We start from the raw sequence: 288,358 nt of genomic DNA, 5'->3' as shown, positions 1-288,358 counted from the left end.
TCTACCCCAGCTTCAGGAAGTCAGCCTCAAGGGGCTTCCCAGAGACCCCATGGTAGGAGCGTCCCCATCTCGAGGAACCCTTCCCTGGCCACTCAAATCTTGGCCATGCCCCCCCTTTTGGCCCCCGTTTCCCATGAGGTCCCATCAGCCTGAGCACCGAGTACACAGTGCAGTGTGTGTGCCCTTCAGGACTGAGCTTCCCGAGGGCAGGACAGGTCCAACTCATCTCAGGGACCTCGGAAGTAACGCAAGGCTGGACAGAGAGCAGATCAATAAATGTCAATTCTATGCATGAGTGACGGACCTCGGAAGTTGGCTAACGCCATCTAAGGGGATCCTTGAAGTAGATAGAGGGTATGAGCAAGGCTCTCTTCCTGGGATTCTGCTGCTACAGGCGGACCGAGGGTCAGGGCCCTTTCACTCCCCCACCTCTAGCACCTCCTCAACCCTCTATTTGGTTAGCCCCACCCATTCAGAACCATCTAGGACCACTCTTGGGTGCAGAAATGACCACTATATAAAGTAAGCATGAGGTAACCCCCAATGAGACCTGGCCTTTCCTTGTCTCCTCTGTGTGAAAACCCTAATGGAGGTCAGCTGTGGCATGCCAGCAGTCTTGGGGGACAGGGAAGGAGACCTAGATCTCACCCCGATGGACTCCAAGTTGTGGGGAACCTAGACTTAGCTAGACTCAGAAAAGAGGGGGAAACTCAGAGGGGAAACAAGTGTGTACAAAATCATGCCTCAACCTATGAGAGATTTGAAAAGGGGGACCTCGCTGAGCTTGGGGTAGCTAGAGAGGACTTCCTGGAGGAGAGGTCGTATTGGATGAGAGACAGGTATCCAGCACTTCAGTTGTTAAACCACATGAAATTTTGTGGGCCAAATATGGTCACATTTTTACAATTTCTCATGGCTCAGCCTAACATTCTTACTCCCATTTGCAAGCAAGAGAACCAAAGCACAGACAGCAAAAAAATGGTGGAGCTGGAACTCCAGACAAGGGCTCCTCTGCTGCTCAGCTGACTCACCCAGGTGGGATGGGGCAGGCACAGGTGAGGGAGGGAGACGTGGTTCTGAATCTGGCATGGCTGAAGCAGAGACATGGTAGAGAATGGATCCTCCTCCCCAGTCTGAGCTCTCCCCATTGCCCCACCCAGGTCCCATGCCCTCTCCTGGGGTCTGCTCTGATAAGTCTGGTAACACAATAGACAGGACCTGGGGACTCCAGCAAGGGGAAAGCCCTGCCTCTGGACTGAAGATAGAAAGGAGAGCTATGGCTCCCAGCTTTGGTGGGGGACTGGGTACCTCCAGGAGACAGATGTGCTTCCTGCAGGGCTGCAGGGGGCCTTTGTGTTCCTGGAATGCAAGCCCAGAAAAGATCTGGATCTAAGAGAAAGGGGCTGGGGAGGATGGGCTTCCTTCCCTGGAAGGAAACCGGGGATGTCAATGAGATTCAGAAGACCTGCTGGGAATGGGTGGGGATGTGGCTGATTATTATATACCCGTCTCAGGCCCTATTTGGTGGGGACCTGGATGGGCAGAGGGGAGCGGTGGGAAATTCTGGAAGTTTATTTGCTTGTAGGCTGAGAGCATTGTTCTTGCTTAAAGGGGCAGCTCTGGGGTGGGGCAGTGCCTCCCATACCATGTAATGCCAAAGTTTTCTTTGGCCAGCTCTTCTTGAAATTTAATGAAAGAAAGAAAGAGAGGAAGGGAGAAAGGGAGGAGGCAGAGAGGGAGCGAGAGAAAGGAAGAGAAAGAGAGAAAGGGAGGAAGGGAGGGATGGAAGGAGGGAGGAAGGATATTTTAGGGTAAGGTTGCCAATTGTCCTTTCTTAGAAGGCTGTCTTTAGTCTAACACAGGGGTGTCCAAACTGCAGCCCACGGGCCAACTGCGGTCCACAATCCATTGTTAATTGGCCCGCAGCAAATTCCAAAAATATATGTAGTTTATTTAAATAAACCAGTCGAAGCAATAGTACTTCACCTCGAGTGAGTGGCCCGGCTGTTTGTGTATTTTACCGCATATGGCCCTTGGTAAAAAACATTGAAAAAAGTTTGGACACCCCTGGTCTAACATTATATCCTTGCTGCATTTTCTGTTAAAAAACCCCTTTTATGGAATCATAGTGCTAGGAGATGGTATTTTTTAGGTCTTTGGCTAAGTAAAAAAGTTGGCATAGGGTTTTGTGTTTTGTTCCCCCAAATCATTTTGAAATGTTATTGGTCTGTGAATTCCAAAAGTCTGGGAGTCCCTGCTATAAACAACAGAGCATGAGGCAGACAAACAAAAGCTGTAGAATTGAATACTTCTCCTGTCATTTACTGCCTGTGTATGCCTCAGTCTTCCTCAGGTGTGAAATGGATTCAATGCTATGCACCTCATAAGTTATTATGAAGACTAAATGCACCAAACTTGGCATCTCATTTCTATTAAGTTCTCAATAAACACTGAAGGATGGAAGATTGAATGAAAAATGCATGAGTCAATGGACGGGGAGACACTTGGAATCTGATTTAAGTCATATATTGGTTTTAAAAATTGCTGTTGGGACCAAAGTGGTGTCTTGCTATACAGGATTGCTTTCTGTGAATTCTCCACCCCTGATAAGTCCTGGCGGAGCCTCCAGAAGGCAGACTTTCTTCTGTCTGGGATGGGCACTTGCCTAAGTGGGAGCAGAGGGCACTGACTGAGGTCACACCCTTGACCCTGTGTTCAGACCCCCCCCACACACAGGTGCAACTTCATCTTTCTGTTTCATGTAGGTATGGGCCTCCCAGTGCATCATCTGCTGTGCTCTGAGGCAGGTGTGCTCTGTGGCGTCCTGACCTGGGGACCAGGCCCCCGAGAAGGAACGTTAGAAGCTGATACATTCTCTCAGGTTTCTTGTCCCAACGTGCTCTGATGGAGAAACTGGAGGGGGAGGAAAGGAGCACCCAGGGAGAAAGCTCTACTGGATATAGATGTATGGAGAGAACAAATCAACCATTCAGTCTCGACAAAGCCCTTGGGTGCCCTCCCCTGAGCACAGCCACATATGGATAAAGGCTGGGAAGGCAGAGAGATGCCCGAGTTTGGGCAGTTTCCTCTCTGACTGATGCAACAAAAGACCATGCCAGAGGTTTGTCATCAAGGGTCAGAGTAAGTGGTTCAGAAGCTCAGAGAAACGGTGCTCCCAAGTATAGTCAAGGTGGGCTTCCTGGAGGTGGAAAATGAACTGGGTTTTCTAGGCAGAGTGTGTGTGTGTGTGTGTGTGTGTGTGTGTGTGTGTGTGTGTGTGTGTGTCTTGTGGGGGAAACAGTAAATGGAGCAGCCTGGCAGGGGTGAGGCCTGCTGCATTCTCTCAGTGGAGTAAGCAAAGCATTGCCAGAGGAGAGGGCTAGGGTAAGGGCCCACCTTAGGGGCCTATGAAGCCGTTGCCCTAAGCTGGCCCTAGGAGAAAGTCTGCTGTCCCCATGGAAGGAGCGTATTGGGCCCTCCTGATCCCTTTCTCCCAACACCCTCACACCCAGACTCTGGCCCTAAAAACCACTGGGAGCCTACATGCCTACTCTTCCCCCAATGGCAGGGTAGCAGTGAGAGAAAGCTCAGTTTCTGATTGGGCTTGCCACCGGCTTTTTTCTCAGATCTGCCTGGTTTCTTGAGGATCTGCGAGTGTGAACTGCTGTATTATCCTTCCTCCATCCCCTGCCTGGATGCAGGATCACACCTGTGAGTGCCTGGAGCCCAGCAGAGCCCAAGCCCTTTCACCTCCTGGCCTCCGTGGCCCTTGGTCTCCTCCGCTCTCCTCATCCTGCACTCCTGGCTGTTCCCTGGGGACTCTGCAGGGCGATGGCTGGGACATCATGCCCCTCTCCTCCCAGGGAAGCAGAGGAAGATGTGCTGACAGCTCAGCCAGGCCTGGATTGTGTGTCTGTGTCCTGCTGGGGCTCCAGGACGTCTGGGCCACCTGGACTGGGAGCCAGGCTGGAGAGCAAGGCACTTGGAGTGGGGGGAGGCCCCCCGTGGTGCTGGCGGAGCAGAGCTGCCAAGCAGTAAGCACCAGAGACTCCTCTGCCCCGAATGGGATTTACCATACATCAGGGCGGAAGTGAGTTCAGACAGGGGCCCCAGGGGGTTTCAACAGCCTGGGCTGGAGGCGTTAGGAAGGGAAAGGGAGAGACAGGATGGCCTGGGAAAGAGGGAAGAGCCTTGGCAAATGGATCAAGGTCGGGGGTGGAGGAGGGTAGTGAGGAGAGCTGGGGAGATGGGACTTTCCCAGGAAACCTGAGGTGGCCGAGGGGCTCGATGGGGCTCACAGCCTCCCCACCCCCAACTCTGGGCCTCTGCCAAGCCTGGCTCACGCTGTCCTCCCTGCCATGCCCATCCTCTCCCCCACTCCTCTACGTTTTCTTCTTCCCCCAATTTTACATCATTCCTTTTGTTCATTTGAACATTCACCCCTGTGTTCATCTCACCAACTTGTGGAGTACCTACTGTTTGATGCTATAAGGTCCAGCCCCTCCTCTCCAGGTACCTGAGGCTGTGGCAAGAATAAGACATACAGAAACTCACACAGGAAGCCAGGGGCAAGGGTCATGTGCTGTGGACAAGTGGCTGGAGGGCAGAGGGGGGAGGGGGAAGGGCATCGGAGAGGGGAGCAGGGGAGACAGCCACGACTGAACCGGCCTTTGAAGAAGGCATGTGTGGTTTGGGAAAGTGGAGGCAGAGAGCTGGGGCACCCCGGGCAGAGGGCACAGGGTCAGCAAAAGGTGAACGCCTGTGCACTGAGATGGGTGAGCCGTTTGGGAGACTGCAGCCTCGGGGGTTCGTTCTGGAGGCGATGGGAAGTGACCAAACCAACTTAAATAAAGGCCGGACTGAGGACAACCATCAGATTGTGCCCCGGGAGCACAGCCCGGAGTCCACTCCACAGTGAATGAGCAAGAAAAGATGAGACACAGCCCCTGCTCTTGGAAGCTCACAGTGGGGTAAGATTAGAGCAATACCATGAAACCACTCAGTCATCCTGCCAGAGGCAGGGAGCTGGGCCCCTGGCCCTGTGGGCACGTGGAGTGAGCCACAGCCAGGGTCCGTTGGCTGGTTTCTTTTGTACCACCCGATGGCCCAGCCTCCCTCCCACAAGCCCACACATCAAGATAACCTGCTATTACATGAGCCTTCTGCTGGATGCCTTCCAGAGAGAGACAGTTCCGCTGTGTAATGAGAGCTGCGCCCCGCAGGCCACCCTGCAGAGTCCCGAGCAGAGGCAGAGGCAGGGAGAGGGTGAGAGCGTTGTGACAGGGGCAGTGACAGGGTGTGAAAGGGGCTGTGATAGCAGCTATGACACAGGCTCTGACAGACTAATGGGGCTGTGAGAGACACTGTGACAGATGTGGCAGGGGCTGTGAAGGGGCCGTCACAGAGGCTGGGACAGGCTGTGGCAGGGCCTGGAAGAGGGACTGGGACAGAAACAGGCCTAAGTGTGGAACCACAACCGGCGTTGGGACAATAGCTCCCGGAGTCCAGGCCCACCCTCCCACGGTCGACGGAGCACTTGGCGGTGACAGCAGCAACACAGCAAACACTGCCAGACGCAGCCAGGCCCAGGCATTTGTGGCAACGCCAACAGGCTGAAGCTGCCACAGGAAGACTGCGCGAGGGAGATGAGTAAGGCTGGTTCCCACCTGGCTCCATGTGTTCCTGGGTGTCCGTGGGCAAGCTTCCCAGCCTCAGTCTCCTCAGTAATGCCTGCCTTGGGGAGGGGTCAGATCACAGAGTGAGACAGGTGCAAACGTGGACTGACCGAGGGTCCCTGTGAGACTCCAAGGTATCACAGGGGTCGTTGAACCTCCAGTCTCCCCAAGCACAGCTGCTGACTGAATAAGGAACATACCTTCCATATATACCTACAACCATTTCCCTTGTGTGGGGGTGCTAGTGTGCTGAATAAGACAAAAATGTGTTTAAAGTGTAACTGAATTCATAGCCATGCTAACTAACACTTACTAGGTCTGTGCCAGGCACCATATGAAGTGCTTAGCATGGATTAGCTCGTGTAATCCTTGCTAGAACCTTGTCAGGTAGGTGGTTTATACCCATTTTACAGGTGATTAATCTCCTCTCATCTCCTCTCTTCCTCCTACCCCAGGCACCAGGCTGGGTGCTGGGAATTGGGGATGAGCAAGTGATGATTTTCTGCTCAAGGAGAGCACAGACTAGCTCTAACCATTCCCAGGGCTTTGGTGGTCGTTGCAGCTTTTGGTCAGGCTCTCTCTGACCACATGAGTCGCAAACGGTTCTGGCCAAGCAGCCCTTGTCCTCCCCTCTCACTGTGCTCACTGCGGTTGCTCTGATGGCCTCACTCCCTGGTCTCAACATTCTTCTCAAGTCTTGTTCAGAAGGGAAATTCTCTGCCGGGCCCCTGTCTTCTCAAGGAGCCTCTTCACAGAAGGCCTGCCCCTCGGCTGTGCTGGAGGGAGGGATCCTCATTCTCCCAGACTCCCTCGCGGTTAGCAAGTGTGGTGGCTTCTCTCAGACCATTGCTCCTCTACCACCCGTAAAACTCCACCCATCTGCTGCTCCAGGGCTCCCACTGTGGTCATCTCATGGCTGCACCCAGAGATAGTTCCCACCTGGCTTCCTCCCCATCTAAGTCCTAGAAACAGCTGCATAGGAACCTTGGCACTGACTGGTTCTCAGAGAGCTTCTTCTCCACTTCAGCCCCCCACTCCTATGGCCACCACCTAGATCGGCTCCACTCCTGCAAGCTGAAATTTGGGCTCAGTCTGACACCAGCGACCACTGCCCCACCCCCACCTTCCCTTTACACCCTCTTTCCCAGGGTAGAGCAAGGTCTGACACCCGTCTCCTGCTTCAATCCCTTCCTTCCCTGCTTAGACTCCAGGACCCACCTTCTTCAACCTTCATCTCCAAACCTCTACTCACTTGTCTCGTGGTCTTTTATGTTTGTCAACCTGGAAACTCCAGCCCTGGATCAGCTGAACCACCAACCCTCTCTGAGGTTCACGGGCTACAGCTGCCCAACTGAGGCAGTCAGAGAAAATCCCAAAGCTTCACAGATTAGTGCTTCCTCAAATTCATCACCTGTGATGTGCCCAGGGCTGCCTGGCAATGCCGCTGTATTCTCCTCTGCTTTGTCTTCGTCCCCTGCCATCGGTTACCACGTCCCCCAGGGTTTCAACCTCTTCCTATGGGATTCTTCACACGAGCATTGAAACCTGATCAAATCTCTCCTATCCCAAAAGGTCCTCCTTGAATGAACTGTTCCTCTCTCTCCTTCCCATCACATCTCATCTTCCTGAAAGGCTGGGCTTCACGTGCCTTCTTTTTCCAACTCACACTCGTTCTTTAGCCCACAGCCATCAGGTTTCGCTGCCCATCACAAGACCCAATGCACCTTTCTTTCCTTTCCTTGCTTAGCTTCTGAACATCAGGTGCCAATGCGATCACTTCCCCCTTTTTGAAATGTCCTTTTACCTTCCCTTCAGGGATACTCTGTTTCCTGGGACACTTCCCTCGGTTTCCTTTGGGTGAGGCAGAGGGCATCCTCACCTGATGGCGTTATTCCTGACTCTGTTGTGGGTGTTTCTTCTCTTGTGTGACCTTTCTCCCCTGGACACTGTCACCTCGGCCCTTAGCTTCGGCTCCCATCCACACCTTCAGCCCAGACCTGTCCCCGGGCTCCAGACCTGTTTATTTGATGGCTTCTTACAAGCACCTCACACTGCACACACTCTTCTCCCCAAAACCCGTGTTCTTCCCACTCAATCAATGACACCACCATCCTTACGGCAGCTGGAGCCAGAAACATGGACGTCACTCCTGAGTCCTTCCTCCACCCTCCCCACATCCAATCAGTTGAAAAGTCTTGCTTTCTCCTTCATAAATATCTCACATATGTCTACTCCTTACCATGTCCGCCGACATAACTCCAGATTATTTCTCTATGGCAGCAGCCTCCTAACTAGCCCCCTGCCTCCATGGTGCTGCCAGCATGGTTTTCCAAAATGAAATCTGGACACATCTGCTTAAGATTTTCCAGTGACTTCCATTGGCCTTAGGGTAAAGCCCAAACTCCCTAAGCTGGCCACTACACTGCCTTATGGCCTGGCCACCATTCCTTCCTCAGCCTGCCCTCTGACCAGTGCCCTGCCTACACTGGCCCTCTATACTCAGGCCCTCTCCTAGGCTTTCTACTTGTGGCTATCTTCCCATGTCGACTGAATCCACGTCCAACGTCCAGCCTGGACTGAACCCAGCATGTTGGTGAAGGGACAGCAGTGGTGACAATGGAAGAGGGACGAGGTGAGGAATGTGAAGGTGCTGCTGCTGTCAGCACTTAGTAGGGAGACACACAAGGCTAGCCATGGGACTGTAGAAGAGGAGCTCCTGCCAGTTGGTGGCCCAAGCCCTGTCTTTGCTGGTGACTTTCTTGGTGGTCACCTGGTAGGCCTGGTTTGACCCTTCTCAGAGGCCCAGCTCTGTAGCACCGAACTGCCACCCACTCATGTACGCCCAGGACTGCTGGTCTGACCCCCATCACACAGCACTTGGTTTGTCGGGTTGGCGCTCTGACACTCCTGGTATGGACAACACCCCTCCCCAATATCAGCATTTATTTGCATATATAAACATGCATGGCTCTATTTGCCTAAAATGGGAAGGCGGTTGGAGCCTAGGAAGAAAGGAGATGAGCCTTCTGGAAGATGATGGAAAGGCATCAGCCCCTGTGGCAGTCTGAGTAATTGTCCCCAAAGATAATCAAGTCTTAATCCCTGGACCCTGTGAACATTACCTCACACGACTGAAGAGACTTTGTGACTAAGGATCTAGAAAATGGGGAGATTATTTAGGATTATCCGGGCATGCCCTAAAGACAATCATTAACGTCCTTATAAAAGGGAGGCAGAGGGAGATTTGACACAGGACAAGAAGGCAATGTGACCACTGAAGCATGATGCTATGTTGCTCTCTTTGAAGACAGGCAAAAAGGGCACTAGCAAAGGAACATGAAGAACGCAGCCCTAGAAGCTGGAAAAGGCAAGGAAATGACTCTCCCCGAGAGCTGTGGGTCAACCCAGTGCGATGACCTCAGGCTTCACGCCTCTGGAACTGTATGAGAATAAACATGTACTGTTTTAAGCCAACAGGTTTGTGGTCATTTGTTACAGCAGCAGTAAGATACTAATAGAGTCCCTCTGTGCCCTCCCGGTCTGTCCCCTCTGTCTTCTTTCTGAGTTGGGCTCATCCTGTTGGTGTTAGCAGCAAGTCTGAACACTGGGCAATAGAGAAGGCCATCCTCCTCACCTCTACTTGGGGCCCAGTGCCCCCTGGGTCCAGGAAATGGTGGCTTTGGGGACACTGGAAGAGGCACCTTTTCGGAGCAGTAGTCACACATGGGTCATTGTTGGGGTGGCACTGCTGGTAGCATGCACTGAAGTGGGACAGAAGAGGGATTCCAGAGAAACCATATGGGGATTGTGGCTGGCTGACGGGGTGATGCTTCAGCATACGTGGGCTGCCTTTTTGGGACTCCCAGAAATACTTGTGGCAGAGGAGGAAGAGGGCAGAGGTCCTGGAACTGCAAGAAGAGAAATAGCAGGAACTTTCGGTGATGGATGTTAATGGAACTTTATTTATAGTCCCAGACTGGGAGAGCCTGATAACGTTTGTGTTACTTGGCTTTTCTAGCTGACTACTCCCTCCCTGCCTTTACACGAGGTGGGTGATTAAGCAAATAATGGTTTCCAAATTCTTTTCATCCCTTTTCCCCATTTCCATTCAGTTTTATCTGTTTCTTACGAAGTTGAAGGGGCATTTTCTATATTAGGGGAGTATTCCCTTTTCTACCTTTTATTGCTCCGATTACTCATTCCCCTCTCCCCCTGTTTGTCATTTAACTTTTGTTGTGGAGTGTTTGCCATACAGAAATTTTCATTTTTATGCAGTGAAGCATATCAACCTTTCCTTTTATGATTTCTGACCTAGATATCACCCTTAAAGGGCTCTTCCCCACCTCAAGAGAAATTCATGTACATTTTCTTGTCTATAAATACATTTTCATATACAGACATAATATATCTTTCCCCTAATAATTAGCAATGCCTCTTTTCTTTATACTACATTTTGATATATACTCATATGTAGATATATATTTCTCAATTTTGTATCTGTTCTATGATTTGCTTCCCTATTCCTGTTCCAAATCTACTGTCGCCCCTCCCCCCAAAATTACTGTAATGTACTGTTATCTATTAAAAAAAATAAAGGAATCTCTTCAGAATTCCCCTCGCTATACCTTACCAGACTAACTATAAAATTACTTGATAATGTTAAAAATCATGTTGGTGTTCTGATTAGGATTGAGCTGAATTTATTAATTAATTTAGGTGAGATAGAATCCTTCTATCTTCCCCTCCAAGAGGAAGGTCTTTCTCTGTGTAAATCTTTGGCATCTGAGGAGAGTCCCACCATAGTTTCGGCCGCGGTGCAGCATTTTTTATTTTTGTTTCTTTTTGTTCATTTCTGTCAAGTTTGGAGAGGGTTATTTTTTAAACCTGCTTTGAAGCCACCATAATTCCCAGGAGTCTAGATTTGCACTGGATTGAGGGTGAAGGGAGAATGATGAGCAGAAGCCGTGGGTGTGGGTGAAATTCGGAAGGAGAGTAAATATTGGGTGAGAGGAGCAGAGCCAGGCCAAGCTCCCACATCCATGGGGACAGTGAATATGGAAGATGTGAATGACAGGGCACACAGAAGGGAGAGGTGAAGCCAGCAGAGGGGCGTCAAGTAAGCCAGAGGACAGTTCGGGGATGGCAGAGCCGGTGTCGCTGAGGTTTGTGGAGGACGACTGTGATGGAGTTGTGTTGGTTGTGACGGGTTAGTGACAAGGTGACCGTGTCATGTCATGATTACACTGGGACACTTTGAGAAGACTCTGGGACAAGAGGGATAAACCAGGGTTATTCTTGGAAAACTGGGCCACACAGTGATTCTGATTAGTGGTGACCTCTGAGAAAATAGTCTCAGTGGATGACGGCCAAGTTGCCCCTGTGGTATGGGTTGAGGAGTCCAGACAGTGAGAGTGGAATGCTCTTTTCAGAAGTTTGGCCAGAAAGGTAAGAAAAGAGTTGGGTCATAGCTGGACTGAAATTAAGATTGAAGGAGGGTGCTGTTTGCTTGTTTGTTTTCTAGGCTTGAGATATTTCTGTCAGGGGAGGAAAAAAGACTTAGGAAAAAGGGAGAGATTAAAGATGCGGGATACCGAGAGGATAATTAATAAACAGAGGAGATATAAGAGGGGAAGGAAGCCATGTCAACAGCTTATGGAAGACACGAAGAGAAGGAAGGACAGTTCCTGAGATGAGAAGCAAATGAAAGAATGCTTGACAGACTCGTGAAAAGTTGAGGTACAGAGAAGGAAATCGAGGGAACTCATTTAACTTCTAGAGAATGGTTGCCGGGAGGTAGGGACGCAAATCTGTAGGAGACAGAAAGCCTCCAAAAGGAACAGACTAGAAACACCTATCTTCCCTCCTTTTGGGGATCAACATGGTGACACCCTGTCTGATGGGCTGGGATGGCTCTAAATGTGTCTGCTGGTGGTGGGGACCTAGACGATTGTCGGAGCTCAGTGCCAGGCCCTAAGCTGGCAGGGTTCTGGCAGGTGCGTGTCTGGGGCTGGAAGCCTCTCCCGTCCTAGGCACTTTGGCACATTGGGTTCTTCCTCCATTGGAGAACCATCTTAGAAAGCTCTTAGACATCTGGACCAGTGAGACCATCACTGCACATCACTGCATTGGTGGACAAACATGCTTAGACTATGCGGGTCCAAGGTCTATAAGGATAGCAACAGAAGCCACAGCTAATCAGAGGCGCCAGTGCTCTTGTCTTGTGGCTTTGAATGAACCAGCCCTTTTGGGGAAGCCCTTGATGTTGTTGGATAACTCAGGGTGAAGAGAGAACCCAAGACAGAAATACCATATATCTTGTTACTTTGGATGGGCTTGCGTGCTTAATATGAATATTTATCTTACGCGCTGTGATCAAACAATACAGTGAATGTTTAAATTTTAAAAAATGTATTACAGAAGAAGACACATTGTTATTAACCCCCCTCAAAATACTTCCCCCTTGCTTCAAACACACGTACCCCATCATTCTTGCCACTTTCTGAAGCAGTTCTGGAAGTCCTCTTTTGTGAGTGTCTTTAGGTGCACTGTCGTGGCTGCCTCCGTGTCCTGAATTGATTTGACTGGGGAAGAGCCAGAAGTCGCATGGTGCCAGATCTGGTGAATAATATTTTTATGTGACAGAAATTGCCGGATACTAGAAGCAGTGTGTGACACAGAGCGCTGTCATGATGGAGGATGATTTATGGCACACTTTAAACACATCTTCTCTCAACCGTAGCTCTCACCTGACTGACTGCACCGAAAAAAATTGAAACTTGTCACACACTGTTACTAAGGTTCGTCGTGCCATTTCCCATATTGAAGATCCCTGCCTTTCTGTTGGATGGCACTTGGCAGCAGCATTCATCGTATTTGTTGATCTCAACGAAAAGACTCTGTGTCACACATCCCTTCTGGTACAGCAATTTCTGTCAAATAAAAACATTACAGTGTGTCCTCCTCTACCTTATACACCAGATCTGGCACCGTGAAACTTTTGACTCTTCCCCAAAGTCAAAATGATTCGGGACATCGAGGCAGCCATGACATCGCAACTCACGAAAGAGGCCTTCCAGAACTGCTTCAGAAAGTGGCGAGGATGATGTGTATTCAAAGTGAGGGGGAGTATTTTGACGGTGATTAATGGCAATGTGTCTTTTACTGTAATAATTTTTTAAATGCAAACATTCGCTGTAATTTTTCATCACACCTTGTATTTATACCCCAATTTGATAAAGCTGGTTTGTATCATAGACTGGTATGCAGTCATTCAAAATTATACTGGAAAATAAAACACGTAAATAAATTGGATGACATGAAAAAACATTCAGGACATATTGATTGAAAAACTAGTATAAACACGACAATCTGACTTTGAAAAGAATATGTACTGTCTATGTATGGACAGACATAAGACTGTACGAATATCAGTTAACAGTGGCTGTTTTTGGGTGGAGGAATGCGGAATTAGAGTGATTTTTTTTTTATGCTTACCTTTATTTTCCAAATTTTCTATGATGGTCTTATGTTGATTGCTTTTTTCAGTAAGCTATTTTGTAAAAGGATTGCCAAGCAGCCATGGGACCCTCCAAGACCGTTGCAGGTGTCTGGTATACTCTCTCCAGCAGCACTCAGCAGCTTCCTTTTCCAAAGGGAAAACAACCCGGCTGGATTTAACAATGCACCTGGCCTAGGGTTGCTCTGAGGTTGCCCATGGGACACATCCAGGCAGAGCCGCCCTACATTCCCCACCTGGGGCTACACATGCAGTCCACCATCCTTGAGCTGGAGACTTCAATACAGAAAACATAATGCAACTTCTCCCCGTCTCTTGACCCTACACACAACTATCTGAGCCCACATGGACCCAAGACCACAGGGAAAGAAGAGGATTTAGGAAGGCTGAAATATCTAGGGGGTTCTCGAAGGGAGGGGGCTGCCATTGGCTGTGATCCTGGCTATATGAATGCCATGTTTAGCACATTGCACAAAGCTGTGGTGGGCAGAGGAGCGAGGACACTGCTAGAGTCGGATGCTTTCCCAGCAACGCGGGGGCTGTGCACGTTGCCGGACCAGAAGCAGCACTCAGAGGGAAGGCCCTTTCAGTTCTAGCCGGAGTCCTTGATGAGGCTTTACAGCATCCAACCTTGAGTTTGATGGTGAGCACACACATCCAGCCTGGGTTGTTGGTCCATCCTCCATGTAGCAGTTAGTCTGACTCAGGAAAAGCCTTTGGGGCCATTTCTGGGCTCAGAGACCTTGCTCCAGGTCAGCCCCTTGGAAAGGAGCCCTGTGATGCTTCCTACCTATCTCGGACTGGTGTATGTCACGCCAGAGCTGGGAGATATGAGTGGGTCTCTATTGGGCCACGGGGAAAGGTGGCTACCTGGCCCTCTGCTCTTTCCAGAACCCTGAGTTTTGATCCCTGGTCACACCTTCCCCCATGGAAACCCTATTAGGCAGCCAGACTTCTCTGCTCAGCACAGCAAGCTCATCTCTGCCAGGAGCAGCACCTTTGCCGGATAGCAGAAGTGAAGTGGGGCAGATGATGTGGGAGGGTCCTCCCCTCAGCCACCTCCATGACCATGTGAAGATTCCACGCCATCTCTGGTACCTACCAGCTCTCTCTGAGCTTCCCACAAAGACAGTGAAGGAAACACACTCATTACCTCTGACTCCCGACAGGCATACATAAATATTTGTTGAATGAAAAAATGAGTGAGGAAGTGAGGGAGTGCATTAATCAATTTCCTTATTTTGTGAGCACAGAAGTGGATGAGGAGATAGACTCTTTTTAGACTAGGGCCACGTGGATAAAAATACCTGTGGTGCTTGGCCATGAGTGAAAAAGAATGGCTAAGATGCCAAGGTTTGTGATTCAAAATTTTTATGTATTAATCATGATACTTTAAACGTCTGTTCTTGGCACTAGAACCACAGATTACCAAGTCCAACCAAGTCCAAAATTTAAAACAAGAAAACTAAGGTCCAGAAAGAGAAGGGAGAGACCAGATTCCACCAGGCTGGTGGAAGTAGAGCAGGCTGTAGGTGTGTTGGCTCGCAGCCCTGCAGAGTTCTTCCCATCCCTCCACGCCAATGTGACGGGGGACCTGTTCTGGGGTTGGGGTGAGGCACTTTTTCTATAAATTAATATTAGTTGGGTACCTACTAGATGCTGTGTACCTAGTATGTGCCAAGCAAGTTGCTAGGTACTCAAGATATAACGGTGAACAAGATAGTGCCTTGATAAGACAGGAGACAGGCAATTACAATAAAGAAAGAGCACCCAGCTTTAGGAACCAGACTTGGGGTGGAGGGCCTGGTGGGGGACGTTGCGATGGGGAGCAGACACTCCACACACTCCTCTTAAAGTCTTTCCAAGGGCATCCCCCCAGCATTCCCAGCCACTCTGTCTCTTGTGAGCATGGCTCCAGGGGCCCAGGCACCCAGATAAGAGTCACACCTTGGAGGCTAAGGGGACAGATAAACAGGACAGGCTGCTCAGACAGAGGGGGCCTCAGGCAGCACCTCGGAGGCTAAGGGGACAGATAAACAGGACAAGCTGCTCAAACAGAGGGGGCCTCAGGCAGCGGTGTCAGGCTCAAGGGAGGCCCTGAGAAGGAAAGGAGCTGCCATCCTATTTGAGGGGATGGTATGGACTCCGCGGCAGAAGCCTGAGCTCTGGGACCTTCCCGGCGGGCCCTTGCACCCCTATGGCAGTCAAACTAGGTTCTGCTCTTCAACCTGTCTTGTTTGAGACCAAAACTTCCTCATCTCTGCTCTGTGTTTCCACTGCCCTCCTCCCATTGGCTGATTCTAGATTCACTAAAAACTTACCCCTCTGCCTCATCAGCCCCCCTTGCACCATTTCTTCCATCCTTCTTCATCTGGATAGCTCCTGAAATTCAGTCTATTCTGGAGAGGTTTGGAGGCAGAAGCAGAGATGGAGAGAGAGGACTATCCATCACCATCCTGCCCTCCTCTCCCTGGTACCAGCGGGAGGGCTAAGACAGGGCCCTCTATACGAGTCGGGGGTCCTCCAGGACACGGAAGGCATCCTCACACTAGGTCAGGGAGGAGAGCTTAATAAAGAGCATCTCTACAAGGGACAGTGCAACACCCCATCCAGAAACAGTGGGAAGCAGTTTCCACCTCTGAGCCTAAAGGGACAAAATGGAAGGAGCACTTCCTGGAACCTGGAGTGAGGAGCTCTCCAGAAAGGGCCACCTGACAGAAGCTATGGCCCCTCATAGACGGACAGAGCCCATCCTCAGTGACCTGGCAGGCAGAGCACCACAGAAAAAATACCCCAACCTCCCTCTGCCTGCCCCTGCTCTTCTGTGCTGCCGCTCAGTGGTCACGTCCAACCAGAAGCCCGAGGGCAAGGAACCCCAGTGATGAAGTCCATAAAGGTAGCTTTGGGGCACAGTAGGGGGGAGAAGCAGGGAGAGCAGATCTGGGGGAACCTGGAGACATCCAGCTCATATAACTGTGTGGGGCCCCGTCTGAAGGCATGACCATGACAACCCTAGCAAGCAGGCATTATTGTTTTCCCCATTTTAGAGCAATCTGAAGCTCAGAGAAGTTAAAGAATTTCCCTAATCTGCCCTAATCCCCAGCTAGTGAATGGTAGAGGACTGCACCTAGGCAGCCTGACTCCAGGCAATGGTTCCAACTCTTTGTTCCAACTCTACGGAGGCTGGACTGAATGACCAGGTCACGGGGATGGGTGTTGGGATAGACGCAGGCTGGGAAAAGATGTGGAGGCATTCACCTGCTCTCCCCGATCTCGGGCTGAAGAAGCTCACTAGATACACCCCTTCACCCTCACTTGGGCAGCAATAACCATGGAGGTTTAAGAGAGTAAGATGCTGGGGGCCCAGGGTCCTATGGGAAAAGGGATAAAAGACACTTGGTCGCCCTCCCCAGCTGGATAATTGGCTGTGGTAGGTCCAGTTCTCTGAGATTTTATTGCTAAGGCTACTTGGCCTGTGGCAGGCCCCTGAGCACTTTTCACGCTTCTGAATCAGGAGGTCTTCTGTGCTACTCAGGTTCTATGCGCTGCTGGGGGTGGGGCTCTCTGAAGCCCCTGAAACTGCGCAAAACATTGCATACTTGGCAAGGTTCACAGGCTTATCAGATGCCAAAAGGCATCCGTGACACAAAACAGACCCTCGTCCAGGTCCTTGACAGAGGAAGTGCCTCCTGCTCGCGCGCCCCCTCTCCGGAGGCTGCCCCCTTCCGCGCCTGTGGTTCTGCAGGCAGCCTGTCCCCGAGCCAGCTGGGGCCCGGCTCTCTCTGCTCACCTGGACACAGCACCATGCCTCCATCGACTGCCCTACTTAAGAGTGCTGAGTTGACTGCGGAAAGCAGGCCTGCATCTGCCCCGTCCAGAGGTGGCCAGGTTTTCAGGTGATGTGTGGGCAAAAGCCACCTAGTCTCCAGGCTTACAGGAAGGAGTATGATTCTGGAGCTAAAAAGGACTTGCACTCCACTCTGGATCTGTGCCACCTCCACAAGTTAATGATGAACACCGCCCCCCCAACTCTGTTCCCTCGTCTATAAAACGGGGGGAATGATGCTTTCCTACCGGGGTGTTGTGAGGATTCACTGAGGTAACGGTCATAAAGGGCCAGACCTTCAATAAATGTTAACTGTTATCTGGCACAATTGGACCCAGAAATTTTCTCTACCGTGTCCCTGGTAGGAGGTTGCCCAGCTCTGCCTGGGGACCTGCCTCTTCCAGAGGCTGCCAGCCCCCACGTGGACAGCTCTGGCTCTGAGAAGGTCCTTACATCAGTTAGGAAATCTTTGAAATGAAGTGGCAGAAATTCAACTAAATGGCTCACCAAAAAAGGGACTTTATTGGCCTAAGAAACTGTGAAGGGTGGGAGTGTAAGTGACCTCTAGAGACCCAAACAACACTGTCAGGACTTTCCTTCTCTCCTCGGCAACTCTTGACTCTGTTTTCCCATCCAACTGGGGAGAAGGCAGCCAACAACTCTCAGCATATCTTATCACCAGATATGAATGAGAGAGAGAGCTTTTTTTTCCCACTGACTACACCAGGTCCCAGGGAAGGATGGAGACTGGCCAGGCTTGGGTCAAATGCCCATCCTAAGCCAATCACTGTGGGCAGAGCCATAGGCAATTATGATTGGCCAGGCTTTGTTCCGTGACCCGAGGATGGGAGGCAGCTCTGAATGGTAGCCATATTGAAACCATATAGAGTGTGGAGGGTTGGATCCCCAAATGGGGGAATGCTGTTTCTAGAAGCCTATGGAAAACCAGTGGATGTTCACTACTCTTCTTCCTTACATTGGGCCTGATTCTCTGTCACTCTGACAGCCTTCGGTCCAGCATAAGTCTTAGCTCTGTCCTCCTGGCCTGCACAAGACAAGCCTGTTTACTCAGTTGAGCCAGCCCCTCAGAGATATGAAGAGTCATTATGAACTCCCCCATTTTCTTTTTTCCAGACAAAGTTGTTCTAGTTCCCCCAGCTCTGTGAGCACGATGGGTTCCCACGATGGGTTCCTTCTCTACTCCTGGGAAGAAGGCAGCAGTCTGGTGGAAGTTGGAATGGGGGCCAGATGGCAAAAGTATCCATTGGAATGCTGGTGAAAATAATGGGGTTTAGTGTCCCTTGGTGCCAGTGAGTGCCCTGGTATCTTCTTTAGCTACACAAGGGGGGTTGACTGGGGAGGAAGGACAAGAAAGGAGGAAAATGTGGATGAGAGAAGCAGGAGGCAAAGAGGAGAAAGGGGAGAAGGCAGAAGTGGGAGGAGGGAGGGAGGCAGAGGAAGTAGAAAGAAATGTGACAAGAGGGTGATGAGGATAGTGGGGAGAAAGCTTCAGCTCCCTAGAAGCTCTCAGGCTGGGAAGCATGATCAAACACTTTCAAAGGTAGCCATCTCGTATGGTGCAGACTGTACCTGTGGAAGGGACTTGAGGCTGGGGCCCTCCTCCAGGCTGGCCAAGGCAGGCTTCCTGGAAGAGGAGGCCTTGAAGGAAGATGAGGATTGTAAAGCATGGCTCTGGGAGCTTGCTGCAAGAAAAGCGAAATCCCCATCTGAAGAGTAGGGGGCAGGCTGGTAGAGGAAGGGGCTTCTGCTCCCCCCATCCTTCCTTTCCCATGTAGGCTGCTCTATAGAGGTCACCCCTAGGCTAACGAGGAATCTTCCAGAAGCTTAAAACCAATTAAGCAACAAACGGCTTCTGATTAGTTATTTCTCTTGATGTGAATTTTAACGAACAGCCTCTTCAACCTGCCCTACCTCCCAGGCACACTGAGGGTTAACCAGCTTTTGGAAGAGCCCTCAGGGGAGTCTGGAAAAGGGAAAGTAGGGAGGGTGGGGTCCAAGCAGCTTTTCACAGTGGCCAGCCCTGCCAGTCAGCCTGCGTTGCCCCTACCATTTCAGTGTCACTGTGTCCTAGGCAGGGGCTGCTGTCAGAGAGGAAGGGGCAAAGGATAAGGGCACAGAGAGATGGTGAAACGCAGCCTTGGACCTCTGCCAGCTCACTCCAGTCAAAAGAGGCTGAGCACAACGTGTGAAAAGTTAGCTCACGATAAAAGCTGGACGTGTTTGGTGAAAAACGTGGGACTAGGTGGGGAGTGCCAAGTTGTAGGGAAGCACAGAGGTCGGCACAGGGCTGCAGGAGAAGACAGAATGGTACAGTGGGCAGAGCTCAGTTTTACAGGGATGTGCTGAGCGATTCTAAACAAGGGAGCCTTCCACGCTGGCTGCTTGTCGTTCCAGAAATGGAGAGATGCTGGCTATTGCTTGGCCTCCCTCTGGGGACTCTTATGACCCTTCCATGAGGAAAATACAAGGGAAAGGCCACTGTAGCCAAAGGAAGATTGGGGGTAGGGTAGTGCATGTGCAGGAGATGGCAGGGCACTGCCTTCTTAATTGTCCTGAACCCTCAGCAGGAGAATCCCGGGCACAAAAGCTGTTGGACCCTATTCAGTTATACACCATCCCCATTTCACAGGCAGCGAACTGAGGCCCAAATTCTCAACTGCGTCTCCAGTATGGACAGGAGGGCCCGCTGCAGTCTCAGTTCTCTCTGTCTTAAATTGGCCATCTTCTAGGATCATCCCCTGGGACCTAGAAGCCCCTGGGGAGTAGCTGACACCCAGAGGGGCCACTCAAGAGCTTTGCAGAGCCTGATATTCAGCCAGACATGTTGACCACTTCTAGCTGAGAAGAAAAGCTTTTCTTAAAAGGAAAATAAAGTCCATGATGTTGGCTGGAAGAAGGAAAGGGAAGGAGCACCTCTAAGGATCCACTGACAAAAGAAATGAAGATGGATATTTTTGCAGGTTACTCACCACTGTCTCCCCCCTCTTCTCCTCTCTCAGAGAACCTCCTTCTCTCCCTCTCCTGCCCTGCCCCTCTCTGGTCCCTCCCTCCTTTCTTCCTCAATCTATGTTGGCTCTAAGGGATGTCTGGCTGAGGGCTCCAGAGGGACCCCACCAGGTCCTGGCTGCCCAGAGAAAGCCCAGTGAGTTTCATAGTGATTCCCTGAAAGTCAGCCATGCTCCCCAGGTCAGAGGAAAGGCATTTCTGGCTCAGGCATCTGAGTGATGACAAATTTAGAGCAGCTTCCTCTAAGCCCAACCTCTTTGGCTTCTGTTTTGGGTACCAGGAGCCAGCCTGGCCCAGAAGATTGGCTTCCAACCAGGGCTCTGCTGTCCAGAGCTGGGGCCAGCTGTTCCAGGCCTGACGTTTCCCTGCACTTGGCCCCATGTCATCATCAGGCACCTGGGCCTCTCTGGTTGGCTTCCCTGCCCCAACTTTCTAGAATATGCTGACTGCGTCCTCCTCATGCAGTGGTGATGGGTGAGGGGATGGATTAGTCAGGTCTCTTGGTGGCAAGGGACAGAACCCAGTTCATATTAACTTGGCATCAAAAGGGACTTTACTGGAAGATGTGGTGGTATCAGGTTGTCCCTTTTGAGGAGCCTGCCAGAGGCAGGTATAGGATATTGGCAAACATATTCCAACTGAAAGAAGGGTTGAAGAGTCAACCTAAGGAGAGTGGAGATACCACTGGGCCTCAGAAACATCTGAACCCAAGGCTATACTGCCAGGAATCTGTCTTCCTCCTTATATCTCCATCTCTGTCTCTGCTTCTCTCTGTCCGTAGACCCGCTTCCTACAGATCCCAGGCTTTATCCCTCCCAACCTCAGAGAGAAATAAGACCTATCACAGTACCATTCAAAAAATCCCAGGGAAGTCTGATTGGCTCAGCTTGTGTCAAGGTCTGTCCCTGGAGCACTCAACTATGGTCAGAGGACAGAGTAACAAACTGGCTGCCCCCCATGGGAACACTATGGGTGTGAAGGGGGAAAGAGTAGTTTGCTAGGAGAAGGAAGTCTCTCCCCAAAAATTGAGAGGAGGGATGGATAGATCAGTAGGTATCTACTGTCTCACCATGAAGACTGTAGAATTTTTTTGCAGGTCTATTAGAGAAGCTTAGTGAATATTACTCTCACCAACTTGGGTTTTCTAGGGCCACAGACATCTATCTGGGGGTACTTCCTTCCATTATCCATGTCATCCTGACATGTCGTCCTGCCCGACTCGTGGACTGCTACTCTTACATGTCACCCCAGATGATGGCCCTGGTAACCCACAGCGGCCATCTTGTCCTGGTGTCCTCTCTTCTTGGTCAGCTTTACTTGGTAGTTGGAATAGAGCCCAAAGATAGGAGTCCAGGATTGGGGTTAGATATACCTGAGTTTGGGTTGAGCACCACCATTTACTATTTGTTGGGTCTTAGACAACTTCTCTGAGGTCCTGGTTTTTTACCTGTAAGCTAGAGAAGATAATAGTACTTCACCAACAGATTCAAAGAGATGGTAATTGTAAGCTCTTGGCACACAGTAGGCACTCAGCAAGTGACAGCTGAAAAACGCCACACCAAGGTGTAGAGTGTTCTCAGCTCCCTTTTTAGAGCAAGATCACTGTATCTGAGCAGAAACTTTTGTGTCCAGTGGGGGAAGGGTGGTGGGACTGCCTTCCAGCCCCAGGCTCCCAAGAGAACCTCAGCCCCTCGTCCCCAGCTAAGCCCACACACAGCTCTTCGGGCCAGCTCCGGGGAGATCTCTGTTTCCTGGGAGAATGCCAAGGCCCTGGTGAAAGAAAGCCTTCAGACCTGCCATTGGCCTCAGGGAAAATGACTGCTTCTCCAGAGCCTGTCCTGAGAACATAGTGGATCAGGGAAGGGGGACCCCACATGGGACCCAGACCACATCTGTCCTGAGGAAGCTCCAGGTTCTAAATGTTTTGAGTCACAGGATAAACCCTGAACACAGGATCCCACAGGGCCACGGTCAGCAATTATGTTCAAATCAGGCTTGTGTGTCAGCATAGGCTGTCCATTCTGAGGAGCTAGCCGTGACCGGGTATGGGATATCGGCAAGCACATCCCAGCTTCCACCCTTTGTTTGGGCCAGCATCCCTGAGCACCTAGCTGGTAGGCATAGTAGTGATAGGAGTGGGGTACAACAAGGGGGATCAAAGATGTGGGCACCCACCTGCAAGCACACTGTCAGACACACATGTACCCACATGCAGGCCCTGTGTGCACAGGGAAACGGGTGGCTGGGACCAGAAGCCCTGCCTGAACCCTCCCAGATGCCCAATAACAGTAATTGAGCGCTTTCCGTGTGCCGGCACGGAGCTAACCTCCTCATGTTTGTTATTTCATCGGATCCTTTCCTCGAGCCCCGGCGGTGGGCATTTGGTATTCCTATTTTAGAGGTGAGGGAATGGAAGTCCCAGCGTTAAGTAACTTGCCCAAGGTCATACGGAATGTGACGGAGCCAACATTCAACCCACATCTTTCTGATTTCAAAGCCCTGTTACCCTGCTGCCCACCTGGGTACCACAACAGAGTTTTCCAAAGGAGAAATTCAAACATAACAGACGATTCTCTAGGAAAATGCATTGGTTCTTGAAGGGAGGCCAGGAGAGGACCAGTCTCAGAATTACCTGGGGTAGTCTCTGAAAGTGCAAGTTCTTGGGTCCCATCCCTTCCCTCCATGCACCCCCTTTCTCCAGGTGTTGATTCAATGGGGTTGGGAGCCTAGGAATACGCATTTTAACAAGCTGCCTCAGTCCCATGAAAATAGCTTCCTTCCTCATTATAAAATAATAATACTATTCATTGTGAGATCTTTGAATTCATGTGTAGCTCAGGGCTCTACATTTTAATCCATTCTCCAGGAGAGAACCTATGTTCACTGGAGTTTGAAAACACTTGCCCACGGGTTCAAATACATGGCCTTCCTCAGGTCAGTCCTAGGAATTTGCACAGAGGAACCTGGAGACTCCACAGTCTGGAGTTTAGGAGGAAGGTGTACCCCTTCCAGCTCACACCAGGCTCCCTTAAGCATTGTGGACCCAGCATTACATGGAGGGTGGAGGGGGAAGTGAGCTGGGAATGCTTCTGTAAGAGCCTGTCCTCCCTCTGCTGCTCTGCCCAGGACCCTCTCCCTGGGCTGCCTGGGACCACCCCTTGGCTCCTTATTCACTGAGCTCCTCCCACACTATTCTGCCAGACTTACAAAGTTCCTTTTCCAAAAATGCCCTCCCCTCCATAATTGGACCCTCAGCCCATTGACATTTAAAGAAATGCTCTTGACCTTTTCAGCAGTTCCATAAAATTGCAAAATAGAACTCTAAATATTACTTCAGACTCCTACTTGCCCAGACTCTGGCAGAGACTCATTTTCCAGGCTAATTGAAGAATGAGAGAAAATAAAATTGTTGGCAAAAAAAAGGGGGCTATTCTCAAACATCTCCCTTTTGGTAATCATACAATTATGGAGAACAATTACCAGCACCAGGACCCAGTTCTTCACCATCACCATCACCACCGACTCATCTTTCCCACCATCAACAGCCAGGACCACCATTACATGGTTCAGCATCATCGCCTAATTGCATCACTACGTAAAACGTGCAGGATTGAAGCTCTTGAATCTTCACAGTGTGAAAGGCCTGTTTGTGTTTTACATATATGATCCAGGACCTCCCCCCCACTCCCCTTCTTCCCCCATTGGTATGGAACCAGAGGAAACAATGAGAAGGAAACAATAGAGAAGGACCAACTATTGGCTCTGGAGGGTGACCCAAGAGAGGACATTCTCTTGGAGGAGAGAATGAATGTGTTAAAGACATTTTGAGAAAATCAGGAAATTTTGAAAATAGTTTAGATATTAGATCTAACTATGCTTATATTTACAGAGCTTGGGTCAAGAGTAGAAATTTAAATTATATTCCACATGTTTTAGAAAAAAGTTTTTAAATCTAAAACAAGAGTCCGCCAACTCCAACCTACAGGTCAAATCCAGCCATTAACTGGTGTTTGTACAGTCTTTGAGCTAAAAATGGTTTTTACATGTTTAAATAACAGCTTTGTTGAGATATAATTCACATATCATGAAGTTCACCTTTTCAGAGTGTGCAATTCACTGGTTTTCAGTATATTCACAGAATAGAACAACCATCACTACTATTTAATTCCAGAACATTTTATCACCCCAAAAAGAAATCTGCATTCATTAGGCAGTCATTCCCCATTCCCCTATGCCCCTAGTTTCTGGCAACTAGTAATTTACTTTCTGTCTCTATGAATTTACATACAAATGGAATCATACGATATGTGGCCTGCCTTATCTGAATTCTTCTACTTAGCATGATGTTTTCAAGCTTCATCCATGTTGTATCATGTATCATATACATAGCATATGTGAATCATATTCTGTTGTATCAATATACCAGGGGTGCCAAAACAATGCATACAAGTGGACACTCTGGTCAACATTGCTCAAGCAGTCGTCACCATAATCAGAAGTGTCTGGATGCTGATGGTAACCACTTTGAGCACCTCTTATAATTGCAGAAGTCAAACGTGACCTGTATTCAGCTTTTGTTATTGGCATATATTGAGTATTACAATTTTAACTGTTTTTCCCTTTCTTAAAATGTGTCTACATTTTTTTTTTTTTTTGGCATCCTCTGTATGTGTGGTGTTTTCTGATATCACTTTTGACACCAAATGTGTGGGTTTTTCCTGATACAAAATAAGGTCATTTTTCCACACCAACAACAACCAATTCTCAGACACCAGCTGTGTGTCCGACAACTCAATTCCATTCTGGACATCATCTGGACTTAGCACAGACCCCACACGTTAAGGGCTTAGTTCCATAAGACTGCTCCCTCTTCAGAAGCTAGCTGCAAGTGGGGTGGCAGGCTACTAACATTTCTGCCTATCTGACTACAAATTCAGGAGCTTCCACAGTGCCCCTCAGGCCTGACAATTCACTAGAATAACTCACAGAACTCAGGAAGAGGCTTTACTTACAGTTATTACTGGTTAATGATAAAGGATACAAAAGAACAGCCGAATGGAAAAGGCGCTTCGGGTCAGGTACAGAGGGTGAGGCATGGAGCTCCCACGCCCTCTCCAGCTGCACCATATTCCCAGCACAGGCAGACCTTGAAGATATTGCAGACTCAGATCCAGACCACTGTAATAAAGCCAGGATTGCAATAAAGTGAGTCGTAATCTTTCTGCTGGTGGAGGGTCTTGCCTTCAATTTAAAAAAACACAACATCTGTGAAGCACAATAAAATGAGGTGTGCCTGTATTCACCAATTCAGAAGCTTTCTAAATCTCCTTGTTTAAGAGTTTTTATAACCCAATCTCCAGCTCCTCTCTTTTCCCTGGAGATCAGGGGATGGGGCTGAAAGCTTCCCCCCTCTAATCACATGTTTGGTCCTTAGGGTGACCAGCTCCCATCCTGAGGCTCTTTAGGGCTCCCACCCTGAGCCACCTCATTAGCATAAACTCAGTGTCACGCAGGGGACCCTGCTCGCTGCGCCATTTGTCGTGCAGGGTCTCAGCTCCCGCTCCCCGCCCAAGAACGCAGGACACGGTAAGGCCAAAAAGGAACACCCACGGAGCCATAGATAGGGGAGTCAAACCAATATATTCTCGCTGGCGGCTGGGCTGGAGACACAGGAAGCAGGATCTACATAATCTGCCTAACAGCAGTCCGCGCTTGCCAGCCACCATCTTCTCGCTAGCCCCCATTCCTTCTCTGCTAGCATAGCCACAGCCGTTATATTAGTGGCCAATGGCCTACAGGTTACAGCTGACGGCCAACTAGCCACAGCTGCTGGCCATCTGATCACAGTTGATGGCCATTTACTACCTGAGCCAGCACCTTTCTATGTGAGGCCGAGAGCCTGGAAACTGTTTTTTGGGGTTTTGTCCCCACACTCAGGTGTGGTCTAATGCGGGGGTGGGGGGTCGGGGGGTGGGGGGGGTGGGGGGGGTGGGGGGGGTGGGGGGGGTGGGGGGGTGGTGGGGGAGCTCCAATGAACACCAAAAGACATTCCTTATAACTCAGGACATTCCAAACGTTTGAGGAGCTCTGTGCCAGGAACAAGGGACAAAGACCAAACATATTTTTTAATTATGCCACAGTACTTCACATTTTGCTTGTCCATTCATTAGCTGCTGGACATTTGGATTGTTTCCACTTTTGACTATTATGAATAATACTGCTGTGAATACTCGTGCACAAGTTTTTGTACAAACATATGTTTCCAATTCTCTTAAGCATCCACCTAGGAGTAGAATTGCTGGGCCGTGTTTCACTTTTGGATGAAAAGCCAAATTGTTTTCTAAAAAGACTGTATAGTTTACATTCCCACCATCAGCAAGTGTGCTGTTTTCTCCACATCCTCGTCAACACTGACTGTCTGTCTTTCTTATTTTAGCTATCCTGGAGGATAGGAAGTGGTACCTCATTGTGGTTGGCTCTTACATTTTTAAAGTGCTGTAAAAACAAACTAAAACAAAAAAGAATATGGAACAGACACTGTAGGCTAAAGTAGCAGAACCTCAAATGTTTAAAATCTGGATCTTTACCAAAAACGTTTGTAACCCTGGGTCTGAAAAATTCTAAATTATCTATTGAATTAAAAGGTGAAATATAGATCATAATTAGTGAATACAAAGAATTTGAATCCAAAAAAAATTTACATTCAAACTATTTAACTAAAGCTGAAATTATTTTTTAATTTAGTTACACTCAAGTATTTTTATTAAAAATATTGACAATTGTATTATTCATTGTCTTTCCAGTTGCCAAAGTTAAGAATCAGCATTGTACTTCAGCTATAGTACACCTGGATCTTGCATACACGAATTAACAAGTAACACGAATTGTTTAATTTTGCAAAATGTCCCTCAGTTGCCATAAACAACTATTGCAAATGCTGTGCTAATACATGAATGCCTCCAGACCCATGAACTGGAATATGAAGAGAAGCAAGAAATGGTGTCTCAGCATTACTGGGACAGACACTTCATTATGCAAGAATCTACTGCATTCCTTCTCCTTAAAAGGAAAGAGTTGACAAGTTAATTAATTTGTCTTTGCTCTACTCTAAGTGCTTCTGCTGCTAGAATCCTGAGGACTCCTGGCAGTGGACCCATCTCCAATCTCAGGAGCAGCGCAGCTCAGATGCCTTCTGAGTATTTGAATGCAGACACTTGTACCTAGAGGCCCTGGGACTAGAAGGGTGGAGAAGCAATTAACTGGGGCCTGAACTGTCCTGGTCACCAGAGTACTGTGATGGTAGAGCTGTGGGCCACTTGTGCCAGGCCTCAGTGCTGCATCCAGGGTGACAGAGGTGCCCATGCTTTCTGTAATCATTTCTTTTCTGTGTGTTTGAAATCTGTGGGAACCTCTAAAGAACCGGGTCTTGTTCAGGTCTGAAGGTAATACTGTATTATTGAGGGATTATTATTAATTTTATTGGTGGTGTGATAAAGATACTACGGTAATTTTGAGAAATCATCTGTTAACACTGAAGTATTTACTGATGAAATGAAATGATGTCTAGGATTTGCTTTATAATACTGCAGAAAAACAATCATGGAGCTAGATGAAAAAGATTGTCAAAGTACTAATAATAATTGTTGAAACTGGGTGACGATATAAGGTTCTCTACTTTTTGTATGTTTGAAATTTTTCATAATGCAAAGTTAACAATAATAAAATGAAATGCAAAAGGTCAGGAAGACTGTCAGGGAAAGGAGAGGGTGCAGAGAAGATGTTGCCTGTCTCCTGGGAGGGCAGCCACTTGTTTCTCCCCAGGAGTGGATAAGGAAAGCAGCAAGGACACCATGAATGGAGCTGGCGCCCGGGTGCAAGAAACTTTACTAGCAACCAGCTCCATAAAAATGGATGATAGCACTTGGACCCGAAGTAAAAACATTAATTAAAACTTTCCAGAACTCTGGTTGTGCATGTAACCAGCTGATGGTATGGCTACTTTGAGGACTGTTCCAAACTCCCTTCCAGAAAGAGTGGTCAGGGTACCCCAGGAAGACTGGAGATGAGGAGAAGACCAAGCATGCCTGGGACGACGGAAGAATTCCTGAGAATTCTTCTGACCCCCATGGTAGATTTAAAAACAAAATAAAACAAAACAAAACACTTCTTAGCACAAGAAGAGGATGAAGCATCCTGAATCTGATAAAGGATATTAATCAAAAACCTACAGCAAATGAGTCAGAACCATTCCTTTAAAGTCAGAAATAAGACAAGGGTGCCCACTAACACTATTTCTTTTCAATAAGGTAATGGAAATCATAGCCAGCACAGAAGAAGAAAAAAGATATTGGAAAGAAATAAAAAGTTCCCTCATAAGACATAAGGCAGTTAATACAGAGCTGTCAAAAATGTATTGAAAATACATAAAGAAGCAAAACCATCATTATTTGCAGCATATTGTTTGCATAGAGAAAAATCCAAGACAATTTATAATAGAACTCTTAGAACTAAAAGTAGGGAGGGTGAAAATAGTCAAATAGCAATTTCATTCCTATATAGCAGCATTAAATACTTATAAAATATAATTTAAAAATACAAGCAAAACCAGAAGACAAAACAAAAACTAAACGAACAATTAACTAAGAATAAACCTAACCAATACACTCCAAGGCCCTTTAATAGAGAAAATTATAAAACACTGCTGAAAGATTTAAAAACAGACCTAAACAAATGTAGATTAAGTAGAGATCTATATCATACTTATATGTGGGGAAACCCCAAATTCTGAAGATGGCAGTTATCCCCAAATTAATATCTACAATCAACATAGTTTCAGGGAAAATCTCAATAGGGTTTTCTGTGCAACTGACCAATTTGATCCTAACATTTATATGGATTAGTGAAGGATCAAAAACAGCCAAGAAAATTTTGGAGGAGAGACTCCCCCAACCAGATTAGTTTAAAGCTAAAGTAACTAAGAAAGTGGGCTATTGGTATAAACACTGACAAACTGAAAACCCTATATAACAGAGAGCCCACCCTGTCCACATCTGTGCGGATATTTGATATATGATAGAGGTAGAATTTTGAATTGGAAGGAAGTGGTGCTGAAAACATTGCTTATCCACCTGTAAAAAATTAGAACTGAGGCTCATACCATATACAAAAATAAATTCCAGATGGATTAAAGACCTCATTATGCAAAGCTAAACTTGAAAACCTTTAGAAGAAACTATAAAAGAATATCTATCTGACCTTGGAAGGCTGAAATGGTGCAAGAGTGGTGGTCAGTAGATAGGTCACTATGATTGGTGGGTCAGTATCCACCAAGAACAGCGCTGTAGGAGAAGACTCGAGAAGAACCATGTTAACCACAAGGGGCTAAGATGAGGCCCCAGGTAACCCTTGGGATCCAAGTATGGTCCAACAGTGGGGAAAAGGAGTCAAAGCCCTGGAGTAGATGCGGAGAGTGCTTCTTTATAGGCTAAAGGGTTGGGATGGTCAGAGACTGATTTATTTTTGCCTACACAAATAAATAAACGTAAGACTTCCATAACTGAGGATCATCGCTCCCATCTATGTCTGTTATAAAGGCAGATCTTTTTGTTTCCATTGTTTATCTAGACCAGAGCCTACTACACAAATGGCATTCTACCTTTTCAGTATATGTTACATGCGTGTCTGTTGACTGTTGAATGAAACCCATACACAAAGCAATTTGCACAGGACCTGGCGCACAGAAATGCAGAAGTGGCTCAGGGTGACGGTGGGAGAGATGTGAGGTGAGTAGAGGACCTCACAGACTATCCAGCCAAGTCTCAGACAGAGGGTGTCTCCCTGACCAAGCGCAGGATGAGAGGGCAGGGTCAAAGGGGAGCTCCCACCTCCCTCCCCTTCCCTGACTTCTCTTATGCGCACTCTCTAAAGTGCACTGGAGCCAGAAAAGTGACAAGAGCATATCAATTCACAGAGACTGCGTCCCCTGAGATGGCTTCCCCCACCTCATCAGTATTTGCTTCCATTTCACTAAGAGAATAGACACATACGAACATGTGGTTTGCTTTACTTCTTCCCCAGGAGCTGTCAGCTTGCCTGTCAGAATTTAGTCTTGCAAAACCATCAGTGATGAGAAAATACTGTGGTTGGTCGCCTTTGCTTGTCGCCTCCAACAGAACTGCAAGAAAAGCATAGATCACATCTTTTCCTCCCTCTCCACCTGTAACCCATCCCCTTTCCTCTCCGTGTCCCTGCCATGGAAGATTGGCCTCTCAACTTCCATTCTACCTTCTTCAGGTTAAAGAGGTGGAAAAACTAAAAACTATGTTTCTCAGACTCGTTGGCAGCTAAATTCCTGGATTCAAAGTAACTTTCACCAATAAATGCCCTCAAATTGTACTTGGAAGTAAGAAGTTAGGGGGAGGCCAGCTTACTTCTGCTAGTAGAAAGCGAGGTTGAGAGTATGGCAGCAGCTGGACTCACCATAAATCTCTTCCCAAAACATACCTAATTCCTTGTATTACATCTTTTTCTGCATAAAAAATACTTAGAGTGATTTCCATTTATTGCACAGAACTCACTGATGCATTTATCCTCTCCTAGATCCCCTGACATTTCAGTTCAACTCAACTCAGTCTGTGCTGCCCAGTCCGTTTTCTTGGACCCAGACCTACTGCCTCCCAGGTAAAGACTCTTGTCAATCTACTTTACCTTGCTCTCAGCCCAAATATCAGTAGTGCAGTTCAGAAAGGGTTAAGCAGCACAGCTGAGAGAAGAGTATTTCTGGGTGGCTGGGTCACCATTGGGGCAGGTGAAAAGGCCTCATCTTTCCCTGAGGAACCAGCCCCAGCTGATGGTCCAGGCCACGTTAGGAGCTGGGAGTGGAGAGCACCCTGTTGTGCTTTCAGACGGAGTTCCTCTTATTTGCCTGCTCTATTTCACATTCTCTGCGTGGTCCTTCTGGGCCTACAAGCCCTGGCTGGTGTGACCAGCTCTTGTGATTTGTATGTGAGATTACCTGTCAGCCAGGAAGAGAGCAACCCAGAAGATGTAGAGTAGAAGCCATATCGATCTTGTCTACTAGGCAGTATATTCGCCGTGTCTAGCACAGGGCCTGGCTCCAGCAATACTGATTCGTCATTTGTTGCATGAAGGTGGCGTGGTCATGTATTAAATGACCAGCCTCGGAGGGCTGTTGGGAAAATGGAGCTGGGAGCAAGATGGGTGGGGCTGAATAAAGGTCCCATTCTTCACCCTGGGAGTCCAGGATCAGTGTATGGACTGTGTAAGCCACCAATGTTTGGGGAAGGGAGAAATCAGTGTGGGCTCTCTGGTCCAAAATATCACATTTGAACTGAATCTTGAACAGTAAACAGGAATTGATCAGTGGAAAAGAATGGAGACATCACAGCATGGGCAACGGCAGTGATGTGGAGAAACTGACCTACCTATTTGCGGGGCAGTGATCAGTTTTGTCGGAGCCTGCCGACGAGACGAACAGTCCCTGGAAGGGGGAGCGGGAATGAAAAAAGAGACACACACACATATGATGATGCTGCAGGTCTCCAGTGATGCTGGAGGTCTCCAGTGATGCTGGAGCAATGATTTAATCACCTTTACCAATATATATACCCTATGGGTACGTGCAGTTTAACAATAACATGGGTGCATTACCTCAAGCAAAATAAATTTTTAACTTTTACACAGAAACTACAGAATCATCACAAAGTTTCCTAGTCATAATTATTATAGAAAAGAGACTACCAAAATGTCATGATAGCTGCCAGTTATCTGTGTCTGGGAAACTGGCCAGTTCCATCTCATTCCTTAGCAACTTGTAAACATTCTCAAGGTCCTTTACCTTAGAAGCTGAGACAAGTTAACTATATATTAGCCAGTTCACAAGGTTTCTGAGAAACAAGAAATCATGGCTCCCCACATATCCCCCTTTTTTTTATTTTAAAGCTGCAAAAATTTTCATACAGCAAAAAAGCAGGGTGACGGCGCCTGGCTTGGGCGTCTCAGGATAACCTTATCAACTTGCCCGTCATCGGTGCTCGTACTGTGCAATACAAGCCCTGTCTTAGGTGTTGAAAGGCTCCTTAAGACTTACCCGTCTTTGGCTAACCCGTCCCATTAGGCACAGTGGGGAGAGGGAATCAAGGTCTTGTTTTAAGTTTCAGTTGATAAATGTCAGCTCGCAACTCCAGCATTTGATTAATGAAATGCTTAATGAGGATGGGAAGTAGGCACAGAATCACACAGACACAGATGCTTAATGTTAGAAAAATCAAAATAGAATAAGTGAGATTTGGCATAGAAGGCATAGCATTCTTAAGAACATCAATAAATTTTGAAGCAGCCTGGGCAGCATCAAATTTCAATGGCTCAGCTTTTTTTATAATTTTAATTTCATTATGAAGCTGAAGCATATCTAGAGACACATTAGCATCATGCCAAATTCCTTGGAGATGTAAACGAACCCGATTCCAATTATATTGACTTTGATTATACTTTTTAGAAGTGACACATATCCAATGATATTCTGAATGACACTCCAAATGAGATCTAACTTTTAAACTCTGGATCACATCTCCCATATATTGAACTGTATCATAAAGGGCATTTACCTTTTGTTCTATTTTTACATCAACATTTTCTTGAATCCCTAAAGCCAAAGTAACATTTTTTGTAAGAGTATTAACATAATGAGCATTTTGAATAGTTTGAGAAAGAGCTACAGCTGCTGAAGCAGCAGTTGCAATAATAGTAACCAAAGCCGTAATTCCTGCAATCAAAAGTCCAACAAACCGTTTTTGTCTACTTAAGGCATACTCAATTTCTTTAAAAACTTGCAAACTTCTTTCTGCATACCAAGGTCCAGAAATATTAACAGGAAGCATAACAAATGAAGGTTGTTTAAGAACCATAACTTGAGTTCCCTGAGGTACCCAAGAAATACAATTTGCAAGAGAACAATTATTGCAAGATACATGAAACTGATTTTCCATAAAATTTACATTAACATGTCCAATTAATAATGCATAAGGAGAAGGAACACAAGCAGATACATTAACAGTTTTAGTAATATTAGACCAATCTCTAGTTCTATCTTTTAAAACAGTTGCAGGAGTACAAGGAGTACCTGATTTACAAAACTCAACCATTTGAACAACCTCATCCATTACTCCCATCAGTTTCTATAAAGAATTTTGCTGATATTGTGCATCAGAAATCCAGAGTCCAGCAATCAAGTCCCGAGCCCATCCTGGCTGATTACTCCTTGACCAGTCAATAATATATCTGTCCGTTCCAGGAATGTCATAACGAAAAGAAGCATTGCCTGGACAGTCTTTCCATGGAACAGTCTCTGTGTTCAATCTCAGTCTCTTATTTTCATGTGTCCATCAGCTGTTGCATTGTTGAGGGTCATCAGCATCATCAGTAGGTAGAGGGTCCACATGTCGCACCAATCTTTTTGGCAGCCACCGAGGGCTGTCTGCATCCTGTGGAAAAACACAAACATATCCTCGGCCCCATATGAGGACCGTGTCTGGGTCTTGCCACGAACCCGTAAGTGGGTCCTTCCATTTAACTAAGGTCTGAGCTGGCAGAAGGATGCCAAAAGCGATCTGTTGCACTCTTGAGAAGCATTAACAATTTGGCAGGTTGGGCAAGTTTGAACTATATGTCTGGCCTGTTTGTAAATAATAGGAAAACGAGCTTGAAGGCCAGCAGCATTTGTATGGGTTAAAGAATGAAACTCAGTTGCCTCAGTAATTAGAACATTAGCAATCAATGAATCAGCAACAGCATTGCCACGCATCAGTTGTCCCGGTAGGGAGGTGTGGGCACGTATATGAGTAATGAAAAATGGATGTTGTCGGTTTTTGATCACCTGTTGAAGCTGATTAAAAAGAAACTGGAGAGACGGGCTTGAGTTATTAGACAGTAATGCCATCTCAATGTTTTTTACTGTGTGAACTACATAAGCTGAATCAGAGACAATATTTAAAGGTTTAGTATAATCCTATAAGGCAGTTAATACAGCAAGTAACTGCTCTCTGTGCAGAGGTGCAATTAGTTTGAATGACTTGTTGATTTATTTTACTTATTATCGCTGTCCTGTCGTTACTAGACCCATCAGTAAAAACTGTTACAGCTTTTGAAATTGGAGCTGGACTTAATCTCTTAGGGTGAATCCAACTGGTCTTTAGAAGGAATGGAAACAATTTATTTTTTGGATAGTGATTATCAATAATTTTAAAATATCCATAAATAGCAACTTGCCAGATTTTAGAATGGGTATTTAAGTGTATAATTTGTTGTTTTTTTGTTTGTTTGTTTGTTTTTAAACGGGACTACTATCTTATCAGCTTAGATTCCATTTAAATAAAGAACTTAAGTGTGAGCTCATAAAACAAGCTTTGAAATTAATTCCAAATAAGTTGGGAGTGATTTGATAAAATTATTAGGTAGAAACAGCCACTCTACCAAGTCAGTTTGTTGAATTATCACCGCTGTAGGTGAATGGGGGATCCCATATGCGAGATTCCTCAGGAGGCAGAGCAGTGGAATTATTCACAGGGGGATCCCCACCCCCGGGATTCCATGGACCGGTGTAAGCAATCAGGGGAGGTCTGATAACGCTTTTCCCAGTATAAGGCACTTGGGGGGGTCTGAGACGACCTTCTCCCTCTCTAGCAACCTTAAGTTTCACTAGCTGTCCCTGAAGAATCTTTATTTGTTGAGAAAGTGTATAAATTGGATCAGTGTGCTGTCTACTTTCTTGAGCTGCAGCCACTACTGGGGGACATTTTCCCCTATCAACCTTAGCTGCAGCCTCTTCTAAACCTTTCTGATCTTGCAGATCTAATTCTTCCCATAGCTCATCCGGCACTTCCTGATAAGCAGGTTCATTATTGTATATCGGAGCTTCCTCCCCCTCCTCTCCTTCCTCCGGAGCAGAGGCAGAAACGGGAAGCTCCACATTTCCTGCCTGCTTTACCTTCTCTAGCCTACAGCCCTCATGTCTAAGATCTAAGCAGTCTCTAATTAAAGTCCATAGCCCAAATGTCTCTACTGGGACCCGTTGAGGTCCATGGGCAGTATAATAATCCTGTACTCTTTTTCCAACCTTTTCCCAAGTTTCCAGGCTGATGGTACCTTCATCTGGAAACCAAGGGCAAACTTTTTTTACAAATTCTAAAAATTTATCTAACTGTTCTCTGCTCACCCTGCTGCCACGGGCGGCGAGTAATTTCTTAAGTCCTCTAACATAAAGGTCCTTGCTGCTAGCGTGACCCATCTCTTTTCCCCAACCTCGGCCCTTCTTTCACTCAATGAAAACACACAGATGCTCGGCTGGCCGTGCCTCTCGCGAGACTAAGACCGTCTTAGCTAAGGCGTTTCGGTATAATGCCCCCGAACTGGCAGACCGAAGTCTGATCGCCGTTATGCCATATGACGGAGCCGGAACCTCAGTATCGAGCCCAAGCAAGCTCCGTAACACGAAGTCGTGGAGCTATCATTCACTCACACACTCATTCGACCGAGGGGGTTGTGCCTCACTCACCGTGCATCCAATGAAATAAGCTCCTCCTTGTGAGCCGGGCCCTGACCACACGGTGTTCCTCGCTGTTACCCCCGTGTCCAGGTCCCTGTTCGGGCGCCACTTGTCGGAGCCTGCCGACGAGACGAACAGTCCCTGGAAGGGGGAGCGGGAATGAAAAAAGAGACACACACACATATGATGATGCTGCAGGTCTCCAGTGATGCTGGAGGTCTCCAGTGATGCTGGAGCAATGATTTAATCACCTTTACCAATATATATACCCTATGGGTACGTGCAGTTTAACAATAACATGGGTGCATTACCTCAAGCAAAATAAATTTTTAACTTTTACACAGAAACTACAGAATCATCACAAAGTTTCCTAGTCATAATTATTATAGAAAAGAGACTACCAAAATGTCATGATAGCTGCCAGTTATCTGTGTCTGGGAAACTGGCCAGTTCCATCTCATTCCTTAGCAACTTGTAAACATTCTCAAGGTCCTTTACCTTAGAAGCTGAGACAAGTTAACTATATATTAGCCAGTTCACAAGGTTTCTGAGAAACAAGAAATCATGGCTCCCCACACAGTTTGACCTCAGCAAATCATTCATGTTACAGTTCAGACAGTGTGTCTCTCTGCCCTTTCTGATACAGCATTCTGCGGGGATTTGCCCACTGCTGCCCCCATCACAGAGGCTCCTGCAGGGCGAGTCCTGCCTCCTCCTGGCGCTCCACCCACTGCTGACCAGGGGGCTTTGCCGAATGCCCTCTGATCATCAGACTCCTGTCAGCAGTATTCCTCCCATGACCATCTGGGTTCCAGATGACACTTCTTCCAGTTCCGCTTGCATTTTTACAAGTTGCAGTACACAGTACTTCCATCCTAGCTATCCCATAGGCTCCACCCCTTCTGCATTTGGTCTCCTGGGCCCCTTATATTTTAGCAACCAATGTAATTATTGTGCTGTCTACTTAGTTTTCCTGGAACTGTGATTATGCTCAAGGTATCACAAAGCTTTTTACAGTAATTACTGGGAAAAGGCTTGCAGGGTATGAGCTGTGCATGTGAAGTGAGCTGTAATCTGGCCCTTGGACACTTCAGTATTAAAAAGCTCTCTGACTGTGCCTGCCTTCATTTGCATTTACAAATGTTCAGGTTCGAGGGCCTTTCCATTGATTGAATAATGGGTTAATGGCATTCACTCTCTAATTAAATCCAGAGTGTGTCTTTGTGAAAGTACACACTTCGTAGTCTCTATCTGGATCATCCAATTGCATTTTGAATGTGCCATGTGGGCTGCTTTGAAAAAGTGGCTATCCTGTATGAGGTAGGAACTCTGTACAAGAGGGAGAGAAGCAGATCCGAGAACACTCAGAGGCCATGTAGTTCTGTGTATTGTATAACATAAGACTAGGAAGAGCTGGGGCCTGCTCTGTCTTGTTGGCTACCATATATCCATGCCTAGAATAACGACTGCTGCTGTTCCCAGCGTTGGACCTTGATGTTCAATAACTAGTTCTTTAACAAATGAATGAGTGAATGAATGAATGAATGAATATTTGCGGCTATGTTGTCATACTGACAACCCAGTAGGATAGTCTGGATTGTCATTTGGATATAGTTTTAATCCCATATTTCAAAACATGGGATTAGCATAAATTGAATCTTGAGCATGAGAAGGTTCTGGATACAGGAGAAGCTAGGCTTGAGCAACTCCTATATCTCTTCAAATATATGCTCCCATAATCAGCCTTCAGTTGTGACTAGGTAGACTATCTCTCAACAAATTCTTGCCTTCCTAATTGTCATCTCAGTCCTATATCAGTTATTCCATATGTCAAAAACTCTTATATAAAATCCTCTTCTGATGTCAATTCTAGTTAATCTAAAACATACTGCTCCCTCTAGCTGTGTATCTGTACACTTTAATCTTTTTTTTTATTATTAACTGTAATAATAATCCTTAACTTCAGAGAAAGTCTCTGTGTTATGGTGGGGAAAGTATTCTGAGTATGTCCACTACAAACACAGACATAATATATAACAAACATTTATTTTGAACGCATGGTCAAGCTTACAGGAAAGAAAAGGGAATCTTTCATTAGCCATCGGGGAATTCGAATCAAAATCACAATGAGATACCATTTTATACCCACTGGGATAACTATAATAATTTAAAAAAACAAAACAGAAAATAACAGGTGTTGGTGAGGATGTGGAGAAATTGGAACCCTTGGATATTACTGGTAAGAATGTAAAATGCTGTGGAATAGTTTGGCAGTTCCCCGAAAAGGTAAACATACAATTATTAGATATGTTAACCAGAAATGGCACCCAAGAGATTTATAAAACACATGTTCAAACAAAAACTTGTATACAAATGTTCATAAGAGGATTGTTTATAATCACTAAAATCTATAAGCAACAATCAGCTCATGACTAGATAAACAAAAGGTAGCATAGTCATGCAATGGAATGTTAATGCTAATACACTTATCTAGGCTACGATTCCCTCCACAAAAGTTGATAACCAGGTGCATACTGCATAGAGCTCCGTCTTCTAGGAGGTCTATGCCTTGAGTGGAGCTGCATGGGTCAGCAGTCCTTTTTTGAATCACAACAACAAATAAAGACATTCCATTCATGAACTAGATCCAGTTTTTTTCTGCCTACATTAGTTAACCATACTGAGTTCTCCATGAGATCTTTGGTCTGAACTGAGGGAGAGGTTTTGGTGCAGCAGAGGGAGGTGGCATGGAGATTTGTAACACCTAATAGTATAAACGATTTGAACTCTCCAGTTTTGTTTGAGCTAAATTCCACCATATGAGTGATTGCTACTATGCCCTCAAGCTTATGCCTTGGCGGATGTGACAGGATCTGGTTTAGGAAGGTCAGATCCAGCTACACAGTCACCTGATGTGCCTTGATCATACGCTCATTTCTTACCAGGGCTCAATGACATGCTAGGAGCAGTTGCTTACATGATGGATATCTCCCTGCTCCAGATAGCATAGCCTCGCTCCAGAACCTTAACAGTTTGTGCTGTTACTCTCCTAACAGAACTTGCCAGAGATCCCACCCCTACAGAACTCTTATCTATCACAGATCCCTCTAGCCCCATTGGTTCTGCTGGGTCACATAACCCTGGGGTTTTTAGCTGCTGCCTGGACCTGCTGAAGAGCCCTGTCTTACTTTGAGCCTCACTCAAAACCAGCAGCCTTCTGATTCATCTGATAAATGGAATCAAACAACATTCCCAGCCATAACATATGCTGTCTCTAAAATCCAAAGAGGCCTACCAAGAGCTTTGTTCCCTTTTTAATTCTAGGGGGTATAAGGGGTAAGAGTTTCTCCTTTACTTTGGAGGGGGTATTCCAGCATTCCTCAGACTATTGGACACCTGAACACTTCATGGGTGTGTTAGACTCCCTAAATTTTTGTAGGATTTATATCCCACCTTCCGGCACTCAGGGGTCTTACCAGGGCTTCCAGAATACTATCATTCCCACTTATCAGCTCTGATTAATATGGTTTTATCAATATAGTGGATGAGCATGAAGTTCTGTGGAATGTCAAGATAATCTGGGTCTCTTTGGATTACTCTGTGAAAGAGAGTAGAAGAGTTAATCTAGTTCTGGGGCAAGCCTGTGTGTGTACTGCTCTCTATCCCAGGTAAATACAAACTGCTGTTGATCCACTTTCCTGATGGAGATTAAAATGACGCATTCATGGCAGATTTCCAGTCAAGATGGCAGAGTAGATCAATGCTCATGACCACATCAAAATTACAACTAAACTATAGAACAACCATCATTAAGAATTGCCTAAAGTCTAGCTGAACCAAAGTCCTACAACTAAGGACATACAGAAGAAGCCAGCTTGAGACTGGTAGGAGGGGTGAAGATGTTCAACAGGCTGGTTCCACATCCACTTTTGACCATTAAAAATTGGGAGGGATATCTCAGCTGTGGAGGTTCAACCTGGAGGTGTGACGGGGGACCCACAACAGGCTCCCTACACCAGGCTCCCCAACCCAGGAATCTAGTGCCAGGGAGAGAAATCCCCATAACTTCTGGCTATAAAAACCAGTAGAGATTGTGGCTGAGTGAGATGGACCATGCATGGACTTACTCACTGATGGACTCACTCACTCTGCGCTTTAGAGGTGGGGCAGCAGTTCAAAAGGCATCAGGGACATATGGAGAGGAACTGAATTATCTGGCTTCAGGGTGAGGGCGGGAGGAGCAGCTTTCTCCCAGTGGAGGAGCTGGCAGAAGCTTTGTTTCTTTGTTGAGCCCTCCCCCCTCCCTGCATGCAGGTGCAGGCAACCACCATATCTGAGTAGCCATCAACTTGGCTAACATCTACCCCACCCTGGTGATTCCCTGAAACTCTGTCCCCCCAACTTTTGAGCTCACCGAAGCCGCTTCCTGTTTTTCCGTACAAACGGCCTGTCTTGGCTCATGCTACAGATGTTCCTAAAATCTCTTAAAGTTTCACAAAACACACAAAAGCAGCATCTGGCTTCAGCATGTGCCATACCTCTGGCTGAGCAGCCCTAAACTTGGCACTAGTGACAGCTAGCCTTGGTTCATGGCTTGGCCTATTGAGACACCTCCAAGCCCAGGGTGGGCAGCAACCATCTGTGGATTTCTTTGTGAATCATGCCAGGTGGCCCCAGGCAGGGCACAGGCTGCAGCTGAACTTGGCCTGCAGTGGATCAAAGAGCCCTGAGGCTGGCAAGCCTGGTGGCCAGCTCTGAACTGAGCTGCAGCAGAGCATCATCAGGCCATCTTCAAGGATGACACACTGAAAGGGTAGATTGGGCAGGCACCAGAGCCCTGATACAGTGAATCCTGCTCTGTAGTGTCAGCCCCTGCACAACAGCTCCTTCACTGTAGTCACAACCAGTTCTCACAACCAATCATCCTGAGGGTCAATCCCTCCCTCTGATGTGCAAACAACAACCAAGGCTCAACTACACCAAGAGGGTGCACACAAGCCACACAAGGGACACACCTGGAGCACCCAGCTCAGGTGACCAGGGAGATAGCTCCGCTGGGCACCAGAGGACACCTACTACATAAAACCACTCTACTAAGACCAAGAGGCATAGCACCCTACCTGATGCATAGAAACAAACACAGGGAGGCAGCCAAAATAGGGAGACAAAAAAACAGGTCCCAAATAAAAGAACAGAACAAAGCTCCAGAAAAAGAACTAAACAAAACGGAGACAAACAATCTATGCAGAGTTCAAAACACTGGTTATAAGGATGCTCAGTGATCTCAGGGAGAACTTCAAAAAAGAGAGAAAATATAAAAATGGAGATAGAAAACATAAATAAGAACCAGTCAGAAATAAAGAATACAATAACTGAAATGAAGAATACATTAAAGGGAATCAGCAGTAGATTAGATGAACCAGAGGATCAAATCAATGATTTAGTTGATAAGGTAAGAGAAAACACCCAATCAGAACAGCAAAAAGAAAAACAATCCAAAAAAATGAGGGTAGTTTAAGGGACCTCTGGGACAATATCAAGCATACTGACATTCGCATTATAGGAGTACAAGAAAGAAAAAAGAGGGAGCAAAGAATTGAAAACCTATTTGAAGAAATAGTGATGGAAAACTACCCTAACCTGGTGATGGAAATAGACATATGAGTCCAGGAAGGGCAGAGGGACCCAAACAAGATGAACCCAAAGAGGCCCACAGTAAGACACATCATAATTAAAACCCCAAAAGTTAGACAAAGAAAGAATCTTAAAAGCAGCAAGAGAAAAGCAGTTAGTTACCTACAAGGGAGCTCCTGTAAGACTATCTGCTGATTTCTCAACAGAAACTTTGCAGGCCAGAAGGGATTGGCAGGAAATATTCAAAGTGATGAAAAGCAAGGACCTAAAACCAAGACTACTCTACCCAGCAAGGCTATTATTTAGAATCGAAGGAGAGATAAGGAGCTTCCCAGACAAGAAAAAGCTAATGGAGTTCATCACCAGTATTACAAACCAGTATTACAAGGAATCTTAGAAGGACTTCTTTAAGATGGAAAATAAAATCACCTACATGAATAATAACTTGACAATAACTAACCACATATCTATCAACAATTACCTTAAATGTAAATGGATTAAGTGTTCCAACAAAAAGACAAAGGATGGCTGAATGGATAAGAAAACAGATCCTTAAATATGCTGCCCATCAGAGACTCACTTCATATTAAAAGACATACACAGATTGAAAGTAAAGGGTTGGGGAAAAGGTATTTCATGAAAATGGAAACAAAACAAAAAAAAAAAAAAAGGAAAGCTGAAGAAGCAATACTTATACCAGATAAAATAGATTTTAAAACAAAGGCTATAACGAGAGACAAACAAGGACCTAGTAATCCCACTTCTGGGAATTTACCTAAAGAAACTCAAAATGCTACTTTGGGGAGACATGTGCATCCATATGTTCATTGCAGCCTTGTTTACAAAGGCCAAGATGTGGAGGCAGCCTGGGTGTCTGTTGATGGATGAGTGGATAAACAGTATGGATGGAACATATATATATACAGTGGAATATCGCTCAGCCATGGATGGAAATGGGTTCTTGCCGTCTGTAGTGACATGGATGAACCTGGAGGGCATTGTGCTGAGTGAACTATGTCGGACAGAGAAAGACAGATGCAGATGCCATGTGATTTCACCTATATGTAGAACCTAAAGGACTAAACAAACAAACAAACAAAATAGAAACAAATTCATGGATGCAGAGAACATTTTGATGGGTGCCAAATGGCAGGAGGATGGGAGTGAGTGAAAAGGGGGAAGGGCTTAAGAAAAATAAATTTGTTGTTACAAAGTAGTCCTAGGGATGTAAAGTATAGCATAAGGAATATAGTCAATAACATGGTAATAACTATGTATGGTGTCAGATGGGTGCTAGATTTATCGAGGTAATGGGAGAGGGGTTGGGGCATAGGGTGAAAAAGGTGAAGGGATTCAGAAAAAATAAAATAAAAAAATAACACATTCACTAGCTCAGTAGATGCATACCATGTTCTGTAGGCTGTGTTGATTTTTCAGCAAAGATATGACATTGGGCACAGTAGCTGGGATTGGGCCCACCACTTGTTTAAGTTTATGATAATCCACCATCACTTGCCTTTAATTAATCTGAATTTTAGATCCTTTAGAGTGGCACTAATTTCTGCTATCCCACCCAGGGTACAGTATTAGTTCTAATTTACTATCTTGGTCAGGGGGCAGTAGTTTAAGGGTCTTCTCTTCGGCCTTCCATGCCATAATAACTCTTACCCCACAGGCCAGGGAACCAGCTGCTAAGTATATCTATCTCAATGAGGCATTCAGAGACTGAGAAAATGGACTTGGACCAGGACTCCATGTAACACCTGGACTCCATATGCCCCATCCCAAAGCATGGGGACCATGATGGCATTTTTGGGTTCACAGGGCATCAGTGTCAGCTGAGATCATATCCAAAAGCCTTCAAAGATCTGGATACTCCCCCGCACTCAGTGTACAGTTACTCTGATAAATGTCTGTAGGTCCCTTTGGAGAGAGGGCTGGGAGAATAAAATACTTGTTGGGTACTCATGATGTGACATTGCAGGGTTCTTCAAGGGGATCCAGCCTCCTTCAATCAAGTGCTCTAAAAACTGGTTCAAGTTTGGAAAATGGGTGAGAAATAATGATATTTTCCGCTTGCAATCAGACTTCTGCTCTCCCTCTCTGAATCTATTTTGATCTTAGTGGTGAAGCAACATCCTCATTGGTTTATCCCCCCGCCTCCCCAGAAACATTGTTGTCCAGTAATCATTATCCCGAGCCCCGTGGATCAAGGCCCTTGATTTCCATCTGGCTTTGCCGTTCATTATGGTAGTTATACCCACATTGCCTTTGCAGTCACGTGCTGCTTCCTGGCCTTTCTATTCCAGAATTCTGTCATCTCACTGATACTAGCCACCCCAGTGCATCAACAGCACATCTTACGATTAACCCTGACCTACAGGACACAAACACCACCGAGCCCCGTCAATAGCATATTCCTCATTACCTTAATGAAGGAAGTGTCTGCTGCGCCTTCCCAGGAATCAGCCAGCTGGAGAGCTCTCTGGTATTACCTCCTCCTTCATACTCTGCTAAGGGATCTCCGCCTTGTTTACTATAGACCATCGCTGGTTCCAAGCTTCAAGGAGCCACAGTATATGAGGACAAGCTCCTTCTTGCCAGGATGTTAAATTTGAAGTCATGGAAGTATCTCCATATTATTAAATCTTCCATACCAGCCTTATATTCCAACCTATTTTGTCCAGAAATCTTGAGATCCATGCCACATGTGTTTTTTCATATATGTGCCAAGTCCTGCAGCTCTCTTGGGAGATAACCCTTTTGTTCCATTGCAAGAATAATACTTCCCTGCTGAAGCCATTCAGAGACCTGACCACAGTTATCTACATAAGGGTGGCAAGTGGGGTTGGGCCATCCTTGCAGGCTCAGAGGACTCCAGGTTCTCAAAGGCGTCTACCCAAATATCCCTATCCATGTATCAGGGTCCTGATCTCACCTCAGCAGAGCCCTGATTTTAGCACAGACTTGTCAGGGCTGTGAAGTCATCTTCCTTTGCAATCAAATGTTGACCTAATTTTTAGCACAATCTGTCCTCTCGCTGAAGGGTCACAGTACACATTGCCATGCAGGCTCTATGGCCTTCACAATGCATCCTGATGATAGTCTGATATCAGCTTGCTTTTTCTTTTCCTTCCAGTTTTCTACAGCAGTTAATAGTAGCCAACCAACTTCGCTTTCAATTGCAGGAAAAATAGAAATTCCACTTGAAACTGTCTTGAAAAATACAGGGGATTTCTTGGCTCACATAACTGAGAAGGTCAGAGGTGGGGTGAGCCCCAGGGCTGATTTTGTTCAGAGTTCCACAACGCCCCTGTGCCCTTCCTGCTCTCTGAACTACCTTCCGAGGCTCCAGCTCTCCCCCAAGCCTGGCCCCCTTCATGGTGCCAAAACGGCTACAGTTTCCGGCCTTTGCATCTATTCACCACGCTGTCCCAGAGCGAGGACCGCACTCCTGGCAGGTCTTTCAGAAGAAGAAATTTCTTTCTCGTATGCATGCCCTACACAACTGATGCTTGCATTTCCTTGGGCACAGTGAGTCACGTGTCCATCTCAGAATTACTATCCTGATTATCTCAGAATAAGCAGGGCCCACCATGGGCTATAGTGAGGAAGGGTAGATACCTAATAGATAAGGTATTGCCTGGGTATTGCTTACTGCTGGCTAGACTGCTAACAAAGAATGTATCTAAGCATATTTCAAAGTTTTACAATGGACTGTGTTTCTTTGAGAAGTTTAGAAACCATGAATGTAAATGTATAAATAAATGTATTATACACCAATGTATACACAGATAATACATTTACTTATACGTATAATAAATATGTTTTTATGAGCTCTTTTATATTTGTAATAATAATGTTCTATATTCAGGAAAAAGTAACAAACCCCTTTCACTAGCCTTTTCCAGAGTAACGTAAAACTAGGCCAGGATTCTGAAATCAGCCTTAACCTGATGATACAATTAGGGATCATATTGAATGAGCAGAATGGCACAATTATCAATCAATCCGAGTGGTCACCCAACCAATCAGGGGGTCACTGGCCATTACACTGCATCGGTGACCTCTGCCACAATTGCAGTTGTGACTTACAAATTACCGTCAACTCAGAGACTCACATATAACTGTCCAGTCTGCCTTCAGCCACCAGTTCTGGGCACCTCGTAGCCAAAAACCCTCACTTCCACACAGCCTGTCACTGTGCCAGGACAAAGGGATCCCCACCGCCAGATACACAGCTTCCAAGGAGGTCAGAACTGTCCTTGTCACACACCAAGGGAAGTATGGACTACAGAGAACAAAAACAAAACTCAGCCGAAGCCTCCGTGGACCTCTGCTGCATTTAGTGAAAAGAGAGCATCAGAAGGAAGACAAACCAGTCAAAATGAGCTGGATCATTTGCAGCTGTGCCATCTTGGACAAGCTACCCCACCTCGCCAAACTTTGATGTTCACCTCTATAAAATAAGTAATACAAGTTTTGTCTGGAAAATTGGTTGTGAACATTTAGAAGCAGTGTAAATTAAGTGTCTAGCTCAGTGTTTGGCACATAGTAGGGAGTTAATCAGTAAGTATCTCTTATTACCGTCTCAAGGGACTGGTTAAAAACCCGCTAACACCCAGAGGCTTACAAACGTCCTTGTAGGAAGACTAGCTCTCTGATTTCTGGAGTAAGGGAACTCAGCCATTGTCTCTCCCCCTATTTGGAGGCTTGAACTATCCGTTCATCCACGCCGCCCTGTCTCTATAAATAAAGTGGGCTGACAGCCACTAGTGCTGGAAACAACTCTTCCTGAGCTGGATTTTCTGACAGCTCAACTTCCACAAGCTGTTCACGAATTATTTCAAGGGACATATTACTGCCAATCACGTACGCGTACAGTGGACTACCCAAGCCTGCCCTGCACCAGGATCATGAGAAGGGCAGGGGCAATATTTGCTTCTTGGAAATTAGCACACTAGTGCATGACTTATAAAAGGAAGCTGAGAAAGGACTGAGATGCTAAACGAGGAAAGGAACTACTTTTACCAAGAACTCCCTATATGTCAGGCACTGTGCTACCTGGCTCAATCCTCAAAAACATCAAAAAATAAAAACAAATAAACCCTAAGATGCAAGTAATGAATTCCCACCACATAGGTGAAGAAACTGAGGCTCAAAAATGCTAACTAACTTGCCCCGGTGGCAAGTGGAAGAGCTGAGCTTCAAACCTAGTGCTCTTTGACTACACGTTTCTTCCAGTATTTCTCAGAGGTGGTGCTGTTGGTAATTGGGGCAAGACATTTTTTATTGCTTAATGTTTAGTAACTCTTGTCCCTGGGCGTTAAAGGTCAGTAGCATGCCCAGATCATACAACAACTAAAATTGCCTCCACACATTATCAAACCTCCTCTTGTGGAGGAATGGGATACCCCAGGCTAAGAGCCACACGATAAATGATAGATAGATAAGATAGATAGGTAGGTAAATAGATGACAGACAGACAGATAGATAATAGATAGATAGATAGATAGATAGATAGATAGATAGATAGATAGATAGATAGATAGACAGACAGATAGACAATATACGTAGGTAGGTAGATAGATGACAGATAGATAGATGATAGATAGATCTATAATAAAACGATCTGTAATGTTAATAGATAGTTCCAACAACGTGTTTCAGAGCAGGATTCTGGCAGTGGGTAAGAGGAGAAAGGGAGAGTTGCAGATGTGGCTGTGTGCTCTCCCCAAGTGGGGAAATGCACTTGTGAATCTGGGTATGTGTGTTAACACTCCCCTATGCACAGTGGGTGCACACAAATGAACGTGCATTTGTGTGCGGTGTGCCCTTGAGTAGGCAGAGGAGTGCTCAGGTCCCAGGCACCCAGCCCCCTACTGTCTTCCTCCACATTCAGTCTCTTCTGTCATATGGAGTCCCCTCCTAAGTGTACCTTACTCCCATCCCTACTACACTGCTCTACCTCAAACCTCTTCATCTCTCACCTAGACTGCTGCCACGCTCTGCCTCTAGTCACAGACCCTAGTTCACTCTGTACACTGCTGCCAGCATGGTCTTTCTAAAAGGTAAGTCACACCACATCACCGTCTAGCGCAGAAGCTCTCAGGCACTGCCATTGCCTACAGCAGCTTTAGAAGCAGACCCTGTGTCTAAATGAAATCCTCAAACAGAAGGGCAGTGTTAATGCAGATAAACGCAGAACTGCTCTGTGGAATTATGCAGGCTCCTTAGCAAGGCATTCCCGCCGGTCCCTTGCCTGCCTCGCCAGCGTCGTCCTTTAACTCTACAGAAGCAGCGTGGCTTGGTGGCTAAGTTCTAAGACTGTAGAACCAATCTGTCTGCTTTCCAATCCTTACCACTTACTACCTGTGAAAACTTGGGCACGTGGTTTTACTTCTCTGTGCTTGGGTTACCTTGTTGATAAACAGGGAGCAAATAGTACTTCATGGGGTTCTTTTAAGGATTAGATTAATTTATATTTGTGAAGCACTCGAAACAGTTTCTGGCTCATAGTAAGCACTCAGTAAATTTTAACTCTGATGACATTTTTTACATCTCACCCCAAGTTGCCCTAAACTTCTCCAAGTTCCCTGGAATGCTATGCTATCAGACCCTCCAGTACTTTGCATGTGTGTGGGGAGGGCTTGGCTGCAAGACCTGGAGTCATGAGGCTACTTGAGCAAGGAAGCTCTATTCTAAGGACACATGTGGACTGGATCAGGCATCGAAAAGCTACTCAGGACCCGGGGGGACCGAGTTTCCTTTTCTCTTGGAGCACGGGCTTCATGTCCTGCTACGCTTACTGGACAGTCCAACCTGTGCTCCCTAACTTCTTGAGTGATCCAGTCTGATGGGCTAAAATCCGTTTCCAAAGCCTCCTAATTGGGTAAAACCCTTTGTGCTTAGGGCACTGTCTACTGGTCAGGAGGCCACCTCTGGCCCAGTTAGTGGCCACTGTCCTTCAAAGGATGGCTTTGCTTCTCTTCTTCCCTGAGCCAGGTCCTGTGGATGAAACGGTGTAGCTGGAAGGGGCCTCAGAATCAATCACGCTTCTAGCAAAGCATCTTGTGGCCTCCACCGGAATGGCCTCCTTCCTCCTTCTCTGCTCGGCAAACTTGTTTACCTCTCAGGTTTCCACTCCAGGACACCTTCCTCGGTCTCTCTTTCCTGATCCTCCCCAGGCAGAATTGGGCACTGTCTTTCCACGTGCAGGACCTGGGTACTGCCCTCCACTGAAGGACCTGTCTTATCGGCATCTGTATTCTCTCTGGTCATCTGTTTTGAAATGGAGACATAATTGACATATAATATTGTATAAGTTTTAGGTTTAAAACATGCCTGTCTTTTCGCAAGATTTCTTTATGTATCTCTAGCACTTGACACACAGTGGGTGCTTAATCAAAATTTTATTAGATGAATGAAAGAAATCTAGATATATATGCAAAGGAAGGTAAATTTCAGACCATATTTGTTTTCTTTGCTGAAATTGTACCTTTTTTGGAACAAAGACAAGTTCCACTCAAAGAGGAGAAATAGAAAATTGGAAGAAATAGATGTGTTTTCTGTGACATTTCCAAACTCTCCCACACTATGCAGAGGCACAGTTGCCTCTCATGTCTGCATTCTTTGCTCTCACCACCTGGAACGTCCTTCAAATGTCTTCACACCCACCCCTTATTTTCGACCTAGTGAACTACACTGTCAACTTTCAATGATCCCTCACAGTTCACGTCTCCAGGAATATATCCTTGACCTCTACCTCCTGTCCAACGTAGACATTGCATTTCTCCCAACTCTATGCTAAGTTTGTGTGGTGTCCTGTAGCTGCTTTCGTTACATTTATCACACAGAATGGAGATTTATTTCCTTATATACGAGGTCTGACAATTAAGTTCACGAACTAATCCTAGAAAAAGTGCTACATACCTCAATGCTGAATATCACAATGGTCACCTTTGAAGTCCTCCCCTGGGGAAGCTGTGCACTGACGCCACTGCCTAGTCCACCCTTCAAAGCAATTTTGGAACTCTTTTTCTGGAATGGCCATCAGAGCTGTCATCGTATTACCCTTGGTGTCCTGAATGTCATCAAAATGTCTTTCTTTCAGTATTTCCTTTATCTTCGGGTAAAGAAAGAAGTCATTGGGGGCCAGATCAGGTGAGTAGGGAGAATGTTCCAATACAGTTATTTGTTTACTGGCTAAAAACTCCCTCACAGACAGTGCTCTGTGAGCTGGTAAGACACGACCACACAGCAATATGAACACATATTGTTGTGATGCAAGAGCCATGAATTGATGGCGAAAAGTTCAGGTTGTTTAACTTTTTAACACAGCCTTTTCAGTGCTTCCAAATAGTAGACTTGGTTAACTGTTTGTCCAGTTGTTATAAATTCGTAATGAATAATTCCTCTGATATCAAAAAAGTTTAGCAACATTGTTGTTACAAGTTCTCTAACTTAATTGTCAGAGCTCATATATGTCTTGTTGCCTAGAAAGGAGCTCATTAAGAGCAAGGAGAGGCACTTATTCATCTGTATAGCTCCTGTTCACCCAGGATGGTCCTTGGATTGGATTAGGTGCTCAATATATGTTTGCTGAATGAGTGAATGAAGTGTTCCAAAATAGCAAAAAATCCCCAAATCCTTTAGCTTAGTCTTTGAAATGTGATTTCTTGCTGCAGACCACCTTTCTTTGTGTTTGATTCAGACTGAAGCTACTTCTTTTCTCTTCTCATAGTTTTCATTTTTCCTGAGCACATTTCAACTGACTGAAGCGGGTGAGGGGATCCAAAATATTCACAAATGTGCCACTGTGGACAACCGAGACCCACCATAAACCTTCTCACAGTGTTTTTTTATGATTGCTTTGCTCAAACAAGGTCTCAGTACTCACATTTGGGTAAAATGTGAAATTCCTCCACCATCCCTGGTTCCTTCATGCTTACCCACTTCTTTTCTACCTTTCTGTTAGTTCTGACAAATGTGCATTATACAAAATGGCTAGATGTCTCTGCAACGAGCATTTTCAAAGCAAAGAAAAGGCTTCTTCTCAATGCTTGTTAGCTCAAAAACACTGATTCCTCACACCTGCATGAAAATAAATTCCAGGTGTAGTAAAGACCTAAATGTGAAACCAAACTGTAAAACTATGAGAAGGGAAAAATAAGTAAATATCATTATACACTTCCACAAAAAGGATTTCTTAAACAAGATATAAAAAACACAATCAGTAAAAGAAAAAATAGATTTGATTGCATTAAAATAAAATTGAATTGTCATGGGCAAAATCAGAAGACAAGCAAAACACTGTAAGAAAATATTCATGACAAACTTAACAGATAAAGTATTAATATCTAGAATATGTGAAGAACTGCTATAAATCACTACCAAAAAGACAAAAAACCCAATAGAAAATGGGCAAAGAAAATGAAGAAGCAATTCTATAACAGGAAAACAAAATGGACAATTAGCGTATGAAGAGATGCTTAATTTTATTTGTGGTCAAGGAAATGGATATCAAAACAGTAATGAGGCTCTATGTTATCAGCGAAAATTGAAATCAGACAACATCAATATTGAAAAAAATGTGGAAAAATGGGAATTTTCAACAATGGGTAACAATGTAAATTAGTACAACCATGTGATTGCCACATTAACTTGCCACATGTAATTTGGCAATTTCATATAAAATTGGACATGCGCACATTATGTGACTCAACAATTCTACTTTTAGGTCTACACCCTAGAGAGTAACTCACACATGGTCATATGGAAACATATAAAAGAATAAAGCATATGATTTTTTTGTAATCATGAAAAATCTGGGAACCTTTTATGTAATAGCCTAAATTTCCCCCAAACAGAGGCCAAGACAAGGGCTTGCATGCAACTAGTTTATTTTGGGAAGTGATCCCAGGAAATACAGGTGGGGGCTGGGAAGAGTGAAAGAGGGAAGGAGGAAAAGCGAATCCAAGGACGTGTATCTGGCTGGCCACCGCTATAGGCAACTCCAATGGGACTCCATACCCCAGAGATTTATTTCTTTTAAGACCCACATAGAAAGCACTGCAGCGTTCTTTACTCCAGCGATAACAGATGAGCACATTTATCCATGGACTCCCAGCTTCCACTGGTCAAAGATTGCACCAAGGGTTAACTCTGTCACATTTCCAGGTTTTCCATGTGTCTGAATGGCTAAGTAGGATGGCACTCCAGCTCCCACACTCTTCTTACTCCTTTTATGTGATGTGTCTTTTTGCCTTTTGGTCCTACTTTTTGGGAGAGTTCCTCAACTTTATTTTTCAATCCTTCTATTTTATTTTGTATTTGTCCAACATATCTTTTATTTTCTGACTGCACTCTCTTTTCTCTAATTGCTGCTTTTTTCATAGCAACCTCTTCTTGTTTTACAGCTGCAATAGCTTTTCATGTCTCTCCGAAGGTTTTAATTATCTTTTTTCTTCTCTCTGTTATCTCTGTTCTCTGGGGTCATTTATCCTTTCTTATAGTCTCCTTACTATGGTGGAGATTTTTCTCAAATGTCTGATAATATTAATTGCTGGTTGTTATTTAATAGTGAGGCACTAGAATGGCAATCGGAGCTACATGGTAGGTTGGGCTTTAGAATCGGTGAACTTTGCTTTAGGTTACCAGATAGGAAGTGTGAGTGGCCCCCAAATGCCACATAAATAGGTGTTATTCACTTTCTTCATGAAAGAACCTTCTGCCTAGGGAGAGATGCCCTGTGGCTAGGTGTTCTATGTTCAAGTTGTAAGACGCTATTCCTTTCATAGACTTTCTGTTAAGCCGTCTGTTTTGACCCCCACATCTTACTCCTGCCCGCGGGATGGCGATACATACCATCTCTGCTGGGGTTGTTGGCTTTCTTCTAGACTATATCATTCTCCTAGTATGTCCCAGGCTGCAGCTTCCCTTGCTCTAATCTATCAGTTACCTTCCTCATGAAATTTTCTCTTTGGAAACTTGTTAAAACCTCTCTTCCATTTTGCTTTGTGATCATAGTCCTTTGTTTCTTCTTGTGAGTTGATATCTACACTTAGTAACATGACAATACATTTGGTCTTTTAAGTTATTCCTCTGTCTTTAATATTTTTCCGATATTTCTCTATATTGCTGTTTCACTTTATAACGTGATCACTTTTCTGAGATGTGTGGGTGCTATGTGTGTGGCGTTTCATCCGATAACTTGGATATTTTTTAGTATAATGTTCTTCTACTTGATAACTTGACAACTCTAATTTTATATATATAATTAATTCTGGCATATAGCAAGACTTTAAAAATCCAATCTGATAACGTTTACAATAGGTGAGTATAGTCTATTTACATTTTATGAATATGTATATGTTTAAAATTGTACTATCAGCTTATGCACCATTTCTGTTTACCATTTTGTCTTTATTCTTTCTTTCTGCTGATAGGTTATTTATCCCAGTCCTCCTTTTTCAGTCTACTTATTTGGAAGGTACAGATTGTACTTTCATTTTTTTAGTAGTTTCTCTAATTTTTTTTTTAACAAACACACTTAACTCCTCACTTTTCTAACAAAACTGTTATTACCTATTTCAATCCTACCTTCAGACACTGCCATAATTTTACTACTCTGCGCATACTTCTCATCTTCCATTGTATTACACTTCTCTAGAGTTTCCATTTTATATTTTTATCACAAATAGTATCTTTTTTACTGCCGATAGTTAAATTTCTTTACATTTTAAGCAAATTCCTGTGCTATCATTAAAAATGTTCTCTAATAATTATTGTATTTTACCGAGTGTCTGGGAGTATAAACTCTCTTAGTTATTATACTGAGATTTTACTTACTGTTTAAATTGAGCACTGAATTAGTAAATATCAAACTATTGTTCTAGGGGAAATACAGGGTTAGGTTCCTGTGAGCTTTTGGTCACAACATTTTTATCAACCAATAAATATATAACCTTTAGAATTGTATAACGTGTGTTTCACATTATACACGGTAAATATACACATTATACACGGTTTCACATTATACACGGTTTTCACAGTAAGCACACACTGTATGATGTGTGTTTTTGTTTAAAGATACCTTTTTAAACTTATATTGTTTATCCATTAACATAGAACTCCCTGCCCACAGCACTATAAATAAATCATGTCTGAAGGAAGCTTATCTAAAACACACATTTTCTCCATAAGGTACATCACAACTCCCCGAGCTTAGGAACCCTAGGTACCACTTCAGCTTTATGTTTGGGCGGCATTTTAAACAGTGAAATCAACAACAAAAAGCACAACATTGCAAAACGTGTGGCACTAGGTAGACTACCAAAAGGACCCTTGTTTACGGTATGAGAGTTGAAACAGTGAGGCAGGGCAGCCCCTTGTTTGAACTCAACTGGGACCATAAGTATCTGATGAATCAAATTTCCCTTCTCAATGCATATGTCTGGAAATGACCACAAAGGGTGGCGTGTCCTGATTTGGAGATTACAAATACGTTTTAGTGAGTAGGCAAATTCGCAAACATGGAATCTGCAAATAATGAGGATTGAGTGTATGTATAACACAGTGACTTTTCACACAATTCAGGCATCCATGTGAAGCAAGACAGGTAAGCTAGGAAATTGACAACCCCCTCCAGGGTACAAGTGGTGCTTCACTGATTACAGTAGTGACAAGTGAATGTATCCAGGACCTGCAGTTGCAGAAAAACAGGAACCACTCTCTTCCAGCTAGACATTTAGCTAATTATAATGTCATAATAATCTCAATTGCATTGTGGTTACTACAATGAGATGTTACCAAAACCTGTCCCCAGGAGGTATAAATACCATGATCAGGACTTCCTAGGGTGACTCTTCTCTGAGTTCTCCAGCACATTGATTTTCAATGAATTACTTTCAGTTTCCTACATCTGTCTCGCTCTTGAATTCTTTCCTGCGCAGAGACAAGAACCCAATCACTGCTGCTATGGGTCGAGTCCTCTTTTGGACTTCCCTGTGAGCCTCCGGCGACACATGTAACAAGCCCCCAAGTCAAGAAATAAAACATTTTCAGCTTCCTTTTGGACCCTCTTCAGAGGGTAACCACCGTCCTGAAATTTAACATCACAGATTAGTTTGTCTGTTTTTCACATTTTATCAATGTAAGCATGTATTGTGTACTCTGTGTCTGGCTTCTTTGTTCAATATTATATTATATGTTATATATTATATATTATATATTATATATTATATATTATATATTATATATTATATATTATATATTATATATTATATATTATATTATTCATCTATGTTGTTGCAAATCATAATAGTATTGATCATTTTAAAGCATTTTTGTCAGTCTGCTATGTACAATTAATTTTGTCAGAAGTGAATTCATTCATATTCCCATTGTTGCTTTGTTGTCTTTCCTAGAATTATATTTCCTCATGTGTTTTAGACTTCTGATTTTCAAGGTCATTTTAAGGGAATCTTTCTGCTTCTTCATTTTTCCCCTTCCTTTCGAGTAGTGGAGTGGGTATGCTGCTGCCTTCCCCTAACTCCCCAGGCTCTCGCTCAGAACCAAGTCTTACAGGGCTGTTTCAGCATACCTCTTCTGCCAAAATGTTGGGGCTATCCTGTCTGAGAGCCTTCAGGAGACTCAGCTCAGGTTTTGTTCATGAGGCTTTGGCTATCCTTGCCTGCTTAGGTCCCTATTTTCCTGGAAACAGCTACACCAAGCAGCAAAGGAGCAGCCTTTCTAAGCCCCCTTGAAAGGAGGACCACCCCACTTCAGCTCCTGGCTTCATGCAAGGAGCCTGACTCTCGTCTGTACCTTGGGTGAAGCTGTTTGATTCCTATTTCTCTGCTGCTCAGTCTCATATCATCACTATCTGGGTCCAGATCTGGAGCCCAGCATGTTCTGGCTTTATCCTTGCTCACCATTGTGGATTTCTGGTCCCAGAGATGCTTGCCTTGTCTTTTGGTTATCTCTTTTTACATTTGACCTGCCATTGCTATGTGTCTGGAAACGGGAGAAGTTGAGGAGGGAACTTAACTACACTATCCTGCCTGGATGTCTCTACTGCTTTGTTTTATCAGAGGATACGTAGCAAAGCCATTTTTATTCTGAAATAAATAAAGTATTTTTCAAGAGTCCCCACTGAGATGGAAACAACCCAAATGTCCATCAATTGATGAATGGTAAACAAAATATGGTCTATCTATACAATGGAATATTAGTTATTCCATTATTTACCTATTTAACCATTAAAAAGAATTACTGATACATGCTATACTACATGGATGAACCCAGAACACATTCTGCTGAGTAAAAGAAGCCAAACCCAAAAGGCCATATATTGTATGATCCTATTTATATGAAATTTCCAAAACAGGCAGATTCACAGAGACAGATAGGAGATTGGTGCTTTCCAGGGGCAGGGGGAGGGAGAAACGGGGAGTGGCCGCTCATGGCTGTGGAGTTTCCTTTTGGGGTGAGGAAAATGTTCTGTAACAAGATACTGGTGATGGTTGTACAACAGTGTAAGTGTAGAAAATGCTGCTGAATTGTACACTTTAAAATGGTCAAAATCATGAATTTTATATCACGTGAATTTTATCACAAGGCAAAAAGTCTCCACCCTTCTGTACACTTTCTTATGAATGTTACCCTCCTTCTTTGCACCAACACAATACCAGGTTCCTACCTTTACTGAGCATCTTTCACATTATACTGCAAATTATTTGTCCTTGTGTCGGTCTGCCTACCTGATTACAAGCATTTTCAAAAGAAGAGCTGTGTCCTGTTCAGATTTGTTTCTGTTATCTTGCTTAGTGTCTGGCACTGAGTAAGTCCCAAAAAGTATTTGCCGAATGAATGAATGAACGAACAAATTAGCTGAACTCAAATGACCATTCAAAAAAAATGTTCACTCTTTCTCCGGGCCTCTCCATTTGTTGTTAAAATTATTCCCCGGGGAAATTTATTTTCATGCATAAGTATATTGTGATGCCCTCAGGACTGAAGCTTTCAGTGTGAGGAAACAGGACCAGCTCCCCGGCTTCTCCGGGCCCCCCAACAACTTGGACCTTCCAGCCCCTGTTGGGAGTCAGTCCTAACACATCTGCTGGGGGTGCAGTCACAATGGCTGCAGACTCAATTATTCAAAATATTCTCAACAACTAAGCTCAGAAATGCTTCTGCTGAGTCACCCTCCAGCACAGTGTTTTCTTTCTGATGCTTCCATCCGTCCTCCGAGGCGTAAATTGCAAACACTGCAGCCTCGCTCTGCAGAGGGGGGTTAAATGACTTCACCTGGACCAGGCAACAAATTATGGAATACGCGATGCATGAAATTGGAGGAGACTTCAGAGGGGTCTTCCCACCTCTGCTCCTATTTGACTGCTACGTATTTGCAGGCTTCAGGGTTATAAATGTCCTGAATATACCAGCTATCAGATTAAGATTTTGTGATATAAAAATTTCTTCCTTAGCTTTAACTCTGAGTCTTTATGATACAGTTGAAGATGTTTTCTCTTCTTCCAACTTGTGTGGAGATAAGGATGGGAAAGAGTTATCGACCATTTCCCCAATGGTAGCCCTATTTCCCATCCAAGTGATTTTTAAATCATCCCTTTCACTCTTCCATATTAAAATTTGCAACTCTTTCATTGAAAAAAGTTGAGAACCTGTCTGTCACGCGGGGGACCCTGCTCGCTGCGCCATTTGTCGTGCAGGGTCTCAGCTCCCACTCCCCGCCCAAGAACGCAGGACACGGTAAGGCCAAAAAGGAACACCCATGGAGCCATAAGTAGGGGAGTCAAACCAATATATTCTCGCTGGCGTCTGGGCTGGAGACACAGGGAGCAGGATCTACATAATCTGCCTAACAGCAGTCCGCGCTTGCCAGCCACCATCTTCTTGCTAGCCCCCATTCCTCTTCTCTGCTAGCGTAGCCACAGCCGTTATATTAGTGGCCAATGGCCTACGGGTTACAGCTGACGGCCAACTAGCCACAGCTGCTGGCATCTGATCACAGTTGATGGCCATTTACTACCCGAGCCAGCACCTTTCTATGTGAGGCCGAGAGCCTGGAAACTGCTTTTTTGGGGTTTTGTCCCCACACTCCACCCCTACAGGGTCTCGCCTCACAATCTACGCGACAAGCGTCTTCTGCGAGGGGCCCTGTGCAAGGAGCCTGGAGGTGAATGCACTATCCTGAACACAGCCAGGCTCTCTGAGCACAGCCAGGGTTTCTCAGGGCACCACCACAGTACTTCTGGGCACGGCCAGACTTCCTGGGCTTCTTAGGGTACCACCAGTCTCCCCGGGCACAGCCAGGTTTTCTCAGGGGACCACCACAGTACTTCTGGGCACAGCCAGACTTCCTGGGCTTCTTAGGGTACCACCTGTTTCCCTGGGCACAGCCAGCTTTTCTCAGGGCACCACCACAGTACTTCTGGTCACAGCCAGACTTCCTGGGCTTCTTAGGGTACCACCTGTTTCCCCGGGCACAGCCAGAGTTTCTCAGGGCACTGTCACTCTCTCTGGGCACAGCCAGACTTCCTGGACACAGCCAGGGCCTCTCAGGGCACTGCCACTCTCTCTGGACACAGCCAGACTTCCTGGACACAGCCAGGGCTCACAGGGCACTGCCACTCTCTCTGGGCACAGCCAGACTTCCTGGACACAGCCAGGGCCTCTCAGGGCACTGCCACTCTCTCTCTGGACACAGCCAGACTTCCTGGACACAGCCAGGGCCTCTCAGGGCACTGCCACTCTCTCTCTGGGCCTCTCGGGGTACTGTGCTGGAACAACAGTGGCTCACATCAAGGTGCTTACATATTATCAATGGCGACCAGTCAAGACACAAAAGCAAACATCTGCCAGTCCCACTACATGGTGGTATGTTCCCAAACAGTCAAGCGTCCATTAAATTAGGGATGGAAGGCAATTCCCCATAGTCCACAGTCATTCGCCAGGGCTGTCCTGGGGTGAGGGATGACCTTGACCTCACCCTCATGTCCCAGGGAGGACTCAGCAAGCATTTCCTCCTGGGACTAAAAGTCCTGCATCCGGGCTGCCTCAGCAAGCAGTTCCCAGCCCACAGGGCAGCAACAATCTCCGCTTTCTCCGGCCTCTGCTGGTTGGGGAACCATCCACATCTTTCCACCCCTCCACGGGGATCGAGCTCTCCGGCAGCTGCTCCTCCTGGTCTTCCTCAGACTGAGTTTTCATACGCACAAACTGCTCCACTGCCCTTCGGAAAGCTTTGGCCGGCACCGTATCCTGCCGACTACGCCATGTGTCACGCGGGGGACCCTGCTCGCTGCGCCATTTGTCGTGCAGGGTCTCAGCTCCCACTCCCCGCCCAAGAACGCAGGACACGGTAAGGCCAAAAAGGAACACCCATGGAGCCATAAGTAGGGGAGTCAAACCAATATATTCTCGCTGGCGTCTGGGCTGGAGACACAGGGAGCAGGATCTACATAATCTGCCTAACAGCAGTCCGCGCTTGCCAGCCACCATCTTCTTGCTAGCCCCCATTCCTCTTCTCTGCTAGCGTAGCCACAGCCGTTATATTAGTGGCCAATGGCCTACGGGTTACAGCTGACGGCCAACTAGCCACAGCTGCTGGCATCTGATCACAGTTGATGGCCATTTACTACCCGAGCCAGCACCTTTCTATGTGAGGCCGAGAGCCTGGAAACTGCTTTTTTGGGGTTTTGTCCCCACACTGTCATATGTCAGGAGCTCTGGATTCCAACATAAATAAAATATAATCCCTCTCTTCAAGGCATGAGTTCATAATCTTGCTTTAGGGTTTGCTTGAAATTCTTATTTCTGCCTCTAAACCAGCTTTGTAAATTTACCAGCTGGCAAAACTTTTTTTTTTTTTTTTTTACTTAGCTTATTATTCTGCATGCTTTTAATAAATGGGAAAAATCAGTGTTAATCTCTCTTCATGTTGTGCCAATAATCAGCAGCCTGGGACAGGATGGGATTGTCTGTGCCCAGTCACGTGGAAATCCTTTCAATGACCTGAAATGGAGACACAGAGTAGGAACTTGAAAATAATTGCTTTCTCGCAGTGAGTTAGAGTTCCCTGGAAGCATCCCCTTCTGACACAGCTGCCCCAGGTCTGACACAACGGAGACACCACATCTGGCTTGACTAATGCAAACATGGCTTTTTCTGGGAAACCCCACGGCCATGATCAGTTCTCAATCACTCTGTGTGGTCCCCAGAACTGTTGCTGAGGGACATGGCAGGCAGAATAAGGATGCATATTTCTCTCTGATCTGAGAGACACTGAAGCCATCTCTTCCTTTGCTGACTCAGTATCCTAGGGAGAGGGGCTGTACGGGATACCCGGTCTGCTTTGAAAGGGATGTGCTGGAATTCCAAACTCAGTCCTTCCGTCTGCCTCCAACGGTGGTGCTGACTGCTCAGGCAGCCAGCACCTCTGTCATTTAAGCCACCTGCAAAATAGAGTTACACAGTAAAAGGCTTTGAGAGCAAGAAAAGTTCCATGAAGGAAATGACCTCTTTTTTTTTTTTTTAACTATAGGAGCTAGGTTTTTTTTTTTTTTTTTTTTTTTTTTTTTAACTGGTCAGAGTCTCCTAAGAGGGGGATGTGTTAGCTCCTGGTCACCGGTCATTCATTAGTCCTGACACAAGCGCTGTTATTCTATGTGACTGGTCAGCAAGGCATTTGAGGGTCTGGATGAGAGAGCGACCTCTCCTTCTTCTTAATGCCTTTTGTATCATCTTCTTGTATGTAACTAACATCTAAACGTCTAATGGCTAAATATCTGCCTTGTTTGTCACTGTCTTAGTTTGGGTTTCCCCTAAAGCTGACCCTGGGACAAAGATTCAAGTGCAAGGAATCTATTTGAAAGGTTATCCTGGGAGACACTGCTAGGCGTGGTAGACAGGGAAAGGAAGTTAGTCAAAAAGGAATCATTACCAAGCAAGTTACATCATGGTAACTGGAGCCTGATCCCTCTGGTGAACTCTGGGAGACAGGGCATCATGCAAATCTTAGAGTTATCACACCTGAGGAGTGAGGAAATTGGGGTATTTCCATCAGTCATTGGTTGAAGGCTATTTCTGTGTAACTTAAATTCTATAACCCTATGGGGAAAATGAACATTAATTCCTACTTTATTTCACACAAACAATTTAATGCAAGGAAGAGCATGTGCCTAGATGTAAAAGTTAGAATTATAAAATATCTGGAAGAAAACATAGAAGAATATGTATACAACCTTGGGGTAACCAAAGATTTCTTAGACAGGACACAAAAAGCACTAATAAAAAGCACCTGAAAATTAATAAATTGGACTTCACTCAGAATGAAATATTTCTGCTATTTGAAAAAACATTTAAAAACATGTTAAGACAATGAAAGGGAAAGTCATAGGATAGGAAAAATACTTTCAATACATATAGCTCACCAAAGATTTGGATCTAGAATATGTAAAGAACTCCTACAAATCAATAATAGCAAAATATTTGAACAGACACTTCTTATAACAGGATATACAATGGCCAGTAAGCCATTTGAAATGGGGCTTAACGTTATTGATCGGCAGGGAAATGCAAATAAAAACCACAGTGAGATACCACTATACATCCACTAGAATTGCTAAAACTAAAAGGACTGGCAGTGCAAATGACAGAAGGACAACCGGAACTGTCATATTTTGCTGGCAGGAGTGCAAATGGTACAACCACTATGGAGGTCTTTGTGTGTTGTTTTTTTAAATAGAGTTAGAACCCAGCGATTCCACTCCTACATATATGTAGAAGAATAAATGGTAGCACATATCTACATAGCAGCTTGAAAACAAACACAAAACAATCCAAATGTCCATCAACAGGTGAAGAACAAATTGTGATATCATGCAATAGAATGTTGTTCAGCAGTAAAAAGGGATGAGCTATTGATACACAGAACAACATGGATGAGGCCAAAAGACAAAATTACACGGAGCAAAAGAAGCAGATATAAAAGAGTACATTCTGTGTGGTTTCATATATATCAAGTCCGGGAACAGGAAAGCTAAGCTATAGTGATAAAAATCAGACCAGCAGTTGCCCCTGGGAGTTGGAGAGTAACTGGAAGGAGAAACTCCTCAGGGAACTTGGGGTTTCTGAAAATGTTCATTATCTTGTTTTGGATGATGGTTACTTGAGAGCATAGGTGTCAGATATCACCTGCCTGAACATATAAGATCTGTGCTTTTTACTGTATAGAATTATATACCCTCAGAAATATTACAGATTTTTCTTTAAAACACAGACCATTGCAAATAGGGAGTAATTTGCTCCACATTCTGCCTTCCCACTGGACTGCAAGCTTTAGGAGGGCAGAAGCCACACGTGTTTGTTCTCCACTACAACCCCAGCACCTACAGCAGCTGAGAACTCTTGAATGCTCAAATTGCATTTTTAATATCATAGGGTGTTTTTTTTTTTAAGAGCTTCTGTCATAAGCTGTGGCTTTCTATCTCCCTTTGCAGATATGATCTGTTCTTGGCAGATGCTGGTGGCCCCAGAAGCTCGAGCACAGGTGCACTGTCTAGGAGGGAGCTTGCAGGTGGGAACGCAGCAGGGCCCCGGGTGTCCTTGGGCAGTGACAGGAGTCCAACTGCGAGCGCCATCTGCTCCTGTGAAGGGTGTCTGACAGCATCCGCAGCCCTGGCCCTGGAAGGTGAGCGCCTGTGAGACCGAATGTCAGACTCTCACTCCCATCCTCCTGCCTGCAGGGAGCCATGGAAAGTCATTCTAATGCTGCAAAAAGGAAGACCAACACGTGTGCCTCTTTGTAATTTACCTAGCATTTCCCCACATCTGATCTTATTTTTCTTTCCCTATGACCCTGTAAGGTAGGTATTTACCAACCCTATTTTACAGAGAGGTTAAGTGCCTTCCCCAAGGTCACACAGCTGGCAAGTGGTGGACCAGGGATGGAAACCAAGTTTCTGACCATTGACTACTATATTAAATGCAGTACTGCTGTGTCACGTAAGGACCTTCAGAAAAGGTTTCTGAAATCTGACCCCTTCAAGCTCTACCGGACTAATGGAAACATAAGTAACAAATATCCTTTGCCTTGAATGCAGTTTATTCTATATGCCCCTGAAAGATTAGCCTGTCTGGACAACCATTATAATACTGCCACAGCCCTATGCAAATATTCCAAGGGGGAAAAGGGGTGGTACATGAGGGAAAAGGGGATTAAATATATGGCGATGAAAAGAGAACTGACTTTGGGTGGTGAACATACAATGTAATATATAGATGATGTATTACAAACTGTACACCTGAAATCTATGTAACTTTGCTAACCATTTTCACCCCAGTAAACTTTAATTAAAAAAAAATTGTTGGGCTGGCCCGGTGGCTCAGGTGGTTAGAGCTCCATGCTCCTAACTCCGAAGGCTGCTGGTTGGATTCCCACATAAGCCAGTGGGCTCTCAACCACAAGGTTGCCGGTTCCACTCCTCGACTCCCTCAAGGGATGGTGGGCTCCGCCCCCTGCAACTAAGATTGAACACGGCACCTTGAACTGAGCTGCTGCTGAGCTCCCTGATGGCTCAGTTGGTTGGAGTGCATCCTCTCAACCACAAGGTTGCTGGTTCGACTCCCGCAAGGGATGGTAGGCTGTGCTCCCTGCAACTAGCAATGGCAACTGGACCTGGAGCTGAGCTGCGCCCTCCACAACTAAGACTTGGAAAAAAGTCCTAGAAGTACGCACTGTTCCCAATAAAGTCCTGTTCCCTTTCCCCAATAAAATCTTTTAAAAAATTGTTTTTCCATGCTCCTCACTACCTACCAACTAAAATTTACTCTCCTTAGCTGCTGTTCAGTGCTTTTCTGCCCAACTCACCTTTGTGGACTCATCTTCGTTAAAAAACCTTGCATTCTGGCTCTCTGTCACTATCTTCATCTCTACAACTTTTGCTTCTCAACTTGCCCTCCATATAGAATACCAGTTTCTTCCACATTGCCCTGCCATTCCTATTCATAGATGTTTACTTCATCTGAATCCTTTGAGCACGTGGTTTATACCTTTCACGCGGCATTAACTGTCAGGTATCGTAAGTATCTCTCCATCTTCCTTATTAGATCCTGGGGTCCTAACAGGCTAGATGCATGCCTTACCCATTTCTGTAACCCCGTGGTGACTAGCATAGCTACACACTGCAGATATTTAATCAGTCATGTGTACAGAGAATAAATTATCACCTCTCTAACCATTGTCTATGCATTTAATACCCTTTGGCATGCATAGTTTTAAAAAATGTTTGCATTATAACTTTAGTTTATGAGTTTGGTTAATATAGCCTCCATCTTCTGTATACATTGCTTCTGATTTGACACAGACTGGATGAATACTTAAATTCTTTGCAAATGGGGTGGACACATTTAGAGATTGTGACGTCCCCACCAGTTCTACTCTGGCCGTGTGACCTTGGACAAATCGCTTGTACTCTCAGGGCCTTATATTGCTTCCATGTATTCAGTGGGGGAAATAATCTGTTTTGCTTCTTTAATTCATCCCCAAGGTTATTGGGAGGACAAATGAAACAACAGATGTAGAAGTGCTTTGTCGACTATAAGTCACCCAGACCTGTCATTTAGTTGTACCTCCTGTTTGACTGGGGCACCCTTTTTATTTCTGGCAGCACCCACCCACTGGCTCCTCTCCTTTGGAGAGAACCGGGCGGTCTGGAGGCAGTTCTGTCCAGGGGACTGCAGGATGATGAGGAAACAACCCTATTTCCGAGTGGCGGGTGGAGTTGGGGCTGTGTTGTGGTGGGTTAGAAGCGCGCAGGGACGTTGTCATCTGAAAGGTGGCTGGGAGGAAGGCCACACTTGTCCAGACAGCCTGGGCGAGCGGCCTAGTCAGCGTGCGGAAATTACAAGGAGTCAGCCAGGTTTTTGGAAGTGTCTCAGCGCTGGACGGTGACATGGGCTGCCCGAGGGAAGGGGACGGCCTGAGTGCTGCAAAGGGGAGACCCGTGACCAGTGATAAACGGCACAGCCCTACTTCCAGGTAGAAGTTACCACCTCCAGTTTGCCCGAGAGGAGCGCAAAGGACAGAGACACCCACAACCCGGGAGCCCCCTGCAGGAGCCGCGGGGCCGTCCCATTGGCTTGCACTAGACGGGAGGGTGGGCCTTGGGTCTTCTCGCTTCCTGATTGGTTAGCTGCGCTGATCAGCTGGCGCCCGCGGCGGCGTACACCGGAAGTCTGGACATGGCGGAGGCGGGAAAAGAGCTGCCGGGTCTCGGCCTTCCTGGTGGAGACGCGGTGCAGTGGCCTTTGCAGCGGTATGGCCGCTTCATGCCCGCGGGCACGGGAGAGCCACCTGGGTCTGGCCTGGAAGCTGGGGTGGCTCCTTCGCCCACGTGGAAGGTGAGGCCCGCGAGCGGGCAAGGCCTCGAGGCTCCCAGCCCTCTCCCCCGGACGGAGGGAAGGCTGGGCCGCGTGGTCGCCCAGGGCCACACACGGGAGGGGGTGACGCCGGGGGACACGCCGGGGACGGGCAGGCATGGCTGGCCGCTAGCTCACGCGGCACGTGGGTAGACGGATGGATAGATACAGAGGGAGAGAATATGAGACATGGCTGGAACCCAGGCTTCTCAAATCATTACGCGGGGGGGGGGGGGGGGGGCAGCCAACATTCCTATGTTCAGTACATATGTGTACAGAGCGTCAGTGATGGTGTAGATTTTATTCAGGTGGCTGCGGATGGATCAGTGAAGAAGATAGAAATGGTCCCTACCCTCATTATGGTTTTAATCTAGGGGAGAGTTTATCCCCAAACCATCATTATTATGTCAACCAGTTCCACTTCCCTTGTGTGGGAGGGGGGTTGAATAGTCCGGAACCCAGTCGTCAGGCTGCGGGCGGTGAAGCCTCCACACCGACATGGTCTAAACGTGAATCCCGGCTTTGCCTCGATTTCTGGGACCTTGGTGAAGTTACTTATCCTCTCTGTACCTTGTTTACTGTATCTTAACATAGAGATCATAATAGTACCTACTTCCTAAGATTGTTGTATTATATGTACATATATGTATGTATATATATTATATACCTATATGTATATACACAAATCACCCAACACAGTGCCTTGTATAAAGTTACATGAGGGTTGGCTTTTGTCATGTCCTTGTCCTGTGTTCTGTTTCAACACCATGGGTTGCTAGCATTCAGTTCCTTTTGGTCTAGTTTGGCTCTTGCACGTGGACCCTGGGGTTTTGGATTATGCATGTGAGTGTGTGTGTTGGTGTGGTCTGGGCAGCAGCGGGTAGAAGACGAGCAAAAGAAACAACAAATATTCCAGGTAGAGGATCCAACATGTTCCTAGGCTTTGCACCTGGGGAAACCTCAGCCTGTGTGGCGTACAGAGAAAAAGAGTAAGGCTGGGGCTTAGAGGGAACACGGAATAACAGCATGAGATGAGGTTGTCTGGAGAGGTAGGCAGGTGCCGTATGAACATTATCCTGGAGTCAGTAGGAAGCCACTGATGGGTTTTAAGTAGAAGCATTTTCATCTTTGAAAGCTCACTCTGGCTGAGGTGTGGAGAAGAAATTGAAGCAGAATATGAGTAGATTCAGGAAGATGACTTAGAGTGCTATTGCGATGTGGTAGGCAAGAGATGAGAATGGCTTAGACTGGAGGGCAGGGGTGAGAGGGGAGCTTGGCAGTAGAGGTGGGAAACTGGGCATATTAAAGCTACATTTTGGAGGCCAAAAGAAAAGGACTTGAAGATTGACTGGGTACAAGTGGTGAAAGTAAGGGATTTCTGGTTTCTAGCAGGAACAACTGGGTAGAAGGAGGAACAGTGAGGGAAAGATCCAGACTTCAGTTTTGAATGTATTGAGTTTAAATATGTTTATGAAGCATCCAAGTGGAGATGTTGAGTACATAGTTGTACTCAACAACTATGGTTGACAACTATGGTCTAGACTGAGAAGAAAGACCTGGTCTGGAGATGTAAATGTGCTATTGGCATGAAAATGTGTCCGTGTGAAGGGGGGATGCTTCTAGTCATGAGATTGTGTGAGATTCCAGGACCAAGCCCCAAGGCAGCATTTGTAGGTCAGGTAGAGGAGACACAGTCCTAAAGATGGACAAGGGACAGAGTTGGAGGCAACCAGGAGAATGCAGGTCCATCGAAGCTACCGCAAGTTATTTCAAGAGGGAGAGAATGATTAACTTTGTGGAATGATGCTGCAAAGCAAGGCAAAATGACGACTGAGGCATGTGCATTGGATTTAGCAACATGAAGGTCTGTAGGTCTTTACCAAGAGAAGTTTCAGTATCGGGAAAAGGTGGAAGCCAGAGGGGTGGGCTGAAGAGTGACTTAGGTGAGGAAGTGAATCCAGTGTGCACGGACGATCCTTCTGAGGGACTTGGCCGTGAATATGAGTAGAGACAGCTTAATGAATTGCTCACCAAATTCTAGAATAGTAGAGCCAGGGGCACTATTTGAAGCTTATCAGTATATCTAGGACCACAAAAAAAGCATCAAATACGTAGTTGTACTTTTGTGGAATGCTGTTATATAGGCTGCAAATGCAAAATGAGGTGAACAAAAAGTTAAATTCAAGGGTGACTGAACAATAATAGGATCTTATTTAAAAACTAGGGATGTTTGAGGGCATATTTAATTTTTGAGACTGCCCAAGAGATTCTTTGATACCTTCTCTTGACACCCTCCAGACCCTTTCTCCTCAGGCCTCTGGGTGGGGTGCATTGGCTCAGAGGCAGTCAGTAACTCTTAGATTCTTATTCTGCAACCCAGAGGCCATGGGCATTTGACCATTCTAAGGAGTTGATTGTTATTGCAATTGTCCCCCTTCTTTTTGCAAAGCTCTTCATAATTGCTTATACAGAACAGCACTTTTCAACAGTTTTCAAATGTTTGGCATAAAGCCACGGCTACAGTGAAAAGAGATGAGGTTGGCTTTTGCAGTGCTTTTGAAAAGTGAACATTTGTACCTTCCTTTGAATCTGTGCCGAACCATCCTACCTGCTGGGATCAGTTTCAGCCTAGGTCTGTCATTTTTTTTGGAAAAACGAAAGAGAAAACAAGATTTGTTCTATTTTATGTGCACTGTGACTATTGTGCAATAGTAATAATAGAAGATAAGCTATATAAAGAACTGCACTAAGTCCCATGTGAATTTCTTATTTTAAAAATATGTGCTACCTACAGTAAAAAAGTGTTAGGTAAAGCATAAAAATATATTATTGTGGAGGGCAGAGTCATTCTGGTCGTTGGTTTTCTCTAGGGAACTTGCAGGTTCAACCTTGGTTGAACCTGTTTTGAGTTTTTTCATTTTTTTCTGAAATTATGTGAAGAATCTGCTCCTAGTATTTTAGTTGTTTAATTACAGAGAAGACTCATCATATGGCCATATGCTGAGGCAAAAATGTTGACTCAAGAGAAAAAATGAATAAAACAACGAGACTTTTAAGACTTGAAGTCCTAGTTGAGAGGTAAGGTCAAGTCTGAGACACAAATATTTTATATAAACTATCTAATATATATGTGTCTATTGATTTGATTTATTCATCTGAATTGAATTATTATTATTAAAATTTACTATCTGGAGATAAATTAACCGCCATTTGGAAGCAAATAAAGTTTTCGTAATGCTAAAAGAAAGAAATCAAGGTTTAGTACTATGCTACTCAGACTTCAGTGTGTACAGAAATCACTTGGGAATTCTTTTTTTAATGCAAATTCTGACTCAGTAGGGCTGGTATGGGGAATAAAATTCTGGCGTTCTAACAAGTTTCCAGGTGATGCTCATGCTGTTTATTCCAGGACCACACTTTGAGAAGCAAGGGTTTAGAAGACCTTGAATGAAATGGGCAGCCAGGTACTAAAATTAATAAAATGAATGCAGTAAAGCAATCAGGTTCATAATGAATATGCAGCCATTTTATTAATGGAGTTGATGTTTAAACCATCTATCATTTAAGTGGAATGAACAAATTTTTGAAATACAAACTTAAACTTGATTTTAATTCCTTACATCTGTTAGCCCAGCCCTTCTGAAAAACATGATCATAATAACAGATTGGTCCTTTTTTGTGTATTTTATGTCTGAATATAATTTAGTCTACTACTTTGAGAATAATTTTGAAAGGTGGTTTTAATTGCTGGTTGCTTTTAAAGTTTTACCACATTTTTCAGATTCCGCGGATTTCTCAGATAAGCCCTAACTGGTTGAACCTGACAACGTCCTATTTTCAATGTCTTATTTTCAACGTCTTATTTTTTTCCTTTCAAAAGGAAACCATTCCTTAATCTTTATAGGAATAATGTAAAATAATTGCCCTACTTAGAAATTAAGAAACAGAATATGAAGTTTGTACTTGAAATGAACTTTTAAGTGTGAGTTCAACATAAGATATACTTTGGATCTTCTTAACTGTCCTTCTTTTAAATTTTATTCCTAGTGCTTATATGTTTTCTAGCATATGATAGGTGCTCAGTAAATGTTTGAATGGTAACTTCTCTGAACTTTCTTTTTGATAACGTAATAATTACGACTTGATAGCTACTATTTATAAGTGTTCGCTTTGGTACATTTCTTATAATGGCCTATGAAGCAAATATGATACCCATTTTATAGGTAAGTGAACTAAAACTCACAGAGGTTCAGTGGCTTATCCAGGGACGCAAAGATAATAAATGAGAAGAAAGAATTCAGACCCTGGTTTTCCTGTCTCCAAAAGATGTGCTTTTAACCACCAGGTTGTTTGTCTTAGAAGTGTTAATATTTCATATGGGGAATAGCAGTTCAATTATGTGTCTCAGTTATGTGAGGAATTTGGATATTAACATACAGGGTAAAAATGATACAAATAATAGTATTTTTAACGGATAATTTAAGATTCATTAAAACTCCATGATAATAATAATTATGTTTTAGGTTTTATTTTTTTAATTAAAAATTATAAAAAATTTTCAATTACAGTTAACATTCAATATTATATTAGTTTCAGGTGTACAGCATAGTGGTTAAATATTTATATAATTTACGAACTGATCCCCCAATAAGTCTAGTACCCACCTGGCATCATACATGTTTATTACAATATTACTGACTATATTTCCTGTGCTGTACTTTATATTCCCGTCACTGTTTTGTAATTGCCAATTTGTACTTCTTAATCCCTTCACCTTTTTTACCCAGTCCTTAACCCCTCTCTCATCTGGCAACCATTAGTTTGTTCTCTGTATCTATGAATTGTTTCTGTTTTGATTGTTCATTTATTTTGTTCATTATTTTTGTTTTTTTTTAGAGTCCACATATAAGTGAAATCATGTAGTATTTGTCCTTCTCTGTCTGACTTATTTCACTTAGCATAATACCCTCTAGGTTCAACTGTGTTGTTGCAAATGGTAAGATTTCATTCTTTTTTGTGGCCTAGTAGTATGCATTCTATATACGTACCATATCTTCTTTATCCAGTCATCTATTAATGGACACTTAGGTTGCTTCCACATCTTGGCTCTTGTATATGAACTATCCTTCGTTGTCTCCTGATATAGCCTTTGTTTCAAAGTCTGTTTTGCCTGATATAATTATTGTTACCCCAGCTTTTTACAATTTCCATTTGCATGAAATATTTTTTCCCATGCCTTTATTTTTCAGTCTTCACATGTGTTTCAATCTGAAGTGGGTCTCTTGTAGGTAGCATATGATTGGGTCTTGTTTTTTTGTCCAATCAGTCACCCTATGTCTTTTGATTGGAATATTTAATCCATTTACATTTAAAGTAATTATTGATATATTTGTAGTTACTGCCATTTAAAAAAATTTTAATTAAGTTTATTGGGGTGACATTCGTTAGTAAAATCATATAGGTTTTAAGTGTACATTTCTATAATACTTCATCTATACATTGCCTTGTGTGTTCACCACCCAGTCAGTTCTCCTTCCATCACCATATATTTGATCCCCTTTACCCTTTTGTACCATCCCCCTCCCGCATTACCCTCTGGTAACCACTAAACTGTGTCTGTGGTTTTTTGTTTGTCTTGTTCTTTTGTTGCTTTTAGTTTTATATCCCACATATGAGTGAAGTCATATGGTTCTCGAGTTTTTCTGTCTGACCTATTTTGCTTAGCATGATAACCTCAAGATCCATCCATGTTGTTGCAAATGACAATATTTCATCTTTTCTTATGCCAGGTAATATTCCATTGTATATATGTACCATATCTTTATCCAATCATCTATTGGAGGACACTTGTTTCCATGTCTTCACCACTGTGAATAGTGCTGCAGTGAACATAGGGGTATATATATCTTTATGGATAAATGTTTTCAGGTATTTTGGGTAGGTACCCAAGAGGGATTGCTGGATCGTATGGTAATTTTATTCTTAATTTTTTGAGGAACCTCCATACTGTTTTCTATAGTGGCTTTATCACTTTACATTCCCACCAGCAGTGTATGAGGGTTCCTTTTTCTCCACAGCCTCTCCAATACTTGTTATTACTTGTCTTGTTGATAACAGCCATTCTAACAGGTACGAGGTGGTATCTCATTGTGGTTTTGATTTGCATTTTCCTAATAGTGAAGTTGAGCATTTTTTCATACATTTATTTAGCATTTGTTTGTCTTCTTGGGAGATGTCTGTTCAGGTCCTCTGCCCATTTTTTAATTGGATTGTTTGTTTTTTTGTTGTTGAGTTGTATGAGTTCTTTACATGTTTTGGATATTAGCCCCTTATTGGAGGTGTTGTTTGTAAATATCTTCTCCCATTTGGTTGGTTGTCTCTTTGTTTTGTTGGCTGTTTCTTTTGCTGTGCGGAAGCTTTTTATTTTTGCTTTTATTTCCCTTGCCTTTGAGGTCAAATTCATAAAATCCTCTCTGAACCTAAGGTTCGTAAGTTTCGTACCTATGCTTTTTTCTATACAATTTACTGTTTTGGGTCTTATGTGTAGGTCTTTGATCTATTTTTAGTTAATTTTGGTATTTGGTGACAGTAGCAGACTAGTTTCATTCTTTTGCATGTGACTTTCCAATTTTCCCAGCACCAGTTATTGAAGAGTCTTTCTTTTCTCTATTGTATGCTGTTGGCTCCTTTGTCGAATATTATTCGCCCCTGTATATGTGGGTTTATATCTGGGTTCTCAGTTCTATTCCATTGGTCTCTGTGTCGGTTTTTATATGCCAATACCATGCTGTTTTGATTATTATCACTTTGCAGTATAAATTGAAGTCAGGGAGTGTGATACCTCCAGCCCTGTTCTTTTTTCTTAGGATTGCTTTGGCTATTCGAGGTCTTTTGTGATACCATATAAATCTGATGTCTTTTTGTTCTATTTTTTTAAAAAATGCCATTGGGATTTTGATGGGGATTGCATTAAATCTGTACATTGCTTGGGGTAATATGGCTGTTTTAACTGTTGATTCTTCCAGTTGGGTAATACAGCTATTTTAACTGTGTCGATTCTTCCAGTCCATGAACATGGAATATTTTTCCATTTCTTTATGTTGTCTTCAGTTTCTTTAATAACATGTAGTTTTCAGTATATAGGTCCTTCACATCCTTTGTTAACTTTATTCTTAGGTATTTTATTCTCTTTGTTGCAATTGCAAAAGGTGTTGTGGTATTTTTTTTTTCATTTCTTTTTCTGAAATTTTGTTGTTAGTATATAGGAACTCAGTGAATTTTTGTACATTGATTTTTGTATCCTGCAACTTTACTGTATTTGTTTTTTGTTTCTAATAGTATTTTTGTGTGGAGTTTTTAGGGTTTTTTATGTAAAGAATCATATCATATGTAAAAAGTAATAATTTAACTTTTTCATTCCCAGTTTGGATGCCTTTTATTTCTTTCTCTTTTCCTGATTGCTCTGGCGAGAACTTCCAGTACTGTGTTGAATAACAGTGGTGAGAGAGGGCATCTTTGTCTTGTTCCTGATTGTCATGGAAAAGCCTTCAGTTTTTCACTATTGAGTACGATAATTAGCTGAGGGTTTATCATATATGGCATTTACTATGTCTAGCCACTTTCCTTCTTTACTCATTTTATTAAGTGTTTTAATAATAAATGGAAGTTGTATCTTGTCAAATGTTTTTTCCCCATTATTGATATGATCATATGATTTTTATCCTTTATTTTGTTTATGTGCTGTATCACATTGATCGATTTAGGTATGTTGAACCATCCTTGTGCGTCTGGAGTGAATCCTACTTGATCGTGATATATAATCCTTTTAATGTATTGTTGCATTAGATTTACTAGTTTTTTGTTTAGGATTTTTGAATCTGTATTCATCAAAGATATTGGTCTGTAGTTTTCTTTTTTTATCTTTACCAGGTTTTGGTATCGGTAACATTGGCCTCATAAAGTGAGTTATGAAGTATTGCCTCTTCTTCAAATTTCTTTGGAAGAGTTTGAGGAGGATAGGTATTAAATATCTTTGAAGGTTTGGTAGAATTCACTAGTGAAGCCATCTGGTCCTGGACTTTTGCTTTTGGGGAGGTTTTGGGAGGTTTCAATTTCCTTACTGTTGATTGGTCTATTTAGATTTTTCAGTTTTTCATTATTCAGTCTGGGAAGCTTATATGTTTCTAAGAACTTGTCCATTTCTTCTAGGTTACTGAATTGGGTGGCGTATAGTCCTTCATAGTCTTCTTGTACGATCCTTTGTATTTCTGTGTTATCCATCATAACTTCTCTTTCATTTCTGATTTTGTTTATTTGTGTCTTTTCTCTTTTTTTCCTTGGTGAGTCTAGCCAGGAGCTTGTCAGTTTTATTAATCTTTCCAAGAACCAGCTGTTTGTTGCAGTAATTTTTTTCTATTGTCTTTTTGTTCTCTATTTCATTTAATTCTGCTCTAATTTTTATTATTTCCTTTCTTCTGACTTTGTGTTTCATTTGTTCTTTTTTTTTCTAGTTCTTTAGTGTGATGTTAGGTTGTTTATTTAGGATTTTCTTGTTTCTTGAGATAGGCCTGTAATTATATAAATTTCCCTATTAATACTGCTTTTGAAGCATCCCAATTTTCATTGGGATGTATTTTCATTCTCATTTGTTTCTGTGTATCTCTTGATCTCTTCTTTTATTTCTTCTTTCACCCAGTTATTTTTTTAGTAGCATATTGTTTAATCTCCACATATTTGTGGTTTTTTCCCCTCTTTCTTTTTGGAGATGATCTCCAATTTCAAAGCATTGTGATCAGAGAATGTGCTTGGTATGATTTCAGTCTTAAATTTACTGAGGCTAGTTTTGTGTCCCAATATATGGTCTATCCTTGAAAATATTCCATGTGCACTAGAAAAGAATGTATAGTCTGGTGTTCTAGGATGAAAGGCTCTGTAAATGTCAGTTATGGTCATTTGGTCGAATGAGTCATTTAAGGCTGGTATTTCCTTACTGGTTTGCTGTTTGGATGATCTATCCATAGCTGTCAATCGTGTATTTAGGTCTTGTACTATAATTGTGTTTTTCTGAGTTTCCCCCTTTAGTTCTGTTAGTAGTTGCTTTGTACATTTTGGTGCTCCCTGATTGGGGGCATAGATATTGATAAATGTTATGTCTTCTTGTTCTGTTGTCCCCTTTATCATTATGAAATGTCCATCTCTGTCTCTTGTTACCTTTCTTTAGCCTGAAGTCTGTTTTGTCAGATATAAGTATGGATACACCCACTTTTCTCCTGATGCCATTTGGTTGGAGTATTGTTTTCCACCCATTCACTTGGAGTCTGTATTTGTCCTTACAGCTGTGATGTGTCCCTTAAAGGCAGCATAAGCTTGAGTTTTGTTTTTTGATCCAGTCTGCTACTCTGTGCCTTTTTATTGGTGAGTTCAGTTCATTTACATTTAGGGTGATTATTGATATATGAGGATTTTTTATAGCCCTTTTATCTTGTGTTTTCTGGTAGCTCGGTGTCTTCATTGTTTCTTTGCCTTTGTGTTTCTGTCTGTTTGTGTTTTGTAGTTTGGTGGTAGTCTATGATGTTTTTCCTCTTTTTTTAATGTCATGTGTCTCAGTTCTGGATTTTTTTCTTGAGTGGTTACCGTTAAGTTTATGTAAAAGAAAGTTTTATATATACAGTAGTCCTTTTTCTTTAGCATGCATCTTATCTCCGTTCCCCGTTGCAAATTGAAGCCTTTACCCTCTCCCCTTTTATGTTTTTGTTGTCTAAATTATCCCTATTTATGCTGTAAGTTCATTTCTAAGTTGCAGTAGCAAATTGTCTTCTTATTTGTATCTTTTTTTGTTTTTATCTTCATTATCCTTTATGTTAGGTTTAAGTGTATAGCACCCTATTCTGGGTAGGGGTTGCCATTTCCTGCTTCTGTCTAACTGTTAGTAATCTTGCTCATAGTTTTGTTTCCTTTTGTCTTTTTGTTTTAGATAGAATAACCTCCTTCAGTATTTCCTGTAATGCAGGCCTTGTGGTGGAAAATTCTCTCAGCGTCTGTATATCTGGAAAGGTCTTTATTACTACTTCATTTCGAAAGGATAACTTTGCTAGATGTATTATTCTTGGTTTGTAATTTCTCTCTTTCAGTAGTTTGAATATTTGATTTAGCTCCCTCCTAGCTTGTAGAGTTTCTGCTGGAAAATCTGATGATAATCTTATGGGCTTTCCTTAGTAGGTTACTGTCTTCTTTTCTCTTGCTGCCTTGAGAATTCTTTTTTTGTCATTAATTTTTGATATTTTTAATATAATGTGCCTTGGAGAAAGCCTTTTAGGGTTGAGGTAATTAGATGTTATGTTTGCTTCTTAGATTTAAGGATCCAGTTCTTTCCATAGGTTTGGGAAGTTCTCATCGACTATTTGTTTGAATAGACTCTTGTTACCTTTTCCTTCTTTTCTCCTTCTGATATGTCAATTACTCTTATATTGCTTTCTGATGGAGTTAGATAATTCTTGTAGATTTCTTTCATTTTTTTAACTCTCAAATCTTTCTCTTCTTCCATCTGTATCATTTGCAGATTTCTGTCTTCGATATCACTAATTCTTTCCTCCATCTGGTCGGCTCTATTTCCTAAGCTCAGCATTTCATTCTTCATCTCTTTTATTGAGTTCTTCAGCTCCAGAATTTCTATTTGGTTCTTTTAAAAAATTTCACTCTCTTTGGTAAAATATTCATTTTGTTCTTTGATATTATTTCTGAGCTCGTTAAGCTGCTTATCAGAGTTTTCTTGCATCGTGTTGATTTTTTTCAGAACTGCAATTTTGAATTTTCTATCATTTAAGTCACATATTTCCATGTCTTTTAAATTTATTTTCTGGAGATTTTTCATTTTCTTTCTGAGCTGCCTTGTTACCTTGGTTATTCATGGTAATTAATGTATTATTTCAGCTGTGAAAGGGGTGAGGTGGGAAAGGCCATTGGTGTGTTTATGTCTTTGTTCTCCAAGTAATGGCAACTGCCAGACCACAGCTGCCTCACCCCTGTATCTCCTCTCTTGTCACTGGAATTAGCTGCAGTGTGCATCTGCTGCTCAGGAACTGTCTCACCGGTTCTTAGGGCTGTAATTATTCTGCTCTTTAATCCAACACTGCTACAATTTCTTCTGGGGCCTGCTACTAGCACTGGATGGTACAGGGGAGGTGAGCTCTGGGAGGATAGAGTGAGGTAGCCAGACTCTGTGGCTCTGTTTTCTGCCTGGCAATGAAGGTTGTTAGACCATGACTGTCATACTTCTGTATTTGGTCTTTGCCCCAAGGTCTCTGCTCCAATCGCTAGGTTCAGTCGTGTTGTATGCTGATCACTCAGGCAGAAATGCTTGGGACCACATTTAGTACACCTGCAGTCTCAATCCTCCCCTTTCCTAGGATCACAGTGAGCTTCGGGCTGTGTCCTCAGCCTCTGTCTCTGCACTTCTCCCTTCCGTCCTCCCCTGTTCACCCTGATTCAGATGTTTCAATGCGCAGATCTCTCAGATGTGTTTGTGTGTTGCACAGGGAGTCCTTTGTTGAATTATCGTTGTTCATCTTGTTGTAACTTCAAGGGAAGAGATCATGTGTCCATGTTTCTGACATCCTTGCCATTTTATTATTCATATTTTAAAATCTTTTCTCCCCTTCCCCCATCCTTCTCCCTCTAACATTCCTTGTAATACTGGTTTGGTGTTGATGAACTCCTTTAGTTTTTTTCTTGTCTGGGAAGCTCCTTATCTCTCCCTCGATTCTAAATGATAGTCTTGCTGGGTAGAGTAGTCTTGGTTTTAGGTCTTTGTAATGACAAGTGGGGAAGAGAAAGGGGAGGACACCCTAGAGAGAGGCTAATTTATTTAGCAGTATCTAATCAATTTATTCAGCAATATGCAATAGCAAAAGACAAAGGCAATTAGTAGAATATGCTAATGCAGAAAGTAAAGGCGGTGAAGACTAAACTATATGTATTGATAACAATGTTATGTTAAAGGAGTGTATATACATACACGTTTAATAGATCCCAATGTATGTTTACTATTGATCAAAAGTCACTAGGCTACATACACAAATAACATTAATAAGGAGTATCTAAAAGCAGTAATAAGTTTTATAGGGTAGTAACTATTATAGTAGATGCCAAAAGCTCACCAAACTGTGGGGAAACAACAGTAGAAAAGTCAGGAATCAAAACCTTGCCAGGTTCGTGGCTGAAAAACTTAAGTTGTCTCCTGATGCTGCAAGCTACACGCTGCACACAAGTTTCCAAAATGCTAACAGTTCTCAAGAAAGCTAACCACAGGGAACAACACTGGAGAGGTCAAGAACCAGCCAGCCCTCACCAGGTCGGCGGCTGGAGGTCAGGGCAGGGCGTCTCCTGATGGTGTAAGCTGCATGTTGTATACAAGTTTTCAAAATGTTAAAATGATGAAGAATCACCAATGACAAAAGATGAAATTACATTGCCAACTGAGGTCTGTCTTATATATTTTTTCAGATGTACCTTAGAGGCAAGTTCCTTGCTCCTGCCTTCCCCTCTGGGAATGACCAGTTCCGAGAGGGTCCGGCAGTTACTGTGCTAAAAATATTGCTTATCTGGCTGAAGGGCCAGTTTATTCAGACAAACAGTACTTACTGTCCTTACCTGGGACCATCGGCCCAAGGCCTTCCAAAGCCTGGCAACATGCCTGTCATGTTATTCTGATATAATTTAGTTACTACTTCTCCACATTTGCTGATGCGGGGAAAAACAGAAAGCAGCATCATCCCATATCTCTCTTGCCGGACAAGATGAGGGAGAAATTTTCTTTTTTTTTTTTTAAATTAAAGTTTATTGGGGTGACAATTGTTAGTAAAGTTACATAGATTTCAGGTGTACAATTCTGTATTACATCATCTATAAATCCCATTGTGTGTTCACCACCCAGAGACAGTTCTCCTTCCATCACCATATATTTGATCCCCTTTACCCTCTTCTACCACCCTCCAACCCCCTTACCCTCTGGTAACCACTAAACTATTGTCTGTGTCTATGAGTTTTTGTTTCTCATTTGTTTGTCTTGTTCTTTTATTGTTTTTGGTTTATATACCACATATCAGTGAAATCATATGGTTCTCTGCTTTTTCTGTCTGACTTATTTCACTTAGCATTATACTCTCAAGATCCATCCATGTTGTCACAAATGTTCCTATATCATCTTTCCTTACTGCCGAATAGTATTCCATTGTGTATATATACCACAGCTTCTTTATCCATTCATCTATCGGAGGATATTTTGGTTGTTTCCATGTCTTGGCCACCGTAAACAAAGCTGCAATGAACATTGGAGCACACGTGTCTTTATAAATGTTTTCAGATTTTTTTGGTAGAGACCCAGGAGAGGGATTGCTGGGTCATACGGTAATTCTATTCGTAATTTTTTGAAGAACCTCCAGGGAGAAATTTTCTTCACCCTAAGCTAACCAATACCTCACATGCAGTCTCTCATGTGGGGGAACAAGGGAACAAAAAGCTAACCAAAAGCTAACCAGCTCCTCACATGCAGTCTTCTCATGTGAGGGAACCCCACATACAGTCTCTCACGTGGGGGAACAAAAGAACAAAAAGCTAACAGACAAAAGATAACATCAGCCAATGAAGGCAGATTTTCCTAACATCTTTCTCACAGCCCTTGCTTTTCATCACTTTGAATATTTCATGCCAATCCCTTCTGGCCTGCAAAGATTTTGTTGAGAAAGCAGCTGACAGTGTTATGGGAGCTCCCTTGTAGGTAGCTGACTGCTTTTCTCTGGCTACTTTTAAGATTCTCTCTTTTTCTTTAACCTTTCGTATTTTAATTATGATGTATCTTGTGTCTTGGTGTGGGCCTCTTTGGGTTCCTCTTGTTTGGGATTCTCTGTGCTTCCTCGGCTTGTATGCCTATTTCCTTTGCCAGATTAGAGAAGTTTTCCATCATTATTTCTTCAAATAGGTTTTTAATCCCTTGCTCTTTCTCTTCTCCTTCTGGTACCCCTATGATGTTGTACACCTGATGTTGTCCCAGAGGTCCCTGAAACCAACCTCACTGTAGTTTTTTTTTTTTTTTGCTGTTCTAATTGCATGTTTTCTACTACCTTATCTTCTAAATTGCTGATTCAGTGTCTGCTTTATCTAATCTGTTGATTCCCTCTAATGAATTTTTCATTTCAGTTATTGTATTGTAAATTTTTGACTGGTTCTTTTTTATGGTTCCTATCTCTTTCTGTAAATTTTCACTGAGTTCATCTATTCTTCTACTAAATTCATTGAGCATCCTTATAATCAGTGTTTTAAACTCTGTGTCTGGTAGGTTATTTGCCTCCATTTTGTTTAGTTCTTTTTCTGGAGATTTGTTCTGTTTTGGGGACATGTTTTTTGTTTCCTCATTTTGGCTGCCTCCCTCTGTGTGTTTCTATGTATTGGATAGATCTGCTAGGTCTCCTAGTCTTGGGTAGGTGGCCTTATGTGGTAGGTGTCCTGTGGAGCCCAATGGTACACTTTCCCTGGTCACCTGAGCTGGGTGCTCCAGGAGTGTCCCTGGTGTGGGTTGTGTGTGCCCTCCTGTTGTAGTTGAGCCTTGACTGCTGTTGGCCATCACTGAGTGGAATTGACCCTCAGGCTAACTGTGAGTTTTGACCGTGACTTCAGAGGATAAGCTGTTGTGCAGGAGTTGACTCCACATTGTGGGATATGCTGTAGTGGTGCTCTGGGGCCTGCGGAGTCCACCCTTTGGGTGTGTCATTTGTGGAGCTAATTGATTGGTGCTCTGATGTGCTCTGAAGCCAGCCACTGGGTTTCTTGGTTCTGGCGCCTCTTGAGAGGAGCTCCAGTACAGACATATGTCAGCCACTGCCTGTGCCCAGGCTGGGGCCATCTGGTTGGAGCTACAGAGTGATGTGTTTTTGGTAGCTACCTGTATTGGGCCTGGAGGCACCTGGGAGAGGCTATGCTGTGTACCGAGGCTGACAGGCAGTGCCAGGGGCTGCTTAGGAGGAGTTACAGGGCACAGCACAGACAGCCACTGCCTGTGTGAAAGATTTGAGGACAGTCAGCAGCATGGGCTGAAGCTGGCAACTTGTAGGGAACAGCCACTGAAAGAGGTTTGGGCTGGTGCATGGGTTAGGTAAAGCAGGTTCTGAGAGAATCACCAGGGTGAGCTGGGTTTGATGGAGAATCAGATTTGGTGCCCACCTGCGCCTGCAGGCTGGGTGCAGGTGGGGTCAGCAAAGGAACAATAGCATCTGCCTGCAGGCTCTGGGGGAAGGGCTCAACAAGGAACAACGGCGCCTGTCAGCAGTTTGGTCTCAGAGAGAGGTGCCCCTCCAGCCCTCGCTCTAAAGTCAGACAAGTCAGTTCCCCCTTATATCTCCCTGGTGCTTTCAAGTGCTGCCCTGGCAAGAGCGAGTTAGTCTGTCAGCGAGTAAGTCTGCTCTCGGCCCTTTAAAAGGGGGAATGCATGGGCCTCCAGCAGCCCTTTCTCCTCTGGATGGAATCCTTGCTGATTTTCACAGCCAGGTGTGAGGATTCCTCTTCCTGGCACTGGTAGTCTGGGCTGAGGAGCCCAGTGTAGGGCTGGGACCCCTCATTCCTCATGGAAACCAACATAGCTGAGATATCCCTCCCAATTCCTTACTGCCACACGTGGGTGTGGGGCCAGCCCGTTTTCTGTCTCTGCCCCTCCTCCCAGTCTTGGCAATGACTTCTTCTTTATGTCCTTAGTTACAGGAGTTCTGTTCAACTAGTCTTCAGGTGGTTCTAATTTAGTTGTAATTTTGATGTTGTCGTAGGAGGAGGCAAGCCCAGCGTTAACCGACTCCGCCATCTTGCCTGAAGTCCAACAATTATTTTAAACATAGTAGTTCTATGCATGCCTTGTAATTTTTGTTTGGATGCCTGATGTTGTGTATTTTACCCTGAGGGGTACAGAATATTTTTGTATTTCTATAAATATTCTTAAGATGTTTTTTCTGGGATAAGTTATCTGGAAACAGTTTAACCCTTTTAAATCTTTTAGGCTTTGTCAGGTGGGATTAGGGTAGCATTTGATCCAGAGCTAATTTTTTTCCCATACCTGAGGCAAACCCTTCAGAGTACTGTACCCAATGTCCCTTAAATTACGAGGTTTTTCACTCCGGATAATGAGAACAGGCACTATTCCATACTATGTGTGAGTTTCTGGGATTGTTCCCTTAAATCCTTTTAGGTGGTTCTTTGCCTAGACTCTGGTTGTTTGCTCACACGTATATGTGCTGAAGACTTAAGGGGTCTCTGCGGGTATCGGGAGTTCACTTTCTGTGTAGCTCTCCCCTCTCTGGTTTTCTGAGCTGCAGACTCTAGCCACACTGACCTCCCTGGACCCGCAACTCTATGGCCTCAACTCAGGGACACCTTGCCAGGTTCTGCCTAGGCTCCCCCTAGCACTTCAGCCTGAAAACTTTTTCGAGAAGTAATCGGGTGCAAGGGTAAGGCTCACCTCCTTTGGTTGCCATTACTTCTCAGGAATCATGTCCTTTATTACATCAATCCAGTGCCTTGAAAACTATTGTTTCCTCTAATTTGTCCAGTGTTTGTTTGTTGGTTGGTTGGTTTGTTTGTTTGTTTGAGGCAGGAGGATAAATTCAGTCCCAATTACTTTTTGTTGGCCAGAAGTGGAAACTCACAGTGGGTCGGTCATTTGATTCAGTTCCACTTCGTCTTTTTCCACTTCATCAGTTCAACATAATGCTATTAAGTTATCTACTGGGTACTTGGCATTCACTTAGGCACTGGAGAGGCTTTGTAACTGTCCTTGTGTTTCGTCACAATCTTAAATTATTGGGGCACTTAAGCACAGGATTGCAAGAATAGGCAGGGCCTTATCATTAGACAGTGTTTGTCAAGGTGTGCTGGGCAGACTACTTTCAACAGGTTCTCTGGGGGTGCTTGCTGGAAATGTAGATTCGTGGGTCCTGCTCCTCCTACTGAATCAGAAACTCTGGGATGACTCTAGGTCAATGCATCCTCATGCCCCAATTCTGAAGGAAGGGCGGGGAGGAGGGAACCGTTGACAGTGGTACTATATAGTACTTTACAATTTCGAAAGTATTTTTTATAAACCTCTTCCCATTTAATTCTCATAACTCTTTAGGTCTTATTACCATTTTAGAGACAGGGAGCTAAGGCCACGTATGTTAAGTAACTTGCTGAAGCTTTACATAGGAAGTGGAAGAGCTGACTCTAAAACTCAGGCCTTCTTCCAGCCAGTCCCCATGCTGCTGGACACTGCTGCTTCTCTTACGAAGACCTAGGGGTGTCGTCAAGAGTTATTTTTTTGAGCAGACGACCCATGACCGGCGACCGACTTCCTCAGCCGGGATAGCACAAGGCTCAATACCACATGGGCCTGGGAGCTGTGTCCTACACAACTAGGCTGAGACACAGTGGTTTGACCTGGAGGGGAGGGGGGCGGGCGGAGGCAGAAGAAGTGGAGGGGAAGAGTTATTCTTTCATGCAGCTTGTGGGAAGAGTGATTAGGTTATATTTTGTATTAGGATTTAGATGGGCGCTGAGTGACAGAAAATGTAAATTACAGGGGATTCAATGAGATGACCGTTGATTACGCTCCATATAAAAGTGTGGGGCTGGTGTATCACTTGACAGTGTCGGGAACTGCGGGGCTTCCTGTGTAGTTCCTCGGCCGTGCGTGGCCGTGCTCTCCCAGGCCAGGAGAGAACTGGAGGTCTGCACGGCCTGGTGGAGGAAGGGATGAAGATGTGGACAGAGGACACGCACCTGCTGTCCCTGAAGGAAGTTTCCCGAATCAAAGCTCATACAAAGGAAAGCACCAGGTTTACTCCTTATGAAATAGGAAATTGTGTGGCTGAAGAAACGGGGGCTCTGCGTCTCACAGTGCACTGGTAAAGCGTTATCCCCACTTACAGAAAGGAGAGTGAGGCCAAAGATAATTCATGATTTATTAAAATGTGACTGAAAAGTGGTTGGCTGGAGTCTCGCATCTCTTGATTCTCAATCTAGTATTCTTTCTGTTTTAAAATACTGGTTTTTGTTACATTTTGAAGAAGCCTGACTGTTAGCCCTTATATGAGGATAAACTTGAAACTGTAAGGCAGTGATTACAGATTAAGTGGGAAGAAAGGGACCATCGGGGTAGGAATATCAACGTGAGAAGACAGTTTGGTTATCAGTATGACAAGTTTATTACTATTACAGAAATAAACATCTCCCTCCCTCTTTCCCTCCCTCCCTCTCTCCCTCCCTCCCTCCCTCTTTCTCTCTCTCTCTCTCAAGGTTTTTGACTCCAGTGAAGAATCTGGGTATCTTGTTCTCACCATAGTTGTATCAGGTCATTTCTTCATTTCCCAAGGACAGACACTACTGGTAGGTTTTATGCATATAATTGAATATGCAAATTTATTTCTTTATCTTTGTAGCTTTACATTAACTTTTGTTTCCTCATGCTTCTTTAGTCTCACTGAAATCCATTAGATTCAACAAATAAGCATTTATGGAATGTTCTATAACAGTGGGAAAAACATACTGCATATTGCCTGCCCTGGAGGGGTTTAAGGTTTTTGTTGGGAGTTGAAGTGGATCAAAGAATTGAAATTAACCAGGGTTGAAAAGGAGACTTAATTGGGGAGATTGTGTTGAAAACAGGCTATATTTATAGAGAAATGTGTGGAGGGTTCTCCAGATAGGGTAAAGAGCATAGACAGAGGAATAGATTTGAAGAAATAGCTAAAAGAAAACTTGAAGCATGGTATTGTTACTTGGTATAGCCCTCTATACGACTCTAATTGTATAAAGAAGCATTTGTTCTTTATTCTAAATACACACCAATACTATAGGAAATTTTTGTAATGAAGAAATATATAAAAGAAAATAAGAATCATCCTGCTTGAAAGTTTGTTTAATTGGTATTTAGAAACAAAAATGAATGAGGAAAGAAGACAATTATTAACTTGCAATCAAAGAAATTGTATTTTAAGAAAGGAAATGTAAGGGAAGGTTATTACATCATTTAGTTGTGAATAATACCTACATGGATATAAATTTCTACAAATATTTACTGAATATCTACATAGGCATAATTTATTCATTAAAGAAATATTTATTGAGCAATTACTGTATGCTAGGTATTGTTCTGGGTGCCAGGGATAGCGGTGAACAGCAGAAACAAAATCCCTGTCATTGTGGTGTGTCATCATTCTAGTAGGAAGAAATAACAATAAAAAATAGGTCAAATATGTTTAAAAGACATGAATTTTTGGTGAATCTCTTACGTATTGTATTATAAAATGATGGCAGAAGCCCACAGTTGTACACTGTGACAGTTCATCTCTCCATTAAGAGGAATAGAGCCTTATCCTTGAATGTGAGGTAACCTGCAAAGTCACCTTTGTGTTCCTGTGTCTTTCAAAACTGCAGCCCTGGTTGGACTGTTTTGCTTTATCTGCTGTTGTTAAGAGTTTGCATCAGCTGCAAGAGATAAGATTTCTCTTCAGCTTCCGGTAAAGAAAATTTCAAATGGTGGACTGAAGGATGCCTAGCACACAGCTAGTTCTTCCTGTCAATATTGTGGGTCTTCGCTGAATGGTGACATTAAAGCCATTTGGTTTCCTCAGACAATAGGGGGCCACCCTGTGCTTTGTCTCTGCACCATCTGTTTGCACCAGTGGTAAATGTTGTTATAAAATGGTAAAGGTTTCTTTGTATCGTACATACGTATAGAATGATTTTTGCACTGCAGTTACAAAACCAAGTTCATCAAGTTATATGATACCTACTGTGAGCAATAAGAATAACTACAATTTGGAGTGGGTTACATATGTAGATATTGAGCAATATTTTTTAAAATCTTTAAACTCTACTTAAAAATCACCTTTACTGAAGTATAATTTACATAAAATAAAATTCACTAATTTTAAGTGTTCAGTTTGATGTCTTTTGATCAATGTATGTAGTTGTATAACCACCACCACAATCATTTGAACATTTCATTTAACCCCCCAAATTTCCTCATGCCCCTTTGCAGTCCATTCCCTCTGTCTCCACTCGGCTCCTAGTGAAACCACTGATCTGCTTTCTGTCATCATAGTTTTGCCTTGTCTTGACTTTCATATATATGAAATCATACAATATGTAGTCTTTCATATCTGGCTTCTTCCACTTAGGGTAACCTTTTTGAGATTCATCCATACCGTTCATTTCTTTTCATTACTGTATAGTATCCCATTGTAGGGATAAACCTAATTTGCTTATCCATTCAACTTTTTTACATTTTTTATTGGGGAATATTGGGGAACAGTTTGTTTCTCCAGGGCCCATCAGCTCCAAGTCATTGTCCTTCAATCTAGTGGTGGAGGGTGCAGCTCAGCTCCAAGTCCACTCGCCTGTTTTCAATCTTTAGTTGCAGGGGGCGCAGCCCACCATCCCATGCGGGAATTGAACCGGCAGCCTTGTTGAGAGCTCGTGCTCTAACCAGCTAAGCCATCCAGCCGCCCCCTATCCATTCAACTTTTGATAGACATTTGGGTGGTTTACATTTTTGGCTATCATGAATGATGTTGATACAAACATTTGTATCCGAGCATTTATGTGAACATGTATTTTCATTTTTCTTTGGTAAATTCCCAAGAGAGGAACTGGCTGAGTCGTATGGTCCATCTGTGTTTATAAGAAACTGCAAAACTGTTTTGCAAAGTTGTAGTCCCAGAAGCACCGATGAGGGTTCCAGTTGTTTCATGGCCTCACCAACACTTGGTATTGTCAGTCTTTTTAAGTTTAGCTGTTTTAGTGGATGTGTAGTGGTAGCTCATGGTGGTTTTAATTTGCATTCTCTTAATGACTAAGGATCTTGAACATCGTTTCGTGTATTTGCTATTTGTATATCTTATTGGTGAAGGGTCTGTTCATATCTTTTAACCATTTTTAATTGTCTTTTTATATTTGAATTTCAAGAGTTCTTATTGTGATTACAGCTCTTTTATCAGAAATGTATTCTGCAGATATTTCTCCCACTCTGTGGCTTGTCTTTTCATTTCTTAGCATTTCTTTTGAAGCAGAAGCCTAAAATGTTGTAGTCCAATTTTTTAATTTTATCATTCATGCTTTTCTGTATGTTATTTAAGGAATTTTTGTCTACTACAAGATTGCAATGACATTTTCCTGTTTTCTTCTAGAATTTTTATAGTCTTAGCTCTTACATTTAAGCTTATTGCCCATTATGAAATTTTAGTATTATTTAACATTACTATTATTATTTTGTGAAGTGTGCCTTCTTCCCCTCACTTAAAGCAGTGTGGTGTTAAATGTGGAATATAATCATGGAGCTCAGGAATCTACTTCCGGAACCATTAAGTTCATTGGGTCGGGGTTGGGTTGTTTTCACGAAGAAGACAATTGTTGCAGCACCCTTATTGAAAAGCTAGCTTGTTCTTGTTGAATTACCTCGGCACCTTTGTTGAAAATCAGTTTATCATGTGTTGGTGGGTCCATTTCTGGACCCTCTTTTCTGTTCTGTTGACCTATATATCTGTCCTTAGTCCAATAACACACTGTCTCGATTACTTTAGCTTTTTTGTAATTTTTGACATCAGTGGTATAATGCCTTCAACTGTGTTATTTTTTAAAGTTCTTCTGGCTATTCTAGGTCATTTGCGTTTACATATAAATTTTAGAATCAGCTTTTCTACAAAAAAGACTGCTGTGGTTTTGATTGGGATTGCTTTTAATCTGTAAATCATTTTGAGGAGAATTAACATCTTAATATTGAGTCTTCAGATCCATGAACATGTTATAACTCTGCATTTATTTACATCTTTTATTTATTCTATTTTTATATACTTTTTCTCAGCTATGTTTTGTAATTTTCACGATAGGTCTTGCACATATTTAGCTAAGTTTATCCACAAATACTTCATAATTTTTATGTGACTCTAAATAGAGTTTTATAAATCTCAGTATCTAATAGTTTGTTGCTTGTGGGTAGAAACACCATTGATTTTTTTCATGTTGACCTTGTATCCTGTGATATTACTCAACTCATTTATTAGTTCTACAGCTTTTTATAGATTTTTTGTAGGATTTTCTACATGGATGGATGACCTGTTGTCTGTGAATACAGGATTTTCCATTCTTCCTTTCCATTCTCTACACTCTCCCCCATCGCTTCCCCCACAATACAGTGGCGAGGACATTGTTTGCTATGTTGAGTAGAGATGGCAAGAGTTGCCTTCTTCTTGATCTTAGGCGGAAGGCATTGTCTTTTCATCAATAAGTATAACGTTAGCTGTAGGGTTTTTGTAGATACCCTTTATGAGGTTGAGGAAGTTCCCTTCTATTCTAGTTTGCTGAATAGGAGTTTAATCATATTTAATCTAGTTTAATCATGACTAGGAGTTGAATTTTGTTGAATGCTTTTTCTGGATCTGTTGAGATGGTTTTTGTTTTTTTAGTTCTGTTGATACAATAAATTTTTAAAATATTTCTTAACTGAATCAACCTTTATTGAAGAAGTATTTGATTTTTAAAATTATGTACATGTATAAGTGTGACGAAAATAAAAATACATATATCTTTAAAATATTTTAACCCCTAAATTAAAGAACAGTTTTTGTCAGCTCATGCAATTTATTCATAATATTTTTTCTGTTTCATAAGAACCAAAACTTAGAAGAACAGATTTGGATTATAATACATTTCAGTTGCAATTTCATGTTAGTATTACATTTATATACCCTCTCCCCTCATACTAATCTGGGTGGTGATATATTTTTAGAATTTTTCCCATAAAAGGTAGAGACGGGACAGCCATGGAAAGTTTTAACCTCTTCCGTTTTAGTAGGGGAATCCAATTGTTGACGTGAATTAAAATGTACTGTATTTGGATTATCACATTTTTGTGGAAGCTGCAAAACCAAAACAAAGTCATTTATTTCAGGGAAGCTGATTGCTAGGGCCCAGTGGCAGTCGCCTCTGTGATATGATTTTGCAAAATCCGAATAGGTCAACGAGGCTTTGGGCTTTCTGCTTGGACCTGGGCAGCTATTTAACTTAATTTCTCTTTAATTTCTTAGTTTTCTGATTGCCACCTCCTATGAGATCCATGGGAACTCAATGCTTCAGATTAAACTATAGTTTCGTGTCCAATAATACCAAAGGTTTCCATTTTGCTTGTTCAGTAAGCACCTGCATTCAAGTGAGGATGTCACAGCCAGAAGGCTCCCCCACCAGAAGGCCCTTCTCTCATCATTTATTTCAGAGTTGCTCCAGCAACAAGGTGGGGAGACCTTGGCTCCCTCCTCAATCTACCTTGGACTTGGGGTCAACTGGCTTCGCCTTTTCTAGTGTTGGCATCTTAAACAGATTCTCTCTTGGCTATTTGGAGCTTTATAATTTGTTTTTAGTTATGGTAAAATATACATAACATACAAGTTATCATCGTAACCATTTTTAAAATGTACAGTTCAGTGGTATTAAGTTCATTCACATTGTTGTGTATTCTTTACCACTATCAATCTCCAAAATTCTTTTTCCTTTGGAAGACTGAACCTCTGCACCCATTAAACAATAACTCCCCATCTCCCCCCCAGCCCAGCCCCTGGCAGCCACCATTCTGCTTTCTGTGTCTAAGAATGTGACAATTCTAGGTACATCATGTAATTGGAATCAAACAGTATTTGTCTTTTGTGACTGGCTTATTTCAGTTAGCATAATGTCCTCGACGTTCATCTAGTTGTAGGGTGTGTCAGAATTTCTTTCCTTTTTAAGGCTGAATAATATTCCATTGCCTGTATATGACAGTTTTGGTTATCTAGACACCTGTCAATGGACACTGGGGTTCTTTCCACTTTTGCCTACTCTGAATAACGCTGCTATGAACATGGGTGTACACATATCTCTTTGAGACCCTGCTTTCAGTTAGTTTAGGTATAGACCCAGAAGTGGGATTGTTGGATCATGTAGTAATTCTGTTTTTAATTTTTTGAGGAACTGCCGTACTTTTTTTGTGAAAGTGGCTGCACTGTTTTACACTCCCACCAACAGTGCACAAGGGTTCTGATTTCTCCATGTCCTCACTAATGCTTGTTATTTTCTTTTTCCAATTGAGGTATAATTGACACATCACATCATGTTAGTCTCAGGTGTACAACATAATGATTTGATATTTGTACACATTGTGAAATGATCACCACAATAATATAGGTAGCATTTGTCACCTGCGTAGTTAACAGTTTTTTTCTTGTGATGAGAAGATCTACTTTCTTAGCAACTTTCAAATATGCAAGACAGTATTATTAACTGTAGTCACCCTGCTGTGCAACACATCCCCAGGACTTATTTGTTTTATAACTGGAGGTCTGTACCTTTTGACGCCGTTCACCCATTTCTCCCACCCCCACCCCAACTCTGGCAACCACCAATCTGTTTTCTGTATCTGAGCTTTGTTTTTTATTTTTATTTTTAAATTCCACATATAAGTCAGGTAATCCAGTATTTGTTTTCCTCTGACTTATTTCACTTAGCATAATGCCCTCGAGGTCTATCCATATTGCCTCAAATGGCAAGATTTCATTCTTTTTTTATGGCCGAGTAATAGCCCATTGTGCAGACATGCACCACGTGTTCTTTCTCCATTCTTCCACAGATGGACACTGAGGTTGCTTCTGTATCTCAACAACTGTAAATAATGCTGCAGTGAACACAGGGATGCATGTATCTTTTTGAATTAATGTTTTCATTTTCTTCAGGTAAATACCCAAAAGTAGAATTGCTGGATGACATGATAATTCTATTTTTAATTTTTTGAGGCACCTCCATACTATTTTCTATAGTGGCTGCATCACTTTACATCCCACCAACAGTGTATGAGGGTTCCCTTTTCTCCACTGTTGCCAACACTTACTATTTCTTGTCTTTTGATAATAGCCAGTCTAACAAGTGTGAGGTGATACCTCATTGCGGTTTTGATTTGCATTTTCCTGTTAGTGATGTTGAGCATCTCTTCATGCACCTGTTGGCCATCTATATGTCTTCTTTGGAAAAGTGTCTATTCATATGTCCTGCTGGTCTTTTAATTGGAGTATTTGTCTTTTTGCTATTGATTTGTATGAGTTCTTTATATATTTTATATGAGTATTAACCCCTTATCAGATATGTCATTTACAAATATATTTTCTCATTCAGTATGTTGCCATTTCATTTTGTTGATGGTTTCCTTTGCTGTGCAGAAGCTTTTTAGTTTGATTTAGTGCCAATTGCTTATTTTTTCTTATTTTTGTTTTACTTTTGGTGTCAGATTCAAAAAGTCATCACCAAGATCTATCTCCCGTACCTTACCGCCTATGATTTCTTTTAGGAGTTTTATGGTTTCAGGTTTTATGTTCAAGTCTTTAATCCATTTTGAGTTGATTTTTGTGTGTATGGTATAAGATAGTGGTCCAGTTTCATTCTTTTGCATTTAGCTGTCCAGTTTTCCAAACACCATTTATTGAAGAGACTATTCTTTCCCCATTGTGTAATATTGGCTTTTTGTTATAAATTAATTGACCATATACTTGTATGTGTGGGGTAATTTCTGTGGTCTCTGTTATGTTTCATTAGTCTATATGTCTGTTTTTATGCTAATACCATGCTGTTTTAATTAATATAGCTTTAAATAAAGTTTGAAATCAGGGAATGTAACGCCTTCAGCTTTGTTCTTTCTCAAGATTGCTTTGGCTATTTGTGCTCTTTCATCATTCCCTACAGATTTTAGGATTGTTTGTTTCATTTATGTGAAAAACGTCATTGGAATTTTGATAAGGATTGCATTGAATCTGTAGATTGCTTTGTAATATGGACATTTTAATAATATTAATTCTTTTAATTCCTGAGCATGGACTATCTTTCCATTTATTTTTATCTTCTTCAGTTTCTTTCATTGATGTCTTACCATTTTCAGTGTACAGGTCTTTCACCTCCTTGGTTAAATTTATTCCTAGCTATTTTATTCTTTTTCATGTAGTTGTAAATGGGATTGTTTTTTTAATTTCTCTTTCTGATAGTCTGTTATCAGTGTATGGAAATGCAACAGATTTTTATATATTTGTATCCTGCAAGTTTACTGAATTTGTTTACTCTTAACAGTTTTTTTGTGTGGAATATTTAAGGCTTTCTATATATAATGTCATGTCATTTGCAAATAGTGACAGTTTTAGTTCTTCATTTCCATTGTGAATGCCTGTTATTTCTTTTTCTTGCCTAATTGCTCTGGCTAGGACTTTCTAGCACTATGTTGAGAGTGTGCATGGTGAGAGTGGGTATCCGTATCTTGTTCCTAATCTTTTTTTTTTTAATTAATTTTATTGGGGTGACAATTGTTAGTAAATTTACATAGATTTCAGGTGTACAATTCTGTATTACATCGTCTATAAATCCCATTGTGTGTTCACCACCCAGAGTCAGTTCTCCTTCCATCACCATATATTTGATCCCCTTTACCCTCATCACCCACCCCCCACCCCCTTACCCTCTGGTAACCACTAAATTATTGTCTGTGTCTATGAGTTTTTGTTTCTCATTTTTTTGTCTTGTTCTTTTTGGTTTATATACCACATATCAGTGAAATCATAGGGTTCTCTGCTTTTTCTGTCTGACTTGTTTCACTTAGCATTATTCTCTCGAGATCCATCCATGTTGTCACAAATGCTCCTATATCATCTTTCCTTAACGCCGAATAGTATTCCATTGTGTATATGTACCACAACTTCTTTATCCATTCATCTATCGAAGGACATTTTGGTTGTTTCCATGTCTTGGCCACCGTAAACAAAGCTGCAATGAACATTGGCGTACACGTGTCTCTATAGAGAAATGCTTTTATATTTTTGGGATAGATACCCAGGAGAGCGATTGCTGGGTCATATGGTAATTCTATTCGTAATTTCTTGAGGAACCTCCACACTGCCTTCCATAGCGGCTGCACCAGTCTGCATTCCCACCAACAGTGTATGAGAGTTCCTTTTTCTCCACAGCCTCTCCAACACTTGTTACTATTTGTTTTGTTGATGATAGCCATTCTGACTGGGGTGAGGTGATATCTCATTGTGGTTTTCATTTGCATTTCTCTGATGATTAGTGATGTTGAGCATTTTTTCATATGTCTATTTGCCATTTGTATGTCCTCTTTGGAGAAATGTCTCTTCAGGTCCTCTGTCCATTTTTCAATTGGGTTGTTTGTTTTTTTGTTGTTGAGTTCCTTGTATATTTTGGATATTAGCCCCTTATGAGAGGAACTGTTTGCGAAAATCTCCCATTCAGTTGGTTGCCTCATTATTTTGTCAATAGTTTCTTTTGCTGTGCAGAAGCTTTTCAGTTTCATATAATCCCATTTGTTTATTTTAGTTTTTACTTCCATTGCCTTTGGAGTCAAATTCATAAAATGCTCTTTGAACCCAAGGTCCATAAGTTTAGTACCTATGTTTTCTTCAATGCAGTTTATTGTGTCAGGTCTTATGCTTAAGTCTTTGATCCATTTTGAATTAATTTTGGTACATGGTGACAGATAGCAGTCCAGTTTCATTCTTTTGCACGTAGCTATCCAATTCTGCCAGCACCATTTATTGAAGAGGCTGTCTTTCCTCCATTGTATGTTTTTAGCTTCTTTGTCAAAAATTATCTGTCCATATTTATGTGTTTTTATTTCTGGGTTCTCAATTCTATTCCATTGGTCTATGTGTCTGTTTTTCCGCCAATACCAAGCTGTTTTGATTATTGTAGCCCTGTACTACAAGGAAAAATCAGGGAGTGTGATACCTCCAGTATTGTTCTTTTTTTTAATATTGCTTTGGCTATTCGGGGTCTTTTGTGGTTCCAAACAAATCTGATGATTTTTTGTTCTATTTCTTTAAAAAATGCCATTGGGATTTTAATGGGGATTGCATTAAATCTGTATATGGCTTTGGGTAATATGGCCATTTTAACTATGTTGATTCTTCCAATCCATGAGCAAGGAATGCCCTTCCATTTCTTTGTGTCTTCTTCAATTTCTTTCAAAAATGTCTTATAGTTTTCAGCATATAAATCCTTCACATCCTTGGTTAAGTTTATTCCTAGGTATTTTATTCTTTTTGCTGCAATTGCAAAAGGAATTGTTTTTTCTATCTCTTTTTCTGAGATTTCATTGTTGGTATATAGGAAAGCAATGGACTTTTGTACAATGATTTTGTAGCCAGCAACTTTACTATATTCATTGATTGTTTCTAATAGCTTTTTGGTGGAGTCTTTAGGGTTTTCTATATATAGCATCATGTCATCTGCAAAGAGTGACAGTTTAACTTCTTCATTCCCAATTTGGATGCCTTTTATTTCTTTCTCTTGCCTGATAGCTCTGGCGAGGACTTCCAACACTATGTTGAAAAGCAGAGGTGATAGGGGACAACCTTGTCGTGTTCCTGAACGTAGAGCAAAGGGCTTCAGCTTTTCACCATTAATTATGAGATTAGCTGAGGGCTTGTCGTATATGGCCTTTATTATGTTGAGGTATTTTCCTTCTATACCGATTTTAGTAAGTGTTTTAATCATAAATGGATGTTGTATCTTATCAAATGCTTTTTCTGCATCGATTGATAGAATCATATGATTTTTGTCCTTTATTTTGTTTATGTGATGTATCACATTGATGGATTTGCGAATGTTGAACCATCCTTGTGCCCCGGGGATGAACCCCACTTGGTCGTGATGAATAATCTTTGTAATGCATTGTTGTATTCGATTTGCTAGAATTTTGTTTAGGATTTTAGCATCTGTATTCATCAGGGATATAGGTCTGTAGTTTTCTTTTTTTGTGTTGTCCTTACCAGGTTTTGGTATCAGGGTAATGTTGGCCTCATAAAATGAGTTAGGGAGTACTGACTCTTCTTCAATTTTTTGGAAGAGTTTGAGCAGGATTGGTATTAGATCCTCTTTGAAGGTTTGGTAGAATTCACTGGTGAAGCCATCTGGTCCAGGACTTTTGATTTTGGGAAGGTTTTTGATGACTGATTCAATTTCGTTACTGGTGATCGGCCTGTTTAGATTTTCCAGTTCTTCATGATTCAACCTTGGAAGGCTATATGTTTCTAAGAACTTGTCCTTTTTTTCTAAGTTATTAAATTTGGTGGCATATAGTCCTTCATAGTATTCTTGGATAATCCTTTGTATTTCTGTGGTGTCCGTGATAACTTCCCCTTTTTCATTTCTGATTTTGTTAATTAGTGTCTTCTCTCTTTTTATCTTAGTGAGTCTAGCCAAGGGTTTGTCGATTTTGTTAATCTTTTCAAAGAACCAGCTTTTTGTCACATTAATTTTTTCTATTGTCTTTTTGTTCTCTATTTCATTTAGTTCTGCTCTGATTTTTGTTATTTCCTTTCTTCTGCTGACCTTGGGTTTCGCTTGTTCTTCTTTTTCTAGTTTTTTAAGGTGTAACATGAGGTTATTTATTTGGGATTTTTCTTGTTTCTTGAGATAGGCCTGTAATGATATAAATTTCCCTCTTAAAACTGCTTTCGCGGCATCCCAAAAATTTTGGTAGGATGTATTTTCATTGTCATTTGTTTCTATGTATCTTTTGAGCTCTCCTCTAATTTCTTCTTTGACCCAGTCGTTCTTTAAAAGTATGTTGTTTAATCTCCATGTATTTGTGTTTTTTCCTGCTTTCTTTTTGCAGTTGATATCCAATTTCAAAGCTTTGTGATCAGAGAATATGCTTGGTATGATTTCAATCTTCTTAAATTTGCTGAGGCTGATTTTGTGTCCCAATATATGGTCTATCCTTGAGAATGTTCCATGTACACTAGAAAAGAATGTATAGTCTGATGTTTTAGGATGAAGTGCTCTATATATGTCAATTATGTCCAATTTATCTAATGTGTCATTTAGGGCTGCGATTTCGTTATTTATCTTCTGTTTGGATGATCTATCCATAGCTGTCAATGATGTATTTAAATCCCCTAGTATAATTGTGTTCTGGTCAATTTCTCCCTTTAGTTCTGTTAGTAGTTGCTTGGTATATTTCGGTGCTCCCTGATTGGGGGCATAAATATTGATGACTGTTATGTCTTCTTGTTGTATAGTCCCCTTTACCATTATGAAATGTCCATCTTTGTCTCTTGTTATCTTTTTCACCCTGAAGTCTGTTTCATCGGAAATCATTATGGCTACACCTGATTTTCTCTGGGTACCATTTGCTTGGAGTGTCAATTTCCACCCTTTCACTTTGAGTCTATGCTTGTCCTTGTAGCTGAGATGTGTCTCTTGTAGGCAGCATATGGTTGGGTTTAGTTTTTTGATCCAATCTGCTACTCTGTGTCTCTTTATTGGTGAGTTCAGTCCATTTACATTTAGGGTGATTATTGATATGTGAGGATTTCCTGTCATTCTGTCTTTAGTTTTCTGGTAAGGCTGTGTCTCCATTGTTTCTTTGCCTTTTTGTTGTTGTCTGTTATTTCTGTGTGGTGGTATTCTATGATGTTTCCCTCTGTTTCTTCTTTTATTACAGTATATATTTCAGATTTGGATGTTTTTTGAGTGGTTACCCTTGAGTTTATGTAAAAGAAAGTTTGATATTTAGAGTATTCCAGTTTCTTCAGCACGCTTACTTTCTCCATTCCCATATTCCAGTTCAGGCCTTTACGCTCCCCCTTTTTATGTTGCGGTTGCCACAAGTTGTCCCTGTTAATGGTGGTCTAATAGCCTCCTTTAGTATTTCTTGTAGTGCAGGTCGTGTATTAGAAAATTCCCTCAGCTTCTGGATGTCTGGAAAGGTCTTTATTCCTCCTTCATATCTAAAGGAGATCTTTGCTGGATATATTATTCTTGGCTCATGATTTCTCTCTTTCAATAGTTTGAATATTTGGTTCCATTCCCTCCTAGCTTGTAGAGTTTCTGCTGAAAAATCTGATGATTATCTAATGGGCTTTCCTTTGTAAGTTACCATCTTCTTTTCCCTGGCTGCCTTGAGGATTCTTTCTTTGTCATTGATTTTAGACAGCTTCAATACAATGTGCCTTGGTGAAGGCCTGTTGGGATTGAGGTAATTAGGTGTTCTATTTGCTTCTTGGATTCGAGGATCCAGTTCTGTCCACAAGTTTGGGAAGTTCTCATCGACGATTTGTTTGAATATATTTTCTGTTCCCTTCCCTCTTTCTTCTCCTTCTGGTATGCCCATTATTCTTATATTGCTCTTTCTGATGGAGTCAGAAAATTCTTGTAGAGTTCTTTCATTTCTTTTAAGTCTCAAGTCTCTTTCTTCTTCCCTCTGTGTAAATTCCAGGTTCCTATCTTCGATGTCTCTGATTCTTTCCTCCATCTGGTCAACTCTACTACGTAAGCTGGATATTTTATTGTTAATTTCTTCTATTGAGTTCTTAATCTCCAGAAATTCTATTTGGTTCTTTTTCAAGATTTCAATCTCTTTTGTAAAATGCTCATGGTGTTCTTTGATTGTGTTTCTGAGTTCATTAAACTGCCTTTCTGTGTTTTCTTGCATCTCGTTCAGTTTTTTCAGAATTGCGATCTTGAATTCTCTGTCATTTAAATCACAAAGTTCCATATCTCTAAGTTCCTTTTCTGGAGACTTTTCACTTTCTTTCTGAGCTATCTTGTTGCCTTGGTTATTCATGGCAATCACTGATTTACTATTTCTCTTCCTAGACATCTACAGGAGTGTCTTCTGCAACAGGTTGATAGGTATGCGAAGAGCTTTTGGAGTTCCAAAGCTCTTTCTGCACCAGATTCAGAGCCCGTTTGTTTCAGCAGTTCTGTTTACTCCTGCAGGGATCCGCCCAGATAGGTGGGGCCAGGGGCGGGGTGAGTTGTGAGAGGTGGCCCAGAGCAATGGCGGCGACCACCACCACAGCCAGTCCTGCTTCCACAGCTCCCTCCCCTTTGCCGGAACTAGTTGAGCTGCGAATCTGTGTCTGAGGTCCACAGTTGTCAGAGCAGCAAATATTCTGTCCTTTGATCCGACACTGCTACTTTATCGCTTCTAGCACCGGGCAGGTGGGGGCGGGGCGAGCTCTGGGAGGGTAGGGAGGGGGCGGCTAGTCTCCGTGCCTAGGGCTCCGTTCTCCGCTCGGTAGTGAGGGCTTAAACCACCGATTTCAGCCCTCTTCCCTCAGTCTTTGCTCCGAGGTCTGCCGTGAGCGAGCGTTGGGTTCAGCGGTTTTGTATGCTGCCCCCTCAGCCCTGTGGGCCGTAAGCGGAGCCCTAGCAGTCCGAGTCCTTCCCTCTCCCGCAGCTGCGGAAGATCCGGGAGGAGCGGGCTCCGAGCACTGAGCTAGGTCTGTGTCCTGCGCCCGCGCGGCTCCGTCTCCGCACTTCTCCTCTCCCTCCTCCCCGCTCACGCGATTCACCCACCTTTAGGTGAATTCAGTAGTGGGCCTCTTTGTCTTGCCTGTCTGCTGTGCCAGGAGTCCTTTGTGGAGTTATTGTTGTCCGATTCGTTGTAAATTCCAGGGGAGCGTTACAGAGGCTCACCTCACGCCGCCATTTTTTTTTCGCCTGTTCCTAATCTTAGAGGGAAAACTTTCAGCTTTTCACCGTTGAGTATTATGTTAGCTGTGGGCTTTTCATACATGGCTTTTATTATGTTGAAGTATGTTCCCTCTATACCCACTTAGTCAAGAGTGTTTATTACGAATGGATGTTGAATTTTTTCAAATGCTTTTTCTGCATCTATTAAGGTAATCGTATGATTTTTCCCCCTTCATTTTGTTCATGTGGTGTGTCACATTGATCGATTTGTGGATGTTGAACCATCCTTGCATCCCTAGAATAAATTGCACTCAATCATGGTGTATTATCCTTTTAATGTGTTATTGAATTCGGTTTGCTAATATTTTGTTGAGGCTTGTTGCATCTGTGTTCATCAGGGATATTGGCTTGTAATTTTCTTTTCTTTGTGTAATTTTCTTTTCAATCCTTATCTTGTTTTGGTATCAGGTAATGTTGGCCTTATAAAATGAGTTTGGAAGCATTCCTCCTATTTTTGGAAGAGTTTGAGAAGGATTGGTATTAATCCTTTTTTGAATGTTTGGTAGAATTCACTCGTAAAGCTGTCTGGTCCTCAATTTTTGTTTGTTGGGAGGTTTTGATTACTGATTTAATCTCCTTACTAGTATAATGATCTATTCAGATTTTATATTCAGTCTTGGTAGGTTGTGTATTTCTAGGAGTTTATCCATTTCTTCTAAGTTGTCAAATTTGTTGGCTTATAATTTTTCACAGTAGTCTCTTACTGTCCTTTGTATTTCTGTGGTGTCAGTTTTCTAAGTCTTCTCTTTGAGGAGACTTGTGGAGAGACTTTTTTTAAATTTTAATTTATTAGTTTCAGGTGTACAAGACAAGGTAATACTTAGACGTTCATCATTTATATCCCTCACACTGTGAAGCCCCATCTCCCCATCCACTATCCCTCCGACCTCACACCGAGCCATTTGAAAATTAATTTGGGGAAGGTATTCAATAATGTTGTAAAGATTTTGTTGGGTATCCGATGGACATGCGTCCTATTTGGGAGACCACCTCAGGGATACTGTGGATACCTGATCATGGCATTGTACACCAGAAGCTAAACATTAATGAATGCCAACTATGATTTTATATATATAATGTGAGGGCTCAATGAGAGACTTTTTTGATTTTATTTGAGTCCTTTCTTTTTTTCCTTGGTGGGTATTGCTAAAGATTTATGTTTATCAATTTTTTAATCTTTTGAAAGAACCAGCTCTTAGTTTCATTGATTTTTTTCTATTGTCTCTTTAGTCTCTATTTATTTTCTTGTGTGTGTGGGGGGGGTTTCCCCCTCTTTTTCTGCCTCCCCCCCCACACACTTCAGTTCAAGCTGTTGTGTCTCAGTCTAGTTGTGTAGGGCACAGCTACCTGGCCCATGTGGCATCATGAGCCTTGCGCTCCCCCGGCTGAGGCGGTCGGTCGGCGGTCAGCTGCTCAGAGCAGCTCATGGCAACTCTCACCGGTTGCTGGCCACTCATGCCCACCTCTGGCTGCCCACAGCAGCCCAGCTCCAGGGAGAACCATTGTTCAAAATCTTAGCTGTAGGGGGCACAGCTCACTGGCCTGTGGGAATCGAACCGGTGACCTCAGCGTTAGGAGCACAGTGCTCCAACCACCTGAGCCACCGGGCCGGCCCTGTTTTTTGTTTTTTATAGTAAGCCATCATAATGCATGTGAGGTAGTATTTCTTTGTGGTTTTGATTTGCATTTTCCTGATGATTAGTGATGTTAAACATGTTTTCATGTGCTTCTTGGCAATTTGTATGTCTTCTTGGGAGAAATATCCATTCAAGTGCTTTGCCTATTTTCTGATTGGTTTTTTGAATTGTAGGCTTTTTAAAAAAATTATAATACCTCTCCAAACATAGAACACAGATACAAACACACCAGCTAGTGAATATAGGCTTCTGGGTCTCATATGATTTCCTTCTTCTCCCTTGTTTCTTTTTTCAAATTAGGCAAGGTATATGATGAGCACTGTGAGCCCTTTTTAGGGTGGGGACACAGAGGCGTGGGGGCACAGAGTTCTGCTGCTTGCAGTACCCTCAAGTGTAAGATTCTCCCGCCACCTGCTTCTTTGCTTCTTTGCTGCCTGTTAGTCCTACTTGGCTCCTCCCCTCGTGGTGCTGGAGCTCCTGATCATGGTGAACTTACCCCTCAGTGAACTGCCATCTATTTCCCCTTTCTCAAATGCTTTTTAAAAAGTTCATAACTCCTTTTGTGATGTTTCTTTAAATTTAAAAACATATTCTGTTTGTAACTGTAATTCTGTAAAGATCCACCTTTTATCAGCATCTGCCTTCTCAGATCAGAGGTTCCAGAAGTCAAAGTCTCAAGCCAAGGTTCTAAAAATATCCAAATGGGGGTAATTATTTCCTTAGACTTTAGCCTCTATTTCTAGCCATTTCTTTTTGTCTCATTTGGTTCTGATCCAGCACAAATGTCTTCACCTAAATAAAATTATGTCTTAAACACAGAAGTTAAATGATCTTGAGACTATTTGAATTCTGTTTTCTTGGGAAATATGGGTCATCCTGGAAATGATGGGGTTCATAGTTTTTGTTTTGTTTTCCTTTTTACTTTTCACACCCAACCTAAATATTCTCCCAAAAGAAATTGTCTTGCTGTTTACCAGTGAAGATATTATAGTCCTATTTAAGTGAAATTGGAACCTTCCAACACTAATTTTAACCTAGTTAGTTTTAAAAATATTTGTCCAAATCACAGTCTCAACTTCAGAATTTTCTGTGAGGAAAGATTTAACACAAACATTTAGAATCAAGCCATTCACTTAAACTCTTTAATTAGAACCAGTCTTTTCTTTGGCCACTTTTACAGGAAATATTAAGAAAGACAGAGCTCTTCATAACTTTATCATCACTATCTTCCCATATTTAAAACCATCAATATCAATTAATATCATTTTGTGTGTGTGTGTTTTGTTATTTCTCGTACAGAGTTGGGTTAGCAAGAGTTAAAGCATTTCACTTATCTATTTTTATACTTTTCCAAATTTAAATAAACTAGCTCTTATGCATTACTAACCTGAAAAGTTGCTGACTACCCGTCTTAGAGTCATGTGACAGGGTCCTCCAGATGCCTCATACCTCTCTCATCTCCCTGGCTTCTCAGTTCTCCTTAAGAGTCTGTGATCATCCTCACCACCTTCGGTAGTCAGATACCAGTAAATTATGCCTTAGACTATCTTAATTTTCCCCCTTTAAATTATACATTGGGTTCAACTCATCAGAAGTAAAAGAATAGTGTGTGGACTCCACTCTTATGACTACTCAGAAAAATACCCACATAACTGCTCTGATCTATCTCGTCTCCACCCAGACTTCCTCAGGCAGCAGTTCCCTCACTTGCCTTGCCAACACTCCTTCCAACACTTCATCCCAACAAGGGTGGTGGTATGTCTGTGCTAGTCTCACTTCTGATGCCAAATGATGCATTTGGATGGGTGGAAGGAGAAAGCTCACTCTGACACATTAGAGTCAGATTATGTTCCTTGCTTCATTGGCAAAGGGAATATAATCTTATTAGAAGTGAGGTGACCACACGTGACTGCAGCAGATACAGGGAATCTCAGCACAGCTTTCCCTAATCCTGTTGTTTGATGACACTGGTTTTTGCCAGGCTCTGGAAAAACTCACTGTTTGCTAAACCATAACCCTTTTATACTTGTGACTTACGTTACCATACTGGAAAAATTTATCAATTAGCTTCTGGAATGTTTACAAGTACTGGATTCACATCTGTGTTTTTTCCTAATTGAAAGCAGTCAGTGCTCAAGTGTTTCTGTGAGCTTTTCAGCATTCTGGAAATCCACAGTGTCCTTCACATTTTCTATCGGGATACTGAGGTTTTCTTGTTGGTATTACTGGCATTATCTCTCTAGAGCACGAATACTTAATCTTTGTATGTTAAAGTCTTTTTTCTTGATTTGTCAGTGGCTTTTTTGAAAATGAATTTTATTAGCATATAACTTATATACAATAAAATGTACTCACTGACTTTTAATAAATGTATGCAACTGTATAAACCACCATCATAATTATTATATGAAATATTTCTTTTAGCCCCCAAATTTCCTCATGCCCTCCTACCTCCATTACCAGGCAGCCACTTTCTGCCTTTCTGCTCTGCTTTTTGTCATTACAATTAGTTTTGCCTTTGCTAACAATTAAAGTAAATGAGATTATATAGTGTGTACTCTTTGTGTCTGGCTTCTTTTACACAGAAAAATGTTTTTGAGAATTGTCCATGTTGTTGTGTGTATCACGTTCTCTTTGATTGCTGATTAGAATTTTATTTTATGGATTCACCATAATTTGTTTACTCATTCACCTGTTGATGGATATTTGGATTATTTCCGGCTTGGGGCAATTATGAATAAAGCTGCTATGAACATTTGTATGCAAATCTTTGTGTGGACATATGTTTTCATTTCTCCTGGGTATATACCTAGGAGTAGAATTGCTGGGTTCCATGGTAAGTGTATCTTTAATTTTAGAAGAAACTGCTGTACTAGTTTTCAAAGTGGTTGTATGATTTTGCTTTCCCACCAGCTCTGCTGGATAGTGCATATTGCTCTACATTCTTGCTAACACTTGGTATTGTCAGTTTTTATAATTTCAGGTATTCTGGTGTGTGATGGTATGTCATTGTGGTCTAATTCTAAGTTCCTGGGTGACTGATGAAGCACACCTTTCATATGCTTATTGGCCGGGTTAAGAAAGAGAACTTTTTTCAAGTTATAATTGACATACAACATTATATTAGTTTCAGGTATACAACATAATTATTTGATATTTGTATGCATTGTGTATGATTACCACCGTATGTCTAGTTAACATCCATCACCTTACATAGTTACAACAATTTTTTCTTGTGATGAGAACTTTTAAGATCTACTCTCTTAGCAACTTTCAAATATGCAAGACAGTGTTATTAACTGTAGTCATCATGCTGGGCATTACATCCCATGATTATTTATTTTATATGTGGAAGTTTGTACCTAAGAAACAGAACATTTTGAGTACCCATAAACCTCTCTCATGTTCCCTCTTACTCACTACTGTATACTACCCCCCTCCCAAATGTTAATCACTATTCTGATTTCTGACAATACAGTTAGTTCTGCCTGTTTTTGTACTTTCTATAAAATGAATAGTACAGGACTTTGTATGTCTTCTTTTACTCATTATTATATATATATGAGTCTTGTCCATATTGTGTACAGTTATAGATTGTCCATTCTTATCTGGTGACTATATCACAATTTACTTGTCCGTTGTGTATCCATGGGTGTTTGAGTAATTTTTAATTTCTAGCTATTAGAAATAGTGCAGGGACAAGATGGCAGAGTAGATAGATGTTGTGCTCGCCTCCTTCCATGACCACAACAAAATTACAACTAACTTATAGAGCCTATCATTGAGAACCACCTAAAGACTAGCTGAACAGTTATATCCCTCTAACTAAGGATATAAAGAAGCCATGCTGAGACTGGTAGGAGGGGCAGAGACTTGGAATGGGCTGGTCCCACACCCACGTGTGGCCATTAAGAATTGGGAGGGTATCTGGACTGCAGAGGTACCTCCAGAGGAGCAAGAGGTCCCAGCCCCACGCTGGGCCCCCTAGCCCAAGACTCCGTTGCTGGGAAGAAAAGTCCCCATAGCATCTGGCTGTGAAAATCAGTGAGATTTGTGTCTGGGAAAGACAGTGGGTTGCTAAGGACCTAGGTGATACTGACCTTAAAGGACTCCCGCACAGACTCACTTGCTCACAAATTCATTTTCTCAGAGTCCCAGTGCAGGGGCAGTGGCTTGAAAAGTGCCAGTGTCATATGGGGAGGAAATGAATTGACCAGCTTCAGGGTGATGGTTGGAGAGGCAGGGGTCAGGGTAGCTCTCTCTTGGATGGATGGAAGTGCTGGCAAGAACCATTGTTCCTTTGTTGAGCCCACCCCCAACCCAGCCTACAGACCCAGGTAGGCACCAAATCTGAACTCTCCATTAACCTGGTTAACACAATTCACTCCATCCTGGTGATTCCCTGAGACCCAACACAATCCAGCTCACACACTCTGTCCAAACCTCTTTCAGCAGCTTTTCCACACAAATGTGCTGCTTCAGCTCATGTTGTGCAGTTTCCTAAAATCTCTGAAAGGTCTACAGACTCCCAACAAACAAATTGGACCGGATAGCTTCAAAGGAAATTTTACAAAACATTCAAAGAATTCATACCTATTCTTCTCAAACTATTTCAAAAAATTGAAGAGGAAGGAAGTTTCCCAAACTCATTTTATAAGGCCAACATTACCCTGATATCAAAACCAGACAAAGACACTACAAAAATGAAGGGAAGGGAGGGAGGGAAAGAGGGAGGGAAAAAGTGAGGAAGTTATAGGCCAATATCCCTGATGAACATAGATGCAAAAATACTGAACAAAATATTAGCAAACCAAATTGAGCAATACGTTAAAAAGATCATACATCATGATCAAGTGGGATTTATTCCTGGGATGCAAGCCTGGTTTAAAATCCACAAATCAATTAATGTGATACACCACATGAACAAAATGGAAAATAAATCATATGGTCATATCAATAGGTTCAGAAAATGCATTTGACAAAATCCAGCATCCTCTTATGATAAAAACTCTCAGCAAAGTGGGAATAGAGGGAATGTACCTCAACATAATAAAGGCCATATATGGTAAACCCAGCTAACATCATATGCAATAGTGAAAAGCTAAAAGCTTTTTCTTTTTTAACACTGGCTGAAGAAAAATTTGTATTACTTTTATGTACAGAAAACTCAACAGTGTATGCTCAGCCCAGCTTGGTGGCCAGTTCTTTAGCCTTTGCCTTTTCCAGTGTGGCAGTGTGAGCCCCCGATTTGGGCCCAGGACGTTGCCTCCCCAGTGACAACAGATCTCATCATATCTGTCGTTGGAATTGGTCTGGATGGCTTCCACCGGCTTAGCCAGCGCTCCCTCACGAGTTAACCTGTGTGAAGGCAACGCGATGCACGTCTTCCTGTGGACTAGGTGCCCGTCTGGCCTTCCTCTTGATAATGCAGAAGGGAACCCCCGTCTTATGGCACAGCGCAGGCAGGAAGACAACCAGCTCAATGGGATCACCTCAGGTGCTGTCACCAGCAGCAGAGCCTTCTCATTCTCCACCAAAGTAGTGACAATGTTAACCCCTGCTCAAAGGACACATGGCCTCTTTGTGGGGACATCCCTTTGCCAGGAGGTTTTTTCTCAGCCCGAGCCAACAGTCTGTGCTTCTTCCCTTGGTTTGTCTCTGTGCTGTACATGTGGGCCAGCTTAAGCAGTTGAGTCGCTGTCTGGCGATCCAAGCCCTGGGTGAACTCATTAATGGCAGGAGGCACTTTCAGGCACTTACAGAGAATAGTTCTTTGCTGCTGCAGCCGTACCCTGTGCCAGGGCCGTTTGACAAAGCAGGTGAGGTCCCTTTGGGGATGGATGTCCTTTCCAATGCCAAAATCTTGGCCTTTTCTCAAACGGGATTTACCACCTTCTTAGCCTTCTGCTTCTTCATGACAGCAGGGGCTGGCGCCACCTTTTCCCCCTTAGCCTTCTTTCCTTTCAGCATCTTGGATGGCAGGAGGAGAATGAAAGCTTTTTCTTTAATATCAGGGACGAGATAAAACAGTGTCACCACTTTTATTCAACATAGTATTGGAAGTCAACAGAGCAATCAGACAAGAAAAATAAATAAAAGGTACCCAAATTGGAAAAGAAGAAGTAAAACTAATTATTTGCAGTTTGTCAAAACTAATTATGACATGATACTAGACGGTATATACAGAATCCTAAAGAATCCACAAAAATGAATTCAATAAAGTAGGAGGATGAAATATCAATATTCAAAAATCAGTTGCATTTTTATGCACCAATAATGAACTATCATGAAAGAAATTAAGAAAACAATCCCATTTACAATTGCATTAAAAAGAATTAAATACCTAGGAGTAAATTTAGCTAAGGAGGTAAGAGACCTGTACTTGGAAAGCATAAGACATTGAAGAAAGAATAGAGAAAGATAACAAATAAATGGAAGACTAGACTGTGCTCATGGATAGGAAAAATTAACATTGTTAAAGCATCCATACAACTCAGACTAATCTGTAGATTCCGTGCAATTCCTATCAAAATACCAATGACATTTTTCACAGAACTAGACCAAATTATTCTAACCTTTATATAGAATCACAAAAGACCCCAAATAGCCAAAGCATTTTTGAGAAAGAACAAAGTTGGAGTATCGCACTACCTGATATCAAACCATACTACAAGATAATCAAAACAGCATAAAAACGAACATATATATCAATGGAACACAGTAAAAGAGAACCCAGAAATAAACCCAAGCCTATATGGTCATATTAATTTGACAAAGGAGACAAAAATATACAATGAAGCGACAGTCTCTTTAATAAATGGTATTGAAAAAACCGGACAGACACATGTAAAAGAATGAAAGTGGATCAATTTCTTACACAACATACAAGAATCAACTCAAAAATGGTTAAAGACTTAAATAAATGTAAGACCCAAAACCATAAAACTTTTGGAAGAAAACATAGGCAGTAAACTCTTTGACATAGCTCTTAGTAATATATTTTTTTGGATAGTTCTCCTCAGGCAAGGGGAACAAAAGAACAAAAAATAGAACTACATCAAATTAAAGAATTTTTGCACAGCAAAGGAAACCATCAACAAAATGAAAAGACAAACTACTGAATGGGAGAACATATTCGCCAATGATATATCTGATAAAGGGTTAATATCCAAAATCGGTAAGGAACTCATACAACTTAACACCAAAAAAAAACAAAAACAAAAAAAGTCCCATTAAAAAATGGGCAGAGGACCTGAATAGACATTTCAGGTCATACAGATGGCCAGTAGACATGAAAAGATGCTCAACATCACTAATCATCAGAGAAATGCAAATTAAAACCACAGTGAAATATCTTCATACCTCACTCCTGTCAGAATGGCCATCATCAAATCAACGAACAACAAATGTTGGTGAGGATGTGGAGAAAAGGGAACCCTCGTGCACTGTGAGTGGGATTGCAAATTGGTACAGTCACTATGGAAAACAGTATGGAGGTTCCTCAAAAAACTAAACTAGAACTACGGTACGACCCAGCAATTCTTCTGGGTGTTTATTCAAAGAAATTGAAAACACTAATTAGATATACGCATGCCTATGTTCATTGCAGCATTATTTACAATAGCCCAGATATGGAAGCAACCTAGGTGTCCATTGAAAGAGGAATGAATAAAGACAATGTGGTACATATATACAATGGAATATTACTCAGCCATAAAAAACAATGAAATCTTGCCATTTAAGTCAGACAGAGGAAGACAAATATCATATGATTTCACTTATATGTGGAATCTAAAAAAAACAAAATAATTTAACAGAAACAAACTCATAGATACAGAGAACATATTGTTAGTTGCCAGATGCAATGGGAAGTTGTGGGGGAAGGGAGAAAAAGGGGAAGAGATTAACATGTACAGATTGCCAGTTATAAAAAGAGTTATGGACATGTAAAGTGCAGCATAAGGAATATAATCAATAATATTGCAATAACTATGTATGGTGTCAGGTGGGTACTGAACTTTTGTAACTTCGTAAGTTATATAAATGTGTAATCACTGTTGAAGACCTGAAACTAATATAATGTATGCCAACTGTAACTGAAAATTTTTTTTTAATTTAATAATATTTTTAAAAATTAAAAAGTAAATAGCGCTGCTGTGAACATTCTAGTAACTATCTTTTGGTGAATACTTGTGTTATTTTTGTTGGGCATATAACCAGGAGTGCAGTGGATGAGTTTAAGTAGAATAGATGAATTATAGGACAGCACTTCTTATATTTTAATCTGCATATAAATTACTTGGGCTCTTAGTAAAATGCTGATTGTGAATTGGCAGGTTTTGGGTGTGTTCTGAGATTTTGCTTTCCTAACAAACTCCTAAGTGGTGCTGCTGCTGCGTCACCACGGGGCAGACAGGTCACAGGTTATTCCTGTGTTCAGCTCATGCTGCCGAAGAGCTTTCCAAAGTGATTGCGCCCAATTTACACTCCCACTAATAAGGTCTGAGAATACTCCACGCTCTTGGCAACGCTCGGTACTTTGTTTTTATTTTGGCAATTTTGGTAGGCGTGTTGTGATACCTCATTATGGTTTTAATTTGTATGTTTCTAATTACTAAGGAAATTGTGTATTTTTCCTTATGTTTATTGGTCATCTGGATGTTCTTTTTTGTAAAGTGTCTTGAAATCTGCTCATTTTTCTGTTGGGTTATCATTAATGTCATTTTTACTTTTGCTATTGTTACATTTTTTATTCTATTACATTTTTCTACTATTGCATCTTTTATTCTTATTTCTTTCTTATTTCAGCTTCCTACTTGCATCTGCATTGCTCTTAACCAAACCTCAATCTGTTACCCAAGATGTGATCTTTCATCTTGTTTCAAAGAACCTGTTTCTAAAAAAAAAAAAATGTGTTAAATTTCATATAATGCAATTTTAATTAAAATTTACTTTAGTTGGGCCAGCCCGATGGCTCAGACTGTTAGAGCTCCGTGCTCCTAACTCCGAAGGCTGCCAGTTCGATTCCCACATGGGCCAGTGGGCTCTCAACCACCAGGTTGTCAGTTCAATTCCTCCAGTCGCGCAAGGGATGGTTGGCTCCGCCCCCTGAAATAAGATTGAACACGGCACCTTGAGCTGAGGGGCCACTGAGCTCCCGGATGGCTCAGCTGGTTGGAGTGTGTCCTCTCAACCACAAGGTTGCCGGTTTTGACTCCCACAAGGGATGGTGGGCTGTGCCCACTGCAACTAGAAAACAGCAACTGGACCTGGAGCTGTGCCCTCCACAACTAAGACTGAAAGGACAACAACTTGATTTGGGGAAAAAGAAAAAACGTCCTGGAAGTACACACTGTTCCCCAATAAAGTTCTGTTCCCCTTCCCCAATAAAATCTTTAAAAAAAAAAATTACTTCTGTCTCCAGGTTTTTTCCCAAAACCGTTATGCTTTTTTATCTGTCTCGAGTGTTTTATTTTCCTCTCTTATAGTTGTAGCAGAATGATCTCATAGACCCAGTATGGTTTTTTCTCTTTCTTGTTTTCTCCTTCTCTGCTAACACCCCACCCTGCACACCCATTCTCTTTCCCCTCTTTCTCTTCCTCTTTCTTCTTCTTTTAACTTTTATTCATCCTTATGCTTGGAGAAGTCTCATCTAGAGTTGAATGTGTCTGCGATTTGTGTGGATGAATGCATCTGCAATAACCTCACTGTCCTTGGACACTAATAGATTTTCCTTTCAAGTATTACATAAGAGACTTGGTTTTAATAGAAATTTACATTTCTGTCCATCAACCCAGAAGCCTGAGAGGAGTGGATTGGGAGCCTGTCCTAACGGGGGAATAAATGTCTCTAATGTCTTCTCTGAGGAACGGGTGTTGTGCTAGCCACAAGGCCAGTTGTGAACTATAGTTATCCGTCTACCTTCCCAATGCATCTGCCCACCATTTCTGGGAGAAATTCTTAGATTTCCTGGGTCACTGTTTGATATGCAGCAATGCACATCCTGGGGCAAAGTTGCTTCCAGTACCCTTGATTGCTGTTGGTCACACGGACTCCAGATGGAGGGTTTCTTATTTTTCCCTGTGGCCCACCCATTCGCTAGCTTCTTATTAATGCTGTTTTTGCCAGTATCTTCTCCACTGTCATAACGCTCCTTTCTCAGGAAGATAAGTCACTATTAGCTCTTGACATCGTTCTTCTGTCCAGATCTGTCTTACCATGTCTTGCAGAAATTTTTCAACAGTTTTGTCATATGAATGACGTCCATTCCTAGTTTCTGGCATTGATGTAATTCTGTCCTATTTTATGTTTGTTTTAGCATTTTAATTGTGATGGGATGAAGGCGTGAGTTAAATGCCTCTATTTAAGATATTGTCATATCTGGAAGTATAAAACCTTTCAGATTATTTTTCTGATTTTCTTGTTCCACTAAAACACTTGAAGCATTCCACCAAAATGTACCTTTTCTCACCACAGGATAACAAACAGTTCAAGTTTTGCAATCTCCTGTGGTGTTTGGAAGTTCATGGAACCTCAGATGAGGTTGTGTTTTAGTAATTGGGTGGTGGGCTGTCAGTGGGCTAGAATATCCAAATACAACGGAAGGCCATTTATGCCGATGAGAAGAATTCACTTACTAGTATGGTGGATCAGACAAGCGAGGCACTGTACTTGGGCAATCCTTGACCTAAGCTTGAGCTGCTTTGATATGCTAAGTGGAAAGTGAGTGCACATCCAGCTTCGCTGACGTGATAATAGCTCTGATAGGGAATTGAAGGCCTTATCCAGCCTGCCTTGTTTTTAAAACTGTAATTATACTTTTGTTCTGTGGTGCTTCATTGTGGCCTTCTGTGTACTTCTTGTTAGGCTTTCTTTAGGGGCTGATTCTTGACAGCTTTTAACAAAGCTTCTGTTTAGTATTTAGTAAATCTTAGAAAATCTTAAGCTTATGAAGCCAATGGTATTGACCATTTCTTCTCTTTCTCAGTTTTTCTCTTTTCTCTAAAGTGAGTCATAACTTGGAGATAATGCTTTTGAAAGGAGATTAGCTACTCACAGAGAGAATAATTCTGACACTTAAGACCCGAGAGCCCCTCTCCCCCTCCTTTTCTCATTTCCTAACATCTCATTGCCAGACGTATTTGTGAGATTTTATAGATTATGTCTTTATTTTTAGTGCTCCCATTTAGTTTACTAGATTTGTCGTTTGGAAGAAAAGTACTTCTTTGAGGCTAAATTCAAGTTGCGTCTTGTGGCTTCTGATGAAAGTTTGCATTGTATGTATCTCGCCAGTTATCTGTCTTATCGGCAATGTCATCAAAACAAAACATTGTAAATACCACAGTCTTACAATTTTTTACAGAGAAAAATCTTTAGAAAAGTTTCCTTGCTTCTCTTATTATTTTTGACTGCAACCAAATAATTCTTGGGTTAATTTACAGCCATATTTACTCTCATCAAATTGCATGCCCTGGGTTTAGTCCTGGAACTCAGCCAGGCGCCCAGATTCCTGCTCTTGCAAAAGGCTATGGAATTGAGCGTCTTTCTGAAAACACCTTTGGTATAAGGTTTTTTCCCCTCCTTTGTTCGTCTACACTACTTTCAATTAGATCAGTGTTACTTGGATTCTTTTAAAATGATAAATCTTTTATTATTGTTGGAAAAAAGCTCTTTTTTTATATCACTAGTCATTAACTAAGGGGATATGTGCAGACTTTACTTTGACTATTACTACTTAAACCCTCCTTTTTAAACCTTTAAAATGATTCAATACTTGTGAATGTTTAATCCTTTGGTGGAGCTCATTGAGGAGACAAAAATCAATACACTTAAACAGAGAAAGTCTAGTTCCAAATGATGTGGTTTAGATTATGAGCACCAACACCATAATCTTTTAGAAAATGTTTTATTTGGAAATAATTTCAAGCTTATCAAAAAGTGGCAAAAATAGTACCAGGAATTCCCATATATGCTTCACCCAGCTTTCCCAAATGTTACCGTGTCACGCAGAACAGTGCTCAAAAGCCAGGCGTTAATTCCGACACTTTACTAAGGTACAGACCTCATCCTATTGCTCCGTGGTCCCCTGTTCTCTTGCTGGCCCAGGGGCTCAGAGCACCCCACATTACATTTAGTCGTCGTGTCTCCTTGCGTGCCTCCAACCTCGGACAGTTCCTCAGTCTTTGTCTTTTATGACCTTGACACTGAGGCAACGGGCCAGTCATTGTGTAGCATGTCTGATAAACAGAGATGTTCAGCCTTTCTCAGTTCATCTCTCAAGAGGTACATGATGTCGATATGTCTCATTACTAGTAATGATAACTGGTCACTTGGTTACGGTGGTATCTGCCAGCTTTCTCCACTGTGAAGTTACTCTTCTTCCCTTTGTAATTAATAAGTATCTTGTGGAAAGATATTGTGAGGTGTTTAAGTTTCCTGTTTCTCATTGTACTCTTGCCCCCTAATTTCAGAGTCCCGTGATGGTTCTTGCCTCTCACAGTGATTACTGTGGTGTTTGCCAAATGGTGATTTTTCTATTTCTGTGATTCTTTCTACATTTATTAACTGGAATTCTATTGTAAGAAAGGGCCGTCTGTTTCCCTCATTTATTTATTCATTTACTTGAGTATATCAGCATGGACTCATGGATATTTACTTTATTCTGTAGATTACCATCCATTATTATTATTATTTATTTTGCCACTAGCACCATTTTATGAGTTAGAATATCAAGGTTCTTTAATTTCCCTGTGTACCGTGAAATTCAACTATAGGCAAAATATTCAACTATTCTCACCCTCAGTGCCCTCAATAGTAAACTGGAAATCATATCTGCCCTGCTGTATGTAAAATAGATTTGCAAACTATGAAATATGATATACTGGTAACGTTGTCATTATTTTGTTGTTAAATGCATATGGGTGGTCAGAGAATAGAGGTTGTTTTCAGGGACAAACTTAAGAGTTAATTCCTTGAGACTGTTCACTTACTTCTGTAGGGAGGACCGAGAATGGAAGTGGAAGGAAACAATTGTATGGAGATCAGAGGCAGAAGAAAGCCAAAAGGAAATCGTAGACATACAGAGCAGCATACATTCTCACATTGTGCTGTGTACAATAAATAACTTTCTGAATTCCCTAGAATATTATGCAACAGTAAATGTATTTCTTTGATTATTCGATTTGAAAACTCCCTTGTTTCACGTAACAAAATATGTTGCCAGGTTAAATGTGACTTGTAAAAATGACATGAACTTCACTTTTTCCTGCCCGTCACCTGTTGTTTGCTTTGGAAATGTTATGTACCTGGTGCGCTTTACTGAGGATGTGTGTAGCACGCCAAACCGTCAGGTACTGGGAGTGTTACTCCTCTAGGCGTTTCGTCCAGTTTGCTTTGTGAGTCTTAGGTACCTGTGACAGCTTGCTGTGCAGGCGTCCTTGGCGTGACTTTCTCTTACTAAGTTTCTGAATCAATACGCATATCCACTGCCCGGGATCATTTTTTCCTCCATCCTGTTTGCTCTAGGTATTTAGAGGAGCTATTGAACCCTAAATTTGTGATTTAAGTTTTTTTGGGGGGGGGAGTTGTCTTTGGGGATGTAGCTTTTCTTTCTTCCCATTACAATAATCAGGCAAAAAACAGTAGACTAAGCTGCTAAGTATGTCAGCATGGCTGAGCACGGTGAGGTGGCAAATTCTAATGAGATTTCCTGACTGCAGCAGTTACTGGTGATGAGGATGGGGAGTAGCAATAGCAGTATTTGAACTGCAAAGAGTCAGGAAGAGTCAATGAGTTTCCACTTTGTCCAACGTTTGTAACTAAGGAAACCCAGGACTTGACACCACAGTGTGCTTTTTCTACCTCGTGTTACGGAGTACGGCCAAGGAAAGGCATGAAGCAGAACGCAATAAAGGACATATCCCAGTAAATGATTGCATTAAAGCATGTGGCTATTTTCAGCTGGCATCTTCTGGGTTCTCTTACACAGTAAAAGAGTAGGAGGAGACCTGCCTTGTTGTGTATGTTTACAAAAGCTAACAGGTATTGAAGCTATCAAAGATTGCTGTTTTGTGCCAGTTATTTTGAGGACGGATGTTTTGTAAAATTCAGACACATCAAAATCAACAATAAATACTGTGGACTTCAAACGTCTGACTTTAGCTTAGCTTTTGCTTTTAGCTCGATATTTCCTTATTTTTTGTTGGCCTTTGGCTGGTGACTTGTCTGCATGATGACACTGAGCTCTCCCACTGCTGTTCCAAGCTGGTCTCCCAAGTCCCTGAAACTCTCCAGGTGACCGAGGACATCTAGCACTCACGGAGCGCCGGCCCGGCTGTTAGCGCTGCGAAGTCTATTACCCTGATTCCTTTTATTTAGTCCAACTGAAACCCCTTAAGAGGGGGAAATACGAGAAAATGTTTGTAATTGCTGCAAGGCCACGTAGAGAAATTTAAATATAAAAATTAAATATTCACCAGGAATTCAATTTGACCGTTTGCTATCTAATGCAGCCTGTGGCTAAATCTTTCATCTGGGCTGACAAACAACAACAGGCTAATTTTCAACAAATCATGTGAAAAACACAGTATTTTTAACACTGTGTTCCCTTCTTCTTTACCACCATTACCTCAGTTTAGGACCTTACTATTGCTCTTCTTTTGTTTTTTAATTAAATTTCTGTTTTGAAATAATTATAGATTTTTGTCCCTCCTTATCTCCTGCCAGGGTGACTTCAGTAGCCTCCCTCTGATCACTGTCCTTTCTTCTCTTACCTAGTGTCTATACTGGCATCCGAATGACTGTTGTGAAATACGAGTCTCAGCAGATTGTTCTCTTGCTCATGGAGGCTTCGTGGCTCCCAGCTGCTTAGGTGGAAGGAAGCCCAGCTTCCTTAGTGGGGAATGGAGGGACCTCACCCATCCAGCCCCCGCCTGGCTTTTCGGTCCTCTTTCTTGCACCTCCCTGAAAACTCTGTAGTTTTCCTTCTCATTCTGTTTTAAATATTTCTCTACCTGGCATGCTCTTATCTCACTGTCTTATTGTCTCCTATTCATGCTTTAAGGCACAATTTAAACTTTTCTTATAGTTGTTGTCAAGCATACACAAAAGGAGAGAGAGTCATAACGAATCCCCAGGCATCCATCACCCAACTGCACATTAGCAGCAGTTAGCAAATCTTTCAACTTGTTTTTTTCAGCTCAGTCCTTTCTGGAGTCTTTTGTGACCTCCCCAGGCAAAGGGAGCTGCTCCTTTCCTGTGTCCTTGGCACCAGGGCCATCTGCTCTTACAATGCTTGTAATTACTCATTTACCTGTCTCCCCGTCTAGATTATAAATCCTGTAAGGGTAGGTATCAATCCCTTTTTACCTGGTATTCTCTGTGCTGTGTCTAGACACTGACACATAATAGCTGTTTCATAACTATGAAAACTAATAAACCAACTTCATATCTTCCTCATCCCCACATGCCGTCACCCCATCCTCACTTGCTTCCCAGAAATATATACATAAAAATAAACATTTCCCCCCAAAGAAGCCAGATACAAAAGAATACATATGTTGGAGAAGAGGCAAAACTAATCTGCGGTGACAGAAGTCAGACGAGTGCACCTCTGGCCGTAGGTCAGGTGGGGACGTTATTGACAGGTGAGACCACGCATGAGGGAGACTTCTAGATCCTGGACTTGTTCCAGCTTGCTGTGGGTGATGGTTAAATATGTGTGTGTATAAAATGTGTCAAGCTGTAAACTTACTTGTGTGCTTTGCTCTATGTAATTTGCACCACAAAACACTACTTTTGCTGAGAGTATATCTTATTGTAGCTTTACATGAGGGTATAATATTCAGTCTAATTGAGTAAATGTTAACTGAAATGTAAAAGAAACAAATTTTTATTACACGTAATGTGGAAGTGTATGCAGTCACGTGCCATTTAACGGCAGGGATACGCTCTGAGAAGTGTGTCATTGGGCGATTTCGTCATTGTGCGAACATTGTACAGTGCACTTACACACCTCGATGGCACTGCCCACTACACACCTCAGCGGATGGTGTAGCCGATCGCTCCTGGGCGACACTCCTGAGCAGCAGGTTCCTGTACAAAGCGTGAGGTTCAGTGAAGCCCGAGAGAGAATGATGCCATGAGGAGACGCTGCCTGAGGCAGCTGCTGGGGTAACACGCATTCCGTCTGACAGCGACTTGTGTAGTAAGTAGGAGGAGGACTCTCCCGACCAAGAGTGTAGTATAGGAAGTACATAAACCAGCACCGTAGTCGTTTATTATCATGATCGCGTACTGTGTAATGGTGTGTGCTGTACTTGTATACGACTGGCAGCGCAGTGGCTTGTGACAGTGTCACACAAACATGGGCGTAATGCATTGCACGGCTGTGACATCACTAGGCAACAGGGATTCTTCAGCTCCCTTACGATCTTAAGGGACCACCATCCTAAAATCATCATTGACCAGCTATCCTCGTGCAGCACGTGACTGCAGGAGAATTTAAGGCAAGATGCACTTTACTCCAACATTCCTTGTCATCTTTCTTCTATTGGAGGAAGGGTAGTAAAAGTAAAAGTCTGTGGAAAGTCCAAAATAAGTGGTCAGAGTTTATCCTGTTGGTCTATGCTAGTTTTATTATTGAGGAAAGACAGAATCGATACATCTTTAAGCAAACTGATCTTGTTTTATTTTTCAGAATAAATATTTTATCAGATAATCAGAGAGCAGCTGCAAAGATGCAGTGTAATGACTGGAGCAGTAAATACTTAAATATATACAGTCAGTGGTGTTTACTTTCCTGTGAAATAAGTTTGATTAAAATCATATTCTTCTGTAAATATGCTCAGGATTTAAGAGAGTTCTGTTGTAAGAAGTACAACTCTAAGAGTGATCTTAGTAAAGAAAGTAATTTTTGTTAACATAGACTCTAACATTTGTATGCTTTGTTTTCTCCATATCATTATTGAATAACAAATCTTACGGAAAAAGCAATGAAAATAAAATATCAGGCTGAACACTTAATTTCCTCAGTCATATCATTTTACCACAATTAAGTAATATCAGATTCCATTTAAGGAAGTGTTTAATATTAAAGTTTGTCAGGGCAAAAAAAATTGAAAAATTTGCTTCATCCTGTTATCGTGCCCAACTACTAATAAGTGACATTCTATCCTCGTTCACGTCGTATTCCTTCACGCCTCTGTGCAATTGTATTTGCTGTCCTCACTTCCTGGAATGACTGTTTTCCTTTTCTGCCTGTTTATCTTCCTCACTCATCTGTTAGCTCTCACTATGTCTTACCTTAGAATCCCACTCACCTTCCCAGCTCCTGCCATGTAGCAGGAGCCCAACAAATGTTCAAGAATGATTTTACGTTCAGTGAGGTTGTGGTATTCTTCATGTATGAAAGGTTTTAAATTTCTTTATACTTTGGTTTGACATTTGGTCAGTATAAGTTTACCCGTTAAATATGCATGTGTTCCAGTCAGATCTTACCATATGTACTCATCCGGTTTGTCTCAAATCTGCTAAATCCACCCAGATTCTTAGGAAGAGTGTTTTGCCCTGTTGCTGTGTACGTCAGTTTCCCACCATCTGGTTGGCGCAGGCTACTTGGGATCCTTTTATTGTTATTCTTTTAACCGATGCCCTGGGCCTAGGAGGACCTTTTCTTTTCTTATCCAGCACCCAGCTCCAGTTCTCCTCTTAACTTGGTTATAAATTATAGAAAATTCCTAGTCTACCGTGATTATTGTAGCTCCCAGAACATTGCCCTCCTAATGTGAAAAGACTTTCTTTTTATTTTCATCTCCACCGATGGAGCACTTGAGGAGGGCATGCCTGAAGAGGTGGTCTGTGCAGAGCGGCTTTTCTGAACTGACAGAATTAACATCCCCACTGCTTTTCTTGTTCTTACAAGCGAATGTTTTCACATTGATTTAGTTATTTGATGCAGAAAACATATAGTAGGCTCCATATATTAAAGGTAAGGAAAGCTGTGTTATTTCTTAGAAGCTGAAAGCTTTTACTTCTTATATTTGGTCTTTTGTCACACAGTTTCTGTTAATGGAAGACAGTGTGAACTGAGAAATAGGATTCTGAATTGTGACCCTTCTCTTTTTTTAAAGCTTTGCCATGTTGTCTTGATTCTACTGTTGCTGTCAGTTGGTATTGTCTAACTGAGCTGAAATAGAAGAGGTGGCATTATACCTGGCTCAGCCGGTTCCCTGATGTTCTAATTACTACCACTGGTGAAATCTACAAATTAAAAGTTTAAAAAGATGCCTGTGGTGCTGAAGTGCCACATGGCTGAAGTGCCACTAGAAATCAATGCCAGCAAACGTGCTATATTTAATAATTCAAGAATTGGATCAGAAATTGGTGTTAACTATGAACAATGCGGATAGACTTAGTTTGATAAGGATTATAGTTTAATTCAACCATATATGTATATTTTTATCAAAATTAAATTCAGTCATTTGTAGAAGCATTGTTGTTACAGTTGTGAATATTTTGATGGATAAATATAAATGAATGAATGGGTTTTATAAATCCTGCCTTAGAAGCCTGAAGAGCCAACGAGCACGGCAGCCGTAGAGGTCCCGGGAACATAAGCGATACAGGGCTGAGGGGAAGGTACTCACATAAGTCTGTGGCTAATCCATAGCTCTCTGACCTCAGAATGGATTTTCTAAATCGCCAAGGAAAAGATGAAGAGATACTGACTACATAAAAGTAGAAAACTTTGGTATGTCCCACAAAATACATAACCAAACTAGAAAAGTTTTTAAATGTAGTGAGGAAGGCCTTTCTAAATCAGATATAAAAACTCAGAATCTATAAAAGAAAAGATTGATAATGTTTGCTGCATAAAAAAATCAATGCTTTCTGCGTGGAGACAATACTATAAACAGAGTTTTTCTTAAAAGGAGAAAAACATGACAACAGAAAAAATTTCAACTTAAAATGAAGTGTTTATTTCTTGGATATATAAAGAATGTCTACAATTTCAATTAATAAAATAAATTATAACTCAGTTATAAATGGGCAAAGGATATAAAGAGGCAATCCACAGAAATGGAAACCGTGTGTATATAACTTAGACAAATACAGAGGGTGCCAAAAAAATGTATACACATTTTAAGAAAGGAAAACTGCATTGTAATTGGCAATTCAATATATACCAATAACAAAAGATAAATACAACTCACGTTTGACGTCTGCAATGACAAGAGGTGCTCAACATGGTTCCCATCAGCATCCAGACACTTCTGATTACAGCAAACTACTGCTTGAGCAACGTTGACCAAAGTGTCCACTTGTATACATTCTTTTGGCACCCCCAGTATATCATGTATATATATATTTGCTTTTGTATATGCATAGAGTATATCTGCAGGTTTCAGTGGTTGTCCAGGAGGGGAACTGAGTGGCTGAAGGACAAAGAGGGGAAGAGGACTTACTCTTTACTTTGAAATGTTTTTTACTATTCATTTTTTCCATTGCATATTAAATAGCTACAATATCTATATGTATATACACACACATAAGGGTATTTTATGTTAAAAGCCTAGAAACAATATTTAGAGCACAAAAGGACGTTTTATTATAGCAAAGAGCTCACACAAATTAACGAAGACTAGAGTGTTACAGCTAGGTAAGCAAACATCCACGAGCAAGCAGTTGACAAAACAAGAAAACAGAATGAATAAACAAACATACAGAAATAGGTCCAGTCTCAGTAGCTCAGAATGAAGCTCAGCGGAGCTTTCGGAGGAACTTGTTCCCAAGTGCCATCTCTGTGTGTCCCTGCAGCTTCCTGCCCCTGTGGTGGCGCTTACTTTCTGTCTCTGCCTCTACACTGCAAGCTCTCTGAGGTCAGAGAGTGTGTCTCTCGCCATTTTTCCCAGAGTCCGTCACAGTGTCTGGCACACAGAGAGAGGCCTACTTGCTGAATGAAGGAATGAAGGAATGAATGAATGAACAGAGTAAATAGATAGTGGTCAAAGATGCAGGTATTAAAATACACAATGTTTTAGTTTCTTTAATAAGGGAAAATTAAGTTTCAATATACAATGTGTTGGTGAGACTATGATGAAACTAGTATGCTCATACTGCTGGTGACACAGCACGTTGTTTCCCTAAACTGTTTTCCTCATTTGCCAATATTGTCAAGAATCCCCCCACCCCTCACCCCCCATCACAGAGCACAGTTGGTAACATGTAACTCACTTCCATTTCTCTGAATCTGTCCTAAGATGACAATCTGAAATATAAAAAAGCTACATGTATTCAGAAATGTTCATCACAGTGTCATTCATACTGGGGACACAATGGAAGTGTCTATAGACCCACCACTGAAGTGATGCTTTCTAAAAAATTGTGGACCCAATGGCAGGCATTAAAAATTATCCTCACAAAACCGTAACAGCATGAAAAATGCTTGTGATATAATAACGTTACGGGGAAAAGGCACAGTTCAGAATATGTGTGTACTTTAATAACACAAAATGGTAAGAAAAATTAAAAGGAAATACTTTAAAATGAGAAAACATTGGGGTGGCCAGTTTGCTCAGTGGTTAGAGCGCAGTGCTTCTAACACCCAGGTCGCCGGTTCGATTCCCTCATGGGCCAGTGAGCTGCGCCCTCCACAACTAGATTGAAAACGACAACTTGACTTGGAGCTGATGGGTCCTGGAAAAACACACTGTTCCCTCATATTCCCCCCAAAAAAATTTTTTTTAAAAAAGAGAAAACGTTTGTTGTAAGAATATTTTTAAGTACAGTGGCTAAAACTCTTTTTTTCTAGCAAGTGCTTGCATGGGTACTACCAATATTTGCCTTTGATGCTCTGATAGATTTTTTCTTTAGATATATTAATCTATTCAAACAACTTACTGTGTTATCTTTTATCATTTTTAGTATAAGTTTGAGAGTCAGAGATTTCTTTTTCAGTAGCTCTAGAGTATGATTATATTATTTTTAAATTTAAAAATGTTTACATATCTCAGCAAATATAAAAAGATCTGTATTCCTACAGGGTTGCTGTAGTTATTGTCTTGGTGATGTTGCTTATGAATTCTGAAGATGACTTTTATGGGCTTTATAGGCTAAATTATGTCCATCTCTAAATTCCTATGTTGAATCCCTAACTCCCAATGTGATGGTATTTGGAGGTGGGGCCTTTGGGAGGTGATTGGGGTTAGATGAGGTCCTGAAGGTGGGGCCCTCATGATGGGATTGCTGCCCTTATAAGAAAAGGAAGAAGAGAGACTCTGGCTCTGTCTGGCTCTCCCTCTCCCCCGCCTCCCACCCCACCCTTGAGAAAAGTCTGTGTGAACAAACAAAAAGAAGGTGGCTGTGTACAAGCCAGGAAGCGGGTCCTCGCCAGACACTGAGCCTGTCGATATCTTGATCTTGGACTTCCAGCCTCCAGAACTGGGAGAGAGAAATGTGTGTTGTGTAAGCCACTCAGTGTATGATGTTTGTCACAGCAGCCTACACTAGGACCTGGACTAACCTTTTGTGAATATGGGATGCTGGAGAAGGCACATAACAGCTCCCTTTTTATTTGTCCACAAACCACTTTCTTCACAAGGAACTGAACATAAAGACTAGTTTCTATAGCTTTTATACTGCAAGTAAAATTAAAGAAAGGTTCTGATTATTAGTGTTCTAAGTATCCAGGGGCTTTAGAGAGGCACCCACCTGTAACCTGGAAAGAAAAGAAATAAATGTCCCTTTGACAGTTAAACTGTAAAATCAGAGCATAGATATGTAAAGGTTTCCCAGGGTTACTGCCAGGCTGAATCCTGAGGAACAGAAAGTGAAGGGGGAGCAGCAAAGCCTTGGAGAGCACAGTGACACATGGATGTGAGGTGGATTCTGGGCCAAGGCTTCCGCAAAGAGACGTGCTGTGAAAGGCGCTTATCGGCTCCAAAACTGCAGTCATTTTCTAAGACCACATCCACCAATTCCATTGCACCCAGCATCCAGATGGGGGAGGGCACGGAGTGGGGTGCTGAGAGAACTTCATCAGAATGGAAGCTTCAGCTGTGGCCGTGGACCTTTGTCCTAAAAGGTCCTAACGGGCCCTTAGGATTTCTTGGCAGGTCATGATCTTCCAAAGTCTGCTGGTTATGAACTCGATATGTAGATGTTTATATACTTCACCCTTCCCACTTAGTCTTCTGTAGACCATAGAAAAGATTTAGTTTCTGTCCTGAGAGAAATAGGACACTATTGACGGATTCTGAGCAGGGGAGTGATCAGACCAGTTGTGATTTTAGATAAAAACAATATCTCAGTGTAAAGAAGAGGAGGTGTGTGTAAGGATAGGAAGCCTACTTTACGAAGCTATTTTAGTAAATCGGGAAAGAAGATGGTAGCTTCTACCAGGGTGGAAAGAAATGGATTGATTGAAGAGATACTTAAAAGCTAAAATCAAACCCGCTAGTGGTGGTTTGGGAATGGGGGCGGCGAGGGCAGAGATATGAAGGAAACTTCTAGGTTTCTGGCTTGTGCAGCTCCACTGAGGGGGCGTCGTTCATTGTGGTTAGGGAGCTCTAGTGAAGAGCCAGGCCTGGCGGCAGGTGTGTGTGTGTGACCCTGGCTCTGGTTTTGCAGTTTGAACTGGACGTGTCTTTGAGACACTCAAGCAGAAATGGCAGTTCCACATGTCCTCATTTACTGTATAACAGTTAACCTCCTGGATCTCTGAAGGTCAGAGAGAGGTCTGCGCTAGAGACATGATTCGGGAATCATAGGTATTTAAATAGTAATCGAGGCTGTGTGTGTGGTGAAGAGAGCCAGGGAGAGGTTGAAAAAAATGAACAAAGGAAAGGTTGAAGAGAATAAGGGAAGGAGCTGTTAGGGGTAGGAAGAAAGCGTGGCTCACAGAAGCCAGGGAAGGCATGTTTCAAACAGGAAAAGGTGGATAGCTATGGTGAATACTGCTAAGACATTGAGTGAAAGTAGGATAAAAAATTTGTTAATTTGTATGTTGTTAAATGAGAAGATGTGGAATTTTTTAAATTTATTGGGGTGACATGGGTTAGTACAATTATATAGGTTTCAAGTGTACATTTCTATAATACATCTATTTATTGTATTGTGTGCTCACCACCCAGAGTCATTTCTCCCTCTATCACCATATATTTGACCCCTTTACCCTCATCTACCACTCCCCTGCCCCCCTTACCTTAAAATGGTATGGCAACTGGACAGGGAAATTTGGATAGGTAATTGAGTTGTTTAAGTGAATTATGCTTGTCTTAAGCTATGTATTAATTAAATCTGGGGGGTTACAAATAACAGAAACTCAATTTCCTTTAAACAAATAAATAACTTACTGTCTCATGGAAATGAAATGTCCAAGGATAGGAGTGACCTCTGGCACATTGAATCCAGGGGCTCAAACAATATCATTATCTAATTCTCTGTCTCTCAACTCTGCTTTCCTCGAAGGAAGGATCTCTTCCGGTGACCCCTGGCAACTTCAGGCTTTTCTTTTCCTTACAATCCTGATGAAAAGAGTACTCCTTCCTAGTTCTAGCAAAAATTTCATGATTGACTTGGATTTTACTAATTTGTATCCCATGCTTATCCATAAACTAATCAGTTTGGTTTGAAGCAATTAGATACGCTGACTGGCCAGGCCGGGGTCACCTGCTCACCCCTGGAGTTGAGCCCAGTAAGGAAGTAGTCTTGTCTGAATCACATGGGCTGTGAGTAAGAGACGGGTGGCTTCCCCAAAGAAATCAAGCTGTGTTCCCAGAAGAAGGAAGAGTGCGTGTGTGCTGGGCAGGTGAAAACCACAGACATCTATGTTTCCACAGACAACTATGACACAGACACAGACAACCACAGACAACTATGAAAGATGTTTGGGGCCCAATATGTATGAATACATGTTTCTGCAACATACGTTGTAGATAATCTTTTAGGCCTAAAGGAAGAATGGATCGATGTGTTACTATTACTTACAGAATGAACCCTTGGGGCTCATTTTTATGGCTAGAGAAATGTTGTAATTATTCTTGCTGCATGTGCTACTCCTGGTTTGGGGAGCTGCGTAGTAATTAATCTTAAAGACACATTGAGGCCAACAAGCACATGAGAAGATGCCCACCATCACTAATTAGAGAAATGCAAATCAGAACCACAGCGGGATAACACATCAGGTAAAAGAGCGACTACTATAAAAAACACCAACAAAACAAAACGTTGAGGATGTGGAGAAACTGGAACGTTGGTGGCATTGTAAATGGTGCACTGCTGTGAGAGCCAGTCTGATGCTTCCTCAAGAAATTAAAAAGAGCACTACCATATGATCCAGCAATCCCACCTCTGGGCTTGTATCCAAAAGTACTGAAAGCAGGTTGCCAGAGGTATTCGGTACCCCCACGATCACACCACCATGATTCACAGTAGGCAAAAGGTGGAAGCCACCCGAGTGTCCATCGACCGATGAATGAATAAACAAAATGTGGTCTATACGTACAGTGGAGTATTGTTCTAAACAGGAAGTAAATGCTGGCACACGCTACGACATGAAGGCACCTTGAGGACGTTGTGCTCAGTGAAATAACCAAGTCGCCAAAGACAAGTACTGTATGAGGTCCCCAGAGCAGTCAAACTTATAGAGACAGGAAGTAGGATGGTGGCTGCCAGGGGCTGGGGGTGGGGGAAATGAGTTGTTGTTTAGTGGGTACAAAGTTTGTTCTGCAAGATGAAAACGTCCAGAAGATCTGTTGCACAACATTGTGAACACACTTAATATCACTGAACGGTGCACTTAAAAGACGTTCAGATGGTAGGTTTGATGTTGTGTACTTTTTTACCGCAATTAAAATATTTTTTAAAAGACGCATTGACTAATTCCACAAGTTATGTACACAGATGTTCCTTAAAGACTAATGTATTGCATTTCCTAACAGCCAAAGGCAAGGGGATTTTAGGGGTTGAATCTCTCAGAAGCTGAACCTACCACCACCCCCGGCCCGTACCCTGGCCATGCCTCTGAACTCTGTGATGGTTTTGCTTTGCAGTGGCATTGATTGTATGGTCCACGAAGCTTTTCCTGGTCTTCTCTTAAACAGTCCACTTGTGTTATGTGTCATTAGTAACACATTAGTAACTTTTAAAAGAGTACTTTTAATCCAGTTTCTAGGACATTTGTAATTCATCATTATACTTGTTTATAAGAAATCAACACACTTGTATGCCATTGGACATTTTCTTCATTTATGCATAAACATTTATAAGTGCCTATGGAGTGTCATTTTTAATTTTTTATTGAAGTATAATTGACATATAACATTATATTAGTTACAGGTATACAGCATAGTGCTTCAATATTTACATACATTGTAAAATGATCACCAAAATAAGTCTAGTTAACATCTCTCACCTTACATAGTGACATTTTTTTTCTTGTGATGAGAACTTTTAAGATATGCTGTCTTAGCAACTTTCAAATATGCAGGACAGTACTAGCTGTGGTTATTACCATTCTGTACCTTATATCCCCAGGACTCATTTCATAACGGAATGTTGTACCTTGGGACCTCCCTCAGGCATTTGAATGTCATACGTGGGCTAAGAGACGAAAAGGTATGCAGTCTGTTCTTTGTTCTCACGGGTGTCACGGACCAGGCGGCACACGGGACAGAGTGCTACATGTGACAACAGTGTGAACGAGATACGAGAACAAAGAGAATGGGTCTCTTTCAGGATGGGCCACATATAAAGAAAGTCTTCTTAGGTAATGACTTGCGCTAAATGTTTTTTTTTAACATAAAAAATCGTTAAGAAGAAACGGATGAATCCACCATCACAGTGGGAGAGTTTAACACACCTCTAAATAGCCAACAGTAAAGACAGAAATCGGTGCGGATGTAGAAAACGAACAAAAGAATGAGCAGCCTGACGTGACTGATGTATGTAGATCCCGGGCCGTTCTTTTCTCGTGCACGTAACTGAGTGTTGGTTGGCCTAAGTAGTGCTTAGAGGAAATTTTTAAAGGCATGATAATGGTTTTGTGTTTATGTTTTAAGAAAAGTCTTTAGCGTTTAGAGATGCATTCTGAAATATTTACAGATGTCTGGATTTGCTTCAGAATAACGCGGGCAGTGGGAGTTATGGGTGCACGTGAAATGAAATCATACTATTTTACTGTTTTCTCTACTTTTGTGTGTGTTCGAAAATCTATATTACAGAGATAAAAGTCGATCAATTATTTCAAAATAAAAGTCTTTTTAAAAATCAGTTCAAGGGTCATTTCCTCTGGGCCTTATACTCGAATGCCTCTTTTCAGTGCTTCTGTAGAAACGTGTAACTTGCCACATTGATAGTTACTGTTAAGTGGTTGTCGGATTTCCTCTAGGCTATCAGTCAGGTCCCCACGGGATTTGGATCCTCTGGAGTCAGTTATAGGACCTGGCACGGAGCCTGGTACATAACAGATCCTTAATAAATATTCTTGGAACAAATTGTGACTTTTCCTAACAGCGTGGTTTCTAGATGTTAAACATTCTAAAACGTAGTGCTCCTATGGGTTAACATTCTTCATTCATTTTATTTATCTTACTCCTGCCGAACAGGCGGTGTTTCACTACAAAACCAAACTGCTTATATATCCCCTGTAAGTGAGGACAATCCAAGCTCCAAACTAACGTCAGTTATTGAACGGGCGTGTTCGCTTGAGCCGTCTCCGTCCGAGGCGGGCTGTTGTTTGTTTATCTTCATCCTAAGTGTGGAGACGTCCTCTGAGGAGGACGATTATTTCTCCTCCAAGCACAATATTGTGTATTTCTGAATATAGCAGAAATACTCATATTGAAATCCAAGATCAAAATCTAATCCTCAAACCCAGCTATAAATTATTTCTTGTTATCTACCTTATTGCTCCCTTTTATTAGCTTAATAAATAACAGTTGGTTATGATTATTGAAAATTTAATTAAAAAAACCCCCAGTTCTTTTGCTTGCTTTCTTCTCTCTGCATATTATCTTCATATTCTGTAGCAGCTCCTTTATCATGGATATGTGTTTCCTGTTTTCAGTGTAATTTGAACCTGCAAACCCTGAGCTCCAGGGAAAGTGAGTCAGAAGCAGAACGCTGCAGCGTAAGCCAGGACCTAGTTTTTACATAAATCGCCTGGCACCTAAACACCTCACATTCATCAAGAAGCCTTTTGGGTACTCTGGGCTTGGGACGAGGTGGATTGTCCGTGGTTAGTCATCAAGTTATTTTTGTAAACATATTTTTCTATGCTGTTTTCCTCTGAATCAGGGTATCGGTAGCAGGTATGAACATTTTAAATTGTTTCCATAAAAGTAAAATGCTGTTTTCTTCAAAGCACTTATGATCATATCTGGGTATGTTTCTAAACCGAATTACCTGGTAAATGCCAGTGATCCCCATGCTACCTACCTCCTGGCTGCCTGCTCAGACTGATAGGTAAAGTCAGAACTGAGAGATGTCGGAAAAACACTCAGTGGTAGAATCAACAGCAGGGAAGTGGTTTGGTCAGGGGGAAGGCACAGGTGGTGTTTTCCACCATCTTCGGATGTCAGATTGTCTGCATCTAATCTCTGCATGCATTATTTAGTTCTTTTTCTCCCTTCTTTTAACCTTAATTACTTATGAAAACAGAAGCCGAGGAGGACACGGATAACTAAAACGTAGAATGGAGCCTCATAATTTATAACACTTGCCACCCCAAAGCTCGCCTCGCTTTATATAAAAGTATGGTGTGGGCCCCTCGTTGGAACCACGTGGCGTTCTGGCCACGGCGCCTGTGCCAGGGAGACTGTGCCAGAGCTGGACAGCGTGAAAGGATGGGTCAAAGTGTGATCAGAGGAAACGGGGTGTCGGGTATTGGCACTGTTTCTTTGTACTCAACAGGCAGGCAGAATACAAAGAGGCAGACACAGCCCTTGCTCCGGGCAGTGCGCGGTTCCGTGGCAGCTGGAAAGCGCTGGGCGGGGCAGCCTGACCCCCGCACACAGACTTGCAGTGCACACCCCCCGGACGGCTAACCTCAGCGCAGACGTGTTAGACCTGAGTGTTACTGCATCCCCTGACACTGCTGACAGTTCTCTACTTGCGATTCTCGCCCCTCTGAGCTTCTACATTGCTCTGTCCCGGACGTGATTTCTTGGTATGGGCTCCTTTTGTCTGCTGCTAATCTAGGGATCCCTAGAGTAGTACCTCTCTCTTTTCCTTCCCACCCTGTACTGTCAGTTCCCAGCCCTTTTCCCATCCCAGCACCTCCAACGAGTATGGCAGACTATCATCAGTTAACAGTGGCTTTTCATGGCAGTGATTTTTACTGGGTGGGGAACCGGTACCCCCAGAACCAAGGGGAGAAGCTCCCGGGGTGGTTCTGCTGCATTCTCCCCCCGGGCAGATTCAGTGCCTTTTCAGCCCCCAGCAGAGTGGCCGGCCCAGTAGAAGCTCAGTGTGTTCAGTGGGGACAGCAGGGGTGCAGGTCCCCGAACTGAGTGCCCCTGGAGGGGCCATTAGCCGGGCTAAGCTGATTCCCCAGATAGGTCAGCCTTAAAGGAGACTCGAGGAGGCGTGTTTTCAAAGAGGTGGATAGGGAGGTCCTGTTAAACCCTGGGAACAGATGAATGGCAAGCGGTTAGGTACACAGACTTCTTTACTAAATCCCGAAGCATGTGAATGCAAAAGCTCTTTCTGAATGTTGAACATGAGTAGTGTAAGTGAAATGGAAGACGTCCTCCGCCATTGGACAGGTACTATATTGGTGACCCTCATTGCCCCCAAGAAATGGTACTGGCACGAGATAATTTGAATAAAGAGTTTCCTTCTTTAATTCATTCACTCAGTAAAACTTATTGAAGCATCTTCTTGTGTCAAACACTACAATAGGTGCTATGTGAATAGTCGTGAGCAAAGCAGACATAGCCCCTGCCTGCATGGCGCTTACAGTCTAGTGAGAGATAGATGTTGAGCAAATAATCACTACACGTACACAGAAATGCTATGAAAGGAAAAGGTAGAGTGCTATGGGAAGGTGTAACGGTGACCCAGTTGAGATTAGGGGTCAGTGAACAATGATTAGGGGCTAAGTAAGCAAAAAATCGGGGAAGAGGCAGAGAAAAGAGATGTATGAAGTGTGAGGCAAAATGGTGTGGACGAACTGACGGAGAGCCGGAAAGTGGCTCAGCTGAGGGGTGCTCTGTCAGCGAGGCGGGCCCAGCGGCCCCCACTCAGCACGGCTCTGGCTCCGGCTGCGTGCTGCTGACGCTGACCCAGGGAGGAAGAAATGGAACTGGTTATGATGCAGCCTGAAGGTACAAGATCCTGAGCTGTCAGCCAGCTTTGCCCTGTGCGGATGGTTGACAGAAAGCTGAGTTTTAAAAGATGAGTGAAAGAGGAAGGCCAGTGCAGGAACGATCTGGACATTGAAATCAAGGTGTGAGGAGCATGACGTGTGCGGGATTGCAGGGACGTTGTGGTTCTAGTACGGGGTTTGTACGAGAGCTGGAGGAAACAATCGCCCCTAAAAGGCAGAAGCCCAGTGTGAGAGGCGACGTGCACTGAGGAATCGGGGCTTTACCTGCACGTGTTTCTTGTGGCGGGTGTGGAGGAGGGCAGGATGGTAGGGCCGCGACGGCACCATACTTTGGCTTTACAAAGACTACTCTGGCAGAAGCATAGATAGATTGAAATTGGGCCTGGAGGAAGGAAGATACTGCATAATTCTGGGGAGAACTGGGGGCAGCCTGAGGTGGCAGTGGCAGTGTAAATGGGGGAAAGGGTCACATGAAAGAGCTGTTTGGGGGTAGAATCTCTAAGACTTGGGGAGTGACTGGTGCTGCAGGAGGAGTGAAGAAAGCAGGATTCGAGCATGATACCAGGGGGATCACGTGGGTCAGTGACGGGCGTGTGATGCCATTCACAGAGGCCGCAACACGTCGGGGGTAAATGGGCGAGGTTCCATGGAGAGAGAGCGACTCGCCACGTGGAGAAGTCCGGTAGGGTCCAAACTGGACTAGAGATAGGAAAGGAGAAGCCTGGGCCAGGGCCAAGAGCTGAGCGCGTCTGTTCTTTTTAAATAAAGCTTTGTTTGTTTTAGAATAGTTTTAGGTTTACAGAAAAGTTGTAAGATGCCTGTTCCCACAGACAGCGTTTCTTTAGGTCCTGCCCCGCCCCCTCCTGGAGTGGACGCCATACCGGAATGGGGAGCCTCATGTACCCATAGGCCCGGAGACGTGCATAAGAGGCTTCTGTGGTTCAAAAAATCGCAGCAGTATAAAGGCCTCCAGGACAAATTCGTCCTCCCTCCCCCAGCCCCGATGGCTCACTCCCACTCCTACAGATAATTATTTTTAGTCTCTTGTGTACTGATGCTTCCGTGTTTTAAGTGGAAATACAAACCAATAATAAGAATGCAGTGGTGCACAGCTTAGCTTCCAGGATACCTTCTGAGAAATGCATCGCGAGGCCATTTCATCCTTGCACGGATATCAACTAGACAACTTACACAGCTAGATTGTACGGTCTACTGCTGGAATTGTGTGTGCTAGACTGTTACACCACTGGCAGCACAGTAGGTTGTTTCCACCAGCATCACCACAGACACCGGCGTAAAGTGTTGCTCTGGGACGTTACCACAGCTACGCCACCGGGCCAGTTTTTCAGCTCCGTTATGACTTAGGGACCATTGTTGTATATGTGGCCCCTTGGTGACCAAAATGTTATTATGCAGCACGTGACTGTACACACTGTGTGTCCCCTCCCTTTCTTACACAAAAAGTCGTATGCTGTGGACGTTGTTCTGTAGCTTGCTTTTTGTGCTGAACCATATACCTTCGAGATCAATTCATACAGAACTGCACAGTCCGAGAAGGCAGCCAGGGACCACCTGTGGCTACTGAGCCCTTGAAATACGGCTGGTCAACCAAAAGACAGAATTTCGAATTTTATTTAATTTAAGTTTTGGTTTTAAGATGGAAGCAGTATAAAATATTTCACCATTAAACTCAACTCTATTGTTTTGGTAGAACTGCATTTCACTTTTACCATGTAAAATACAGCCTCCAAATTGAGCTATGGTGTGAGTTTAAAGACTTAATTTACATATTGTTGTACTATCTTAATAATGTTTTACATTGTTTACATGTTGAAATAATTTTTGATATCTTAAATATTAAAATTTTACCAGTTTCTTTTTGTTTTTAAAATATGACTAAATTACATATATGGCTCAAATTATATTTCTACTGGACAGTGCTGCTAATAGACCATCCATTATGTTTCACAGTTTTATAGTGTTCCAGTCTATAGAGTACCACACTTTAACCAGTCCACATTGGTGCATACTTGTTTCTAATCTTTTACCATTAAAAATGCAGAAATGCTTAACCTTGTCCACACGTCACTTCATGCATGTACAGGCTGATCTACAAAATGAATTCCCAGTATCGGGGTTGCTGGATTAAAGAGTGGATGCATATGTAATTTCGCGTATGTAATGTGTAATGTAATGAGTATGTAATGTTGGCATTGCCAAATTGCCCTCCATAACAGGTGGACCAGTTTGCATTCCCACCATCAATGTGTGTGAGTGCAGTTTCCCCATATACTGCCATTTATAGCTACAACATTTACGTGTTTTTGGATATAATAATGAACAAATTGTCTTGCTAATTCCAAGAGAGTTTTAAGAAGAAATCACAAATGGTTTCCTAACTTCTTTTTCTGTTTTTAAAAAAAAAAAACTATTAATGATAAAACTCTTAGAATCAACATTTTGGAATTGATTCTTTTTTCTGATAAAAATGTCAAGGAATTAACCTACACAGTTTTCGTGGGCTGTACATTTCGATAGAAGTTTCGTCATCTTCAGATTTAGGAACAGAGTTTTGTGAGGGTTTCCATGGGTAAGGGACAGCATTTGCTTGTTTTCCAAGACTTAGAGATTTCTCAGGTTCCCACAGCAGCCTTCCCTGGCTGGGTGGACTAACATTTCAAGGTAGAAAAGCAGTGTGCACACGGGTTTTCCGCACTGTCAGCTTTCCAGTTCCCTGGGTTCATTTCCCTAAATGCCGAACACCGTCTAACTTAACGGGCTGCTTAGCTGAGGAAATGCACTGACAACATCATTGGAGCGATCAGCTGCCATAATCATTAGACAGTCAATGCTATTTATTAAGCTGCAGAAAAAGATCATCGTTCCACCTTTAGGATCCACCTGTTGTCCCTGTTTTAAGACTGGTGTGCCCGCTACTGCCTTCATCTCTTTGCCTTGTTTTTTTCAGATTGAAATGAAGAACTAAACATTAGACATCTGAAAACAAATGGCTTCATTTTCCCCATTCATAGGAATCCGAAAAAAAAGATTCTTGTGAAGAGAAACCTCACTCTGTAGTTAGGGATGTGTGAGATAAGTTAATCATTAATATAATGGAAACCCTTGGCTTTCAAGAATGTAAGTTCGTATTTTTGGCAAATTCTAGAGGCATAGAAGAGTATGATGGCAAATATGACTGGACATTTACTGTCTCTAATAGTTAGTCGTTTTTCAATCTGAAAAGATTAAGAAAAGGAATAAAAGGTACGAGTTGGTGTGGATTGTGCAGGAAGAGCACGAGGAAATAGGGACTCCCTGGGGTCGGCCTCGCAGTATTGATACTGAGTCGTTTCAGTCAGAGAACAAATCATCACACAGCTTTCTGATAGGAAGCCGCTGCCCTGCAGCGATTCTTCATGTCCCGGTTTTCTTCTGTTGCTAATTTCGCTTAATTATTTTGTTGCAGGAAGGCTTTTCACTCATTGGTAGCAAGAACTGGTTGAAGATTGTGAGACGCATGGATTGTCTGCTGTTTGGAACGACGATAAAGGCAAGATGCTGTGTGGTCAATTGTTTTGGAGCACCTTCTCATCTTCTGTGTTGCGGGTGGGGTGGGTGCAGGGGCTGCTTTGTGCAGGTGAAATGGGGTCACCCCAACATGTCAAGATGAGCAGAATGAGTGTTTGGCTTCTCCAGCCTCTGTTGTGGATTGGCTCATGGCAAGGAACAGTGCCTGTCAAAGAGGCGATTAATAAACAGGAGACTGTGGTGTATACACAGTGCTCTGTATCCTGTTCCCTTGTCATGGAACGTGCTGTCACAGGCGTTATACCACGGCAGTTCTTAGTCTTTGAAAACGTGATTTTTCATGGCTACATAGCATTCTACTGTTCAGATGCACCATGATTTTGTTAACTAATCCCCAACTCTCACTATTATAAGTATGTTTTGGTTTTCATAAAGGTTTATTTGGAAGTCCTAGAATTGTGAACATTTATTTTGTAAATTTTCCCTCCAGGTAGGTTGTCCATTTCTACAGCACTAGCAATGTGTAAGAATGCTCGTTTATCCAAATCCTCTCCTACACAGTGGTAAAATTTAAATTTAAAAACTAGTTTCCAATTTGATAGGCAAAAATGAGCATCTTCCTTTAATTTGCATTTCTTTAGTAACTAATGAGAAAACATTTGTGTGTTTGTTCGCCATCTATATTTTTTCTGTGAATCACCTGCCTACTGCTTTTGCCTAATTTTCCTCTTCAGAGTATTTAGATACAGTATGCATGGAGATTACATGTTACACACATGTACAGATTACATGTTACATAGAAATATGTGTGTCATCGGTGTAGATACACAATTATGTAATATTCATGTATTGAATATATATAACATTGAAGTAATTTTATAATCTGCAATGATAATTGTATTTATTTGCAGTACTTTATACTTACTACAGTGGTACCTCGGTTTTCTAACGTAATCCATTCCGAAAGACATTCGAGTTCTGAAACGTTCGAAAACCGAGGCACGGTTTCCCCATAGGAAGAAACGCAAAATGGATTAATCCGTTCCAGACCTTTAAAACCCACCCCTAAAATTGCAAATTTAGCACGAATTTTACTATCTAATGATACCATAGATCCATAAAATGTATGGTGTTCGTAAACCGACATGTTCATCAAAGGAGACCACTGTACTTTCTTCACCGCACTGAATTATCTAGACCTTCCAGAGCACGTCGTTACATAGTTACGGCAGTATTCTGGATGCCTCACTGACCTGAATGGGCAGTAGTATCTAGGGTTAAGGATACTTCTGGGGCGGGTGGCTCAGGCAGTTGGAGAGCTGAGGTCGCCAGTTCGATTCCCACACGGGCCAGTTAGTGCAATGTTCATAATACCAACATGGGCCAGAGAGCTGCATTCTCTGCAACTAGACTGAGAACAATGGCTTGAATTGGAGGGGGAGAAAAAAAAAACACTTTTGGCTGTTGATTGAGATACTCTTTCAGTTATAGTTTATTTAATAATACTTTTATCAGGATTACATATTAAATTTCATCAAAAACTTTTAGACACCTGTCAAGATACGTGTTTTTTCCCTTTGATCTATTGACTTGATATATTAATATTGAACCAACAGATTCTTCTTTTTGCCTTACCTGGCAAAGCGTATCTTTGGTGTTTCTTGCCTTAGATAACTTTAGTGAACCAAGTATTATGTAACAAACACCATTGTTTCAATTGACAAATGGAAGAAGTACTTTGAAATAAAATTTTCATTCCTTTAACAGCAATTCAAAATAACTTAAATTCTGTGGGGTAACGAAGATTATACTTCTTTACTATCTGGCTGAAATAAGTAGATTGTATAAGTTCTGCCTATTTGTACTTTCTTTTCTTCAGTAATTCTGATCAAAATGGTCATGTCAGATTGGCTAATAGTTGACACATAATTCCCTTTCTGAAGGAATTTTAGTTCAAAGGAGTAGGTCCAAACCACTGTCCTCTTTACTTCTCACCCCAGAAACTCACTGAGGAATTTTTTCATGATTTCTTCTGGCCTAGGCTTTGGTTTCAAAGCAAAGAATCAAAGAAAATGCTGAAGTCCCTTCTCTGATGAAGTCTGTTCTCTGTACTCCCTCCCCTCATCTTCTACAACAGAGGAAATCACTACTTGAAGTGGGGAGAACTGCTCTGGTTGCGGTCCTAGTAGTGATAGGAGACTTCTTACAGATCTGAGCGATGAATGTAAAACCAGCGGCCAAAGCTGGTGGGTTTGTGAGGTCTCTGCTGACTCCTTGGCTCTCCGCCTACATGGTGCTGAGACTGTGTGCAAAGACTGTGACGTCAGCTATACAGCCTGGGGCTGAAGAATCTCCCCATGCCAAAACGAGGAGACAAAGAAACGTGTCCCAAAGTAAACAGAACAAAACTTAGAAAAAGAACTAAATAGAATGGAGGCAAGCAGTCTATAACATGCAGAGTCCAAAACCCTGGTTATAAGGACGCTCAGTGATCTCAGAGAGAACTTCAGTAAGGAGAGAGGAAACATAAAAATGGGGATAGAAAACATAGAAAAGAACCAGTCAGAAATGAAGAATGCAATAACTGAAATGAAGACTGCATTACAGGGAATCAACAGCAGATTAGATGAAGCAGAGGATCCAATTAGCAATTTGGAAGACAAGGTAGCAGAAACACCCAGTCAGAACAGCAAAAAGAGGGGGAGAGATCCAAGATGGCAGAATATGTAAATGCTGTGCTTGCCTCATCCCATGAACATATCAAAATTACAACTAAGTTACAAAACAGTCAATCTGGAGAACCATCTAAAGTGTAGCTGAACAGCAGTGTTGTAACTAAGGATATAAAGAAGCCACTTCAAGACTGGGAGGAGGACTGGAGACCAGAAACAGGCTGGTCCCACACCCACAACAGTTCACAGCAAATAATTTAAAAAGTCTTTTTTACTTTTAATTATGGCATAAAAATAAATCTCATCAGGATTTTCAATGTAAGAGTCCTTTTTGTTAACCCAGGGGCAAGTTTTCCATTGTGCTACCCCATGGTGGTGGGATGGAGCTATAACGCATGTTCAGATTTTTCCTGATGGTTTATCTTAGGTCCTCATGTACTGACCTGGCACTTCTGGCTTCAGATGATAAGCTCGATTCTATCTGAGAATTTTACAAAAGGAAACGTGGAGCAAGGCTTCAGTCAGGCTGTCAGACATCCAGTCTCCCATTATTGCTTAGAACTACATTCCAAAGAAACCCTAACTGTCCAAAGTCATTCTTAGGTAGACGCTGCTAGACTTACATAATTGGTCTGAGATTGTTACCCTGTTTATATACTTAATTGTCTGTTTCTGCATATAATTTGTCATCTAGCTATGAGGTACAACTTTGAATGTTATTGTTTCTCAAAAGGTTGTGTAATTACCGAATTGTAATAGAAATAGCTAGTATAGAGGTACTTTATATAGATGTCTTCATGCAGAGTCTGTCCTGGATGAGTTGGAAACAGCTGAGTAGTTGTAAACAATAAACCAGCCCAGTTTCACAAAGGAAGACCCACACTCTCACCAGACATTGAGTGTGTGGTTCTCTCATCAGTTCTTCCCCTTCCTCAGGGAAAGGAGCTTTCAGTGATACGTAGTCATTTGGGGATTGCTCATCCAAGAGAAGAGTGGCTGAGGAAATGAACAGGCGCTAACGAAAGAGAAATTGCAAATGACCAATAAGTAGAAGAAAAACACTCAACCTCACTTGTAATCAAAGAAATGAAATTCTAAGTTAAAAATCTATGTTAACCTTGTAGGTTAAAAACATTTCAAAGCTTTAGGAATCCCTGGAGGGCACTGGGAAATGGGCACAGGGATGTTTGCTGGGAGGGAAGTGGTACCAGCCTCGCCCCAGACAGGTTGGCTTTGGGGACCACGACACACGGGGCCTCTGAGCAGACGAGTCTGTTTTCAGGTATTTGTGTACAGAGATGTGTGGACGAGCGTGCTCACCAAAGCTCCGTGTTTGTAACAGGGAAAAAGGCTGGAAGTAACAGTAGATGTTTGTCAGTAGGGGGTCAGCTAAAGGAATACTCTGTAGCCAATAAGAGTAACGAAATATACTTCTATTTTTATATATATTGTTAAATAAAAAATGAGTAACAAGACAGTAGTGTAAAATATATAATATATAACCTATATGTGACATATAATGTATATATTTATGTATGAGTAGATATGTTCTAACATATATGTATATATCAGAATATTTCCTTTCCATATTTTTTTGCATTGTTAGAGGGGGTAATAATACTGGGTCACTTTTATACTCAGGGGAAAAATTAAATGAATTAAAAAAATGTAGAGACCCCAACAGTGACAGGAAGGGGTAGCAGTGTCTGTTCTTCCAAATGTGACACATGGCACCACAAAGCCATGGCAGGAGTTTGCTCAGCACGGGCTTTGCCTGATGGTTTTATCCAAACCTGTGAAATAGTGTGAACTGGGAACGGGAGAAGCAAGGAATGTGGGCTTAGAGGAGCTTACAGGAGTTTGCTGCGTGCGGTGAGGTATACGGTGCAGCTAGCAGTGATTTGTGGATTTAGTAAGTGGAAAGTGCGGTCGTTACGCGGTGTGCGTCTGAGTTTCTTTACAGAAGCAGTTGAATGAAGGTACACAATACATACGATCCTATTTGGAGTGGCTTTTGTGTAAACGGACTGCTCTCCAGTAGGCAGAATATTATACTAGAAAAAGAGGAAACTACTTCCATTAAAATAATGGGTTTATTGTTGGTATTGTTACAATGCAGTCCTGTTTGTAAACTTATAATCAAATAAATGTGATGTAGTTGCCAGATTTAAAACGTTTTAATTGCATCTTTCCCACCTTTGCTGATTGGTCAAGGGACGTAACTTATAGAGCAAATGAAAGGCCACGTGTGATTCGTGTGGTCGTCCGGCCTCTGAGCATCAAGGCCAGCACAGCGTGCTCACGTGACACCCAGGAGGTGGCAGCGGGCTTGTTTTCTGAATTCACTGGCTTGTTAACGTGGCGTCTACCTCTTTCGTATACTCAGGGGTAGGAAAGTTTTCTGGAGCGAGGTGTGTGCGGTCTTACCGGCACTGATGTTCCACCTAAGGAATAAAAGCTATGAAATCTTTATTCCAAAGGAAGAAAACACATCTATCTTTTGCTTCAGTCAGTGCGGTCACCTGCTCAGGGCCCTGAGGGAAATGACTTGAGTGTGAGGAGCGGCGCCCACGAGTGGGGAGAACACGAGTTACTGGCTCTCCTTCCCCACACCGACAGCCTAGGGTCCTGCTCCCTGACCCCATCCCTGCCCCGCCGAGCAAGGGGGCCACTCGCCTACAGAACACACAAGTCAAGCGACGCGACGGGTCACTGAGAATAACTTGTCATTTGTCACCAGGACAAGAGCCGCATGTTCCGGGTGCAGTTCGGCGGCGCGTCGCCGGAGCGGGCCCTGGAGCACTGCGGCAGCTGCGTGCGGAGCCTGGCCCAGTACACGGCGGTCCAGGAGCCCGACGGGGCCAGCCGGCAGGTGGGCGAGCGGAGCGGCGCCCTGCGGCCCGGAGTGAGTAGGCTCGAGGGCGCTGTGGGCGGCCAGGCACCGGGGCCGCGTGGGTTAGCGGAGGCCGAGACACGGAGTGACTAGTGAAAGCAGAGGCCGATTCTCGTGGCTGCCTGTGATCCCAGCGGTTACATGGGACGGGTCCCCGCTGCGTTCTGCGTGTCACTGTGGAGCGAGGTAATCCAAGTGTGGGCCGTGGACCCCTCCCCGAAACCTTTGCAGGGGTCCACAAAGCCCATGTTGTTTTTGTAATAACATGAAGACATTTGCCCTTTTCACTTTGTCCATATTTGCGTCAATGGGACAAAAGCATTGTGAGTGAACCTGCCGTCACCTTAACCCGCACGAAGGCAGTGGTCCCAGCTGTGCCAGTAGGCGCCGTACTCTTCACCCGTCACCTGCAGTGAGAAGGAGCGTTAGAGCCCCGCCTTCTGATGGCCGTCCTCGGGCAGCACCTGTGGGACTGACTGGGCTGGCAGCTCAACTGGCCTGTCTTCGTGAAACACCATCGTCACTTGAAAAAACGGCGGACAAACTAGTTATTCAGATTTGGGTATTCGGTAGATATTGTCTCAGAAATGAATAAAGTGGCCCTATCATTTCAGGAAAAAACTGATATAGTATTTATGAAGTAAAAGTGATTAATAGAATCTTGGATAACTTGTATGAGCCACTTGGGCTTTACAGCTTCCTAACCCAGAAGGCTTTTCTGATGGTGCTATTAATGAATTTGATTTTCTAAATACTGACACGACAAAATGTTTCAACATTTGGAAGATCTGTGTAGTTCAGTGAACCAGTATTTTCCCAATGGCCAAATGCATGCTGCTTCAAAATCACACATGGATAAGAAATCCATTCAAAGTGCAGAGGAGACCACGGGTTTAATGTGAGTTCGTTGCCAGGATTTCAAATTCTGTGTCGCAACGAACCTTTAAGAAACTGCCACTTGTTGAGTTTTGGTGTCATATCAAAGAATGTCCACAATTGTCTGAAAAGGCTATTTTACAGTGCTTCTGCCTTTTCTGTCTGTGTATCTGTGTGAACCAGATTTTCTTCATGGACTGCAGCCAAAGCAACATGTGTCAGCAGATTGAAGCAGAAAGAGACAGGAGATTCCACCTGTGTTCCATTAAGCTAGACACTAAAGGCGTCTGCAACAATCACTACGATTTTGGTTTAGGAAATACTTATTTTTCATAAAAATGTTTTAAGCATTAAACAAACAGTGGGTCTATTTTTAAATAAATTAATATTGAAAATTGTTTAACCTTCTAACATAAATACTAGATAGACAGGTGTAAGTCAGACAAAAGCTGTTTGAGGGCCTCCCGAATTTGTGAGAGTGTAAAGGAATTTGTGATCAGAAGTCTGAGAATTTCTGGGGAATTTCTCCCAGGAGGCCACATTCTCGCGTCCTTTGGCGTGGTCCCAAATGCTAGTAGAGTAAGCATCTGTCTCTGCTCTTGGGATGAAATTCCAGTGTCAAGCTGGGTTTTTATTTTCTACTTTGAGAAATGATTTTCCAAACATGGCTTCCCATCACTTTATTCTGTTAGGTCTCCTTAAACTCACTGGACCACGAGAATGCATTGTTGCTGTTTTATCACCAAGTTTCTTGTCAGTCACAGTTTAAGGCAAACATGAATTTACATTATTTATCGTGAAGTCTTTTTCTTTAAGCAAGTGCTGTAGGATTTCCTCTTGAATGTGTTGTTTGCCAAATCAGATCTCAGTGTTTTCGGATTCTTTCCTTTGTTTCTGCATAATCTTTTTTTTGTGAAGGTGTCAGCGCTAAAGCTGCTTTTCTCATAAACCCTGATCTTGTTTCAAACATTATGCTCATCAGCCCCTGCTATCTTCTAAGGCCCCTCCCTGCAGCTGGGACGGCTGGTTTATTGTAAGGTACTTTGTTGCTTATGATCCTTTGCCCTTTGAATACATGCCGTTTTGTAGGTTTCATTGACCCGTTATTAGATTCGTTATAGGACCCAGTGCATGGGGTGCAACAGGAACCCAATAGGGTCCCAGCATTTGGAAACTGGGTCTGGGCCTTATAAAGGTCATGAAGAGAAATCTGGCTGCACAATTGACTAAATATAAAAAGATAAGCTGTAACACGTGACAAATGTAGGCTGCAGCTATGCGCTCCAGCAGCAGATGAAGGCTCCAGCTCCGATTTTAAAGGCCAGTCCACATATCCAGGTAGAAATATCCCCAAAGGGGCTGGGAAGACATCGTGTCTTCTCTCGATTCTGTGTTCAGGGACTCCTCCAAGCCACGGTTTGGTGTCCTGAGCAGATGAGAGAGCGCTGTGCAAAGGCCACGGGGCTTTGGAATCGAAAGACCTAGGTTTGAACCATGGCCCAGTTAGTAGCTGCATCTCACACATGTCACTGAACCCTCCTGTGAGATGAGCAGATTGAACTGCAGTACGTGTAGAAAGCACCCAGTATGGCGCCTGGTCGATGCCTACGTAACATTATCCATTACTCCTCTTACGCCAGTCCCGTTACCTCTCAGATCCGCCTTCTCTTGCCAATGAACTATAAGCATCCTGGTCAGTTAGCAAGTGTCAGCACCCGAGTCCGCAGGGCGGGAGAGGGAGTGCAGCGGCAGAGCAGAAGACTACATAAGCCACTGGGGGGCCTCCCTGGGGTGCAGACCCTGCTCGTCCTAACGTTCCAGCCCGAGGCCTGCTCGCAGCTGCTGCCCTGCAGATTTGCTCCCTCACCAGGTATGAGCTGTGGCCAAGTTCCAGGCACCTCCTGCAGTCTGCTGTCATTTTCCCAATAACTATGTATTTCTCTAAAATAGTTTTTTTTGCAGATCGAGATAATTTCATGTCTATTTCAAGTTCTTGAATCATTTCCTGGCTCATATTTTGTTTTTACTTTTCATCAGCTTTGTAATCTTGCTAATTGTGGCTTAACCAGGTGTTCTCAATCTGAGGGCTTCTGGGACAGCCCAGCCCATGGAGCGAGGGGCAGGAAAAACAAGAAAAAGGAGGGCAGTTCCTAGGTGAACTCTTCTGTTAGCGCAGGTCTGGGGGCTCCAGCTATTGTGCACAGAACCCTCCTCCCTCTGTGCACTTGGTCTAATCCTGGAGCTCCCCTCCCCCGAGTCACAGGTCCTTCGTCACATGTGGCTTCTGTTTAGTGTTGGTGACACATGGCTTTTGGTTGATGTCTTTCCCAGTTGTTTGAAAAATGCAATTTTAGCTGAATTGATATGTATCCAACGAAAACATCAAATATCAGAGCTGGAAGAAAACACTAGGCATTAGAGTCTTTTATTTTTATAGATGAGGAAACTGAAGACAGAAATTGGTCTCACCTAAGGACTCCTGATTCGTTTCCTTTTTGCTCATTTTGATTTCAGTGAGTGACTTTGACTAGTTTTGTTTGTTCATTCCTTCCTCTCTGGCCCCCCACCCCATTTTTGACGTGTCCAGACCAACTTTTCTGCTCATCCTTACTGACTAGCACCAGTCAGCGTCCGTGTAGGACCGGAAACAGAAGCTGGCACTTGTGACTTCTGCCAGCTACGCACACCGCTGGTAGGCAGAGGACCTTCCAGAGAGGGCCCTGGTCTCTCCTGACACCACAGCTCACACCTGGCGCAGGAACACCGGCCTGGACACGAGCACTGCAGCCGCCCTGGGTGTCCTGGCGCAGCTGGGGGAGGCTGAGGGGAAGCGGCCCTGAGCCTGGCCCCTCGGGCTCCTTCTATACCTTGTTCGTGGTACCCGCGTGCTCCGCACCCGCCCTCACCTGACAGCTTCCTCTGAAACAGCCTTCACTCTAAAACCTTCCTGCAGTGGTGCTTGGCACAGTCCCCACCAGCCTGAGGTCCTGACTGGCCTCCATCCCAGGACTCGTTCTCATTCAGCCCCAGCTTCCGGTCAGGCTCTCACTGCTGTGGGCTCTCAGAGGCCAGACCTCTGCCTTGTCCTTTGTGGCTCCCATCCCTCTGTCACCACAGTGGCTAAGAAATCACTCCCTCAGAAGGTCTGATCAGCTTTTTTTTTAAACCCCGTTTTATTAAAAACATGGTTATCTTAAAATTGTAGGGGATTTTTCCCTGCTTTGCTATTTGGCAATGAACTTGTATTACTTGAGTAGTAATTTCCAGGTGACAAACCATGGTCATCAGAAGCTGGGCACGTGGTCCCAGAGGACACGTGGCGTGGGGCAGAGGCAGCAGGAAGAGCCTGTCAGATAATGGGGGAAGCCCCGGCAGAGCAGGAGCCCAACCTAAACTGCGTGTCTGCTGTGGACAGGGCAGGCCACATAGCCAGGGACTCCACCATCTTTCCTGTGTCTCTTCTGTGAGCACGAACGCTTGTTTCCAGTTCTTTCATGGCCTGTTGTTTATGATTCTGCTCAGCTACGCTCCTAATTGCAGGGTGTTTCCTTAGTGCCAGCAGCAGCCGGAGCAGCAGCAGTGGGTACCGGCCGGCACGAGCGCCCCAGGAAGGACCTCGGTGACCCGCTTAGCGCAGGTAGGGCCTGTTTCCATGTTGTCGTCTTGTCATGAAACAGTGATCCTGAGAATGTGTCCGTTCACTCCCTCGTTCTGGACCAGCAGCCTGCAGCCTTACCATACGGGCTGGGAAAGACAGGCCGTCGTCCTCTGCCTGCTGTGGCTACGTGAGGTGAAACTGAGCTGTGCTCCTAAGGAAGGAAGAGGAGCTGTGCCTAGAGTGTCCGCCTGTAAATGGGGCAGATACAGAATTGATCCCTTTCCCCAAAAGAGTAAAGGGAAGAATGTCAATTTAATTGAAATTTGGGGACTTTTAGACAAGTTTCAGTATAAATGTGGAGTCAGACCAGTGGTGGTTTCTGTAGAGGCAAGTTTTCAGTGCTGAGACCTCAGCTGGGATGTGGGGAGACCCGGGGGGACTCAGCTGTCCCCACACACCTCGCAATGCTCACCTCGGGCCCTGCAAAACCCACCCCTTCAGTCTGTCACCTGGCGTCTGCTCTGCGGGGAGCTCAGGCCCCTGCTGCCTCACTGCGCGCCCATGGCGCGGACAGCAGGCGCTCAGGCCAGCAGCTTCCACTTTCCATAACATTGCCCGTAGGAATATGGAATTCGTCCACATGCAAGGATAAATTTCCTTTTTAACGTATCAAACTGTGCTAACAGTGGTATGAAAAAGAAAATATACGTGTTTTCTCTACCTGGCTTCCACTAACTCAAAATTAATGGGCAATCATAAAAAAAAAAAACAAAAAAAAACCTTTCAAGGTTTCTTTTAATAACTCAGCAACTATGACAGAAAAGTGTAAAGGCTGCTGGCCAGCAGTAGGGCAGACATCACAGGCCCGGTCTGCACGGGGTCAGAGGTTAGCTAAACCGGAGTGGTGAGCATAGCAGAGGCACAGAAACACGTGAAACAGGCAGGGTGTGATTCAGGCGATGGCTGCTGCTATAAAAGGTGCATCTTAGCCTGGTTTGTTTACACAGTATAGAAGAACCACGCAAAACACGAAAAAGCACCAGACTGGGAGCTCAGACATGTTACTTGTTTGCTCTCACCTTCTGGAAGTCTTTTTATGAATAGAAGTCAAACTTTTTGGAAAGCAATTTAGCAATACAGGTCCAATTTAATGTTGTATCTTATTACCTGTCCTTCTGTTTCAGCTACACTCCTAAGTAAGGACACTGGTCGGTGTTGTTTCTAGTCACAGAACTGGGACTCGTTCGCTGCGAGAGTCGTTCCAATGCGGAATGACCGCAAGTGGGATACAAATGCAGTCAGTGAAAGTGACGTATATCCCCATCTATTGACATAAAAAGACAGTCACAGTACATTAAATTTTTAAAAGGCTACAAAGCAGCATGTATAACTTGATTTTTGTAGTAAACACACACTAGTTTGGAAGGAAATAAACTGCCACGCTGCCAGTGGCTCTTACTGGAGAACAGGCTCCTTGTTACTTTCATTCTCTTCTTTCTACCTCTAGGGAGAGTCTGACAAGCTGGTTTCAGTTGAGAAAAGTACATTTCATTGTAGAGTTCCTGGAGGGATGTCAGTTGTACAGTGCACAGCAGACCCTGCCGTCCATAGAGAGGGTGTGAAACCACCTACCTAACAGAATTCATCTCAGGAGTAATTAAGACGATTGCAGCAAACAACCAAGCGTAGCTGGAGCCAGACCCCAGTCATCAAAAGTGCCAAGCACAGACTTTTATTTGAATTCTCCTAATATTTAAATATTGGCAACTTATTCAACTGGTTTTAACAGTGCAAATTACCAAAGACATACAGATGGCAAATAAACGTGAAAAAATGCCCAACAGTAGGTAACTTCATTTATGTGACATTCTGGAAAAGGCACAGCTGTGCGGTCTGGAGTAGAAGTGGTCACAGGGGTAAGGGTTTGACAACAAGGGGAGGTGGCATGCAGGGATTTTCTGGGGGGTGATGGAAATGTTTTGTGTCTTGATTGCGCTGATGGTCACGTTTTTCTGTATTTGTCAAACCTCTTGGCCAGGACCAGGAACAGGCACGGGTGAGCTGTGTCCTTGGGGTGACCACTCTTCTTTACATTCAGAACCTGCTTCCACGCGGTAAACTGCTCACACCCATTTCCCCATCTGTGAGGCGGGGAAGATTAACTAAGCTAGTGAAGTTCACTCCCTGACAGGTTTCTTGCCAATCCACTAAATGTTAGCACGGTATGCTTCATTAAAGCAGGGTTTTAACTTTGTAAATCATCTCATTAATACACTTGAAATATGTAAGGATACAAGTTTATCACACGTATATTTGGAAATATTATGTAAAGGAACTCGGTAAAGCTAAGACAAACACTCATTTTTAATGCGTGTTTCCCTAGCCTTTCCTTAAGGCAAAGCTTTTCTGTGTTCTGTGGTTCTGGCTGTGGCCTCTGCCAGCAGCCTCTGACAAGCTACTCTCTGGGCTCCCCACAGTCTCTCCTGACATCAGAGGAGCTGCCCCTTGTCTACGAACAACCTGCGTGGAGCGTGGAGGAGTTAGGCCCCTTCCTGCGCCTGTGCCTCTTGGACCAGCATTTCCCAGCCTTTGTGGAAGAGGTGGAAAGGGAACTGAAAAAGCTGACGGGAGGTGGGAATTAGCACTGTGTATACTGAGAACTAAAGAGCTTGAAAGCATTGAAAAGTACTACCTCCTTAAGATTAGAGAAAATACTAGAATAAAGATTATTCCAAACACCTTTTATCAATGTTTTATTTTTAAAAACAGGTGAATCCACTTTTTTATACATCATTGCACTTCAACAATTACACAAAACACAAGCACATGCATCTACGGTAATAGACCGTGAGAGCCCTGCCGGGTGAGAAATCTACATTCACCCATTAAAATCATGTGAAAAATAGTGTCAACCCCCAAGAACAGCTGGTTGCATAGAATACCATGCTAGGACATTTCAAGGTCACGGAAAGAAAACAGAAATTATAAACGTTTGCCTTAACTGAATGTACAATAAGGTTCAGCACATCAGTGCAAAAGGATTTAAGAATTTACATGATTTACCAAAGAAAGAAGAATCACTTGAAAAGCAATCATACGTATATACTGCAATTCATTGTATCAGTCAGTGAACTGTCCCAGCTTCTTGGCAGTCGTAGGTTAAGCCCTTGAAATGATGGATTTCAGTTTATATTACTCATCTTTAGGTATCAGAACCGCACAATTTCCTCTTCTGACAACATACAATAAGGAATGAATATCAGCAGCTTAAAAATGAAACAAGCTTTTATTTTATTTTGGATTTCTCCCACCCCCAAAATATAAATATATATATATATTTATATACTGTATATATCTGCAGGTTTGCTGTACTTTACAAAAATGCATCACTAGATGGCAGCAGTGCATTTTAGACCGTGACCAATTTTAATAGCTGCATTAAAAATGGCGCATGCACGAGCCAATCCTCATGGGGCCTTTTCACTTCTATTTAAATATTTGAATAAAGGAAAAGAAAGCAACATTCACAGCACATCAAGCCCAAAGTAGTTTACACCTTCTACACTGAAGCACTGTTTACAAGGTACCTGGCGCGGCCGCCCTGCGGGAGAGGCTGAATAAGGCATGCTTTACACAGTCCCTGGGGTGCCGCTCGCTTACAGGGGACAGACCCAGAGGTCCCAGCAGAAAATTGAGCAGGTCATGTTGCCACCAGTTTCAGGAACCTAAAGTACTGTGGAGAAAGAGTTTTTGGAAGTTAAAAAGGAATGTGCACTGTTGCTGAAAACCACACCAAGTGCCACACAAAACAAAGCTTTATCTCAAACAGCACGCTCAGGGATGTGGTGTGACACTCTGGTCTCCATGCGCCCGGCTGGCAGACTGGCCTCAGGGAATAATCCACCTAAGGTGACAATTTAATCTTTCCCTCTTTCTAAAGCTGTAAGGAAACCATACATATTCTGAAATGGCATTTATGTAAATATGTGCAAGAACGCAGCTGGAAAATGCTCCTTTCCAGCGCAACACGGGGCGGACAGCGGTTCCACGGGGTCATGCAGCGTGACAGCACGCTCCGCGGAGCGGTACAAGGTCAGCAGAGGCACATTCGTGGGTGAGTGACTGTTGAGACTTGTAAGGAAGGCCATACTTACTTTCTAAGTAGGACTTAATTTGTGTTTCTCTGGCGCAAGTTTTTATCTTTGTGATTGTTGGTAGAGTTGGTTTTCCTTGGGAGGGAAAATGACAAGAGTTAAAGTCAGGAGCACTTTTGAAAGAGTGACACATGGAAACAGGACTCTCACTTATGCATCCCCGTGTCCTCAGTTTACTGCAGTTCCCTGGGGAAAGTGCTCCACACCTGCCACCAACAGACCCTTTGACTCCCATGGCAGACAGTACGCAGCTCACTTTCCCCGTGAGCAATAAACGATCGTCTACTTATTACAAAGGTGAGGACAGTGCTTTTTCTCCACCGAACTCCGCTGTCTCTCTCCTCAAGTGATCAGAGCTACTCAGGTACAACAGGCAGCGCTGTGCCCTCTGCCTGCCTCTCACTCTTTAGTCCCCCATCCTAGGAGATTCTGCTCATCTTGGATTGATCCAAAATTGTAGTTCCATCTCTTGGATACACAGAATTGTTAACAGGGCCACATAGTTGGTTTACACTATAGCCCAGCTTGAAATTAACTTGAACAAAACCTGAAGTCTCAGATGTACTGGTCATTTCCCCACATTATGAACTGAAGCAGATGGGATATGCAAGATTTTAAACAGTGTTTCTGCACGGCACTCCCCTTTGCGTGGCCACCACAAACTGTACTGCCTGTCCTGGGAATCAATGGCCGCAGTCAGCTGCCTGCCAGGCGGACAGCTCTACACGGCACCGTTCGTGTCCGCTGTCTTCCCCGTCATCTCAGCTACTTCATTTCAGTAAACCACACAAGCACAATAATGCCATCACCAACCATTGACTGAATGTTCAATACAGTACTTACATTGGCCCAGCTGGTTCATCGTCTACACAGGCGTTCAGTTTTTTAAGAATCCATTGGGAGATAAGAAAAGAAAACAAATCGTGAGACTCTGCATACAGATCACTAGCACAGCAAATGGCAAGTGGCAGACATGGCTGTTCATAGCATTTACTCAAGGCCATTCCGTCTGGAGGTGCAAAACACTCATGGAGTTATTACTTCTAGATTCGCGTTTTTAATGGCAGGTATGTTGTTTCAATGGTTTTAGTTAACACTTTGAATGCTTGTCATGAAAAACTGCAACTGTAGTGGACAGATAGGCTGCAATACCATTATATTCATCTTGTCCCCAAGTTCCAGTGCTTCACTCTTAGATAGATGAGAAGACAAACCAACATTTCAGTTGTAAAATCCTGCTGTTTGTTTTCTTGTGGTGAATGCATGCACCACGTTAGCTCAGTCCTGCGATACAGACGGACGTGTGTGTTCTATTCAGTTAGCCACATCCTCACGTCCCCAGAGGACCTATTCTCGCTGTTCTGTAATCTTTAAGGAAGTCTTCAGTCTGGAGAATGAGACTGAGAAAGGGGAAGCCACACAGTTGTACCCGATTCTGGGTCAGCAACAAGTGCATGCACCCCAGAGGGTGTTCCGACAGCGGAGAAGCTGGCGAGTGGTGACATCCCTCTAGAAAGACTTCAGATACACAGGCTCACGGCTGTGACCTGGCCAGAACCAGACCCCACCCAGGTAAGCCAGGAATATGTTGTTTTTTTTTAATCAAAAAAGCTTCCATTATCTGAGTTTAGAAGCCTTCTTAAATTGGTATTATGATTCTGATTTGTAAGTTTTTCTTTCCTGTTTCAACTAAGGGCAACTTGGTCCCCTTAAAGCAGGGATATAATGGAATGGTTTGTAAAGAAAACAAAGCCCACAAAGGGGAGGGAACCAGTAAAATACTCTTAGTTGCTGCTGCTTTTACAAAAGCTGGGTGGACTACCTGGCTCAGAATGGTCTAGAAAACCTGTCAGCAGGATTCCACAAGGGCGTGGTGCACATGAAGCAGTATGGAGGTTACAGTCTCAGTGGAGGCCCCCGCCGCAGGAGCGCGCGTCAGGAGGAATGTCTGTCACAGGGAGACATTGCTCCACCTGGTCCTTTGAGGGAGGCAACGGAAGGCAAAGCCACCGCCAGCACACACAGTGACGGGAGCAAAAAACAGATTGAAAAAACGAAACGAAACAAAACTAACCGCAAACCAATGACTGATCGGCCCAAACAATAGTCTAGCGACACACCAGTGTCCACAGGATTCTAACAAAAGTACACTATCAAACAGATACAGAGAACAAACTAGGACTCAAGGACACCCGAGCCGTCTGAGTGCTGTGTGCAGTGGAGAGCTACACTAAGACACACGCCCAGCCTAAATCCTCCCTCGCCACCACACCCTAATGCTGTCACATCCCCGCCAAGCCAGCTCAGCTACATGCTAGCGACCAAGCACTCAGGGACGTACAGGAGAAGACACCAGAGCAAACTCAGAATGGTTTTAGTGCTCTGGCTGTGTACCCAGAAATACAAAATGCTCAAGCAAGACAGCTGATCACCAATCTACTCCCAACTTGAAACGAAAAAGCGGGGTGGAGGGGGTGGGGGATCGCAGTAGCCAGGCTAATTCTCTTCAAAGCATGACGCTGTCAGCACCGACCCCAGCATGTCACACTGAGCTCTTCTTCCCTTCGTAGTGGGGCTGCCCTGGTGTCTGAGTGGGAACGCCACTGTCCAGCCAACAAGCCGACATGCATGGGGCTCAGGAGGGGTCAGTGGGCGGGCAGCTCGGCGTGGCTGCCATGCCTGCCAGTGGGCGCAGTGGGGATTCCCACCAGTGTCGCAATCACACAAGCCCCTCCCTCATCGCTGTCTTCCCAAATCCACTTTCACATTTTCAAGGAGCAAAGAGCCTCATGTTTCCAATTTTCCTGGACTAAATTGCTATCTGAAGAAAGCACCACTCTCCCCTTACAGGTCAGACAAAAAACAACTCGACCCCTAACAGAAATCAGGAGAGAGGGAAAGAACAGAACTACAGAAAAAAGGTACAAAAATCAAAGTAAATGAGGATTAAACAGCAAACTGAAATCCAAATTAGTTGTGAAAGTGAATGAAGTAAACTTGAAAAGTGTTAACATTATGAACTGTGCACCGTATAGACTGAAGCGGAGATTAAACAAACTCCAAAAGCATGCATATCGCTCACTTACCACCATGTTTTAAGGGTTTGATGCAATTGAGGGGGGAAAAAAAAGAAGTCATAGTAACCGACAAGTATCAACATACCCCCAAACCCTCAGCCAAAAGACAGCTGCTTATTAATCAATGACTGTTCTCTCCACCTGGGTGTTAGAGCCACTGGCTAGCTGAGAGGAAGAGGACTGTGGGAAGAGGGGAACAAGATGCTTCTGGAATCCATCTTACGAGTGACGTTCCCGGTGGACCCGTTGCACACACATTTATCTGAACCCCGTCTTCCCAACGGGACGCACTCCAGTTCTCGCTCCCTATACCCGCCTCAATCTGGAGGGCCCTCAGCCATGCCTAGTAGATAATGGAATACCTGAGACAGTATCACCTCCAAAAACATGGCTTTAAAGTCAAAAGGACCAGGAGTGGACTGTCTGGTCTAAGCTCCTTGTTCACTGCCATCATGTCACTGAAGATGGGGTTTTATAGTTTCTAAACACACTTAAAGTCTGTGTGATCTCAGCGGAGTAGATTAACCCAGAAAGAGGAACGGTTACTTCCAATGTCCTTCCTCTCTAGGACCTATTGTATTTTTTCCACAAGGTACCTTGTTACTGATCCAAATGACCCCTAGTTAAGAGACAACGAATGTGTGTGTTGCACATCGTTTTAAAAAGTCGCATTTCTTTTTCAATATTCCTGGCGTGTTGGAAAGCTTCCTGTTACTAAATATTAATATTCTGCCCAACTAATAGATTTTAGAACATTAGAACAGCTCTTAATTCAAAGTGTCTAAGAGTCTGGATATATCAGAGTGACTAAAAATGACCCCGACCAAAACTTCAAATATCGTCTCTACCCAAAGGAAGGAAGTAATTTAAAGGAAGAGCCCCTTTGACTTGCTTATAAAAATTATCCCCCTCACGTGAACATAGGAAAACTCTTTTTCATACCAGCCCTTTTCTTAAACCAGCTATTTTTTTCATTTGCGGTCACTGAAATATGCAGTAAACGGAAGGCCCCGGCCAGTAAGCAGACCCACACCCCATCTCTGCAGGAGACCGGGAAGGGGAGACTTGAAAGCACACGCGAATCTCTCTCTGGGTTCAGTCAGCAGGGACGCCACACAGAAGGTGTGCCCCCAGCACGTGTCCAGCTAGGAGGTGCTGGACCTAGTCCTTCACACAATTACCAGTTAATGTTTTCAGAGAATGTAGTCAAGAGGTAAGTAAAGTTAAAAAGCGAAGCCCTTATTTGGGTCCAGGATTTACCTCTCCTGAAAACACTGAAAGTAAACAGTGACATGCAGCTAATCCATCTCCAAGACAAGCCGCTGCGCCCCAATTCTGAGACCCTCACAGGCTTAAAGGGATCTGCATGTGCTTCACTTACAAGAGGGGCTGAGCACATACACGCCAGCAGACAAAAAGACTCGGGCCTGGTTTCTTCTGGAAGCAGCTAAGCCTGAACGCTAAGCATTTACTATGTGAGAAATCTAAAGCAATATCTGCTTTTCTAGCAAAACATATTCAGACTAAACTCTGTAAGTTCAAATTTGTGTTTTTATACCTTTATAATATTCACTTAGTACTTTTCTAATAATGGGCCGAGTTACCAAGAACTCACAGACTGCCCACATATGAAGAGTTTTATATGAATTTTTTAAATATGAATAAAGTTCTGAACACAAAATGTGATATATAGATGATGTATTACAGAATTGTACACCTGAAATCTATTTAACTTTACTGTAAACAATTGTCACCCCAATAAACTTAAAAAAAAAATTCCAGAAAAAAAAGAAAACAAAGTTCAGTGAGTCAGAAAAAGATTGTAGGTATATCTTGATAATAAAGTACCTATTTGGCAGAGAAAAAGCATGTCAGGCCTATAAAAATCCATTTTCACAAGGGCATAAATAAGTCAGCACAGAGCCACACATGATTATCTAATAGGTAAAAATTCATCACCTCTAAAACTCCCGAGTTCTATTAGACATGTTTTGAAATCACTCATTCCAAAAAGGAATAGATGCCTCTCTGTAAATATGGGGAGGGGCAGACGGAAAGAAAGCATATGTGGTAAATCCGCTCTTATACAAGCTGCATAGGAGTCGAGGGAAAACTGGCCCAAAAAGAAAAAGCCACAGCCTAAGGAAAACTCACTGAGGAACGATCAACTTGCTGTGTTTGTTTAATGATTACTTCAGGAGAGCAGTAGAAAAGAGGGGGAGGCAGAGGAGGAGTTGGAGAGAAGGAGGCAGAGACAATGAAGGAAACTATGGGATGGAAATGCTGGCGCAGGGCAGGGGTGTGGGTGGAGAGGGGCAGTGGAGCCTGGGCCACACTGGCTGCCAGGACGGGAGCGGAGGGAAGGCAAACACTGCAGTAATTCCAGCATCCCAGATCTTTTACCCCAGTTCAACAACAAAGTAAAGGCTGCCCGCATCATTCTTCCAAGAGATAAGGCAAGGGGGTTTACTTCGCACCTACCCTGCAGTCATGTCTTTTATAAAAGCAGGACTCACCCACTGTCTATAATTTAGCTTAAAAGAGGTATCTTCCCTCCAGAAAGCTGTTCAGAAGATTTGCCAGCCACAGATGTCTCCTAGAACTGGCCCCATTTGAAATCAATAGCCATGGAGCCTGACGGTCTTGCACCCCGGCTGGGGCAGCAGCCTGGTAAACGAGGGCTTCCTGCAAGGGGCCAGCCACGGCTCTGACAGGGACCAGGGACTTGTCTGGCAGGGCCAGTGCCTTGCTCTGCCGACGCAGTAGGAGCCTGTCTCAAAGATCTGGTTTTGAAGCCCATCTTTGCCTTCTGCTACCTGACTTTTTGCTTCTCAACCTATCCAGAGGGCTGAGAAAAGTGGCAGTTAGCAAAACCAAAGCATTCTGAGGGGACAGAAAAGGCCTTTTTAGGAGTGAGGCACAACTGCTCCAAGGAGCCGGCGCTGGACCCAGTCAGCAGGTTCTGCTCCCAGCTCTGAACAATGCTCCTCTGCCGTGGGTGCCCAATGGGTGGCAGGCCCGAGAACTGTGCACACATGAGAACCCGAGAAGGCAGTTTCACTCCACAGCATCCTGGGACCGCTCTCACGTTGCAGGCAACGGGCACTCAGTTACAGACAGGGTTTCCAGGTGGGAATTCCTGCCATTCTCAGGCAGCTTTTTTCACTTTTCCCGTTCCCGAATCCCGAGAAAAGTTGCTCAGGAAATCGGGAAAATCAGCTTCTTGAACCCAATAGCACCCAATAAACGTAACATTCACAATGTCTCTTAGACAGTTTTCCTATTTATCACTAAGGTTTCCGGATGGGAATTCCCACCCATTCTCGGGAATTTTTTTCGCTTTTCCATTCCTGAATTCTGATAAAATTTGGTCGGAAAATCGGCTCCTTGAACCTACGTGGTTGGTAGTATGGGCCATTACTTGGTGGAAACGATTCATCATGGAGAGCAGAAAACAGTTTATATCCCTGTATCTCGGATTCGGGAACGGGAAAGCGAAAAAAATTCCTGAGAACAGGCGGGAATTCCCGCCTGGAAACCCTACTTACAGAGGCCAGCCTGCGGCAGCTGACACCTGTCCCTCTCCTGCATTTAGGTCATTTGCAGCGTCAGCTGGAGGGGACTCCACCAGTGCTTCCCACGCGCATCGATCATCCATCGTGTTAACAAAAATCCTTCACCAGCCTCGTATGATAGATTCTACTTAGCGCAGGCAGAGAATTCGGAGCCGCGGGGAAGGAAGGAAAAGACAGGAAGTGGCTGCTGCTCCCAGAGGGTCCGAGTCTGCAACAGCCTTCATGGCTGCACTCTGAGGGAGCGCCACCCCTACTTAGTGCTCCGCCCAACACACAGTGGCCGCTGCAGTCCCACTGGTCAGCCAGAGGGACAAGGACAACTGTGGTGGCAGGGCGCGGGACCAGGGCACAAGCACAGGCCCGGAACGGCCTGACTACAGCCGGCATCGTACCATCACCCAGCTTGGCCTCCCCCTTCTCTCTAGTGACAGGCAAGTGGCGGCAATGGAGGCTGGCCCATTAGTTTGGTTTTGCTGGTGATGCTACAGGGCAGGGTGGGGGGAGCCGGTTAGGAACCTGAGGTACCCCTGATACAGTCCGCCATAGCTCCTGCTGACTGTAACCACAGGGTTACAAACGGGATGTCCAGGACAATAATCATACCACAGGTTCCCAGGGTTTCTGATTCTGAGCGCGTCCAATAATCTAAGAGTCTTGCTCCCGCCAAAGCTCAACAGTTCTCCGGGCCTGCTGCCACGCGCAAGTCCTTCTCTGGTTCTAGGTCAGCCTGACGGCGCCCCTCGGGCATGGACTCAGGCCGTACTGTGTAGCTGTGTCTGTCTTAAACTTGGGGGCGGGGCGGGGGGTGCATCAGACACTCTCCACCGTCATTTTCTGTGAGGCACAGAAAAGTGGAACGGTAGGTAGGCGCCAGCCCGCACCTAGAACCTTGGAAACCTACTGAAGGAAGCAATGGAGGGAACCGCAGGCTGGCCTGTTCCCACGGCTCTTCCCGAGAACAGGCTGGCCGAAGCAGGGCCACACCACGCAACCCCGAGAGGCTGGGTGGCCTGCGATTGTGGGGTGCTTCTAGGCTTGATTTGGGCTCTCCTTCTGCTCAATCTGCCTGGTGACCTGTCCTGAAGGAGGACAGAACTGAACAGAGGCTGCCAGCCGCCCGCTCCCCACGGGGGGCCTGAGGGCAGACGGGACTGGGCTTTGGAGAACACCCACATGGAAGGACACGGCTAATAATCGGAGCTCTGGGGGGCGGCCCCTCAGGGGGGCGATGAGAAACCAGTGTAAGAGCGCTCCTTCCCTCCTCTTGGGACTGAATCCCAGCCTCCTGAAGGTCCTTTCTGGGTGCTTGGACCCCGCCCACCGGACCAACGCCAACATTACAGCTGTTCTGTCGGGGTGCTCTTACCGTCAGGAACTTCATCCGGCCTCTTCCTCTTCTCGTACACAACAATGATCACCACGAGAATGATGATTTCGGCCAGAATTCCCAGGAAAGGCCAGAGCGGGGCCAGGTGGCTGCGTACCCTGAGGATGGTGACGGCGGAGTTAGTACCAATGGCGTTGGTGGCATTACATTCGTATTCGCCCGGGTCTTCTGTGATCTGGAGGTTCACGATGCTCAGCTCGGTGTAGTTCTCCTTGCTGACGATGAAGAAGCGGCCCGAGGTGTTGGCGATATCCTGCTCGGGGCCAGGGAGGAGGAGAGCACACGGGAGGGTGAGGGAGGCCGAGCCTGGCGGGGGTCGCAGTGCGTTCTCAGCAGGACACTGGCTGGGACGAGGGCAGTGTCTAGCCCGCCTCTGCCCCAGGAACGTGGCGCCCGCATCACGACCTCTCCGCAGTAACAACACGCGCCTGACAGGAGTAAAGCCCCCGCCGCTGGTCCTCCCCACTCCCCCCCCATGAGAGAACGGAGGGCCTGCCCCGCAGACCTGGGAGAGACCCCCTCAAGCGCAGGAAACACGACTTCAGAGCCCAGCAGTGATGGCCACAGGAGACGCTAAAGGAGGGCTGTGACCTCAAGCCTGTCTGATGACTTCCGGGTCAGCATAGCTACTTCACACGGGAGAAGTCTGGAAAGCCTCCTTCAACTTCCTCTACAAACAGTGCTAGGAATGCGCTCCCAGTAATAAGAGTTTCCCTTTCCATACAGAACTACAGGGTTAAAGGACACTTTATTCACTGAACAAAGACTAATGTACACTACGTTCATCCTATGAAGGGGAAGGTGAGATAGAAAGGGGGAAAGTATGGCACAGAAATGAACGAGGAGGTTGGCTCCAAGGCAGAACCAGACCTCCAAGGGGCTGCTTATGGGAAAGGATGGAAAGCCTGACAGAGGGCACGTGGACAGCACCGCAGGGCACAGTGAGTGGCCCCTGCCAGAAAGACACAGGGAGAGCTTAAGAGCTAGCATTTGAACTCAACTGTGAGGAAGGAGAGCTGAGCAAGGAGGGCAGGACTGCTCCAGCACATGGGGGGGCAGACGAGGCTGCGTGACCGGGTCTGCGTGGAGCGGGGCCGCCTGCAGCGCCGCCGGCCTCAGGGGACACTGCAGGGGCAAACTGACTCATGTGTCAGCTGTCATGCAACAACCAGAGCACAGTCAGGAGTAGAGAGGAAACGGGAAGATGACCCGAGTGACGTCCAGCCACAGCACACAGCGTGTCTTCACCTGAGTGTGCATATGGCTGAAGTGGGAAACTCACAGTCTTCAAGAGAGTTACTCTGTGAAACGTCAACTCTAAGTCTTGTAAAGCTGCCACCTTTCTCCACCCCCGCTCTACTCACCCACTAGTTCCATGTCTTGCATTTATGACCAGAGGTAATTAGTGTCACCTTTGGCCCACATGCCCTCAATGGGTATTTTTTCAACACTATCATATGCAAGAAACTTTCACCTTTTCAATCAATGCATAAGATATTCAGTGTGATTTGTCCTACTGTCACGGAATTGATGGCTAAGGAGAGAGGCATAAAAATACCCCAGAATCGTTAAAAAAAGAAAGGCACAAACAGGTGGTGGGGCAGATAGCCCTTCCAGGGCTTATTGAAAGGGAGCTGGCTATCTTATCCCGTCATGACCTAAACCACAACACCCCTTCCCAATCTATAAACGAGAAGACAGGACTGAAGGTAACAGGAAAAGAGTTACACTTGGCTCTGTAGCCTTCCACCCGACAGCCAAGTAGAACAGGCACCAAGAGAATGACTGCAAGACTGGGAGGTACCAAGAAGAAAAATCTCTTCCTCAGTGGGGATTTGTTTAGGCAGGAGACTACGCCTCTCAACTGGGAGCAGGATGATTGGGAGAGAAGGCAGAGCAGCCCACACTCCCACATGTGAAGAGCTATGCTGTTCCTGTTTCCTCCACGTTAGGGGGCCCCCCGCCTTCCAGGTGAGCAGCTCAGAACCAGCTCCCCGGTGGCTGGAGCTAAGGAAGCATCAGAGAAGTTCCCTCAAAGTTCTCTCATATCTGAGAACGGCCATCTAAAGAACTCCCACAAGCTCCCACGAGGTCCAGCACCTGAATACCTGCCACACAGAGGCCAGTCAGGTGAGGCCACAGACGCAGCAACAACCAAGAGTGCACAACAAGAGTCAGATGAGTGAGACCTGTCACCCTTGCCACCCCCACAGAAGAAAGCAGAGCCAGGAAGACGGAGAGAGGACAATCCTCCACGCCCCTTGCAGGCGACGGGAAGGGGATGGGAGGAGAAACTGGAATGGACTGGACTAAACGCAAAGGGGTCCAACAAAGCTATGATTTGACCAGAAAAGCAAGTTAGAGAATTGCTGAAATTAGTGTCTAGAACAAGTTGAAAGCATTTTATTTCAGCACTCAACAAAGTTTAGGCTGTTCAACAAAATGGTTTTCAAAGGCATCAACCTAGAAATAGCTTTTCTTTTCCCCCACCCCCTTTCGTAAGTTTTCTGTCTCCCAAATGATATACAGCTTGAAAGCAAGAGGAAGTAATCATGTTTGATTTTAAATGTTTCTCAAAAGAGTTCCTGAGCATGAGAACAGGAGAGATGAAAATCCCCACTGAGGACTCCCAATCTGCTCCGACAGAAGCTCAAGGGTCCTCCCACCTGGGCCCAGTGAAGAGAAATGGGCATTTCCTTGTCAGCACCTCAGAATGCTGAATGCTTTGTTCATCTTCCAGGGCCTGCCCTGAGAATACTCAGCACGGCATCGTCACCTCTCCATGCCTCACCCTACTCCCCTTATTCAAGGCTCCTGATATCTAGTCCTTATCACCACCTGACATGTCACTGTTGAGACAGGTAATGAGAGGGGAAGGAAAATGGACTGAAAATATAAAACTTTGGTTTTGTCCCTAATTTACACCCGTCCGAAGAGCCTGGATTAGGGCCCCTTCTGCTTCTGAGGACTGACCCCAGGACGCCTGTGAAGTACAGTGCTGGGCGTGCAAGGCCTCAGTACAGGGGCAACGCGTGCCGTGCCGTTCCTCTGACAGGCAAGGAGACTGGTCAAACGCCATTAAATCAGAGAAAATGACACTCTAAAGCTTTGCCTCTCCCAATACTATCAAGAGTCATGGCACAGATGGGAAAAGATGTTTCCTTTGACCAGATGTCCAATGTGTGAGGAGGCCTGTGGGCCTCGTCAGGCTGCCGCAGCTCCTAAGCAGTACTTCCTGTGCTCCAGGAATATTCTAATAATTGTTCTCATTGCCTTGTCTTCCCCCCCAGATAAGAAAGGTACGTTAAAAACACTTCAAGAACAGTATTTTCTTTAGGGTAGAACAGTATAAGTTTTCAGCTTGGAGTTAGCTTTCAGTGTCCTGTCTTGTCGGCAAGCAGTCTGTCCCTCACCAGACAGACAGCTGTAATGAATCATGTGCAGGGATTCCATGCTGGACAGCCTGTCAGTGACCTCCAGATTCATGACTCGAGAAAGGGTGGCCTACGCCAGGCCAGCACAGCAGTTGCAGCCACTGGCCCAAACGTCTGGACCTCGACAGGAGATATTCCAGGGACCACAGAGAGCCCGGGCTGCCCTCTACTCACCAGGGGCGGACCGTTCTTCTTGTGCCACACCCACTCTGGGTAGGGGTAGCCCACAGACTTGCAGTACATCATGGCATCCTGCCCTTCATTCTTGTTCTCGCTCCGTTTATGGCCAGTGATATCAGGAGCAGCTGTGAGAGAGAGTGTTGAACGGTCACCATGGAAGCCAACTCCGAACAGATCCGAGGGCCCCATCCACTACTCAGAGCCCATCCCACCCCCCAGTTCAGCCTGGATAACATGCATTTCAGGTGACAGCAGAGCAATGGCACCAACCCCACCCCAGCCCTCCTGTCCACTAAAGCAGCCCAAGCGGACACCAGGATTACCACGTGTGAAGTTCTACTAATTGCACAGGCGCTTCTCTAACCTACTTAAAGAGGGCACAGGCTCAACTGCCCTAAATTATGCCATCATCTCCTCTACCAGTCGTGGTTTTTTCCAAAACACCCAAACTAACAATAATTATGGATTATGTCCAATGTCGTATTCTCCCTTGAGGGAAGGAGGGATCTATCCCTGAGATCAAACAGCTAAAATCAAGTCCTACTGCGAGGCCTGTGGAAACAGCGAATGCCTGGAGAAGTTATCTGACGAACATCCGTGGCCAAGGCCTCCCAAGAGAGGGAACCCAGCACACTGGCCTCCTCAAGGGCAAGCACGAAATCCACAGGAAATTCACCTCGTGTCCCAAGAACTTCTATTAACCGCTTAAGAATCTGACTTGTACCCGATTTACAGTAATCTCAATGAAGCCCATCTTGGGGGGTTCCTGACATGCCAGAGCTGTTGGTCTTTTCTGCTTTTAGGGATCACTTAAGAAATAACCAGCACCTGTGATTTAAAAATTAGATAAGTGTCAAGGATCCAAGAAGCCTGAGATGGAGGCCAATTCTCTGAACCTGGCCTTCTTTGATCTTAACTATATTTTCCACCATACCTCAGCAGTTACAGTAATCTGAAAGCAATAAAACTCTAAGTAGGCCAAACGTCACTCTGTTGGCAAGATAGGAAAGAGAATGAACAGGCCTGGTCCCAGTTCCAGCTTTGCTGGTTCCTTAGTTACTCTGGGCTTCGGCTCTACACCTAGTAGCAAACGGAGGTAAGTCTCGTCCCTGCCTACTTCCAGCGTCCTGGGACAGATGTCAGAACGTTCCTTCTGAGCCTGCGAAAGCCGGTGGGATTGTCCATCCCATGCTCCCCCGCTGACTGGCTTGGCTTTCTTGGCTTAAAAACAACCCAAAGTGCTGCTTTTCTCGGACTGCTTCCCTGGTCAGCCCCAGGAAGCCCTGCACAGAAAGGACGGAGCAAGCCCTCGCTGTCTCCATAACCACTGCTTGCCAACCAGGCTGCTCAGTACCCCTCAGGGGGAGGTGTTTCCTAGACAGGACATTATAAAGCCAATCCCTTTTTTGTTTGTCCAGGTAAAATTCCTCAGTACAGAAGGGAGTGGGTCAGGCTGACTTCATCTTGTTCCCACCATGCTAGAAGTCTCCCACAGCCACTGGGTCATTTCTCAGGCCTACTGTTTGACCTGCTCACCCTTCCTCACAGATTTCCTCAGTCAGTAAAAGCATTAAGACGCCTCTTAAGCACTCCAAGGAGGGAGCCCATGGCCACACAGTAGCTAGCACACCACCCTGGGGGAGCTGGGAGGCTCAGGCGCAGCAGAGCAGGGCACGCTGCCTCTCGCTGTGGTTCCCGCATCTGACACACATTTGCTGAGCACCCACTACATGGGCCGACAGTTGTGGGGGAAGGCCTTTCTGAGAAGGTGAATTTTAACACAGGAAGAAAATAAGGGCGTAGGCCACTCATACATCTGCAGAAAGAACATGCCACACAGTGAGCAAGGGAAGCGAGCAGGAGAGGCCATCAGTGAGAATGGAGCCGGGTCAGAGAGGACGCTGTAGGCTTCAGAGGACGGCGTTTACTCCGAGTCAGCTGGGAGGCTGGCTACTATGTGGAGACAGCTGCAGAGAAACAGTGGAAGCAAGACCAATGAGGAGGTTTTAGGGTCATCCAGGCAAAAGGAGGGTGGTATGGACGAGAAGAGTAGCAGGAGGGAGGAGGTTCTGGATATTTTGTAGGTTGAGTTCATGTATTTGTTCATGGACTACACGTGGGATATGAGAGAAAAAGAAGTCAAGAACGCACCCAAGATTACTCAGCAATAGATAAGAAAACATGGCCACCCGATGAAGCAGACATTACTCCATTTTTATAGATTGGAAAACTCAAGTTTGGAAACGTGATTTAACATCTGAAATTAGACTGCTAGTAAATGGTGAAGCTAGAATCTAAATTTAGGGCTGTCTGACTCTAGAGGCCATGCTTTTTATACTTTACCATATGAGAGGGGAAATAAACCAAACTAGAAGAGAGTCCATAAAAATAAAAATATACAACATGCATTATTGGTAAATGCACAGCAAATTGCCCAAATGTTATCTGTGCTTGTAGATGGACTAGAACACACTAGACCTGATTCCCCTGGTAGAGATTAACTACTCCATATATTATAATGTAAAGAAAAGAGCTCTGGACTTTAAATCAGAGAAATCTGGGCTCTATGGACACTATGACTCACCAACTGAGGAACCTAAGGTGGGTAATTTAAGACCTTTGAGTTTCAGGATTCACTTTTGTAAAATGGGAATATTACCCACATACGTCACAGGTATTGAGAGGATTCAATTACGTCTCTACGTCATTCTGGCATTTAACTGAAGCTCAGGGTCAAAAATACACATTTAAATGGAACTATTCGTCAGGGCATGTAAAAATGAAAGGCTAGGCTTAGACTCTGGCATTCTGAGTTCTAAGAAATCAAAGAGATGCTAATTATTATGTGTTCTCTCCTTGTTTGCTGATATAAGCAGGACTTTGTAACTCTAATAAGGTTTAATTGGGTCAGATACTGACAAATCATACTGATTAATGGCCTATTGATATTGATTAAGGTGCCTCACCTCACGTGGGCTTGCCATTTAGTAAGGAACTGCTAACCAGGTCCCACTGGGCTGAAGGTAGTACATCTGAGGATCTGACACAGCAAACACTCCTTGCTTCCCTGGACCCTCTCAGGAGGCACAGACTGGTGGCAAGAATGAGGGTAGATGTGGTGAGGAGGTAACAAAGAGACTGTCAAAGAGATCACAGACCCAATGGGAATAAACTCAATCTTTGGCCTAACATATTAGTTAATGTATATCCTTCCAGTATCCTAACGAATGGCAATGCAGGAGTTCCAAAAAAGACTCTTAGTTACCCAGCAACACCTGACCCAGTTTTATTACCTGGGCCGTTGGCTGAGGACAAGGGCATGTCCCTCAGTACCCTCTGTTGCCTGAGCAGCCCGCACTTAGAGCAAAGCATCCAGCTTCTCTGCCAGGCTGCTGGCTATAAAAAGTGTCAACTTAGACAATGGAGGTATGTTCCGCTGAAGCTGATGATGAACACGAGGCCTGACAATTAAGTTTGCAAACTCATCCTAGAAAAAGTACTACACACCTCATTGCTGAATATCACTATAGTCACCTTTGAAGTCGTCCCCTTGGGAAGCTGTGCACTGACGCCAGTGCCTAGTCCACCCTTCAAAGCAATTTTGGAACTCTTTTTCTGGAACGGCCATCAGAGCTGTCTTCATATAACACTTGATGTCCTGAATGCCATCAAAATGTCTTCCTTTCAGTATTTTCTTTATCTTCGGGTAAAGAAAGAAACCATTGGGGGCCAGATCAGGTGAGTAGGGAGGGTGTTCCAATACAGTTATTTGTTTACTAGCTAAAAACTCCCTCACAGACAGTGCCATGTGAGCTGGTGCATTGTTGTGATGCAAGAGCCATGAATTGTTGGCGAAAAGTTCAGGTCGTCTAACTTTTTCACGCAACCTTTTCAGCACTTCCAAAAAGTCGACATGGTTAACTGTCCAGTTGGTACAAATTCATAATGACTAATCCATCTGATATCAGAAACGGTTAGCAACATCGTTGCAATAAGTTCTCGAACTTAACCGTTAGACCTCATAAACACAACAGAGCTGAGAAAGGTATGGGGCCCTCTTACATGGACTGTTTATTTGGTGCTCACTTTTCAAAGTAAATTCATAACTTCGCAACTCATTTTCCAAGAAATGGGTGAGCTGTTTCCAAGCAAACATAATGATACTGGATAGATGGTCTCTTTGCTTCCTTTATGAAAAACATCAAATCCCAAAGGTACTTCATCTTTGCTATAAGCAAATTAGAAGTCTGGCTAAAGGTAGAGGGAAAGCTAAGATTGACTGCCAGCCAAAGGCTAAGCCCAACAAGCAATATGAGACTGGTCAAGATGGAAGCCAGAAGGATGCTGGCTTTGGGCTCAGTCAGACTTTTCCACACAGTAGGTTCACCCTGGGTTGCGTAGACCAGCAGTCTGGGACTTGTGCTGCCTCCGGAAGCAGGTGAGGCTTCTCCCTTTCTTGCAGGTGAAACCCCGCATAGGAGTCACTGCAAACTCCAAGACGGTGCCCCTGACCTTGGTTGTACTATCATCACCTGGAGCGCTTGGAATGCGCCTGATGCCCAGGCTGTATTTCACACACATCAGTCAGAGCTGAGAACCACGGCTCTAACCCCATGCCTGGCACCAGGGTTTGAAATAGGGGCACTACAGAGAGGGGGTGTCCCGTAAGAGGAAGATGAGTGACACAAGTGGGGAGGGGCACCAAGGTGAAAATTCAAAGCTGAAAAGCTGCCGGGACCACTAGGAAAGTGGCTTAGAAATCATCTCCTTCAATGACTCAGCCTCTCGTGTCCACTGAAAGGAACCACAGACCTCACAGAGCCTCACAGAGCACTTATCTCATCCTACTTCATCACACACCGGGCAGCTGAGGCACAAGGCAGGGAAGACTGGTCAGGGTCGAAGTGAGTTTAATGGCAGGACCAGGATTAGAGGCCATTTCTTCTAACTCTCCGGCTGAGGCCTTTTAACTGTTATGCGCTGAATATAGCCACAAGGCTTAGTGCTTTGGGGCACGGGCTCTGGCCTAAGAGCCCCTGAGTGAGGCCCCTTAACACTGGGCATGTCATTTAATTCCCTTGAGCCTCAATTTTGTCACCTGGAAAGTGGTGATAATAATAACATTTAGCTCAGAAAATCGTGATGATTAAAGGAGAGGAAAAGAACGAGCAATGCACTGAGCACAGTGCCTGGCACGCAGTATGTGCACAGCCATGACAGCCATTCTTAGTCTTATTAAGGAAAGGAAGATCAGGGTAGCACCCTGAAGAGCGGACCAGAAGGAACAGGTATGGTTATCTGAGCTAAAGTTGATGTTCAGAATGTTCCAGAAGCTTCAAGAGACTCTTACGCTTTCAAAGACTTTTCAAGTATGGCAGTTCTGAGCCAGTCTCAGCTCAGCATCTGCTCTGACCTAAAGGATGTCACAACCTCTAAGCATCCTCCCCTGTCAAACCAGCCACCTACCAAACAAATAAACAGCCATGAGCCTGCTCTGCACGCTGGAAGTGCTGCACAGATGTGAGATGTGCATTACCACTCTTCACAGTGACATTCGTCCCCACCGCCACAGTCTATCATGGCCAGTCTGAACTCTGGCATATCACTTGTAAGGCCACGTGACAGAGCAGGAAACAGGGATGCAGGGTAAGGCCACGTGACAGAGCAGGAAACAGGGATGCAGGGCAAGTTCACTTATAGAAACACTAACAGTTACTCATAATATTCAAAGAGACAGAAAGCTAAGAAGTAGGGAGGACAAAAACAAGCTCCGTCTGGATCTCAGAGCCACCAAAAGACGGAATCTCATCAGCAACGCCCAGTGGTAATGATGGGCCTAAGACGGGAGACGCAAACCCTCCTGGCACTGGGATCACCTGTTCACAGAAGGTGCTGGCGTGGTGCTGGCAGCTCAGATGGCCACCAAAGTCCTTTTCTAAAAGCAGCAATAAAGTGCCAACCAACTCCTTGCTCCTTGGATTAGTCAAAATGGCTGAGGGATGAGGACAGGGTGTGGGAGTCATGACAGGGACTTTCTCTTTTTATCTTTGCAAATTACATAGAAAATTTCTGTTTGCTCTCATGAGCACTTTTTTTTTTTTTAGAAGAGGAAGAAAAGGGAAGAGGGAGGGAGGAAGGGTTAGAAAGGTTAAAGAATTACAGGGACGGAAAATCCAATACCTATTCATTTACAAATGCTCTGTGATAAGGTGTGGAGTCTCTGGAACGCAGAAAAAGCTGGGGAGCCATGCCTCCAGTTATCCAAGCAGGTCCCTAGAGAGGCCGGAGCAGTGTCCCACTAGGTCTAGTCACTGGTGCTGCTCTCCCCGGCCAGCCCTGCTCCACGTACCTCCAGCAGAAGCTCAGGTCACCTGCCAAATAGCTAAGAAATGTAATCCTAAACAGTAACAGTATCTCCCTGTTTACACAGTGCCTCGTCCTTGTCCTTTAAAAAAAGACAAAGGAAAAAAAGAAACCCTGCTTTAGATATACAAGCTCTTCCTCATTACACGTCCATACTACCACCCTCCCAACTCCTTTGTGGACAGGGATCTACAGGCAGGATGGAAACGCACTGCCACCACAGGTCTCTTCCCAGACATGTGGCCGTCCCTCTGCTGCCTTTAGCCTTCTTTTCTTTGGGACACCACAAGTAACCCAAGATTTGGTTAATGTGACATATAATGCCTGGTCCCTGGCTAGCCCAAGTCCCTCACCCCCCTCAATGCTGAGCCCAAACAACCCCTCAGGGAGTCTGAAGTGCAGGAAAGGCCAGATGGGGAAGAAAAAGGCTGAGTGTAGGACAGGGGCTAAAGAAACACATACGATCTGTGCGGTCTGAATTATATTGCTCTTCTGAAATGCCAATTTACTTAAAACACAAATGAAGCTTCTCAGACTCCTTTCAGCAGGGTCACTTATGTTCCCTGAAGTTCTCTGTTCTCGAGTATAAGCACCTCTCACCTATTACTCAGCAGATTGTTCAAGTCACAGCTTTGAAAAGATAACTCTCTCTTAGCCCACCCTGGAGGCACTGAGGAAATGAAAGTTTATATAAAAATGCTTTGGGTCTCTCTCTCTCTCTCTCTCTCTCATTAGAGGACAGGGAAGACTAGACTTCCTTATGAATTTCCTGACTTGGCAGACTAACATACCTGTCCAACCTGGTCACAAACCGGAATTCTCTTAAGGTGTACACCTTTAAAACGAGGACATCGCCACCTGTCGGAGCCTCCTCCCGGGGCTGCTGCACAGCTTCCGCAGGGCGAGACACCTGTAAGCTGTGACTCCTCTGCACACGCGCTTGCTGCAGTCCCCTCCCCTCCCCCGCCCTCCAGACCAGTACTTCACGTCTGCCCGACAGAATGTGAAGACAATGCCTGGTGCCACTGAACCCCACCTTCTCGAGCAGCCAAACCAACCGCCAAACCACCTCTGCTTCCTCTCCTGACAGTGCTGCTCAGAAATCACTAATGCCAAACCACTATGATTATAGTGCGGACTTTCAATTGTACGGAATTATCCCTTAGGCTTGGAGAGAACTAGTATGAACCAGACAGACCACTTACCTTCTCTCACCCACCCTGTTCCCTCTGCACTTGGACTTGGTCCCAAAGGCTCAGCCTGGAATGTTGCAGGGCCTCAGGTCTTACATGGAGGAGTCTCCCCACGTAGCTCAGCTCATCCAGGTGGAAAGCCCTTGGCTGGCTGAGAAAATGCTTTCTCACACCTTCATCCTCATGTTGAACACATGTGGCATTCCTCAAAACAGAGATAAACCCAGATCTCTCCAAGAACAGCCACTGAATTAATCAAACCCCAGGTTCTCTGGCCTGTGTGGACTGGAGCCACACGACTGTGACTCAACCTCTTCAGGCGTTTAGAATCCAACGTGGAGGCCTGAGGAGGCACCGCCGACGTCCTGTCGACTCCCAGTTAGGACTGTGTCACCAAGACACTACTTGCATGGAGTGACACCATAGAAGAGAAACTTTGAATGTATCTAAACCTTTCTTGAACTTGAATGTTTCAGTCTTCCAAATATTTTAAGGAACACCTAAATACCTGCTATAAAGGCCCTTCCTGTTTCCTAAGCTTATCCTGCCAGCCTCTAGGGACTACCCTGTGCGTTTAAAGAACAAGATTGTGTCCTTCCTAATGAAAAACACCACAACGCTCATCTCTTTCAGTCTGGCCTCAAAGAGCAGCCCCCACCTCCCTGTGGTCAGCCTATGAAAGAGGAAAAGCACGAGACTGGGCAGCCAGACCTGAGCTCTAGGCTAGCTAGCACGGCCACAAACTCCCGGTGTGAACAGAGCGGGGGGTTTCGCCTTGCTGGGTCTCAGCTGCTTCTTTGAAATAACACAGGAAAGCTGGGATCAATGATCTACTGAAGCAGCTCCAACTGTTATAATTCTATTGGTCTTTCTAGAAACTTCCAGCTACAGCCTCATTTTTAAGATGTCATGCACCCAGTTTCTATTCAAATTCTAATGAATTACCCAGAAAGTTTATGTTTACCCTGCACACTGTCCTTGCCAAATCCTGCTGGACCCCTGGAGAGACCTATGTAACAATACTCAGAGGCACTAGTCTAAGAGCTCTACATGAGGTTGAACTACATGAAGCTGCCGACATTCAAACATTTTTAACACACAAAAACGGCAATTTCACATGGTTCAATCTACGTATTAACTAACAAACCCAGGAGGTAGGTAAAATGGAAGCACAGGGAAGTCAGTAATGTGCAGTCACATGACGATTAGATGATGGGGTGTGGGTCGTAACGCCTGCGCCTGCTGCGCCTGGGCCTGGGCCCTAACTGTGACGTGATATGGCCTCCCACAGCAGAAACAGGAAGACCTGCAGACGGGTCCGGACAGAAGCAGAGCTTAGGAGAGCGAGGCCCACACGCAGCCTCTGTGGTTATACCTTTCACTTCAATGGTGGCGTTTGCTTTAGGAGCGCTGACGAAGTGATACACACAGTGGTATTCGCCAGAGTCATCAGCTCTCGGCTTACTGATCCTGCAGACGAGAAAAACATCAAGTGAGGAAGCTGAGTACAGTCCAAACATACAACAAAAGGACAATCAAGGGACCTTGCTCTCCAAGTCGCGCCCCTGAACCCATTCACCTCCTCCTAACTAAAGGGGAAACCCCTCCCCCCGCCCTGTATCCCAACCCGTGAAAGCTTTATGCCTGACTGGGTGCCAGGAATACAAAAGTAGAGTGATACATGGTCCCTAACCTTAAGGGGCTCCAGGCTATTGGGAGGAATAAACGACAAAGAAGTCATCAGAACAGAGGGCTGTACAAAGCACTACACGCTGTATTCATACACAGAGGGTGGAGCTCTCAGGAAAACTTCTTACTCACCTGGTGGTTCTAGTCAAATGCACAGGAACAGGAGAAAGCCAATTCTTTGTCTGAGCTTCCTTCCCTAAAGCCTGCTTCGGGTAATGCTCTTCTTCCTGCCCTGTATTTTAGCAGCATTCCTTCAATAAGTCTACCCACTATCAAGACCCAGGGACGGCCCAGGGGCAGCGCGGAGGGGAGTCTGCCATCCAAGCGCAGCTAGAGATGCAGCTGACCTTGTAAGGACTGCAGGCACAGCTACGCCTCCAGGCACGGCAGCACCTGGCCCTGCCACCTCCTTAGCCCCATCTCGGCCACTTTCCAGCCCCCATCGGCTCTTTGTAGTCTTTCAATGTGCCAAGCTTGTTCCTACCTCAAAACCTTGACACAAGAGGTTTCTTTATATAGAATGCTCTTCCTGTCATTCATGTCACTTTCCTCCCACCCCTAACCTACAGACATCCCCTCCCTGACATTCGCTCTCATACTACACTGTAATTCTTCACAGCACATATCACATCATGTAATTACATGTTTATGTGACTGCTTGATGAATGTCCGTTTTCCCAACAGACCAAGTTCTATGTGGACAGGCGCACAGCCCGGAACCTGGAATACAGTAGAGCGATGAATAAACAAACGAATGAACACCAACTCCGAGTGCACAGCTGTGCACAGATTCAGACCGAGGGACAGGAAGGGCTGTAAGAAGGACGTGTGACGGCCAGAACAGCACTTCCTCCAAATCCAGCACAGCGATCCCAAACAAGCTTTCTTGCCCTGCGGACCAGGTTCGAACCAGCTCAGTCCAATCTGGCCAATACACACCCCGAAACATGTGTGGCAAAGCTGGTGTGTAATTACAGAAAACAGAGAAACAACAGCCTCCGGATCAGAGGGTAAACGTAATATATCTCGTTTTGCTCAGTGGTTAAAATATACTAATGATGGTCACCTCTCCACTGCACCAGTAAATGTCTGAGAAAAATTCCTAACCACGACCACTGACTAGCCCAATGCATTTATCCGTCTTACTGGTCATTCCAATAAAGAAAACACAGGTTAAGAGACTCTGGGTGAGGAGACACTGCCCATCCCTAGGACGGCCTCAGACTGACAGTCTCAGAGAGGAGTCAAGAGTCTTCTCAATTTGACACAAGCGCTTCTTAAATCAATATGCTCCCAATAGGAAAACAAGTCAGCTGCTCTAAGCAAATGTTCCAGAATTTGAAGAAAGAGTAGAAGCTCTATTTTCAGGGCTCAGACTGACTCCAAGTTCCTTGAGAAGACTTGGGTAGCGGAGGCCATGCACATCTTCAACTAGCTTTTGGGAAGTAACTGAAGCCAACAGAAAATGTGCACTACAGGCTAAGCAGAAGCAGCGCCTGAGACTGGCCCTATTGCTGACGTATCAGGGAGCCCAAGGGACTCATCCGTTGTTATTCCACAAAATGTGTGAGAACAGATTCCATGAAAAACTCTGACAACGCAGAACGCCCTGGAGAGCTTTAAATAAGCTGAGCAAATTGAGGCCTTTTATAAAGTCAGGCTCAAACTTTATAGTTACAGTTCAAAGCTTTGTGGGTGACACAGTACAGAACCCAAGAGAACCATGACTGGATGTCTGGTACCTTGAAACAGGTTTTATTAAAAAAACAAATTTGTAAATTAATGGACAGACTAAGAAATAATGCCCTTTTTTTTAAATTTGGGAACAGTGTGTTTCTCCAGGGCCCATCAGCTCCAAGTAGTTGCCCTTCAATCTAGTTGTGGAGGGCGCAGCTCAGCTCCAAGTCCAGTGGCCGTTTTCAATCTTAGTTGCAGGGGGCGCAGCCCACCATCCCACGCGGGAATTGAACCGGCAACCTTGTTGAGAACTCGTGCTCTAACCAACAGAGCCATCCGGCTGCCCCATCTGGCTGCCCCTCCGGCAGCTCATTATCTTCAATCTAGTTGTGGAGGACACAGCTCACTGGCCCATGTGGGAATCGAACTGGCAACCCTGTTGTTCAGAGCCCACGCTCTAACCAACTGAGCAATCCAGCCGCCCCAAGAAATAATGCCTTTTATTCTACGCAACGTCTGTATGCAGTTAACCTTTTCCAAACTATAAGGATATGGCTAAGGCTATATTTCCAATTTTGTACCAGAAGAAACTATAGTGGAGATAGATTAACTTACCACTAAATAGTAATGTGCAGCAAAAAAACAACAATGACCTAGATTCCAGAAAGTCAGAAGACCTGGAATCTAGCCTTAGTTCTGAAACTTATTAGATACAGAATTTGGCCTTGAAAGCAGTCAAGTTATTTGAGTCTTTAGTGTCCTCACCCCCAAAAAAGGGAGGAGGATCCACAAATTAATGTGGATCAATTAAACGAGGGGTATAAAATGATCTCAATTCTGCAAAATACTGTAGGATGTCCTTCCAACTACTGAGTACATGTTTTCCTAATCTCATGCCAGTGTACTCTTTCTTTGAACTGCACCATGCCGCCAAGCAGGATTAGCTGATCCTTTTCCAGATCAGTTTTCAACCAGGAACAAAAGATTCTGAAAGGTGAGGTGCCGTGTGTTACTAGATATTCCAAAAAAGCACCAAATCTTTGGGTGCCAGGTAACGTCGGCCGGCAAGTATCTCCCTTTCATCAAAGGATATTTCCAGGCTACCATCCTTATTCCAGATCACTAAAAGCCCTGATCCACGGGTCCTGATATGGTTGTGTTTATATTAAACACTCCTAAAAGGTAATTCAGTAGGAAACCTACCCAGTGGAAAAAGCACTTTGGGTGCTCTTACTCAAAGAGTCCTAAAGCAGATTTCAATCTGATTCCTCAAATCACTGGATGAAGTCAAGAGACCTGCATTCTAATTGTGACTTCTCTATCGACTAGCGTTGTTGCCCAGATCGTTCGCTATGTCCTCAGCTCCTCTGCTGTCATAGTGAGGAGATCGTCGACGACCTGCCAACCTCGCTGACACTTGGAATCATTTACCGATCCCTGAGCCTCACGCCAGGTGCACTGTACTGGGCCCTCCAAAGGAGGCCCGTATATATCTCATGTCTGTTACACAGCATGATCATCGATTGTGAACGTCAAGTAAGCTCTGCCACACTCCCTTCCATCTTCCCAGAACCTGCTAACCTCTCACCTGTATTCCATGTTGCTGGCATTCTTACGAGTGGCAGTGAGTTCTACCCCGTTCTTTGTCCAGTAGCTGTATTCCAGGACGTGAGAGCTGGAGGTGAGGTTACACTGCAGGGTGATGGGGGGATGAGGACTGTCTTCAGTACGAAGAATGATCTCCTCACTGTTGACAATCCTCGGCTCTGTAATAAGAGTGCACAATGATAGGGGGCCACAGACTTCCATTCTCGGCAGCCCTGGCCTGAAAGTTGGATGGGGAAGGATGGGGAGACTAGAAGAAGAGGGAGGGCAGACAGGACCACATGAGGAATTTCACTTTATCACTTTGGAGAAAGTCAAGAAAGGAAAAACAATGATTATAAGCAAATGACCACTAGTGCAGACAACAGCCTGAGGACCAGCTGGCCTAGACGTGAAAAGAATGGGAGTATTACAGGTGCTTGTACTGGCAACGATCCACTTACGCTTTTGAATACCACCGTTTTATGATGTAAGAACCACCAACCAATTCGGCCTCAAATAGAAAACCAGGCTCCACCTTGCAGTTCTGAAGACAAAGACTATCATTTATGTAACTAATAAACTCCCTACAGAGTCACTAGGCTTTGGAACAATAGTAGCAATAATCAGGTAACACATGTATGGGTTTTCCCACATTTAAATCTGATAAACCTATGGCAAACCAGCCATGGCCATTAATTATACAGAAAAAGACAATGTAGATCCTAAAAGCAAATTTCCTATTGGAAATCTACTGCATTTTCCAAATTTTGCCAAGGGAAAATTCTTAGGGAACCATCAGTTCTCTCCAGCCCATATTATTCCCAAAACAGATTTCCTTCAGAATTATACTTAAAACACATTCCATTCTGAGATAATTAAGTAGAACTAGAATGCAACATGTGTTGGTATCATGGGCTCCTAAAATTTTCAAGCTGAAAGGCTCTCATAGAGTTCATGGAATCCCACTCTTTAAGAGCTAGAAAGGTCAAAAGCCTTCTGCAAGGCCAATTAGTGGCAGAGTTTGGTCTAGAAAACACATCTGACTGAATCCTCTAGCCCTGTCCCCAACCCCAATACACCCCCACACCTTCCACCCAAGGGTAAGTTACATATTTTATCTTCTGGTTCTATCCTGGGCTAAGATAACCTGGGATCACAAATATTGTAACACAATGGGCAGAAAATTTTTAAGGCACACTATATCATCCCTTGAAGCACTCTGAATTCCATCATTATATTAAAGGCAAGATGTTTCTGCGTCTTTTGTTGTTGTTGGTTATCTTTAATCCTTTCCCAAGCTTAGTTCTTTTTCCACTTTGGGTCAAACATTTTCAAGTGAAGTGTAAGTTAGCCATCCTTTCCCCTCCACAATTGAAGGTATTTGTTTGTCTGTTCGTTCCCAGAAATCCCAGAACTACCTTCCTGACTTCCAACTTCCCTGCACCTGGCTGGTTGCTCTCCCAGCCTGTAGCAGCTCACTGACACGACCTTGTGACTCCTAAGCCTGAGGACAGCACTCTCTCCCGCCCTGGAACACACTGTGTTCACTGAGCAGGGAAGGGAGAGGATGGAGAAGCCATGGACACGTGGAAAACATAATGCCCAAGGACGTCCTCACCGAGGTAGCACCGAGGGCTGCACAGCTCCTATCACCAGAGAGGCGTGTGACAGAGGAAGCAAAGTCTTAGGTTTGCTCCATTAAAGTGGTTCTCACTATTGTCCAGTTCTGGCAGGACATGGTTATCTTCCCCTCAGCACTGGTAACACCAAACAGGGTCTCTATGTACAGACAATGGAGGCGTGGCGGCCACTAAGACAGAAGCACGTGAGCACGTTAGCGCAGTGGTGTCCCCAGGTTTCCAAAACACACTGGACGGAAGCCAAGTCCCTGGGCCGTAAGTGGAGCAGAGCGGCTGGGAACCCTGCAACGGAAGGCGCACACACACCATCAGCAGAAAGCATCACAATTCCAAGGAAAATCAAAACCAAGCAAAACAAAAGAGAGAAAGAGAACCAGTACTCCACAGAAATTAAAAAATATAAAGGCAACATTAAAACCCAAACACACTTGCAGGTTTTTACTTTATTTTTATTACCCAATTTCATTTTCTGTCCCATGTGGGCCCCTCCCCGTGGTTCTTCCTCTCATCTCAGGCTGCACTGAGAAAGGGCCAGCTCTGAGGATGAGGCTGAGAGCTTCCAGATGGTTCCGTACAAGGAGGCCGATGGAAAGCTGCTCTTACCTGTGGCGAGGCACAGGGCCACTGCGCTCAGGGACATTAAGAAGTTGATGACAGCAACCTGGTGGACTCTCTGCCAAGAATTTTTAGAAGACAAAGGAAAGCGTTTGTGCCCTGAAGTGTTAAAGATCCAGGAGGGAGTCAGCGGGGAGCGAGTGGGTATTTGAAATAGGTTTCAATAGGATCTGCACCCCAGGAGGGCAGTGAGGGGGGGACACCCCTCCTGTGACTGCTCTACGTGGAAACCAGTGCCAGCCAGACCAACCTCCTGGGCCACGGGGCCACCTCTGTATTCTACACCAGGATGAAGGTGGGGCTTTTATTTCTGTGGCCGAGCAATGCCCATGAAAGTCCAAGAAAGATGAACATTTAGGAGCTCAAAATTGACCTGCCACAGACTCCTCCTAGAAGCGGTGGGCAGGAGACCCTCATGCTGGCCATCATTCACATGTAGAAGAACGATGCTATGGCCTCAGTCCCTAAACACTGGACACCTTTTGCTTCCTGCCCTACCTTTCTCAAGGAGCTTTGGAGCAAAGCACTGCCAGGAGGTCATTCTTGGAAGACTTCAACGTCCCCCCTGGAGGCAAATATCCCTGGGGACGCTGAGGTAATAAAACAATCTAGTCAGGATGCAATTCAGGGTGTTTAAAAAAAGGAAGAAGCAGCCTGGCTCTCTCCAAATTAAGTGGGGCTAACTGACTGATAGGAAGTCTGGGGAGAGACCCAACTAGCAAGGGCTTCATTCAACCACATGCAGACACCTGTAAGAAAAGAAGCTTATTTCCAAGTACACCAGGGAATGCGTATGCTCTCGGGACTGGTAGGTAGGTACCCCAAAGTCTTATCTTCTCCTACTCCCAAGGCATGATCTTTAACTGTGCGTCTACCTGAGTCAGGCTCCGGGAATAAGTATCAAATACCCGGCCCAGTCCATGCCCACCAACATCTGCACACCTCTGTGGCCACTTGGGTCATTCTGCTCTTATAAGGAAAGGAGCAAGAGGGCAGGAGAAGGAGGCGTGCAAGGGAAAAAAATTGTTAAATAAAAGAAAAATTGCTGGGTTAATGTTCCCCATTTTCACATAGACAAAGTGTTCCTTTTCCCCTTTCCAGAAGCAGGTTCTCTGATTCAACAGTGCCAACTGCAGCAGCCTCTTTTCTTCATAGGCCTCTTCTGAGGGACTATTGAGGACTATTTTCCATGTAACTAGATAGATTCAGAGCCCATGTCATATTGCCTACTGTGGTTTTTCCAAATTCCTCCTAAATGTATTTTACTCAATCAGTGAGTAACTGATTTAGTAACTTACTTTCTCTAAATCAGTGAGTTCTTTAAGCCAAAACTGGCTACAGGTCTCTGAGTCCTTAAAGAGAAGGGAAAAAATGCAGTAAACCTTTCAGTTAACTAGAGAATTCCCTCCATTAGAATCAGGTCAGACACGGGACCAGAAGTCTCCATGGCTGGGAGCTTGGCTCTGTGATGGCTTCTCCCTCCAGCTGCTCCCACCATACAAGCAGCAAGATACGTCCCGGAAAAGAAGAGCCTTATCTACCGGTGGGGGTTTTCCTTGTACCTGCCACACAGATGAGGGCAGGACTCTGAGCCAGCCGCTCAGCTCACCCTCACCGCTCAGAGGAACAGGGCTGGAATCTACTTTCCTCTTTTTTCAAGACACAAGAAGAGGCTAATGTGAGTAGCTTCCCAACTATTTCTGGGGTAACCAGCCTCTCGAACGAGGACACGGTGCCAACAATCAGCCCTCAGAGTCAAACTGTTTGTGAACAGGGATTAGATTCAACTGACTTCGAAACAGCACGAAGCGGTTTTAAAAACATACTGTGCAGCCTAGGGTCCCCTGGCTCCTCCATAGCAAGATATATGGAGGCAATGTCAGGCTGCTGCTTTTCAGAGGACAGGAGACCAGATGGCAGGACCAGTGAGGAGCATGCCGCAGTGGAGGGCTGATATCAGAGAAGTACATGCCACTGTTTTAGAAAAGAAAGAGCTGGGACTACGGGAATATCCGAGCGACATGCCACCCGACAACCAACACACATCACCACATCGCGTCCACGGCGACACCCCCATCACAGACAGGATGACACCGAGTCACAGTGAGGGGAGAGGCTGGGCAGACACAAACTGAAAACCACAGAGGTGAAGGCAGCTAGTCAGAGAGCTTCAAACAGATGAACAGAAGAAATAAAAAGTAGTTAGACTGGGGAGAGAAACAAAACTAGAAAGGCACCAGAGAATAAATCAGCAAAAGGATAGCAGGACACCTACTACAAAATTAAAGGGGAGGGAAAGAAACAATTCAACACTACCCTGGTTTGACTGCCTGGTTTGGGGAAGTTTTGAGTGGTTTTGGTTTTTTAGCCTCCCCAGTATTCCCTCCCCACCTCTTCCCAATGCAGATGATTTGGGATAGTTACACATTTCCCCAAGTTCTTTGTTCCTGAGGAGAAAGACACAGAGAAGGGGTGAGGAGTAAGGGAGGTAGAGAGGATGGCAAAGAAGGAAAAAAAAGTTGCCACAGATGTTTTCATACACTACAACCAGTAGGGTCGTGGGTTTGAAAAAACGAGACAGGGGTGGGGTGAGTGATCATAGCCGGGGAAGGGGGAAGGAAGCAGAAGGGAAGGGGCATCGGGCCACCTCTAAGGACTACAGTACTACTACTGTAGGGTGCTGGACTCACTCTGCAGGACGCTTATGGTGGCCTGGGCTCGAATCCATGTTATGGAGGGATTTTGCCTCAAGTCATTCCTCTTGGGGTCGTTGCTGGCCCTGCACTCGTAAGTCCCAGAGTCCTCCAAGGTGAGCCGGGTTATTCTCAGCACACTCACGCCGTTTGACCCGTAGGCGGTGTTTACGGTGACACGGCGCTTCCGAGCACCGTCCCACAGCTGTCTGAAAGACTCTGCTCGGTTGACTTCTGCGTACCACCACTGGATCTCTGGCGTGGGGCTCCCGACCACGTCACAGTACAGCTCAAAGGCGTCCCCAGTGAGCTTAGTTTCTGACATGGGCGACTTGACAAACCCAGCTAGAGGGAGGGGGGAGCAGGAATGCAGTGACAGGCCAATCAGAAAAAAAAAGAATCAACAGGTGTTAATAGTAATTTAAAGAAAAGAAAAAAGCAAATGAGTTGCAAAGAACAAAAAGGATTCATTTTTAAACTATAAAGAGACAGTAAATAGCATTTCATACAAGCTTTCAGAAGAAGAACCACCCTGGGAAGCTCATGAAGCAAAGGCAGGCTAATTATAAGCTGGGCAGCACAGCTGCTGGCCGGGCAGAAGCAAGCCCACTACACTAGAAAGCGGTTCAATGGGCCAGGCTGGTAGAAGTGAGCAAGCCTCGGGGCTCGGGGAAGAGTCTCTTTCCTTATGGCACAAATCATTACCTTTTCAAACTCAGACAAGCGATGAAAGATAACCGGAGGTGGCAGTAGGTTTATCCGCCAAGTCAGGAATTCTCTTTTGGATGAACATTGTGCTAGAGACACAGTGTCTTTTGTGGCCCTGGACAAGAAGTAGTAACTGACCTATAGACACATTGTCTTGGGAATTCAAATTTCCACTGAAAGCGGAGCAAACTTCTCTCTCCTGCAGGATTCCATGCTGAGTTCAGGTTCGATTTTCCCCACATCCTGCTCTTCCCTGGGCCTATGGCCAACAAACCACCCAGCTGTCCTGATTAGGCAGCCTCCACCTGAAAGCAGACCCTCAGGCACAGGAGAACAAGACAGTCTGTAGTCAGAGTGAGAATTACTACAGGCGTCAGCTCAGGAGTGGAACCAACAGTAACAGCAACCCGACTATTGCAGTGAATGGGGGGACTACGCCCGCCATAATCCTGGAAGTCCAGACAACTAGAAAATCCTCCTGAAAAGTCAGTCTTAAAAATAACTGTGGTACTCACAGACTCTCTTTACATAGTTTAGTTCCCTGGCTCTTAGGGGCCAGCCAGCTCAAAAAGAATGAAAAATGCATAATGATGAATTAAACTCTGCGGTGAAGGCTAGGCCTCAACAACATTGCCAGGCACTGCCCAGGAATTAAATAAAGTTGATGCCTATGTTCACTTGCCCAAAATTTGCTTGAGGTCACACTTCCATAAGACAAGATAGCAACAGCAGAAAGTAAAAAAGACAAAAACAAAAACAAATTCCAGGCTTACATGAAGAACTTGGAGTGGGGTCCAGAGACAATGAAATCACAGTGCAGGCATACGCTCTCTCAGTATTTACCCCACCTACAGTTCATTCTGCATTCCCACCAGTTCAGGCAATGTCCCATGGTCCACGGCAAGCTAAGAGACGGTAAGTACTGAGTGGCTGGGCAATGCCTCTTGGGACCAAGCCAGCCCCTCTGCAGTGAGCAGAGCATGGGGCCAGGATCTACCGACGTCAGACTAAAAACACCCCTGAGGAAAGGTACGAACTAAATGAACAGTTTCTCTACAGTCCAGATGCCAACGATGCACCTGGGACAGCTGCAAACGGAGGGCGCTCAGTGGACGATTCTCTGTTTATATCCATAGCAGTATTTGCCTCTGGAGATAAACTCCACCCCCTGGACCACCGAACCCTAAGGGAGGTACTCTACTTACTCAAGTACAGGTCAAGACCTCCAAATTCATACTAGTCTTTCAAATCATAAAACATCCAGAATCTGGGGAAGAAGGAATACAGTAACGAACAGCCTTAGACTCAGTGCTCTGCTTTGGAAATCCATTCTAGACTACCTCTTCAGGCCAGTGTCAGGTCCTTGGAAGGAGCTATCTACCAGAGGGCCTACGAAGCCAGGAAGATGTCCTTCTCAGAAGGAGGGGAAGTTCTAGAATTCCCCAGGAGACCCCAAGCCTCTGCAGGAAGACCTGAGCTCACTTTTAGGTAACATGGTATGCAAGGAGCCACGTCTGAGTCTCACAAACCACCACCCGCCCACCTGCCAAAGACAATACCAACTCATATAGATGAAAAGTAAAGGAAGCTGGTTTCCTTCGCTTCGTTACTGGTTCAAACACCAGAGAAAACTGGTTATCAGTAAATTTCTCAAAAGCAGTAGAGTTATTGCTGTTTTAATCATATTCGTGATCATTAAGTGGAAATCACAAATGCCCTTATTCTCATATTCTCTGTGAACTGGGGGAGCTTATGTCCTCTCGAATGCTGTGATTAACTACTTGATTATGTTCTAGATATATCTGTTAGTGGATTTGTTTTGTATTGTTTTCCTTCTTCTGAATTGCACTTCAAAGAAGACTTAAGATTTAAGCCTGTTTCGCAATCTACTGACCACCCTAATGAAAAAGGCATGCCTGCTAATGTGCCGAGAACCACCAAAAACCCATCCAATTCCAGTGGAATCACGAATCCCAACACCACACAATCCCTAAGCAGCGGAGGAACAGCCTAAGCCAGTTCCCAGCGCACAGCACTGGCAACACTTCTGAGGAAGAAGGTGCTGAGCCGCCTTCATCTCACTTTCCACCTACATACAGGAAAATATCCTTTGAATTAGTAAATTACATGATGTACACTGCAACAAATTTATCTAAAAATAAGATTAAAAATCCCTTAAAACACTAACAGACATCTATCTGTGCTCTTTGAAAGCTATTATCAGACATATTATCAGTAAGTAATACATTTTCTAATTATGTGTTAAACAATGCGCTAAGCACTTTATCTCAATCCTCACAACAACCTTGTAAGTAGATGCCATTATCATCCCCTTAAAGATGTGGAAATTAAGTCCCAAAACAGTTCAGTACTTTCCCACACTCACAAATAGTGAAAGTCTGGCCTGGAATACAGGTGCGTCCAAAGCCAAAGCAGGGTCTCCTAACACTTTCCACAGCTACAGCCAATGTGCCTTACGAGACTGGAAAAGTTGTTTGTAGTTATTTGAAAGTTGAAAATATTTTTTGTCACCACTTAAAATGAATTGATAATTTACGGCTAGGAAAAGTGCAGACCCTCCATTGGAACGCACAGCACGTGGAACGCACAGCATGATCACAGGCTCCTTAAAATTATAATCCTAGTAAAGAACGGAGATAGAGGAGCAGAGTTCCTAATGTGTGTGTGCATGCGTGTGCGTGTGGGGAGGGGGTGGGTAGGAGGAGAAAAGTGAGAAAACAGAAGGTGGTTCTGAAGCAAAACTTCCCCTCGTTCTGACAAGCCCATCGCTCTTGAGAAAGCTAGCTTCAGAAGAGGAGTTTTAAAAGACATTACTGTGTTTCTCCGAGTATAAGACCTAACTGGAAAATAATCCCCAGCATGATTTCTCAGGAGGACACCCCCTGAACATAAGCCCTAATGTGTCTTTTGGAGCAAAAGTTAATGTAAAATCCCGTCTTATTTTTGGGGAAACACAGTAGATGCATTTCTCTGGTTTTGTGGTCAGTGGCCAAATTAATAAAGGGCAGCACCTGAAATTTTCTTAAACCTAACATTTTACAAAGTGCTTCCTTCCACACATGTCACATCTCATTTTGTTACATAATTTCAGTTTCGTAGGGCAGGCGTAGAGACAGGTTCCTGACTTGCCCAAGACCAGGTAGACAACTAATCCTGAGTGGAACTGGGATAAGAACACAGGTCTTCTCCAGCTTAGTCTACACTTCTTTCCAACAAACCATACTGCCTCTAAACAAACTAAGCAGAGGATTCCTTGATAGCTGAGCACTCATCAAAAACATGAAAATAGATCTATTTCTTCTCCTAGCAGGTTAAAGGAAAAAAACAAAAACAACCCTGGTTCCAGACCACTGCAACAAAGTATCACAATAAAGCCAGTCATAATCTTTTTGCTGGTGAAGGGTCTTGCCTTCAATTTGTAAAAAACGCAACATCTGCCAAGCGCAATAAAACAAGGTACCTCTGTACTGTGAAATCACAATTAGCAAGGGAAAGTTATTTGTAGCAACCATCTACCTCATTATCCATCCAAAATTAGCTCCAACTCAGGAAAAGAGAACCAGAGAGCCAGAGCAGCAGCAAGAGGAGGCAGGCAGCTCAGAGCCTGACTCCCTGCCCACCCTGTCATTACAAGGGCGTTCACACCAGTGTGAGCCCCCACACGAAAGCACACATCTGCCTCAGGTTGGGAGGCCAGCAGAAGCATCTGTTTAATCTCTGAGCCAAAGGTCATCCAATAGTTTAGGAAAAGCTTAACTTCAGAAAAGCACCTCCCGCCCCTTCCCTGCCATCATTTCCACACACTGCAACACATAACTGGGCTCAGATGTCAAACAGGTTTGAGAAAAGTACTAACATCAGTGCAATCAGCTCAACAGTGATAAAGAGGGACACGGTGGTTGGTCCCTGGCTTGAGGGAGGGTGGCAGGCAGAGTACAGGGAAAAGCATAATGGAAACCTGCATAACTGGGGACGGGGGATGGGAGGCAAAGATGATAGCTAGGGCCAGCAGGCGGAGAAAGGAGGCGCTCCCGGGCAGGAAAAACTGGATGTGTCAATATGCAGCTGAGAGTTCTCAGCAAAAGGGAACACGGAAGAGCAAACTGAGTCCAATCCCAAGAAATGTGCTTTTACATATGCCCTAAGGAAGCAAAGAACTAGCCTCGCTCCACAGAGGAGGGACCATCCGTAATTTTTTACAGCCAAAATTCTTTTACCACCAGGGCAATCACTGAACAGGTAGTAAGTCTAACTAGTCTCTTTCTCTCTCAGCTTACTAGTGCCAAGGCCAGGCCTGTAAATCTATCCTATCCTGCTTTCATCACCTTTCACTTTTTTTTTTTAACACCTGTTACCTTCAAGCCCCCCTGTACCACTAATTCCCTATATGTGGCTTTGTGCCTCATAACAAAGGAAATGACAGCCAAGGACACAGGAGTATTTCCCCAGCCCCCATCCCCACCTCTCTCTCTCAAATCACGTACCTCAAAAAGAAGACTGAGAGGGACAAACTAATATTGTGACTACAGGCACAGTATTTCAAATCTGTCCAAATAACTCCTAACAGCTACAATGCAGTATACACAGGCTACTACACAGCCTGCCTTCCTTTACTGTTAATTTAAGAAACGAGTCACTTATCACTATTCTTAACACCACAGGCAGGTCATAAGTCCATATGCACTCATTCCGTGTGTACCCACCAAGGGTAAGGCAGGCCCGAGGCACTGGGAGTAGATGGAAATGGGGTAACCTCATTCTCTGCAGGAAGGAAGTATATGGGTCTGATCTCATGGATTAGTCCAATCTGTAGACAGAGATGGCAGCAATTACAAAGCATTTTTCCAATTCAAACCTATTCCTTTCACAGCTGCCTCTATCAGACAGACATAACAAAGGCTTGGAAATTAACATCATCCTCATCACTAGCTTCTAAACCCGGGCCCACCCTTTATTCTGAAATTATACCATCGCACAGCTAAAGGAATCTGCTGGGCATATTTTAGCCAGCCTTCTGCTTCGGAGAAATAGGAAAACCCAGTTCAAAAAAGGCTACCGTGTTTCCCCGAAAATAAGACCTAGAGGGACAATCAGCTCTAATGCGTCTTTTGGAGCAAAAATTAATATAAGACCCGGTATTATGTTATATATTACCCAGTATTGTATTACATTATATTATATTATACCCAGTATTGCATTGTACTGTGTTAGATTAGATTAGATTAGATCCGGTCTTATAGTAAAATAAGACCAGGTCTTATATTAATTTTTGCTGCAAAAGACGCATTACAGCTGATGGTCCGGCTCGGTCTTATTTTCAGGGAAACACAGTATGTAGTTTAGTGATTGAAAGCAGATTGCCTGGAGGTACCATCGCTGTCTTAGGCAGGAGACAAACTCTCGGAGTCTCTCCCTAACCTGCAGAATGGGGCCAATGATAGCGGCAACCTCACTGGGTGACTGTGAGGAGTATATTAAATAACAGCTGAGACCAGGCCTGGCATACAGTACGCAGCCAGGAATGCCAGCATTCTTACATGTCTCCAGAGATGATGCGTAACAGGCCACGTGCAGTAGTCTTCAGGCTGGGAAGCAGAAACTTCTCATCCAAATGAATTACAATTTAGAATTCAAACTTCTTCAAGAAATAACAAAAAATTAACCTTAGCCTGAGAACCTGAATAGAAATATTAATTGCAAAAGGCAATGAAAAGAAGAGAATTCTTCATTCCATCCTATCCTCAGAGCCAACCAGAATGGGGTCGAGGGGTGAAAACAGCCACACGAGTCAGGGAGTTAACAAATGTTATTACAGAGTTATAAGCCCTTAAATCTGAGATATTATGAACAATGTGGAAAGCCAACAGGTAATCAGAGTAAAAAGAGACAACACAAGATTCTCCTTAAAAAAAAAAACAAGTAAAGAATAAACCCACCAATAACAAATCAAGCTGTTTAGCAATGATATATGGGAAGATACTGGATATTAGGCAGGCCAAACTGTAAATTCACAAAATGTAAGACAGAATGGTAGTTATGGGATTTTGGATCATGTCAGGTTAGCTTTGGTCTAAAAAGGAACGTCAGCTTTTACATCATTACCTCCATAACTTAAACCCTTGGAGCAGTTTCTTCAAATGGAAACGATGCCTCCGACTTTCCAGGGTATAGTGTGAGCCCTGTGACACCTGTAGAAGAGCTCTGTCACTGTGAAGCTCTATGCAAATGTCAGGTGACCTGAGAACAGGTGAGGGATGTGCATCTGTTGTGGCTGTTCTTCAACAAAGATTTTCACTCAGTCCTGTTGTCGATTCCTACCGACAGTTTAAGTATGATCTACCTAGATCCTTAGGTCTAAAACTCCGTGACCAAAAAAAAGTTGTAAGTATGATAAAAAGCTATGGGCTTCTTTCATCCCAGAAAACACATACAAACAAAATTTTGCATATAATACGGGCCCAGGGATTATATCCCAGACCCCAGATTATACAGCCTGAGTCTCGACTGTACGGCTGTTGGGTGGGTGGACAGATAGGGGAGGGTCTCTCTCAGGCTGAGAGCTCACCTTACAGAGAAATGAGACATGGTTTACAGCATCTTGGTTGGATTCTTCAACTTCTTCAACCTCAGTCTCATCTGAAAAATGGGGATAATAATTCCTACCTTCATAAGGTCATGGAGAGATTCACATGAAAAATGTATGTAGAATTACTTTGTAATTGGTATAGCTATAAATGTAATAATATAAGATGGCCTTTTATACAAGCACGCTACTCTGCAATTTACCAGATGGTCTAAGGCAGCCTGGGTGTTCTGTTGAGGAACCTCCAAAGCACTGTGGGAGAAAGTGGGGTGGTGGGGACAGGGCTCAGAGACTCGCACATGTCTAACTGTGCTTTTTCTGAATTTTTCCATCTTCCAAAAGAAAAAAAGCATTGAAAACAACTGACCCAAAGAATTTCAACAAGTTTCAAATTGAAAGTGACATTAAATAAGGTAAAGTTTTCAGCAATTAATTTTAAAAATTGGAATAAATTCTGGTTTAAAAAAAGGTCTTATGAAAACAGAATTTGACACATGATCTAAGCAATAGAAGGGACTGGAAATTTTTAATAGCAAAATAACGATCAGCTCAGAAAGGTCCCCCCTCACATTTCTTCATTCTCCAGGGCTCAGCAACACTTGCCAGTGCCTCTATACCCTTGAAAGAGGGCTGAAAACTCTACTTATACATTATTGATCAGAAAATCCTAGCCACTTAAGTCTATGCTTTTAAGCTTCAGTATTAAAGACACTCCTTGAAACGAAACATTTCTGCCTCAAGCCAAGGAAGAATGAGGCATTTTAATTTAATCTTGAGCAAAGAAAGTGAGGCTAAATTTAGATCAGGTCCCATTTGACTATGACATCAAACTGACCATAACTTTAATTTTTAAAAACTAAGGATGTGTCCAATGGAAAAATACACAAACTGCTGTCAAACTAGTCTTTTTAGGAAAGTATAGAAAACTTGGGTGGTGAACACACAATGGGATTTATAGATGATGTAATGCAGAATTGTACACCTGAAATTATGTAATTTCATTAACAATTGTCACCCCAATAAATTAAAAAAGAAAAAAGAAAACTTACCTCCTAACCCCACAAATAATACTCCAGCTGTTGGTCAGCACACAAAGGGAAAGCTAGTTTTGCTAGCCGTTAAAAACCAAGGCTGTCTCATCCAAAGGAAACAGACAAATACATATAAACCAGCTGTATCTCAAAGAGTGTTCTTAATGAAAGGTTTGATTTTAAACAATGAAACCCTTACATATTTAAGCAAATGCTCATACAAGCTCTCTTGTCCCAAGAAACTGTCAAAAATAGCTATGGGCCAATCTAGAATTACATCCAAATGGAACTCTGAAGCCAGAAACAATTTTTCTTTTGTGGGGGTGGGTGGTGTAGGGGGGAGGGAACAGTTACAGAGCATTTTAAAGTATGCCTCAGCTGACCCTCCACTTAGGATTTATTAAAGGCAAAATGAAAACAATATGCTAGAAAGGCTAAATACTCCTGTTAAATAAACCATTCACAAAGCCATGGGTAATTACTAATCCAAAGCTAATCTCCACTAATCACTTTTTGTGTGAAATTCACTTGTCTATAGATTCAGTATCACTTTTGATAACAGCTCACTTCTCTGTCCCTGACAATATACCACCAATCAGGATTTAAATGTTCAAGATAACACAATTCAGCTAATTGTTCCCGCAAATAATACAACTCATCTCCTCCTTTCGTCCCCCTGTATCTCACAAGAGTGACGAACACAAGTAGTCCAAGCTGACAATCTGGATAAAATCTAGAAGACATTTTAACTGAAAGAGGTGGGAAGCCCCCTCCCCGACCTTTTAAACAACCATTCCCAGAAGCCACGGTGTCCAACACTTTGTACACAAGAAAATTCAATCTTTGAATCACATCCCAGGATGTTGGGTAATATAGTCCCAGTCTTCCCAGCTGATGAATTATTTCCAAAATACAAATAGCTTACAGTTGAAACCACACTGGAAACTCTGTTATTATATATAAAAGGCAAACCTTTTCTTAGGTGGCAGAATCCTAGAGTAATGCAGACTGCTGGGCCCCAGCTGCAAAGATTCTAATTCAATGGGTGTGAGTGCCACCTAGGAATGCGCATTTCTAACAAGTCTGCAGGTGATGCTGGTGGTGCTGGTCCACAGACCACATTTTGACAAAGACTTAGCCTGAGATTAACTTTTTCAACTTTTTCAATAGAAGGAAAGTGAAGGCTCAAGAGCCACATAGATGTTTCTGAACTACATAAAGATTCTCCTAGTAGCTGAGTCTGTGTTCATAACCGAAAGAGGGAATGTAGCAAAATGTAGCTAAAAAACTGTCATTCACTATGACTTCATACTGACTTTCATCCTGTATTTGTTCCATTTATCAATCTACAAATTGAAAGCATGCTTTCAACTCAATTTACCATTTATTAAGGGCCAATTTACTAAGGACTGTGCACAGGGACAATTAAAATAAACTTTGCTCCTAAAGAGAGCACAAACTTGTAAGACATGAGACAGAAAATAATTAAAATACAACCGATAACGACCACTTTTAATAGATGTATGAAAGAAAACAGACACAGAAGAAATAACTAATTTTGCTGGGGGAGAGGGTGCATGTGCACACAGAGAGTTTATGCATAAAATCTGGGTCTAGCCTTGTCAGTCGTGGGGAGAGAGGGAAGGTTGCCTTCCTCTAAAAGGAAAGTTATAAACACACTGCTGAGAAGTGGCAGGAATGAGTAGTTCTAGACAAAGCTGAAAAAATCCAACGTTTTTTATCACTTTTATATGCCAAGCACCTGTTCAGCACTCATGCTACTCAGAAATATAAGATAGTAAGAATGACGAGCATCCCACAGGCTAAGCAGCTTGAGTTTCTTTCCATAGAAGCAGCTGTGTGACTGATCTGATTGGTGGCATTATGAAGGACGGATCAGAAGTAAAAAGAGTTAGGAAACTCCTTCAAGAATCCAAATGGAAAATGAGTCTGAACTACCGTGTTTCCCCGAAAATAAGACCATCAGCTGTAACACGTCTTCTGCAGCAAAAATTAATATAAGACCTGGTCTTATTTTACTGTAAGACCGGATCTAATCTAATCTAACACAGTACAATGCAATACTGGGTATAATATATAATATAATATAATACTGGGTAATATATAATGTAATACCAGATATAATATAATAATCTTATACCCGGTCTTATGTTAATTTTTGCTGCAAAAGACGCATTAGAACTGATGGTCCGGCTAGGTCTTATTTTCGGGGAAACATGGTCCTATTAGCCTTTACAAAGAATCCTTAACCTTTCATAAAAGCAGCACACATTCAGTTCCAAAGATAATCATGGGAAATGTTTTCTCTTGGGGAAAAGCTCATACTTAATCCCAACCAAATTTTCTCAACTTTTAGAAAGGAAAATGTATGGAATCTCAGCCTAAACCCCAAGGCTATCATCCCAACTCTCACCCCACTCTATGGTAGAGTACTGAAAAGCAAACAAACAGAAAAAGCCAATTTGACACAGGCCAAATGATTCCAGAGAAAAACTCCACAGGAATAGTACTTCCTAATTTTGACTGTGATAAAAGTTCATGAAGTACTGCTATGTTTATGTTCTGTTTCCTATTTTTCTGGTCCTCTTCAGTATTTCTGTAAAGATTAACCAGACATGGTTTTTGGAAAATAAGAACAGCAACACCCAGGCAAGTGACCAAGAGATTCTCCATTTCAACAATGCCACAGAATGGGAAATTTCTTTCACCCCTCTTGGCCCCAATGCTGTCTCAATTTAAAAAATTGAGGGCACTCAACAGAACTACACTGAGTCTTATTGTGAATTTTTTAAAAATTATGAAATGAGACCAATTTGACTCCTTCACCTATGGGCCATACTGACAATGTATTGAAATTGCAAACTTTCCCACTATTTTAAGTCATGACACTGGCAAAATTATTTATATGGTGAAATTAAACAAATGAGTTCAAGGAATATTTGGTTTTACACATTGTTCGCCCCAAATTCTCGATAATTTATATAATTATAATTCATTCCAGGAATTTCACTTGCATCTCCAAAAGGGGTAGTAACATGAAGAAAGTGTTACATTTAAACAGGACAAGAAAAAAAAAAGGACACCAGCAAATCGCTGGAAAGCAATAAGCAATTTCACCCCACCTCCCCCACCCCAACCCTTCAGACCCCTCTCAAATGGACACTTAACATTCAACTTGCTATTACCCCATTATGGGGAACCTGGAGGTTGTGTTGTATAAGATCAAGCAACTAGAGTGGAGCTATCCCAGAGTAAAACTCCAGGGCAATTAAATTCCAATTCTAAACATAGTATATTTGTGATTGACAAACTTTTTCCAAGAACTCTGAGCAATAATTTTCCAAGTACCCCTTTGATTGTTAAATAACTGTCTCAAATTTACATGTTTCTAGTCCTACAAAGTACCTCCAAATTCCTGGGTTGTTTTTCTCTCTCTCTCTCTCTCTCTCAAACCTGATAAATCCTCAGCTCTATTCTCCTACATTCAGTATTACCACGTTTCCCTGAAAATAAGACCGGGTCTCATATTAAGGTTTGCTCCAAAAGACGCATTAGGGCTTATGTTCAGGGATGTCATCCTGAAAAATCATGATAGGACTTATTTTCCGGTTAGGTCTTATTTTCGGGGAAACACGGTATTTCGTAGCTATAACCCCATTAGCTCAAATAACTTCCCCATTAACCAGAATCTCTTGCTTTACTGGAAGGTATGCATTATATAATCAAGCCCTACTTCCATGATTTCAAATGGTACTATACAAAGATCAATGAACCCTAATATTTGCAAATGGTAGTTTTCTACTTACTAGTCTGAGAATATTATCATATCTAGTAAAATTATAAACTCAGGTACAGAACAGGCCAAGACTGTGCAGGCTAGCACTGACTCTCTAGAATGTATTATCAGGTACTCTCTGATAGTGTTTCAGAAATTAATACCAAACTGCAGTGTAATAAAATGTTAGACATATCAATTTAAATTGTGACTTTAAAAAAGGTATATTAATGTACAGAAACTATTCCATCTAATAACATGATGCTCTACATATAATAAACATGACATATATGTTAAAACCCAAAACCTCAGTTCCCTTGTGTGTACAATCAGATTGAAACCAATGATTTCTAAGATTCTTTCAGCTGTAATATTCTATAAATCTACATGCTATAAATGGTAAATTAATTGAAATGCAGTAGTCTATGAACTCATGAAGATGCCTAGGGAATACTGAGTTTGTGAAAAAGTGTGTATACACACACGTATATATATATATATATATATATATATATATGTATGTATTTTGTTTTTTTTTCTTATTTCATTGGGTAACTGTATTTTTCCCAGGGCCCATCAGCTCCAAGTCAAGTTGTTGTCCTTCAATCTAGTTGTGGAGGGCGCAGCTCACTGGCCCATGTGGGAATCAAACCAGCAACCTTGATGTCAAGAGCACACATTCTAATCAAGCTAACCAGCCGCCCTAGAAAGTATATTTTAACAGATTATAAATTATTTGGAAATCAGGATGTCTGTAATTTTATATTCCCACAATGCCTTGCTGCACATATGCTCAATATTTGTCAAAAGAATGGTGAGAAAAACAATTCTTATTAATTGAGGATTAAGGATAAACCCTTTCATTAAATTTCAACCTATTAACAACTTAAAATGTACTAGTATCATTAGTATGTAAAGGAACAGTATAATAAATGAAACCATCTTTCTTTGATCAGGGGAATTTTTTTATACCAGAGCCATTTCCTGAGTATCAACAGAATCATAAATTCTAGGAGACCAGACTATGGTATATTTGAATTTACCACAGATACCCTAGAAGTTATTTTTATTTAAAAAAAAAAAAATCAAATCCCAAATGTCAGTTTGTTTTCTTGCTATGCATGCACTCATCCTAACAAGCAAGAGAATAAAAACTGAGCGTAAAATAGATTTTTGATTGGGGATTTTATTTTAGTTAGAATGCAACTTTCCCATTCTTTTCCAAATTAGGTCACGATGCTGTCCATCATCAATTCTAAAGGAGAAGGAAGTTCAAATTCCCTGTAAACCTCCTAGAATCAAAACCAAACTGCCCAGAAATCTCTTTCTTAACCTTTAAGAAAAGCATCTGTGGGGGAAGGGCAGGGAGTAGGATATTTTCTAACTGTTCTTTAAAAAAATTTCCAAACAGATTGCTCGACACAGAAGTGAATGTCTGTGAAAGCAAATTCATTATGACAGCAGCTACTCTGTAATGACTGTTTACACAGGTCAGGCAGAGCGCAAAGCGGATGATATAATTCACCACAAGAACACAGCCTACCCCTTAGGGTTGTTACTGTTCTCCAGGTGTGCAGAGGACGCACATCCGGGCGGGCAGTTCTAATTCCAGGGCTCCAAACGTGACATGTGCTGACTGCCTGGCTGGTAACAACGCTTTGCTTACTATGGACAATTAGAACTAAGTCATATCCATATACGTGATTTAATTCAAAAACATGTTTATCTTAGAATGACAGTCACACAGCAAGTTCTACATCTTTCTCCTCAGTGTTAGCAGTTCAGGCCTCTACACTACACACCACCCCGTTATCTAAGTTACCCATGTGGAAATTCTACGCGGGCCTGTAAGTTTAAACAGCATTTGGCATTACTAACGGTAACCTACTGTTTTAAGCACTCCTTCCCAGCAAACCGGACCTCCAGTTCTTATGGGCAGATCTCCAAGCTGGTTCCTAAAACCACACACCCTTAAGACGTTCTTCCCACCAAGGGATGAAAACTAGCAGCACTCCTGACCCTTGTCCAAGCAGGGACTTAATAGCACACTTCTGCACTGCCCTGTCACATGTGCATTCTTGAAGTTCAGACCTAGGGCAAAGGACAGCTCTTCTCACAAAGCAGCTGACAAACCTTGCGATAAACATTATTTTACCCAGTCCATTTTGCACAGGGTGACCGTCTGTGTGCTGTTTTGTAGGTTCTTCCTCAAAGGGGTCATCCTTTCTTTGGGTTTTACTTCAAACACAGACCCATGTATTAATGCAAACATTTTAATCATCAACTTTGCAAAGTGCCTATAAGAACTCTTCCACGCAGGTATCAAGGCTGACCAAGCAGACTGTGAACCGAAGGTAAGAAACATCCTTGGGCAAAAACTTCAGGTCTACCAAGGGGTCCCCCATGTTATCCATTTAAAATCCCTGCACCTCAGACACTAAGGATTCTTCGGAACAACGAGGGGACTCACTCTTCCCGAAACAGCTCTACTTTTATCTAATTAATAATTTGAAATTCCACTTATTTTTTTAATTAAAAATATAAAAAACTGCTGCTAAAGGTTGAAAACTCCTAAATCCAATTCTTGCCCCAATCTAACACTTAGATATACTATGGTCTAAAGAAGCTGTAACTTAGTTGTAGGACCCTTATTGAATCCTGCTCACTAATGTTCTATCCACTAACATCTGCTCCCTCCGACTCTTCAGGAAATCGCCAAATTCAGTCAACAATCCAAATCTATTACCTTCTCCTTTCATAACGACTACCTATTTGCACTCTCATAATCTGTTCCAGGTCTTCATCACCTCGCAATTCCACAGTGAGGTGGATGATTGGGTTACATTACTAACCTACGCAGTGTCCCAAACACCAGCAAAACAGTACTGCTTCTCTTGAAAAGTGAAGAATGCTTTCACTAAAAATCAGCAGTTGTCCCAGGAATGATCCACATAGCTAAGCTGTTACGTGTGTGAACACTCTAGACTTCCACCAAAAAATACGCCTGAAGATAAAAGTACAGTAAGACATTGTTCTCTAACATTTAATGAAGCTTTTCCATTTGAAATGAGAAAAGCCCTCTCAGTGGGCCAATTTCTACATGAAGAATTCACTCATCATCCATATAATTCCCTTCAGAGACAATCAGCAACACCAGATGTATTCCAGAGGCTCCATAAGCTTATATAAATAAAAATATCTGTCACTCCAATTACTATATTCAAAATAGGAAGGCTACCAATACCAAGATGAATTACAACAATTAATACTACTAAAGCATTACAGTCTGTAAATGATATGTCTACTTATTTGCTTTGAAAAGATACACAAGAAACTAACAGTGCTTATTCCTGGGGAGTGGGAATCAAGGGGTACAAAGAGAAACTTTAGTATTTTACTTTAAACATCGGGGTATTACTTGAAATTATCATGCAAGCAAGTCTTTTCATAAATTTTAAAAATCCAGTAACTTTCCCCTTTTTCAAAAACTTGAATGAAATAATTCCCTGTCAAAATGTTGGTTAACCAACAAGACAGAAAGGTTCGTTCATCCTGTCTGTTAATATTCCCTCCTGTAGTTACGTGTATCTATTCTTTGAAAATCAACCTGGTGAAAGCTTCATTCAATTGCAGGCAGCGATGGCTGGCAAGCTTACTATCCGGTTACTGCCTCAGGCTCACCTGGTACTACCGGGCCTGTCAGGTTTTTCCAGTGTGTATTTTGAGAGTTTAAGAGTTGATACAATTCTAGAGCTCTTTCAGTGACAAACGAATAGTGTTGCAGAATAGCAGTAAGATGACACCCTCAGACACTATGAAAAACACATTCCACTCGAATTCTTTCCCATTCTGACTTTTAAAAGCTGCTAACCTACACATACCTGCTACTGAGATACAAACGCCGGCAGGCTCATCCGTCCACTGGTAATATGTGAGCAACTGTCACTACAGCTTCATGTTGTCCCTACAGTAAAGACAACTCCCTTGGTATACACTCCAGAGGGGTTTTCTTTTCTCTTTAATGCACATCCAAATCTGCCCTTCCATCCTACAGCTATAAATTCCAATTACCCCTAGCACCACCCCCACCCCATAATTGAATTTTAATGTCTACCTGTCACTGGGTAGCAAATTATATGCTCCGTGGGCAGACATTTCAGAATGTTTCCTGTGCACTCCACAGTAAGTGGTGGCTTAGCAGGGAAGCACTAAAATTGACCAGCCGACAGCAAGTACCTCCTAGCTCACCAATATTCACTACTAGCCGCCCGCCTGGAGTTCTTCTGCCTTGATGTCCTCAGTTCGACCAGAATTAATTTCCTTTGTAACTAGGCGTCGAAGAATAGCTGATCTCTTTCTGAAATACAGACATTATGACCCTCTGGGGATTAAAATATTTAAAAAGCATGTTAGAAAAATCTCCACTACATAAAGGGAACCATTAAATAGCTACTAGGAAATGCAAAAATAACCCAAAATTCACAATATGCAAACACTCCAGCTCAAAAACCAGGCAACTAAACTGAACTTTGTATTTTACAATATAATAGAATTTGCCACCCCTCTGCCTCAAAAGGATTTAAATAAAACAGGACAAAAAAATTAAAGGTGCCAAATGTTTACCTAAAAACAAAAGAAGATACCAGAAGAAGGAACAAGACGAAGCAGGTATGGGTAAGAAGGAACTAAGATAGGAAAAAACAGTGGAAAAAAGGACTTTATTGAAAATAATATGCACATATAACTAAAGCATGGCGCTCTGAGAAAGGACTCAAAATCATATTGTAAAGGAAAACAAAGGTAAGCAACAGAATTAGAGGACAGGAATAAAGCATGTTTCTTATACTGCTTTACCCATTTAGATCATTATCTTAACTACTAAAGGAAAAATTTTTTTAAACTTTCTGCTGCTAAACTACGAAAACAAAATGTACAGAAAGATGTATATGCCGCTAAAGCATTTTTTAAGAACCAAGCAAATGTAGGGCCGGCCCGGTGGCTCAGGCGGTTAGAGCTCCGTGCTCCTAACTCCAAAGGCTGCCGGTTCGATTCCCACATGGGCCAGTGGGCTCTCAACACAAGGTTACCAGTTCAACTCCTCGAGTCCTGCAGGGGATGGTGGGCTCCACCCCCTGCAACTAAGATTGAACACGGCACTGTGAGCTGAGCTGCCTCCCAGATGGCTCAGTTGGTTGGAGTGTGGGCTCTCAACCACAAGGTTGCTGGTTCGACTCCTGCAAGGGATGGTGGGCTGCGCCCCCTGCAACTAGCAACCAACTGGACCTGGAGCTGAGCTCACCCTCCACAATTAAGACTGAAAGGACAACAACTTAACTTGGAAAAAAGGCCTGGAAGTACACACTGTTCCCCAATAAAGTCCTGTTCCCCTTCCCCAATAAAATCTTAAAAAAAAAAAAAAAAAAAAAAAAAAGAACCAAGCAAATGTAGAACTTTCAAAACATTCACTGGCAATTGGAAAAAAAATCATACACTAGTTTACTAGTAAAAATCACGTTGCTAAATTTCTAACTCAAGCAACAACTATGTCTTTTTATGGAATAATCTAATTTTGAAGGTGCAATAAAGTACTTCAATACTATCAAAATTACCTGCTCCCACAGCACTTCGAAAATAACTACCAGGCTAAATAATGGTCATTGTTATGTTAAGGTTGAGAGCTAACTGGGAAGGACTGAGGAGGTTGATCTACTGAGATAGTTTGGAATCAGCATGTTTAGTGTTATAAGGATCATACTACAAGTAGCTTAAAATGATCAGGCTCCATTAAATGGAAGGTAGGTTGTGTGTTAACAAAAAAAAATAATAATTAACTACTTCTTTGCTTCTGTTAAAAATAGGAAGGTACTAATGTCCCCCATATTAGAGATTCCAATTTCATAACCATTTCACTGTAAAACACAGTCCGCTTTCCAACAGGTTAAAGATAAACCCTGACAGGGTATTAGTGGAAGAGAGAAAACCTTAGCAAGCATGGTGCCAGGGATCGTGCTGGGTGGTGTATGCCTGCAATCTCATTCCAGCAGCCATCCTGCGGGGCATGTCTCATTGCTAACAAACAGAGGAGGAATCCGAGATTAACAGAACTGCCAAAAGGACTCCAATCTCTCGGGCTTCAAAATTCGTAATAAAATCCTTTGGTGAAGAGGATGCAAAATGGGGTCCTTTTGACAGTTTTATTTAACCAGCACAGTATTTTTAGAAGTCCAACTTTCAATGTTTTCAATCTAAGCATGTATTGTACTCGCCTGTTTAGCCAACAATATACTGCCTAGTCCTGCCGTAAATGTTTGCAACCCCTGCTTTAACGCATGTTAACAAAAGGAAGGGAAAAAAGGGAACAGCTGCGTTGCTTGCCGTCCCATTCCTAGAAGAGGGGTAGCTCTGACCAGGGGTCGTCCTGGGGACTAGGTGCTGTCATCCTGGATCAGAGGATACTTGCAAGTGCAGGACAAAGGGGAGACATTTTCAACCAGGGCTGCTCTGCCTTTTACGGAGCCTTTCGGAAATGTGTGTATCAGGGTTGACACAATGACTGAGATGGCACTACTGGACGTTAGTGGGTCGGGAGCAGGGGTCCTCAATATCCCACAAAGTAGGAAAAGTCCTGGACAACCAAGAATTGTCCCTCTTCCTACACAACTTTCAAATGACATTCAAACTTGTCCTGAGCCTAGAACCTAACTCAGTCTTAAATATACCACAATGTATTCTGGCATGGTTTTAATGATCACTCCACTTTCCAGGAATGCAATTACTGTGGAAAAGTGAGGAAAGATTGTACTTTGTTTCATTTGGAACTTTACCAAGAGTTGTTCACCTTTTCAGAAAATTACATTATGAACAGCAATGCCACCTGTAGTATCTGAGTCACCACTATAGCAAAACTATCGGTCTGCATCTGCAGCTGGCACATTCTTGGTTTTTCTACAGGGATATAAACAGCAGGTTGCTTTACCATCTTCTTAGTCGCCATGCCTGAGCACTTGCAGACTGAACTAAGTACTTTATTCTAAGTTATTTCCTCCTTTACATTACGTTTAGGGCATTATTTATATTTTTCTTAGTAACGTGTAGTGAATGTCACTTCAGAATAGTTACAGGAAATCACAAAAATGCGTTCTGAGCAGAGGACACAAAGACAGACACGTGACTTTACTTTCTGTCACCTCCCGGGGGAGGGAGGCCACCGGGTGAGGAGTAGTGAGGAGTAATAGGGAGTTCCCGTAATTCGATGTCACTTGGGATGACAGCAGTCCTGGGAGGCACACTTCAAAGATGACAGAAAGTCAGTGCTGACCTTCCCTAACAGAGGGGCTGACTCAGTGAAAAGGCTCGTCTGCTAACAACTACCTAAAATGCACATTTTACACAGTCATCATTCATCAAAATCAGCTTTGAAATAATCTGGCCCTTCTCTTTAGTACTTTATTTTCCTTTCTCCTATGAGCTACCAGAGCTGCAGTTAACCTGTTAAAGGTAAACAAGTTGCAAGTACCAGGCCCTACAACTCAAAGCCATACACACATGCCACTTTACAACACAGCAGTTTAAAAAGTACTTTTCCATACATTACCATTTAATTGCATAAAAACCTTATGGATTGTTACACTAATTTAAAAAATAGAAACCATAGAAACTAAAATGGAAATATGATTTGGGCTATTGCCAAATCGAGTGCTTTCTACTCAACTACACTACCCCACACAATTAGTTTTTTAACATAGTTTTTTATTTACATTTTACATTTACAATTGTGACAGAGCATACCAATTTACTTATCCTGTAATATTCTCAGCAACTGAGTTTAGGCATCAAATTTAAACTATACTAATTTTCTTGTTTCATAAAAACTGAGTCATTTTTAACATTTCTTAAAATTGCCTTGAATATATTTCAAACAAATATGTATAAGTATAGTTTTGATTATGCTTTACGTTACTTATTGTCATTCATCCTGGAACCTATTACAATATTCAACTCTTGTTATTCTTATAGCCACCTCATCCTAGTTCACACGAAAAGGACAGAAGGTATGTCTCTTATACTGAATTAACTGATAAACAGTTCGACATATCCCTGGTTAAAAGGCCTTATAATAAAGCTCATGAGACCATGGTTTTCTTAGTAGTGAAATTAGGCTGTAAAGAAATCACATATGTAGTCTGCAGAGCTAACATCCACTTTCTCTGACTCTCTAAATCGGGTAGTTATAATTCAGCAAATGAAAATCATTCTGAACCCACGAAGAGGAAACGGGTGTGGCTAGTCACATCACCACCATTCACACTTTCTCGTCTTCTAAGCCAGGAATGAGCAAAACTCTGAAAAAGGACCATCTTTGAACTAACAGCCTCAGAAAAACCTTTTACTCTCAGCCAATAGTGCCCTAAATTTTAAAAGATTTTAGGTAAGGAGAGAAAAGGGAAATTGCTAAACAAACAAACCAAAAAAACCATCTAAATCACTCTGCTCATATCCTTCCTGAAAACAACTCTAATTTTCAGGGAATGAAAAACTTACTGTCAAATATAGGGTAGTACAATTGAAAACATACAGAAAACTGACGTCACCAGAATAAAACAATACTATTCTATATTTTCTCATGCAAAATTTAATGTAACAGGATTTTGCTCATATTAAATCTACTTTTAAAAGATTTTAATACACAAAAACTCACCAAATTACAAGACTCTCTGTCGTTTAAGTTCTGAAGAGGTGGCCAAAATAGCAAAAAAGACATCCTAGGGTTGCCATATTTACAAATAAAAATGCTTTGTTGTTTATCTGAAATTCAAACACAACTGGGTGTCCTGCATTTTACGTGGCTACCCTGCAGTCTCTGAACTAATTCAAGTGAGCTCCCATCTCTACCCAAGTATTACAGCACCAGCTCCCACTCATAGAACAAGCTGGGGCTTCCAGCACAGCAGAATTTTGACTGATAAAGTCTTGAGAGTCTGGAAGTGTGCTTTTCCTGATAATAAGCCTTTCTTATACCTGACATTTACGATATAAAAGGAAAAGCCTAATTTCTAAGAGTCAAAGGTTAAGCTTTTCGTAGGTTCTATTCCAGTCTAGTGAATGAACTTTCATGAAGCTTATGCGTCTGTGTTAAACACAGAGTAGAAATAATTGACAGTGTAGGTTTGTGGTAATAAACTAAAATGTTGCTTATGAAAGTTATAATAAACAGAATCCTGTTTGAAGTATTACAAGCAGAATTAAAACTCATTTTAATGAATTCCAAAGTTAATCTACTTTTTTCTTGAATTCATAATCATAGAACTTTGGAGTTAGAAACAAACTAATTTCTGATCCTTCAAAACTTCTGGAAAGTCCATTTCATTTCATATTCATTTCTATACAGGTTTTTTTCTCCTAATGAGCCTCCCTCCTAAACAAGTACAGCAGTAAACCCCTCATCCATGGTTTCACTTTACATGGTTTCAGTTACCCATGGTCAACTGCAATCTGAAAATATTAAATGGAAAATTCCACAAATAAACAATTTATTAAGTTTTAAATTGCATGCTCTTCTGCGTAGTGATGAAATCTCACGCCATCCGGCTCCATCGTTCCCAGGACGTGAACCATCCATTTGTCCAGCATATCCATGGTGTACAAGCAACCCATCAGTCAGTCACTTAGTAGTGGGCTAGGTTATCAGATGAGCTGTTCTGGTATCGCAGTACTTGTGTTCAAGTGACCCTTGTTTTACATAACAATGCCCCCAAAGTGCAAGAGGAGTGATGCTGGCAATTCGAATACACCAGAGAAGCCTTAAAGTACTTCCTTTAAGTGAAAAGGTGAAAGTTTGCAACTTAATAGAAAATAATCGTATGCTCAGGTTGCTAAGGTCTACAATAAGAACGAATCTTCTATCCATGAAATTGCCTAATTCATAAATTAAACTTCATCATAGGTACGTACGTATAGGGAAAACACAGTATATGTAGAGTTCAGTGCTATCCGCAGTTTCAGGAATCTCCTGGGGGTCTTGGAACATACAACCAGCAGATAACCACAGTACCAGATATAAGAGATTCTCCTGTTTGATTTATGAGGTTCCCCTCAACCAGCTCTCTGCCCTACTTACAATGGCTCTGACAAAGTGTGAGTGCAAATAACTCTACTCTTCTGCTAGTTTCATTAAAATCAGCTTAATACTGAACCTATGCTTTTCTTCCCTGTGCTCTAGGCCATTGCTCTTTGATACAGCCCATCCTTCTTTGGAGACTACCTAATTCCCTTACTTCATTTACACTGATACCTTGAAGGTACTAATAGATAATCACATCCCCCTTAATGCTCCCTTTTCCTAATTTAGCTCCTCAGGCTTTTCTTCTAAGTCTAATGCTACCATCAAGGTAGAATTATCTGCGTCTTTTTCTAAATGTGGTTGGAAAGTTTTCATAATTATTTGGAGTTCAATCCTAGGAAGAAAACAATTACACTGTTAATAGCACCATAATTTTGATGTGTGGTCACTATTATTTGCTGAGGGGTAATTCAATGACAGTTCACTGCAAGTTATTTGAAACCTTTTTATAGTTCTGGTGTGCGTTAAGGCCATTTATTTCATCTTCCTTGGGGAATGATTTGAGATTCGGCATTAACAAATGTAATTTCAATGCTGGAGATGCCATGCTATTTTTTCTAGTTGCTCCACAATGGTTTCTAATCTACTAAACTTGTATAATCAAAAACTTATTAAATTGAACATACTTCTTCAATCAAAAAAGCCTTAATTAAATTTAGTATGTACCTTCAATCTATGGATTAAAAAGTATTTCACAGATAGTTGCCAACACAGGACATCTTGTTGCGTTTTTTTCCTCTCCAAGAAGCAATAACTACAAGTGAGAAAATGATAGGATCTTAAACATGAAAGGCAAATGCTTCTTCAGTGATGGTTCCACTTGCCCTCTCCCTCCATTCCCTTGGCCAGTTGTTCACGTCATCCTGTGTGCACCAGAAACGCGCCTCAGACAACAGCATCAGAGTAAGCATTCAGCTCGGACTAAACAGTAGTGCTCCCAGCCCCCACATTCACCCAGTAACTCACAGGTGGGGGGCGGGGTGGGGTGAGGGCTAGGGAATCAGGAACATAAGCTCTAATGTGAAAAAACAGACAACAAAACATACTGGAAATCTTGTGCTTTATGATATTCAAGTTACTGTAGCTTCCCTTTTCCCCAAGTTCAAATAAAATAAAAAATCAATAGTATATAACTAAGGGCTAATATATTAATTCAATAATGCTACATATTTTCTTTACTAATAATGACTACTAACAGTACATGTTGGTATTACTGATAAACCCTTACTGTGTTTACAAAAGTCATCAGATCGTTCCGGACTACATGGCATATAAAAAATAAAATAAAACAAACAAAAAACAAAACTACTCAATACCTGAAAATGCTCCATTTTTCAAACATGAGTCTCATGGCCAATTATGAAATCATTTAGAAAGACAACAATTTTCTTAAAATACACTGCAGAGTTAAGGATAGGTATTGTTTCACAAAACATTAGATATTTCTGCATGATATAGTCACAAATAAAATCTATTTCTCTGAGTCACAAACAAAAGTTTGAAAGCCTTTTTCTAAAGATCTTTTATATTTTTAAAGTCATTTCAACATGATCACATCAGAACCAAATTATTTGTTTTATTGATATTAGCTAATCTCTACTAATACATTTCAGCACCTAGAAATTTTTAGTTTGTAATGTAAACTTTTCAGGTTATTTTTAAACTAATAAGCAGCAAGGATATGGTTGATAACTAGATGATAATTTAATTATACGGGAGTTTATTACATTAACCGCTCTTCTTTACATGTTTGAAATTCTAACAAAACTGTAAAAAAAAATAAGCAAGGAAATGAACCTGTTACTGACACATCGCTTATAAGGAATATCAATCGAGGAACTTCCTCATATTTAATTCAGGAAACATTTGTTCAACTATAATGGACAGGTTTAGAGGTCTTTAAAAAATACGTAAGGGAGAGAAGAAACAAAGTCATAATAGAAAACAAACCTCCTCAAAAGATAACATGAAAATACAATTAGTTAAGCTAAGTAAGGGAGAAAATAAAGTCATAATAGAAAACAAACTTCCTCAAAAGATAACATGAAAATACAATTAGTTAAGCGTGCTTCACTGTCTCTTCATTGCCTCTTCAATAGTCAACTACTTTTTAACCAACAGAGTACACAAAATATGTACCTACCTGACAGTGATTTTCATTTCTTAATTGTTTAATTCACTCTGGCAATTTTCCCAGCAAGGTTAACATGAGATCTATATAACAGACATCCTTCCACCTTCCTTGAAACAAGAACTACGTATAAGTGTTGTCTGAAGTAGGTTTACAGGCAGTTGGATTTCAAAACAGTGCAAGCCTCAAAGTCAATTTTCCGTATTTCCAAAAAGTTTCTAAAAACTTATTAAAACAAAGCATTGTCACTAAGCCCTTTACCCATTAGACACAGTACCTAAGCTGTAAGGGCAATAGACTTGTGTTATTTTAGAATTGGAAGGGGACTTAGACATCATCTAGTCCAGTGGTTTTCAGATACTATGAGGAAGAAAAGAATCAATGGCATAACTTATAATATATGCAAGCACACGCTTACCTCTTTTTCTTACTTTTTATCTTACTGCATATGGAACATTTTGCCTTGTTATTCTATCAAACAAGGGCTTAACATTTTGTCTTGTATTTTATATTTAATCACTTTTAGAATGTGAGTATACATTTGGATATGATTAAAACTATTTGTACAATTTGGATCTTAATGTTTTCTAGTAATAGAACCTGACATAATACATAGAACCCTGGCATTTTCAGAGTGGTTTCACATCATCTCATTTATATTTCAGTATAGTCGATTTGAAGCAATAGTTGGGTGTAATAATGATATAAACCAAGATAAAACAAAGTGAAGCAAAGCATATTCCAACTGATATACTACTGGAAAATACCCTAAAGCATACCGTAAGGTTCCAGAAATTAAGATCATTTGGAAAAAAGGTTAGTCTTAAAAACACTCCATAATTATTTTCAGAAATGCAAAAGAATACCATTCGGTACTTTTTAGTACAAGGAAGTTAACACAAGATGTTTCTATGCAAGCTGACCACAGTCTGCTTCAATGAAAAGATAAGACTAGATTGTGTGCTGTTGTTTTTTAATTTGAAACACAACAAAAACAAGAAACAAAACAAAACACCAGCAAGTTCCTAAGGAACATTAACTACATCTTCCACTAACTTATTCTATGTAAATAAACGTAGATACTAAGGAGATTCTTTAAATATTCAGTAAACTCCATTTCCACACAGAGTTCTGAGCAGTCAAGTAAAAAATAACCTGAAGCTATTTAGGTTTGATTAATAAATGTATATTTTGTATATACACAATAGCAAGCAAAAGCAAGCAAAAAAGAAAATTAGGCATACTTTCAATTTTAGATAACACAGTAAGTTGAAATTAGGTACAAATCTTGATTCTCTTTCCTAAATTGAATAAACTCTTGGAAAACAGATCCATTTTACTTCCTTATTCAATTTTTTAAATTTAGACATCAATACCATTGGAATGTTTTTACATAGGATCACCACAGTATTTTACTTTAAATTCAGGGAGAAATTTATGCCTACAAAATGTAATACCATCAACTAATTTTACTGGAGAGATTGCCTGCTATCCCAAAGCTTGGGAATTTGGGGGGGGAGGGGAATCCACAAAAACCTCACAAATTTTAAAAGATATTTATCTAAGGTACTTAAAATCAAACTCCATATCATCCATGCTATTTTTTAAAATTCATGCAAAATAATGTTTTTAAAAGATCCCCTAAAATCCAAGCCAGCTGTTCACAGATGATTTAGCACTATTATTTTAATTTTCAATTGTGAATTTATTTTAGAGGTCTCTGGTCTACTCTTTCTGATATATTCTATTTTTCCAGATGCTCCTCAAAGGAAGACTCATTCCTCACTCTTGCTTCCTGCTTTTCTCCTTGCACTACTGTAACTATAGCCTTTTCTTCTCTCTGTGTCTCTGACTTCATTCTCTACTTCTGATCCTATCCAGACTGTGTTCTCACTACAAACAGTAAATTAAATAGAATGCATCAGAAAATTCTTCACAGAATTCATTTCTTCCAAAATTTCTTTGCATAATTTTATTCAAACTTTCATTTAACATCTCCTGTATATTTCAGTCATTCACTGTTTTTCGGCGTGCTTATTTGTATAGATATTAGCACCTTATCTCCTTCCCAATTCTCTTATAAAAAACACCTTCACATACATCCAGCAAAGACTCAGATTTTACATATGAAACATCTTACTTTGAAAAAGTATCTCAAACTAAATAAATGAAAAGCAATGTCCAAATTGACAAAACACTTTTCTAATCAGATCTGATCATCTTTACAGGCCCAGTCAAATAATTTTTATTAAAAAAATGAAAATAAGGACAATACAATAACATTTTGCCTTTTATCAATATCAACAGAAAATGTTTCACATCAAAATTGTTTTAATGAGAAAAACAAAAGGATTCCTTCAAGACAAAATAGTCTAATTTCTCATGAGGATTTGTATAACTTACATAAAGTCAGACCTGTAATGAACTTCAATACTAATTCATGGCAAATGTTTGGACTATGGAGTACATTTATATGTAAGAGCTTTTATTTCCTTTTGTTGTTTTAAACTTTGGTATATTAACAGGTTATACTCTATTATGTCTGGCCACACAAAAACCCAAATGCCTCTCTTTCTAATCCGGATGCAGTAACCTTGAAAAGCAACAGGTCCTGATGTAGAAACATGGCCTTTTTACCCCAGACTCCTAACCAATTTCTCATGCCTGGGTAGTTCCATCATGTCAGCAGTGACACTGGTCAGCTGTCTAAGCAACTGGAGGCTTATGATCTCCTTAGGAAATGCTTTACTTCAAGGCAAACTCTTCTGGTCATTTAAATTTTTATTTGGATTAATTGTGTAAGATCTGTTGCTTGACATTTGGCATGTCATTTGTGCATAGCTGCCATAGATAACATCTGTTTTCTGCTGCTCACTTCAGTTCACCCAAAGAGGAGATGCATTATCAATAGCAAATACACACCTAAAAATGTACTCAGAGAAAGAAAATTGCCAAACCACTGAAGCAAAAACAGCACTTGACAGAAAAAGATTCATGAATTATGAAAGGATTATGAAGACACTGGCACTGTTATAACACAAAGCACAATGTTCACAACTATCTAGTATCAGCCAAGCAAAATGGTTCCTTAAAATTTAGCTCATTAATAAAAAGATTCATTAGACTCCGTTTTTCTCCCACTAAACTGTTAATTACCCAACTTCATACTACTTCAGTCTGATTACACTTTTACACTTCACTCCACATTCATTCATCAGCTAATATATCCAACACTTCCAGTGTGTACCAGGCACTACATTCTATTTCTTATTCACAACAATGGGATTCTATGAAAAAATATTTAGTTCACTGAAAGAAAAAGAAAGCCACAAAACCTCCCAGACAGTGAAATGGAAATACGAACTTCCTCACCAGAATCTGAAACTGCAGTGCTGCTGGTCACTTTTCTTAAAAAGTTACATATGCAAAACCATAAATCTCTCTGTTACGGGTCTTCAAATGGCCTGCTTTATTCAAGATGACAGTGAGTAGCATTAACGAAGTATTCAACATAAACATAAAGAAAAAGAAGCACTTAATAATGCTCCTTTATAAGGATAATAGTAATAGCTAACACTCACTATAGTGAGCAACCATTTAGTACATACAGTATAGTACTATGATGCTACATATAGTAGTAATGTAGCATATGTTACACTACAGTAACATATAGTAACACGTTACATATAGTAACAAGTGTTACATATAGTAAAAATTTACTCCCTGCTGTGACTCACTACACACCAGGAGAAAAATCTAGTAAGTGCTTCATGACCATTATTTCATTTAATCCTCACATCATCCCTACAGGATTGACATTATTATAAACCGCATTTTACAGATGATAAAACTTGAGGCTTGGAAGAATTAAGCACCTTACTCAAGGCCACTTAGTGACAGAGAGCTGGGACTCAAACCCAAGTCTATCAGGATCCAAAGTCTGTGCTCTTGATTACCACATAATACTGGTTGGTTTACACTTATTCAATATTAATTTTAGTCTAAAGCTTTTGACTGTCTTATCATTTTAGGACAAGTTTCTTCCTTTAAAATGAACATTTTTCTTGATACATACAAAAATCAACATCTTAAGTAAGAATTTTACTTGAAACTGTGGTCCTACAAGTTTAAATATTTGGATGGGAAACAAAATCTATCTGAATGAAAGCCTTTCATCACTATGGTTAATGGGTCACAGGTGGAAGAGACCTTGAGGGTCTAGTCCAAATTCTTCATTTTAAGAATGAAAGAGACCTCTTGAAAAACATCCATCTACACTCAATTTAAATTACCACATACCCAATCCAGAAACATGTAGGTTTTGGGATTTTTTTTAAGTCATCATTTTGAATGAATAATCTAACATTTCTAACATTTCAACAGCATACAGAGCATGGTATCCATTAGCGAAATACTGTAAAAAAGTACAAATTCCATGACATGAGGTCAGACTATTAGCTAACAGGGCTAATAGCAGTTGAAAGCTTAAATCTTATGCTGTAGAAAGCTATAAAAAAGCATCCTTACCTATGTGGACTCAAACTCAAATAGCAGTTATTTCTTCCTTGAATTAAATTTACATTCATTTGGGTCAACTTCATTTCACCACTCATGTCATGTGATCGAATTCAAGCTCATTTCAGGGAAAAGGTTGCTGTATTTGGAACACACACCACTGAGAACAACCAGATGAGTCTCTGAAGGCCTATCCAAATACCTTGCTTTGGTTGCTAAGGAACTAAAATTTCTCCATATTATCAATCATTGAAAGATGCTACGCCAGCATAGAGATCAAATATGTTAAGATCAAGAATTTCTCACCTATGGAGCCAAACGAAACCATGCTATTTCCACAAATCCAATAGTTGAAATTAGTATTAGGCTTTTTTAAGGCATTGTTAACACAGACTAAAACCTTTTTTTCCCTGAAAAAAAGACCTAGCCGGACAATCAGCTCTAATGCGTCTTTTGGAGCAAAAATTAATATAAGACCCGGTATTATATTACATTGTATTGTAGCATATTATATTATATTATACCCGGCCTTATATAAGACCTGGTATTATATAGTAAAATATATTTTACTTATAGTAAAATAAGACCCGGTCTTATATTAATTTTTGCTCCAAAAGACGCATTAGAGCAGATTGTCCGGCTAGGTCTTATTTTCTGGGAAACACTGAAACTGGTAAGACAAATCAGTCTAACTACACCGTGTCTTCCACAGTGGGTTATGCCTTGGAGGAAAACAGAAAAAAATACTCAATATACTTCACATATTCAATGCTAGAGACTTTTCCTTCCTGACCCCTGCAGGGAGAAGTCAAGGCCATGAAGCATCCGTAAGGTCTGACTGGAACAACTTGGTACAGCAAACACTTACATTTAAACCGATGATGCTTTTTCAATCCTTTACTGATGTATTTTCACTGTAATCTTCAACATTTTGAGCCTAGATTCTCCTTAGGATGCTTAACACCGATTTTATTTTTTAAATTGAGTCATTTAAACTTCAGCAATTCCAACAAGAGTAATTTTAAATTGTTCTAGCTAACAACAGACACGCTGAAGGATTGGCCCAAATGATACACAGTTCCCTCTCCAGTACTGTTTACACCTCTTAACGGCGGCTCCCACAAGAGCAGAAACCGGTTCCTACTTGTAGTCTCGCGCCTGAAAGACCAAGTCAGCAGCTCAATCGTAACGCAAGCCTGCAACAGTCCGATCTTTCTCCTCCGCATCACAGCCCGTCACCGTGACTTCCCACCCTTTCGCCACCTTCTCTCAAGAGCTTTCGTTCAAAACGCAATGTTCTCGTTTCCACTGTGCACCGCACGCAGCTCAGGGGCTTTTACGTTCCTCAGAAACAACACGTCCCGTCTTGAAACTTTCAGATCTGGGCCAGCCACGTCGCCCCCCTCGCTCTCTGCAGGCCCGACCCCACGGCGCGCCCCCAGCGGCTGCCCCTCCCGCTGACCCCCTCCCCGCAGGAGGTGCTCCCTCAGCTCGCCGCCAGCCTTCCCTCCCGCCCTCCGCGCCCGTCTCCGCTCCTTATTTAGAAGCCGCCGCGCGCCCTCCCCGCCAGCGCCCCAGGATGCCCGGCACTGCACGCGCCTCGGCACGGCCGCCCCCCGCAGGCCCCCGCCCCCGGCCGGCTCCCCGGTCCTGGCGACACCGCTCGGGGCGCCTCGATCGCAGACGCCGGTCGGCCTCCCGCCGCCTCTGCACAAGCTGCGCTCCCTCCTCGGCCGCCTCCGCCACCCCGGCTCCTGGCGGCCGCCTCCCGGGGTCCCTGCCCGACTCGCAGCGACAGCCCACGAGGCGGCACCTCCACGCCGGCAGCGCAGCGCAGGCCCGCGGCGGGCGCCCCCGCCTCTCGCACCGGCGCCTCGGGCTCTCACAGCCGCGCTCCCAACTCCCGCCGGCCTCTCTCCCCTCGGCTCCGCGGCCCCCGGCCCTGGCTCGGCTCCGCCTCAGGCCCCGGACGGCCGCCGGCGGCCCTCACCCCCGCCCAGCCCGCCCCCGGCGCCCCGCTTACCGTTCTGAGCGGCGCCTGGCCCTGGGAGGAGGGAGCCAGAAACCAGCAACAGCGAAAGGGCCAGGCCGCTGGGCAGCGACGAGCCCGACATCCTCCCGGCAGAAGAGCCACTAGCGAATGGGCCGGGGCCGGGGCCGGGAAGGGAGGGGAGGGAGGGAGGGGGCGGGCGAGCGCGCGAGGGAGTGAGCGAGGGAGGCAGCTGGGGCTCAGCTCCGTCCTTCGCCGTCCTCCTCCTACCGCCGCAGCGCCCAAACCTCGCGAGACCTCCGCTCCTGGTCGTGGGCGGTTGAGGAGGGATGGCCGCACGTCTCGCGAGAACAGGCGTCCTCAACTGATGCTCCCGCCCCTCGGCCGTCGCGTCCCCGCCCCTGCAGAGGCTGATTGGCCAAGCTCAAGGTAGGTCACGTGCCAAGAGCGCTTCTGGCCACGTGACGCAGCGAGGCGGGGTTCCTCGGCGCTCTTAGCCCGGGACGTGGGAAGTCCGCCTCCTGCTAATCCTTGTGTGGGACGGCCCGGAGCGCCCCTGAATAAGAGCAACTTTTGGGAGCCTGATGTACTTCTTCCACCCTTTCAGTGGTTGGCGCTCTTGGCTGCGGTGTTTGACGCACCACCGCCTGTTTGACGCCTTCCTCATCGCCGGGTCCAAGTCCTGCTATTTCTTCCCTCCGGACGTTGACCTGAGAGCCCCGCAGACCCTCGCCTGGCGGCGAGCGCCTGCCCTGTTACCTGCCGTGGGGCCCGTCCCGCGACGCGTGCTCTCCGTGCTCGTCACTGCCCTGCGCTTCTCCGCCTCCTCCGGGCGGCGCCCTCCCCTCCCCGCCCCCACCCGGCCTGGTTTCCGCCTCAGGAGCCTCAGGGCCGGGAGCGCCAGCCTAATTCCGGCGTTGGGTGAGCGCTGGACGCTGTGAGGAAGTCGGCCTGTACTAGCGAACATGAGGAAGAGTCAGAAGCGTTTTCATACAGCGAATGTTTCTAGAGTGCTGCGGGGTCCCGGTTTTCGCACCTGCCGTGACACGTGGGTGAGGCGCACAACCTCGTCTCAGGAGCGAGGAAGGACGGGCGACCCCGCAAAACCACCCACCGCAAAGCCGCCAGCAAAGTGCCCTGGCATAGTGTGCGTGCAAGTTCGGGAAGTGATCTTTTAAAGGGTATTTTCTCTTGCCCTACTGTGGGGACAGAGCCCCCGAGAGCAGTTTGCGGGCTCGGCCTCACGTGGAGGGGTGCTGGCTCGGGTAGTGGACGGCCATCGGCTGTAATCAGATGGCCACCAATCGGTTAGCCGTTAGTCGTGGATCTTAGTCATGGCTATGCTACGGGGCAGAGAAGTGGACAGCGGGTTGTGGATCCTGCGAGTCCTGCTTCCTGGTCCAGCTGCCAGCGAGACTACAGTGGTGTGACTCCCCTACCTATGGCTCCGTGGGTGTCCTTTTTGTCCACACCATGTCCTGCGTTCTTGTGTGGGGAGCGGGACCAGACTCCCCGCATGACACCTACCCTCGGTTGTCATTCCTTGGTTGACAAGGGAGTGATTTAGCTGATCCCTGACTCATAGAAGACACCCTGGGGAGAGTGTGGAGGGACACTGAGAGGAGCCTAGTTAACAGTCCAGGTGACCCGAGGGCTCTGAGAACCTGGAGGAAGGAGCTCTGACCATGAGCCTCACACACGCAAGCCTAAGTAGTCACAAGTTTTCAACATGAACTGAACAGCTGCTGGCTCCAGACTGAACTTTCGAGCCAACACTGGGACTACACCTATGGCATGTCGTTGATTGAAATGAAAACTACAGCCTCCACAACCGCAGGTATGAGGGTGACAAAAGGTTCACATGGGAAAAGGTTGGACAAAGGCCATTCCCAAGACAGCCCTCTGTATGGAGGGCTACAGAGCCACCTGTGGTGGGACCACGATTTTCAGCTCATGGAAATTTTTGATCACATGAACTACTCTGCCTCATAGTGGTAACTAACATCCCTATTTGATCCTTACAACAAGGGATCCTTACAAAATGGTTTTGCTCATTTTTGTGGGTAGGGAAACTGAGTCTAAAAGAGGTGTGACCTGCCGAAGAGTGTTTGTTATAATCATCAATACCAACCCAATACCATCTGGGTTGCCTCTTGTAGGTTCATGGCGGGAGTGCATTTCCCTCTCGAAGTTGGGAGTGACATGTGATTTGTTTTGGCCCGTGAGACGTGACATGCATCATTTTCAAGCACACTCATTGCATTTCAGTTGCAGGACACTGTAGCATACTCTTGTCTGCATGGTAATCAGTGCTCATGATGAGGAAAGCACGTGTGAAAATGAAACTGTCATTCTGGGCTCCCTGAGTTACTCCAATAAGCCCAGGCCTCTGCCAAACTACATAGAACAGGGAGTGTCTAAATTCCTGAGATTCAGAAGTGTTTTCTACTACTGCCTAACCTGAACTACTCTGGTTAGGGAAAAGATCAAATTCAGGTTGATTCCACAACCACGACCACCTCTACTAAGCTGTGTAGCCTTGGACAAATGACCTCATCTCTCTGAATCCTATTTATCTGTCCAATGGGGCTGATGATAGTACCTACTTGTTTGGATTGAATCTGAGTTGTTCTAAGGTTTGTGCCTGAGAAGCCGCAAGCCCAAGGAACACACCAGGTGGCTAAGTTAGGACGTGGATTTACTGAGACTGACCCAGGAGAGTCTCTGGTGGCTCCACACTCAGGTGGAGAAGAAGCCAGGTTATACGGGTCCAGCAAAGCAAAGAGCATCCCGCAGGAGAGCTCAGCTGGCAGGTCCTGCAGGCCCGCTCTCATGCACGCAGCGACTCAAGATGCAGGGAGACCTAGATTGCCAGCAAGATCATCTGCCCGTGGGCCTGGTCCCTATACTACCTCATAAGATTATAAAAGGAACAAATGAGTAAATTTATGTATACTGTTTAAACCAGTTATGTTTCTGGTGCACAGTAAACACTCAAATGTTGATGATAATGATAATAAATAATATTGCTACTGCTGCTATAATTCCAACTCCTACTCTGTGATCTCCAGCACTTGCCGTGCGTCTTACAAAAGTTGATTCAGAAAGAAAAATTTTATGTATAGCGTTACCAATCAACTCTCAAAGCCTGAAGTTATGAGGAATCCTTTTAAAACCCAGGGGAAAACATGTCATCAAATCCTACATGACAGTAGCTGTACTTTTAGACCCCTTTTTTGAGGAAAATGCACGATAACTAAAACCTTCTCATAATGCAGTATTTCTTTAAAGAAATTTACGAATTTGGCTTTTTTCTTTCTTTTTTTTAACATTTACATACACTTAAAAATCTCTCTACTGTCAAATGCAGCTGTGTGGGAGGAGGGTTAGCTCCTTGCAATATCTAACAAGAGCCCTAGGAGTCCTCCGTGCTCAGGCTGAGACATAACTTTCCTGGCCTCCAGGGACTACTTGGAGGTGGGTTTTCCAGTCTTTCCAGTACTGACAGCACCTCCTGCTGGCAAGAGCGATGTGTGGTAAAGCATTCCGAAGTGAAAGACTTCCAGTGCTTTTGTTCGGTGTGCTGCGTTCAGCCATTGAAGGATGTCCATGAAAATGATAGCAGTGTTGGTAGAGTTGATTTTGAACTTCCTGATGGTTCCCCTCGTTCCTCTTGCAAAAATCTCTGCTCCTTTGAAGTTCTTTCCCTTCAGATATACCACCCTTTCCATTCAGATATACCACCCTGGTATCTTCTGACCTCCTTACTACCTTTTTTTTCCTACCCTTTCCAACTCCTAGCACCAATCTTGAACTTCATGGATGAGTTCGATATCCATATTGATGATCTGTTCAATACCCTGGCCTCTCAGTCCTTTGATCATCTCACCTCCAACAACCTTCTCCTCAACTGAGGCACCCCTTCCAAGGTTACACCTTCAACACTTTAATCACTGCCAAAATGGCTCTGTCTTTGAAATATAAAAATATTTCACTCTCCCTTTACCACCTATCCTTTCAATTCCGAGAGCTAGGATCCCATTTCCTGTAATTATTCAACCTCAACAAGACTTCTAATCCATTAATCCCACCAGTTCTCGTTGTCCATTCTTCATTTCCCCCTGGCCCAGCATGGAGCCCATGATTCATCATTATAATCATTTCCTTACTTACCTCAATCTCCAACACACTTTTCTGGAAAAACTACAGCCTGGCTAAACACTACCGTCTGAGATGAGATTTCATGTCTGCATCTGAGCAGCTGGATGTTGCCAGAGAAAAGTCACATGCAGGCTGAGTGACTTCATTTTAAATTCCTGGTCTCAAATCTCAAATGGGCACTCAGCACCACCTGGCAATCCTACTCTTCCATATGCAGTAAGCAGGTAATCACGAATTTGCAATCACAATTATCACATCCAAGAAACACTCATTTCTTTTATTTCTCTAACTCATATTTAATCATATTTAATCCATTCTGAGCACCTTTCTGCTGAGATGACAAGAAATTCAATTGTGGTCATTATGAGCCTCTTTCCCTACTGCCCGGAAAATATGTAATTCCTAGGGTTTTATACAGCCCAGGACATCTTTTTTTTTTTTTTTAAGTGCACTCTGGTGACGGCTGGCGTGTGCATTACCCAAGCTCACATGATCCCTTGAAGGTGAGTGGTTTGGTGCTTCCCACAGCTCCCCTCAGCAGCCTCACCCTACGCCACACTCCCTTTCAGTTCTCTGTGATTGTCCTGGTCCTTCTCACCTTGAGGCTTTTGCACATTCCGTTCTCTTTGCCCAGAATGTTTGACACTCTGTCCTCTTTGCCTGGTCTAATTCTAATCCTTTGGATGTAAGCTTCAGAGCATCCCTCCTTAACATGAAAATTAAAACCCCAGTGAGATACCACTTCACACACACACACACACACACACACACACACACACACTTAATTTAATAATGAAAAAAAACTGATGATACCAAATGTTGGTGGGGATGCAGAGCAACTGGAACGCCCATACACTGCTGGTATGGTATGTATATAAAATGGCAGAACTACTTTGCAGAACTATTTGGCAGTTTCTCATAAAGTTAAACAAACAAGTCTATGACCAGTAGTTCTACTCTTATATCCTCAATGCCCAAGAAAAATGAAAACATATGTTCATAAAATAATTTGTACAAGAATGTTCATAGCAACTTTATTCCCAATATCCAAAATAGGAAACAACCCAAATATTTATTAACACGTGAATGGATAAACAAACTAGTATAGTCATACAATGGAGTACTGCTCAGCAATAAAAAAGAATAAAATACTGACATATGCAATAATATGGGTGACTCTCAAAAGCATAATGCTGAGTGAAAGAAGTGAGACCAAAAACGTACATACTGTATGATTCTGTTTACACAAAATTCTAGAATAGTCAAAAGTAATGTATACAAGGTGTGATCAAAAAATCTGGTGAATGTTTAAATTAAAAATAATTATTGCAGTAAAAGACACCTTAAACCCCCTAAAAATACACCCCCTTGCTTCGAACATCATTCTTGCCACTTTCTGAAGCAGTTCTGGAAGTCCTCTTTCATGAGTGTCTTTAGTTGTACTGTCATGGCTGTCCTGAATTAATTCAAAACATTTTCCTTTCATGGTGATTTTGACTTTGGGAAAAAACCAGAAGTCGCAGGGGGCCAGATCCGGTGAATAAAGTGGATGAGGACACACCATAATGTTTTTATTGGACAGAAAATTGCCGTACCAGAAGCGATGTGTGACACGGAGACAAAATAAATGAATGCTGTTGCCGAGTGCCATCCAATGGAAAGGCAGGGACCTTTAATATGGGATGTGACGCATCAAGCCTTAGGAACAGTGTGTGACAAATTTCAACTTGTTCAGCACAGTCAGTCGGGTGTGAGCTACGGTTGAGAGAAGGTGTGTTTTAAAGTGTGCCGTAAATCATCCTCCATCATGACAACGCTCCATGTCACACTTCGCTTCTGGTATAGAGCAACTTCTGTCCAATAAAAACATTATGACGTGTCGTCATCCACCTTATTCACTGGATCCAGCACTGTGCAACTTCTGGCTCTTCCCCAAAGTCAAAATGACCATGAAAGGAAAACATATCGATTCAGGACAAGGAGGCAGCCACGACAGCACAACTAAAGACACTCACGAAAGAGGACTTCCAGAACTGCTTCAGAAAGTGGTAAAACAATGGAATGAGTGCATTTGAAGTGAGCAGGAATATTTGAGGGGGGTTAATGGCAATGTGTCTTTTACTGTAATAATTTTTTTTTGTATTTAAGCATTCACCATATTGTTTGATCACACCTCATATTTATAAAAATCAGATCCATTTCAGTGGTTTCCTAGAATATTGACTAGAAAGGGGCGTGTGGGAACTTTCTAGGATGATGGAAATTTTCTACGTGTTGATCTGGGTGATGGTTATACAGATATATGAGATCTGACAATTAAGTTCACAAACTCATCCTAGAAAAAGTGCTACATCTCTCATTGCTAAAAATCACTATGGTCACCTTTGAAGTCCTCCCCTTGGGAAGCTGTGCACTGACGCCAGTGCCTAGTCCACCCTTCAAAGCAATTTTGGAACTCTTTTTCTGGAATGGCCATCAGAGCTGTCATCGTATTACCCTTGATATCCTGAATGTCATCAAAATGTCTTCCTTTCAATATTTCCTTTATCTTCGGGTAAAGGAAGACGTCATCGGGGGCCAGATCAGGTGAGTAGGGAGAGTGTTCCAATACAGTTATTTGTTTACTGGCTAAAAACTCCCTCACAGGTGGTGCTGTGTGAGCTGGTGCATTGTCGTGATGCAAGAGCCATGAATCATTGGTGAAAAATTCAGGTCATTTTTGTCTAACTTTTTCGCACAGTCTTTTCAGCACTTCCAAATTGTAAACTTGGTTAACTGTTTGTCCAGTTGGTACAAATTCATAATGAATAATCCCTTTGATACCAAAAAAGGTTAGCAACATCATTTTGACTCTTGATTTGGACTGACGGAATTTTTTTGACCATGGAGAAATGGTTGACTGCCATTGTGCACTTTGACGTTTTGTTTCAGAGTCATATTGGTACACCCATGTTTCATCACCAGTGATAACACAATCCAAAACACCATCTTGCCTCTCCAAAAGGTCTTGGCAAACTTCGACTCTCCTTTGCTTTTGTTCATCGGTGAGCTCCTTCAGAACCAGTTTTGCACACACCTTTCTCATGACAAGATTTTCAGTTAAGATTTTCCTAACTGTTTCTCTATTGATGTTTACTTGGTCTGCTATGCTTCTTACAGTCCACGAATGATTTTGACACACAATTTAACGAATTTTTGCAATGTTTTTGTCAGTTCTGCTTGTTACTGGCTACCTGACTTCTCTTCATCAGTGACGTGTTCTCTTCCCTCAGAAAAACATTTAATCCATTTGTACACTGCGGTTTTCTTCATGGCATTATCCCCATACACTGGGACTAACAAGTCCCTGATTTCACTTCCACTCTTGCCAAGTTTAACAAGTTTTCATTGTTATAATTCAACATTCTCGTGACAGCACACAAAAACACGCAACAACAATAATGAACACCACTCAGCAGGACACCGCTGCACATCGACACAAACACAGCTGTGAGACACTGATATGCCAAGGTTATGACACCTTATTGAGCTGCTTGTACAGTGCTGCTAATGTAAGTGCATGGTGGCAAGCTTGCAAACGTAATTGTCAGACCTCATATGTATTTGTGAAAACTCATTGAAATTATACCTCATAAAAAATGCACAACAAAACCATCCCATTGTCAGGAAAGCCTCTTCCGGGCCCCATGACTCAGTACACACACTCATTGCTCCATGTACTTCTTTCTCATATCACTAATCCCAGTTGAGATTTTACATCTATTTGCGTGTTTATTTGATTTGCATCCGGCTCCTTCTCTAGACCTCCGGGAGGAGGAAACCATAACCATTTTGTTCACTACTTTATCTCCAGTGCATAACATAGTACCTGCCATGCCGTGGGTACTTAGTGAATATGTCTTGAGGTGAGTCACACAGCTGGACCCAGAACCGAGACTCCTGACTCTCAGTCCAGTGCTCCTTCCACTCTGCCACTCTGAGGATGGAGTCCAGTCCTGCCTGAAGGCCCGCCTCTAATCCCACTTGTCCTGGGAAGCCATCTTTATTCACCGTTCATTCATTCAACCAATTTTGAGTGGCTACTCTGTGCAAGGGGATGGATTTATAATGCTGAACACCTTATATTGTAGTGGGAAACACAGACATTGAACAATAATGATACAATTCCTTACTTAATTATAATTTGGGTCTATGCTAAAAGAAGACATGTCAGATGCTAAGAAAATGCAATACAGGGAAACCTGAGTCTGGAGTAGAAGAAGTTGTCACAAGACAGTCTCCCAGAGGAAGGGACAGAGAAGCTGTGCTTTGAAGGAGGCTTAAGAGTTAACCAGGCAAAGATGGAGCAGGCAGAGGCAGAGGAGGTCTGTTCCAGGTGGGTGGAACTGCGCAAGTGAAGGGTCCGCAGTGGGGAGGAATGTGTTGAGGTCTGCAGAGAAGCCCCATGGGCCTGAAACTCAGAGAGCAAGGGGGCATGTACTGAAAGAAGGGAGGCACTGAAAGAGGGCTGTTGTGCTCCGATCAGCAATGCCCTGAAGACCATGGCAAGGACTTGAGATTATGGTCACCTATGAGGAAACCTGCAGGTTGGTTTCTTTAACAATATCTAGTCCAGAACTTCCTTGGTTGGGAGTAAAGGAAATCTCTCCACAGAAGCAGCTTGAATAATTAACCTGAGCTCTCTAGAAGCCTGATCATTTGTTACTTTCTATCACCATTTCCTTCTGTTAATAACAACTTGTTTAGCTATCCCCTCCAGGCTCAACTATGCTGCCAGAAATGGGCTGGAGCCCTCTCCTACCGAAGGCCATTGTGTGGTGGCTGCTGTCTCCAAGGGGAAAGTGAGTAAAGGAAGCACAGAGAACCGAGAACAATGTGGTGCGTGGGGAGGGAGGACCAGTCCCCCTGCAGCACAAGGAGACCATAGTGATTGCCAAAGCTGGGTGACCAGCCCTGTTACAAAAATGTCCTGGGGCCAAGAGACCAAAGAAAGAAGCTGACAGCCCCAGCAGGACATCAAGAGTTTATTAAGAGAACGTACATACCCTGCCTTGGGCCTCAGCAGGAGGACCTGGATATCCTCCGCACCTGTGGCGGGCACTAAAAGGTTATGCAGGACAGAGCAGGATGAGTAGGGGTCCTGGTGCATGACCGGCCCCGGAGAAGGGGAAAGCATTGTATATGCTCACCTGGAGCTGGGCAAGAGTCCATTCCAGGAACTGGCGCCATGGGACAAAGGGGAGGGTTGATTAGACCATCTCGGAGGGGCATTACTGGAAGCAGACTTCAGGACTTTATTTGAGCCAGTGACTGAGAACATGCCCAGAAGCAAGATCTCAACAGGTTGAGAAAATGCTCCAGACAATGGCAGTTTTGCGAGTGTTTTTTTTTCCTACATTTAGAATCAAAGGAGAAAATATAAGGAAGGATACATGAAATCCATTGGTGGTAGATTAAGGAAGTGAAAGAAAGCAAAGGGGAAGTATCTAGAAATGGATTAAAAGTAACATGGAGAGATACATACTTGTTTTACATTGGTGGGCACAAGATACTAGGTTGCTGCAAAAGTAACTGCAGTTTAAAATGTTAAAAATAATTGCAAAAACCGCAATTACTTTTATACCAACCTAATAGTTAACATTTAACATTTACAGCACATAGAGATGGTATATGGGCGATAAGATTACAATGAGTCGTGCCCTAATGCAGGTGGTTATGCCCCTGAGGGATCTGGAAAAGATGGTTCCTGACATTCCAAGGATACAGTATCTTAGATGCACAAAAACAGTGGACAGGGCTCACCTAAGGCAAAGATTAACCGTTTATTAAGACTCTATAGGCCTGAAATGTGACTACCCACCACCATGCCCAATTAGGCATTTATGATCACCAAGCCTCTGGGGCCTGCCAGGTAGCCTCCTGAGTTTCTCAGGTTTGCTACATAGCCCCTCTTTTCCATCCACACCTATAAGTCTCCTCTGCACCATTGAAAACTGTTAGCAAGCCTTGCACGATGGGTTAATTTAACTTGTCTCCACATCCACTCTCTCCATCTAGAACAGGAGCTCATCATAACAATCTCTTATATTTTTTCACAGTTCACAAACTGTTTCCACATGTATTATCCCATTATTTTACTTGGTTATCAGAACTCCATTTCATAAACGAGATAACTGAGGCTCAGAAAGGAGAATGACTTGTTCAGTGTCTCCAGTTAGGGGGTAATTCTGCCAAATAGAATTTGAAACTAAATCCTTCAGACTCCAAAGGGCATATGCTGACGGTGGCTGAATTGCCATCTTGACAATGGCCTGTGACGACCCTCTTCCTACAGCATGAGTCTGTCTGCTGATGAAGCAATTTCCTTGGACAATGTCTGCTGAGGTTGGTATAAGATTGGCTCATCCCCTGGCCAGGAATTTGAGGTGCTCATCATTTCTTCAGGAAGCACCTTGGGTACCATTTCTACTTGGATGGCCAGTGCAGAGAGGGGGCAGGGCAACTCGACAGCCAAATTACGCTCTCCCCGGTCTTCGAGATGGGATTTTTAGGGGCTAATACTAGGCCTCAAATTTGGAGCAATTGAGACAGGCAGGAGTCAGGTATTTGACTGGATAAATCTGCCAAATCAGGGTTAAAAGGTTATTAGCAAGCTCATTTGGCTACTAGACTAATCCGTGTTCTCCAACATCACCTTTGTAAGGGGATATTTTGACCTCCTAGGTAATGTTGTTCTTCCTCTGGGCATTGATATATGTAGATATTATACCTGAAATTGTGGCAGCCATCTTGCTGTTAGCTTGAGGTTAAACCAATGCTAAGAGATGGCAGAGCAGAGATATGGAAAGAACCTGGGCTCCAGATCATATCACAAAGTTAGTGAATCAACTCATTCTGGAATCCCTCCATCTAGAGTTTCCAATTCTTTATTGCATAGCTAGTTTCTGTTTCTTAGAGCCAAAATAGTGTTTTATGTGAAAAACACTGTTGGCTGCCTACCCAGTGTTTTTTCTCCTTTTCTTTATTACTATTAAAATGAGAACCTCTGTGGGGACAGAGCCCCAGAGAGCAGTTTCCAGGTTCTCGGCCCCACATAAAAAGGTGCTGGCTCAGGTAGTAAATGGCCATCAACTGTGAATGGATGGCCATCAGCTGTGGCTAGTTGGCCATCAGCTGTAACCAGTGAGCCATTGGCCACTAATATAACTGCTGTGGCTACGCTAGCAGAAAATGGGGGCTAGCAAGAAGATGATGGCTGAGCTGGCAAGCGTGGATTGCAGGTTGCAGATTGCAGAGAAGTGGACAGCAGGTTGCAGACAGTGTGGCTCCTGCTTCCTGTGTCTCCAACCCAGCCACCAGTGAGAATATAGTGGTGTGACTCCCCTACCTATGGCTCTGTGGATGTTCCTTTCTGGCCTCACCATGTCCTGCGTTCTTGTGTGGGGAGCGGGAGCTGAGACCCCCCCATGACAACCTCAAAACAAACAAAAAAAACCAACTTTTTTTTTCTCCCAGGGAAGGAAAAGCAACATGCTAAGCTAAAAAATTCTTTTCTCTTTAGGTTCCTTTTTAGTGAGGGATGGCCATATATGATCCATTTGATCTTAGCTAATGAGACATAGATGAAAATTTCTGAGTAGGGCCTCAGGAATATCTCTTTAATGGGAATAGATTTGGTTTTCACACTTACTCCTTCCTTTTCTCTCTGGGAATGGAGATGTGATGTTTGAAGTTGCTGCAGCCATCTTGTGACAGAGAAGATGAAGATCGAATGCTAGAGTTGACAGAACTGGAAAAAGAAGGTGCCTAGAAACTTTATGACATCCCTGAGCTGCTAAACCTGTTGTTAAATGCCCATACCAGATGTTTTGTTATGTGAGAAAAATAAAACTATATTTAGTTAAGCTGCCATTAGTTGTATTTTCAGAGACTACATCAAGAATCCAACGTCTTTCTCTTCCATGTTTTTACCTTCATTTTGCTTGATTGTGTCCTCAAGATTCTCTCTCCGAAAGAGTATATGGGAAGATAAACGTTCTTAGTCTTTGAATATCTGAAAAGTCCTTATTTTGTTCTCATACTTATTTGATAGTTTGTTACACAACTCTAGCTTGAAAACAATTTACCCTCAGGACTGTTTAAACATTATTCCATTTTCTTTTCAAATTTAATGTTACTGATGAAGAGTATTAACTTGATTTTCCACCAATGTAAGAGGCTTTTTAAAAGTATTTTGGAAAATCTTTAAATTGCACTTATTTTTTGGTGTTCTAAAATTTTGTGACGATATGTCAAAATGTGGATCTTTTTCACACATTATGCTCAATACTTTAATTTGAAAACCAGTCTTTTTACTACTTGGGATAAATTCTTACCTTCCATGTTTTTGTTTTTGTTTTTTTCCTCCCTTTCTGCCTATTTGAACTTTTGGATTGATTCTCTTTCTCTTTTTCTCTCAGATTTCCATGCCTTTTGCTTTCTGCTCTGTGTTCTAAGAGATTTTGTTTATTTGCCAATTCTTCTATTACATTTCTAATATTTATATTTAAATTTTTAAGAGCAATTTCTTATTTTGTGATTGCTCCTTTATCATAGCAATCTGTACTTATTTTGTGAATATATTATCTTTCAAAATGTCTCTGAATATGTAGCTTTTAAAGGTTTTCTGTTCTCTGCATTCTTTATTCTTCTTGGGCCAGTTTGTTTAACACAGAGGGTGCCAAAAAAATGTTTACCCATTTTAAGAAAACTGTATTAAAATTGTAATCTCAATATATACTGATAACAAAATGTGAATACAGGTCACGTTTGACTTCTGCAATTACAAGAGGTGCTCAAAGTGGTTACCATCAGCGTCCAGACACCACTGATTAGGGCGAACTTCTTCTTGAGCAACGCTGACCAAAGTGTCCATTTGTATCCATCTTTTTGGCACTCCTGGTATATATTTTAATCCTAATCTTTTTCTTTTATTTGTATGTGTGGTGATCTATATTTGCTTTTTTGTATTTAAGAGGGAGCAACCATGTTGGTTTTCTTTGTAGTTGGTGTGAATGCTGCATGAGTCTAGGTCTGCTTTCCTGTTCAGTATCTGTCTGAAGGGAAAGGCTGAGCAGAGGCTCCAGTCTTACTATAGCAAGACTGGACTTGGAGATGATTTTCAGAATTGGGGGTGTGAGGGAGGGGAAGGCCTCAAAAAGAAAGGACTTTATTCTGAGAATAAAGCAACCTTTATTCTCTGTGGCTAATCCTCTCTGGGTTAGCTCTGAATGAGTAGAGATATTGGGGGAGTTGTCTAAGGAGGGCTTCTTGGGAAGTTGTTCATAGAAAGACTTCCACTTAACCCCCTTTTAGCTCTCCTTGTAAGTCTTCTTTCCTCACCTGCTGACTCTTGGGCTCTGCTGCGCATACCAGCTCCCTCCTCAGCTACAGGGCCTTTCTTTTTTTGTTCTGGGTAGTGGACCCACTTCTACAACTCATCCATCAATAACTTTTTTCCACCTACTGTTTTCCAGAAATCTTAGAAACTTTCTTGCTTGGTGATGGTCCATTCTCATTCTCCTAGGTTAATTTACCTTTACTCTCACGTTAATGGATTTTCAGGAGGGAGAGAAGGCAAGTGTGTGTGCTTAATCCACCATCTTTGCTGGTATTTTATTTGTAATTTTCACCTGCCTTCATCAATGAGATTATTCTAACCGTTGTTTTTTCTCTATGTGATCTTTCTTTGGTTTGGGGTTCAGGGTTTAAAAAATGGTTGGCTCATATTCCATGTTTTTCCATGCTCTGGAATAGTTTAAGTTCATCCAAACATTGGTCCAAGGACTTGCTGCATTACAGTCATCTGGGACTATTTTTTTTTTTTTAAGAATAGATTCCATTTATCTTCATGTAAACACAAAGACATAAGAAAGAATATACATAAATGATAATATTTGTTAACTCAAAAAGAGTGGGATTAGGGAGGGAAATGGGGATACTTAATTCTTATTTTATACATATCTGTATTGTTGTATTTTTTTTACAACCACTATATATAACTTTTGAAATTTTTAAAAAAAATCTTAATGGAAAAAAGTAGATTTCCAGCCCGAACTTTGGAGACTCTACTTCAACAAGTTGGGAGGTCAGGGAATCTATATATGTATTTTAAAACATACACAGGTAATTTAAATGTGCAGTCAAGTTTGGAAAGCACTGACATAAATATTACAGGAAATACTTTTTCCTCAAAGGTGTGAAAGTACTTGCATGTAAAAATCTGTGAGCCTGAGGTTTGGTGGGGAGGGCAGGGCGAGTGAAGGGAAGGTGGTTCTTTGACTTCTTTTTCAGCATTATCTACTTGTCTAGTTTTTCTGCCTCTTCTTGAGTCAGTTTTGGTACTTTATCTTATAATTTTCTGGAAAATCATCTGTTCTTTTAAATTTATTCATGAAAAATTATATGTCCTGTGTGGCCAGATGGCTCAGTTGGTTAGAGCAGGAGCTCTCAACAACAAGGTTGCCAGTTCAATTCCCGCATGGGACGGTGGGCTGCACCCGCTGCAACTAAAGATTGAAAATGGCGACTGGACTTAGAGCTGAGCTGCGCCCTCCACAACTAGATTGAAGGACAATGACTTGGAGCTGATGGGCCCTGGAGCAACACACTGTTTTCCAATATTCCCCAATAAAAAAAATTATTAGAAAAGAAATTATATGTCCTAAGTTCTTATTACCCGTACAATTACCTTTTTATCTTTAATTTTAACATGTTTCTTATTCTTATTATTTGTGGTTTCTCTGTTTAAACATATTTTTATTGTGACAAACTACACATGATTAAAATTTGCCATTTTCACCATTTTTGAAGTGTATAATTCAGTGTTATTGAGTTCATTCACAATGTTGTGCAACCATTACCACCATCTATGTCCAGAATTTTTCATCATCTTGAACATAAACTCTGTACTCATTAAATAATAACTTCTCATTCCTTCCTCCCCCAAATCCCTGGTAACCTCTAATCTACTTATTGTCTCTATGAACTTGCCTATTCTTAGTACTGCATGTAAGTGGGATTATATTAAATTGGTGCAACAGTAATTGCAGTTTAAAAGGTTAAAAATAATTGCAAGAACCGCGATTACTTTTGCCAACCTAATACAATATTTGATCTTTTGTGTCTGGCTTATTTCAGTAGCATAATGTTTTCAAGTTTCATTCATGTTGTATCAGAATTTCATTCCTTTTTAAGGCTGAATAATATTCCATTGTATGTACATACCACATTTTGTTTATTTGTTCACCTGTTGGTGTACATTGGGTTATTTCTACCTTTTGGCTGTTGTCAATAATGAAGATTAGTGGACAAGTATCTATTTGAGGCCCTGCTTCAATTCTTTTGGGTTTGTACCTAGAAGTGGAATTGCTGCATCATGTGGTAATTCTATGTTTTACTTTTGAGGACCTGCCAAACCGTTTTCCACAGCAGCTGTACTATTCCCAACAATAATGCACAAAGGTTCCAATTTCTCCATAACCTCACCAACACTAGTTATTTTCTGGGTTTGTTTATTTGTTTGTTTGTTTGTTTGATAGAAGACATCCTAATGGGTGTGAAGTAGTTTCTCGTTGTGGTTTTAATTTTCATTTCCCTAATAACTAGTGATGTTGAACATTTTTTCATGTGCTTATTGGCTATATGTTTATTTTCTCTGGAGAAATTTCTATTCATGCCCTTTGCCTATTTTGGGATTAGGTTCTTTGGTTTTCTGTCGAGTTATAAGAGTTTCTCTATTGTTTATTGATCTGATTTATTATCATGCCCTCCTGAATGCCTAAGAAGCATACAACTGATCTTCCATAGCTGTGCTGTCCAATATGATAGCCACCAGCCACATGTGACTATTGAAATTTAAACTCTAGTTAATTCAAATTAAATAAAATTCAAAATTCAGGTCTTCAGTGGCATTAGCCACATTTCAACTTGTTGGTAGTCACACGTGGCTAGCGGTTCCCGTACTGGACAGCACAGAATGGACATTCTTATCACCACAGAAAGCTCTATCGGACAACATTGTTCTAGATATACCTTCCACAGCTCTTTTTTTTTCTCTACTATTCTGCTTCTCTATTTTTATGGTCTTCATTCTGAAAGATGTCCCTGACTTTATCATTCAGACCTTTAACTGGTCTTCAACCATGTTCCTTCCATTATTGACCTCTAATATTTAATTTTAAATTTTATTTGGCAGTTAGCTTTATAAATGTCAGGGTTTTTTTTTGGTTGTTATTGTTGTTGTTCTCCTATTGCTATGTTTTCATAGCAGTGTGTGGGGACAGAGCCAGGAGTGCAGTTTCCAGGCTCTCAGCCTCACGTGGAAAGGTGCTGGCTCCAGGTAGTAAATGGCCATCAACTGTGACTGGAATGGCCATCAGCTGTGGCTAGTTGGCCGTCAGCTGTAACCAGTGAGCCACTGGCCACTAATATAACTGCTATGGCTACACTAGCAGAAAATGGGAGCTAGCAAGAAGGTGGTGGCTGGCCAGCGCGGATTGCAGTTAGGACGGCAGGTTGCAGACAGTGTGGCTCCTGCTTCCTGTGTCTCCAACCCAGCCGCCAGCGAGAATATAGTGGCATCACTTCCCTATCTATGGCTCCGTGGGTGTTGCTTTTTGGCCTCATCCTATCTTGAATTCTTATTTGGGGCATGGGACCAGAGACCCCACATGCCCCCCTACATGACACAGTGTATGCTTACTTTATAGATGCAGTTTGTCCTTGATTATCTCCAAGGACACTAGTTCACTTTTTTTAAAATATGAAGTCCAGTGTCTCCTGAATGAACTTTGTTTTCTCCAGGGTTAAATGTCCTACTTGTTCATCTTGGTTTCTCTCTTTCATGCTGTTCGTTTTCCTAATGTCTAGTGATCCTTTTTTTTTTTCCTCTTTCATAATTAAGATTTTATTGGTTGTTTCGAGGATAAGCACACAGACATGTCAATTTGTACACAATTCTTAATGTACATACCAAAAACCTAAAAAAGTCATGTATATTACATGGAAAAAACCGGAAATAAACAATAAGTTTTAAATTATGCACAGTTCTGCATAGAGTGAAGAAATCTCATGCTGTCCCCCTCTGTCCCACCTGGACATGAATCTTCCCTTTGTCAAGTATATCCACCCTGACAAACCTGCCCATTCATGAGTAGGACACCTGCCCACTCATCACTTAATAACCTTACCAGATCAACTGCTGTAGTCTTGTAGTAACTCTTATTTTATTGTTATAATTGTTCTATTTTATTATCAGTTATTATTGTTAATCTTTTACTGCACTTATTTTGTAAATTAAAGTTTATCATAGGTATGTACGTATAGGAGAAAACATAGCATATATGAGATTCATCACTATCCATGGTTTCAGGAATGCACGAGGGGTCATTGACTGCATTCCCTGTGGATAACGGGGGACGACTGTATAGCTTATTTTCATTCTCTTAACAATTGAAGTTCCATTTCCACTACTGGCCTCTTTCCTTAATTGCTGGATTGATGGAATACTCTGGGTCAGGAATAATCAGATGAGCTCCCACACTTGCTAAAAAAGGCTTTACTCTAGAGGTGAGTGCTATTTCAATGATGAGTGGACTGCATTTCTTTATACTTCTTTCTTCTTTTCCTTCATTTATATTGCAAATGTACAGAATTGTCTTGGGTGTAATCTGATGCTTGGTTCCAAAAGCTGACTAGGAGTCCCCCTCAGGCAGATTTTCCAGTTTGATTAGAGAGTGGTAATCATGGCTTTATCCTGAGGCCAAACACTGCAGCCAGCTGCTCTATATATAGAGAGGGGAGATAATGACTGGCTCGCTTGTTCCAGGGCAGACCTTTAATTAGTCACTCCACGGTCTGCTTGGTCTGCTTGGTCTGCTCGGTCCACTGGTGCTCCCTGCCCTTGCTGACTCATTGAAGCTCTTTGAGAAAAAGCATCTCTAACTCACGTTTCAAGTCTCTGCTGTGTTTGTTTAGGATGTGAATTTCTTTGCTGTGCTCTCTCCCTCAATTGAATGCCACCTTCATTCAGTGTGAGCCTCTGGTACATTGGATTGAATTAATTCTCAATTCATAGGAATTATCATCTGTCTGCAATGTTCTGTTATTATTATCATCATTACTATTATTTCTTTTGGTCTTCATGCATCATCTCAACTCCTGTTCTGTATAAAGTGAATGTAGTTTTGCTTCATGTATATCTGTCTTTTTAACTTATGTGAAGGGTACAAAAAGATTTGTTTCGTTTCTTTTTTTAGCCAACATTGGGTTTTAAATATATATCCTATATATTTGGATATGTATTTGAATATCCTATAATGGAATATTCTATGGATATCCAGTTAATGTTTCGGAATGCAGCTTGGTATTCCATGATAATCCTCCACTACATTTATTCGTTTATTTATGCTCTGGTGTTGGATACCTTGGTTACCTCCAGTCCTCTTCAAATTCTCACAAGCAGTTCATTGGGACTCCTATTTCCCCATATATTTTAACACTTGCTATTTCTCTCCTTTCTAATTGTTGCCTATCTGATGGACATGTAGTATTTCATGGCTGTTCTATTTCTTGTGCATCTCTATTTACATGTTAACCATTTGGATTTCCCCTTTGCAAATTGCCTATTATATTAGTCGGAATATACTAAATTATGCTGCTCTAACAAACAACCGAAAAATCTTGTTGGCTTAAAGGAAGACGTGTTTGTTTCCTGTTCGTGTTACATGCCATAGTGAGTTATCAGATGGGCTGTGGTCCTCAGCCACACAGGAACCCAGGAGGATGGAGCAACTGTGGTCTTGGACGTTGGCCATCATTATGCCAGAGGAAAAGAGAATCTTGCATCGGCTCTGGGGCTTCCACCCAGAGATGACACACATTTCATTGCCATAGCTAGTTACATGGCTGTATTTAACTTCAAGAGTGTGGGAAAGTACAATCCTACTGTGTGTCCAGAAGGAGGAGAACTGGAAATAGTTGGTGAACAGCACTAATAACCATTATCTGTCTTTCTGGTCAACAAATATTTGGTTTGTTCGTTTTTTCCCCTCATAAAAAAATACAATCCCTCCCTACCTAAGGGAGTTGTCTAAACATTTGTAGGGTAGAAACATGTTTTTCTTCTACCCTTCGAGGTTTTCTGCTGGGGTTCCTGTAACAAAAGACAGTTTAATAAGAGAAAAACAAACAGAAGTTTATTAACATGCGTTTTTCACATATACATGGAAAAAGTGAGGGAAGAATAACTCAATGAGGTAGTTTAGAATGCCAGCTTACACAGCTTATACAACAAAGAACAATAACTTTGTAGAGAAATTACAGGACAAAATAAAATATTTTTCAGGCTTCCTAGGGTGGCAAACAGTGGGAAGGTAAATATATGGGAAACTAATGGTAGATAGAGGCTAGTTAGTAAAGTTTGTTATGTTGATTCCTCTGGTGATTCCAGGCTGATGGAGTCTAAAATTGCCTCTGATGATTAATTAACCTTTGTCCTTCCTGGTAGAGGGGGAGGAGGGACACCTTTGAAAATTTATGTTCTGCTTTTAGGCAAATAGAAGGAGGGAAGGTAGTTTTTCTTGTATTTACTTCTTCTTGATTGCCTTCAGCTCAAAATAATCCTTATGTCAATGTGGTGACATAAGGGAATTCCTACGAATTCCCTACCTTCTGTCCCAGGGATGCATATAGTCCTTGTTTTAGCCCTGATTTCCTACCCTGGGAGTAGCTACCTTCTCCTTTGTTCTTTGTAACACCTGGCTCTGCCTTCTGAGAGATTCTTTGCTCCCCATCATCCTCTTGGCCTTATCTGACATCACATCAGCACATTTCCTGCCCATTGATTGTTTGGGGGCCTTGGAGTCATTTTAAGGCTCAAAGGGTTACAGATTTTTAAGGTTCACACTCATCATTTCTTTGGAAATACAATGCTCTTTTAAAGCTCAGTAGCCCTTTAGCTACTGAGGCAGCCAGTTAGCTCAGTTGGTTAGAGTGGGATATACCACAGTTTCTTAATCCAAATGTCTACTGATGGGCATTTTGGTTGTTTCCATGTCTTGGCTATTGTTTATAGTGCTGCAATAAACATAGGGGTGCATAAACTGTGGTACATTTATACAATGGACTATTACGCAGCCATAAAGAAGAATGAAATCCTACCATTTGTGAATGGTGTCAGAGTTCATATTACATTTATCTAGTTGGTAAAGGCTGTTGTAGAAGAATGTTACTGTTTCTAGATTTTGTTAGTATTGCAACAGGGCTTATTAATTCTAAAAAATTGTCTGATATTCTGTTGAGTTTTCTATGCATATGATTACTTGTATTTGAAAATAATGCTATCTTTGTCTCTTCTTTTGCATGTTTATTAGATATACATCTACCTTCCAAGTTTTTGCAGGTGACAGTTTTAGCCAATATTTTGCTGCCACATAAGAGGAATTACTATCCTTCCAACATCTCTCATAGTGGTTTCCTTCCATCTGGTGAGCAGCTCCTAAGCCATTGTCACATATTTTAGATGTAGGACCCCACTTCTGTATAAGTCAGGAGAGACTAAATGAAGCCAGGGTGGCAGACAACCACATTATCTTAATGGCTTAAAATCACAAAGTCGAATTTCTGGGCCACATCGCTTGTCACCACACCAAAGGGAAAGAAAATGTGTTAAACCACACGATGGCTCTTAAGCTTCTGCTTACATGTGACCCTGTCACTGCCACTGAAATTTCATTGACTGAGCAAGTTACATGGCCACACCTAACTTCAAGGAAGCAGAAAAGTATAATCCTATCATATACTGAGGCAGAGAATCAGAAATATTTGGTGAATGAAACTAATGACTAGCTCACATACTTTGTCAATTTTTATTGTGCTTCCTATCATTTTCTTGCTGATTGTTAGAATTCCTGATAGAGTCTGGAAGCTATTGCTCCCTCATCAGTTTCAAACATTGAAAACATCTTCTCTCCATCACTCAGCTGTTAACTTTGTCTATGGTGTCCACCACTGAGTAGAAATCCTTTATGTTGATGTAGATCAATTCACCAATTTTTCCAGATTAAAGTTTCTGCATTGGGTCTCTTGTTTAAAAATCATTACCCATCCCAAAGTCACAAAATGTGATCGTACATTTTCTTCTGTTAATTCCACATTATACTTTCTACATTTAGATTTTTAATATACCTAGAGTTCTTTTTGTTTAAGGTGTGAAATAGAGATCTTGTGTTTTAATCCTTAAAATAAGCCAATATTCTCAATATCATCAACTATAAAATTCATTATTTCTCCACTGATTTATGGTCCCATCTTTGTCATTTCAAATTCATCACATTTGTTTCTGTTCCATTGACCTATATGTTTCAATTCCAGTTCTACACTATTTTTAATACTAAGGTGTTGTACAATGCATTAATATGGATGAGGGAGAATCTTTGTTCTTCCTCAAAGTTGTCTTAATTATCTATGATCTTCTATTCTTCCCTATACATTTAAGAATCAATTTTTTAAGTTTCTAATTTTTTTATATAAATTCTAAATAGAATTATTATCAATTAATTTGAAGACTTATTTACATCTTTGTGATGTTAAAATTTCCCATCCTTTGCTATGGTATATCTCTCCGTAGAGATATACCACATATTCTGGTATATTCTGGTCTTCATTTTGTCTTTTATTAGAGCTTTGAAGTTTTTCTTGTGCATTCTTTGATAGGTCAATTTCTATATGTTATCTAGTTTTTTGTTATTGCTACTGTGAATGGTGTCATATTACATTTATCTAGTTGGTAAAAGCTGTTGTAGAAAAATGCTACTGTTTCTAGATTTTGTTAATATTGCAACAGGGCTTATTAATTCTAAAAAATTGTCTGATATTCTGTTGAGTTTCCTATGCATATGATTACTTGTATTTGGAAAGAATGCTATCTTTGTCTCTTCTTTTCCAAACCTCAAGTCTCATTCTTCACATTTTTTCATTGCATTATTATGTGGCCTGGGTTGAACAGTAGGATATCGTTCATCCTGGGCTTGTTTGTATAATCATTCTAAAGGGTGTGTGCCTTTATCAAGCATGTTTTTTTTTTTTAATTGAGGCATAAGTTACACTGAGTGAAAAAGAAGGATCTTCAATGAACTATTTAATTAGTTTTGCTCGACACTGTTTCCTTCACTTCAGAAAGTCCCCTCATGCTCCTGCACAGTCACTCTTGCCCCCTCCAGAAACAACCACTGTTCTAATTTTTATCATTATTAATTTTTCCCATTCTAGAATTTTATGTAAATGGAATTATAACACAATGTACTTTTTATAAAAATTCAAGTTTATTGGGGTGACAATAGTTAGTAAAGTTACATAGGTTTCAGGCGTACAATTCTGTCATACAGCATCTATACATTACATTGTGTGCTCACCACCCAGAACACAATGTACTTTTTTATGTCTGGCTTCTTTCAGCATAATGTTTTTGAGATTCTTCCATATAGTCATTCACATCAGCAATCTATTTCTTTTTATAGTATTTCATTGTATGACTATATCACAGTTTGTTTATTCTCCTTTTGATGGGCATCTGGATTGTTTTCAGTTTGGAATGATTATGAATAAAACCGCTATAAACATTGTTAAGCAAGACTTTTGTGTAGGTGTTTTTATTTCTTTAGCAGTGGAATTGTTGGGTCATAGGGTTGATATATATTTAAATTTTTAAGAAACCATCAGTTTTCCAAAGTGATTATTTCATTTTACAATTCCACCAGCAATGCATGAGAGTTCCAGTGGCTCCACATCTACAACACTTAGTGTTATAAATTGTAAAATCTTTTTCATTTTAGCCATTCTATCAGTAATGTAGTAGCACCTGATTGTTGCTTTAATTGGCATTTCTCTAATGGCTAATGATTTTAAGCACTTTTTTCCATCTATTTATTGGCCATTTATATATTTTATTCTGTGAAATGTCTGAGTTTTTTGCCCATTTAAAAAATTGTGTTGCTTGTATTTTTATAATTGAGTTGCAAGACTTCTTTGTATGTTGTGATACAAGCCCTTCATTGGATATAAGTGTTGTGAATACTTTTTCTGTCTGTAGCTTGCCTATTTATTTTTTTGGTGATGCTTTCTGATGAATAGAAACTTTTTAATTTTGATGAAGTCCAATTATCAATCTTTTTTGTGGTTTATACTTTTTAGATCCTCCCTAAGAAATTATTGCTTACTCAAAGGTCACTAAGATATTCTTCTAGCACTTGTAGGAGTTTCATTATTTTAGGTCCATCATCCATCTTAAATTGGTTTTTGTGTGTAGTGTGAGGTAGGGGTGGCTGTCCTTCATTTCCCTGATGAATATTGAATTGTTTCATCACCATTTGTTGAGGATATTTTCCTTTCCCCCACTGAATTGCTTTGACATTTTTTAAAATCAAAAATCATTTGACTATATACGTGTATGTATGGGTCTAGTCTGGACTCTCTGTTTGATTACATTGGTTTATTTAATTATCCTTTCACCAATAGCACATTATCTTGGCTACAGTTTTTTTTATTTGTTTGTTTGAAAATGTCTTTATTTTGCCTTCATATTTTGAAGAGTATTTTTGCTGGAGATAGAATTATATGTTGGCAGGTTTCTTCTTTCAGCAGCTTAAAGGTGTCATTTAGTTTCCATAGTTTCGATGCAAATTTATCAGATCTTACTATTGCTCCTTTGAAAGTAAAATGTCTTGATTCTCTGGTTGTTTTTAAGATTTGCTACTTAGTTTTGACTTTCAACTATTTGACCAGTAAGTTCTTGTGTGGGTTTTTTGTGTTTATTCTATTTGGGTTTCACTGAGCATCTTGAATCTGTACATTGATATTTTTTATAATTTTTGCAAAGTTCGTGGTCATTTTCTCTTCCAATTCTGCTCTGTCTCATTGTCTCTCTCCTCTCTTCTGGGACTCCAATTGCACACTTTTGAACATTAGATGGTTTCCCACATGTCTCTTGTACTTGGTTATTTCCATTCTTTTTTCTCTGTGGGCTTCAGTTTGGAAATTTAGATGTATTGACCTTTGAGTTTACGAATCCTGTCTGTTACTGTTAAATCCACCCAATACATTTGTAATTTGAGATATTGTACTTTGCAGTTCTAGAAAGTCCATTTGATAATTTTGTAGATTACAATTCTCTGTTGAAGTTTTCCTGTGAACCATTTTGTCATAGTTTCCACTTTTCTCTTTAACATATTTGTAAGTTATTTAAAATGCCCTTTTTGCTAATTGCAATATTTAAGTCATTTGTGGGTCTTCTTCTATTATCTTTTCTTCTCCTAAGAATGTGTGACCACATTTTCCTGCCTCTTCACGTGTCTTTTATAATTCTATATTGTAAAATAGAGATTGTATATAAATGGAGTAAGACTGAAGATGATATTTTTACCCAGATAGATTTTACCCTTTCCTTATTAGGCAGATAAGATAAGGGGCCAATCACAACAATATGATTAGAAAATGAACTAAATTGTGGTTAGGTTGTAGCCCTGTTAGACTCAGTCTCCCTCTGGTTTGATTGAGATCTAGTCAAGTCTCTACCTCCTTAGCCATAAGACACTGTGGAAAATTCATTTATGCCTTTCCGAGTTTTGCATTTAGCTTTTAAGTTTCCCAACAAACATAGCTTCAAAATTTACAAATATCATGAGATGGAGGCCAGATGTGTGTTTGACACCTTTCCCCCCGCCCCCCAGTAGAACTTTGTCTCCTAAGCACTGTGAGTATATGGGAAATTTCAGTTTGTTATTCTGCACCACCCCCCACCCCGCCCCCAGCTTCCTTTGCCACTCAAGCACTTAGCAAATGTTCTATGGGAGAAAACCAGCCGTGCTTCATGGGTTTTTTTCAATCTAAGGTCTCATATATTTAATTATAGGAAATAATTGGACATCAGATCTTTAAATGTTTCATCTTCTGTTTCTTTTTTTTGAGACTCCTGTTAAATGGACGTAGGTACTTATGTTGTCATTCATATCTCTTTTCGTTTCTTTATATTTTCCATTTCTAAATGCTTCCTGGATATATTATTTATGTTGGTTTCTGTCCTTAATGATCTTCCAACTCTCGCATCTATTCTTTGACTAAATACAGTTTGCTCTTTATCCCATCTACGGAATTGTTTTAATGATCAATGATAATATTTGTCATTCTTAACATTTCTAGGTATTTTCTGTAATTGCCCTTCTTGCTTCTTATTTTCAATGCCCTCCCTTAGATCCTGAACATACGTATTGTCCTTATTATAAATTCTTCTTCTGCCAAGTCTATTCATTTTACTTCTGCTAGTCATTCGTTTGGTGGCTGTCTTTGGCTCTGAGCTCATGTTCATCTGGAAGTGTCAAGTCTCTTGGCCAATGATGTGCTTTGGGAGGAAGAGTGAGATTAAAGACCATATTTCAGCTTTGGCTTCTTTCGGTGAAGTTTTGAGGCGAGTGCTCCAGGGTACAGAACCTCGCACCTGTTCTGTTTTTCACTGTCCACAGATAAACTCGAGAACGCTGCCTTCTAGAGAACATCTCTGAGCTTTGCCCCGGTCACTCCTTTTTCCTAAGAGCTGCCTCTCTTTGTGGGTTCACTGATCCCAACCAAGGTGTGGAAGAGGAAGTAGAGACTCATCAGTGGCTGCCTGCCTGCCTTCATTTATTGAATCTATTTCCCACCTTAACCGCCTGCAGAACTGCCTTGAGGATACCTTTCCATGTCTAGCTGGTGCTGCCCACAGAGGCGGTAGGGCAGGCTAACTACCATACACCTGGAGAATTGTGGAGGAAAGAAAAGTCCACGATTAGAGAGCCTTGTCCCAGATTCTCAGTCATTCTTTTTTTTTTTCCAATAAGATTTTTTTATTAAAATACAGCTGGCATACAATATTCTATTAGTTTCAGGTGTACATCATAGTTGTTCAACAATACCCTCCTGGCACTATACAGAGTTGTTACCACATTATTGATTATATTCCCTATGCAAAGAAGTGATCACCATGGTAAGTCCAGCAACCATCTGACACTGTACCACGCTATCACAACATTATTGATCTTTCCCGACTTTTTCAATTTTTCAATTAGAGTTGACATTCAAGGGAGCCCCCATTAGACTGTCTGCTGACTTCCCACCAGAAACTCTGCAGGCCAGAAGGGATTGGCAGGAAATATTCAAAGTGATGACAAGTGAGGAGCTACAACCAAGATTACCCAGGAAAACTACCACTTAGAATCCAAAGACAGGTAAAGAGCTTCCCAAACCAGAAAAAGCTAAAGGAGTTCATCACCACCAAACCAGTATTACCAGGAATCTAAGAGGGACTTCTTTAAGATGGGAGGGGAGTTAGGGGTTGGGGCAAAGGGAAAGGGATTAAGAAGTACAAACTGGTTGTTACAGAGTACTCATGGGGATGTAGGGTACAGCATAAGGAATATAGTCAATAATATTATAATAACTAGGTGTGGTGCCAGATAGGTACTAGATCTTTCGAGGTGATAGATGGGAGTGGGTTGGGGGCAGGGTGAAAAAGGTGAAGGCATTAAGAAATACAAATTGGTAGTCATAAAATAGTCATGGGGATGTAAAGTATCGAGAACATAATCAATGATATGGTAATAATTATTTACAGTGCCAGGTGGAACTAGTCAGGGGGATCACTTCCTAAATTATATAAATGTCTAACCACTATGCTGTATACTTGAAAGTAATACAAAATAATACTGAATGTCATTCACTCTTGATATGCAGCTATCTCCATCTCTCTGCTCCAGTATTCACCCAGACTGGGACCTATCTAGCTTCTGGTTTCTCCAGGGATTAGGTTCTAGAATATGTCACCTCTCTCTCTTGTAAACAGTGTCTCCAGGGTTGAGTTTGGGGAGGGAATCTGCAGTCCACTTAATTCAGCACCAAGATAGGAATCTGACACACCAATCTGATTTTCATGTCTAGAAATTCCCCTGGTCTGCTAATGGTTCATCTTATTTTCTATTTCGATTAGATACTGATTGCTTTACAATTTATTTGTATATCTATTCTGTCATTGCAAACGCAAGACTATGTTCTGAAACGCTTCCCTGTCTTCATCTGAAGGATGTCATACTTAGTAAGTGAGAAGCTGGGGTCTCATACTCTTTCCTCCCATTTCTCCCATCTGTAAAATGGGAGTGAGTAGCCTAGACAATATTTGAGGACCTTTCCACCTCCCATGGGCTATCACTATGTTTGACTCCTTTCCTTCTTCTTCTTCTTTTTTTTAAATGCAGTCATTTTCATACTTTTTTATTTTTTATTTTTTATTGGGGAATGTTGGGGAACAGTGTGTTTCTCCAGGCCCTATCAGCTCCAAGTTGTTGTCCTTCAATCTAGTTGTGGAGGGCGCAGCTCAGCTCCATGTCCAGTTGCCGTTTTCAATCTTTAGTTGCAGGGGGCACAGCCCACCCTTCCACGCAGGAATTGAACCAACAACCTTGTTGTTGAGAGCTGGCGCTCTAACCAACTGAGCCATCGGCTGTCCCTCCGGCAGCTCAGTGGCAGCTTCAATCTAGTTGTGGAGGGCCCATGTGGGAATCGAACCGGCAACCCTTCTCTTAAGAGCTCGTGCTCTAACCAACTGACCATTGGGCCACCCCAGCTCCTTTCCTTCTTTACATTTCCCATTAGTTTGGAAATGTGGGTGGTGGCACCATACACTTCCTGGTTTCCAGAGAGCAAAATATACAGCTGAGAGATGAAAACTGTTTCCTCTTAGGAAAAAAAAAAAGCATAAACCAGCTACAAAAACAATTCCCATAAAGAGCAACGAGGCTGGATGAACACAGAACTATCCTGAGAAATGTAAGCCTGGTGGCAGGGGGTGGGGACGCGGAGTGAGGGGCGATTTTAAGATTTCTTGTTCTCCCAAAACAAAAGCAGACTTCCATGTTACTTTGAACTTGCCCTCTGAACTTTCAGGGGCCCTGAAAATTCCCACAGCTGGTGATGACGAATGTGAGAGTATAATTCTGGAGGAGAGAGGGGTGCCTCTGTGTGGCCTGTGATGCCAGAACACAGCGATAAACCGAATGCGCTCCAAGAATCTTGCCTTTCAAATATTCAGTGAGGGCTCTTTACGGGGGCAGAAGCCATCACGCTCAGGGAAGAGCTAACTCCACTCTGAGGGGGGCCAGGGGGGTCAAAAGGACACCAGATGCTCGTTCTCCTCTAAATCTTTCCTTAGACTTGTATTTGATTATTCAGCCTGGGCCCCTTTGCCATAAAAGCCTGAGCCTGACGGCCCTAGAACTGAGAGGGCTGGGGTGATGGGTGGGACTTTGGAGTCGAAGAATGAGGCACAGGCAGACCTCACTCCTTGCCATCCGTGATTTTAGGTATATAAATCCATAGACTACTGGGCAAGGACCTCAGCTCAACCCTCATAATACAGATTGGGAAACTGAGGCTGAGAGAGGCCAAAGACTTGCCTGTTGTCACAGAGTGAGTCAGTAGCTGACCTAGGATTAGAACCCACAGCCTCTCACTCGTCTGCAGGAGTCTGATACCTGTACCCAGGTGCCTCAGGTAAGTTCCTGAAGCTTCTAAGCCCCCTACTGAGTTTGAGGGAGACCCTGGGCCAGGCATAGAGTAAGGGCTAACTGAATATGCGTGACTGTGATGGGTGATGGGTGCCGTGGTGGGCTGACAGGACCCCCTCACGACTGAAGGACTTACTCCCCTGGCTGTTGGCAGTACCGCAGGAAGACATGTCTCAGCTTGTAAGCCTTCTTTGGGAATTGCCTCTGCTGAAGAAAGTAACTGATCACGTCACCCCCTTCCCAAGAGACCTACGTCTGTTGACTGTTCAGTGCTTGGCTATAAAAGGCCAACCCTGGCCCCAACACAGAACAACTCTAAGGAGGTCACCCTAGCTCCAGAGTGCCCTTTGGGGGTGGCCAGGTCATTTGTTAAGACTATCCTTTTCCTGTGGGAGCCACCGGGTTGAAGGGAGCATGGCCATCTCCTCTCCCCACCATGGAGTGTGATCGTTCACTGATATTGGTGTACTCTGAAAAGGGGGAATCATCTGGCAAAAAATGTCACTTTGCCTGCTGTGTTCAAGGCTCCCATTTGACCAGACAGTGTGAAGGTGGAACCCATCCTTCACCAGGCCGAGAACCACCAGCTCCGGTGGATAAAGCCGCAGTGGTGCTAGAAGTCAAGTCAGAGGAGAAGGGGGTTCCCGGCAAGAAGCCAGCGATAGGGAAGGAAAGAATGAAGGCTATTGGCGTTACGAGGCAGAAGAAGCCTCTGGGAGGACAAAAGGCTGCTGCTACCAAGAAAACAGCAGCTGAGACGAAGCCCGCAGAAAAGAAACCCGCCACAGAAGAAAAGAAGCCTGAGGCATAACCTTAAAATTTGTTTATTCCTTAAAGTTCAAGTCACTTTGGACAGCTCATTTTGAATAAAAACTTGATCAAAGAGGCAGTGAGAAACATGAAAGATCACACAAACAAACAGACTGTACTGTGGCCAACTTCTCCCTCTGCCCAGTCCTGTTTCCTCCCTTTTGTCCCCTGGTATTGAGCCTAAGATCATCCCTAATAAACTTCCAGCACACTAACCTCCATTTCAGAGTCTGCTTCCCAAGAACTGATCCCGACACACTTGGGTTGAATTATAGTCATGAGGAAGCCAGACCTTGGGAAGGAGCGGGGGTCAGGTGGTTTCAGTCATGGTGAGAGAGCAGCTGAAGAGACGTAGGGCACAGACTCTGGACCACATGGCTGGGGTTCCTTCCTCCCTGTAATAGCTCTCTGCCCTGTCGTGCTCATGCCTGCAGTTCCAAAGAAGGGGGAGAGGGCATGTGATTAATGTGATTATTGCTGTTCCAAACTGGGATCTCTCGTCACTACTTGAAAACCATGCTATGTGTCCTGGAAAATCCATCTCTCCCATTGTTCACAGCCACGATCCAAAACGGACACCTTTTCCTAGGCTCCTCCCACTCTTGCTTCCCTTGCTCTCAGAAGATGAGCTTGCCTTATACTTCCTTCCCATGCCTTCTGTGGGGTCTCCACTGATTTTCCATCTCTCATTCTTATTACTCCATTGTCACCTCCTTCCCTCCTGTCCAAGGAAGTAGTGGCTCTCCTCACGCTCCGAATCCTGTCCCTTTCTGTCTTTTCAAAGGTCTCTCTGTGCCAAGTATCATACCCCTTCTTTTTCAGGGTACTTATCTTCTTTCTCTGTCTTTCTATCTTCCCACGGACACATAAACATTCTCAGATCTTGAGAAAAGCACTGCAATCTTTTCTCATCCATGTGCTCGTCAACTATGAGCACATGGAAGGAATGGTCCTTCCATTCACCATCCATCCACTTAATAAGCGCTAATTGAACACCTACTATGTGCCGGGCTCTAGTCTAGGTGCAGGAGTACAGTGATGAACAAAGTCCCAACTCTCATGGAACTTATATTGTATGGAGGGAGATAGAAAATAAATGCATAAATGACAAATATATAATATAATATTGATAGAGAATAATTAAGTGCTAAGTGGGAAAAATCAAACAGAGTAAAGAAGTTTGGGACGACTAGAGATGGTGGGTAGGTGGGTATCACTTTATATTGGGTGGTCATGGAAGGCCTCCCTAGTAAGGTAACATTTGAACAGACAGACCTGGAGAAAGTAAGGAAATTAGTTATATGGAAAACTGAGGTAAGAGTGTCCCAATCAGGAGGAAGAGCAAGTGCAAAGGTCCTGAGGCAAACAGGCCTGGTGAATTCAAGGAACAGCCAGGAAAAGAGCATGAAGTAAAGGAAAAAAAAGGGACTGTGGCAGGAGATGATATCAGAAGGATAGCAAGGGGGCAGGTCATGTTGTGCTGTATAGGCCAATTTAAAGACTCAGCTTTTACCCTGGAGAAATTTGAGTGGAGGAATAATAATTTGCCCATGTTTTAAAGGATCACTCCGGCTGCTGTGTAGAAAGTAAACTGTAGAGAGAAAAGATGGAAGCAAAAAGACCAATTGGGAGGCTATTGCAATACAGGCAAGCGATGGGAATGGCTTGGACCAGGGGGTAGCTGTGGAGATGAAGAGAGGTCATCAGTTTCTGAATATATTTTGAAGGTAGATTCAGTGGGATTGGTGATGTGGGGTTCACAAGGAAGAGAAATATCAAGGAAAATTACAAGATTTTTGGCCTGAGTTACTTGGAAGAATGGAGTTGCCATCACCTGAGATAGGAAGACTCTAAGAGAAATGGTTAATTTTGGTTTTGTGTTGTTTTGGTTTCTTTCGTGTGGAGGGGTGAAATGGAAATTATGAGTTTAATTAGAGACAAATGGAGATGTCTAGTAGGAAGTTAGAAACACAGAATTCAAAGACAGTCCAAGTTGGAGATTTGAATTGGAGAGTTGAAGGATGAGATGACCAAGGGAGTGGGTGTAGACCCAGAAGAAAAGAGTTCTGAGTACTGAGTCCTGGGGTTCTCCAACATGAAGGAGTTGGGTAGAAGAGAAGGACCCAGCATAGGAGATAGAAGGAGCAACTAGTGAGGGGAGAAGAAAAAGCAAGGGAGTTCCAGAAGCAGAAAGTGTTTCAGGAAAGAAATCGATTGAATCAGGGAAGAGAGTGAAAATGTCTACGATGTAGGGGAGAGGGAGAGTGGCTACAGTGATACCCTTGAGTAGTTGAGAGTGCACCAGAGGAAGGCGGCTTCTGCAGGAGCAGCCACCCCTCTCCCACAGCACGAGGGGTCAGGCAGAGGATGTGGGCCCAGATGAAATTTCTCCCCTCCCAATTCTGCTCTTCTAAAGGGTGGCTTTCCCCTCCTGCCTCTATCAGCTGACCCCTCTGCTGGCCTCAGACCCATGAAGGATAATCTTCCCAATTGTGCATTGTCTTAGAGAAATGCCAGACCTGGGCAAGTCCCTGATAATGTTCACTTGTCAAATTCTTTCGATGTTTCAAGGACAGCTATAAGTCCACTTTTTCTGGGAACCCTTCCCTGACCTCCACAGCCCAGGCCACACTGCTCCCCCGGCCCCGACTTCCTCCTCCTACTCCAAGACTGGCATTGACCAGCAAGCATCGTTGTAGACCTAGGATGGATGTCCTCTTCAGCTGCATTTCCACTTATGACCAGGAGGGGGCGAAGGGTAGCAAGTCCCTGTGTCAAAAAGAGCGGGGAGAAATGTCTACTCAGGTCCTCTGCCCATTATGAAATTGTATTGTTTTATTTTTTTTTGGTGTTAAGTTGTATGAGTTCCTTATATATTTTAGATATTAACCCCTTACAGATGTGTCATTGGTGAATATCTTTTCCCATTCAGTAGGTTGACTTTTCGTTTTGTTGATGGTTTCCTTTGCTGTGCAAAAACTTTTTAGGTCAATGTAGTCCATTTGTTGATTTTTTTCTTTTGTTTCCCTTGCCCAAGAAGCCATATCCAAAAAGATATTGATAAGAACAATGTCAGAGAGTTTACTGCCTATGTTTTCTAATAGGAGTTTTAAGGTTTTGGGTCTTACATTTAAGTCTTTAATCCATTTTGAATTTATTCGTGTATGTGGTATAAGAAGGTGGTCCAGTTATGTTCTTTTGCATGTGTCAGTTCAGTTTTCCCAACACCATTTATTGAAGAGACTGTCTTTACCCCATTGTTTATTCTTGCCTCCTTTGTCATAGATTAATTGACCATTATTAGTCGGCCATTAAATAGAATGAAATCTTGCCATTTGTGACAACATGGAAGGACCTAGACGGTATTATGCTAAGTGAAATAAGTCAGACAGAGACAAATACCATATGATTTCATTATATGTGGAATCTGAAAAACAGAATAAACGAACAAATAAACTCACAGAGGCAGAGAACACTTGGATGGTTGCTAGATGGGAGGGGGTTGAGAGATGGGTGAAAAAGTGAAAGGATTAAGAAATACTAATTGCCAGTTAGAAAAATAGTCATGGGGATGTAAAGCACAGCATAGGGAATGTAGTCAATAATATTGTAATAACTATGTACGGTGCCAGATGGGTACTAGACTTAGCAGAGTGATCACTTTGTAAGTTGTATAAATGTCTAATCAATATGCTGTACACCAGAAACTAATGTAATATTGTATGGCATCTGTAATTGAAAAAATTTTTTAATTAGTTTCAGGTGTACAAAACAATGCACTACTTAGACATTTCACCCCTCACAAAGTGATAACCTCCTGCCCCAATCTATTGCCCCTCTGACATCATATATATCTATTACAATTCCACTGACTCTATTCCCTATGCTGTACTCCATGTCCTGTGACTATATATACATTACTATATATATATTAAATTATAATTGACATACAATATTGTTCAGCTTCAGCTTCAGGTGTACAGTGCCATGATCAGGCATCTACATCATCCCTGAGGTGGTGTCCTTAATAAGACAAGTGCCCATCTGACACCCTACAAAATCTTTACATTATTGATTCTATTCCCCAAACTGTCTTTCATGTCCCCGTGGCAATCTTGTAGTTACCAATATATGCTGTCTAATCCCTGCCCCTTCTCCCTCATCCCCACCCTCATCCCTTCTAGCAACCATCAGTTTTTCCTCTATATCTGAGACTATTTCTGTTTACTTTGCTCATTAATTCAGTTCTTTCGATTCCACATATAAGTGAGATCATATAGTATTTGTTTTTCTCTGACTGATTTATTTCATTTTGCATAATGTTCTCTAGGTCCATCCATGTTGTTGCAAACGGTAAAATTTCTTTCTTTTTTATAGCTGCGTAATACTCCATTGTATAAATGTACCAGTTTCTTAATCCAGTCATCTACCGATGGGCATTTTAGTTGTTTCCATGTCTTGGCTATTGTGTAAAGTGCTGCAATAAACATAGGGGTGCATATGGTTTTTCGAATTAGCATCTTGAATTTCTCTGGATAGATACCTAAGAATGAAATTGCTGGGTCATAAGGTAGTTCCATTTCCAATTTTTTGAGATACCTCCATACTGATTTCCATAGTGGCTGCACTGAAAATGTTTTTAATTAAAAAAATAAGAGCAGGGAATTTGGAGGCCAACTGTTAGTCCCTTCCTGGCTTTGCAGGCCACTTGTCCGTGGTGCTAGTGTGCTTCATTAGTCCTGTCTGCTACGTGGCAGAAGAGGGAATCCCTCTGCTGCTCTCAGTGAGAAACAGCCGCTGGCTCAATGGGCGATAGAGGAGACTGGGGAGGACTGTTTGGGAGGAAGAGGAGGCAGAGGCCCAGAACAGCTGGCCCACTTGCCCTGGCCATATGGCCATACTTGGCAGGCTGGGGGGGTCGTGGTTTCTGGCCTACTGTACGGTCCGCTTCCCACTGCCACCAGCCAGGGTTAAAGCATTCACTCCAGAGTTCAAGTTTGCAAGGTCAAGTTTCTCGACATGGGGTAGAGGGTAGGGGGCGGGTGAGGAAATAACAATGGGGACCTTGGGTTCCTGCCCTGAGGAAGCTCTCACAATGCCTGGGGAGATATGACATGGGACTAAGAGAGAACACTGGGCAGCACACGTCAGAGCAGACCAGGTTTGAAGTTGGCACCTGTGCCTGGAGACTTGGGGAAAGTAAGTGGACTTGTACAGTTTGAGAGAACCACCGCAGAAGTGAAAGAAATTGGACTGTGTGAATATTTACAGAGGGGGGAGAGTGATGGAAAGAGACTATACTTTGACAACAATTCTGACCTCAACAGAATGGGGGCTGATTGGGGAATTTCTAAGCTCAGGGGAGAAACTTGGTGGCTGGGGTCATTCCTCAGGGGTAGCCACCCATCTCCCTGAACAAGAAAAGTTGTAGCCACTGCTAAAGTTCCCATTTGGAAACCCAAAGCCCATCACCGATTGTCTGTGGAGGTGTCGGGTTTCCTTGGAGAGTCTGGTTATAGAGATTTCTTTAGCAGTCATGTTTGTGATGATCTCATCATGGGAAATGAGGAAAGGAGAAGAGGTGCCAAATATGTCGTTGTGCTGACCTGCTTTAAGTAAACAAACGCAAGATTGTATTCATTAGCAACCGCTAGCCACAAAGGTGGAAAAGCAGTTAAGCCAACAAGAACTAATATCCCACATCTGAGGAAATAACCTTGGGTGAAGTGGGCCAGTGGGAAGACAGCCCCATGTCTGGTGGCAGAAGCAGAATGGTGAGACACTGGCAGAGGACTGAGCCTCAGTGGCTAACTGGGGACACTGCAGCTCACACAGCCTGCTGATCTCGGACGGGTGTTCCCCCAGCAGTGACCTGCGTGGAGACCTCGCAGCACACAAGAACTGCATGGTCCAAGAGGGGCCACTTCCATCACACACTGTATTTCTCCAGAAGAGAGTGACAGTGAGCTGAGAGAAGGCAGGGAGGGTAAGGGAGCTAGGAAGGGAAGTCAGTGGTCCTGCCTCAGAAATCAGGGATTGATATGCAGAACTGTCGGATTAAGAACACCGCACTAGGGAGGGCTGAAGAACCTGTTCTCACCATCGGGCAGTTAAGCCTTCTGTGTTCATACCAGGCCTGGGACTATGCTCAGATGTCCCGAAGATACTTGGTCACAGTGTCTCAAGCCCAACTGAAGACAATATTAGTACTGACATTGCTGTTTGCATGCAGCGGGCCAGACAGGGCAGGGGAATAGTGCGGACTGGGGGGCTGATGACCTCCAGGGATGCTGGCCCCGACGGCAGGCCTTGATGCCCCACTCTCTGCCCCCATGCCTAGGAGCAGGCAGACAGACACAGCGGCCACCAAACCTACACTCAGAAATGCATGTGCTCAGAGTCAGATACAGAGTTACTCACGTGTGTTCACAAATACACGTACCCATGCACCACACACACACACACACACACACACACACACACCACAGAGTTAAGTTTGAATTCAGCACTAACTTCAAGGGGGCAAATCCTGGTTCCTCCACTTAATCGTTGGATAGCCTCAAGCAAGTTACTTAATCTCTTTATGTCTTAATTTCCTTATTTGTAAAGGTGAGAATAATAATAGCATTTACCTCACTGAGTTGGTGTGAAGACAAAATGAGATAAAATGTCAAAGGGCTAAAACAGTGGCTGACACGCTGAGATGCATGTATTCATGCATATTTCCTAAGCCCTCCCCCATACTTCTGCTGGCACTTAGTGGTGGGTTTGGCAAAAGCACAAGGTTAGAGCCTCGGTTTTCTCATCTGCAAAAATGGGGATAATATTATCTACCTGGTGGACTGTTGTGAGGATTCAAAGAGACCAGCATGGAAGACCGGGGCCCACAGAAGCCGTTACACTGGAGCTGCTACCTACCTACCATCTGTAATGGTAGAGAACAGGTCACAGGACAGGTGCAGGGTCGGGATGAGCCCAGGGAGAGACTGGCTCCCTCTGCTCCTAGGCTGGAGGTCCAAGCCTGACCCGCATTTCCTCCCAGGCTGGAGCTGGGTCCTATAAGGACAGAGCCCAAGGCCACGGGGGTAAGAGCTGCTCCCCTGGCTGGAGCCTGGTATGGCCAGCGCCTGGCTTGAGTCTGGGGACAGGGCTGGCCGGGTGGCCGTGGGTGGAAAGAAAAGAGGGAAACCAGCTCCGTGGAAATTACGCTGCGGTTGGCTCAGACGCCCACGATGCTGTATTTATAGAGCGCTCCCTCTCCCCACAGCGCTTAATTCCTCGCAGTAGAGTTAACCCTTTCCAGGCCGCGATACCAGTCTGATGCCTAGGGAAAATACAGACCCGGGGTCGGAGAGCGGGATCTGAGCTCCCGCTCTGCCGCCAGCAGCCTGGAGAGTGGGGGAGGGGTGGGGGGACGGGTGGGGGGAGGGGTGGGGTGGGGTCGGGGAGTCAGGACCGGTCACCTGTTCCCCGCACAGAAAATAACTTTGGATCCTGGGACTGCGGGAGGGGTGGGGGAGGGGCAGCGATTAGACCTGCCCCCCTTCCCGAAGCGCCGGGTCTCCCCGCGGGGTCTGGCCGGGGTCAGGGGCGGGGTCCAGGCCCAGCTCCCTGCCCAGCGGGCGGGCTCAGGCCTTGGCCCCAAACCGCCGCGGCGGGGCCAATCCCGCCTCCGGGCGCACCCGGCCGCCTGTCCCGCCCGGCCCGAGGCTTTCTCCGGCCCGCCCCGCCCCTCGGGCTCCCTGGCTGCCCCGACCCCCACTCGGGCCCGGCTCGCGGCGGCGGCGGCATCCGCGACTCCGCAGCTCGGCCGAGTTCTGGATCCGGGAGTGGGCGCGGCGCGGTGAGTGCTGGCGTGGCGCGGGCGCCGAGGCCTTTGTCTGCGGCCCGGGCGGCTGCAGCGCCGCTGGAGGGGGCAGTGCGGCGCCCCCCCCGCCCTCGCGGGCGCCCCCACGCCGCGCCTTTCCAGTCCCGGGCCGGCCTCAGCGCCGAGCACCCGGAACTCGGGCGGCTTCCCCGACCCCCGGGCCCAGGGCAGGGGGGGCCTGGAATCCCACCCCGCCCCCCGCCTTGCCTCCCCTCGCTCGGGCCCGGGGGGCTGGGGCGCGGTGCGACCTGCCTGCACCCCGGACGCCCTGGAGGAGCTGCGAGCGTGGTCGTGATTGCGGAGAGCCGGGTTGTAAGGGGCTTGGAGGCCGTTCTGTCACTGTGTCGTGATTCTGGAAAGCGTGCCCCGCTAGCTGGAGCTGGGAGGCAAGAGGAAAACACCCTGACCACGAGTTCTGAGAGAGGGAGCTGCCAGGGAGACGGGGGCGAGTGGCTCCGGTCCACTCTGCTTGGCCTTGAAGGATGAAGGAGTGGATGACGGGAGGATCTCCACGGGCAGCAGTGGGCGTGAGGGGGACAGAGTCTGACAACAGGTAGGGACAGCTGGCCTGCGTGAAGGGGTAAATAGGTGTGGGGGAGGGGAGGAAGCAGCCGGAGGCCAGAGAACCCGAGGGCGCAGAGGTGGGGCGGTTTGGGCCCGGGAAGTCTCAGGGAGATGGTGGGTGAAGCAGGGTGCACAGGAGATGGACTCCGGTGGAGGTAAGGTAGGAACCAGGTGGGGGCACACTGGAGGGTAGGGGAGTGAATCGCAGCTCCCAAGGCCCTCACTTGCTGTTTAGTCGGCGAATTGGCAGGTTTGGAGGTCTAAGGCAGCCAACTGCCAGAAAAGGGGTTTTACATCTAAGGGAAACCCGCCCTAATGAGATATGCGTGATGGGTGACTCAGATACAGGATCTGTTGTTAAGGGAAAACGTCAAACAAATAGTAAAGCAAAAAAAATTGGGAGGTGGGGAGGGTTGGTTTGACTTAATTGAGAAAAACTATTTACCTTCAAATAGGTTAGATAATTGTAAAAGTGTCTGATTTCGCCATTCACTTGAGGTCCCAGGTCCTTTTCTTACCAGTGTCTTCAGCAGTTAGCTTCTGCTTTAGAAAGTATGGAAGCCCACTTGTCTTTAAGAGACTTCTTTATTTATTTAGTTTAGCCTCCTAGTTAATGGCCTCTGGCCTCCCAGAATTCCCTAGGAAATCTGATGCTGTGCAGCCTGCCTTGCAGTTTGGGGGCCTGCACATAGTTGGGGTATTTTTGGAGGCTGAGGGAAATGGAAGCCTAAACTTGAAATTGAAGTTTAAACTTGTCGGATGGGTCAGGTGGATCTGAGTGGCAGGGAGGCTTGGAGGGCTGCGGGGACGTGGGGTGTAAGTGGTGGCCCATAGTTCCTGCTCTTAAGAGGACTGTTTCGGGGTGAGCACATTTCCCTGACATCTGAAGTTCCCCAGCTTAAGCAGTAACTCTTCTGGTAACTGTTGAGTGTGGAAGTCTTTCTCCCCGTGTTACCTGCAGCACAGGCTGACATCAGGACTCAGTTTTCTTCCTGACTGCTCTGTGAGCATGTTTTTGCCCAGAGAGGCTGAAAGGCGAGGGTCTCTGGAGGGAGTAAGCTTTGAACTTGGTGGCTTCGGCGATGCTGTTATTGGTCCTATGACTGACCTTTGGAGTTCTTTTCTCTCTTCAGTGACGTCACTGGTGGTTTCTTCTGCCGACCTGCCCTGAGCCTTCCAATTTACTCCACTCCCGTGCTCTGAGATCCCGGCCATCCAGCTTGTTAGAGATGAGCAGCCTGTGTCATGCGAGCCTGAGGGTGAGAAGGGTGCCAGACTTGAGGAGTGCTTTCCTTCCTGACCCTGGTCCTCTTCAGCTCTGCAGGTCACCTGATGGGAGCAGGTCAGCTGGATGTCTGGGATGCTCGGAAGCCTGACGTCTGGGTGCTTGAATGTTTGTGGAAAGGCCAGTTAGAGAAGTGTTGTCCCTTCTGAGGAGGCTATATTTTTATACTGGTGAGGCTGACTTCTGAGGCTTCCTATGGGAATGCCCCCATCCTTAAACTGTGGTCTTCTCCAGAGTCATGTAACTTCATTCTTTGCAGGAGGATTTGGGTTTCACACCCACCCGATAATACCATTTGGAGTCAGAGATGCAGTGGGATCATAGAACTGTAATTTGGAACTCCACAGCACCCAGAGGGCCTCCTAGGAAGTGTTGTAGGACAGACATCCGGCCTGTGGCTGCCTGCTTCATGCATAGGTGTGCACGGTTTGGGCTGGTGAAGAAAATGGCCCAAATCCAGGTGGCCTCCAAGATGGTGGTCACACAGTGTCTGAGCCTGGGACCCTGAATCATGGGATCGGGAAAGGGAAGAAAGGCAGGCAAGATGATTTACAGCCTGAGAGCCTGCCCTCTGAGTGGGTGGCAACTTCTCACTGCTGTCCTTTTCCCACGCCTCACCCCACCCCCAGGAGATACAGGGGGGTCCACCAGCAAAAAAAGGAAGACACAGCCAAGACTTGGAGGGGAGGGAAGAGGGTGGGGACATGTGATCCTTGAGCAATTTCCTTTGGTCTTGTTAGCACAGAATGAATCAAACATCGGGAAAAGGGCCACATGTGCTGCTGTGCCACCCTCCCTCACTTGGCACCCCTAGTTCTGCCTCCCCTGCAGTATGAGCTTCCAGATAGGAGCACGGGGTTTTCGTGTTTTGGGGGCGGAGCTGTTTTGGGGGTAGGTGCTCAGTAGATGTCCTCTCATTTAATTGTTGCAGTCCTGTGAGGTCGGGTATCATTAACTCCGTTGTGCAGATGGGGACTCACATGCCCAAAGACACACAGCTGGCATGTGCTGGGGCAGGGATGCAGTCTGTCTCCAGAACGGGCTTTTTCCGCCACTCTGGAGGCCGGCGTGGGCTTCATCTCTCGTTCTGTAGCCTGGCAGATGTGCCAAGGGTCCCCACAGTGAGGCAGACAGGACTCACCTGGGGAGCTGGGAGAGGGGGGCCTGACTGGGGTGTCCCAGAGACTAGCCGTCCTGGACGCCCATTGCTGGCAGTTGTTGCCCTTAGAGGCCGGGTCCTCAGCACATGCGTGCCTGTAGCTGAGCAGTGCCTCTGCGCCCTGCCCCGTTCTCTCTGTCCTTCTCTTTGTGGTCCAGAGAATGGATACTTCCTCTGCATCCCTAATGCCTTTGGGCGTTGGGCCTTCCCGAGGCATCGAGGCTTTGGGAGTATGTTGGAGGGAAACCCACTGGGAGTGTGGAACGAGAAGCATTTTTTGTTGGGAGCCTTGGAGCCTTGGAGCAGGGAGTGAGACTCCTTCTGGGAGGCAGGACTCCCAGGTCACCCGAAAGTCAACATAGGCACCAAGGATCTGGGATTCCCCCCTCAGGGGAGACACTGGAGTGCGTGCTTGAGGGAGAGGCCCTGTACTGGGGAGGTGGCAGCAGCAGGGGCAGCAGGGCCTGGAGCCCAGGATGTGTGGTGCTGTGACCTGGCTTCTGGAAGGAGGAAGGGGGAGAGGACCACTAGGGATTGGCTGGACACAGAGATGTAGCCGAATTGTGCGTTTGCTACTTTGGAGCTGGGTGCTGGTGGGCTTCTAGGTGGAAAGGAGGTCATAGGAGCAGTAATGGTCCCAGGGACCTAGATATAATACATGGCCTGACAGAGGGAGTCTCTGCCATGGAGAGTGAGGTGGGAGGGAAAAGGGAGGCTCAGTGAGGCAGTGAGGCTTTGCCCCAGGCCCATGGCAATGACAACAATCAGTGACCATTGTCACGTTGCTGGGTGCTTTCCTAAGTCTTCTCTGTGTCTCGTCTTATTCTATTCTCTCAGCAGCCCTGTGGAGTAAGGACTGTTAACCTGTTTTAGAGACGTGGAGTCAAGTCTCAGGGGACTTCAGTCATCTATACCTGTTCGTGTGTCTCGCAAGACTTCTGAGTCTGAGTTTGAATCCAGGCCTGCCTGCTCCTGAGCCCAAGCGGTATGCTGGGGCAGACAAGGCAGCCCAATGAGTCCATTTAACAGGAATTGAGCCCTGGGGGCACTTGCCAGCTCCCAGTCACCTCCAATGGTGACTGATAACTGAGTCGGGCCCTTGGGCTCATATTCTCATCCGTACAATGGGCACGGAGGGGGGCACTGGACCAGGTGAACTCCAAGCGGCCCTCAAGCTCTGTGGGCTAGGGGAGCCTGCTACACTCCTGAGGGGGACTCCCTGGAGAACCAGAGGGCTGGTGCTTAGGGAGACAGGGTTGGTGGAGCTGTTCTACTGGGATGAGCCTCTGTCAGGGCAGAAACCTATAGAAGTTGGAGCAGGGAGGCGTTTAGACAGAATACGTCTGGAGAAAGTGTGTCTTTCCTGGGGTGAAGTTTGGAAAGGCTTCTGGAAAGGATGGGCTTCTTTGATGGTTGAGGAGATGAAGACTCAGAGAGGCAATGGGTTTGCTCAAGGGAACCTAGCACGCGAGTGATGGAGCCTGGTCTAAAAGGGATTTCCAGACATTTAGGTGGGCACCTAGCAGGACTCAGCAGAGGCTGAGTGAAGGCACATGTGTGTGCCACAGGCCTGCCAGGGATCCACCTTCTGATGTGGTCTTACGATCTCTCATCTGTTCCCTCCCGCTCTCCACTCCCCTTGTTCCCATCCCTTCTTCCGGCTGAACCTCTTCTGAGCTCAGCATAGCTTCACGTTCTTCAGGGTTCTGTGCCTCCAGTGGTGTGTGTGCGTGTGTGTGTGTGTGTGTGTGTGTGTGTGTGGCCTCTGCACACACTTCCAGCTCTGAGATGTTGTCATGCTGCCTTGTCAAGTGGTGTTGAGCCCTAGAAGATGCAAACTCATTTTGGGGTGGCCTCCTAGCCATAAGAGGCAGACCAGCTGCTGCAGGAGAAGTCTCAGCATGCTCTCCGACCCACAGAGATGGGCTGGTTCTCTGGTTTTGCCACCTCCCATTCTGATGCCCTGACTTCAGTGTGGAGAGGGTGCTGTGGTGGGGACGCGGTGGCTTAGAAAGCCTAGGGGCTCTTCTCTGTCCTGTTCTCCTCTCTTTCATGTTATTCTAAAGCCAAAAAGGAAGCAGGTGGACGATGCCAAGAAAATCTTGGCCCCACTCTGCTGGGCTGGCCCTGATGACACACTGCTGTCCTGACTCACACAGAAATCACTTTGAGAGGAAGAATTGATTTCTTTTGGGTGAGATCACGGGGCTGGGGAGTGGTGCCCAGTGGACAGACAGCCTTGAACACAAAAAGGCCTGAACTGCCTCAGATCATCAGGAAAAGGGAAGGTCAGCATGGGTCAGTTCCCAGGGAACTCTGGAGACCTCCCTTCTCTCCCCAAACGCCCACCCATTTATAGAGCACCTATACTCATCAAGTCAGTTTAGACAGTTTGCTCAGTGGAGTCCTGAGATCATCCTATGAGGGTAGAATTTATATTCCCTATTTTACAAATGAGCAAACTGAGGCTCAGAGAGGATGTTTTCCCAAAGTCATATGACTAGGAAGCGACAGAGTCTGGATTTGAACCTGTATCTCCAAATCCAAAGTCATCTTCTGAGACACCAGGGTTCACTTCTTCCATGAAGTCCCCTGTGACTGTGCCGGCCCAGTACGTGGTCACAGCACAGGATGGTGGCTGGGGGCCTTCTTTGATGGTTGAGGAGATGAAGACTCAGAGAGGCAATGGGTTTGCTCGAGGGAACCTAGCACGCGAGTGATGGAGCCTGGTCTAAAAGTCACATAAATCTTTGATGTTGCTGTTTTCCTTTTGCCTTTTGTTAATTGCAAAACAAGTACATGCTCATTGTCCAAGTTACAGAAGTGTATCGACTAGAAGAAGAAAGTAGACTTGTACCCTCATTCCCATGCCCTAAGGTTGGGTTCGCTGTCACATTTCCAGACCCTTTTCCCATATACGAGATGTGATCAAACAATATGGTGAATGTTTAATAAAAAAATTTATTACAGTAAAAGACACATTGTCATTAATCCCCCTCGAAATACTCCCCCTCGCTTTGAACACTCTTACCCGTCATTCTTGCCACTTTCTGAAGCAGTTCTGGAAGTCCTCTTTTGTGAGAGTCTTTAGTTGCACAGTCATGGCGGCCTCCTTGTCCTGAATTGATTCAAAATGTTTTCCTTTCATCGTCATTTTGACTTTGGGGAAGAGCCAGAAGTCGCAGGGGGCTCGATCCAGTGAATAAGGTGGATGAGGACACGCTGTAATGTTTTATTGGATAGAAATTGTTCCAGAAGTGATGTGTGACACAGAGGATTGTCGTGATGGAGGATGAAGTAAAGACACTCGTGAAAGAGGACTTCCAGAACTGCTTCAGAAAGGGGCAAGAATGATGGGATGAGTGTGTTTGAAGCAAGGGGGAGTATTTTGAGGTGGATTAATGGCAATATGTCTTTTATTGTAATAAATTTTTAAAATTTAAACATTCACTGTATTTTTCGATCACATCTCATAAAAACATCCATCCATCCATCTCTCTATCAACCTAAACACATATGCCCTCATTCATTCATTCATTCATTCACTGAACAATGCACGGAGCTCTCACTATGTGCCAGCCTTTGCTAGAATTAAGGATACAATAGTAAATAAAGCAGACTTAGTTCCTGCTCAGGAAGGTTCCAGTATGACAAGAAGAAAACAAACTGGGCAATGAATAACAGGGACTGTCTGAGAGTGGCTGAGCTCTGACCCAACTTTTCTGCCAAGGTGAATCTCAGGATGGAGAGGTGTTGCCCATCCACCCAGGAAGAAGGAACTATGTTTGCAAGGGAACTGGAAGGCCTTTGGGGGTGGGGGTGGAGGTGGGGAGGTCAGGAGGGAGGCGAGTCTGGGGCGGTGGGCAAGGCCAGACCAGGTAGGGCCATGGAGGAGCTGGGATCTTATTCCAAGTAAGAGGAACAGTCATGGGATAAAATATTGAAAGTGAGTACGTGATGCAGTTATTCTGGCTGCAGTGTAGAGTATAGATTATAGATTGGAGTATAGAATTGGGTGGGGGGGACACCAGAGAAAGTGGGGAGACTGGTGAACTGGCTTTTGTGGTCATCCAGGCAAGAGATGATGCTAAGTTGTCAGACCAGAGAGAGAAGCGGAAGTGGAGAGAGAGAGAAGATTTATCAGGGTCAGCAAACATTTTCTGCAAGGGGCCAGAAAGTCTTTGCAACTACTTGTTCTGCTATTGTGGTGCAGAAGCAGCCACAGACAACATGTAAAGGAACAAAGTGTGGCTGTGTGCTGATTACAGAGGCTGAAATGTGAATTTGACATAATTTCTTTGTGCCACAAAATAATCTTTTTCTTTTGATTTTCCCCCAACCACTTAAAAAGGTAAAACCTTTCTTAACTGGTGAGCTGAACAAAAAGAGATGGTGGGCTGGATTTGGTCCTCAGGCAGCTGTAGATTGCAGAGCCCTGGGATGTGTTTGGGGGTGAGCAATGGCTGTGCTCAGTGACGGATTGTAGAGGTGAGGGAAACTCAGGTTTCTGGCTCGAGCAGAAGGTGGAGAGTGGTGCCTTTCCGCAGTGGGCAGGGCTGGGCAGGAACAGGTTTGGGGGAGAAATCAGGAGTTTGATGAAGCACATGTGCAGAGGGAGAGGCCTCTGAGTCACTGGAACAGATGTTTAGGAAACAGTCGGGCTTAAGTTTGGAGATCAAATGGGAGGTGTGGGCTAGAGAAGTCAATTTGGTAGTTGCCAGGATATAAATGATATTGAAAACCAGAGAGTGGGTAAAATCATCCAGGAAAAGACTAATAGGGAGAGTTAAGGAGAGAGCCTAGAAGGTGCAAGGGGTTCAGCACTGGACGACGAGGGGCCTGCTGTGAAACATGGGTGATACCGAGAGAGAGGTGACTAGGTCTGGGACCACAGGGCTTGACAGTTTGTTAATACAGCAATTCAGTCATACAACCCGCGATACAGTCTGTTCACTCAACAATACGTCCTGGACTTCGTATTAGTACACGTTCTTTTCAAAAGCTGTATGATGTTCCATTGTGTAGATGTGCCATGTAGTTAACGGTCATAGTTAAAACACTCATTCCCCATTGTTTCTCATTTCTGCTGCTACCTGGCCGACTGAGCAGTGGTGCTAGTGCTTCTGTAAATCAGTTTCTAACACGATGGCCCACGGGCCAAATCGTCTGCTGCTTGTTTTTATATAGCGTACAAGCTCAGAACGGGTTTTGCATTTCTAATGGTTGGAAAACATCATGTGATTCGTGGCAATTACATGCAATTCAAGTCTGAGTGTCCACAAATAAAGTTTTATTGCAACATCTCCGTTCACCCCGTTACACATAATCTACCACTGCTCTCCTGTTCCTGCAAGTAGTTGTGACAGATACTGGATTGCATACAAAGCCTAAAATATTTTCTATCTGGACCTTTGCTGACCCCTGCCTGACTCGAGCCTACCTCCAGGACCACATGCAGGTGGAATGGGATGTTTTGAGCAGCTCCAGAAAAAAATTCTTTGATGACCAAAATTCCACCATCAACTCTTTCTTATTTTGCGTAAACCATTGCCCTTTTCAAATATCTCCTTCTGAAATGTAAACCTTCTCAGCAAGGTTAACATTACTTATTAGTCAATTAATCAAGGTTGAGCCTAGGTATAGTAATAATGTTACTTCTCTGCTTTAAACCCTTTCTTCCTCATCTCCTTCGATTGAAGTCCGAACAAAACTTCCTGCTCTAGCCCCCTCCTGCCGGTAGCTTCTCCCCCTCCTGTAATCACCACCTTGCACCTCAGGTCAGCCCATACTGAATTGCTTGTAGTTCCTCCAGCTCGCCATGCTGCTTCCTACCTCAGTGCCTTTGCACAGGTTTCTCCCTCTGCCTGGAATGGGCTTTCCCAACCTGACCACCCAGGGAGGTTGGGTCAATTTTCAGGGTTCAGCTTTGGGATTCCCGAGGATCCGAGGTGCCTCCTAGTAGCCGTCACCGCAGCTTAAGTAGTACAGTATACTGAGCTACAGTGATCTGTGTGCATGTCCACCTTCCCTGTTGGAATGCACCCTCCTGAAGGACAGACACGTAGTTTAGTCATTTCCCTGTCCCCAGTGGCTGCCTAACAGGCACTCAGTGAATAGTCAACTGAATTACTGGCTACATGAATGAATGTATGTACGAGGATGCCTTCAGTTGCAAGGAATAGAGACCTAGCTCAGATTGGCTTAAGAAAGAACAAGTAACCGGCTCAAGTGTCTGGGCAGTCCAAGTGTGCAGCCTAGGAGCTTCGATGGTGTTTTCAGGGCTCTGTATCCCCCCAGCTTTCCTCTCTGCCTCCGTTTGTTTGGGTCAATTCTTTATGTTGTTGGCAGCTGATAGATTCGTTGCTAACAGCCCAGAGCACGTCCTTCTTAGCAACCTCAGCCGGGGAGTCCTCTGCCGTAGTTCCAGGGGGAGCACTCTGGGAAGTCTCAGATTGGGTGTGGCTTTGCTCACAGGCCCATTCCCAGGCCAGTCACTGGGGGCGTGGGTAGCGAGGTCTCCAGTGAGGTGGGTCGGGTCACATGCTGAGGCCTGAGGCTTGGGGTCAGCCCCACCAGCACCAAATGAACTGGGTTCCCTGCAGGCAAGTGGGGAGCTGTTATCAGAAGGAGCCAGTCTAGAACGAGAGAGAGGCACTCGAGAATAACGGATGTGGAGCAAAATCAGTAAAAGGCTCAAGGCTGGCGACTAAAGACAGAGATTTGCCGAGCATCTGGTTTGCTTCTTTGTCAAGGAAAGAAGGAGTGGAGACTGTGAAGAAGGAATGGAAGTGGGGGCCGGGTGGGGAGGTGATAATCTGCTTTAAGTGGGTTTGTCTTCTGGCCCCCGGGATGGCCTATCCTGGTGCTGAGCGAACTTGGAGTTGAGATCTCTGAGAAGCTGTCAGGGATATTTCAGGACAGCCTGGGGTAGGCAGTACGGGGAGAGCAGTGGAGGTGTGGCTGTTAGCCTTGCAGTTCCCCACCGTGTCCAGAATGAGCCCAGGTCCTTACCCGACCCCCGCCGGGTCCTTACGCCGACTGCCTCCCTTGCCTCTGCTCCTGACAGCCTCTCCCAGGAGTCTTGTTGCTCTCCCCTCTGTGACCCCTCTGCCAGATCGCTGAGCCGCCTTCTCTATGAGGCCCTCTGAAGCCTCCCGCTCCTCCAGCAAATTACTTGAGCCTCTGCTCCCACAATACCTGAGAGAAACCTGCATCGAAGAACTGGTCGTATTCTATTTTCATTACATATTTCCCCCCAAACCAGTTTCCTGCTTTTATTATAAAAATGTGGTATTTCAAATATGCCATCTAGCAGCTCTGTAACCTAGGGCAGGTCACCATGACTTTCTGTGCCTGAATGTCCTCATTTGTGAAATGGGATAATAATAGTGCCTGAGTTAATATGTGTAAAAGCACTTAGAACAGAAGTTGGTGCATAGCAGGCGTTCAGCAATGTTGGCTTTTAAAATTATTATTTGCTGCAAACAAAATAATACAGTAACATGGGTAATTTATGAACCAACTGAAGAATGAGAACATTGATGGTTGTATGTTCGTATGTCTGTCTCTCCATCTCTACTTGTAGTGCCTAGTACAATGCCCCAGGACACAGATGTCACATGAATAGGTAAATGAACGCTGGGAGACTCGCCATGCTCAAAGCACCAGTTTTATGGGCAAGACAGTAGATTGTGGGAAAACAGATTGGTGATCATGACCTTAATCCCTGACAAAGTCCTGGAACCAATGATCAGTCTATCTTCTTCAGACGAACCTTTGTTCTGGTTCTTCTCCATGTGATTGGTTTCCCGCCAGAAGCAGTGAAACGTCTCATGACAGCCTTGGGGCTGAGATGGACAGGTAGGCAGCTGGGTGGCCGCACAAGTAGGGAGAGTCAGATGAGTAATCCCTAAGTATTGTGTGGACACTGACCCAGGGAAGACGCTAGCGCCGTGGGGTTTCCCATTCCTGTCTTCTCCCCGAGGACCTTGAAGACACAAGAGACCCAGCAGGGAGAGGAGAGCAGCCATTCTGGATGACATTCATTCAGTGTTTCTTTTTCCATCCACTAAAAAATTACTGAGTACCTTTTGTGCGCCAGGAACTGTCAAAACAGTACTTTAGAAGACCATGGCATGGTTACACCACACTGTGACTATACTTAATGCCCCTGAATTGTACACTTAAAAATGGTTAAAATGGTAAAGTTCACGTTATGTATATTTTGCCACAATTAAAAAAAAATAGATCGTGGCAGTTGGAGTGACGGACTCAGCTGAACTAGATGGAATGTAATAGTAACAAGTGGAGCAACCTCTAAAGCCCCGCCTCGTCCCCAAATCACAAGAGGATGGCAGAGACGTCGATCAGCAGCAATACATGGAAACAACTTCGGTTGTTGGCCATAGTGTTGATAGCTTATTATTTTGGGTCATGGTGGCTGCCCCATGGTGACCTCATCGAGAAAGAGGAAGGTCGAATATTTGCAGGGCTGTTACGAGGGAGGCAGGGGGCAGACTGGTTCTGCATGGTCCAAGAGTTTGAATAAGGACTGACGTGGGCTGTACGAGACAGATTTTGGCTCAGTATGAGGTAGAGCTGTCCACCAATGGGAACTGCCCAAAAGTCAGTGGACTGACTTGGGAGGTAGTGGGTGTCCATCACTGGAGGGGACAGAGGTTGGGGCGGGGGGGGTGGCTGAGAGAGGTTGCCTGTTTTGATATCTGACCGTTAACTTCTGCAGTTTCTCTAGAATTTGTTGGGGGACCTGTGGGGACAAAGCCCCAAAAAGCAGTTTCCAGGCTCTCGGCCTCACATAGAAAGGTGCTGGCTCGGGTAGTAAATGGCCATCAACTGTGATCAGATGGCCATCAGCTATGGCTAGTTGGCCGTCAGCTGTAGCCAGTGAGCCACTGGCCACTAATATAACTGCTTTGGCTACGCTAGCAGAAAAAGAATGGGGGCTAGCAAGAGCGGATTGCAGAGAGGTGGATGCCGCCAGCGAGAATATAGTGATATGACTCCCCTACTTATGGCTCCGTGGGTGTTCCTTTTTGGCCTCACCATGTCCTGCGTTCTTATGTGGGGAGCGGGAGAAGAGACTTTGCAGGCCGCCCCGCACGACAGGACCTCTTCTCACTCCATGATCTCCCTCGGTGACCCCAACTTTGGCTTCCGTTACCACCGATATGTGGGTGGTTCCCTTGTCCCTCTGTCCTGAGAGCTCTAGCTCTGTGTGTTCTGCAGTCCGTCAGGCATTTGGGCCTGGGTGACTGTGGGGACAAAGCCCCAAAAAACAGTTTCCAGGCTCTCGGCCTCACATAGAAAGGTGCTGGCTCGGGTAGTAAATGGCCATCAACTGTGATCAGATGGCCAGCAGCTGTGGCTATTTGGCCGTCAGCTGTAACCCATAAGCCTTTGGCCACTAATATAACGGCTGTGGCTACGCTAGCAGAAAGATGGGGGCTAGCAAGAAGATGGTGGCTGGCAAGCGTGGACTGCTGTTAGGCAGATTATGTAGATCCTGCTTCCTGTGTCTCCAACCCAGCCGCCAGCGAGAATATATTGGTTTGACTCCCCTATCTATGGCTCCGTGGGTGTTCCTTTTTGGCCTTACTGTGTCCTGCGTTCTTATGTGGGGAGCGGGAGCAGAGACCCCGCCGGACGCCCCGCACAACAGTGATTCATAGCTCAAGCCCAGCAGGAACTGTGCTTCCCCCAAACATGCTTCATTTCCAGGTCTCCCCATCTATTATGTATGCCCAAATGCGCCCGTTTGTTCAATCCTTCAGTACAACCTTGACTCTGTCAGCCCCTCCCTCCCATACAAATAATCCCAAGCCCATCACGTTTACCCTTGAAATATCTCTGGATCTGGGCCAGGCATCACTAAGTGACCCTGATAAGATAGTGTCCAGTTCATATTTTGAAATGCCTATTTCAGATTTCTTTTGCTGCTCTGAGCAGTGGCCGTTTTCCTGGGGTGAGAAGAGTGGGGAGGGAAGAAGGGAAAATAAAGCAGAGATGGCTTCCTGAATTAGTCACTTCAGGTCCTGTAAGACAGACCCAAAATAACAGGGACTTAAGCTAGAATAGATGCTTATTTCTCTCCCGTGTGACAGTCCTGGGTATGCCCAGGGCTGACACTGCAGCCTCTCCGGGGCCTTCTGTCTTGCTGCTCTGCAGTCCCCAGGGTATTGTCTTGGCAGCATGGTCCCAGACGGCTCCCCACATCTGGCTCCCCACAGCTGCACAGCCAGTAGGAAGGGGGAGGAGAAAAGAGAGGGCATGTGCCCTCTCTTTGAGGACATGAGCCAGAATTGTACATATCAGTTCCTCTCACGTCCTATTAGCCAGCAAATGGTCACATGGCCATATCCAGCTGCAAAGCAGGTTGGGATCTGTAGTCCGGGCTGAGGGGCCATGTGCCTAACTAGAAATTCTGCTGCAGAGGAGGTTAAGTGTAAGGGGAAAATGAGTGGTTTCTGTCACAGTGGTTTTGTATATTTCTGTATGACCCACGTGGCAGCTAATTGGCTAGGCCTTAGGTATATAGTACACAAAGACTTCACATACTAATGAAGTCCAACTAGGATCAGCTAAGCTCTTTTATAGATGGGAACATTGAGCTTAGAGAGGGGAAGTCACCTGTTAACATTGCACAGCAAAGTAGTGTCAGAGCTAGGACTAGCACCCCACATTTGGGGCTCACTCTCTACCTTTTCAAAGAGAGCTGGCTGAGAGTCAGACAGGCAGTGCCAGGAAGACAGGTTTCGTGGGGCTGGGGAGGGGGTCCCCTTTCTCAGTCTGCCTCCCTGGAGAGTGCTAGTCATTTTTCAGGACTCACCTTTCAGGTTAGCATGGCTCTGAGGAGACTCCAGGTAGCAGCACTGCATCTTCTATAGTACACCCTACGGAGCAGCAGCGATTTCTGTGCTGTCCCCCTCGCTCCTGATTTTAGTCATCTCTCTGTCCCCAGTCCCCTCCTAATAGTTAAATGAGTTACTGAAGACGTGATTGGGTGTGTGTTCAGGGACTCCTTTGATTGCAGGTAATAGAAACTTAGCTCAAACTGGCTTAAGGAACAAAAAAGATTGGCTCAAGTACCTGGGCAGTGTAGGTGTACAGGCTGCTTCAGGCATAGATGGATCCAGGGGCTTACCTGGTACTTTCAGAAGTGGTGCCAATTAGCGTAGATTGACCTTTCTTGCCCTGTTTGTGGGAAATGTTGCCCAAACAGCCCTTGCAGGGATTGGAGGAGGCAGGAGATTGAGGGGAGCTGCTGGTGAACACGGTGGGGGCCAGGAGTCCCTCTTGGGTACCCCCAGGTCCGGGACATCTTGGTATAGAACCTAGTCTCAGCCCTTGCTTTTTTGTTTGGGTTTTATGGGGGCACATCTTGGGTTATTCCTCAGGAGCTTCCCTGTGGCCCCAGCTGTGGGGTAGGATGTGCCTGCTGCACCCTCAGGCCGAAGGTGGCCTGGGCCCTTCACTCCTGATTCTCTGGGAAAGCCAAGGCACCCTGGTTTCTCCTGGCAGGGTTCCTTGGAGTTCCTACTAGCTGGGACTGGGAAAGGGGAGGAGGAGCTAGGGTTGGCTGGCTGGTGACTCACATGCGCTGACTGCTGGGCAGGTCCTGCCTGAGGGTGAGAATTCCCCTTTGTAGAGAAGGCTGGTGGGTGGTGTGAATGCAGCATGAGGTCTGTGCGTCTCTATGGGGCGTCCCCACTGTCCCCACATCCCCACGCAGTGATTGGCTTTCTATTCCTGGGCCATGCTCCCATTCCCTGAGTTCCCCCCCTTCTCCCAGATGTACTTCTTCCTCTGCCCTCTGCTCTTGGGGGCCCAGCTGCCGTGGAGGAGCCTCTGGGTGCTGTGGAATTCTCAAATCTCCTTGGTCCTGGGCTGTCAGGCTTCTCTCCAGGGTAAGCCATGAAGGTGGGAACTTTCCTGGATCCAGGGTTTAGGAAAGGAGTCAAAGGGAGCCAGCCCAACACCCCCCTCATCCTCCCACCGGAGAGGACAGCTCGGCCCTTGGGGGGAGCCCTGATAGGTCTGATCAGGACGGGGGTGCTCCCTAATCTCCCTCATTCACGGAGCTTGGCAGATATTCCCAAGAGACCCTGGGGAGTAAAACCTCAGTGGCAGGAATTAGCTTGATGTGTGGAGGAGACAGTCATAAGAAAGGTCTTGAGTGCTGAGCAGGGGACTGTGGGTTAACTTGGGTAGTAAATGGGGAGCCATGGGAGGTTCTTGAGCAGAGGGCGGGGTTCTTGTCGTGGATCCTAAGAGGGAGTACTGTAGAGAATGGGGTTGGTGGTGGGTGCAGATAGCAGGGCCAGCCAGTGAGGAGGGTGGTAGGAGGGTGAGAGGGAGCTGGCCGCACAGGTCAGGGTGGGAGATGCAGGCATGAGCACCAGGGGAGGGGGAGGGGAAAGGGGAGAGGAGGGACAGGTCCCAGGAAGCAGATGGGACTTGGTTTGTCTGGAGGTGAAAGTGAGAAAGGGAAACTTGGAATCTGGAAGCTTCTTAATCCTTAGTCCTAGGTGTTTCCTTGGGAGGCAGGCAGGCAGGCAGGCATGGCAGGCACGGCAGGCCTAGCTTTTCCTGTGGGCCTGGTGGCTCTATAGGCAGGATGTGGTGCCGGCCAGGGGCGCCGTTATGAATGGAGCGGGAGGTTGCTGACTCAGCATGCACCAGTCTTTGGACTGGAAGCGTCTGGGAAGGAAGTGGCTGCTCCGGGCTTCCCACTGTGGAGAGCTGGGAGCCCGGCTGGCAGGATGCAGCCGGTTTGGCTGAGGGACTCCCTCCAGCCAGCTGCTGGGGGTGTGGGGGGTGCGGGGAGGTGCCTGGCTGGGATTGGAAGGGTTGAGGTCCGGTGCCTGTGGCTGGAATCCATGTGGCTGTTGAGTTTCGCTCCGTGAAAGGGCAGACAGTTGTGGTTGGGAACCCAAACCCCTCTCAGCTGTGCTGACTGGCAAATCCCATCACATTATGATGTCACTTCACTGATCGAGGCTGTAGGATTTTTTCTCCTGCAAGATGGGACCCAGTAGTGCAGCCTGTCTCCCCAGGTGGTTATATAATAAGAATGTGGACTTGTTTATAGGCTTGTTGATCCCTGTGGGATGTAAGAAACGTTCAAACCTGTCGAGAATTTTTATGAGTTTATTTGAGCCAAACTGATGACAATTGCCAGGAAGCAAAGTCTCAACTGATTAAGAAAATCTTGCAGGAAATGGCAGTTTTGCAGCTTCTTTTATACATTAGAATCAAAGGAGGAGGGATACATGAAATCCATGGGTGGTGGAGGAAGGGGGAGGAAGAAAGCAAAGCGGGGAAATCTCTGGGATTGGATAAAAAGTCAAATGGACACACATACCTCTTTTACATTGGTGGGTACAGGATAGGGTACAGGATAGTTAATAATTGACATATACAGCACAGAGAGACGGTATTTGCGGAACAAGATAACAACGAGGGGTTCTGTGGTCTCCTGCTCAGGTGCCGTTGTGCCCTGAGGGGTCTGACATTTCAAAAGTATGTCATCTCACATGTAACAAGATAATAAACAGCCTCACTTACGGTAAAGATTGATCTTTGTCAAGGAAGCCACAGGCCACGGATGTGACCGCCGGCCATGACCCCCTTTTAGTTAGGAATTTCTATGTTCAGACCATCCTGCGTGGTTACTTTCTGTCTCTGAGTTTGTAACATAGACCAGCCCCAGCTGTGTGGCTTGATGGGGAAGTGGCAGGGACAATCAGGCAGCAGCTGTGGGACGCGGAAAGGTGGGAGCGGCCTGCTCAGGTCGGACACCTTGGGCGCAGCCAGGGCTGGGGGCAGGGCTGGACCCAGGGAGATCTGGGTCCCAGCTGAGGTCTGACTTGTGGGCACATTCTTACCTGTCACTCAGTTCTGACTGCAGCCTGGGGGGTCAGCTCCAGTCCTGGCCTCTTCCATTTCCAATCCATCTTGGTCACTCAACCTACACGTATTAAGGTAGCAAACATCCTCTCTCTCGGGCCCGCACTCATACGCCCAGCTGCCTCCTAGAACTTGCCCTTGGAAGTTTCTGCAAACCCTGCTAATTTCCCACGCTCTGCACTGACCCTTTCCATGTTCTGTCTCCGTGAGTCACTGGGCTCAAAACCGTGGCCCCCTGACTGCTCCCTTTCTCTGTCCGCACATCCTCCAGTGCTGTCCCTTTCTCCCAGACCTGCTTCATCTCCTGTCCAGCTCCTCATTCACTTCTCCTGTGGATGCCTTCAGGGTAATCTTTGTGACGCGCAGTCCCAGCCGTCCCCTCTCCCCTAGTCCAGAATCTTTGGTGGCGCTCCAGCCTCAGCTCCCCTCTCCTCAAACTGATCTGTGCACGTCCTTGCCCGGCAGGCTGACCTCGCCTTTACCTGTCGCCTTGCCTCTTCCTTACATGTGTGTCTTAGTTCTGAAAAGCTGAGTCCCAGCCACCTCCCCTGGTCTAGCCTCCCCAGTGACTCAGTTCCCTCCTGCCAGCGTCTCTCCGAGCTTCCTCAGCAGGGAGTCTTGTGGGATGTGGGAAGAGGACCTCCTAGCTGGCAGTTCCAGCCTTGGCCCTAGCTGGTCCGGGGAGATGAAGTGAGAAGCACCTGGGGGGGACCTTTTGAGACAAAGGCCTCACTTCCTCTCCTCACAGGCAGGCGCTGAGAACCCAGCTGTCAGCTGCCTCAGAGGAAGATGGGCAGCCCTGACACGGGTGTGCGTGTGGCCACTGCTCTGGGAGTGCTGTGCTTCTGCCTCACAGGTGAGTGGTGCAATGTGGGGGCTGGCAGTGGGGGAGGGGCGCACACCCCCATCCGGGCTCTGAAGCAGGGACCCTGGTTCAGCAGGGAGGCAGGGTTTGGGCAAACCTCCTCCCAATCCCCCTTGTCCCCTGTCCATACTCATTTCCACCTCCAGATCCAATAGGCAACTTCACATTTCTTAGCCTCCATTTCCTCTTCCACAAAATGGTACTGTGAGCACTAATATGTCAAATGCCACCTCCTCAGCAAGGCTTTCCTGGCTACCTGGTATAAAACAACACATCCCTCCCCATCCCTGGCCGTTCTTCATGCTTCTTCCCAGCGTTTATCTCCTAACATTTATATTTATTTGCCTTTGGCTTACCCTGCTCAAAGAACAAGGTCTATCCCTAACGCCAGGATTGGTGCCAATCACCATGTGGAATAAATGATATAAATCTCCCCACACAGTGTTTGGCACAGAGTTGGCATTCAACAATGGCAGCTATTTTCCTAACAATATCCTTATCTCCTATTTCAAACTTTAATCAGTGCCTCTGTTCTGAGCAGGGACCACCTTCTTCCTCCATGGGGGCAGACAAAGCTGAGTGTCTGGCACCATCTCGTGGTCACAAAGAGGAAGCATCTCTCTAGCCACCACTGTTGTTTCTCTAGAGAAAGTGCTTTGTCTGAGTGATTCCTCAGGTTTCCTCCCCCAAATATCCCCTAAAAGGGACACCCTGGTCCAGCTGCTCTTCCGTTGGAAGGCTTGGGTTTCAGTGAGAGATCCAGGGCCGGCTTAAGACCTTTATAAATCTCTGTGCACTGCAAAGATTCTGATGCCCCCTCTCTGTGTGTAATTTACAATAAAAATACTACCATAAAATGTTATTTTTCTAAATGCGGATGCTAGGTGCTATATTCAGTAAGTTTTGTGTCAAGACTGTTTGATCTTCACACTTTTGAGTGTGCCTGCTTTCCTGGTGCCCTAACCACACCCTTGATCTAACCATTCCCCAAGAATGGCAATGCCAGGATAGGGGGCATGCCTCTCCAAAAGAAAGGCTATTGGGGACCCCTGCCTAACTTTCCAGGGCTCTGGAAGAAAAGCTGGCATGGAGCCAGAGGTGACGGGTGAGGAGGCTGCGGGGTAAATGCACCGGATGGAGGGCAGGGTGGGGCAGAGGAACCTGCCATGGCGCCGGGGGGGGGGGGGGGGGGGGGGCTGTCTTTGGCTAGGCTGTGTCCCTGGGGATGGAGGCTGCTGGGATCCATGCTCCTGTGTTTGTGTTCCCCTCACCTCGAATCCATCAACAAGCCTTGTCCCACTCTCCCTCCTAAATAAACCTTGAATCTGTCCCATTCTCTCCATTACCACTGCCACCCTCTAAAGCTAAGCCATCCTTACTTCTAGGGACCACTGAAATAGCCTCCTACTCTATCCTCCAGAGGAGGCAGAGTGAGTTTTAAGCATTGTTACGCAGATTATGCCTGATTAACACCCCCGCCCCCCACTAATGACTTCCTATTGCTGTAGAAAACCTAACATTCCTTACCTGTCTCACAAAGCTCTCCCAGCCAGGTGCTCCAGCCATACTGACAGCTTCATGTTACTGCCCCATAGCGAGCTGGGTCTTGCCTCAAGGCCTTCTCACCTGCTGTTCCTTCTACCTGGAACTTTTACACGGGCTCTTTGTATGTCAGGCTCTTTATTATTCCCTTTAAATCTTAGCTTAATAGCTCCAAGAATGTGCCTTACTATCATACCTAAAGGTACGAGTATCCTTTCTTGTATAAAAAACTAATCATGTTTATTTAAGAAAAGAAAAAGCACTTGTGATCCTTTCTCATCTAGAGAAAACCACTATTAACATTTTGGTGTATACTTTTTTAGACTCTCCTTTCCAATTTATAAAGAATACAGGGGTGCCAAAAATGTATATAAGTGGACACTTTGGTCAACGTTGCTCAAGCAGTAGTTGGCCGTAATCAGAAGTGTCTGGACGCTGATGGTAACCACTTTGAGCACCTCTTGTAATTGCAGAAGTCAATAGTGATTTGTATTCCTCTTTTGTTATCGCTATATAATGAGTATACAGTTTTCCTTTCTTAAAATGTGTATACACTTTTTTTGGCACCCTCTATATATGCTTATGGGAAAATGCAGCCAGCATAGAGAGGTGCAAAGTACCAGGTTTTTGAAAAGCTACCACCTTACTTTCTAATCCATTGGTTTATTTTCTTCCTTCCTACCCCTAATCAAATGTTAATGGGAATTTGTGTGCCAGTATGTCTCTCTCTCCCATTAAAATGTCAGCTTTGTAGGTCTGTGCCTTTGGTCTTATTCTCTGTTGCATTCCTAACTCTTAGAATTGGCAAATAGTAGATGCTTACTGTATTGGTGTTGATTGAATGAGGACAGCAGGCAAAAAAATTAATTTAGGTCTCAGGCCTTAAAGGATACTTGAATGGGGTTTGGAGATAACCCAAAAAGAGAAGGGACTAGGGAGGCCGGAAGTGTCCCCGACCCTTCTCACCGCCCCACCCACCGACTCCACCCTCAGGCACCGCCGTGGAGGTCCAGGTCCCCGAGGACCCTGTGGTGGCCCTGGTGGGCACTGACGCCACCCTGCGCTGCTCCTTCTCCCCCGAGCCCGGCTTCAGCCTTGCGCAGCTCAACCTCATCTGGCAGCTGACAGACACCAAGCAGGTGGTGCACAGCTTCGCCGAGGGCCGGGACCAGGGCAGCGCCTACGCCAACCGCACCTCGCTCTTCCCCGACCTGCTAGCGCAGGGCAACGCGTCCCTGCGGCTGCAGCGCGTGCGCGTGGCCGACGAGGGCAGCTTCACCTGCTTTGTAAGCATCCGGGACTTCGGCGGCAGCGCCGCGGTCAGCCTGCAGGTGGCAGGTGAGCGCCGGGAGGGGCGCCCTGTCTTTCAAGCCCCTTACCTTGCCCAGGGCTGACTCCTGTAGTCACAGCCCCAGGCGCCCTGTTCCTCTGCTGTACCCCTGCCCTTGCCTCACCTTGACCTCTACGCTTTGCCCCCTTTCAGCCCCCTACTCAAAGCCCAGCATGACCCTGGAGCCCAACAAAGACCTACGGCCTGGGGACTTGGTGACCATCACGTGTTCCAGCTACCGGGGCTACCCCGAGGCCGAGGTGTTCTGGCAGGATGGACAGGGTGCGCCCTTGACTGGCAACGTGACCACGTCGCAGATGGCCAACGATCAGGGTTTGTTCGACGTGCGCAGCGTCCTGAGGGTGGTGCTGGGTGCTAATGGCACCTACAGCTGCCTGGTGCGCAACCCGGTGCTGAAGCAGGACGCTCGTGGCTCTGTCACCATCGTGCCCCACAGGAGCCCCGCAGGTTTTTTGTTTTGTTTGTTTGCTTTAATTCCGCACCCCCGGATGGGGGTTGGGCTCTATCAGCAGGGGCCGCTGGATCTGAATCTAGCACCCCATCTTCAGCCTCCCAGAACTGTGGGATGCCTAGTAATAACAGGAAACATAAACAGGGTGGGTGGGGGGAACCTTACCGTGGTGGTAGGAGGTGAGAGAGGGCAATGGTCACAGGCTGTCTTGGCTCCGGAGCCCTCTGGTAGGATGGAAAAGCATTCGGATCTCAGCAGAGATGGAGAGGAAAGGAAAATGGGTCCTGGCCGGGAGAGGGGGTTTGCTAGGACTGGAGGCTTCCCCAAGTCTGGTCCCTGAAATGGGCCTTATCAGGCCAAGGACATCCTGCTGGGATTCTTGTCAGAAGATTGGGGAGACTCCACCCCTGGGAGTCGAGACTCAGACCGTTTTCAGGTGTGGGGAGAAAATGGGAAAATGGAATGGGCCTGGGGTTGGGGGGGCGGAGATCCAGGAGGCTGTAGGTGGTGGCCCAGAGTATCGCCACCCCTCTCACCACCCCGCTCCTCCCCAACCCCGCCCTCAGGCACGGTGGAGGTCCAGGTCCCCGAGGACCCTGTGGTGGCCCTGGTGGGCACTGACGCCACCCTGCGCTGCTCCTTCTCCCCCGAGCCCGGCTTCAGCCTTGCGCAGCTCAACCTCATCTGGCAGCTGACAGACACCAAGCAGGTGGTGCACAGCTTCGCCGAGGGCCGGGACCAGGGCAGCGCCTACGCCAACCGCACCTCGCTCTTCCCCGACCTGCTAGCGCAGGGCAACGCGTCCCTGCGGCTGCAGCGCGTGCGCGTGGCCGACGAGGGCAGCTTCACCTGCTTTGTAAGCATCCGGGACTTCGGCAGCGCCGCGGTCAGCCTGCAGGTGGCAGGTGAGCGCCGGGAGGGGCGCCCTGTCTTTCAAGCCCCTTACCTTGCCCAGGGCTGACTCTTGTAGTCATGGCCCCAGGCGCCCTGTTCCTCTGCTGTACCCCTGCCCTTGCCTCACCTTGACCTCTACGCTTTGCCCCCCTTCAGCCCCCTACTCAAAGCCCAGCATGACCCTGGAGCCCAACAAAGACCTACGGCCTGGGGACTTGGTGACCATCACGTGTTCCAGCTACCGGGGCTACCCCGAGGCCGAGGTGTTCTGGCAGGATGGACAGGGTGCGCCCTTGACTGGCAACGTGACCACGTCGCAGATGGCCAACGATCAGGGTTTGTTCGACGTGCGCAGCGTCCTGAGGGTGGTGCTGGGTGCTAATGGCACCTACAGCTGCCTGGTGCGCAACCCGGTGCTGAAGCAGGACGCTCATGGCTCTGTCACCATCACAGGTAGGGGTCAGGAGAACAGCTGGGAAGGATGGAGGGAGCCACCCCTTTTTTTCTATACCTGAGCTGGAATTTAGGTGAGTTTGGGTACTCAGGAGACTTTCGAAGCACCATTTTCCTCTACTTGACGCGTCTCAAACTCGCCCCCGAGAAGTCCTTAAGGAACTTGCCTTAAGAGTTGATAAGAAGTGTTTGTAATATTTGCCCTCCTTAGGAGCACCTTAGGTGGCACTTGTGCTTCTTATAAAGGGAACCGAGTACCTGCCTGGAATCTGAGGTGTGGGCGGCAGTTCTGGGGCAGTCCCGAGGCATGGCCCCAGGGGCCTGGGGAGGCAGTGCTTTCCTATGGGACCTCCTCTGGGGGACCGGCAGGTGCTGTCCATCCACGGACACCATGGTTCTGAGGCCCTGCCAGACAGCTGAGCCTCTACAGGGGGTCAGTCCCCGGCACCGCATTGATGGCAGCTCTGCTAGAATTGAGCTCTCAACCCCGGCAGCAGTTGAAATGGCTGCTGCTATGTGGTCAAACACGAGCTCGAGGACACCCAGTTCTCTCAACCTCTGGTTTTGGGCTCCTAGCCCACACACCTTTTCCCTCCCTTGAGTGCCTACCTTAGTGGGCACCCCTTGTGTCCTAGGCATTTTTAGGCTAACCCTTCTGTTTTAGACATTTCCATCTGGCAAGGGTGCATCCTGCCCCACGCCCCAAGATTGACCCTACCCTCTTCCTGGGTACAGACCCCTTTGGTCCGTGCTCTTTGTGGGGAAGTCACTACCCTGGGCTCTTGCGTGTTCTGAGGGGTCTCCTTGACCCTTGAAAGGACAGCGGAGAGTAAGAACTATCAGAGTGAGATTGACTGGAGTGGTCACAAGAATTCTCCAGGGACCCGTGGGAGTGAGGGGACGTTGGAGGATCTGTGGACCTCCTGGTAATTGGCACACTGGGCTGGGTTGGATATTTGCCGTGCTGTGCAGAAAGGACTTATCAATATAGGAGAACATTTACCCCACCAAAGAGAAAAATCGTTATTTTAAACTTCAGTAACTAACATTTTAAGTGCTTTCGTTTCACAGAGGAGGAAACTGAAGCCCCGGGAGAAGAGGGAACTTTCCCGAGACCACAGACCAGCACAGTGGCTGTGGCTCTTCTGGGCTTCAGGCGCCTCTTTGAAAACTGGATGGATGATAAATGCAGTAATTTGCATTTAAGTGTTGAGTGTTCGTGGCCCCTTTATACTCATGCCTGGGGGCCTGTGGACCTTGGCCCCAGCACCCTATAGTGAGCAGATGAACCAGGACCTGAATTGAACTTTTAGCCTCTCAGCCTAATGTTCCGTCCTCCCCACCACCCGGCCTCCTGTGTTTGTTAGAGCAGGTCTGGCCTACTTTGGAGCCCTTGGCCTGTATTTCGCTTCGGGCAGCTTTGTGCTTTGTAAACATTCTAGGAATCAGACTTTCAGTCCCTAGACTAGTGTCTCCCACACCTGCTGGCAGTTAGTGAAGTGCACTGTGTGGAGGGGGCTTCATGGGGCCGGTGCGGGATGTGAAACCTGAAGAAGTAGGGCCGAGTCCTGCTCTGTCCTTTACTGGTCCAGTGAGGGTGAGTCTGACTCGTGTTCCAAGCACCGGCACCAGCCTAGGAGTGAGCACAGAAAGAAGCCCCTCTCTCCTTGGATAGTTCTGTGGCTCCGCTCTCCTGCTGCTGCACGAGCCCCAGCCTGGGCTCCCCTAGGGCTTTTCCTGAGTGCTTTATGGACTGGCTGGCTCTCCTGACCCCTGAGCGGGGTGGTGGGTTCCTTGTCTTCCAGTGTCCAGAGCAGCAGCTTTGCCAGCCATGCCAGCCATGCCAGCCGAAGGTCACATCTGCAAATGCTTGCATCTGGGCCAGGGCCTCCCTGTTGAAGGGTTCTTGGCACTGCCGTCAGCACTTCTGGTACCTTCTGATGCCAGCGGGGCGTTTGTGGTCTCCATAGAGCGCGGGAAGCAGCACTATGTTTTGTTAGATTTGTTTTCCCCAAGGCCCAGGTCGCAGCATCGGTCCAGAGACTGGGCTGGAGGGTGGTGTGCTCAGAAATGCTGCTGGCCGTCACCCCGCTGGGGGCTCCTCCACTCCTTCCGCCTGCTGAGACAGTTAACAGGAGGGCCCTCAGCGTTTCATGGAAACATCCCCTGACAAGCCTTACTTTGGTGCCGTCATGCCCACCCTCTTCCGCACACAGGGTCCGGAACACTTTCTGTAAAGGGCTGGATAGCAACTACGTGTATTTCAGGCTTTGGGGGCCACACAGCATCTCCTGCTGCTGCTGCTTTTTCTTCTCCTTCTGTTCCTCCTTTTCCATTTTTTTTTATAACCCTTTACAAATGTAAAAACCATGATTAGGTCATGGGCTGTACAGACACAGGCCACAGGCCAGATTTGGCTGGCAGGCCTTCGTTTGCCAACTCCTGATCTGTAGGGTGGGGACTGTCACCAGATGGGCAGGGGTCGTCAGGGAGGGCCTCCCAAGGAGGCGGACCCTAAGCTAGGTGGGGAGCTGACAGCAGTGCTGTGGAGGCCTGAAGGGGCGTTTTTCTCTGCAGAGACAGCGCATGGGTCCAGGGAATGGGGATCAGGATACCAGTTCTGCTGGAGCACAGGTTCCCGTAGTAGAATTGCGTACAAAGGCCAGGGGAGGGAAAGCGGCCGCAGATTGTCAAGGTCCTTGAATCATCCTGAGAAGATGGAAGCATTATGCTCATGTCAGCAGGGAGCCATAGAGGATTCTTGAGCATCATCAACTGAGCCATGGCTGGCTCAGGGTTTGGAGGGTGCATGGATGCAAACTGCCGTGAGCCCTCTGCATAGTGTTGGGGCCCAGCGAGGGCAGGAGCCCCCCATTTCCACCTTGGAGCCAGAGGTGCTGCCCTCATGGCCACGGGGGCCAGACAGGATGATTTCTCCCATTCTCCCCACTTCTCCTGCCAGGACAGCCCATGACATTCCCTGCGGAGGCCCTGTGGGTGACCGTGGGTCTCTCTGTCTGTCTCGTTGCACTGCTGGTGGCCCTGGCCTACGTGTGCTGGAGAAAGATCAAACAGAGCTGCGAGGAGGAGAATGCAGGTGAGCAAGAGGGCGTGTGTGTGCATGTGTGTGCTGTGTCTTTGGGGGTACTGGTGTGTCCGTGACATCACGAGTGTCACTCGCAGTGACAGAATGAGTGTGGGTGTGCAAATATGGCAGGATGTGTATGTATATGAGTGTGCCTGGAGGTGAGTGTGGACATGTAAGGCTGAAGTGTGAGGAGGGGATGAATGTATCTGTGCAAACGAGTATAACTGAGAGTGGAAGTGCCATGAGTGTGTCTGTGAGTGAGACTACAGGTTTAGAGCCTGGACATTTAACAGCACCAGTGTGAATACGTCGTGGGTCTGGTGTCACCGTGAGAGGGTGCGTCTGCCTCAGAGGGGGCAGGGTCTGAAGCCGCTACAGTGTGCTGGGCTGGGGCCAGGATGAGCCGACTTTCATGATTGGCAGGTGGTGAGCTGACAGTAGATGGGTGGCTTGACCTTGGTAGGTGAGTAAGTTGACTCTGGTGAGTGGGTGAGTTGACCCTGGTGGGTGGTACATGATAAAGAGAGGTTTTCTTGGGTAACAAGAAAGTAGATGATAAGAGATGGGAGATGACTGGCCGTCAGGAAGGATAGTGAATATGTGAATGGGAAGGGGCTGGTCAGGTGACAGACAGGTGACTGCCTCCTGTGTAGCAGGTGGCTGGGTGGGCTGGTAGGTGGATGTGTGTCCATGTGGGAGGGGGGTGGCTGACTGGGTTGGTGAATGAATGGTTGGGTGAGGTGATGAGTGGTTGGGTGAGGTGGTAGACACGAGTAGTTGGTCCTTCCCCAAGGTGGGGAAGTGCAATGGTGAAAACGGAACTGAAAAAGTTTTTTGTTTGCTCTTCCAGGAGCTGAGGACCAGGATGGGGATGGAGAAGGATCCAAGACGGGTAAGTCTGAGCTTGGAGTTGCCCTTATTGCTGAGGGCAGGACACAGGGGTGGGGAGAATAACAGGACCGGGCGGAGCCACTTTTGCTGGAGGTTTGAATAAAGCGTGTCCTGTGGACCGCCTCCCCACACGAGTGAGTCTGGTCTCTGCTCAGCGGGAGGCCTGCAGGCGGGTCCCCCCTGACTCCTTCCCAAGTGCCCCTTCACCTCTCCTGCCCACCTTCACCCATCTACCAACCGGCTCCACCCTGAGGGACCCGCACTGTGGGGTCTGGTGGCTTCCTAGGAGAGGAGTGAGAGCCTAGGACACAGGGTGGCCTGAGTTTAAGTTCTAGCTCTCAATCATTTAAGCTGAGTGGCCTTGAGTTGATCACTTTGCTTCTCTGGGCCTCGGTTTCCTCCTCTCTGTGTTTCAGTTTCATCTTAATAACTGCCTCCCTTCATTTGTGTGTGGATTTAATTGGATGTAATACTGTTTCTGAAGGGCTTAGTACTATATCTGGCACCTTGCAAGGGCTCAGTACCTTGGAGTCTGTTACTAGTCAGCCGGTTTAAGGTCGCCCATCCTGGCGAGAGGTTGGGTAGCTCCGGTCCAAGGGCTTTGCCTGTCTGGGCTTCATTTTCGTAAAATGTCATCCTGACCTTGCCCCAATGGCACCAGAGGGTTGGTTTGAAACTCTCTGGAGTTACTGGGTAGGAAGGGGTTTGCAAAAGTCAAACCTTTGAAGAGGGTTTGTGGGGACACAAACTGGGATCCCCGCGTGGGGTGGCTGCCCAGGCGCTGGTGTCCCATGGCCATCTCACTGTCTTCTGTTCCTGGGCTGGGAGAGGCGGCTTGCTGCGGAGCCATTGGGGATGGAACCATTGACACCAGTCTCCTCCCCACCCCCGCAGAAGGAAGGGCAGGAGATTGACACCTGGGACTGCTGTAAATTATGCCAATTAATTCTCTGCCCCTGGTGTCCGGATGTGGAGAAAGCTCTGGGATCAGGCCTCGTTTTTCATGCTCAGAGGCGGATGTCGTTGACAGAGGGAGGGAGTGGGGAGAAGCGGGTGGCTCAGGGATTTGGTCAGTATCAGTTCCGCACGATCCCGGGTCGATCTGGGGACGCCTGCAACCTCCTCTAGCTTCTTACTTCACCCGGATTTGTAGAGCAGGATCAGTGTAGCTCCACATCTCTAGCCCACTGGAGGGCAGGCAGTTGTTCCCATTCCATAGATGGAGAAAACTGAGGGGAGCAACAAGCCGCGGAATGAAGCTGGGGCTTGGGGCAGCAGCCTGAGGCCCGGCCCTGGTGCTGCGATGTTGTCCTGCCCTCCGACTACTCCCTCCTGCCCCATCTTCCTCCTCCCAGGCCTGCTCCCCCTCACTCTTCCTCAGCTCCTGTCCCTCTGCCCCACCGCCTGCCTCATCACTCTCCACGGTCCCCCGTCACCATGTGCTCCTTCCTTTTTTGCAGTTCTGCGGCCTCTGAAGCACTCTGAAAACAAAGAAGGTAATGACAATTGTGCTTGAGGTTGTGTGTGTTTGAGCACCTGTGTGTAGGGGGCAGGGAAGGTTGTGGGCGGTGGTTAGCATTCTTCCCTGGGGACCTGAGGCGCCCTTCCCAGCAGAGCAGCCTCGACACCACCTGGTGAAATGGCAGAGGGCAGAGTAACTAAGGTCCCCGCCGCTCTACGAGGACACAGGTATGACAGAGGCTGAGCCAGGACAGGAGCTCACTTCTCTTACAGGCTAAGCACAGGGCATCTTAAGCCTCTGGTGCCCTGGAACCGGCTCCCGTTTACCTGGTTTCTGCCCTCTTCAGCTCAAAGCTTCCATCCCCAAGTCCAGCGTGGCTTCTTCAGCTCCCATGCCCTCTGCCCACTCCAACCAGGGGGGAAGAAGAAAGGGAGGTACAGTTGTTTCTAGGGCTTCACTAGAAATAGCTCATGGCACTCCTGCTTACACCCCATTGGTCAGAACTTACCACATGACTCCTAACGCAAGTGAGACTAGGAAATGTGGTTTTCAGCTTGGCAGCCACCTGGTACAGAGTGGGTGGTTAGTAAGTGTTAATTATTATTATTCACATTATTATAACAAGCTGTTACATTAGGAATTGGTTGCTTTGACGTTAGTTTGAGCTTCTTCCTTACCGAAAGTAACCGACAGCCGCCTTTATGTATCTATGTTTGTGTGTGTATGTGTTTATGTATCTGCGAGTATTTTGAACAATACGTTTTTTGATTGCAGACTTGCCATCAGATCTGAGTGGCTTCCACCTAGAAAACCTAAGTTGGTTGCCAAAGGTTATGGAACCCTAAATCGTTTTCAGGTTGCTTGGTGTCCCTGTTAGGAATTCCTGGATGCTCAGCCCTGGTTCAGCTTTCCTCTGAGGAGGAGGGAAGGCCATGGGCCCTGTCGTCAGAGAACTTCCAGGGGTGGGGGGTGGGGGAAGCGGCCCTCAGGAACTGTGCAAAATCTATGTTGAAAAGCTGGGTGACAGACTGCCTTGAGAGGCAGTAAGAGGTCTTCAGAAAGGCAGCACCATACAGCAGAGAGAGCTCCCTGGGTGGGACAGGAGCTCTCGGTTCTCGTCTCTGCCCCCGACCTTCTGGGCTTGTTTCCTCATCTGCGGAGCGCAGCGAAATCCCTCACACCTCCCTCACAGGATGATTGTGAGGATGGTGCAGAAATGCCCTGTAAAGCAAGGCCTTTCAAACACTGTAGAATGATCCGCAGCAGTAGTGGAGGCCTTGGCTGGGGTCCGGAGGGGTGGAGGTGAGGTCCCCCTCTCCCTGTTGTTTGGAACCAAATGAAGCATAGGTGGGTTAAGTAGATGGAGATCAAAATGTCAGCTTGGTTTCTGAAGGGGTCTGCTGGAAAATGTGGCCTAAGTGTGCAGACCAGTGGCTTCCTGATCCAGCTCTCAGTGTGGCAGGCTGGCCCCCACCATGCCCAGAAGGGAGAGCTACTTGCCTGGACCAACAGAGTCCAAAGAATGGGAGAGGGAGGGGCGGGTTCACACGTGCCCAGGTCCTCCTCCTAAACTCTCCATGCAGGCCAGGAGGGGGAGTGAGGCCGGGCTATAGATCCACAGCGCAGCACTCCACATGGGGCCAGCGAGTTAGGGGAAGGAGGCTGTGCACAGCACGACTCTTGGGGAAACCAGTGTGGGAAGGGGAAGTGGCAGAGGGTTTCCTGCTAGCAGAGGGAAGTGGGCCTGGCTGCGGAAGATGGATCACTGGACAGGCAGGGGGAGATGGGAAGGAAAAAGTGTGCCAGGCAGAGGGGCCGGTGGGAGGGAAGTGTGCAGCGTGAGTGGACGCATGGGGACAGAGTGACGCCAGCGAGGCATGGGCAGTCCCCCAAGACACCTTCGTGGTCTGTCTGCCACTCAGCTCCTGTGTTAGTATCTGTTTGGGTCTCTAGGGCAGCACTTAGCCTCAGGAGGTGCTAGTTGGGCTGCTGTGGCCACTCTCAGAGCCTGCCGACCCTGAAGCATGTGACCATATGCCTGGGGTTCTGGCATACTCCCAAGAGTAGAATGCCTGCATTTAATGCTTCCCCCCCTTTTTCTTCCCATGATGAAATACAGATGATGGACAAGAAATTGCCTGACCACAAGGACCGGGGAGCTGCTGCCCCTGCCCTGGCCCACCTACAGCCGCACTGGGGCCTCAGTGTGAGCCCCAGGCTGGGGTTTCCCTGCCCCCACTAGATGGTTCCCACCCTGGCGGGTTTACTCATTCTGCAAAGGACGCCATACATAGACTATTCTGCAGCCTTATTTCTCCGATGGACACGACTCCCAGTTATCCTGCTGCCTTATTTCTCCAGTGACATGATACGTAAATCACCCTGCTGCCTCATTCTGATGGACACAATACACAGACCACCCCACCACCTTATTTCTCCAGTGGATATGGCACGTGGACCATCTGGCTGCCTCTTTTCTCCGGAGGGCAGACTAGTAACACTTCTCCAAAGACATGATACAAGGTCACCCTTTGCCTTGTTTCTCCAGTGGCCCTGATACACTCATCATCACTTTTCAGCCTCCCCGACCTTAATCCTGTCCCCTCAGAGGGGTCCCTGCAGCACCAGCATTTGTTGAGTCCGTCGTCTCCCCCTGCCTCCTCCTACTCTGGCCCCAACTTTGGCCTTGGCCTCCCCACTAAGTGAGGACAGGCCCCCTCCCCAAGCACGTGGAGACACGCAGGTGCACGTGCTGGAACACGTATAGACGTCCCCTGTCCTGGTCTCCTATGGCCCCTGGGCTGTGTCCTGGAGCCCCTCCCTGCTCACCCTCCCCACGGGAACTATGTGCTGGTCACACTGGGCCCTTGGGGGTCAGCTTCTGTCCCTCTGCTTTTCCTGCTTTTCCTTTCGTTTAGCCATTCAAGTAATGTTCACTGAGCACCCATGGGTGTCAGCACTGTTAGGTGTGGGGGACCCTTTGTGAAAAGACAAGCTGCTCCCTCAAGGAGCTCGCCCTTCAGCTGGAAACCTGTGAGGAAACAACGGTTCATGAGGGGGGCTCCTGCCTTGTTCCCTACTGTACCCCTCTTCTGTGCCCACAGCTCCCTGGGTAGCTGACCTCCATCCTCTCCCTAGGCCTTCCCCCGAGTGATGGGGGTGGGGTGGAACAGGGGCAGAAATGCAGAGAGGGATGGACCTTCTCTCCACAACTGGAAAAGATGATGGTTCCAGGATGAGCAGGTGTGCAGGCAGTCAAGGGCCAACAGCTGCGTAGAGCCCAGCACAGGGGAAGCCTGGAGCCTCTGGGGGCAGGGACAGTCCCTCCTCCCCACCATGGTGCTATTCTGGGGCCCGGCAGTACCCCCTGGCCTGGCCCTGGCCAGCCCCAGCCTCCGGTGGAGTACACTTCTGACGTTCTGATCTCCTACTGACATCTCCCTGCACCAGCAAGGGAAATTAAATTTCTAATTTAAATGTGGAACGCTGAGGAATTTTGTTAAGGGGGGTGTATTTGGGGAGCAATAAATGCCTTTGTGGAAAGTTTTCTCTGCCAAGTATGAGGAAACAGGGCGGGCATCAGAACTCGGCAGGAAGGATTCCTTCCTAGACATCGAGCTGGGTCTCCTTTCTCACTTACTGCTCTGGGTCTCTGCGGCCATGTGGTTCCCTCCCATGCCTCAGTTTCCTTCTTGGTAAATTGAAGTTGGCAGTGCAGAAAGCCAGGCCCTTTGGTCGCTCTATAGGCTCTATCCACTCCTAGAAGCTCCCCCTAATTTCCTTGTCTCTGAAGACTCCGGCCCTAGGCTTGTTTAGAGCCTCTGTTAAGGACCCATTTTGCAGATGGGGAAGCTGAGATGCAGTGAGACGCTGACACCAGGAAAGAAGTTCTGCGTGCTGTTCTTGGCTGGCCCAGTGGAATGAGCACCAGGCCTGAGTTGGAGGCGCAGTTCTAGTTCCTCGTTCTGCCCTGTGACCCTGAGCAGGGTGTTTAGCTTGCCTGACCTTACTTTTCTTACATAAAAAGTGGGCCTGAGGTTTTCAACTCCTTTCACCTCCAAAGACTGAGACGAGGGGGTGGATGTGGTAGGCGAGCAGCTTCCAGAGAATCAGGTTCAGGGACGTGGGGGCTCCTGAGGGACCGGGTCTCGGCACAGCGAGTCAGTCCCCGAGCTCTGCAACTCTGGAGTGGTAGGAGGAGCCAGGATGGGGTCAGGGCACGACTTTTGTTCCTGGGTCTGCTACTAACGTGTGACCAGGTCCTTCATACGTCTGAACCTTCATTTCCTTATCCATTAAGTAGGGGTGATGAGTCGTCTTCTGAAAACTATGTGACATTCTTGACAAACTGGAGGAAGCACTTGGTATACAGTCAATGGCTCTGGGAGTGAGACGGTCCCACCACTTGCCTGTAGTCCTGCCAATGGTATTCCAGGTGGGTTTTAGAACCAAAATCCATGGGAGGCTCTGCCTTTGCTCCTCCCACTCCCCGTTTGTCACCTTACTGGACTTCTACCCCTGGAAAGTGGGGTGATAGTTCTGACCGGATCGCTGTGAGGGTTGGGTAAGAAGATACTGCAAACTCTGTAAAGTGCGGGGCACACGGGAGGGCTTATGTTCCTTCGCTGTGGTCAGGACCCCACGCTCTCGCCCAGGCAGGCGACGTTGTGATAGAGCGCCATGACCCAGAACTCGCTGTCTGAAAGGCTCTGTTTGCTTATCTGTAAAACCAGCATGGTGGCCGGTGCGGCTGCTTTTGGACAGGGCGGGCTCAGGGCTCAGAGGCGATGCTGTATGAAGGTTTGTGGGAGCGACCCGGCAGGTGAGGGACTTGCTGGGAAGGGTCCGGGGTGCTGAAGGGTGAGGAAAGTGGCCACTAAGTCCCCAGTGACAAGTGCCCCAGAGAGCAGTATTTTTAGCTGCCCTTTCTGGGCAAAGCTCCAACTCCTGCATTTTAATGGAGAAATAATTCTCACAGTGCGACAAGCTGTAACCTGCAGGTGTCACATCCATATTAAAGAGGGGACAGAGCAAGGGTTCATTTGCCTGGCTTGAGGTGTGACCGGAATTTACCTCCAGGATCATTTGTAAGCAAGGATGTGAAGGCCAATTAATGGCCCTGAGTCACCCTGCCTTTCCCCACCTGCCTGTTTCTTCCTTCAGAGGGCCCTGCTTCTGCTCTCAGGCATGAACGGAGCCTTGCACAGGGTCTGTTCAGGAGGCACCTGACCTTGCTCCTCCCAGGAGGTGGTTGCTGAGTTCCAGGACGCTGGTCCATGGGGGCCAATGAGCAGAGGCCCTGGCGGACTCAGATGAGGAACGTCTAGAAATCCTGTTGCAAAGCCCAAGTCTTAAACTGAGATGTGGAGCCAAAGTTTTCCCCAAGACGCCTAAAACCCAGGCCTCCAAGAGCAGGGGACCCACGGAGAAGCAGGAGCGGGGGCTGGCATGGAGTGAGGAGCCAGAAATGGGGGGGGGGGCAGCAGAGTCAAACATTACAAATGCGTATGACAGAGAAATGTGTAAAATGGTCCCTGCCTCCAGCCCCCCACTCAGAGGGAAGCAAGATTAAAGGATTAAAGGTTTGCTGTCTTTCCAGACTTTTCCCCCGGGCTTACACATTTACAAACTGAAGTCATACATATTATTTTACAACTTTCTTGGTTTTTCTTTACCATTTTCCCAAGTCAGTTCTTCTTTTTCTTTACTTTTTTATATCATGGTTTAACATACACCTAGTGTTTAAAAGACACTAGTCTTCAGTGTATAGCTCCATGAATTTTCACACAAGTACCTTACCTCTGTAACCATCACCCAGGTCAAGATATAAAACACTTTCAGAATCCAGAAAGTTCCCTGGTGCCACTTCCCAGTCAATGGCCCACGAGAGATACTATTCTGGCCCCCTACACCATGGATTCTTTTTCCTTGTTCTTAAACTTCATATGAGTGGGGTCCTATAGTATACACTATTTTGTGTCCAGCTTCTTACAAAGACCTCCCTCATTCTTTTTAGATAACTACATAGTACTACTGTTCTAGAATGTTTTGCCAGTTCCTATGTGCAGTTTGAATACAAACAATGCAGACTTCTGCTAGAATTTCTACAGTATGGAGCCCCAGAAGTGGGATCTCGGGGTCACAGGCCTGTGCATTTTAAATGTGGGTAGAGTTGACAATTCTTTGGGCTGCCTTTTTAGCCAGTCCCTGTGGCAGCAAGAATCTGAAAGCAAAGAACGCTTAGGGCCACCAGCAAAGCCAATTCTAGACACGGCAGGAAAGGTTCTGGGAATTCCCACCCCAGCTGCTCAGCGACCTGAGGTGGAGCCTGACTCGGCAGTGACGTCATCTCTTCCTCCCCGTCCTCTCTCTGGACAGCTGCCCCTTCAGCAACTGCCTCAGTCCTCCTGGAGCTAACTTCACGTTTTGTGGACCCCAGTTCTGCAGTGAGTCTGCCTCCTGCTGGGCAGGTGGGAGCAGAGCTGCCATCTGAGTGTGAGCTGTGGCTGGGCCCAGTCCTGCATTTTGCACCTGTAACAACTGACCGTAATGGATGGGGCAGGCTGGGTACAGGTGCCTCAGGGCAAGTGAAATCCCCTGCACTGTGTTTGAGAGCATTCCTAAGCCACCACCTGAGGCCACCAGCTGCAGGGATTTATGGTGGTGCTATTTCACCACTAATGAGGTGGTGCTTGTTATAGCTCAGGAAACCCTGGGTCTCCTGGGGCAGACACATCTCATCCTGCAGAGACAGAGAGCCTATGGCCGTTGTCCCCCAGCCTTTCCCCAGCATCCGAGCAGCAAAATAGACCGCTCCCTTCAACCTCCCTCAGCCGCTGTGATTTCTCCATCCCCTCGTTGCCATGCTCTGGACATGTTTCTTCATTGTCCTTTCAGATTGAAGCCCTGGCATGGACTGCAACATTTTAGCTCATAATAGATCAGCCTCTCACCTCCTCGATCATGAGCACTGTGCTCCTAGTGATACGGCTCTGGGTCCCATTAGTCCAGTGGTTCTTGACCTTGTCTGCACATTGGCGTCACTTAGGGGATTTAGAATAATAGAGGTGCCTGGGTTCCACGCCTGGAAGTTCTGGCGCAGTTGGTGGAGACCATCGCTAAATATGTCATGGGAATACCCCAGGGGCTCTGGCCTGCCTTACAAGTTAACGCACAGTGGGATTGGGAGGACAGCCCCGAGCAGAGACCTTTGAGACCTTTGAAATAAGCCAGGTGTTCTCAGGGATCACTGAATCAGACCAAGAAGGAGTGTTTGTTTTCTCACTAAAGGACGCACAGAAAATACAGGTGCAGGGAAGGTTGTGGAGAAGAGAGGGCCCTGTTCCCTGTTTGTGGGGCCCAGGGGAGAGCAGGAACCTCGAATCCTTGCCCTCAGTCAACCAGGCACCCAGGCTCTGGAGAAGTGATGAAGGATGGGGCGCCATGAATGATGGCTCAGTTCCTTTCATTCAGTGTAGGAAATGGAGGGCTCTCCCCATCCTCTTCCCTTTCTCTGTCCTCTTCCTTGTCGCCCCCAGGCCTCCAGATGTGCAGTCATGCGGCTGGGTCTGGCTGCCTCCCTCCCTCTAACATGTTCTTTATGACGGGAGGACCATCTGTCCTGCTCCCAGCAGCCTTCAGGCTGTGCGCGTGTGCCAGGCTCAAGAAAGCAGGCTTCGCGCTCATCCTGCTTTCTTCCCTCTCTTTCTCACACTTGCTTCTGCACCAGAATGTCCTGGGGCCTCCACTGCTCTGTAGACCTGCTGCATCCAGAGTGACCAGAGTAGAACCTCTGTCTTCTGTCACTGTCCCTGCCACCCTCCTGCAGGGTCTCTGGCCTCTCGTCCTTCCTTAGGCTCAAAATTTGTCTGTCCAGGACCTATCTAGTCCCCTAATTCACAGGCCATCAGGCTCCCCAGGCACCCTGTTCAGCTCCCTTCCTGTCTCTTGTGTTTCAGTGTCCTCTCCTAAACACTTCCTGTAGCATGTGACCCTCAGTCTCGGGGTGCTGGGAGGAATGGCCAGCATGTTTCTCTGCCAGCCCCACGGAACTGACATTTTGCCTTATTTGCTAAGATAATTTAGTGTGATTTGCTGCTAGTGAATGACGCACTGCTTTCTTGTTCCTCTAGCTTTCAGGATTGCTTTGAAGTCCATGTGCTCATGATGGCAAACCTTCTGGGACCCCAGAGCTGGCCAGGTCGCAGAGGGAGCTCAGCCTCTTCGAGTGACCACGCCGAGGTCCTTGGTGACCCCGGAGGTCAGACGAAGGTGCTGATTTTCTTGGCGTCTCTATCAATGCTGCCTGTCTGAGTGTCTGCCCGGCCGCTGAAGCCAGGAGGATGTGGGTCAGCCCAACGAGAGAATGTGCTTGCAGTCAGGGATTCTGGACTCTGGGCATTTGTTAAATGGGCTCTGCAGTGCTGGGAGAAGAGTGCGTTCTTCTCTGTTAGGAGGATGGCTGATGAGGACACGGGGACAGAGGTGAGTGACGGAGGGAAGAAGTTGCAGGGACCATATGCGTCTTGGCTAGAAGCCCCTGCTCAAGCTCCTCCCCTCGCTGGATCTGCTCTCTGTCTCCTCTGCCCGTGCAAATCCTACACACTGCCTTCCATGCAGCTCCCGGGGGTTCTCATCCACAGCCAAGCGCTGGCTCCTTCATTGTTTTCTGGGAGTCGATCTCCTTCTCCCCAGAGCAGGTCTGGATTTGCCCCACGCAGCCCAGGGTCCAGAGCAGCCCCTGTCCTGGACACAGTGCAGACAGGGAAGTACCGAAACCACATGAATCCAGTCTCGGAATGGAAAGGACCAGGCTGAAGTTTCTTCTGCACTACCCCTGCAAACAGGACTTCCCAGCAAATGAGTAATGTAAATGAGGCTGCCAAAGGGTGCTTAACCTATTTTGCGCAATAATCTATTTTAAAATCTCTTAGAAGCCCCGATTTGCCCAGAAACAATTGATACGGTAATTGCAGTCATTCTCTATATTTATCAGAGAAGTTTCCCTAAGCTCTGTGCGCCCTCGTTGGCGGGGAACACCACCTGTTAACCCCTGGAGAGCTGGGTGCTGAATGCTGAGACCTTGCAGGGTCAAGCGTGGTGAAACAGGGCCAAGCGTGCTGCCCCTCTTCCCTGGCTGACAGAGATGGAAAGAGATCACCCAAAAGACAGGCCCCACCTGCACTTACGAGCCAGAGTGAATGGCTAGGTCTGAGCACATGGCATCAGCCTCAGCCTGGGCAACGCAGAGAGATTTGCCCTGAGACCAGCAGAAAGGGGATAGGCAATGCAACAGGGTGTGTGGGTAGGATGGGGATGGGGTGGGAGGGTTGCTTACCGTTCAGAGGATGGAGGCAATGGAGAAGGCCCAGGCACACAAGGCAGCAGCCGTGGCCCGGGTACCAGCCCTACAGATCAATGCCATCCCATGGCCTGCAGATCGATTCTGCGTTCTCAGGCTTTAATTGGCTTGTTGGCTCTGGCTTGGGGAAGAGAAGGAGGCTCTTTCTCTAGGAGAGGAGCTGCATGGGTCAGCCATGGTGCCTCCCTCCCTGCCCCACCCCCAGCAGAGGGCAGATGCGGCAGCAGGCAGACACCATTCTTATCCGTCCGGCCCGAGCCGGGCTCTCCATGCCAGCTGTAGTCGGGTGAGGCAGGCCAACACGCTCCTGGGCTCTGTGTGTCTGGCTCTGCAGCTCCTGGTCTGATGGGGCCATGGATGGTTGTGAGCAGAGCAGGGGCAGTAGATGAGGGAGTGGGAGAGGAAAGCATAAGAGCATCCACAAATCTCGAAGCCTCAGCCTGCCCAGGAAGGGACCTCCCAGTCTCCTCCGCTGTACCACTGAGCTCAGAGAAGTGGAAGAAACGCCCAGCAATTGGGAGCAGAGCTCAGAGGAGGACCCAGGAAGCCCCCGCCCCCTCTCAGGGCCATGTCCACAGGACTCTGTTATGCAGCCCTGTGGGGCTCCATCCAAGGACAGGAACACTGGATCGGCTCAGCTTCCTCCTGCAAGGGGTGGGGTCGTCCAACACAGTGGGCTCTTCCTTTTTGCAGCCCCCACCAGGTCAGCCCCTCTGAAGGAGTAAAGGTTTTACTGGTGGTGGTGGTGGCTGCAGCGGGGACCCCTCCTCCCATCTTTTGCAGCCTCCTCTCTTCTCCTGTGGTTTTCCTAATAAATGCCTTTAAAATATGTATGAAGGCAAATTCGATGAAGTAGCACAACATTTAAAACAATTTTCTTCTTCTAATAGGTAACTTTGGCATGAGCTCTGATTCCAGACTCCTCAGGGCTTGTCCACAGAGTGGAGGCCCAAGTGGGCACTCAGGGCTCTCCCTGAATGAGCTAAGCAGTGGTGACCCCTTCCCTCTCTTGGCAGGGCCAGGCTTGGTGACCATTGGACAGGGTTCGAGGACTCTGGGGAAAGGGATCAAGGGAGTGAGCAGACTGGCTGAGACTCTGGAAGAGCTCCTGACCAGGGAAGAGCCTGAAAACTGGAAGTTTCTCTAGAACATCCAAGTGCTGGCCCTGGGCAACTGAGAAGCCCAGAAGCTGAGAGCTAGGACTGCTGGGTCTGTGTCCCCTCTTGTTGATAGGAGTGGTGAAGGGCTGTGCTCTAGAAGGAAGTGACAGATGTCATGGGTTGGGGGAAGGGGCCTGGGGTGCCTTGACTGGTAGGTGGCTGAGCTGGGCTCCTCCCGAGGAGGAAAGGCTGTGATAGCAACACCTTGTGTGCACATGTTGGGGAGGTGGGATTCGGGATCTGTAGATGGTCCCCAGATTTGTCTGTCTGACCTTTGAAATGCCAAGGAGCCCTCACCTGCCCTTCTTGCACAAATCCCCATGTTGGCCTCTCATGTCAGCTAGAACGGCACCTTGTCCAACCTCCTCCCGGTACAGGTGGGGAAATGGATGCCCCTGCCCTTCCCCAGGGTACAAGGAGAACCCCTGTCCTGTCTGTCTGGAGTGCAGATGGACGGGAGGACCTCATGGAGAAATCTGGGGAGGAGGGTTCTATCCTCACCCAGCTCATCCCCAGAAAAGTCTCTTTCTAACAGGAACTGTTTTCATTATCATTGCCTAAAGCCTGGAGCTGCTCTAATTACGTATCAGGCTGGAATCTGACAGGAAGCATTTTAATTATTAATTTGAAGAGTGCTGAGCATTGGGATGGGGGAGGACCAGTCCCTTAAGCTCACTCATGCCCAGCCCTGTTGAAACCTCATTAGTGACACCTCCGGCCTCCCAGGCCTCCAGCCCCAGCCAGAGCCCCTTTCTTGCCATGGCCCAGGATCTGCACCTCCCACTTCTCCACCCTTCCCGACCCCTAACTTTGCACAGCTGTTACCTGTTTTCTATATTTCCTAAGCCCTTTGGCGCAGAGTCTACTGTTCCCACTATACGGGTAGAAGAGACTGAGGCCCAGGTGGGGCAGTCTGCCCACTGTTACAAGTGCAACAGCCACAGAGAGGGCAGGACCTTTGGGTTTTCCAGTTTGGGGCACTTCCGTTCCTGTCTGCCAGCAGAGGTGGCCTTCTGCAAGGCTGTCTTTCCCCTATTGCATCCCCTCTGACATAGCCATGTCATCGAAGGTGGCTCCCAACGTTTTCCTTAATTTGTTGCATTCATTTGACACTTTCAAGGAACAGTTTCCTTGCCCTATTTACACCCAGACATGGGCATGCCCATCTGGGTTCTGAGGCTGACCGCTTGTCCTGTCCTAGGTGAAGTGTCTCAGGGCCTACCGCGGGTGAGGACACCATTTGGCTTGTTGCCTGTTCTGCCGCTAGTCAAGGGAGACTTTCCCTCCGTTCATTGGTTATTTTCTAGATATGACCCTCCACACTCTCCTGTGTATGGGGACCTGTCCCTTCTGTCACACAACACTGTTGCTGCATTCTAGATTCAGGCCCACGATGCCCCAGATTGGGCAGCAGTCCTGGAGCCACAGGACATACGATTTCACATTTTGCATTTCCTCTGAGCCTGGGTGGTTTGTGAGACCGAGAAGGCTGCCTCTCCCAGGTTTCCTTCCGTGTGTGGCTGGCTGCCCGGCTGCCACCCCTTCCCCATTCCCGGCTGACCCCCATCCTCCCCAGGGCTTGCCTGCCTCTGCCTGCATCCAAGACTCGGTGCTCCGGAAGTTGCTCTCAGCTGAGGGCCTCTGGCTCGTTCCATTACGCAGCCTTCCTTTATGAGAACTCCTGTGCTGTAGCTGGATGGAGAGGTCGTGACCCACTAGGGACATGAACATTGATACAAATTTGGTTTGGCAGAGCCGTGGGGTCCAGAGGAGGGAGCAAGGAACTCTGGAGGAAGTGAAGAAGGCTGCCCAAAGATGGTGACATTTAAATGGTGTCCTGAAGGACACTTAGTATTTTAGTCATTGTTGGGTGCAGGAAACAGAAGCTAGTGTATTTTAAGCAGAAAGGGGTTGAATACAGAGTGCTGGATGTTCAAAAATCATGGGCATGGCTGAAGGAGCAGGCTTGAGGCTGGGTCTCTAGGAGTGACTTCCCAAAGAACCACAGAATTGACCAGCCAGGAGGCTGGTACGTACTTTGGCCACAGTCAGAAAGACATGGGGTAGCTTGAATATCCACATCCTGATTCCCGGGATCTGTGAATGTTATCTTACATGGAAAAGACTTTGCAGATGTGGTTAACTTAAGGATTTTGAGATGGAGAGATCAGCCTGGGTTATCCAGGTGGGCTCAATAGAACCACAAGGGTCCTTATAAGACGGTGGCAGAAGAGCAGAGCCAAGAAAAGAAAAAAGAGATCGGATGATAGAAGTAGAACTGGCTCAAAGATGGAGGAAGAAGCCATTAACCAAGGAATGCAAGGGGCCTCTAGAAACTGGAAAAGGCCAGGAAGTGCATTCTCCCCTAGAGCCTCCACAAGGAATGCAGGCCTGCCAGCCTTGATCTTAACCCTGTGGGACTGATGTTGACCTCCAGGGCTTTAGGAGAATAAATCTGAGTAGTCTTAAGCGTCTAAATTTGTGGCAATCCCCTATAGCAGCAAAAAGAATACAGGGTGTAGAGGAGAAATCACTGGAACCATTGGGTTCAAGGACTTGGTGCTCTCGCTGCCTCTCCACACCCAGGAGTCTGAAGACTGAACGCTGAAATGCTGCTGTATTTCTACAACCAGCTTTCCTGGCCGAAAAGAGCCCAAAGCAGCCGGAGAGCCCCCCAAATGCATCCGAGTCTTGCCAAATTGCCTCTAATTGCTAGAACCTGGCTCATACACAGAGCCTCAGCTGCAAAGGGGCCGAGAAGTGTTGCTTTTAGCTTTCTGGCCACAGCCATCGTTCACAGCAAGACCACTAAGAGGGGAAGGAATGGGATGTTGAGTGCCAATCAGATATGTCCAACACAATGGGGAAGTAGGAAAGATTCAAATGAGTGATATGTGGTAAAACCTGTGTGTGGGCTCCCCCTGGAAGCCTCACCCCAGCCCATGCATGGGTGTCGTAACTGCCCTGTGAGCCTCAGCGATTTGCCCGAAGTCCCACGGCAAGCAGGTGATAAAGGCAGGGTGAAACCGGGGCTCCTGATTTGGTGTATGATTTTGAGTTAATACGTAGCCCCAGCCCTCTGTTCAGTTTCTTCCCAGCACGCTCTGTGAGCCTCAGCCCTTGGCCTTACTGGTCATTAACCCCCTGAGGCAGCTAGAAACAGTGGCTAGGCCTTGACTAAGCAGGGATGGGTTTCTGTTAAGCTCAACCTAACACCACAGCTTAAGCTTTGTTTCAGCTCCTGAACCCTAAAGCAGAGCAACCCACGGCCATATCCCCATGAAACCAGACTGGGAGACACCGAAGCTGACCTCAAGACCTGAAATTATGATTTACTGTCCTTACCTCACTCTTGACCAAATAGCAAAACCCATGACCCCAAACCCCTGATTCATGGCAACTCTGACTTTGCTCTATGAAACCCCTTGTCTATAAACCATCGTGGAGTTCAGGCTTTTGAGCAACGGCTTCCCGCTGTCCTGGTGGCGCCATTCATAGTAAAATAGCCAGTCTTTCCCCACTGTGGTTCTCAGTATGCAGTGTTCGGTTCTGCTCGGGCCGGTGGATGGACTCTTTCTGTTCAGTAACAAGGGTTTGAACCCAGCCTTGCTGGACTTCAGAGCTCGAGATTCAAACCACTACAAAACACTGGGCAGGAGCAGGTCAGTGAACAAAAGCTGCACAGATGGGACACCAGGCTACAGAGGGTTTCAAATGTCCTGCTTTGCAGTCCTAGAGGTCACAAGGAACCACTGAAGTATGGTATGTTTTGTTTCACAAAAGGTTTTAAGGCAGGAAAGTGACAAGTCGTTTTGCATTTTGCATGTGAAGAATGGTCTACACTAGAGATCAGGCGGCTGAGTCAGGGGGAGCAGACTGAGCTCTGACCCTGGTCACGGACTGAGTCCTACCCTTGGCCTTTCCCTGAGCCCTAACTCTGCATGTAGACTGAGCCTTATCTCATGCAGCCATCCGAGGAACCACTGATCACTGGGGCCATCAGGTGGAAGAGTGATTCACTCCCCACAGCCAGCCGTTCTCTATTGCTGTAACCACAGCGCAGAGGGACATCTTAAAAAAGCAGAGAAGTGTCAGCTTCCTCGTGAAGGATGACTGGACAACGCTTGCTTTGCATCTGATGAATAGAGGAGGAATAAAGGAGGTGGGGGTGGGGACAGAAGAGGGTAAGTTCCTAGAACAGGAAGCTCCCTTTCCCTCTCATTACAGACCTGGAGCTCCCTGACAACCAGATGATGGTGAGGGAGCATGTAGTGACATCCTGGAGCTAGGTGTGCTTTCTGGGCTTCCGACAGACAGATCAGACCCCAGCCCCTCCTACAGCCATACCCCGAGAGGTCTTAGTGAGAAGAGAGCTGAGGAGCCCTAGTAAGCAGGGCGGGCCCCGCCCAGCCGTCACTGGCATCCACTGTGAGACACAGGCAACATTGGATGGAGGCAGCAGGCAGGGCCTTTACATGTGTTATCACTGAACCTTCACAGCAGAGTTGTTGGGTGGGTCTTATTATGCTGAAGAAAATAAAGCTGCAAGAAGTGAAGTAACTTAAGTCATAACGCGAGTCGGAGATGGAGCCTCGATTCAGACCCCAGGTGTCTCTGGCTGCAAAGCCTGTGACCTCACCCTGTGTCACTAGTAGGACCGCCTCCTCTGGTCTGGCCCCGCCTGCCATTTCAGGGTACCTGGCCCTGGGCGTCAGACCCAGGACGGTGCTCTCCTGGGCCTGGGTTGCCACCGATCCTATTCCCTGCCATCTGGAATTTGGGGAGGCCGTCTCTGCCAGGGGTGGGAGTGGGGTGCAAATTATGGTCTTCTTGGGACTAGTCTGGGGCTAGGACAGGAACCCTATCACTCGCCACCCTGCCCCCTGCTCTGTCCCATTTTGGAAACTGAACCACAGCGTGTGAGGTGAGGGTGTCCCGGCAGCTGGAGCTCAGAAGCATGAGGACGCACTGAATCTAGGGTCTGGGACGGCCTCAGCTCAGAGTCTGGCCACATGTCCCTGTGGGCCCCTGCAGGTGCCAGAACCACCATATCGCACAATTCTAAGGGACACCATTCCCATGGTGTACTACCGGGAGCTGTGCTGACGGGACATTCTACATGGGATGGGTGTCCCTGTAGCTGTGCAGTTGTCCTGGCAGGTGCCCTCAACAGTCCCCAGTGAAGGAAGCTCTGAGAGGGCTGGGGCAGGGGCAAATGGGGCTAAGGGGACAGAGCTGGCAGCCGGTTGTCCCGGGGGCCTTCTGGGGCAGCCCCCCCAAGCCACCAGCAGCCACCACCAGCGGAGAGCTGGGGAATGCAGATACTAGTGTATTTAAGTAGACCTGCTTGTCTGAAGCTTCACTGGGCCTTAGAGTATATAAGCCTTACCGGGCAAAGGCACTTGATAAAGCCAAATTTCACTTAGCTGACATCTCACAATGTTCCATCCAACACTTGAACGATGGCAATTACTTGGTGAATGAGTTGTCTCTGCGGCCGGTGCTCCAGTGGATTGATGGAATATCTACAAGCGCTATTTGACTCCAAGATTCCTTTATTAGAAATTATGAAATCATCCCTCAGCCCTGCAATGATGCCTCTGAATTAGAAAACAAAGAAAAATGAGGTGAGTGCTTCCAACAGAGGTCAGCGCCTCAAAGAGCAGGAAGTTCAGGTCCCTTGTTCCCCTGAGACCCACAATGACACCCCCTCCTTTGGGAAAGACTGGGAATCATGGCCCCCACTCTGGGTCTGGAGAGGAGCTAAGTCCCGAGGGTGAAGGAGGGCTACACAGGGCCTGAGCAGATGCGCTCAGTGTGCACTCACTGAGCACCTACTGTGTGAAGCCTGAGCCGGCTCCAGGCAGCACATTAACGATTCCTGCCCTCAGAGGGCTCGCAATCCACTGGAGCAGACAGCTGTACAGGGAAATAAATGTCGGGGCAGTAATGAGGGTGGAGGGAAGGTACATTCAAGACTCAGCAGGGGCGGAAAGGAAGGGGGCACGATGAGAGATGAATTGAGGGCAGGTCGGAGCTTCAGAGGAAACAGACTCACCTGCCTGCAGGAGCCGCTGTAAATGCGTGAAGGCCCCGGTAAGCAGGTGGGAAGTGGGGGGATGGAGGGCTACTGAGTAGCACACCACCTGGAGGGGGCCTGCTGCTCGGCTCCTGCTGACTTTTCTTTGTGGGATTCCAGCCCACTCTTGTCAGATCTATTGATTGTTTTAAGACTTAATTTTTTAGAGCAAAAATGAGGGAATTTTCCCCAAGAAACCTGAAATTTGTGTTTTTATGCATAATTCTCTATTTTTTCACTTCGCTTTTGTATGTTCATTTGATTACCAAATACATTACAAAAAAAACACATACCCAACTATTTTTATTTCTTAAGAAAAAAGGCCGTTTAACTCCCAATGAGTAGGCAGTCTGTAATGTCAGATGAAAACGATTGTGTCCCCCACTCCCAGGCCCGGCCCCACCAGGAAAGGACA

The 288,358-nt window shown here is 44.6% G+C and overlaps 3 protein-coding genes and 1 pseudogene across 12 annotated transcripts; 2 read left to right on the top strand and 2 right to left on the bottom strand.

Moving 5' to 3' along the window:
* Positions 1-64,505: 64,505 nt before the first annotated feature.
* REC114 (REC114 meiotic recombination protein) lies at positions 64,506-144,431 on the top strand (the record flags this gene model as incomplete). Its single annotated transcript, XM_081048288.1, has 8 exons — positions 64,506-64,664; positions 82,992-83,081; positions 131,689-131,772; positions 137,163-137,327; positions 139,848-140,061; positions 140,810-140,883; positions 141,745-141,828; positions 144,267-144,431. The coding sequence occupies 8 exons, from the start codon at positions 64,506-64,508 to the stop codon at positions 144,429-144,431; spliced, it is 1,035 nt and encodes a 344-aa protein (XP_080904414.1).
* On the bottom strand, positions 104,078-104,869 carry LOC308498405 (large ribosomal subunit protein eL8-like; annotated as a pseudogene). The gene has a single exon. The product of its transcript is annotated as a large ribosomal subunit protein eL8-like (transcript).
* An 84-nt stretch (positions 144,432-144,515) lies between the features above and the next one.
* Positions 144,516-208,984, bottom strand: NPTN (neuroplastin). 5 transcript variants are annotated; one of them, XM_081050321.1, is made up of 9 exons: positions 205,982-208,984; positions 175,051-175,398; positions 170,107-170,284; positions 166,528-166,622; positions 157,591-157,721; positions 153,962-154,235; positions 146,787-146,808; positions 145,944-146,018; positions 144,516-145,522 (listed from the first exon to the last, which is right to left on the bottom strand). In XM_081050321.1, the coding sequence occupies exons 1-8, from the start codon at positions 206,070-206,072 to the stop codon at positions 145,958-145,960; spliced, it is 1,200 nt and encodes a 399-aa protein (XP_080906447.1). In that variant the 5' UTR covers positions 206,073-208,984; the 3' UTR covers positions 144,516-145,522; positions 145,944-145,957. The 5 variants fall into 5 exon arrangements, with proteins under 5 accessions (XP_080906447.1, XP_080906448.1, XP_080906449.1 ...); XM_081050322.1 differs by having other exon boundaries at positions 146,787-146,796; XM_081050323.1 differs by lacking the exon at positions 205,982-208,984 and adding an exon at positions 175,759-175,914.
* A 34,050-nt stretch (positions 208,985-243,034) lies between these two features.
* Positions 243,035-275,281, top strand: CD276 (CD276 molecule). 5 transcript variants are annotated; one of them, XM_081050319.1, is made up of 11 exons: positions 243,035-243,388; positions 245,110-245,318; positions 261,095-261,202; positions 263,747-264,091; positions 264,237-264,551; positions 265,122-265,460; positions 265,606-265,902; positions 268,865-268,999; positions 269,841-269,882; positions 271,342-271,377; positions 273,463-275,281. In XM_081050319.1, exons 3-11 carry the CDS (start codon positions 261,136-261,138, stop codon positions 273,483-273,485), a joined length of 1,599 nt encoding a protein of 532 aa, XP_080906445.1. In that variant the 5' UTR covers positions 243,035-243,388; positions 245,110-245,318; positions 261,095-261,135; the 3' UTR covers positions 273,486-275,281. The 5 variants fall into 5 exon arrangements, with proteins under 5 accessions (XP_080906445.1, XP_080906442.1, XP_080906443.1 ...); XM_081050317.1 differs by lacking the exon at positions 243,035-243,388 and adding an exon at positions 243,402-243,965; XM_081050316.1 differs by lacking the exon at positions 245,110-245,318.
* The last annotated feature ends 13,077 nt before the right edge of the window (positions 275,282-288,358 follow it).

This window comes from Rhinolophus hipposideros (assembly GCF_964194185.1).
Source record: "Rhinolophus hipposideros genome assembly, chromosome: 5".
Classification (NCBI taxonomy): Eukaryota; Metazoa; Chordata; class Mammalia; order Chiroptera; family Rhinolophidae; genus Rhinolophus; species Rhinolophus hipposideros.
The sequence above is the reverse complement of the archived record's forward strand: the minus strand, read 5'-3'. Positions and strand labels throughout refer to the sequence as shown.

What these genes read in the sequence shown, in the direction of transcription:
- NPTN (XM_081050321.1), bottom strand. Translation starts at nt 206,072, where the DNA reads ATGTCGGGCTCGTCGCTGCCCAGCGGCCTGGCCCTTTCGCTGTTGCTG. An exon ending in CGCCACCATTGAAGTGAAAG is followed by an intron (nt 157,722 to 166,527) that starts GTATAACCACAG and finishes TCTCTCTCACAG; the next exon opens with CTGCTCCTGATATCACTGGC. An exon ending in GCCGGATGAAGTTCCTGACG is followed by an intron (nt 146,809 to 153,961) that starts GTAAGAGCACCC and finishes ACGCCTGTGTAG; the next exon opens with ACGATGAACCAGCTGGGCCA.
- CD276 (XM_081050316.1), top strand. Translation starts at nt 261,136, where the DNA reads ATGGGCAGCCCTGACACGGGTGTGCGTGTGGCCACTGCTCTGGGAGTG. An exon ending in GCTGTGCTTCTGCCTCACAG is followed by an intron (nt 261,203 to 263,746) that starts GTGAGTGGTGCA and finishes CTCCACCCTCAG; the next exon opens with GCACCGCCGTGGAGGTCCAG. An exon ending in GGTCAGCCTGCAGGTGGCAG is followed by an intron (nt 265,461 to 265,605) that starts GTGAGCGCCGGG and finishes GCCCCCCTTCAG; the next exon opens with CCCCCTACTCAAAGCCCAGC.